The following is a 266782-nucleotide window of genomic DNA, read 5'->3' on the forward strand; positions in this document are numbered from 1 at the left end:
TGCGGCTAACAATTGTGGAGGCCACTATTAGAAGTATTGCTAACCTTAAAAATATACACTGCTGGCCATGAAAATAGCAACACCAGGAAGAATTGCAAATAATGAATTTTCACCCATTATGTTATGCACGTTTAGATGCACAGCTGTTTTGAGGGTGTGCATGCTGCTGAGCTGTCACCTTTTGGCAACAACAATGAATCTAATCTTCCTGAGCATCGGATCTAGCTGAGCTTGGATGACAGCTATGAGTGCACCTTCCCGTGCTGCTTCAACTCATACAGTTGCAGTGGCAGGTGGGTAGTGGCGTGCCAGTCTCTCGGCAACCTCCTATACTAGATGCTTTCAGTGGGCGAGAGGACTGGAGAAAATGCTGGCCTGGGCAACAGGTTAACACCATCTGTATCAAGGTAGGTCAGGATAGCAGGGGCGCTATGTAGTCTTCAGTTATTCTGTCAGCCACTGGCCTTAGCAAGACGGGAATGTAACGCTTGCTCTCCAAATTACTAGCAATTGGAACCAGACGTGATGATATTGTGTATTCAATGGCACCCCATACCGTGCCAGGTACTTGGCCCTTACGATGATGACAAATGCAATTTGGGTGCTGCGTATGCGGTTACACGCCTGCAAGACAGCAGCCAGTCGCATACCTGCGTCCCACGGGTGGCCAAGCATCAGGCTACATTTTCTCCAGCCAGCTTACCCTGGCAAGCCCATTACCGACCAGTGCTTGTCCCTCGAGTTAGTAAATATCTCAGACAGTCACCAAACACGCTGTTTTGTTTACCATAGAATCTTCGACAGCCCGCCACGAGAGGCGCCACGCTCGTCGTAGCAACACCTGCGTTCATGACTGCTCCACTGCTATTGCGGGCACTATTGCACCTCAGCGTGTCACATGCCCGCAAGTAGATCGCACCGTAGTCGTGCGCCGTATTCATGTTTATGTCGGCATACAGGCTCGAAGTGGCAGCTCGCATCCAGCTCTCCACGGACGAGAGCTCTGTGCTTTACGCCGACCGCTACTGCGCTCCATTTATCGGAGTTTCTTCTGGAATCCCCAGAGGCCTGCTCTCCAACGCCAGCTAGTCTGCTGAGGGTGTCTTACTGCCCTCTGTACGACGCGTACACGCTTTATCGAAGACGGCAGAGGTTGCGTATCGACTTCTGTGATTGTTAGTGCGCTGATCTGCGGTAGACATTTTTGGAAACGAATTAAAGGAGCGGTTCATTATATCTGTAACTGGTATATTCTCTGCAATTTAGGAAGCGTTGACGCCTTTCTTTGGAAATGTGAATCTATTTTCTTTTGGAAAAAATTGAGCTCGCAGTTCTCTTTGTATTCGGTAAATTTGGGAGTCAAAGCATCAACAGCACATTGACTCAGTCACATACGTGACGTTATATGGTGACAGAGGTCCGTCTTCGAAGCTACTGCTGGTCTAATTTTTCTTTAAATGAGCAAATTGCCGCCAAGTAGCAGCTTGTAGCTTGGTATGGAGTCCACGTTAAACTCGACTCAAGTAAGAAATGACCTTCAGGAATGATTCAGTTATTGAATTTAAAAACTGACAAGTCTAACGCCAAACATATCCTCCATGTTGTCAACCAATTACGAATATCATTAAAGATCTGCATCAGTGTGTCTGAAGTTACCCAGTACCGTTGCTTTATTAGTAAGGGTTATTGAATGTGAGTTCCAAACAAACTTTCGAAATTTTCAATCTCCCAGGGAGAGAGACTGGTGCCAGTCTGATTTATCTGCCGTGAGACATCATGGATGTCATTTGTCGCATCTAACGCTCAATTTAATTTCTCATTTCGTTTCTGTGTACCTGACAAGTGCAGTATTTTCGATGAATGTAGGTGACGAAAGAGCTTTTTGTCTCAGACACTAGTTTCAAGTGACTGTATTGCGCTGACAATAGTTGTAAATGGTTCTTTACATTAGTAAACTGCAAAGTTTTGTTAGCGTTACTCATTTGACACTTACTTTCAACACATTTTAAAATTTTCAGGAGTACTATCATCGCAGTTTCCAAATTATGATGAATACTGGACTGAACAATTCTACTTTCGAGTAAAATGAGATGAAGATATTAAACACCTGGAAAAATGATGTATGGCATGCTACACCTATGATTCGTGGGTCTTGGCAGACTTCTTTTTTTACACGCGTTGTCGTTAGTCATCCACTAAGCTTTTAGGATTTTGATAAGTAATGTTAACAATGCTTTGCGCTTTACCGACATGATATCTGTAACTGGTCGACAATATGGAGTCGATGCTTTGGCGTTAGAGGTTTCAGCCTTTAATTTTAGCAACTGAATCATTTCTTAAGGTAATTCCCTATTTGTGTCGAGTTTAACGTGGATTCCGTACCAAGATTCACGCTGTTACTTGGTGCCAATTTTCGCGTCAGAAAAAGAAAAAAAAAATGGACCCTCAGTAGTTTCGAACACAGCTCTTAAGTCACCGTCTAACTTCAATTAAGTGACTGATCCATAATGACAATGATTCATTCACTTCCAAATTTACCATTTACATTGAATATTATGAGCTCTTTCTTCCAAATTTGGCAGATTCACATTTTCAAAGAAAGACATCAATAGCTTCCAAAATGGCAGTAAATTTACCAGTTGAGGATATGATGAGCTGCTCCTTCGATTCGTCTGGAAAAATGTCTAGCGTAGTTTAGCGTCTCGAACGACCACAAAAATCGATACGCGGCTTCGATACAGCGGGTACATGTCGCAATGACGTCAAGCATGACTTTACCAGCGTGCAGTAAGACTCACCCGTCTGCCGACCTCGGATCTTCTCCTCCAACGCTACTTGTAGCTACAAGCATTCGCCGCCATGCTACATCCAGACGTGGCGTCTGCCGCAGCAGACCTCACGGACTTTGATGTTATGGAACTTTGTAGTGCAGAGAGACAATTAGTGCGCTGTGTGAGACTTTAACTATTGCTATAGTAATGGCGAATCAGTTTTTAAGTGGAAAAAGTTCAAGGATAGTTACTGTCACTCATCCACTTCAAGACAGGGACGCATCCGAATTTCTGGTCAATATTTAGCATTATTTTGATGGTTGTCTTGTTCGCTGGGAAGAATTTGAAGGAATTAAGACTCAGCTAAACTTTTTACAACACATGTTTTTGAGTTATACAACCACATGCTGGCTTACTTGAGAACCCTCATGCAACAGGATTTTGGATTTCGATGTTACTGGGTATTACTTTCTTAATAATATACGTATAAAAAAAAGAATTCTGCTACAGATCAGTCCAGATCCTACAATGCCGTTGTGAATGCTTTAAAAAAACCTTCAATGAAATCAGAACTTCATTTCATAATTTCATCTGTAGAACTATTCAGCAAGTTCACACAATCTTTCCAAAGCCGAACACATTTGATTCACAAGTTGATTGTAGAAGTAGGAAACGTACTTCAAACCTTTTTGACTCGTGTTTTGAAGCTTTCTGCTTCGAGAAAAATTGTGTGTATTTCTGAAGTTCTTCATAACGAACTCTTTACATCGGATAATATGCTTACTCTAGAATAAGTATGTATTAGCAGGATAGTAACCGAACTGCTTAGCAAACTGGAAGAATGTGATAAGTTATTCTGAAGAATGCCCAAAAACAATACACCACAGCTTACAAACATGTGATGGAAAAGACGTGCTTATCAAGTGCACCACTGAAAAGTTTTAAGTTTTGACACCCGAAAGTAAGAATAAAGAGCAGAAGCTGCAATGTGATGTTAAAGGTTGCAGAAACGACGCCATTCGGTAAGATTACTTATTAGGTCAATGGAAGATTCTAGAGTTTAAAAAAGACGACCCAGCTTTCAATAACAAAAGTACTGACAATTACTGGCAGCAGCACATTTCAAAAAGAGACATCATCAATAGAGTTAAAGTATCCAGAAGTTTCAAAGCTTGTTAAGGCTTCTATTACATTGTCCCACGCAGATATGGACATAGGGGGGATATATTCCATTTCGAAGTGCACAGTAGGAGAAGATAAGACAGCGATGATCGAAAGATTTTTGGACAGTGTTTTGACTGTGAGGGATGCTTTGGGATAATACTGCCATATCCTTTTTGTGAGCACTAACTCACAACTCATTAGGTATCGATAGCAAGCACATGCAAATTATACCTATTTATAAGGAAGAAAGTGAAGCAAAAAGAGGGGGAAATCCAAAGAAATCCTGAGGAGACGATTAAAAATATGAATAACGTGAAAAAGTCGATTGACAGTGATACAAAGACTGGAGAGAGGCCCTCACACTCTGAGGAGGACAAATGAGAAATTGCTTTTGGTAGTGACAGTTAGCAGTCGGTCGATCAGCGAACTTAACCCTTCTGTACCGTCTAAAGATGGCTTTGTAAGAAGATGCAGCAACTTTCGGTAGAAAGCATCGCGTGTTGCCCCGGGTTGCATCGTGAAGAGTTAAGCAGCATTACAGCCTTCCAGCTGCCATTCCTAAACGACGGTGGCGTGTAACAGAGGCGTTCCTGGCTGCCAAGGCAGATACTGAGAACAGCATTGCCCCTCTAACGCCTCGTTGACAGACGCAGCAGGGTTTTTCTGAGAAATTGGAAAAACAAAGAAAGAACATTTAGATGCAACAAATACGCTAAAAGGATAAACGTGCCGACCTCCTTCCAACAGTAATGGGTGTTTTACAATGCTAAAGGCACTGTGCGTTGGCAGGCGAATTCACGGAAAGCGGGTGGAATGAGGGAAAACTTTTCTATCCCACGGTCATGAAAGATATTATTTACGTTGTTCTGAAAAAGACATCTAAGAATAGACGTCTACAATTTTTTTGAGTGGAGACCACGGACTGATAGTTACAGACACAAGGTTCTGACATAGGCCAGCTTTCCTGTGATTCTCGGAACGGTGCGAGTGGGCGAGTGAACGGTTGGAGGACGATTTTTGCGCAGTCTGTAATGACAGACAATATACAAAATTACAGTATTGACTAGCGACAAGCGAACTTTCTGCTCGTTGGAGGCGATGTTTTTTCGTAGGAGAAGCTGAACAAAGCAAGCGCAGGAGACGTATGCTATTCTCATTCTCGGGGAGAACTCGGTTTAACGGGAGGCAATCATTCTCGTATCGGCCTTTTTGGTAGTACATTTTGGTGAGAGACATCCATCTGTAACACTCATTCTATTTGCCCACATGCACGTAGAGGTAGGAATACGTAGCGGCGTCGGCTGGAACAGAGTGGAACGGAGTTAGTGTTGGCTACCGTTTTAGTAAAACTCACGCTGGCCCTTCATGACAAGTCGGACAGACACTGTTGCATTTAATTTTCTCTTTCCGGGACACCCACGCAATCACTGGTTTTAATTCGTGACTACGTCGTGCGGTATTAGTACATGTGGAACTAGATTTGCATCAGAACCGTTTCGTTGTTAAATTATCTTTGGCGGCAGCACCATTACCTATTATAACTTAGTTTCACTTTGATGTCTTGTTGTGTGCTTCCTTAGAAATGTTGTATTGTCCCTTATTAATTTGTGCGCACTAACGTAAGAATTTGTAATATAGGGATTTATCAGGATCAAGTGTTTTATTTGTAATTAATAAATCTCTTTCACGAAGTTAGTTAACTACAAATTATGTCAGGTTACCTTCCATTAGGAACGTGGCTGCACTCAGGGACTGTGATCTGATTTATAAATGAAAGAGCACAGCAATCAGTCATCCTTTTCTGCAGATTTGGCAAATCCAGATTTCGGCTAGTACCAAGCCATTATCAATGCACTATTTTTTGGTCTTGGTGTATGTCAGTTCCCTGTTGTTCGGGCGTCAGTCATATTTCTTTGAATACTAGTAGTAGTAGTATTCAAAGAACTGTGGCTGACGCCCGAACAACAGGGAACAGACATGCATTGAGACTAAAAAATAGTGCATTGATAATGGCTTAGCACTAACCGCCATATAGATTTTCCAAATAAAACCTGCAAAAAACGACGACTGATTGCTGTGCTCTAGCATTTATAAAGACAAATTATGTGAATACCAGTACCTGGAATACAGTGGTTGAGCCAGCCTTTTTCATTAATTGCACTAATTAAGCTGGTTGCGTAACTTTTATTAAGCTTGCGTCCGAGGGAGCGATCTACTGCTCACCAGGGTCTCTGACACAGATCAAGTAGAGATAGAGAGTCCACACCGGAATTTCGCAGCGCTGAAATTTTTTTTCTTACGCTGCAGAACACAAGCTGCTCGTACAGTAATCACGGTTGCGAATAAAATCTCACCGGACAGATATTAATCATTCTCTTAAAAGAATACACTGGTCGCTATGTAGTACTTTGGTCGGTGTAGAACTGGTACCAAGTAGTCATCTGCTGCTCCAGCACTGACGTTAAGTTACTGCCGTCAAGAAGTGTGTGTGTGTTTGTGTGTGTGTGTGTGTGTGTGTGTGTGTGTGTGTGTGTGTGTGCACAAGACACTTGTGTGGAATCAGCATAATAAGATGGTTTGACATGGAGGCAGGACAGAAATTAAGTGAAACACTCATGTCTTTTGATGTGTGCAGTACCCAATCGTGAATGAAGTTGCCCAATTTGTTGGTGTGCGAATGCGGACTGATCAACGTGTCGACAAGGAATATTGTACCACACGCAGCCATGTAACACGGCAGATTAGTGATCATAAAAAGATACCACCCAATGAGGACAAGAGACAGGTGTCAACGCCCTTTGAATGACAAACAATTTGAAACTTGTCAGGAGTTGCTGGTGTCAATGATACCAATTCACCCCCAGCAGTTTCCGAGCAAACACTGCGAAGGGAACTGCATGCAACGCATATTTGGAGTCGGGAACCTCGTAATAGGCAGTTGCTCCGAGCAGTACGTAAAACTGTTCGTCTTCAGTGGGGCAAACAACACGGAGATAGGGCAGTAGGTGAATGGAGTCACGTGTGTGGTCCGACCAGACGCGATTTTGCGTGGTGTTTTTTTTTGTTTTTCAAATGTAAAAGACTTCGATTTCACCGTCGCTATGGCCCGATGAGTCATTAAGTCACAGTGTGTGGAGCTTGTTCTTCACGCCGGAATTGGTTGTGTGATGGTGTGAGGGTATTCGTTGTACTAGACTTGAACCCACTGATTCAGGTTATCCTGAACGTGAATCACGATGTTTATTTTAGTATTCTCGGTGATCAAGTGTTGCCTGTTCCACTATATTTTCGTGTTGAGTATGCTAAGATGACAAAAGCTGTATTCACAAGGGTGCACGCATACGTGCCTGCTTTAATGAAAATTCGGGAACCTTGTCGCTTTTTGACAGCCCGTTAAATCACCCGATCTTAAGCCCATGTAAAATGTCGGACTATGTGTAAGGGGTAATGCGTAACAACCAAGATCCCTACGCCTTGGTAACCCTATTGGATATAATCACCAACGAGTGGCTTCGGCTGGATGTGGCATACCTCAAGAACCTTGTGGACTTTCCTTTTAGCCAGTTTGAGGTCATTATGAAGGCTGGAGACCGTGTTATAGGGTATTAGCGTGATGTCTCATGGGAGTGACCTTCTTTTCGTCTGGATAAGCAATCAGAAATGTGGCCATGTAACTGAATTACAGGCCTCAGGCCTCATTTACTAGTATTCCACTCTAGATGATGATACAGGGTTTCTGAAACACAGTAGGGCACTTGTATAAAAAGGACAGTAATTTGGAGAAAAGCCTGGGCATATTTTATTGAACTACGAGTATTTTCATCAGATGCAGGACACTCTAAGGTTACTGAACTTTCAGCTTCTGCAGCTGTCTCTGCTTCGATTACTCGCCGCTTATCAAGAGCGGTTACAGCTGAAGCCATATTCCTTCCCGTCTGGATGTTCAATTCCCTCATAGCATTGCTGCTTGAAATTGCACCATCATTGAATGTTATTATTGCATCCATTACATTAATCTTCAGCACTGTCAGCCCAACAAATGCAGTTTTGGATATTCTCTCCCATATACAGCTGTTGAAGCTTTCATTTGCATTCTGAGAGAGACCATGCATACATTTCCTAAGTAGATTTTTATTTGCCAGATCCCTGTATATAGGCCTAATTGCCTCTTTTACAGCAAGGTGTAAGGAATGCTTGTGGGTATATTGTATGCCTTTAGCATTGCACAACCAGTACTTGCACCACGAATCCTCCCCTTTTGGTCACAAACCATGCTGTGGGGTTTCATCTGTTGACACTCTGTGAAACCATGTTGCCCAAACAGCTCGTCTCATGTTCTCCAAATCTCCTACATTTCTCCTCATTGATAGTCCATAACATTGAGTCAAAGAATCAGTTTCACTTTTTGTAAGACGACCTGGACCACCTATGTGTTTTCCATCTGACAGATTTTTTCCAGTGAAGTCTTTACATAATTTTCTCAGCCGAGCTCCCATTGTTTTTTGTACATGACCAACACATTGAAGCTTTTCTGTCAGAGTGTCCCCATATGGTCTGACATTAACAACAGTAGTGTGTCCTTGAAAGTCTCGATCCCCAAGGCAGCCTACATACCTCACACCACGACTGACCTCTGATCTTCTAAAAATGTTCAGAACTCCTTTCGTTTCCAAGTTTCCACTTGAGCCATCAAAGTTCTTTACACAAACGTGGGTGCTAATAAATTTACTTGAACAACCCTGGCAGTGCTTTGTTGGACACTCATAACCTAGTATCTTACCAGTTTCAATAAGTGTGGCAGTTACAACCCCATTCAGAGAAGTATGACCTCTCTTCTGTCAAGATCCATTAAATGCTGCTACAATGTCTGTATTCTCACACAAGGCTACTGCTTCTTCTGCTGCTCTTTTTATTGAATGTTCACTTACACCACATAAAGCATTATGTATTAATTTATTGTATCTGTCAAACCACAGTGGAGGTGGAGACAAATCCATCACTACACAAAAAGTCTGGGCATCTCTCCTTCCCCTTCCAGTACATCGCATTGCATAAGCAGGCCGAATATTTACACTGTAATGTCGACTATCAGTTACTGGTGATGTCATAGTGTGACTGTGCATCTTACACGAGTTACAGGCAATCACTAACCGACTTGAAAGACCCTCCTTACTGAAATGTCCGCAGAAACGTTAATACTATCTTCACAATTGCAGTACTTACATTTCACAGCACTCTTCAAAAGTCTTGACATCATATTTCTGTCGTTATTGCTGCTAACAATACTGCTAGTCGTGTTCTTATTACATTCAGAAAGCGAAAATTTACGTCTGGAAGCACTGTCTGTAGATACAGTTTCTGCGGGCGACTTTTGAAGCAACTGACGTGTATCATTCGGTTGTGTTTGGAACTGGTTGCCGCGAAACTTTCGTTTGGGGCTAAATTTCTTTACTCTCGGCAATTGTAGCACAGGAAACACACACACAGAAAAAAACTTACAATAACTGCAAAACGACACGTCTATGAAATTCTGAAATCATGTAGTCTCACATCTTTGTTTACATTCGAACCATAGCCTTCTAGACATCCTGCACTTTTGTTCAAGGGATCAGTGCCTTCTATAATTCACCTGTGCTAACGATCCGTAACTAATGACAGAAAAAACGGAAGAACAAAATAATGCATCATGTATTCTGATGCACTTCAAACTGACAGATGGGCGTGGCCCCTGTGCAGTTTTTGAACGAATGGAAAGTGATAATGCCCATAAACTACACATTTTAGAAATCAGCATGTGTTAAAAGAAAAGAAAAAATTCCTTGACGTCTATATTTATGTGCTGCTCCATGACTCTGCTGTCAATATCTTTATTCTTGGCTTGTGTGTAACTTCTGTGTATTTTCTTACAGTAAATGTTTTTTTTCGTATCCAGGGTGTAATTGCAAAGCTAATAAAATGTTTTCTTGCCTTTAAATAATATTTTTCATCAGGTTATGGGCCCAGTACACGTGTAAAGGCAAACAACACAGTTTAATTAAAACAATATTTGAAATGAGCGTATGTCTGTAAAGAAACATGACTGCTAGCGGCGATTATAAGGTCAGTATTGATAAGCTTGAAGCACCTGACGACTGGGCCAAATGGAAATGGCATATTTCTATGGTGCTACGTTTATATGGACTAGAAGATATTATTAACGGTACACGTGAACGTGTAGAGTTGCCGCAAGATGCGACAAGTGAACAAAAAGAAGCGTATGTGGAATGGCTCAAGGACGACGCAAAGGCAGCAAGTCTTATAGCAAGTGCGCTATGTAAACCTGTTGCAGAACTCGTCTTAACGTGCAAGAATGCTAAAGAAATCTGGGACAAATTACGCGCCCGATTTGAATGTAGCAGTACTCAGCATTTGAATATGTTGATTGAAACATTTTTCCGTGTTAAACGTGATGAATCGGAAGATATTAGTGCACATGTGGCCAAACTGCAAAAGTTATTTGTGGACCTGAACGATTAATTATCAAAACATGAAGAAAATACGCTATCTGAAAGAATCTTAAATTGTCGAATTTTGTCTACACTGGGGAAAAGACTACGACAATTTTAAGGATCTCTGGGATACGATACCGACAGAAAAGCAAAGCCTGAATTTATTGATTGAAAAACTCTGTACTATTGAACTGCGTGAACAAGACGTTAATGGAAGTGCAGCTTTTGTCGTTTCTAAAACAAGAAAACGGCAAACAAGTAATCAGCAAGTAAAGATGACGAAGTCACAATTAAAACAGAAGTTTCCGTGTAATAAATGCAAACAATTAGGTCACTGGGCAACAGAGTGTCCACAGAACACTCGTGACAGCAATAAAAGAAAAGAGAAGAAGCGAGACAGTGAACACGCTGCATTTACTTCATACGCTATGGGTGTGTGTACCAGTAATCACAGTGACCCAAATAAATGGTATTGCGACAGTGGCGCTACAAATCATATCACTCCCAACAAACAGTATTTTGTTTCGTATAGTGAATTTGATGTTCCTCAAGTAATTTCATTGGGAAAACAAGATGTGAAAATGTGTGCTTACGGTCAAGGAACAGTTTACATCCAAATCCGACGAAACAATAAATGGTACAATGCTAGAATGGACAATGTTTTATACGTCCCTGATGCAAGTGCTAATCTGTTCTCTGTGAGAGCCATTGCCTGCAGAGCCTACAGTACTAATTTTAGTTATAATAATGTCTGTGTTCGAAAACAAGTCAGTGGCAATATTGTTATGACAGGTAATGTGAAAAATGGACTTTATGTGTTGAACATGCGTGTTGTTAGAAATGCAAAAATGAATCGTATGAGCTTGATGACTTCATCCGAAACGTTGCAAGTGTACCATGAAAGGTTTGGTCATCAGAATAAACAACATGTGAAGAATATTTTAAAAGGAATGAACATTAATGTGGAAGATGCCAAGAGTGAATTTTGTGACGGCTGTGCGGTTGGAAAGATGCATAGGCTGCCATTCAAAACACGAACAATACGCGCTACCAGTACTGGTGAATTAATCCACGCGGATGTAAATGGACCAATGAGCACGAAATCTTTTGGAGGCAAGAATTATTATGTATGTTTCAAAGACGATTTTAGTAAATTTCGCCGAATTTTCTTTTTAAGACACAAAAGTGAAGTGTGTACTGTGCTTAAGCAGTCTTTAAATGAAGCACGAACTAATGGACATGTTGTCAAACAATTTAGATGTGATGGTGGCAAAGAATTTAACAATAAGAATGTCAGTGAACTGCTTGCAGACAGGCGAATAGAGCTACTGATTCCTCCTCCTTACACTCCTGAACAAAATGGTGTGGCTGAACGGAAAATAGGACCATTGTTGAAGCTGCCCGGTCAATGCTAAATCCGAGTAAATTACCTAAAGGGTTGTGGGCAGAGGCATGTAACACAGCAGTCTACCTAATAAATCGTACTGGAAAATCTTCAGTTGAAAATAAAACCCCTTATGAACTATGGTTTAATCGACCAGTAGGACGACTTGATCATCTCAGAATTTTTGGTACAGGCTGCTATGTTCACATTAACAAACAATTCCGTTCCAAGTTTGATGATAAGGCAGTTTTTGGACGACTTGTTGGATATGTTAATGACAAAGATGGGTTCAGAGTTTGGATTCCATCTAAAAGAAATGTGGTGTTGAGTCACGATGTAAAATTTAAGCCAGAAATTGTTTGTGATTTACAAGTGATCATGTTGAATTTGAAGTCCCTCGGGAAGAATTTAATGATCCGAATTCATCTAAAGACGACCAATGTAAATCTCCTAGGCTGTACACTTCTGGAGGAAGCCAAACTCAAGAAAAAATTTTCACTCTCGATTCTAGAGAAAGTCAAGAGTCGAGTGAATCTGAAGAAAATAAAGAATTAACAGAATTTCTAAAAGCAGAAGCTGCTGAATCTTCTAATGAAGAGAAACAGAAGAATAAAAGACAATGAAGAAAACCAACCTGGATGGAAAGTGGTGAATTTTGTATGGCAGCAAAAGTTAATGCACTTGTATACAAAGATCCAAACTGTTTTTCAGAAATATTGCAGTCAAACGAGAAGGAAGAATGGATGCAAGCTATTAGTGAAGAACTTCAATCACTTAAGGAAAACAATACCTGGGTGCTGGTTGACCGTCCGAAGAATGCCAAAGTATTGCAAAACCGCTGGGTTCTACGGCGAAAGGTCGCAGTCAATGGAGGTACTCGCTTTAAAGCCAGATTGGTTGCAAAAGGCTGTATTCAGAAAGCAGGAATTGATTATGACGACGCCTTTAGCTCTGTGGCACGTTATGACACCATACGAACTCTGTTGGCTGTAGCTGCTTCAAAGAAAATGCTGCTAGAACAATTCGATGCAAAGACAGCTTTTTTGAATGGAATACTTGAAGATGAAGTATATATGGAACAACCAGAAGGTTTCGAAGATGGTACAGGCCGAGTATGTTTCTTAAAAAAAGGTCTTTATGGGTTGAAGCAAGCGCCACGTTGCTGGAACAAACGTTTTGTTGAGTTCATGAAGAAAGCTGGTTTTTCAAACAGTGATGCAGACCCATGCCTATTTTATCGTAGACAAAATGGCAATAGCCTTTATGTGGCAATCTACGTTGATGATGGCCTGATTGTCGGCAGTAACAAGAAAGAAATTGCTGTTTTTATGGATGTTTTACAACATGAATTCGAAATAACAGCTGGCAGTCTTGACAATTTTCTTGGCATAAAAATAAAGCAATATGAAGATGGAGCAATAATGATAAGTCAAGAGAAATACACAGAAGAAATTCTGCAAAGATTTCGAATGGCAGAATGCAATACAATCTCAACTCCTATTGGACGTGAGGACAATAATCAAAACGATGAACTTTCGTCATCTGTACCCTACCGTGAAGCAATTGGTTGTCTCATGTACCTTTCAACAGTAACTCGTCCAGACATCACTTTTGCAGTCAATAAAGCTGCTCGAGCTATGGAGAAACCAACCACCTAAGACTGGAATAGAGTAAAGCGCATTTTCCGGTATTTGAAAGGGACCTTAAATTTTGGAATTGTATATAATAAAAAAGAAGAGTTAAAGATTTACGCTGATGCAGATTTCGCAGGTGATAACCGGACAAGGCGCTCAACAACTGGAATTCTTGCAAAGTACTCAGGTGGTGCAGTGTCATGGACAAGTCAGTTGCAGAAAGTAGTGGCCACATCCACAACCGAGGCGGAAATAATTGCAGCTAGTGAAGGAGCAAAAGAGTTAGTTTGGTTACGTCGTCTGCTATCAGAATTAGTGGAAATGTCGGGGCAGCCTCCAGTTCTTTACATTGACAATGCTAGTGCATTGAAGTTGGCAAAAAATCCAGAATATCATCGACGTTCTAAACATATAGAGGTCCGACATTTCTATGTTCGTGAAAGATATCTGAACGGTGAGATTTTCTTGGAACACATTGATGGACACAACCAGTTGGCAGATATTTTGACGAAACCTCTTGAACGAGTTCGATTTAATTTTCTATGTTCAGAAATTGGCATGCTAGAGACAAAGCAATAATTTCATGATTTTTTCTTTTGGAGGAAGTGTTAAAAGAAAAGAAAAAATTCCTTGACGTCTATATTTATGTGCTGCTCCATGACTCTGCTGTCAATATCTTTATTCTTGGCTTGTGTGTAACTTCTGTGTATTTTCTTACAGTAAATGTTTTTTTTCGTATCCAGGGTGTAATTACAAAGCTAATAAAATGTTTTCTTGCCTTTAAATAATATTTTTCATTAGAATGAAATGCTCTTTTCTATACAGCAAGAAAAATCTTTCAAATTTTTTGTCATTTTCACGAACATGTCCCCTTAAGCATTACGACAAAATGATGGTGTACACCGTCGACTCACAAACCGTCCAAGGGCTGTAAATGATCACGACAACAACAACAGCGACGATAGTAATATTTTTTCTGACGATGATGTTGGAGGATTTCGTACAAAGCTGTAATTTTTACCCTATTTGACGCAGAGAGTAAACCGAGAATGTCATAAACAGTTTCTTTCTTCTAGTACAGTCATCAAACACGTCTGCAAGAGCCTTGAGAGGCAGACAGACAAAGTTCATCAATCAGCGACGCTCCAGGCCGGCCGTTGTATGTCGCAATGAGACGCCAGTGTAAGGACGTTACCGGACTTATGACTCAAAGGGACTCGAAGTTTGCATTTGTGAACGAAATAAACACTACTCAAGAATGAAAGGATTTTAGAACAGAACACTTTTGGCAAACGTAGGAGTAAAGGCTGCAGCCACTACTGGAGAACTGCTTCCTGACGGGCACTGTCTGTCGTCGTCAGCACTCCGCCTGCGCATCATCTGATAATGAAGTGCAGTGCTTCCCAGTAAAAGTTCACCTGCCAATTTTACGTCTGTCTTGAGCAGTGATTAAATTTTGACATACTGTATGTATCCTAATTCTGCTTATCTCTTAAACTGTCACATTTAAAAACTTTAAATTATTCGTGATAAAACCAAAAAGCAGAACTTTTGTAACTGGCGCCTAGACTAGCATCGCGCACGGTTGTATGTGCGATTCTTTTTCGCAGCTAATGGACAGCGAGAAGGAAGTGTTTATTTTTGTTTTTTGCTCATTTTGTATTAGAAAATGTTCAAAACAAGGTCAAACATTGCAGGTTCACTCTCGCTTGACCGTGAGCCAGCATACCAATCAGAACCACGCAAGTTATATAAAATGTCGTAAATGTTTGGTTCGTATTAAATGTTAGGAAAGTTATAGTATAATAAGGAAAAAATCTCACCCATCTTTACTAAAACCGATTCCTAATGATTCACAGTAGACAGCACGACACATTTAGCAGGCAAATTACAATAGAATAACATGAAACAACGTATTTTCTTTTGCTTTTAGACATGCTGAACCAACGAACAGTAGCCCAAACCAGAGATATTAATGCATGCTATGAACTTTTACTATATCCATATCACAAAAAATGTCTATATATATATATATATATATATATATTCACAAAACGTGAGATGTAACGAGACATTATAGTTTCAAAGTTATAACTCTTAACTAAGAAAGCGACCTCAGGTAATTATTAATGCAATGGACATACTATTTTCTTTTAATCTTGGGACATGATGGAAAGAAGTTAATGGTTTCAAAGTAAGATGTGCTAAAGGAAAATTCAATCAATAAAGCCGTGATCCAAACCAGATTTATGTTGAAAAACTTACAGAACTCATACTTTAATTACTTTCCTATTATTTGTAATAGATTGCATATTCCGCACACAAGTGCAAGAGTTTCCAAGTGTTAAATGTAATTTATACAAATTACCACGTAAGTCATCTACTTAAATAGATTGGGTGTAGATCACTACGTAAATAACCTTCGAGCATAGCACTACAACAAAATTTTATGTACGTGGTGAAGCAGTTGCGTAGTATAAATTCATGATGTGTTTCTATTCTTTTTTTGTATCTTCGTAATCTAGTACTTACACAAATCAAATAAAATAACATATAGAAATGTAAGGTGTTATACTTTCCAACGACTCGATTTTTAATTAAAACATTAACTTATTCGTATCTAAGACTTCTAAATGTCTTATTGATGTCATCAAATGTTCACAAACGTTCTGCTCTCTGACAATTATTATTTTCTCTTATTCCAAAAACTAGGTAAGAATATACATTTTTCAAAGTTAAGTGTCCAGGTTATCAGGAAATGACACTATTACCCGTGTGAAAATATGGTCATAGCGCCACTGACAATAGAGCATCTACCAGGAAGTTTTGTATACATTCATGTGGGTGAGGTCTCTTCACGCAGGCAGCAGTAGTTAACTAGACGCATTGTGCAATGTATATTTCTGTCCCTGAAAGGAAGTGAACATGTGACCTCGCAAATACCACTCCGAGGCCTGTCAGAAGAGAGACCATATTTTCTCCTCCACGACAGGCTCTTGTTTTTAACCTGACACGTGAGTAGCGGCCGCTGCCGTCTGCGCCACTGTTCTCGGAAGGAAGGCACTTCTCTCGATATGTCACTTTTCCTGTGAATGAAAAATGTATCCCGAAACTCAGTCCCTTCATTGCCTACGAGAAGGATATTTTTGAATTACAGAACGAAAAAATAATGCAGGTAATGAAGGAAACATGAGCGGTCCAACCTATTACGAGATTTATAAAAAAACAATCAAAAAATGGCTCTGAGCACTATGGGACTCAACTGCGGAGGTCATTAGTCCCCTTGAACTTAGAACTAGTTAAACCTAACTAACCTAAGGACACCACACACATCCATGTCCGAGGCAGGATTCGAACCTGCGACCGTAGCGGTCTCGCGGTTCCAGACTGCAGCGCCAGAACCGCGCGGCCACTTCGGACGGAAAAAAAAAAAAAATCCACACTGGTGCCTTGTCAGTGGTTTTATTGAGAAAAGGGAGTGGAGGGGAGAGAGGAAGATATTATTCATATTCTGGGAAATATATCGACAAATTGGAAGCATGCTAAAAGTATTTCAGAGAATTTCTCAGCGGACAATTCAATTTTTGAAAGATTTTTAATTCTGTACGTAGAGCGGACTGTTTGAATGACGACTCATGTGAATTCAGGCAGTTTTCAACAAAATACCAGGAGAACTGAAAGTGGGTCGGAGGGAGCCCTAGTACATAAAGGACGATCAAAAAGTTTCGGTATGAGGGCGTTGGTGCAGCGTACATGCAACGTAGCACGACTCTGATGCCTTTTTATTATAAGTACCAACATGTGGGCAAGGGGTGGTGACGCTATTGCCAAACGGGTCCAAACACGACTAACGTGCTGTTATTGTTTTCTTGGCTGCATAAGGACGGACAAACACCAGTATGCATTAATCGGACATTGAAGAATGTGTAAGGGTCAGCATGTCTGTCGAAAACCAGCATTGTGAAATGGTGCACGTGATTCGACACAAGATGCCCCTACAATGCAAATGTCGTAACGCAGAAGTTACGCCAACTCAAATGGCTAATGGCTCTGAGCACTATGGGACTTAACATCTATGGTCATCAGTCCCCTAGTACGCCAACTCAAATGAGAAATACTCAAGCACCATCCCTACAGTCCTAATCTCTCCTCTGTGATTATCACATCTTTGGTCACTTAAAAAAGGCGTTGAAGGGTCGACGCTTCCTGTCGGACGAGGATGTGTAGCAGGCAGTTACGGACTCTTCACGGACCAAGACTCGGTCTTTTACCAAACGGCTTCCTTTAACTTGGTGCATCGATGGGGTGATTGTCTCAATGCTCACGGTATTTTGCCTCTTTGGCTTGCTGATTCTGGACTGCACTGCCTTTGGCAACTCTTTAAGAGACCTTCACATACCGGGAATATTTGGGAAGGATTTTTGGTTCAGATGTTTGCCTTACAATTAAGAGAAAACTTCAGGGAACCTTGATGAATCGGAGGATGGGAACTACTTTTAATTTAATTCTGGGACGTTGTGTTCCAGAGAAAAAATAGTGAAGACCTAGTGTATGTGGCTGTTTATGATTGTACAGAGTAAAGTGCCTGATTTGCTCGACACGGGCTGAGTACGTGTGTCACTATCGGTCGCTGGTGACGCGAGTGACGGCGCGGACAATTCATTTGAAATTTAGGATAGTTTCATGACAAATTAGTTCCATCCTAGACCGTAATATGAAAGTGTTACTAGAGTTACTAAGAACGCTGTTATGTGTTAACAATAAATCCAGTGATATTTATAGAAAAGGACTCAAGAACATTCTGCCCAGTTGCGACAGAATACTAGGCGGCCATTAACATTCAATTAAGGTAGGAATTTGACCTGCGCTACTTCCTCATACATGGTGAGTATGCAGACATATAAGATATAAGAGAGGAAGAATTAAACGCTATTAAAAGACGACGTGATGTAGCGAACAAAATTAGTTCAACATCTAAGATGTACGACGTTACCAAAATTTGCTCATTTTTTAATGGTGGTAAATGGGAAAAGTTTCGTAATGTTCTGCAAAATTATGTTTGTTTGCTCATGATTCGTCTTTCATCTTTTTAAGCCATCGTCTGACGACAAGAGAATGTCGCAAACACCGATAAGATGACGTGCGACATACAGAGGTATTATTTATACAGATGATACAAAAATGATAACATGTAGAGAATTTACATGGGAAAGTGTTACATCTTTTCATGTCACGCAGAAACATTAACTGAAAAAGGAGATATTTTTTTTTATTTTCATGATAGAAATTGTAAATTTACAATTCTTAATTTACAATTGGCTCTTCTGTAGAAAAAATATCTTTGTAACACGCACGTCATTTTATTTGTATTTGCGACATTCAATTGTCATCTGACGAATGTCTAAGAAGCCGAAAGCCAGTTCGTGACCAAATAAATATAATTTTGCAGAACATTAGTAAATGCTTCTTATTTAATACTATTATCATGTACTATTATCATGTTCATAATACTATTATCATGTTATCATGTATCAACGACGGAAAATTCAGTCAATGTTCTAATGATTTTTCTTTAAGCAGTGTCCTTACCCAGCTGCGCTTCTCGAATACCAGAGGACGATATTGAGCTAGGACTATTATGTATCTCATTACTACCATTATCTAAGTCAGCAACAAGTTTAAACAAAATTGCTTATATGCGTTTGTATAAAATTTTCAACAAAAAAAGAAATGTACTAGTAATAAAACTGAATTTGTGTAACGGAATATGTAAAATCACACAATGTACGATCTGCTATATAATAACAAAATGGCTCTGAGCACTATGGGACTTAACATCTATGGTCATCAGTCCCCTAGAACTTAGAACTACTTAAACGTAACTAACCTAAGGACATCACACAACACCCCGTCATCACGAGGCAGAGAAAATCCTATATAATAACAGGCAACAGGTCTTTACTTAAGAAATAAATAAATAAATAAATAAATTTTATAAGGCGGGGGTTCACACATATCAGATTTTTGTGGAAAGAGGTCACAGTTTAAGAACCACTGTTCTTTGGTATGTGCAGAAATATCTACATGATACCACACTCGAACAATACAACAGCTTAATTATCTATTCGATGTAAATATATATTTTAAAATTAAGAGTAAAATAATAATGGAATAGAAACTGCAGACACGAAAGACATACGAAGTTTATTGGAAACTTTCTTGCTTCAAGTACTAAAGAAATATTTTTCACGTCATAATGCTGTTACGACCTTCTGGATGAATTTATTCCTGAAACAGGCAATGAAGACGTTAGAGATTTAGGATAACGATGATAGTATGTTCTGTAAATATACCTGAAACTTACAATGGCATTGGAGTGCACCGTAAGCAGGTCATTCACATTTGCCCCAGATATTCCATTACGTTTATCCGTAATGACAAGCCTAGCCCCACTACATATCTTCTCGGCGGATGCACTAGAGGCATAAAAGTTCTGCCATTTGCGACAATCTGGGATAAAGCCGTTGTTCTCGACTTCCACCACCACAGATATGACTGTTCGTCAAGTGGTTTTCCCATCAACAGATACATCGAAACTTCATCCACAGTTTACTCCTCCTCTGCCCATAATGCAAACACCCTCTTTTGCACGTTTTGAAGACGTCGCTACTGAGACGTCGTTGTCTGTATGGTATTCTGCAAACAATTAAACATGCCTGCACGGAGGAGAAATATGCTACATCACGTAACTACTAATAAATTTGGTGCATTGATCACATTAATTTACGTTTTTTTCATTACTATCGATCGTACACTGAAGACGTCAGTACTGACAAAATATTTACTTAGTATATCCAATTAAAATCGCATTTACCTTGAAGTGCAGCACATCTGGAACGTGCCTGGCATCATCTGGCACGATGTCTGCTCTACAGTTGTTGCTTGGCTTCCTTATACCATTTTTGTACAGACGCTATAAACCACATGACGACAGCAATGTGGGGCGTACATCTTATTTTTGACACTAACAGATAATGCGATATTTACAACCTTCTGAAGAAGGGCAGTACCTGACTGAAACCAGTAAAGGAAATAAAATTTCCTTTGGGCAACTCGTTGCTGATTATTTCAATAAACCTTTTTTCCGTATCAGCTGGGAACTCTGCAACAAATGGCGGTCGATATTCGCACTGCAACTCTCGCGTGACTGAATTCGTAGTAATAGAGAAATAATGCCTTTTAGTGCGCGCGTCTGTCCACGCATCAGTCGTACACGCGCACGCACCGCCCTCCGTATCCTGTAACACTTGGTGGACCGTAGCCACACGGTATTCGCTGCTACTTCTTTTTCACGACGAGAAATTGTTGTTGCTGCTTGAGGAAGCACGTCCCCTGCACTTGCAGTGGAATAAGGTACTCCTACTTCTGGCAGCGTCAGTGCAAGATCTAGAAAGCCTTCTGCTACTTTGCTGAGCGGCTGCAGATCTCTTGTGGACGTTGTTACACACTTCTCCAGGGCAATAGATCTGCTGACGTCGGAAGATTGCCACTAGCATTGATCTGACTATTACGAGAAGCTACGCAGGTATTAAAGTGTCGCCGGCCGCGGTGGTCTCGCGGTTCTAGGCGCGCGGTCCGGAACCGCGCGACTGCTACGGTCGCAGGTTCGAATCCTGCCTCGGGCATGGATGTGTGTGATGTCCTTAGGTTAGTTAGGTTTAAGTAGTTCTAAGTTCTAGGGGACTGATGACCACAGCTGTTAAGTCCCATAGTGCTCAGAGCCATTTATTAAAGTGTCACCGGCCGGGATGGCCGAGCGCTTCTAGGCGTTACAGTCTGTGCATGGATGTGTGTGATGTCCTTAGGTTAGTTAGGTTTAAGTAGTTCTAAGTTATAGGGGACTGATGACCACAGCTGTTAAGTCCCATAGTGCTCAGAGCCATTTATTAAAGTGTCGCCGGCCGGGATGGCCGAGCGCTTCTAGGCGTTACAGTCTGGAACCGCGCGACCGCTGCGGTCGCGGGTTCGAATCCTGCCTCGGGCATGGATGTGTGTGATGTCCTTAGGTTAGTTAGGATTGAGTAGTTCTAACTTCTAGGGGACTGATGACCTCAGAAGTTAAGTCCCATAGTGCTCAGAGCCATTTGAACCATATTAAAGTGTCACATCAGGATACTGATACTGTAGTCACGGAAATGTGATAACTTACGAAAGTCACTTCACTCTGCAAAACCTACAGACTTATTTTGAATATCTACAACCTGCGTAAAATATTGCCATACCATGCTATCTCCAGATTTCTTCAGTCGGTTGTCGGTTTCCTCCTCCAGCTTCAGAAATTTTTTTCTTCTCCTCTACACATTTTCTAATCCTTGTACGCTGGAAGGACATTCGCTGTTCGGTACGTATTTTTAACACAATAATAATGACAATAGACAATAACCCAAAGGGGCTGGTCACAGTGTCTTGCACTGAACTGACTAATTAGAGCTTCATTAACTGCCTCCCTCCCCCCCCCCCCCTCCAAACACACAGACGGGCAGATGTTAGGGATGGGGCCACGGATATTCACGACGGATTCCGAGAACTCGAACGAGGTGCGAGCCTCGACGGTGCATTAGCGGAGACTTAACTATGAGGCCATCAATTGTAATTCTCAAACAGCCTATCCGGCCTCATTAGCTGGGAGCACACGTGCGTATTTCTGCACCTATGGATCAGGCCACGTTCAGAAAGCCCATGAGTTTTCCTACGGTTTCCACGTGACAGCAAGCTCTAATTACTTCCAGTATGGCGGAGGAGAGGACCACTGACCAAACCGAAAAGCTTATGAAATTGTGCGCAAAAGCTCTTGTTTGTGCAAAATGATCCAGGACATTACACAAAGAAGAGTATGGAAAGTAGGATGTACGTAGAGATTGTTGAAACACTTGAAGACGATATTATAACAGTGAATCAAAATTTAATAAATACTTAGCGGCAAAATTTGAGATCAAGTTTCATAAAATAGGACAGAAAGATGGATTATAGAAATCAATAAAATGTTGCTTGTTCTATGTTCATTATTGCTTACGCGTTACTGTGTTATACCTATTATTTTACATTACGGGTTATTTTTCATTACAAAGGATCAAGAACGCCCTGTTCGTAGCGTATCAAACCTTCACGATTTTCAGAGGAGAGCAGACGATTCAGAAAGCAGATCCGCTCCTCCCGCCATCCCCGCGCTTCGCGGCCCGCGCACTCTGCTCCCGGTACAGCTGGGCTCGACTACCCGCGCGGTGCGGGCAGCGGAACGGGCCCGTCGGTTGCAGGCGGGCTCGGGCGGATATATGTAACGCGATGCACGGCTCTGTACCAAATGTCCGCCATTTAAAACATTTTCTGTATCTTCTTCTTTCTTTTCCCTGGTCTTTGTCACATCATGGGGTCGGTATGTTAATTTTTGAGTTTGGAAATGTTACTGTTCAAAAAATGTTCAAATGTGTGTGAAACCTTATGGGACTTAACTGATAAGGTCATCGCTCCCTAAGCTTACACACTACTTAACCTAAATTATCCTAAGGACAAACACACGCACTCATGCCCGAGGGAGAACTCGAACCTCCGCCGGGACCAGCCGCACAGTCCATGACTGCAACGGCTAAGACCGCTCGGCTAATCCCACGCGACTAAATGTAGAGGGTGTCTGTGTCTAGTGTTATCCCATGTGAAAGTGTGCGAACGTTTAGGAAATGTTTACGAATCGTGTATCTAAGGCGAAACATGGCTACCATCCTCTTATTCTTCTAGTTGCATGTGGGTAACCGCTTAAAACCCACATACAAGCTTGGTGGCACCTGAGTCCTTGTCGTTGACCCGCTGGGCGGATCCGATTCGGGGTCGACGCGCCTTCCCGGATACCGGAAACGGCGTGATAACGCGAGAGGCTATCCGGGCGGGTAAAATACTCTCTGTCTCTAATGGCGTGTAAGTTATTTTCTCCTGGAGTATACAACAGTTGTGTTCTGTTGTGGATGATTTCGAAACAGAACTCACTACTTGTCCAACAAGTAGCTCTTCTGTACAAAACCCTCATGCTATGGGGAACTCCTTAGCTTTAGCATGAAATTAATTCTAGTATTCTATGTGACAGGTATTCTGAGTACTCATCATCTCTAGAGGCGGATAAGTATTGAAATGATAAAATTGGAGCAAGTGTAGCACGAACTGAGAGCAGGGAGCAAAGGTAACATTTATATGGAATAGATGTGGTGAGGAAGGGAAGGCGATGAGGGCAGGGTTGGAGTCAGGAGGGGGGGGGGGCGAATATTTCCGATAGCACTAGCATCTGACACCACTGGTGTGTAGCCGTATAACTGGATACTGGATAGGTAAAGGCGATGCTAAATGTACTGCCGTTCACATCGGCATTCGAAAAGACAAATGGTTCCTGCCTTCTAGTTAATGGCGAGAACTATGATTCACCAGGACTGTAAGAGCTCATCAAATATTAAAGAATGATTGGTACATCACGACTCCATTTTCGAATGTGACGACGGAGCTGCGAACTACGTCTGTATCACCTGACATTCCTAGTACGAATTTGAAACATGTGTTGCCCTGTTTCCCAAGATTACGACAACTAGTATTCTTGGCACATTGTTGGTGTAATTTGCAGGTGGCCTCTCATAAGGAAACTGGACAATACTGATGCACCAGTAATGCTCCAATTTTCAATAGACGCTTACAGTTATGGTGGACCCATGGTTTACTCCTAAAACTCTTAAAAATTCAGCGGCTGTGGAATATAATATAAAGTAGCTAATTCTTCAAAATTTCATCTCGCTGTGATTCGAGACATTAAGTTCCGATTTTCCCATCAAGAACCCGGCTGTGGTCACGTTCCACTCAAAAACACACAGCAATCATCTCTCACACACCTAAGCTTGCCCGTTCGACACAGTCCGCAACATTAACCTGTCTCGTGCCCCTAAAAATGATAAGCTGTTGCGGTCTAACTGTGATGAACTACTACAAATAGTGCTCCAAGAAAATACTCACAATAAAATCCTGATAGTCTGTGAAATGCTTAGAAGACAAATGGCTCTGAAATGGTTCAAATGGCTCTGAGCACTATGGGACTCAACGTCTTAGGTCATAAGTCCCCTAGAACTTAGAACTACTTAAACCTAACTAACCTAAGGACATCACACACACCCACGCCCGAGGCAGGATTCGAACCTGCGACCGTAGCAGTCCCGCGGTTCCGGACTGCAGCGCCAGAACCGCTAGACCACCGCGGCCGGCCTTAGAAGACAAATGTATCAAATGGTGAAAGAGTAGTTAGCGTGTTACTCGATTAGACATATATAGGATGGTCAGAAACAGTCAGAAAAGTTTGCAAGAGTGTTGCAAGGGAGGCTATGCTGAGAAATATTTGTTAAAAAAAATCGTTACGTTGCTCTGTTTCTGACTTATTTACCGTTGAAGTTAGCCAATCAGGTCGTTGCCCGTGCAAATTCTAGCATTTGCAGCCTATAAAATGCGGTGCTGCACAGACATCTGTAAGTCTGTAAGTTACTACTTGTTCAAATGCTCATTACCAGTTAAAATTTGCTTTTTCGGAAGAGTTAATTCAAGTCAGGTGAAAAAAAAGCTATGTTTGTTAGGTCTGAGGAATCCAAACGAAGAACACGTTTGACGACACTGTCCCTAACAGGCTGCCTGAATTTGCGCTCACGACGACCCGACTGGCTGACTTCAATGCTAAATAACTCCATGCAACGTATCGAACTTTTCTCTTAACGGCTATTTCTCAGCACAACCTACCCTGCAACACCCTTACAAGCTTTTCAGTTTGTTACTGACCACCCTGTATGTATGACAATATACATAAATTACCTAGTGGATAAAGTTGGAAGTCTGTAGTGTAGTGTGCAGTATTTTTGAACTTTCAGGAAAACTGAGACTGTGTGCTGGACGAAGACTCGAACCTGGAACCTAGCAGGGCTGTTGTTTATAGGAACGTTTGCAACGCCAGAAGAATGTATCGAAATGCAGGAAACCCTGTAGAGGGTCGACGGCTGATGCAAGAACTGGCAGTTGATCCCGAACGTAAACAAATGTACGTACTGCGCGCTAACAGGCGAGGTGATTCACGACTTCTCAAGTGCTCTAATGGCAAGAAAAGTCATTGGAAAGAGCAACTAGCGTAAGATGTCTAGGATCAACCGACGGGATGACTTAATGTGCAACGTCTTCGTAAAAAAAAAAAAAAAAAAAAAAAAAAAAACCCTGCAAGAAAAGCAGTTGCCATGCCAGGCTGAGATTCCTTGCTAGGACGTTAAGGAAATGTACTTCATCGACGAATGAAGAGGCTTGCAAAACACTCGTATACCGATTCTTTGACGTTGTTCATAGGTCTGGGACATTTACCAAGTGGGATTAATAGAAGAGATGTAGAAGATCTAACAAAGAGATGTGGGTTTCGTCAAGGGATCGTTCAATAGGTGTGGAGAGTTACGGAGATGCTCAACAAACTCCAGTGGTAGACGCTATCTGCACCTGCATCTATTTCTATACTACGCAAACCACCTGACGTTGTGTGGTGCAGGGTTCTGCATCATGGAGACATTTACTGTTGAAATTACGGGAGTGTACACTCCAAGAAGAATCTTCCTCTCTGTCCAACATATTACTTTCTCGCATATACGTCGAGAGATGGCCTTGACGAAAAACTGAGAATAATTAGAGCTCGTACGGAGGTTTAACGAAAATCTTTCTTTCCAAACGCCATTCATTAATGGGACAGTGAAGTGGGGAAAAGATAGAGGTTCCACAAGTACTCTTCGCCTTACGCCGTAAGGTCTGGGTCTGGACGTAGACAAACGAATTCCGTAGAGAGAGAATCAGAGTTGTCGGTAGTTAGGATGACAGGTGGGAGGAGAGCAACAGGTGCGCGCGTACTGACCTGACGTGTGCCGGAGGCTGTGTGCGGCGACTGGGTGGAGTCCGCGTGGCGTCTGAGCGCCGGCCGTCGCCGCCCGCGCTTATATACCTGCCGCTGCCTCCGCCGCCCCCGCAGCCTCGTCGCAGCCGTCCGGGAAGAGGCGGCGTGCCAGAAGAACATCTAGCACCCATCAAGCAAAAATAAAGCACCGCTTATGGATGTGTCGCACTATACAGGGAATCCCAAGACGTATGGCCAATATTACACTGATAAAAAAAATAAAATCGCAGCAACTAGAAGTAATTGTGCTACATAAACGAAAGTTGGTAGGCCTGCTTCTGCATCTGAAAGATAATGTCTATTCAGATTTCGCGCCAGTCGCCTAAGGGTGGAGCCGACATCAAGATGAAAATCAGGTTTTCTTTAAATACACGCTGTAGTGATCGTGAGCTATAGTAACCTTTGAGACTGGACATGGTGAGTTGATGTGAGTCAAGAATGCCTTTAAGGCGACAAAGACTCCACTGTCAACAACTCACTAAGTTTGAACGAGGTCGTGTAATAGGGCTACGAGAAGCTGGATGTTCCTTCCGTAGTATTGCAGAAGACCAATACCAATACGAATGACTATATACGAGTTAGAACTCTTCAGTTTTTGGCTAACGGTGATTCATACAGAAGTGTCATTTACCTATTTGAAGTGCAATTCCCATCAATATGCCTCTCACTACAAGGCGTTTGCGACGCTTTTGTGGAAATCTACTGTTTACGATAATATGTAGAAGCCAGTACGTTGTCCTCGATGGTGAGTGTTCATCGGAGGTGAGGGTATCATCTGGAGTGTCCCAGGGAAGTGTGGTAGGTCCGCTGTTGTTTTCTGTCTACATAAATGCTCTTTTGGATATGGTGGATAGCAATGTGCGGCAGTTTGCTGATGATGCTGTGGTGTACGGGAAGGTGTCGTCGTTGAGTGAATGTAGTAGGATACAAGATGACTTGGACAGGGTTTGTGACTGGTGTAAAGAATGGCGGCTAACTTTAAATATAGATAAATGTAAATTAATGCAGATGAATAGGAAAAAGAATCCTGTAATGTTTGAATACTTCATTAGTAGTGTAGCACTTGACACAGTCACGTCGATTAAATATTTGGGCGTAACATTGCAGAGCGATATGAAGTGGGACAAACATGTAATGGCAGTTGTGGGGAAGGTGGATAGTCGTCTTCGGTTCATTGGCAGAATTTTGGGAAGATGTGGTTAATCTGTAAAGGGGACCGCTTATAAAACACTAATACGACCTACTCTTGAGTACTGCTCGAACGTTTGGTATCCCTATCAGGCCGGATTGAGGGAGGACATAGAAGCAATTCAGAGGCGGGCTGCTAGATTTGTTACTGGTAGGTTTGATCATCACGCGAGTGTTACGGAAATGTTTCAGGAACTCGGGTGGGAGTTCAAAATGGTTCAAATGGCTCTGAGCACTATGGGACTTAACATCTATGGTCATCAGTCCCCTAGAACTTAGAACTACTTAAACCCAACTAACCTAAGGACAGCACACAACACCCAGCCATCACGAGGCAGAGAAAATCCCTGACCCCGCCGGGAATCGAACCCGGCAACCCGGGCGTGGGAAGCGAGAACGCTACCGCACGACCACGAGATGCGGGCATCGGGTGGGAGTCTCTAGAGGAAAGGAGGCGTTCTTTTCGTGAATCGCTACTGAGGAAATACAGAGAACCAGCATTTGAGGCTGACTGCAGTACAATTTTACTGCCGCCAACTTACATTTCGTGGAAAGACCACAAAGATAAGATAAGAGAGATTAGGGCTCCTACAGAGGCATATAGGCAGTCATTTTTCCCTCGTTCTGTTTGGGAGTGGAACAGGGAGAGAAGATGCTAGTTGTGGTAGGAGGTACCCTCCGCCACGCACCGTATGGTGGATTGCGGAGTATGTATGTAGATTTAAATGTAGATGTGGATATATCTCTGGGTTCACCACTGCAGTGAGAGAACTATTAATTTCATAAATGCGAAATATCTACGTCCTAACTCATGGGTCTTGAAAAGTTATCTACACAAGCATCGCAATACAATAAAGTTGGCAAATTTGCTGCCCATGATCACAGGCGATGAAGCAGCTAGTATTGGATTATTTCGTTTTAAGCTTGCTGCATTTAAAGGGTACTTTACAACAGACGCATTTCGCTTTTATTTACAAAGCATCTTCTGTGCACATTCGTGTTTTACCATCTTTTTTACATATTCTGTCAACCATTGCATTTTCCTTTTTCCGGAATATGTGAACAAAAGGCAAAAATACGAATGTTCGCAGGAGATGCTTTGTAAATAAAAGCGAAACGCGTCTGGTCTGAAACACTGTTCAATTCCAGTAAGCTTAAGGTGCTAAAACTAATAATAATTGATTATAATAGCGATTTTGAAAGATGGGCGCGCAAGCAAACATAACACTTGATGAAGTTTCAAAAAACTTTAGATGTCTTAAGAACTTATGTAGAATGAAATTATGGTTCACTACTACAGAGCTACTGAAACGGTAGCAACGAGAATATCCTATCTCAGAGTTCGATCTTTGTATATTTATTTTATTATTTATATTATGTATGGCCCGAGTATAAGAAACATTTTCCACCCTTCGTGGACAACATGGGCAACTACCTGCAACAGCCTCGTCCATCAACAGTATTACCCAGTCTTACAGCAATACTGCCGTCTACTGCACTCGCGTTCTGGTCACACGTTGCCTCAACGCGCCGTAACAGCCCTCGGCTATTCTGTCTGTCGGAAAAGTTGCGGAGATCGGAGGAGGTTAGTGGACGCTTCCTCGAAATTTGCTGGGCGCAAATTTCACTGAGTGGAAATTTCGCTAGGCGAAGTTTACAGGACGCAGTTCCTGAGTACTGCTCGAGTGTTCGGGATCCGCGCCAGGTAAGATTAAGGGAAGATATCGAAGCAGTTCAGAAGCGGGATGCTAGACTACGTTCCGGCAGGTTCGAACAACGCGAAAGTGTTACGGAGATGCTTCGGGAACTCAAATGAGAATCTCTGGAGGGAAGGCGACGTTCTTTTCGAGGAACAATTTTGGACTAATTTAGACAAACGCCACTTGAAGCTGACTGCAGAACGATCCTACTGCCGCCAACATACATTTCGCGTAAGGATCTCCAAGATAAGGTACGAGAAATTAGGGCTCATAAAGAGGCACATGGACAATTGTTTTTCCCTCGCTCTATCTGCGAGTGAAACAGGAAAGGAAACGACAAGTAACGGTGCAGGGTACCCTCCGCCACGCACCGTACGGTTGCTTACGGACATTATATGTAGATGAAGATGTAATCAGGGATTTGACAGTAACGATCATTCCAAGCAGACATGTCCAGAAAATATGTGCTCTAAAATGCGTACTTTATGGGCTATGAGCACTTCTACATTTTAGGTACAGTAATACAAATCTGTGCTGCTCCAAGGTCATAGGTGTCCATCTTTTGAGAGATGGTAGTATGGTACGAAACAAGAAGAAAAAAATGTCCAGTAAACATGGGCTGTAAAGTGCATAACTTAAGAGGTGTGAGCAACTGTTCATCTTTGTTACAGTGAAGCACATCTCTTCTACTAAACAAATACTCATAGCTATTAAAGTATGCATTCTAGAGACCATGTTTACGACACTTTTTGTGCTTCGAATGATCGTTCGTGTCATATTCCTGAATGCTGAGCATTCCTCCTGCAACACCATGTATTGTGTTGTATTGAACTGGGGACCTAGAAACAGCAGAGAGGCTTCGTCTCCGCCGTAGCCGTCAGTGGTTCACAACTCCACAACAGTCTACAGCAGTCCACTCACCCCACCGCCGCCCACACCGAACCCAGGGTTATTGTGCAGTTCGGCCCCCAGTGGACCTCCCCCGGGAACGAAAGACACCAGACATGGGTAACCCCAATATTTGCGTGGTAGAGTAATTAAGGTGTATCCGTACGTGGAAAAAGTGTTTGCGCAGCAATCGCCGACATAGTGTAACTGAGGCGCAATAAGAGGAACCAGCCCGCATGCGCTGAGGCAGAAGGAAAAACGCCTTAAAAACCATCCACAAACTGGCCAGCACACCGGACCTCGGCACTAATCCGCCGGGCGGATTGGTGCCGGGTACCAGCACGCCTTCCCGCCCGGAAAGCAGTGCGTTAGACCGAACGGCTAACCGGGCGGGTAACACCATGTATACTTACCGCTAATTTACCGTGAAAACGGCGAACAGAAAACTGCTGGTCAATGTGATGTAATTCTATTGAATTCACCGCTCTTCTCTTAAATCAAAGATCGATTCCAAGCAACTGTACCTTATCGACAGTTTAATGAGGTAACTCGATACAGCTGTCAGCAGTTTGAAGAAATGCATGCTTGTCACCAGTTGCGCAAAAGTTATTCTTATTTTTTTACCTGTTTTGGGTCTTACTGACCACCTTCATAGGAAGAAAGAAAAGTTGTTATTTAGAGAGATATGCAGTTCATCTTTCAACTGGCTAAACTGAAAGTCAACAAAGTCATAAAAAGTTTACAGGGCAACATGTAACAGCACAACATTGACTTACCTATGGTTAAACAGAATGATCGTTAGTGCTGTTATCTAAATAAGAAATTTTGTGCAGCCGATGGCAAACATAGAATTATTCATAAACCTTCTCTGTTGTTTCAGGAGGAAGAACACTCTTTTGGGTGTAACATAAATTCTTGATAAATGAAGGTGGTTTTATTGTAACATAACACAGATTTTTGCTACAAAATAAATTTGCCAGTTTCTTTTCATATCAGTCTTTTTACTTTTATTTTCTTTAGCAGATTTATTCGTGGAACTGAAGTTTGGTTCCCTTTTAGAAATTATCTCCACCGTTATTAAAATGTATTGAAAGTCACAACGACATCTTATTGCTAGCGACACAGCTTCCATTAACTAATCCCACAAAACCTAATTTGGGAGCACTGCTGAACTTAATATTAGACGATTTCTTTGATTAGAATTCTGACGTGTCTCATTCATTGTACTAGGTCGAAGTAACTCGGTGCAGGTAATTTGTTTCACCCAAAAACAACGGTTAAATTAATATTAATTAGTTAAAACATCGATACAAATGTATCTATAACTTGCTAAATATTTTGCTTACAGATGTGTAATCTATGACTCAAATACAGCCTTTTGGTATATATATGTATCGAAGTTTTAACTAACTAATATTAATTTAACCATCGTTTTTAGGCGAAACACATTACCTATATATATATATATATAAGGGTCAAAATAAAAACCAAGGAGAGCTATATATATAACAGTCATTTCTGTTTTGGTATATTTTTAGCATTTCCATATCCGTATCGACCCAGTTGAGCCAGTACTTTATAAACATGATTTGCATGAAAACAGAACAATCTATGAGGGTCCTGGAATTCTGTCTTGCTCCACTGAACCATAAATAAAATGGGTTTCAATGTCATTCGAAATTTCAGATAATAATTTGATTTTTTTTTCTGAGTCGTCAGTCTTCTGACTGGTTTGATGGGGACCTCGACTTACTCAAATTCTTCTCTTCTGCCAACACCTTCATCTCTAAGTAGCACTTGCCTTCTATGTTCTCAATTATTTCTAGGATATATTCCAACCTCTAGCTTTCCCCACAATCTTTACCCTCTACAGCTCTCTCTAGTACCATGAGAGTTATTTCCTGATGTCTTAACACACGTCCTATCACATGTCCCATCATCTTGTCGGTGGTTACAGTATCTTCCTTTCTTCGCCGATTCTGCACAGAGATCCTCCTCACGCCTTATCATGACGTCATAGGCCACCTTAATAAAATAATCTACCGCAGTTGAAAGGTGGCGATTTTGACGAGTCTGGACTTTTCAGTGCCTCTGTTATTAGCAGAGTGATGGAAGCAGCAGTTTCAGCTGGTTCAGTTCTAATACGTAGTGTGGTGGGAACACAGACTACACCACAATGAAGTGGAGAAAAATGTTTTTATTTTGTGACACTTTCTTTTCGTATCAATCTTTTTACTTTTACTTTTTTACTTTCATAATAATTTACAAACGTCACGCAAAGTTTTGTTTGTTACGTATCATGTTAAAATTACCTCAAGAACTGTATGAAGCCGTGGCCCTGCAGTCTCGGATAAAAGTACGATCATAATGAATATTCTCCATAATTTTCAGTTTCGTCTAATGACTAGTGGAATTCAAACTTGAAGATGACCCATGTAAATAACATCCTAAGATAGCAACATCGAGAAAATACACAATATGTTAGCTGAACATTTGCAATTAGACATGTATGAAGTAATCGACGTAATAACGGCAATGCACTTAACAAAGGAAAGACATTTGGAATTAGCTGTGAGGTCCGTTGTGCGAATTGCGTTGTGCTTTTGTTGAATGCTAACCGGCACGAAATGAGAAAACGAATATCTTCTATCTTCATGTAGCAGGATGACACTTTCAGCTGTATTTATACGTCTTTTTTATTTTCAACCAATTTTAACATTACACTGCAAAATCGTCAGGGCCCTGAATACAAATATATCATAATTATCTAAAATTCAGTTTCAATCAATTTATAGTTACTTTTAAAATTCATTATTTATTATTTAAAACAAAACAATTCTGGTTTTCATGTGTACATGTGGCCAGACAAGTGCTAAAATCTTAACAAAATGCGAGAGTTAAAGATAATATATGTACCACATCTTATTTACAATTATTGCACTAAAATCAGACACCCTGCGGCAGGGAAGTGTTAACAGGTAGGAGCAATGAAGACACACAAAGTGACTCGTAGTACAAGGGGTTATTCAGTAGCGCTTAGAACGACGTCGGGCTACATCAACGTGAGGAGGGTGGTATAGTCAGTGACGTTAAAAGAGCTCTGCTGGTCTAGCGCATAACGCATGACTTGCATGAGGTCGTACGTGAATGGATCATAAAAGTGATCTGTAACATACAGCCAATGTAATTAAATCGTTTAACAGCACGGCAGATCCAGCCAGTGCTTAGACTACACTTCGCTATTTACGGTACTCCAACCACTTCGCCTACTTAAGCCAATATGCGATCAGCTAACTGGTACCGGTAATCCAATATACTTGGCACTCCATGAATGAAGTGCGCCCAACTGAGCGTATAGCGTACGTACAACACCTGCTATAGGCGACACGCTACAGTTGAGTGCTTCCACTTACGCGTAATGTGTCCTTAAATGATGTGATGTCTACATGTAACATCAGAACAGATAATACAACAGACTGTTAGGATAGTTAAGTCTGGGCAGAAAGACTTACCAAGCATGGGGCAGAATAACCGTCTAAAATGTAATGGCTTTCGAAGGACTGTTTATAATGTCTACTCCTCTTCACCTAAATAACTATGTATATGACCGAGTAAAGGATAATTCTATGTGCGTGTCAATCCATGGCCAATGAACGACTTTCTAGTATGAACACATCGAGCATGTTGTACAAACGCCAAGTGGCAAACCAAAAACTGCAGTCTCACTTGAGAGACAGCGCAGGCAGTCTATTACGGACGTGAAACATATCAATTGGTCACGAAGTTTAAGCTTATTGGAAGGAATTAGAGTCTACAAACCTTTATGATACTAGGTGATCAAGTGGATATCGGGCAATCATCATTGTACATCTCATAGAGGTACAAATAATCGATGTTCGCTATGCCTAACGTAAATGGAATATAGCAGGTTATATCAAATCTGTCTAACAAAAATAATCATGAAGTTAGCCGTACCACTTCCCATATACTTACTTTTCTGCTTATAATATGAACAGCGGTTGCACATCAACATGTCTGCTGACAGGAAGCAGGATTCTAAGTTGGCAGAATGAGAGATTCGTATCATAACTCTATCCATAGTTTACCATGTGATTAAACTATTAACTGCATTGCGTATACGTCATAAATCTGTTTTATGATTCATTCGGGTACCACCTAATACAAGTGACGTGGTATGTACCACACCATCTGAACTGCTTCGTGTCAGTGATGTAAGAGGACTAGGTCCTCCCACCTGCGACTGATGTAGCCCCATATGGTTCTGCACCGTACTGAATAACCCCACGTACATTGGATCATTTTGTTTGCCTTCACTGCTCCTACCTATTAATAAACCTATTTCTATGACGGTCTAAATTTAACGGAATAATTACAAATGTGACTTGTTAAAGGCTCTATCTACGGCTCTTGCGTTTTGTGATGATTTTAATACTTTGTTGGTCATATTTACGCATGAAAACTGGAAATATCTTTACTTTAAATTAAGAAGTGATCAATTTTAATGGTAACTATAGATAATCTGATACTTCTTTTCGTACAGTCAAGTTTACTGCATTCAATGACATGAAGAAGATGTAATGTAACGCCGAAATAAATTGCAAATAAGACCTATAAATACTGCTGAAGGTGTAATTCCTACTACATACAGATACAGTAACAGATGTCGCCGCATGATCTATTGTGAGACGGTTGTAAAGAGAATATCTTCGAATCCAAATGATTAAGACTTTTTAAAACTTCATCTTTTTTTGGTTGCGGGTTAGAAGTATGTTCACCATTTCACGCCAAAGTGAAACAGCTGTCGAAGCAACGGAAGACGTTAAGCAAATTTAAACTTTAGAAACTACTGTGATTAGTGTTTTCAAGAGATGGAAAGGGATTCTTCCTGTTGGTTGTATTACAAAGTGTAAAACGATAGCTGACGAATACAATACAAGTCTTTTGGACCACTCGGACGAAAATATACTCGAGAAGAGGCCCGGAATCCAAAATAAAATGTTGTTATCTTTTACCGGTAAAATGCAGCTGACCAGACGTGCTCTGGCAGTGGGGGCACTGTCAGACTGAAATACGAAGCTCTAGAACATCCACCCTCTTAACCAGATTTGCCACCTCTCTGACTTTCCGATACTATCACATACTCTATGAAGAAAATATATGATTAGAAGTCGCTTTGGGTACAGTGAAGAGGCTGTAGAGGCCAAAGTAGGTACTTAGCTGACCATTTAGGGGACTATGTGAAATATCAAGTAAAAGTTTTTTGTCTAAAGATACACACTTTCTCTGCCAGCTAGAGAAATTTTCTGCTTGACTACGTACCACGTCTCAAATTGTCTTTCCTTACTTAGTTTAACACCAATAAAAATGAAACCACTGAAGATACTACAACGAGAATAGAAAACAACTTTCATCGATCTACAGAAACGCGATTAAATCATTAAATTTGTTGGAAGTGCCCGCCATATTCTGGAATATCTTTATCAAGTAATAGTTGCACACTGTCACTACCTTAGCGACGTCAGAAAAGTTTTGCTTAAAAATAGCCTTATTCAATAGAAGTTTTTCTTCTAAGCAAACATGCACTCATCAGGCATGGGACTACCACTAACCAAAATATGTGAGTTTTGACAACATACGACTTTGGGTCAAACTACGTATCGTCCAAGAACGAGATTGATTAATAAAAGTCGCTTTTTGCAGTAGCTGTACCTGAAGCGATGACTATGTGCCCTAATTCCCGCTTTCACGGTTTTATGTCTAATTCCTGGAGTGCAGATATAATCGTGTATGGAAGTTCTCGCTTTCAGTACATGATGGGGTGTACTGGTCAAAGGTGATACTTATGGAAGATGGCGTAGCCCAGACCTTCGTCGCTTCACATTACCTCTTCTTTTCTTTGTCGTCTGGGAACTACTACACGGACGCTCTCTTGATGCGATTAGCTCCGTTTCGAGTCTCATCCATGAAGTCCAAATACGGACTTAACTTTACGGAATATTTGTGGACAATAAGCGCCTCCTGTTTCAGAGTTACATGGTATAAATTCAGTTTAATTTACGTGGATGCCACGTAAGGTCTCGTGGCAGTGGTGATCTGGAGGGTAGGGCGCTAGACTACCGCCCTGGACGTACCGGACGGGGCGGGGATCTTTCCTCGTTCCAGTCGCCTGGGAGAGCTTCAGGTCCACTCAAGCCGGTATCATATGAGTACCTTGGATCTTTCCCGGGGGTAAACGGCGGCTCGGGTGATGGGCCCGCCACCCTCCCCCTCCTGATGTCGCGGCGAAGAAAGGCTGTACTCTGACTACAGTCAGGCCAAGGGCCCCTCACGGGCTTGAGTCACATAGCTTTACTACATGGTACCTATATTGAAAGTCTACAGAAACTACCATATTGTGCAGACGCCAACAGACAAGCAGGGTGGGACAGAAGTAGTCGAGGAGAAGCATTTGACATTCGCTTTTAAAGTACCTTCAGCTATAGGACACATTTTGACATAATCAGGCAACTGATGTAATATATTTATCATAGCATAAATCACACATTTTGAGTCAAATGTAAAAAAAATTATGGAACTTGTTCTTCTACAATGCAAAGGATTTTTCGTTATAAACTTTATTAGTGTGTATGTGGACGGTGAAATACAGTTAAAACGCTTAACTCCTGATAGAGGTGCTCACAGGATGATTGTAGGTACAAAATATTATTCTTATCAAATTACTCCGCGTAATTACAGAAAATTCTGAGTGAAGTATTGTCCCAAATATTATCCGTTTAAGACACTGAATTCAAATAGGTAAAAGACGTGATACTGTAAGTTCGATTCTTTCCAAGGCTGGCAGTCTCACGAAGGATAAATTGCTGGTGCTTTTCTATCTTTCAATAACTCCGTTGATATTCAATTTACCTCTTCGAATTCCTTCTTCCTCCAAGGTCGTTTCCACCGTTTCCGCAGTGGTATTAGTTTTCGATCTGTTTCAGTGAATGTTTTTTAAATTTTTTCTATGTTCTATCTTCTTCCTGTCTCGTTCTTCTGTGAATGATGGCTAGATTTTACTACATTCAAATCTGAATGCTTGTGGTTTCTTTGTAGTTAACCTCTGAGGATTTGAAACTTCATTTGTGTTACAACTACAGGAAAATGCCTTTTTTTTCCCACGGCATGTGTTTCGCTCTATTGAAGTAAAGCGTCATCAGTGGTGTCTAATTAAAGATTTTTACAATTCGATCTGTTTTTTAAACCCAAAAATAGTTCGTTAACAATATTTTGGTTTTTACTTACGGGAATTTCTGCCAGCTTTCTCGCTTACATGAGATAAAGTCGTCTGCTAACATGTCTTTGGTTTCTTTCTTCATTAGAACTGATACTTGCAGTCTAATTTTGCGCTGCTTTGCAGAACTATACTTTTTTTCCGTTTTAAACAGCAAAATTCTTGATGCAGTACTGTTTATTGTTTATTTGTATATTTATAAATGTATATTGTGTTTTGCACTGTTACCATCAGTGCCATTACTTTGTCTTTGCATTATACTTTTTTCCGTCCTTTTTTCTCTATAGTTAGTTATGTGTGTATTATTCTTTTTAATTATGTTGCTGTGTATTTATATACATTGTGTAAGAGTAATGGGAGTTTTTTTGTTTTGTTTTGTGGTGATTGGATGGGGGAGGGAGAAGGAAGAATGAATAAACATAAGCGCATAGTAGTGTGATGGAAAGTGAGTCGGAAGAAAAGGTGACGAGCAAGAAGTGAAATGAAATTTACGGTGAGGGGTTGGGGGGGGGGGGGGAGGGGGCTCTTGAGTGGGAGTGGGTGAAGCGTGGAAAAGACCATTTACTTTTTCGCGTGATTATTCAATTATTTTATTTAGTGACTAGTTGCCAATATTTATTTGGTCACTGAGCAACTGTTTGTTTTGTGTTAACGCCTTGTGTATGTGGGAATTGTTTTGGAAAGGGAGGAGGTTTCCCTCTTCATTGGCTCTTATGATGTTCATATCTTTCTCGATAGTGCCTGATCTTTCGTATTCTCATTTTAGACGATCTGCAAATGGTGAATGGTTCGTACCGTATTTCAGTACTCTGATGTGTTCTTTATATCTTATTCTGCGAGTCATCCCAATATATATTTTTCACAATCTCTGCAACTGAGTTGATGGATACCAGATTGTTGGTATCTGTCTGGTTCTGATTTCAGTTTTGGGATATGCTTTTGTATTGAGATGCTTTTTTTTAAAGCAACGTTTATGCCTTCTTTTTTGGATATGTTACCTATTTTATGTGTGATTTTGTTGTGAAGTTCATTGTAAGCTATTTTTTGTGCTACTGGAGCTTGTATATGTTGGTGCGGTTTGGTTAGTTTTTTCATTATTTGAGTCTTTATTTTTCTGTTTAGTTTGTCTACCAGTGTTCCTTTGCGTCCATATTTAATGCTATTTGTTTTATAATGGCCAGCCTTTTTTGGTATTCAGATATGTTTAGGGAGATTCTGTTCAGTCTGTTTAGCATGTAATTGATTGTGGTGTCTCTGAGTCTGCAGCAGGTTTGAGGTTGCATTTAAGACAAGTGTCACATGTGAGTTTTCTGTATATGTCAAACATGTGTTTGTGATTCTATTTTCTTATGGTTACACCTAGAAAATTGAGTGTGTTTCCTGGTTCTTCTTCTATTGTGAACTTTATGTTTTTGTGTAGAGTATATTTGTGTTTTTGTGTAATTGCTGTTTTCTTTTTAGGTTCATCTATCTGGCATGTTATATCATCCATGTACGTGTACCAGTAGATGATGAAGCTTTTCTTTGTTATTATGTCTTCAAATATTAATTTTTATACGATTCATGAAAATGTTGGCTGTTTTCGTGGTTTACGTGATCCTATGGTTAAACATTCTTCTTGTGTGTAGTATTCTTGATTAAATTCAAAATGATTTTGTCGTGTTATTAACTTACCAATTTTATTGTGTCGTGTGTGTGTTTTGTGTTTTCAGGTTTTCTTTAATTAATTTTATTGTTTCATTAATAGAGATGCAACTGTAAACACTTTCTACATCAAGGGATAGCAGTGTTGCTGTGCAAAGTATTTTAATGTCTATTATGGGTTCTATTAGCTGAGAGGCATTCCTCATTGTTCTATTATTTGCATGTTTTTCTACACTGGGTGAGCTGTGACTACGTTTGTTTTGGTATTATGTATGTAGCAGCTGTTCTGGAGTTAATCAATAGTCATATTTTTCTTATTGACATTTGGTTGGCTTCTCACGTTAGGGCTCAAGGTTTTCCTTTATTTCTTTTCTTTAGCAAACTTGACTTTAAGCTTATCCAGTAGTATCTTGACGTGCTTTTGTGTAATCGTGAATAGCGTTGTGCTAGTGTCAGCCAGGTTCCATCAGTTTTCTTCCAGAGCCTTGTGTTGTCTTCGTTGACATGCAGTGTGTGAGATTTATTAATGTACACATTATATCTGCACATTTTATTGTGATTGTCATAAATTTTTTATGGGTTTCACATTTATTGCCAAATTCATTATGCTTTTGTTAATGGTAAAGGCGTTTTTGTAAGGGTTCGTCCATATTATCAACTTTTGAAGAGTCTTTAATGGTCAACAACAATACGTTCCCTGTTTGTGAAGAAAAGGTAACGTTGAAAAAATATTGCAGAGTTTAGAACAGTATTGCAGCGAGTTTGAACTGTGTTATTGCTTCTCCTAAACGCAAGTTCACCCTTAGTGTGACACATGAAATAAAATTTGTGCTAATTGTGTTTCAGGAAATAAGATTGAAATAAAACATATTATTTGTTAGCTAGTGTCATTAAGGGGGCAGTCCAAGTCAAAATGTAATTTAAACCTGCATGGCGTGGCCAACACACGATGTTGCGTAATTGAGATATCAGGCGAGACGCTGGGATCTGTGTTAGGACGTAGGATGACTTCCACTATGCGAGTATGTGGTTTAATCAGCTGAAAATGGTAGCAGTGCAGGCCGCGTTCTAGGCGCTGCTTGAAACTCGAGAAAATTTCACAAAATTGTTGTTATTCGTATCGTCTTTGCTCACTTTCGTAGCAATCTGTGAACAAAATTTGTGTGAACCCAGCCTTCAATAACCGTCGTTTGTCCCCTCCTGTGTACCAACATCCTACTATAGTACAGTGATTTCATCTCTTTTCACTCGGATCGTCAGCAGTTTCGGAACACGGTCGATGAGACCGAATTAGCAAAAGAGACATCGTACTGTAGGTGAGTGCATTTGCAGATAATTTCTTATTAATAATGGACTCCACCATCCTGTAAGTATATTTCAGCATTTGGATGAATTTCAACACGATATGACTCTCTTGTATACTAACAACGTTGATATAAGAAGTTAGTGTACTATGCTACACAACCTTCCATTTCAGTAACTGATACACTTATACACAATATTCAAGGCTGTGTCACACTGTTCATAGAGGCACACTTACACTGGAATCAGAGGACGCTATAGATGATCTCGTCCTGTAGCAAAACAAAGTTTCGTCTGAATTAAAGGTGAATATTGTCAATTTCAACGGAGAAAGTCATCCAACAACGCAGCTGTGTACATACGAAAAGTTCCAAATAGGCATCAGTCAGATTTCTTGGAAATAGCTTGGCAATACTACCACACACTTTTAAGTATGAGAGGTAAATATAATTTCAACTTAGTCATATAGAAGACTAGTCTATACCGAATAATTAGCATCTACATCTACTCGATTACCCTTCGTCAATCCTATTTGCTAAAGATCCTATATCGCACAATAATACTCCAGAAGAGGACAGACAAGTGTAGTGTACGCAGTCTGTTCAGTGGATTTGCTCCATATTCTAAGTGTTCTGCCAACAAAACGCGATGTTTCGTTCACCTATATAATGGTTCCAATCTAAGTTGCTTATAATTGTAATCCCTAGATATTTAGTTGAATCCGTAACTTTTAAATTTGTATGATTCATTGTGTAACTGAAATTTAACGGAAATTTTAAGTAATCATGTACACTTCTTGTTGTTTAGGGTCAGTTGCCGCTTTTCGCATCTCGTCTAAATTATTTTGCACCTTCTGATGACTTTACCAGACGGTTACCGTTAGTATCATCTGCAAACAATCTAAGAGGACTGTTCAGATCGTGTCCTGGACTGTGTATATAGATTACGAAAAGCGGAGGACCTGTAACACTTCACTGGGGAATCCCAAAGATCATTGGGGTTTCACTAGATGACCTCCCGTCAGTTACTATCCTCAGATAAACTGGAATATCTGGAGGAATTTACCTGTACATAGAAACGTTCTACCATCCGATGTTAAAGCCATGTGATACGTGTTCCCCAATGAAAAAATAGCAACATTCACCGAAGCACAACTTTCACTTCTGAAATATATGGTCTCGCTGATACGTTAAATCACAGGTTCACCTGCAGAATCCCATCTGATATCTGTTGATACATCCGAAGGGTACTCGCTATTATAAATCCCACAGCCCCAAATTGTATTGACATAAAGGAAATGATAAAAGCCGAAAAGATACAATAGCCACGATGAAAAAGCTAGGCAGCAATTTGGTTGATTGAATACACGGCTACATACTTTCAGAGTTCCTCTTCAAAATGCAAAATATATGACATCTGTACAATGTTTAGTTCTTGTGCAATAAATAATTTAAAGTATTCCCGAAATTTATGTACACCTTGTATATAATTCACAATCGGTCATTTTAACGATTAATGCTCATACATACAATTAGAACAATAAACAATAAGATTCCATAAGAATTATGCAGAATTATTGGCAATTGGCTCTATGCAATGGTTACACCACCATAACTAAGAAGAAAAAGAAGAAGAAGAAAGAGAAAAAAGAGGCTGCAAAAATGGTCGGTTAAGACTGAAATATTCCAAAGTGCCGAGCTTTCTTTCGCATGACGAAAAAACCCAAGATACGTCACAAGGTAGAATTTGTATCATAATTCTAAATGTTATTTTTTGTTATAATATCACTATGCACAATAATTTGTAAAGTTAAAACAAATTTTGTAAAAAAGTGATGCTGTTGTCGCAAAGCTTGAAGCAGCTGACGTTTTGCTGCAATGCAGGAGTGTTCGTGTCTACAGTGAATATAAACTCTGCGATCTCACGCTAAATCTACGTCATGAGCATCTCAATATGGGATATACACAAAGTAGCCAAAAAGATTTCAGATTAAAATGTATTATATGAAGTATATTTGCTGAGTATATATAAAGTATGTCCTCTAGTAACGTTACAAGCTGACTACTAATATCATTTTTACTATTTCCGATGTAACTTATGTCACTGTTTGACAACAGTGACAATCATGGAGTTTGTATTATTTGACACTATTGATTTTGTATCACCTGATAAGCTGTTGTAAATATTTTATGATGCCTAGTGATGATCTGTAGGCTGAAACGGATTGTATAAAAAATTACCAGGAAAAAATTGATATGAACTGCGACCTTTCTGACAGAAAATTACGAATCCTACCGCACAAATGATACAAGAGATCAGTTTCATTGGAAGCCTCTTTTGAGGAACTAAGCCAAAAGTGTTCTGGAATCTACAAATATTGAATATATTTGAGATCCCCTGTCGATAGATCTATGTACTCCGTGTGAAAATAGGTCATTTATGTTTCACAAGGATGATGTGTTCTTAATTCGTAATGGTTAAGTGTCTATAGATAGTTTTCTTCGAGATGTTTCATAATATTGGAACACAGTGTCTGTTCCAAATTCCCACTACAAATCGATGTCAGCAATATGGGTCCATAATCCGGCGGATTACTTTATTTCCTTTCTTGTGTGTTGGTGTCAGATGCGTAACTTTCCAATCTTTACATAAGGTACATGATTCATAAAAAAAATGAAGCTAATCTTATAATATGCAGTGCAATGCCTCTTTGATAGTTTTTAGTTCTCCATTATACTGTCATTACCATAATTCATAAGGCCTTAGATCTTCACTGTGGTTCTTATTTACAGTGGACGTTACAAGCAACGGATTGTCGTAATAATTTCCAAAACTTTCACCGTATTCTTTTGAAATAAGATGATGTGGAAATAGCTTCATTAAGCCTTTACAAAACCTGGTGCTAACTCAAGTGATTTGTTGTCATTGGTGATGGAAATGGTTTTGTAAAGCCAGCAAAGAGTGTGAAAACTCCTCGTTTTGTTCTTCGAAGATCGCATTAAACTACGACAAATCTCTACAGGTATTGCCTACGACTGCAGTTTGTCTTCAGACTTGTCTCAGTTGCTATCATTATACCAAAAAATCGACGTGGGTATATTTCTGTACAGAATTCACTACTAGAGCTATTTTAGTTTATAAGAAATGTTTCACATGTTTTTAGATTGATTCATGTCAAAGATTGACACTGAAACTTCGCCGATGTTGGGGTAAGTTTCCCCTGTTCTCAGAAGAACTTAAAACTATCAACAGTAATGACACCATACAGATGTTTCCGTTCTCAGACTATTATCTTCTATCTACAAGCACATCAAAAGAATAAAAACACTACAGATCTTTTTAGGAGGATTAACAATAGTTTGCATAAAGCTAACACTCAATCGCAAAGCAAATAAACGAAAGTAAATGCTGGGAAGGATGGGAGATTACGAACAGGAAATCAATTCTAACATTTTCAAGGAAACCATCCTGGTGTAGCTATTCGGAAACTTATCCCGTTACAGCATTGTGCCGGGAGTTGTTTCTACTAACGAAGAAAAGAAGTTCTCTATTGCTTTCAGCCTCTGAATATTTTAATTAGGTCGATATTAAATAGCAGTGTCTAATATTCCACATTGTTTATTGTTCGTTGCTAATATTTCCATCTACATGTATTTGCACGTACAGGTATAACTGATACAGCGAACGTTCTTCTTTCTGTCCGGAGGGTTATCAACATTGTGGGTGAATATTTACTTCTTGGGTCGTATGACGAGTTACATTACAATCACTTGAAAATGTATGGTGAACTTGTCCACATACGTTCAAGAGGTATCTGCTCACAACACCTTTAGAACGAGTGCCGAAAGAGAGCACATCTTCTTTAGAGCTATAATTTTTCTCCAAAGCAGATTACACTAAAAGAATGAATAATTTTATTTTTACTTTTATTCTTGTCCTATCATGCAGTAGGACAAAGTGCATTGGGGCACCATTTTTACGCTCGTTGCATAAACTATGTCGTTAGCGTATGAATATTTCTTTTTAATGTTACGTAGTAAATTTTTCTTATAGAATTTTTTCATTCAGTTTCTACTGCACAAAACTTCATAACATGTTTCTAAAGAGGGTTATAATTAAAAAAATTGTTGTAATATTCAGGATTTCTCGCTATCTCCGCTTCTGTGACAGTAAAACAGATCTGAATTTTTTTAACGGGGTCCTGTAACGGTTCTGACGATATCCAACACGTTTCTAGGTATATTTTCAGAACAGTTGAAAACGCTTATCTTCGTGCTTGAGAGAGTCGTTCAAGTTAGAAAATCCACAGGTTCACAGCTTGAAAATTATCTGTTCGTTTGATGCCAGCTCGCTAAATTACGAGGGTTATTCCAAAAGTAAGGTCCGATTCGCCGTAACTATTGAAATTTGGCGCCAATGACAAAACACGCATGCGCGCCGACTCCCGGCAAGCCTTGCGCGTCAAACGCCGCCATTCGCTTTGTTACTGTTGCTGAGTGTAGTTCACAGTGTCACTTTACAATGTTTAAGACAATTGGTCAGCCCGCCGATTGTGAAGTAAGGGCAGTGATACGGATTTTGTCTGCAAGAAACAATTCAGCGGCGGAAATCCATCGGCAGATTACTGAAGTGTACGGTCCTAACATAATGAGCGACAGTAAAGTGCGCAAGTGGGTGCGAGCTTTTAATGAAGGACGGGATAATGTGCACGATGAACCACGGTGTGGCCGACCATCAGTGATTTCAGACGATTTGGTCAATGCGGTTGACAAAAAAATTCGTGAAGATCGCCGATTCACTATTACAGACGTAGACATGCATTTTCCGAATGTGAGTAGAACAACTTTGTACAGAATTGTGTCTGAACATTTGAAGTTTCACAAATTGTGTGCCCGTTGGGTTCCCAGGCTGCTTACTGAGCCCCAACGAATGAAAAGAATGGCTTTTGCTCTTGATTTTTTGGAGCGATATCATAAGGAAGGTGACAGTCTTTTAGACAATGTTGTCACAGGGGATGAGACATGGGTTTCTCACATCACTCCAGAGTCTAAACGTCAGTCAATGCAATGGCGTCACGCGTCATCGCCAGTCAAGGTCAAGGCAAAGCAGACAATCTCAACACGTAAGGTTATGGCGACTGTGTTCTGGGATAGACGTGGAGTATTGTTAGTCGACTTTATGGAGAGAGGAACAACGATTAATAAAGCCGCCTACTGCGCTACCCTGACTAAACTTCGATGTGCAATCCAGAATGAGCGACGTGGTCTTTTGTCGTCTGGAATCGTGTTGTTGCATGACAATGCCAGACCCCACACTGCAAATGAAACGCAAGCTATGATCAAGAAATTTGGATGGGAACAGATGGACCATCCTCCTTACAGTCCGGACCTGGCGCCAAGTGATTTCCACCTGTTCCGTTACTTAAAGGAGTTTCTCGGCGGCAAGCGCTTCGACACAGATGATGAAGTGAAAGAAGCAGTTAAGGACTGGTTATCGTCACAGGCGGCCGATTTCTATAACATGGGCATTCAAAAGCTTGTTGAACGATGTGACAAATGTTTAAATAAGTATGGAAGTTATGTAGAAAAATAGATAAAGATGTAAGGAATGTAAATAAAACAATTGCTTTGAAAAAACATTTTAGTTTTGATTTTTTTTTTATAACCGGACCTTACTTTTGGAATAACCCTCGTACATAACACAACAATTTTATTATACCGGCGTAGTTGCACGCACTCAAAAAGTCGTTGGAAATGTCATGCAGAAATATTGAGCCATGGTGCCTCTATAGCCGTCCATAATTGCAAAGGCGTTGTCGCTGCAGAATTTTGTACACGAACTGATCTCTCGATTCCGTCCCATAAATGTTCTATGGGATTCATGCTGGACGATTTGGGCGGCCAAATCATTCGCTCGAACTTCCCTTCAAATCAATCGCGAGCAACTGTGGCCCAGTGACATGGCACATTGTTATCCATAAAAATTCCACCCTAGTTTTGGAACAAGAAATCCACGAATTGATACAAATGGGCCCCAAGCTGCTGAACATAACCATTTCAAGTCAATGATCGGTTCAATTTGACCAGAGGCCCGAGTCCATTCTAAGCAGACACAGACTTCGTCGTTATGGAGCCACCATTAGCTTTCACAGTGCCTTGTTGACAACCTGGGTCCACGGCTTCGCAGGACGTGCGCCACTCTCGAACCGTACCATCGGTTCTTATTAACTGAAATCGGGGCTCATCCGATCATTCCACGGTTTTTCAGTCGTTTTGGGTCCATCCGATATGGTCACGAAGCCAGGAGAGGCGCTACAGGCGAAGTCGTGCTGTTAGCAAAATCACTCGCGTCGGTCGTCTGCTGCCATAGCCCATTAACGCCAAATTTCACCACACTGTCCTAACGGATACATTCGTCGTACGTCCCACTCTGATTTCAAGGGTTATTTCACGGAGTGTTGCTTGTCTGGTAGCAATGTCAACTTTACGCAAACGTCGCTTCCCATCTTGCAGCCACAATGACGTCGGAAGCATTTCCACACAAATTAACTGAGTAGAAATGGCAGTTCCGCTAGCGCACTGCCCTTTTATACCTTGTTTTCGAAATACCACCGCCATCTGTATATGTGCATATCGCTATCCGATGACTTTGGTGACCTCAGTGTATATTTTTATTATGTGTAGGAAACAAACAACAATCTGGTAAGTGTAGGCTTCCGCGGCAGTTGTCACGGTAATAAAATTCTTCAGGGTATGACTGCATTGTCGATGTGTAAAATTCTCCGACGTTTCGGCCACTGTTGCAAATTGATTTCCTCATAACGCTTACGCTATCTGTCTGGTGTTAGCGAAAACACCCTGAGGAAGACTACTTGCAACAGTGGCCGAAACGTCGGAGAATTTAACACATTGACAGTGCGGTCGCATACACTGAAGAATTTTATTAAACATCATATTTACCTGTAAGCCAACATGGTTGATACGTTGCAACCAACAGTTCCTAAAGACAATGTATTTATTGGACGTTTGCTACACGAGAGCTTCGCACAACTGCTCTTTCCGGCTGAAGCTGTTTTATTTAAAAACTACGCTATTATTTGTGGATCAAAAGGCTCTTTAAATAATGTAATTGGATGAAAACTAGATACAAATAGGGTAATGTTAATTAATTCGGCATTCAATAAAATGAAGCCTATTACAGCACTTGTATCCGACTGGCTGTACCGCTTTAGTTTGATGCTTAGCAACCGTCTGAAACAGCACAACCACTTCTTTATATAACCCGAACGCGGATGGTACGCTGGTGGCTGATTACATATGACTGTTGACTCTCCAGGTACTGATTGTAAACCTTTGTATCCAGACACGGTGAGTTGACGTTTAGCGAAACTGCCTTAGCCGACTCGTTGCAACGTCTACTGATTTGAATCATATTATTTCCCTTTCATTTCTTATTCTTAAGCTACATGTAAACTGAATTAGTTATAAACCAAAGACAACGTCAAAATTAAATTAACGAGTTGTTTTGTGCCAAGGTAATATTTGGATACATCTTCAAACATCTGTATGAAACAAAGTAAGAAATACGTTCTTCATTTATTAATTCATGTATATTCAGCCTCTTGTTTCGGAAGTGGTAACGTACGGACGTATGCTTGGATCTGTCGTACCACATTGTTAAAAATGTGCATTTTAGCCGTTCATTAAAAATATTATAAAAAGTTATTATAGAAGGAATATTTACTCGCACAGTTAAAAGTTCAGTTAGTATTTGTTCATCATTTCGCTCGCTGCCGAGATCCTGCATCAAGAGGTTCAGTGCAGCCAAGAAATTCACATGGTGTCTGGAGGAGCGTTCCCGCATCGACATTGTCACACTCATGACCAAACACAATGGAATTAATGTGAAGGTAATGATTCAGACTTGATAGGCACCTATTGAACTTGGTTTACTTATACCAAAAATATTGTGCTTCGTGTCACAGATCGACAGTTGCAATGGTTGCGGTGATTATTTGGTACTGCACACTACTGGAAGCAGCAGTACGTAAGGCAAATTATGTTTATTGGCCCGAAAAGTAATGATGTTAAAGGTCTGTTGATACTGGTATCAATTAAAGTTCACCCAAGATTGTGCACAGAGTCATAAATTACCTTCAAATTTTTTCAACTATTCTTTCCAATCATTAGTCATGCAATTATTAATCCATATCCATAAACTAATTAAATGGTGACCGTTTAAAGGACGACGCCGGGCGAAATATGAACAGACCTTTCAATTGTTGGGATAAAGAGTTTTGAGATAAATGATTCGTATTATTGTTAGAAGGAGCTAATGAAATTTTAATTGTACTTGTTACATGTCCACGAGATTGGAAATGATAAAACCAGTGAGGCAAAAAATTAAAATTAAATTCTGCCTACAAACGAGCCTAGCCGGGAATGCTCATTTCAGCGGAAAAGGTAGGACGCTGATAAGCTGTATGCTTATACGGGCGCGCTTGGCGCCGTCTCTCTGGCAGTAGATAGTCTCTTTTCCTTCCAGTTAACATCCTTGACGGAAAGTGCATTTCAACAGAAAAGACGAAAATTTGTGCAAAGTCATTATTAAAGAGCGAGATAAATCATTTAAATTCTATAAGACTATGGCAGATAATAATCAGATTCATTAGTGAATACACTTTAAGGGGCTCCGGAAAGGCTCAAAATCATGAAAACTTCAATTTTTACTTTTTTGCTTTTTCTGAATCTGCAGACTATGACCTTTTAATAGATATATAATTTATTCAATTCCGAAGACTACAACTATTTTTAAATTTTTTTTGAAATGCGTTCTACATGGGCGTGACCCACTGTGGCGCTGTTAAACTGCTGTCAAATGGTGTTATTATTAACGTCCGTGTTCATCAGGTACATTTTAGTGATGTGAGATAAAGTATGTGTTGTGGATAACCTGTGATGGTTCAATATATATCGCTGGTGTGATTGTCGATTGTTTCATGTTTATTTACTCTGTCGTTATCTCGAAAATATTCGTAATTAATTCTGTTTCTTGAGTCTCTGTTTTGATGAAGTATAATAATGAGTAAAAGTAAAGTTATTAGAAATCCTCTGAAGGCTTTTAAGAAAAGGAGAAATGTTGGAAAGTCAAAGGTATGTGTTATTACTGTAAACAATAAAGACGATAACCAAGTGAGTGAACCTAACCTCTCAAGTACACCTGCCCATAGCAGTCAAAGTGGGATAGAAAATACTTCACAGAAGAAGCTTGGTTCAATGAGTGAAAACTATGAATGTTTTATGGGCGAATCGGATGTGAATGAAATATTTGATATGTCGGTTCTCAAAGGAATTTTTTCAAACTGTGTAAGATGTATTCATTGTAGTGCAGTTGGTCTGGAACTCTCCATAATAAAGCACGTAGGACTTGCTAGTGAAATACAACTGAAATGTGATAAGTGTTCATACATGACCACCTTTTGGAACAGTGTTGCAGTAACTGCAACTGAAGAAAATTGTAGCAAAATCTACGAACACAACAACGAGCGATGCTTGCTTTAGACAAGGAACGCCTTCGGGCTGCAGACAGGGCTGTAAAGAGTCTAGAAATACAAGCAAGAGTAAACAGGAGGAGGAACAAGAGGAAGCTGGAGGAAGAGTTTGCAGAGGATGAAGATAATCCATCCTATGGACCTGGAATGCACTAAAACGTTAATCCAATCTTTGTCGCTCGATTCCCAAAACTTTTATTTTCTCATACTAATTACATGTTTTCTAAGGATCTTCCAAACATATTTGTTTCAAACTTTCAGTAAATGTTACACAGTACCTTCTGCATAATTTAACACAGCCTTTTTCCAAAAAACTGTATATTTATGAATATATAAATAAAAAATTGCAAAAAAATGTTGTGAATTTTCATTACAATTGAAAAAAAAATAATCTTTAATAAATGAAATAAAATTTTGTAAAATCCCTGTGTTAAGTTGTAGCCCATATTCCAATAAATAATCTGTAAAAAGTTCAACTTCCTACCTCAAATACTTTGTGAGGAAAGATGTAATTTGTAAGCGTTATTTTAACATTGCAAATATAGGCCGTTCCGGAGCCCCTTAAACTTACTTTAATCTAAAAGTATCGATTCAGACAAAATTTAATTTTTGAAAAGTTTTATTCATTAATTTGTTAAAAACTATTCACAATGGAGTCAAAGGAAGTGATCATTGTTGGAAATTCATTACAAAACGTCTTATGCTAAGTACTCGGAAATCCGAGCTTGGCAACAGTTGAAGGTAACGTGCTACTCGTGAACTGGCCGATGGCAATCTAACCAGCTAGGTTGGCGTCCCACCATTAATAAATGATGACACTGGTAATATAATTAATTATGTCACTTTTATGAGATACTTTCTCAGTTCTCACCGGGAAGCATTTTTTGAAACAGTGAAACTGAAGGGCGTGACAGTGAGACTTCCTTTGATAACTTGCTCACGACGTCGCAACGCAAGAACACGAAAGAGTTCCTAAAAACAACGTAAATACTGGTGAGACATACAATTTGTCACTAATCATGCAACAATAACACAACAGGAATCTCAGGATATGACACAGCAGTTCACAAAACATCAGGAAAATATAGGACAACAATTTACACAGCAAAATCAAGTATTTAACTATTTCAAGAATAGTGTAAGCCAACAGTTCGGTGAGGTGAGAAAAACTACAAGCACTGAATTATCTGACGAACGCTGCGGGAAGTTGTCAGAGCTATGTATACAACTGTAAGAAAGAAATAATTACCGGCATATCCCGCAGTATATAATAAAGAGATCGTTCTTAGACTATAAACAGGAACAACTTGCAGATGAGTTACAAACCCTTAGGGAATCATATTTCCAAATTCAAGAGACGAAATCCCAAGAGGATGTGTCGTTAAAATATATGACGGACGCAGTCAGCGAGCTACAAGACGCGTGCAAAAACGTACCTACAGAAGTAAAAAAGTTAAGTCTAAGAGTGGACCAGTTAAGTTTAGTGTCAAAATTTGCCAAAAAACAGAGAGATAAGATATGTGCAGATGTAAATGAAATAAATGAAAAATCTGAGGCCGGGAAGGGCAGCACCCATGCTGAAAAGATAGTGTTAGAATGCAAGATTTATGTAGATACAGTAGAAGAAACTCTAAAAAAAGAAGGAAAGTCAGTTTCTAGCTAAAATAGATTCAGATTTAAAAGAAGCAGAGGAAAAAGTTCAAAACCAACGTACAATATGCGTTAGATGAGTATGTGCCAAGCAAGATCGTAATAGATGGAAAAGAGCCACCGTGGTACAAAAACCGAGACAGAAAACTGCTGCGGAAGCAAAGGGAACTTCACAGCAAACATAAACACAACCAAAGCCTTGCAGACAAACAAAAATTACGCGAAGCGAAATGTAGTGTGAGGAGGACTATGCGAGAGGCGTTCAATGAATTCGAAAGTAAAACTCTAAGTACTGACTTGGCAGAAAATCCTAAGAAATTTTGGTCTTATGTCAAAGCGGTAGGTGGATGAAAAGAAAATGTCGAGACACTCTGTGATCAAACTGGTGCTGAAACAGAGGATGACAGACTAAAGGCCAAAATGCTAAATGTCTTTTTCCAAAGCTGTTTCACAGAGGAAGACTGCACTGTAGTTCCTTCTCTAGATAGTCGCACAGATGACAAAATGGTAGATATCGAAATAGATGACAGAGGGATAGAGAAACAATTAAAATCGCTCAAAAGAGGAAAGGCCGCTGGACCTGATGGGATACCAGTTCGATTTTACACAGAGTACGCGAAGAAACTTGCCCCCCTTCTTGCAGCGGTGTCCCGTAGGTCTCTAGAAGAGCGTAGCGTTCCAAAGGATTGGAAAAGGGCACAGGTCATCCCCGTTTTCAAGAAGGGACGTCGAACAGATGTGCAGAACTATAGACCTATATCTCTAACGTCGATCAGTTGTAGAATTTTGGAACACGTATTATGTTCGAGTATAATGACGGAGAGTAGAAATCTACTCTGTAGGAATCAGCATCTGTTTCGAAAAAGACGGTCGTGTGAAACCCAGCTCGCGCTATTCGTCCACGAGACTCAGATGGCCATAGACACGGGTTCACAGGTAGATGCCGTGTTTCTTGACTTCCGCAAGGCGTTCGATACAGTTCCCCACAGTCGTTTAATGAACAAAGTAGGAGCATGTGGACTACCAGACCAATTGTGTGATTGGATTGAAGAGTTCCTAGATAACAGAACGCAGCATGTCATTCTCAATGGAGAGAAGTCTTCCGAAGTAAGAGTGATTTCAGGTGTGCCGCAGGGGAGTGTGGTAGGACCGTTGCTATTCACAATATACATAAATAACCTTGTGGATGACATCGGAAGTTCACTGAGGCTTTTTGCGGATGATGCTGTGGTATTTCGAGAGGTTGTAACAATGGAAAATCGTACTGAAATGCAGGAGGATCTGCAGCGAATTGACGCATGGTGCAGGGAATGGCATTGAATCTCAATGTAGACAAGTGTAATGTGCTGCGAATACATAGAAAGATAGATCCCTTATCATTTAGCTACAAAAAAGCAGGTCAGCAGCTGGAAGCAGTTAATTCCATAAATTATCTGGGAGTACGCATTAGGAGTGATTTAAAATGGAATGATCTTATAAAGTTGATCGTTGGTAAAGCAGATGCCAGACTGAGATTCAATGGAAGAATCCTAAGGAAATGCAATCCGAAAACAAAGGAAGTAGGTTACAGTACTCTTGTTCACCCACTGCTTGAATACTGCTCAGCAGTGTGGGATCCGTACCAGATAGGGTTGATAGAAGAGATAGAGAAGATCCAACGGAGAGCAGCGCTTTGTTATAGGATCATTTAGTAATCGCGAAAGCGTTATGGAGATGCTAGATAAACTCCAGTGGAAGACTCTGCAGGAGAGACGCTCTAAGCTCGGCACGGGCTTTTGTTAAAGTTTCGAGATCATACCTTCACCGAAGAGTCAAGCAGTATATTGCTCCCTTCTACGTATATCTAGCGAAGAGACCATGAGGATAAAATCAGAGAGATTAGAGCCCACACAGAGGCATACCGACAATTCTTTCCACGAACAATACGAGACTGGAATAGAAGGGAGAACCGATAGAGGTACTCAAGGTACCCTCCGCCACACACGGTCAGGTGGCTTGCGGAGGATGGAAGTAGATGTAGGTGTAGAAAGGTTACTAGGCAGTATTCCTAAAACTACTGACATTCCAAAACAACATTTGACAGAAAACAAAATACATACTTTTGGAGAAATTAGATACTGGTTACCCACAATACGTAGAAAGTAACGAAGCTTGCAGAATGCAACAACACTTGCCAGCATCTGTACCTGTCGAGCAAGCGCAGTTGTCATGTGCTTCGCCGCAAGCGAACAGCCACACGCCTGTCACTGACAGCGTGGCGTGTTTGTCAACATTACTTGCAGATGAAGGATCTCTTAGCCATCGACAATTTCCGGTACTTACCTCTCAGGAGAAAAGAACAAACCTCGTGGTCTTTATCAGAGTTCTTCGAAATGTTTTACCTCGTACCTGGACCGAAGCCCAGAACATTAGATATGTTGTTGGACACGCAGGGTGACGTTCTGCAATGGGCTACGGACATGGTGGAACGTTAGCACTACTATGAACAGTTTGAGAGATCCTTTGAGGATAAATATTGGTAGGAGGTCGTACAAGAGAGGCTCAGACGTGAGTATTCAACTCAGCTCCATTCGATAGCAAACACGGAAGCTTAAGGGACTATTTTGAAATTTTTTAAAATAAAACCAGATACTGGATAAACCCGGTATCTCAAGCAGACGTGCTGAAAATTTTAAAGAGCCGCCTACCTGCACACATTAGGAAAAAAACTCATTACCACTCCGGAACACGACACCAAATACTTTCTATCTGTACTCGACTCAATAGATTTGATATACGAAGAGAGACCAGCACAACCCGAGCCTGTTAATACGCAAATAGTGCCACAGTGCTTTACGGATCAACAAGTGAACAACGGGTTCGTAGTACAACACGGATGGCAGCCTTACCCCACACAGACCTATGGTAACGGTAACATTAATCACAACAGCTATGACAAAAGCCATAAATTAAAGGGCAGATATAAAAGAAATAGGCAAAAATTTAACAAAAACAACTACAATGGGCATTTAGCGTAAGGACAGTCTATACAATATGTACAGAAACAAGCTAGAGGCAATAATCAGCCGATCGCTTGGCAAACACAAAATAATGCCAGACAGTTGAATAAGCCACAGACAGCGGAAATCCACCTGCAAAGCAGCGCAGACATGCCGAATAACACGCAAAGGTAAAGAGAATGTCAGTCAAGAGCCTCACAGGATACTAACTGGCGTAATCGAACACCGACAGTTCACATATTAGGAGTTACACCTAACCCAGAGACAGATGCCACTGCAATGCCAGGAAACTTGAACCGGTCACGGTAGACCCTAGACCCTCCTTCTGTGACCTGGGGGGAGAGTGGGGACACTAGCTTGGTCGACACTTGCTTCATCAGATACAGTCAAAGTAGTTATGTGAAAGATAATCTGTAGCAAAGTAATGAGGATTAACAGGAAAAGTTGACAGAGGGCAAGGTACAAGCTACTATTAAAGCCAAAGTATTTGACATTGATTTACCCAATGTCTTTGACACAAGTGCTATAACTTATTTGATTTCACAGGAATTCTTTCAAGAACTGAAGAAGCGTCGGCATATACCCACAGTGCCAATGTAGAATTGCAAGGTACAAACTGCGACTAGTCAGGAGTCGAAAGGAGTCAAAATACAAGCTTTAATTCTCGTCAAATTAGAACAATTTTCTGTACAATGCAATTTTTTCATAGAAGAGAAATTAGTAGTTGACTGTTTAATCGGTATGGATACATTTAGGACATACTGAGTACAAATTGATATAGGTGAGGGCCAATGAAATTTCACAGTAAATAACCGATTATTTGCAAGAGACCTAATCCGGGGAGGTACTGATAGAGGTAAAACTGAAGTTACTGTCAACTTTCAGGTTTAGTTGGTATATCACATAGTCATGTTTGCCAACACATACAACAACAAACAGTCAGCAGTAAGACAGGTAAACGTCGACACAATAAATACGATGGTAAGTAAATAAAAGTGCTGGTCTCAAGAACAGCAAGTGGAGCTTAGGGAACTGATACTTGCTTACATACATGTATTTGAAAAAAAAGACCAGGTATCATCAAGGGTGTTGTGTACAGAATGGAGGTATATCCTCATGAAACTTAATACCCTGTCTCATAGACAAAGAGGGAAGCAGTAAGAAAAGAGATTAACAGGATGCTTGAATGGGGCTTAATACAACCTTCATTTTCCCCTTATTGTAGTCCTATTTAGGCCATTAGTAAGCCAGATGACAAGGTGCACATGGTCCTCGATGCACATAACATTAATAAGATGGTTGTACCAGTACAAACACATCCTGACTACTTAGAGGAACAGCTTATGAAATTCCATGACTATATTTATCACTATAATCGATCTCTGCTCCTCTTATTGGCAGATAAAACTATATGAAGAATGTCAGAAGTATATCGCCTTTATATGTAGGGGCAGGAACTTCGAATTTCAAGCATTATTGTTTGAACTGAATCTAAATGCAGGTGTCTTTATCTCTCCTCTGGACTAAGTGTTAGCACCGAAACTTCTGAGTAAAGTAACAGTGTACGTGGATGGCCTTTCAGTCACCACACCCAGTTGGGTAGAACAGTTAAGATTAATTGAACAAGTATTGAACCACTTTTCTGAATATGGAGTAACAGCAGATCTCAAGAAATTTAATTTTGGAAAAGAAAAGGTAAAATTTTTAGGACAAATTGTGTTACTTAGAACACATCTCAAATCCACAAAAATTGAAAAACTGAACTATACGCTATACACTGGACCATACATAATTACTAATACGGATTGTAACACATGAACACAGGTAAAGACAAGTGTATTTAACCACAGAAAGACTTGAAAACGTTTATATATTGAGGAAGAGCTGTATACCCTCTAAATTGTATATATGTATAATAATATTAGATTTAGTCTGCTGGAGAGTCACAGTCCAGAATTTATGTTGTTAGTCGATAAGGAACATTTTTGTTTGTATTTTTTCTTATATGTCGAATGTGTAAACGATTAGATGAGTGGCTGTAACAAGGAAGAATTTTACTTTTATGTGTCTAGAGACGATGATACTCTAAATACAATGCTTCACCTTGCACGTAGCCCAGCTGTAAACAAATAAATGAACTTGTGAAATGCATGGTAGCGTGCAATGCAATACACAACTCATTGCGACACAAATGGTATCAGAGTGATGCAGCGCATGCACATTAGGAAGCAAGCCAGTAACAAACCACAAGTGCGTGCGCGCCAGACAGGCACAGCTGGAAGTGTTGGAGCTCCCAAAACCAATAAACCTAACTATCTACAGCCAGCACTAGCATTTCTAAAGCTTATTGAATAAACAGACGTAGAAAATTGAGGGAGAGTCTATACTACAAGTACAAGACCTAGACAATACACACATACAAAGAGAAGCTAAACTACGAGATATTTACTTAAGTTACGCTACTATATACATTATATCTATTCATGTACAGTATTTAAAAATTTAAGCATTGGAAGTGCACGCACTAATCATACTTGATAGACGAGAAAAGTCTTGCTGAAGGCAATTAAGCGAGTACTGTATAAGTGGCAAACTGAATAAGAAATCGCACCACGCCTCTGATACACTTTATTATTCAGATTTATAAGGTAAGTAAAGACGCACACATGACGTGAAATAATCCTTGTAATAACACGACTGCACACTGAAGTGAATGAATACATGGTTTAATATATGAAGAAAGTATTGGTAGCCATCGAGCCACTATACACTTATCCATGGAGATTTAGTTTTAAGTTAGTATTAAGTTTTTTTCTTCCAGGGAACGATGCATCGATAAGTCCTAAAGTGAAGAAAGGTAAATGCTTGTAGCTTGTTACGTACCATGTAAACATAAGAAAGGACCGCACTGCAAGTAAATATAATTGTGTTTATGATATGTATGAATTTAATAGAGTGAAAGTATGTGAAGGAGAAAACAGTAGCAGTATGTTACATATCACGATGCTAAACTAAGGTTTAGGACTAACAAGTAATCAACGGGTTGAAACCTAACTACTGTGAGCGTCGACTATCCGTGAAAGCGTCAAACACCTGAATTACTTTGAAATGTTTATACGCGTTTGTTACTTATGAAAACATTTTTTGACGCTCATTATACGTAACATATCATATTGATGATACAACTCTGTAACCCTCAGCACATGAAATGGATATCCTTTATACAATGAACAAAACAAATAAATACTGAGTTGCACTTTAAAAACTGAATAAGTATTTGATACGATTGGTATCACCAGATTTGAGTTGTGCTTAGAAATAACAAACTGTTTTGTTCTTGCGATCACACTTAAGTCTATTAATGAGACGTAACTGGGCACATAAATGTCTTTCCGTAGAATTTCCACAACCCTGTAGTGTGTAGATCCTTCCTGGAGAATGCTAGAGAGGCGTGGCCATGCGTAGTTATCTGAGCAGTGCGTAGTATCTATTGTAGCGACAATTGTTCACTACTTTGATTCTTTTTGAACTGATAAATATGCTCCGACAAGAACTCACTGTAAACTGAAATGAAATGTATGTCATTTTATGCTATAACTGAAAAGAGTATCTATTATTGTATGAATGTTATATGAAGCATGTATAGCCAAACGAGAGTAAAATGTGTACGCTTAGAATTGGAATCGAATAATGTAACGAAAATGGAACCTGACAAAATGCGCTATATGAGCGACAATAATGGCCTGTCAGCAAATTAATAGGATAAGTGTATTTTGTAATTGTATTTGTATTTTATTACGTTATGTGTACAGTATGCGGAAAGGACACTACAGAAACTTTGTGTAACGTAACTGTATGAAAGATGCTCAAAAGCAAAGCGCAAAAACATACGAAACATGGTTGCAAAGTGTTGAGTGTACGTGTGTTAAAACAGTACGTGGGTGTGTGCATGGTGAACTAAAAATGGCAATAATTCGTGTAACATGAATTTTGAGTGCTCGACAACGTATAAAAGCAGCAAGGAACTTACCTTGTCGACATATGTCAGATCTACAGTTGGTCTCCCATTAAATAGTGGGAGATACAAGGTGAAATAAATTCCTCGGGGCGCTGATATGGAAACCAGTTGTCACCGCTTCGAATATTTCACAAAGGATCACGCCACTGAACACGAGCTTCACGAAAATGTGCTGTGAAAACTTCTGTAAACGAACGACATGGACACACTGGCCTCGTACTGAACATGTGAGTGTGGACTGTGACGATAACGGACGTTGGGATGCACGCGCATACTTCGCAAGCTAAACACTGAGCAGATGCTGACTGACAATAATGGGACTATGTGGTTACAGCATGCACTTTGTTAGGAGAGAAAACTTATATATGCATGGGTTAAAAGAAGCTGACATGCCTATATAAATTGATAACCGTTCAGGATAACTTCAATGGCCGAAAATAAACGCTATCCCCTCGAAAAGGAAAATAAACTCAGCCACTGTGCACCTCCGTATGATGTCAGTGCACAGTGGGGGGCAATTGTATTGAATCATATTATTTTCCTTTCTTTTCTTTTCTTATATGTAAGTCGTATGTAAACTGAATGAGATATAAGCCACAGGCAATGCCAAAGGTAAATCAACGAGTTGTTTTGTGGCAGGGATAGTGTTTTGATACATCGTCAAATATCTGTACGAAAAAAAGTAAGAAATACGTTCTTCAATTTATTAATCCATGCATCTTCACCATTTTGTTTCGGGAAGTGGTACTGGACCGACATATGCTTGGATTCGTAGTACCAGCATTGTTAAAAATGTGTATTTTATCCGTTCATTAGAAGTATTATGAAAAGTTATAAGAAAAGGAAAATTTATTCACATGGCTATAAGTTCAGTTCCTATCTGTTCATCGTTTCACTAGCTCCGAGATCCTGCATCAAGAGGTTCGATGCAGACAAGAATAATTCACACGGTATCTGGAGGAGCATTCCTGCATCACCATTGTCACACTCATGACTAAACACAGTGGAATTAATGTGAAGGTAATGACTCAGACTTGACAGGCACATATTGAACTTGATTTACTTATACTAAAAATATTGTGCTTCGTGTCACAGATAGACAGTTTCAATGGTTGCGGTGATTATTTGGTACTGCACACTACTGGAAGCAGCAGTACATAATGAAAATTATATTTATTGACCTTGGATAAAATGACGTTAACGGTCTGTTGATATTGGTATCAGTTAAAGTTCACCCAAGATTGCGCACAAATTCGTAAATTACCTTCAAATTATTCTCAACTATTCTTTCCAACCAATTTTTCCAATTATTCAAGCAATTATTAACCCATTTCCACATTCCACTACAAACCGTCTTGAGTAGTTTTAAACGTTTTTGTATATTCCAGATGTGGGAACATTGTATCAATTCACTTGGTTTTTCAGTGCTTTACAACAGGACCCGTGTCATAGACATTGATCCACAGATGACGGTGAAAGAACAACTCTCATTCCCATTATTTCATAAATTGTGGCTAATAGAATTAATGTTACGTAACTTACCACATACAATTTTCCATCGTTCATTTACACTTAATTTAGCAGTAACTGATTTGGCCCAAAATTGAAATAGCAAAGATACACCTTATTTCTACCACCCAGCTGTGTAATGAGCTCATTTAAAATCGACATAGATTGGTCATGAATCAAAAGGAAGTCGACAATGCAGCATAACACCTGCAAAAGTGTCACGATGGTAATACTGTTTATAAAGGGTCTGGCTTACACTTCTTTAAATATTAAATTTTTATGAGTTCGTATAGGTTTACTCATGCACAAGAATAAAATTTTTGTTGCTTCACGATTTACGTTAATTAATATTCTAAACGCTTAATTTCCCTTATGACGCTAATGCGAACTGCAATGTTTAAATATCTCAAGCCGAGAAAGAAATTATTATTACTCCTGTTTTACAATGTATTAACATTTTCTGGTAACCAAAGATTAAATGCAAAACTCAATTTTCATTCTCTGTTTGTCCTCCATGCCCATAAATTTTCGCCAGTATCTCTTCTTTTAATCAGTGCCTAAATTACTTGTATTCTTGTGGCCAGGCCGGCCTCTCTCTCTTTTCTTCCTCCCTGGTGGTCCTCGTTTCATGATTCGTAGTGGCAGTTCCTCCTCAGATAACATTTCCATAAGTCCATACAATATGAGTAGTTTCTCTTACATAAAATCATCTCCAAAATTCCATAGCACGTACCATTAATCTTTTAATTAATTGGAATTTAATTGTCCGTATTTCTCATCCAAATGTCATAATGTGTCTAATAATAGTTTTGTAGATTTTTTCTTTTGTTTATTTTTTAATATGTTGATCTTGTAAAATTATGTTTTAGTGATTATTCTTGAACGAATTTTCTTATCTTGTTCATCACTTTGTGTGATTTTTACTCACAGACATTTGTACTCTTTATTATAGGAGTGTCAATAACGATACACAAAAAGATATAGAAGTATTGACACTGCCTAGGAAATAAGAATTCTATTAGCAAAATATAACGAAGTAGCGTATGTTTTCAGAGGAGTAACACCTTGTTGTCGATTTGTGACAAAATACAGCATATCCCGTTGATACGTTTGCACGGAGTAACAGGTAACTGGCTTGACCAAACAATAACAGGAAGCGATAAAAAATTTGTGGTGCGACCATGTAGCGGAGCATATGGCGAACCGTAAATCTACGGCCGTGATCCTCTGCTGCCGCTGCTGCCTTCCAGAAGCCTCGCGGAGCGCCGCCATCAGGCGCATGGGAGATAAGGGACGCCGTGGTGGGGCATTGCCCTTGTCTGGACACAGGGTGTGGGCCATAAATATTATAAAGCCTGCAGACTTATATATTATACGAGTCAGTCGGCAGTTCTAGTCACGCACAATTAAGTCAGGAATTTCGAACCGTGTGGGTGTGCGAGGAATAGTCATAAACTTCTAATAACACCTCGAGAAACTAGTTATTTAATTAGTTTTTTGATTGTTGATTCGAAGGATCCTGTTTCAGAATGTTAGGTCCACAGCTGTATAATACTGAGGAAAATTTTATAAATTTTATTTTATCCGTCTCAGTTGCATGAATATACAATTTATTGCTGCAGGGGACTTAACGGCTTCGGGCTGACTTGCCTGTTATCAAATCACAAATTTAAAAATTACAAAGCATAGATTCTACAGAGAATATTTACATACAGTATGCATGACCGTATTACAAGTGCTTGTATGATTATAGACATATCCTGTTATTATCCGTAACTAATTACACAGCATGGCGCAAAAAGGCACGAACTGCTTCGTACAGGAAAGTCAAACTGTGAGCAACAAATACACTCATTGACATGACAGCCTATGTGTTTACTGTTTCACATGTCAAATGTAATACGGGGGTAAGTCAATTATTATCCGCAATTTCGTTATATTTTTGTTTATTTTGGTAGTACTGTCGTTTTACGTTGATGACACATGCTTTGTTTATTTGTTGTTATATCTTTGCAATTTTCAAGCTGCTAGGTTAGTTTCTTTATCGCAGCCGTGCTGTTAATCATGGCTGCTCCGCTGTCTATTTGCACCAAAGAAGAGAAACGTTCAGTGATCCGTTTTTTGTGGTCGGAAGGCGTATCAGGGGCCGAAATTCATCGAAGACATTCGGTACAGTACGGGAACAGTGTTTTGCCACAACGGGGTGTCTACGAATGAATTGAAAAATTCCGAAATCGTCGCACAAGTGTTACGCACGATGAAGGAGCCTGACGACGTTTACCGCCACAAATGAAGAATCCATTGAGCGTTCACGTGAAATGATTCTCTTAGACAGACGATTAACTATAGACGAAGTGGCACATCGTCTGCAAATTAGTCACGGTTCTGCCTACGAAATCATCCACAACCGACTTGGATTTAATAAAGTTTGTGCAAGATGGGTCCCAAAACAACTCGCACAGTTGCATAAACAAACGCGCTTGGACATCTGCAAAATAAAACATTTGGATCGCTATGGTAATGAAGGGGACAACTTCTTAGACAGGATCATTACTGGTGATGAAACATGGATCCGTCATTTAAGGCCGTAGAGAAAACGGCAGAGTATGGAATGGAAACATCCAAATTCGCCGTGCAAGAAAAACTTCAAGACCAAATCGTCCTCAGGAAAACTGATGCTCACGGTTTTTTGGGACGCACAAGTTCCAGTACTGAAACATTATGGGGAAAGTGGCTCAACAATAAACAGTGTACGTAAGAGTGAGATGCTTTCTGCCAGGCTAAAGCCTGCAATTCGAAGCAAACGCCGAGGATTGTTGGCAAAAGGTGTTGTGTTGTTGCGCGTCACTGGCCGTCCGCATACTGCCGCCCACACTGAGGAAAGGCTCCAGAAACTCAAATTTTAACTACTTGATCATTCTCCATATAGTCCCGATCGTGCCCCTTCTGACTGTACTTGTTTGGTTCACTCAAACAGGATTTAAGGGTCCATCGATTTGCCTCTGACGAAGCAGTGAAGGAAGCGGTGCGTTCCTGGCTCTCAGCTCAACGGAGAACCTCCTTTTATGAGGGCATCGAAAGCTTGTACAGTGATGGACCAAGTGCGTTGAAACGCAAGGAGACTATGTCGAAAACTGATGTTCTTGTAAGTTTCCTACTTGATTACAGTACAATTTTATAGCTACTTTGCGGATAATAATTGACTTACCCTCGTATTCAGTGGTCAATAAGACAGATTGGTAGGTGTCGTCCTCGTACATACGCGCATGCACATACAGGTGCGTGGTAGTGCGCAATGGTGCTGCAGCACCCACTGTCATTTATTGATAACATTTTTATAATATAGGAAATACGAGTTTTACATTAGAAGAAACGTTAACAATTAAAAAGAGTAGAATCTACATTAAACATACAAAGCCAGGAAGTGGCCACTAGGACGCTTTCCCCTACACGACTCTGTACTGTCATTACAGCGTAACATATTGTCGGCCTATCTCTTAAAATAATAAAATAATACCAAAATTGTAACGTTCTATACAGAAATTCAATGCTGAAATTCGAAATTTCCTTTTTTTTAAATTTTCTACGAGGTGATGTATTAATGTTGGTTTTGTCAATTGCTTTTACCTACGATTTCTCGACTGCAAGATCGATGTGCAGATAAAGCTCTGGCTTTCACTGCGGCCTTCGCACTAGGGGTAATGACAGTGTCGCAAGATGCTCAGTTTAGTGCTGCGTAATGTTTGTTCCTTCCGCAACTGAAGGTTTGTTACTAAAGGTTACGTATTTTGCAAATAACAGACGTAATTTTTTATGTTTTTCACCTCATTTTATATCTTCAGACAATATCTGAATAACATAAAAAAGGAAATTTTAGATTCTAGCACTAACTTCCTGTATATGTAATTTCATGTTGTATTATTGGTTCAAATGACTCTAAGCACTATGGGACTTAACATCTGAGGTCAACAGTCCCCTAGACTTAGAACTACTTAAACCTAACTAACCTAAGGGCATCACACACATCCATGCCCGAGGCAGGATTCGAACCTGCGACCGTAGCAGCCGCGTGGTTCCGGACTGAAGCGCCTAGAACCGCTCGGTCACATCGGCGGCCTCGTGTTATATTATTATTTCAAGACATAGGCTGATAATATTTTCCTCAGTTTTTTGATTGTTTGTAGGTAGATGTTGGCAGTCCCGAAACACAGCACCGTAGAGCACCACTGGAGAAGCCATAGCAAAATAGCACAGAATATTCGTAAGGTCATCCACATGAATGCTAGAAGGAATTCGTTAAACTTCGGTTACACGAGAAATCAGCCTACTCTAAAACCCGTAAATATATCTAAATACCTAGGTATTACAATTACGAACAACTTAAATTGGAACACATAGAAAATGTTGTGGAGAAGGCTAACCAAAGACTGCGTTTTGTTGGCAGGACCCTTGGAAAATGTAACAGATCTACTAAGGAGGCAACCTACACTACTCTTGCCCGTCTTCCCTTAGAATACTGCTGGGCAGTGTGGGATCCTTACCGGACAGGACTGACGGAGTACATCGAAAAATTCAAAGAAGTGCAGCACGTTTTGTATTATCGCGAAATATGGGAGAGAGTGCCACAGAAATGATACAGGATTTGGGTTGGACATCATTAAAAGAAAGGCGTTTTTTGTTGCGACGGAATCTTCTCACGAAATTCCAATCACCGACTTTCCCCTCCGAATGCGAAAATATTTTGTTGACACCGAACTACATAGGGAGAAACGATCACCACGATAAAATAAGGGAAATCAGAGCTCGTACGGAAAGATATAGGTGTTCCCGTCTCAGAACGTCAAAGTTTTTTATGTAACTTCAATGGCTTTTAGTGCGCGATAAGCTCAGTCCAAATGGTGGTGCCGGCCGCGGTGGCCGTGCGGTTCTAGGCGCTTCAGTCCGGAACCGCGAGACTGCTACGGTCGCATCCTCGGGAATGGATGTGTGTGATGTCCTTAGGTTAGTTAGGTTTAAGTAGTTCTAAGTTCTAGGGGACTGATGACCTCAGATGTTAAGTCCCATAGTGCTCAGAACCATTTGAACTAAATGGTGGTACAGTGGCTAGCGTTATGGTCTCTCACTTTTGCGTCCCGTGTCTGAAACCCGAATATTGTTTTAATTTTTTCATTTATCGACTCATGTCTGTAGAAGGTTACTATACGAAAGTTTCTTATCAAGTTAGGGGATACTAGGTCGTTATATTAATTGTAAAATTACAATTGGGTTTCACAATAATGTCGTACATTTATAGTATAATATACGTGTTATAATATTTTCAGGGTTTTCAATCTTTTTAAATTCTGATATGCTTGTATTTCTTTCTTGTATCAGTTCTTAATTCTTATATTTTATTCTTATATTTATTCTTCAGGAAATATTAGCGCAATCCTTTGGGTGATATAAATCTTAGAAACATAAGAAACACGGAAATTCCGAACAATACGAGCATCACGTGAAGGCAGGTTTGCCACAGCGACAATTCTTCATATGAGTCTCACTCGGCAAAGATATGTCGTTAACACTGCTGAATATTTCACTCATTCGCAATACTTTTGAGGCAAACCGCACATAACTGACCACTTTTCTGAAAACTGGCGCTCACTACAAGAGTTTCATCAAAAACAATTTTCAATCATTTTTCCATTCATTTGTTGTCTTTTTTCTTTTGAATTCGTTCACCATACAATTAGCAGACAATAAGGACAATGTTATTTCAATATACATTGGAAAAAATACGTGTAGTAACCTTCTGTGGTCATGGGTGAATGAAGAAAAACGAAAATTGGGTTTCGAACACGCAACGGAAAAGTGTGAACTTGCGACGCTAGCGACTGTGCTACCGCTTCTGCTGAACTACTTACTACCCAAACGGCACATATACTACCTTCTAAAGTTGACCCTAGTTGTCTCAGAAATGGTGGTGCATCTATGAACAGGCCGAGAAACGTGTCCGCTTAATTTGACCCCTCTTTCACTGAGCAACGTTTCTGGGAAATCGGGTTACGGTGCTTGCGGTGTTCTCCTAGTGAATATGGCCGTGTGCCTGCGCTGATAGAAGTTTGCCTCTGGTGTGTGCCCCAAAAAGCCTCTGATGTGTGCTCCAGAAAAACAAGTTTCTCCCTGGCTCGGCGCGACTGTGCGTGGATCTCAGATGTTCATTTAGGAACACGATGGTTCGATGGACACAACGCGACGTCGACAGCCTATTGTGACGTAGCAGTCACATATCGCTAGGCGATGTTTAATCATTTTATTTGCTCGTTTTTGACTATGTTCGAGGATAGCACAAGGATGGCTTGCTCTAGAGAAGGATTTCAACTTGTCCCTTGGTGGGAAGCGAGCGGGTGAAGTGTCCGTCTAGCGATTGCGGCTTGACCGCAGGAGGTCCGTCGCAAAGTCTCTGGTGAATGGAAGTAGGCCTCGTGTGCACTGCTTGTCACAGAAGAGTTTGCAGTAAGCCTCTGGCTGACCATTTCAGCTGCGAGGGTGGCCTTCTCCTTTGAAATAAGCTACTGATCAGCCCCCAGAGAACGGTTTTGCTCTGGGGGCTGATGAAATCACCTGCCTGTACACAGATCGCAGAAGTGGGCGACAAGACGCTGTTAGCCCTACCGTGGGAAAATTCGTTGCCTTCGCTCCAAAATCTTGTTTTCCAGTCATATGAATTACGTCCGACATCGTGCTTTGGTGCGAAGGTTTCTACCAATGAGTGCAACTAGGCTAGGTACCAATATCAACCTTCTGCATGTTGAAATGCGTTCATTGAACCAAAAATGGGAAATTTGTGCAGGGTTTCCCTGCATTCTGGAAAAGAAAGCTAAATTCTCACTAGTCACAGTGGTAACGGCTGGAGATCCTCCCTGGGATGCTGAATTTTTCAAAAAGTGGAGAGCTAGATTCAGGGATCTCTCCTAATGCAGAAGACAATGGTTTCAGTCTCTTTCTTTGCCACATCTCGGCCCTTCTCATTCGTTGCTGAACTGTGCATTGTGGTGCGCGTTCTCTAACTAAGTTTCGCATTTTGCAGTTAGCACTGTCCTTTATCTGAGCAGCTCACTATTTGCAGGATTTGCTGTGCGACTTACATTCGTGGCTTAATTGTGTTTTTCCGTGACTATTGTACTCATTTTACTTTGCATTTACGAGCTGCGTAGATCACGAAACCTTATAACACTTACCAAGCAGTCGTCCATTTGGATTGGAGGAGTTCTCCAATGTTCAAGCGGTACATTCAGATGCAGTTAAGTGTCTAGTGAGCCACTGTTCGTTAATATTCAGAAAATTAATGTTTGTACGACAGTAACTGCTTAGCAGTCATTTCCATTGATTCATGTAGAATGTTGACTAAAATAAATCAGTATTGTCTGGTGCACACTTGCTTTGCCATTACAGCTTGATTGTCTTACAAACAGTCTTGACAAGTCAGTCCTCAAATAAGAAATATAGTCAGTTATTTACATATCTAGTTTTTTGTCTTACTGTGACGGTGTCTCCGTTGTAAAACAGGTGCCCACCGTTCACGGATTATTCACACAACAGTACTCAGACTTCACGTTTCACTGAGGGACTGATCACAAGCGTGAGAAATTTCATTGTAGGAGGCTGACCTCTTATGCCTTCGATTACTGGGTATTCTGTGTGGCAGGTGTAATTCCAAAATGACCAAACAATTGTGCAGATGTGATGTTTTTGTCCAGTATTGTGACTTTTGGCAATACTCAATCGATCTGAGTATCATTTTAATTTTTTTGATTTATAACTCTGGCTAGTGGTTCGGTGGTGTATCCGGTGAGATTTCAACTGACGTGTTGAAGTTGTGATTAAAGGAGTCTTGTTTAAGGGACTGAGTAGTAATTATATTGATTGTACTGGTGTTACAATTTTCATTAATCCTAATCGTTAAGTCCAGGCTATGTTTTCTGACGTTATTCTCTTTTATTTACTATTGGTGAGCTGATCACTATTAATATTAAATGTGTTTTACTTAATGTGTAAGGACAGGTATACGAGGTGCACATTAATTCAATTAATGTTGAGTGATAGATGCTGAAGAAATGAATTAAAGTTTGTGCCACAGCTGGGACTTGAGCCCGGGTACCCTGCTTACTAGGCAGATATGCTAACCATTACATCACCGTAGCACTGTGGCTAACACAGGTGCATGGAGCGCTCTAGCTCACCGTCTTCCCTAAGACAAACTTCAGTTAATGCCTTCAGCCCTTTTTCCTTTTCTTAAAACGTCAGTATTGCTGCGGACCTCTGGTATTGGGATAATACCAACTTTCTATATAATGAGGAAATCCTGCCTGTACTCCAGGCGTATTTGCTATATTGATTTGATGTAACTACACTTTCCTTGGGACATAGGAGTCTCAATTTTATTTTCGATAAGCTAAAGAAAAGAAATAAAATTTGTGCTAGGCTGGGACTTGAATACAGGTCTCTTGCTTACAAATCTCGGATGCTATTCCAATACTGCAGAGCCTCGGTAATACTAAGAAAATGTAATACTAAGAAGAAGAAAAAGGGCTGAAGGCATGAACTGAAATTAGTGTTAATTCATTTCTTCAGCTTCTATCTTTACCGAAGTTAAAGTTGAGACTCATATGTCTCAAGAAAAATGTAATTCCATCAGATCAGTAACGTTAAATGACATTTGGAATAAAAAGCTGTTGATGTCAATCTTTAGCTATCAAACATAAACTAGCATGCATAATTCACAGACAGTTATTTCTATCATCCTGAGTTTTCGTAACATTGCTGTTTCTGTGTTTTATCCATTTTGTGAAATAAAATATGTTTAAGTGAAGTGTTCGGCCATGGCCCAGTCTAATCCTATCACTTCTATGTTATATAACTAACATAACCAAAAATAATGTTTTTCCAAAAAATGCTTCAAATGGCTCTGAGCACTATGGAACTTAACATCTGTGGTCATCAGTCCCCTGGAGCTTAGAACTACTTAAACCTAACTAACCTAAGGACATCACACACATCCATGCCCGAGGCAGGATTCGAACCTGCGACCGTAGCGGTCACGCGGTTCCAGACTTAAGCGCCTAGAACCGTACAGCCACACTGGCCGGTAATATTTTTCCACCCAGAGCCAAAATTACACAGTTCTGTCATTTCAAAACTTTTTGAGTAGTTGTCACATACTTTTGAAGCGTGTAATACTTGGAAAAGAGATAATGTAGGATACGAGGAATATCTAAACAACCATGCGGAATACAGGTTGATTTAAAATAAAAGATAATGATATAGCTTTTATTATGGGTTAATTTTTGATGTCGTAGGTAAGGCAAAAATTATTCAAAAAACAAGAGAAAGGGTGTATATGAAGGTGGACTGCAGTATTAAATACATACAAAGCGTCATAAAACATCTCTTCCTGCTACCACGCTAAGTACTCCCGTTATCTTAGTCAGTAGTAAGACATTTACTTGTCTATGACTTTATACGAGGGTTGGAACTTAAATAGTGGCAACTATTTATTCACAACCTATACAAAATAGTTACATGTTTGCGTTGCCACCGATGTGGAAGATGTAGTATACTGTTAGCAGAGCCTTTTCTGTTGATGGTGCGAATTGAGTGGTCTAAATTTGTGGTGATTCTCGTGTACGACTGTGATAGTGTTATCCTAACGCATTACGTTGCTCCACGGCAGACCGTCAATGCACAGTATAACTGTTCTTTTTTGGAGCATCACCTACGACCAGCTTTGCGAAAGGAGCGGTGACACTTTCTGCGCAACACACCCATCATTTTGCACGACAATGCGCCGGCGCATACAGCGCAAGCTGTGGCTGCTCTGTTCGGTCGATGGGATTGGGAAGTACTGTACCATCCACCTTACTCGCAGTTCTTAAATCCTTGTGACTTTGATTTGATTCAGAAGATGAAGGAACCACTTCGTGGCATTCGCTTCAGAACTGTTCCAGAGATTCGACAGACAGTAAACCATTCCTGTATCACCATCAACAGAACAGGCTCTGCTAACGGTATATTACGCCTGCCACATCGCTGGCAACGGGTTCTACACAACGCTGGTGACTACTTTTAAGGACAGTAACAAGTGCAAACATGTAACTCTTTTGTATCGGTTGTGAATAAATAGTTGCAACTATTTAAGTTCCAACCCTCGTATATCATCTTGCAACTTCTTATTCCCGACCATTTACTACTGATTAGTGTTTCCTGTTTTCAGGTACAAAAAACGTCAAACAGTGATAAAAGATCTTGAAAAACAAGTTGCAAGGTGATATGCAAATAATTTTACATAAAATTACACTGACGGAAACTAAAAATGTTACTTCACAAATAACTAGACCGAACGCCACCACACTGGTATTTCCATATCTATGTTATTATGTGAATATAATTAAAGTTACTTTCCAAACGCTGTAGAAATAACGCCACTGGTCAGAGTGACGTCAAATTGCAACTGAATATTATTCGAAAAGGGGGAAAACATATGACAGAAGAAAAAAAGTAGTGTAAAATATGATCAATAGATGGCGCTGTTTGTGTCAGAATACATAAATGAAAACATCCATCACGCGCGACCCATTAAAGTTGGTATAAACACGCAGGGTAAACGGTTTTTCTCCTTTCGCGTCTGCGACATTCGCCATAACTGTCTCAATGCAGGATCGCTCTCTGTTTGTAAACTGTATTACAAGAGTTATGACAGTGCGCACGTCGCTCTGCAGATGTTCCGGACAGTGAAGGGTTTGAAACAAGGTGTTGGTTCGATGACTGCCGTAGGTCTGGAGAAAATGATTCGGAAATTCGAAAAGACGGGTTCTTTTGGTGTGAAACCTGGTAGAGGAAGGAAACGAATTGATTCGACGTCAGTGGAAGCAGTGGCCACAGCAGTGCAGGAGGAGACGAGTAGTGGTATGCGAACGTGTAGTGCACGGAGAATTTCCCGAACGGTGGACATACCCGTGAGCAAGGTGCCAGGAAACATCCTTCTTTGCTATCCATTCAAAATTACCCGTGTGCACGAGTTGCTTCCTGGAGACCTGCCAGCAAGAGAGACCTTTGCTTTAGAATTCCTTGCTCGCATGGAAGTGGACAATGATTGGCCTTGGAAGATTTTGTGGACAGATGAAGCCCACTTCCATCTGACAGGATATGTCAATACACAGATTTATCGGGTATGGGCAACGGAAAATCCACGCTCAAATCAACCAGTACCACTTGATCGTGAAAAGGTCGCTGTGAGGTGCGGGTTTACGGCATCATTTATCATAGGTCCATATTTTTTCGAAGAGACAGGTGCTTCCGATCATGTTACCTAAACTGTCACTGGTAAGCGCTATGAGGGTCTTTTGCGCAACCACGTCATTCCAGCTCTCCAACTGCATGGATGTGTGGATGGGATCATTTTTATGCACATTGCAAATCCGGCTAAGCATCTGCTGAAGCGTCATTTCGGAAATGCTAGAATTATCAGCCGTCACTTGCCTACAGCCTGGGCGTGCCCATCACCTGATCTTGATGTGACTTCTGGCTGTAGGGCTATCTCAAAAAGATGTTGTGTTCAGTGTTCCGATTGCAAACTTAGCTGCATTGAAGGCACACATTGCGCAACACATTCTGAACGTGAAACACTTCGATCAATTATGGAACATGGTTTTTCTCTTTTTGTAGAAAACGGTGGACAGCATAATGACCATGTTTTGTGCCAGTCACACGGTAATTAATAATCCTATTTGATTTTGATTGATGCTTTTTATGCGGTTATTGGCCTCAGGACAATTAAAAACTGATTTATCCCATCCGATGTGATATGACCTTGCCGTGGTGGATGGGCGTACGTAACTAACAGTATCACACCCACACACCCATACACAGTGGATAGTACAGTTTGTTTAACGTCAAACGTCCACCTTAGGCATTTTTGTATGATTCATTTGTCATTTGTGGTCGACGACTAATAAGTTATGATGCTTACAGCGCCATCTATTGCAACATTTTGGAACTATTTACTTTTCTTCTGTCATACGTTTTCCCCTTCTTGGATAATATTCCGTTGCAATTTGACGTCATTCTGACCAGTGGTGTTATTTCTACAGCGGTTTAAAGTTTAGCTTTAATTAGACTCACCCTGTATATGTATACAAATTTCATCCTTATGCACGCTTGTTTTCAGTACTTTCTGCACAAAAAATTATTTCTACAGATGAAGAATTATGTGAGTACACGATGGCTATTGACTGTCTTTAATGTTACTGGAACTCTTCAGGTGTAGATTGCAACGCAGCATGCCCATAAGACGTGCGCCTGGCGTGAGGGAACATGGAAGCATCGTATCGATAGATCGCACAGACAGTTGACTGTAGTGCAATGGCTGCAGAAAGAGTGGTGGCTGGGTGATCTCGGGATAACAGTGCGGCAGAAAGGATGGGCACAGGTCGGTCTAGAAGAACGACACCGTGAAAACATCGTAGGAAAGTTCGACTGACTCTTATTGATAGACGGATGAGAAAAGCTGAAATATGTGCAGAGGTTACAGGCAGAGTGCCACCACGGACTGTCGGGAACAGATTACTGGAAGCTGAGTTAAGATCTCCATTTGCAATGCGAAATTTACCTCCGTCACCGTACCACAGACACCGTACCATAGCCACAAAGTCAAATGGGAAATTAAGTGGCACATTGCAGCGTTCAACGAGAAGGCTCACTTCCGTCTGTGGAGGTCAGACTCGCCAACGTGTCCGTAGGCAACCTGGTGGACGGTCACGGGCAGTAGCGACTCTCGAGACCAACACCATTCCTTCTCCTTGAACCATAGCGTGGGAAACTATTGGATGTGACAATAGGACTGCTTTGGTAACTGTTGAAGCTAGAATACTCGTTAGTATGTGGCAAGAATGGTAACTCTGTTTTCATATGCTTCATCAGGGTACCAAATGGCGTATTCCAGCAGGACAATGCGTGGCCCCACTCTGCCATTCACATCGGAGATATCTTTAGCAATGTACGGAACGTTGACTGGTTTTCCCAGTACCCTGATTTGTCATCCACAGAACGTTTCTGGGCTGTGATGGGAAGATGTAGACTGTAATACCAGCCTCCAGGAAGCAGTCGTCATGAAATAAAGCAGAATAGTTGAAGGTGTGGGAAGAAATTACCCATGATAAATTTCAGAGTGTGTTTGCTCCCATCTACCAGCAAGCCTGAATTTGTGTCCATTGGGCTCACACATCGTACTGATGTTGACGATGGACACCAGTTCCAAGTGGAATGAAAGTTTAATCATTTAACGCCTTTTATATGATGAACATCTCCACAAAGTATGATACATACAGGACTGCTGCTTCATGGTTTACAATTTTCAATTATGTCAGTGTATAAAATAAATTATGCTATCAAAGAATGAACAAAAGTATTGCATTAGAACGAAATATTGTGTTTCGTTTGTTGCTATTTCCAAATCGCAATAACAAAGAAGAACAAACCACATCGAATATGACATGTTCTACCGTTTTTCTGGTACAGCCCACTGGAAACAGTCTTTATCCAACAAGAAACGTGTTGTACATGTACAGCGACAACGACAAGGATGTTTTTCGTATTTCAGACTCATTTGACGACATATGATATTTATTTAAATATCTCCTTCTTTTATTTCATTCAGAAATAGGTTACAGCCCTGAGTTGATCCATTTTTTGAAAAGTAATGGTTTTCGATTGCGTAACAACATACTCAGCGATTGTACCTTATGGAGAATGTATATTTTGGATCTAACTTAAATAATCGTACAGGTTTTTACGAGGAAATAGACTGAAACATTCTAAAAACTGTTTTAAGGATTTTGAGGTACATTTTCTCATGCATCACTGACTGAAAGTAGAGGATTTAAAAATAAGCATAGCTGAAGAGGAGGGACAGACAAAATCAATAATTGCGATACAACATAATGTAACATGGTGTTCTTGATATAAAATGGTTTTAACATATTATTTTTTGCATAAGCTTCTTACGTACCAGCCACCGTATTCAGGAGTACCACGAATCCATTTTCGCTTGTCAATGGTCACATCTTTGGTCTGTTCTAGGATGTCAGGGTTATGCGGCTATACTATGATACCGTTTCGTTGTAGCATCTGTGATTTTCTGTTAGAGATTTTCCCCTTAGTTATAAAATCCTAGTATTTAGGAATATGGGACTCACCTTTCATGCTCTGCCTTTTAATTCGACTGAGAAAAGTGAGTCACTCGAAACTCATACAGACAGCAGAGTACATACGGCGGATATGAGAGATTTTTGGGGATTTTAAGGGATGTTCTGGAGAAGATTAGGAAAAGAGTAACCGTAAAAGATTCAAATATATACTGAATAACAAGTACAGTAACTGAGCATAGAAAATACTGCAGTGGCCATAGAAACCTTATGCTGTCCGCCTCTGAAAGCTTGCATAAATGTACTAACTGCTAGGCGAAACTCGGGTACATTAAGGTAAAAATAAACACGAAAATAGGCTACTTAACTTGGATGAAGAAGATGATGACAATGGTGATGTACATACGTGATACTACAGCGTATCGATTAATTTAGTAAATGTTTTCAAAAGTTTATGAACAAAAAATGTAACACGTAAACTTTGCTATAGGTATATAAACTGGAGAAAAAAACCGCGGAAATTAGAAATTAAACTCAGGATCCAGTGCTCGTCATATGCACTTAGTATCAACTGCATTAGACACATCTACTCAGTAAAATGTTGCAAAAGCTTTCACTTGAACGACGTTCAATGTAGACATCCACAGTTCCGTATTGCACCCCGCTGTTCTGTGCTGATGGCAGGAAGTTTCACCACCGCCAGTAGTATATTCTCGCCTGTAGCCGGTGAACGAAACAGCAATACAAAAGTACAAAGTCTTTGTGTTGTCAACAGAGAAGCAGTGACATCGTAATGGGTCGGTCACGAGCGCTCAGGTATGTCGAACGTGGGCTAATCACTGGGTATCACCTAAGTAACAAATCCACCAGAGAAATTGCAGTGAATCAGCGGAAGGAATCAGTCTTCAGCTCCACAGTGCTGCCAGCAGTCGAGCTAGCACAATAACAGCGAGTAAGGAGTACAAAAGAGTGGGGTAGTGTGGCGAGCAGCTCCTCAAAGCCACGCTTTTCTGTAGTCCACTCTAAGCGACGATTGATGTGGTGTAATAAGCGACGCCAGTGGACAGTGGAGACAGGAAACGAATGATCTGGAGTGGCGGATCACGGTATACAAAGGAAGGGTTTGGGTTTGGTGAATGCCTGGAGAACGTAGCTTGCCGTCATGTAGTGTAGTACCAACAGTGTAGTATGGAAGAAGTGCTGTTACGGTGGAGGGATGTTAGTTGTGGTCTCCTTATTACGCTTAAGAAAACTGTAAACACGGTGTGATACGAAAATATTTTACAGCATTAGCGAAACAGTTGGGAGGTGATGCCTCTTCGTATCAGCATTATAATGCAGCCTGTCACTAGGTACCATTTGTTTGACAATTGTTTTGACAATTGTTTGCCCTGAGTCCCGACCTCAAGCCAATAGAACACCGTTCGGATAAGTCAGGACGTCGAACTGACTCCAGACCCGTAGTCCAGCATCAGTATCGTCTCTGGTTTCGGTTATTGAGGAAGAATGGGCTCAGTTTCCTGGACCTCGTCGATAGTGCCCCCAGCAGAGTTCAAGTTGTCAAAAGCCAAGAGCGGAACATCAAGTATTGTGAGACCTGAGTGAAATCAGACACTTCAGATGCAACCATTAAATGAAAACGATACAATTCTTTGGAAACAGAATCCAAACGTCGACGAGTAAAACGAATCCTTTAACGTCCTTTATTAGGTATCCAGATAATTTTGATCATTTAGCGTCTTATTGTGTTTTGCTGCAGAACAATGTTTTCCTAAGTCCTATGTCCTATGTTACTTATACTATTATAAAAATTCATGCATAAGCAGCTCTCAGTCACGAAAAAGCCATTACATCGGTTAATTTCAGGAGCTATGAAGGACAATACGAGTCCCTTCTCGAATGTTAAGGATACTGTATCAGAAACCCGATGCTTTAATCACTTCACAATACCTGAAACCTAACTCTGCTAAAGTAACAGTTGCCTGAAGTACAATGAATCAATTTGCGGAAATCTAAATGCACCGAGTAGTTTATCAGAGGACGTATTTTCGTGGCTGAAGGTGACTATAATCCATAAAAGCAATTTAGTATATGCAAGTTACAGAAAGAACAGAATTATTCTTTTTTGTTGTTGCTTAATGGCATTTTTACAGTGAGGTCATTACACTTGGAATACTATTTCAGTTTTGATACACAGACAAGCATAGGACTGAATTCTCTCGTAAAGTCAGTCCTTCGGTTCCTCTAGAGCTTATTCCGGATACCTGTAGGTCGCACGAGGCCTACGTTAGGATGACAGGACAACTGCCTGACCGTGACTCGCAGCTGTTGTGATTCCAGAATTTCACCACCGGGCTGCGACGCTCGCCCTCCACTGCGCCAGCGCCATTTCAGTGTCGGAGTGTTCCTGTGGAGCGGCAACTGCCGCAATTTTCCCGCTCTTGAGCCGCAGAGCGCCCCTGAAGAGCGGCAATTGCGGGGACTTTCGCCCGAGCCATTTCGTGCCTTTGCGTGTCCGGAGGCGGTGGCTGCTGCCAGCGATGCTCGCCGTGTCGCGCAGTACGCGTAGCTTAGGCCTTGACACTGTGCTCCAGGGATGGTCAGAGACAGTGGGATGTCGGTGACCCGGTGCCGTGGTGGCCCACACGGACTGTGGCTGGTGATCCGTTGTGGTGGCGTTGGCGGTGGTGGACCCGCTGCCGTGGTACAGCGCCGTGACCAGCCGCAGCGCGAAGTGCGGCACCTCAGCCAGGGACAGCACGCTCACCCCCAGGAACAGGCTCAGGACGCCTCCGAATGACACTGCAAACACGCGACATTGCCCACAGTCTTCATGTTATGCTTTCGAAAATCACATTATACAAGGTGAAGAAAACTTCACGCACACGGGTTGCACAATATGATTACTTGCCGCCTACCGAAACAGAAATGTCGCATTTTTTCGCTGGAAAATGGACGTCAAATAATGAAAATTAGACAAAATTATAAGCACGTGCACGAAAGCATACTAATACGAAAACTAAACTCCTCCAAGAACAGGCCAACGGTACCGACCGGCCGCCGTGTCATCCTCAGACCTCAGGCATCGTTGGATGCGGATATGGAGGGGCATTTGGTCAGCACGCCGCTCTCCTGGCCGTATGTCAGTTTCCGAGACCGGAGCCCTACTTTTCAATCAAGTAGCTCCTCAGTTTGCCTCACAAGGGCTGAGTGCACCGCGCTTGCCAACAACGCTCGGCAGACCAGATGCTCACCCATCCAAGTGCCAGCCCAGCCCGACAGCGCTTAAATTCCGTGATCTGACGGGAACCGATGTCACCATTGCGGCAAAACCGTTGGCACACGAAAGCATACTACTGTGCAAAAATTAAGGACGAATGTAATTTTTGCATATGTCACAGCTAAGTAACGCAGCTCCATGAAACTTGGACCATACATAGAAGGAACTGCTAGAGTATAGTACAGAAGGTAACTAAAAGAAATACACGATGAGGCAATTAGAAATTACACTGTTATTCAAAAAAATAATTACGCTGAAATCACCGCATTTATTATGTTCCGCTAGACATTACTGAGAGCTGGTTTCTCAGGATGGGGCAGGTTGTGGACGGGGCCGTAATCAGTTACTCTCAGCTGCACAACAAATACGTAAACTTTATTTAAAGAAATTAAAATTGTAAAACAATCCCTTAAGAAAACACAACTGACTGTATGACGGCTGAAGGCCTTATCACAAAAAAATTCAACAATTTTTATCCTCAAACAACAAATGGATGAAGGCCTGAATAGGAAATCAGAAGAACAATTCCAAATAGCACATATTAAGATAAATACTTCGTTTTAAAACAAACTCTAACACGGCTGAAGGCCTTATTATAAAAGAAGTGAAGTTATTACTCGGCTGAAGATCACAAACAATTCCAAATAACAAACGACTGAAGGCCTGAATTAGAAGTCAGGAAAACAATTTCAAATAGCACACATCTGAACAAATACCTTGCCTTTAAAACAAGATTGCTTTAAAAAAAAACCTTATTGTATCAGGACTGAAGGGCATATTAGGAAAGAAGTGAAATTATTGCTCGGCTGAAGGCCACACAAACAATAATTAGAAAATTACAAATATCCTTAAAACAAACATCATAATTTAAAGAATCAGGACACGCGTTTCTCAGCAAGTGTTCCAGGGGTCGGCCTGGGAAGAGAACTCAAACATAAGGTAAGGTGAGACAGCCGGCCAGAGTGGCTGAGCGGTTCTAGGCGCTACAGTCTGGAACCGCGCGACCGCTACGTTCGCAGGTTCGAATCCTGCCTCGGGCATGGATGTGTGTGATATCCTTAGGTTAGTTAGGTTTAAGTAGTTCTAAGTTCTATGGGATTGATGACCTCAGGAGTTAAGTCCCATAGTGCTCAGAGCCATTTGAACCATAACTCAACTAGGGGCAGCTTAAGCACCGACCGACCGACTAACCAATCCGCCTCACATCCGATCACCGGTATAACGATGGAATATTTTTAGGCAAGGGCGAAGAGACAGACAGCACTACGTCTTCAGAAAACACCCAAGGCTGAAGGAAACACTAGAACCAAGGCAGACCTAAAAAAAAAGCACAGTACAATACAAGAAGCTGTCGAACTACACGCTGTGTCGGACAGCATCAACACGACGAGGAAAGGTACACTGCCAGAAAAGTACGCTAACCTCCAGGGCAGGTAACTGGGATGTTAGCGGCTACAAGGCAGAAAATACCGCTGGTTGCACTTGAGTAATAAGAATAATACTACATTCAATGATGAATAACAAATAGAGAAAGAAGGCTGCAATACTTCACCGCCTTGAAACACTTCACTCGTTGCCGCCAGGCTCAGCGGCCCTGAGAGCAACAACCCACCGACCAAAGGCGAGATCTCAGAATAGTCGAGGTTGCATTAGCAGTTATCTCTTCACTCAAACGTCCAGGGTTTGGTGTGCAACGAAGCCGTCGTTGTCACAGCTACCCCTATTCGATCCGGCAGTGGCAGTACGGCTTGCCATCGAGCTGCACGAACCTGCTCGCTGCTGCGCCCCAACCGACTGATGTCCGTTCGCAACTCCCCCAAACCCAATACGAAGACAGCACTAAAATAACTTGTTATTCAAAACCACAAGATACACGTGGATCCGGGAAATCAATTCCACCAACAACTCACTATACTGAAACCAGTCACTGTGAAACAACACGGACAAATAATAAGTCGGCACAAACACAGAGAAGCCAGAAGCGGTCGGAAGACCAAATGCATGCCGTACACTCCGACGACCAACTGAACGACAAACCAACGGTCGTCCCCACTCAAGTCAGGCATGGGAAAGATCCCAGTGTAAATCGTCGACTGACAACTTATTGCCATGAGGACACTTCGACCGGCGGACACACAGACACACACACACACACACACACACACACAGGTGAAAGTTGCGCTACTCGAATATCACGGTCCATGCAGTTAAAACTCGCTGAATCCGGTCCTTGACGTGGTCGTGCACTCTCGCGACCATGTCCTTCCGTCGGACAGTGCACGTGTGTTGCGAGCGGTCGGGCGAGTACTGGCCGTCCGGACCTCACTGCTGCTCCGTCCCAAATCCACTCCCTCGACACACGACGACCCGGAAATACTAGAGGCCGCTCCAAAGATGGTACCATAGTACGCGCTACCGATGCTGCTGCCACTCACGGACAGACATGGCTAACAAACGTAGTGGCGCCAGTGAACACGTTAAGAAAACGAGACGCCACTATCGCTATTACAAGATGCCAAGCTATGAACGACATCAACGGAAGCCGCACACGGCTCAATTACAAAAGGTGGGACATGATTGTTAATAGAGGGTTTCATCACCACGGACAGAAACGCACGATCTGCAACTTGCTCTCATGCGGCAACAACGTTTGTAAGGAGTTCTTGTGGTAGGGCGTTCCGATCCTCCACCAGCGACTGATGACAACTGCTGGATGGTAGCTCGTGTATGCAGACGAACTGCAATACCTTTCCCCAAAGCATACCACATGTGGTCGACGGAATTTAAGTTGGGAGAACGAGCAGGGGAGTCCATTCGCAGAAAACCCTCTCGTTCCAATGACTCCTTCACCTGCACAGGACGATTCGGTCGCGCAATATCGCCGGCCGCTGTGGTCGAGCGGTTCTAGGCGCTTCAGTCCGGAACCGCGCTACTGCTACGCTACGCTCGAATCCTGCCTCGAGCATGGATGTGTGTGATGTCTTTAGGTTAGGTTTAAGTAGTTCTAAGTCTAGGGGACTGATGACCTCAGATGTTAAGTCCCCTAGTGCTCAGAGCCATTTGAACCATTTGAATTCGCGCAATGTCATCCATAAAAATGAAGTCGGGGCCAGATGTACAACTAAAAACCACACACCCACGGGCAAGAAGCACAGACAGCATCACAATAGCGTTGACCGGTGAATTTGCTGTGTTCAAAGCTTTGGAGGTCAGTACGCCCATGAAAAATTATGCCTCCCCACACCAGAACTCCTGGAACACCAAGACGATCACGTCTATTCTTGATTGCATAACATGTTCCCAACTCTCGCCGTATGAGCATTGTTGAATATGATCGTTGTGGCAGTCTAGCTGTTATAGTGTGGGGAGGAATAATGTTGCATGAGCGTACTGACCTCCAAATCTTTGAACACGCTGCACTCACTCGTCAGTGTTATTGCGACACTGTACTCCTTCCCCAATTGTTCTTTTCAATGGTTCATTCCGTTTCGACTTCATTTTTGTGGGCCGCGCGGGATTAGCCGAGCGGTCTGTGGCGCTGCAGTCATGGACTGTGCGGCTGGTCCCGGCGGAGGTTAGAGTCCTCCCTCGGGCATGGGCGTTTGTGTTTGTCCTTAGGATAATTTAGGTTAAATAGTGTGTAAGCTTAGGGACTGATGACCTTAGCAGTTAAGTCCCATAAGATTTCACACACATCTGAACAACATTTTTGTGGACGACAATGCGCGACCACATCGAATTGCTCAGGAGGCAGAGTTCTTGGAACGAAACGATATGTGGCGAATAGACTGGCCTGCCAATTCCCCCGACTTAAATTCCATCGAGCAGGTAGGGGTTGGGTTGGGGAGACGTACTGCGTGCGTCCATATGCACCAACGACCATCCAGAGTTGTGAACCGCGCTGGTAGAGGAATAGAACGCCTTACCACAAAACCCATCACCAGCCTTGTTTCCGCATGGGAGCTCGTTGCGGATCGTGCATTGCTTTCCTGTCTTTTGTAATGTCCAGGGGGCCATCACAGATCGCGGTGACTTCAGCGTAATTATTGTCTTTGAATAAAAGTGTCATTTATGTTCACTTCATTGCCCATTTCTTTGCTACCTTACGCACAACACTGTACAGTTTCTTTCTATATATGGTCCAAGATTTATCGAGGTGTTACTTGGCAGTCATACATCACGCGAAGCTTGCTTTCGTCCTTACGTTTAGCACACCATTGTCGCATCATTCAGTACACTGAAACACTGTTGCTAATTTAGTGCAGTGGATAGAGTTTCTTGATTATAATAGTGAATGGTTCGAACTCTGTTTCGGGTTTATTTTATTTTTATTTGCAAATTTTGTTCAAAATGGCTCTGAGCACTATGGGACTTAACTACTGTGGCCATCAGTCCCCTAGAGCTTAGATCTACTTAAACCTAACTAACCTAAGAACATCACACACATCCATGCCCGAGGCAGGATTCGAACCTGCGACCGTAGCGGTCACGCGGTTCCAGACTGTAGCGCCTATAACCGCACGGCCACTCCGGCCGGCTTTTGTTTAACCCAATAATATTGTAGTATATATTGTTTCTTAAGCCATCTGTGACCTAAATCCCCTGGATTCCTTACTGGTGAGATATTTAAAAAAGAAACACGTTTATACCAATTCCCCAAAGGCAGTGGGTGCACTGGTTACAAGCGTCTATGTGACTCTTGTAACTGCGGATGCTGAGAAACATGATACAGGGAGTTTGGAGATGCAGGAAGATCGCATTGAGAATCTGCTTTCATGATAACGCATGTTTTGTGAATGACATTCTATCACTGATGGTGTGTTTATAATATTTAAGGTAGTTTATTACACGCTACATCTAGCCACTTACATTGAATGTAGTATGTATGCTTAACACTCCATACTGATAGGTTTTGCAGCTATCTCCATCCTAAGATACGATATTTTTATTTGACTCATGTGTCTGACCTATGACAATTACGTTCACTGTTAAAAAAACTGTGGCTGCGAGACGTATACGGATCACGAAAAAGGGTATACTAAAGTAGAATTGGGCAGAATAAATGTAATAAATAATATGAAAGAACACCTAGATCCAGACTCTAACCCTCTACCTCATGTGTTCCCAAAACTCTACCCACTGAACTAAATTAGCAGCAGTGCTCTGGTGTACTGAATGAAGCTATGGTTATAGTAATGCCAAACTGCCAGTTTTGGCGTCCGTTTCTCACCGAAAATAAACGTAGACTGAAATTTTGCCAGAGATATTGTTGCACTATTAGCATGGAACGAATCACACTGTGAAAGATTCCGGGATTGTTTCTTCACTCTGTGTAACACGCAATCGTAGTATCCGTAAACTATAGGCAGATGAAAGTCTTTTTCTTTTTTGTAAGACTATGAGCTGCTAATAAACAAAGCTTTACTTACTAGCAGTCATCATGAGACAACATAAAAACATTTCATGGTGCCTCAGAATGAGAAGCTAAATTAAAACTGCTAGCAAATATAGATTCGGTTATTACCGGCTCGAGCTTTTACACAAAAGAATGCTTTCTTTCACTATTTACGAGGTATATAGAATGAAAACGTCCAAAAACTCTTTCCATGATGGAATCAGTACATTTCTACTTAATCACATTACGTTTTGTTAAGGCGGGCGTGTGTGTGAGACAATAGCCTTTAATGGAAGAAATGAACACGACGTAATGGAGCATCAGGTTGACCAACACATTGAGCACTGTTAAACTGAAGGAAAGTATCCTGTCGAAATTTTGTTTGTTACAGGCGGTCCCTGTCACCTGCTAAGTGCGCAGGGATTATAGTGAGTTGAATTTCCTACATGGAGAACGTAGTATTGTTAGACTTTGGAGCAAGCACCTACCGGTCGCTACTGCTTGACATCATCCATCTTCACTGATAAAACGGTCGCTGGTATAGACGGAAATATTATTATTTCCCTGTACCACCATGGTGACATTGATTCTTATTCAGCGCTATTTTTAGTCAGTGAATTAATTAAAATTTGCTCTTCAGCGCAGGAGTAGCACTGAACACAATAACGTACGCTTACTGCAATGAATGAGAATGCACACAAAGCACTTGCAGTTTTCGTATTAAACTCATTACATTTTGGACTATTGCTAAGTTAACTGTATATTTCTATTTTGAAGGTGAATGGACTCGAAATCAAGTTTTGTTGACATGTAAATACAACAGATATTTGCTATACAGTGAATTAACGCTTGATCATATTGCTCATTGCTTTCTCTGGGATAATTTTTGAACCAAGCAGTGGAAAAGAAATTTCTGAAAGCGTCAGAACACGAGATTAAATTACGCAATAGTAATGGCACTTTTTCTATACGTAGAAAGGCCGCAACAGTGTCGTGACGCTTGAGAATATCCGACCATAGCAGAACACTACCTCAAAATGTCCACAACAGACTGTTTTATGCCCTCAGTTCGCCTCCGTAGGTCTCGGGCCGCTATGCGGCAGAACACTACCTCAAAATGTCCACAACAGACTGTTTTATGCCCTCAGTTCGCCTCCGTAGGTCTCGGGCCGCTATGCGGAGGAACGGTGTTAAATTCTCAGTGCAGCCAAGGATTTGTCCTTCGTGAGAGGACTGGAACGTTGTACATTGGCTCTAGTGTGGCCAATGTTCTAGCTACTTGACAGATATGTAGCGACTCCAATGCCAAGAAAGCCGAAAACGACTGCGAGAGAGATGTGCTAATGCAATGTCCCTCTATACCGCATCCGCATAATGCCACTGACAGGATGACACGAGGATCGGTCGGTTCCGACTGGGCCAGAACGTGGACGTTTTATGCTCCATACTATGGCATTTCTGAAGACCGAAAATCTCCTGTGTGAAAAACAAGGTTCAAATGTATCTGAGCACTACGGGACTTAACATCTGAGGTCATCAGTCCCCTAGAACTTAGAACTACTTAAACCTAAGTAACCTAAGGACATCACACACATCCATGCCCGAGGCAGGATTCGAACTTGCGACCGTAGAGGTGGCGCGGTTCCAGACTGAAGCTCCTAGAACCGCTCGGCCACCACGGCCGGCTCCTGTGTGGAAAACAACATGGGCTTCCAAAACGACGATCATGCGAAACCTAGCTCGGTCTGCTCGTCCACGAGACCCAAGAGATGTACAGAGTGGAGCACGGCAAATTGCTTATGAATTCACGTTCTAGCGGCACTGTTGGTCGAATAGAGGGGAGAGTGAGCGTGGTTTATAGTGACCGACTGGAGTTTGTATTCAATTGTTGTTTAGTTGCAATAATGCAATGTACACCTGAAGAGCGCTCATTTTGTGTCGAAGTGTATGTCTCGAATTCTCACTCGATCATTGCAGTGCAACGTGCTTTTCATTTGCGATTTGCGGTACCCCACTCGGACGTGTTCCTGAACGGCACTGAATTTTAAATTGGGTAAGTGCATTAAGAACAATAGGGGATATGTCATCTATACGAAGAGGACCTGAGAGAAGCGTTACAACATCACAAAACGTCGAACGAGTTAGAGCAGCAGTACTAAAATCTTCGAAATGGCTCTGAGCACTATGGGACTTAACATCTGAGGTCATCAGTCCCCTAGAACTTAGAACTACTTAAACCTAACTAACCTAAGGACATCACACACATCCATGCCCGAGGCAGGATTCGAACCTGCGACCGTAACAGTCGCGCGGTTCCGGACTGAGCGCCTAGAACCGCTAGACCACCGCGGCCAGCAAAATCTTCGAAATGCTCAGTTGGGAATCACGCACTTTCTCTAGGCATTTCAAGACGTTCTCTCGACTGGATACTTCATAATGAACCGAATTTTCTCCCATATAAAATGTGTGTGGTCCAGAAATTGTCAGTACGGTATTATGTAAAACGGATAACATCTGGTGAAGACATGCTTGCAACCATACCCCCTCACTCAAATGTGTTCTTTTCTGATGAGGCACATTTTCACTTTCAGTGAGTGTGTAAACAAACAGAATATGCTGTACTGAAGCGACACAAACCCCAGGCAAATTCACCAGAGGCCCCTGTGTGCTGCGCCATATCACGAGTAGGCATCATTGGCCCTTACTTTTTCCAGGAAAATCGTCGTGCTGTAACTATGAATTCTGATGGTTACTTAACTATGCTGCAAGAGTTTTTCCAGCCCGATTTCTAGGCAATGCAATTACAGGTTACCTGGTTTCAACAAGACAGTGCCATTGCAGACAGCGGGCATTACCATGAATTTTTTGAGGCAAACGTTTTATGGAGGGCTTATCTCTCGGACGGAGAATCTCAACTGGCAGGCACGATCACCGGACTTATCCTCATACCGATTTTTTTCTTTGGGGTTACCTGAAGTCAAAGCTGTATTAAAACCGTCCCAACATCCTGAAAGACCTACAGAACACTATTGACGCTGAAACTGCAAGAATACCAGAAGACATGCTCTTTCAGAGCGCATGAGAATTCCAGAAAACGACTGCGACAGTGTGTGGATTGTGAAGGTAGACTGATTTCTCAGGATCTATGCACCCAAATTGCGTGAAAATATACTCACATGTCAGTTCTAGTATAATATATTTGTCCAGTGAATACCCGTTTATCATCTGCATTTCTTCTTGGTGTAGCAGTTTTAATCGCCAGTAGTGTAATTGCCGGCCGTTATAGCCGAGCGGTTCTAGGCGCTTCAGTCTGGAACCGCGAGACCGCTACGGTCGCAGGTTCGAATCCTGCCTCGGGCATGGATGTGTGTGATGTCCTTAGGTTAGTTAGGGTTAAGTAGTTCTAAGTTCTAGAAGACTGATGACCTCAGATGTTATGTCCCATAGTGCTCGGAGCCATTTGAACCATTTGACAAATAATTATTGAGGAAAAAATTCAATACATCGCGCAGTTTCCGAGTTATTTAGCATTGAAGTTAGCAAATCACATCGTCGAGACCTCAAATTCAAGCAACCTGCCAGACACGGTTTCGCCAAACGCGATCTTCATTTGTTTTCCTCTAACGGAATAAACATAGTTTTTGCTCAACTAACTAAATTTACCACTTCCGAAAAAGGTACATTTTTAACTGGTAATGAGTATTTGAACAAGTGGCAACTCACGGACGCAGAAATGTCTGTGCATTACCGCAGTTTAATGCGTGCGAGTGCTTGAATTGGTGTACGCAACGAGCTGATTGGCTAACTTCAGTACTACATAATTCGGAAATGGTGCAACATATCAAATTTTCTCTCTTAACAACTATTTCTCACCACAACCTCCTCTGCAACGCCCTTTCAAGTTTTTCACATTATTTCTGACCATTCTGTATATAAATGACCCTGTGAATAAAATCGGAGTTCGCAGCTCGTGGTAGTGCGGTAGCGTTCTCGCTTCCCACGCCCGGGTTCCCGGGTTCGATTCCCGGCGGGGTCAGGGATTTTCTCTGCCTCGTGATGACTGGGTGTTGTGTGATGCCCTTAGGTTAGTTAGGTTTAAGTAGTTCTAAGTTCTAGGGGACTGATGACCACAGATGTTAAGTCCCATAGTGCTCAGAGCCATTTGAATAAAACCGGAAGTTCCATGAGGCCTTTTGCTGATGATGCTGTTGTATACATCTAACATTCTGCGTGGTGTCTGTTTATTTTAAGTCGTGTCTCCCTACCACTTTCGCGCAACGACGCTCTGAGCGTGTTTTTTAGGGAATTGACTAGTTTGAACCTGGGGCCGGTTGCTGGTAAGGCGACGCCAGACTACGCATGACATGTAGTGTTCAGAGGAGTTCAGTGAGACTAGCGATGATATAATCAAATACTTAAGGATTTCAGCGTCAGCTCCACTGCACTCCCAGTAAAAGAATCTTAATACTAACTAAATTTAGTGGAAGGGGTTAAAGGCTTCCCTATTTTTAGTTAGCTGGTAAAATAACGTCGAAAAAGCAGTTAAGTTTACCATTGGAATTTTTATTCTACTCACAAAACGTTGTTTATAAATTGTACTGTTGATAAAAGGAAATATTTTAATATACGATGATAAAAACCAACTGCGTTCAACAAAAATGTGAACGAATATTCCCTGAATGGGTTTCCAAGTTCTATAATGGATCGATGGATGACCTATGCCATATCTCATCTATAATCTAGGTTTAAATTAAGTTTCATAAAAGAGAAAACTATAAAAAATGGTCTACAGTGACCCTCAATTATCTTTAATTGCGTATTTAACTTGTAAATTACAGTGGCTTCTCAATAATTATATAACAGAAAAATCATCGCGTTTCAAATTTTAACTTCAAGTAGCAAATGTGAATACCACGAAGTTTAATTGACAATCGACACTAGTATTACGTAAAAAGGGGATGTAACAGATGAGACTTCTGCAGTTCTGAGTGAAGCGTTATGCGCTCTTATGCGGCATCGCGTGCATTCATTACCTCGTCGGTGGTTAGGCGGTGTCAGGGGCAGCTGACGGCCCAACTCCACACACCTCGCCGTCTCGATAGCAACTCTCGCGAACTTATCTTTACTGCTGTTTGCCGAAGTTGTTTAAGAGAATGGCATCTGGCTGTGTTTTCAATGCCCAATCAGCGTCTCAATGTTAAGCTCCGCCTACAAAAATTCTGTCTATCCAATGAGAAACATTATACTTTTCGTGGCGGGGCAATGTTCTTAATGTTTGCTACGTAACAGAGACGCATATAGTTTCACGCTAAAATCTTGCAGCTGGTGTGGCCCTTTTAGTATTATCGTAAGATCTATACTGTTCTTCTGGAGAACTCCATCTTTTAACATGGGCTGGGGGGATGGACCTCTTGGCGGTCAGCCTGCGATGCGGGTGTCCCATTGTCCCGCTCTTATCGTAGGGCCTTCTAGCCTACACGGCTCTGCTCTTGGCTTCTGTTCTCGTTTCACCCCTCGGAACTGTGTCTGTTTCACGGTGGGAAGGTATGACATGCATTTAGACGTTCTTGTGTTAGTCTGTGGTATTCCATTTGCTCACTCGTTGATCATATTACTTTGGTTAACTTAATGTCAGGATTTATTCGGAGCTATGTGACATATTGCTGGATTTGCTATCATGTCAGGGGTTTCATGGAAGGTGTTGGATTTGCCTGACACCTTACATACAGAGATGTTGAAACATTAGAAAACTGTAGCAAAATGTAGGAGACCTGTCGATCGACGTTTGGTGCAGGGACTGGCAGTTGACTCTCGACATAAATAATGTAAGGTGTTGGCAGATTGTATGATTGTATAACAATCACTGGTATCAGTCAATCAATGAAATATCTAGGAGTATGCATATGGTGCTGTTTAAAGTGGAATGACCACATAAAACTAATTGCAGGTAAAGCAGAGGACACGCTGAAATTCAATGGAAGAATCCTCAGGAAGTGTTGTCCGCACTCAAAAGTGGTAGCTTAAAAAAATCTCGTTTGATTTATGCCTGCATATTACTCGTCAGTGTGGGGTCCTTATCAGACAGGGTTGATAGTGGAAATAGAGAATATTCAAAGAAGAGCGTCTCATTTTTCTACAGGTTCATTTAGTAAGCGCAAAAACGTCACAGAGGAGCTCAGCCACTGGCAGACGCTGCAAGAGAGGGGTTCTTCATCACAGTGTAGTTTAATGCTAAACTTCCGAGAGCGTACGCTTCTATAAGACATAAGTAATACATTTCTTTCTCCTTTGTTTACCTCGACAAAAGACTATGAAGGAAGAAATTGAGAGATTCTAGCCTAGACGGACTCTTAGCAGCAATCATTCATCCTGCAAACCATTCGGGACTGGACTAGGAAACGTGGGAAGTAGCACGCTTCAAATGTTTCCAAAAGTAAAACGTTGTGTAACTAGGGCCTCCCGTCGGGTAGACCGTTCGCCGCCGGGTGCAAGTCTTTCGAGCTGACGCTACTTCGGCGACTTGCGCGTTGATGGGGATGACATGATGATGATTAGGACAACACAACACCCAGTCCCTGAGCGGAGAAAATCTCCGACCCAGCCGGGAATCGAGCCCGAGCCCATAGGATTGACATTCTGTCGCGGTGACCACTAAGCTACCGGGGGCGGACTTTCCAAAAGTTAACGGGCGGTGAACAGGTACAGGCATGTCTCTTCAGTGAAAATTGTGCTAAACCTGACAATATTTATGTCCGAAAGAAAAGACACCAACTATATATCACTAAGGTTAGGATAGCCAACGATCTCTTCAGTGCGGCTGCACACCAGTTTCGAACTCTTACGGGAATCGACGAAATGCAGCGATTAATGAGGAGCACTACATTAGTAGTGTGTGGATAACTTGAGAGTTTGGGTCTGACGGGAGGCGTGTTGTGGTAGTCCGTGCAGTTGCCTTGACCACTGTGTCCGGGTGGCTCAGTGGTCAGAGCTTCTGCCTGGTAAGCAAGACTCGGGTTCGAATCCCTGTCCAGAGCAAATTTTCAAAACTCCCTGTCGATTTAAATCAATTCCCATTTGCAGCCAACTTCTGTAATTCCTTTGCAGCCGATAATAATTGCTGCTGCCGATGAATAGACGTCTATCTCAATCAGTTTCCGAAGGAACACTGTGAAGTGAACAGTATGCAGTGGACATCTGAAGCCGGGTGCTTCGTGAAAGCCAATTGGATATGGAACCAAATAAGCAGCACGTCTTTAGCGGGTCAAACAGCCCATAAAATGGACAGCTGCTGAATGGAGGCGTTTAGTATGGTCCCACGAGCCGCTATTTTGCCACTTTCCAAACGATGCAATACATCGGGTGCAACGCGCGCCCTTTGAGACATTAAACTCTCCATGTGAGGAGGGTGTAGATCATGTCGGTAGCGATTGTGTGTTGTTTTTGAGATATTTTTCGTTTGCTGACTCGGACCTACTAATTCATGTTGTTAAGCAAGTGGACCAGGGCGCTTATTTCTTCATAATTGGTGACCAAGTGCTGCCCTTTCTCCTAGGTCCCTACGACGAATATGATGTGGACACTTCCGTCTTCCAAGATGACAACAGTCTTGTTCGCATTGCTGTATTAATACATTCCTGCGTTCCTGGTTTGTAGAAGACTCAGGAGCCGTATAGCTCCTCTACTGGTCATTAAATTACCCGATATTACTCGCATAGAACATGTACGGGATTACTTGGAACAGTAGATGAAACGTAATAAAAAACATTCCAAGAATTTTATAGCTCTTTAGAATCCCATGGTCATGGCTTCAGCTGGATGTGGGATACCTGCTAACTCTATCAAGCAGAATTGTGGACATTATCTACACTAGAGGCAGTGTTTCATAGTAGTAAGTGACAAACATCTTGTATAGCGCTCTTGTTTAAGAAACTTTCTGGGCCTCTCTTCCAGGTTTATAGTTATTGCTCTCGGACAAACAAAATATTTGTAGGCAGCTTGTGATGGAAGTGATTAAGTGTATGTGGTTACTAGGCGGCGGTCAGCGCAAAATCCATCCTGCGACGTGGAGAAGAGCAGACTCTGCATGCGGTGGCAGCATCGGCCAGGTTGGGCTGTGGCAGGCAGCTACTAGCTATGGGTCTTGCTTGCGGTCATCGTTTACCCAAAGAAATACTTGCACATCGTATCAACAGACAGTGAAATACCTTATATCAGTTCTGGCAATAAAGTATCGCCTCTGAATTATTTCAGATACCTTTACAGTTGAAGGGCAAGCTTTGAATCAAAATTTAGTTCCTGCACATTGGTCCTCCTTACCGACTGTCCCTCTGTGGAATCTGATAAAATATATTTTATAGCAGTTAACATGTTATTCGATTCGCACTGAGACTTGGGCGTTTGCATTTATGAGAATATGTCTCTCTGCGGCATGAAACACCTACCCCATAGAGTCTCTCTGTCGCGTTCGTTGAAGATTATTGTGACGCTCTCGGGAGACTAAATAAATTTGTAACGAAGTAAACAGCTCACCTCTGAATCATCTCTGCTTCTTTTCTATATTCTAGTTGCTAAGAACCTCAATCCAATAAAAGGTAATGAAGAACTGATGGACAAGCTTCTTCGTGAGTGAATTACAATTCATAACTCTTCCGATAAATTTCATTACAGTATCTACCTTTCCCTTTGATAGATTTAGGCAGTCGTTCTCTCTTAAGGCGTTGGAGGCATCTACTGGTAGAAATTTGACGGTCGTGACATTTCAGTAAGTGATTACTGTTATGTTGTCAAACGACAGTTACTTACTCTGACGGTCAGCTATCAGACTTGCCACAAACTGTCATCAATTTTATTGGGTTCGAGAATAGTTTTTTAACCATGCAACCCTCTTGTTCAACTGGAAGAAGTGCTTTCCCAAACTGAAACAATAAAAAATAGTTTTTCTGCTTTGTTCTTGTTGTGGTCTTCAGTTCGGAAACTGGCTTAATGGAGTTCTTCATGCTACTGCTTCCTGTGCAAGCACCTTCACCTGCTGCAACCACATCCATTTCAATTTGCTTACTTTAATTAGGGCTTGGTCTCCCTCTAAAATTTTTTACACCTCAAACTTCCTTCCATCACGAAATTCACGATTCCTTTATGTCTCAGGCTGCACGCTATCAACAGATCCGTTTTTTAAGTCAAGTAATGCCATAAATTTCCTCTTCCCTCAAATAGATTCAATGCCTACTCCTTCTCTGAATTGTGTATCACCCGAATTTCACTTCCGTACAAAACTACACTCAAAATGCCTTCATAAAAGACTTTCTAACACTTAAATTTATGTTAGTAAGTAAAAACAACTCATTTTAAGTAACTCTGTTCTTGCTGTTGTAGATCTGCATTTTATATCGTTTCTGTTTCCGCCATCGCCGTTTCTTTTTCTGCACAAATACCGTCAACTCTCGATAATTCGAAATTTAAGGGACCTCAGAAAAAGGTCTAGTAATTGACAGGTAGACTTAACGATGGTTTGACTAGCCGTGGTTGAAACAAGGAAAAGTCGAAATTAGGGTTAAGATAACAAAAATAAAGTAAAAAAATAGTGTTACATTTTGAATAACATTCGTATTTCTTTCCGAAGGGAATCAGAAATTAGCTACTACGTTTCAAATTAAGAGAAAGTTGATTTTTTTACCCATTTTATGATTCCTTTTATTTTAACATTTCAGACCAAAGGCACACATAATTTCGGAAAAATGCAAGAAAGCCCTAATATTATTTTGCAAAGAAACGAGTCATCTTTTGAGTAAACAAAGGAATGCTGCGAAGAAATGAATGATGGAACAATTGAAGACTTTATTCGAACTAACGAATGTTAAATAGCCGCTAACTTCGAATTATAAAGTTCTTGCGGACGTTCTTTGACGACGATACCTTCGATGTTTCGAGTGTACCAAAATACATAGTATTTCTTCGACTTATCAAATGTTTACCCAGGGACCGGAAAACTAGTTCAGTAGTCGAGAAATTCGATTCATCGAGGTTCAAATTAGCATAACTGAAAGTAGTAACATGCCTGTAGTGTATCATTTCCTAATCTAATTCCCTCAATATCGTTCTATTCAATCCGACTACATTCCTTATTCATTTATACGTCACCAGGAATCCTCAAACGCCGCCTATAGACCAAGTAGCTGGAAAATGAGTATGCTACACAATGTACCCTGCACCACACACTGTTGGGCGTCTTGAAAAGTATATACGACGTAGGAATATGAAACGTTCTAAGTGTAATATTTTTTCAGAAAACGGTATTCAGTGGCATTGTGTCCTCGGCTATGTATTATATGTCCCTAGACTTGTTCCAAATGTCAAATCGCGGAGTAAATATTTAAAATATTCATCGCCAGATGGTGCATGGTCTTTTTCCCAAACAGTGCTTCCTTCTGGAGTTCCAAGTGCCGTCCTTCAAGGTCTGATCCGTTTAGTCTGGGATGGTTTGAAGAGAAAACATACAAGTTTCTGATGAGTGCGCACAGATTTTTTACACTTATAGAAATGCGAAACTGGTGAGCAAGTCGTTTGTTGCGCAAAATTAAAAGAAAAATATTCCTGAGTCAGCGAAACTTATGAGCACATTACATGTAATTCCAATGAATAAAACTGGCTTCTTTGGTTTTAAAGGTGCTACTGAAACACTGTTACCAAGTGATTAACTTTCACTGTTGCGAGGCTGGTTTGCAGGACTTGCAAATGCGTTATGATGAAAGTGTAACATACTCATCCATCTCAAATAGCTATTAAAAATTTACTCTGAAACACTAGAGCGGAAAAATGTGATTGTATTCCAAAGAGGAAAGACTACGGATGATGTATGACCATGGATGATGTATGCCTGCCGCACTTCATCTGAAAGCCCAGTCATGTTTGCCAGTTGCAAAACAGAAAGACCTACTGACAAGGTTGCCAGTTATTCCTCGGCAGCACAGTGAGTTCTACAGTAAACTTTACCGCGCCTGATACCAAGATTGAAGTTGTGTGTCAGTATTGACCCTTTTTTCCTTGAATTTAATTTTGTTAATCACAAATAAAACGCAGTGCGTCATTATTAACGGCACTTAAACAACTTTCTTTTAGCCATCAGTCTTCTGAGTAGACTGATGCGGCATGTCCCTGCTCTGCCATACCTTTAATCTCAGAATAGCATTTGCAACATACACCCTCAATTATTTGCTGGACACATTCCATTCTCTGTCTTCCTCTATGGTGTTTAGCAACTACCATCTCCCTCTAGTGCCATAGACGTGATTCCCTGACGTCTTAACAGATGTCCTATCATCCTGCCCCTTCTTGCCAGTGACTTTCATACATCCACTTCCTCGGTGATACAGCGGAGAACCTTCTCATTGCTTACCTTATCAGCCCACCCAATTTTTAACATTCTTCTGTAGCACCACATCTCAAATGTTTCAGTCCATGTTACACTACCGTACAATGCTTTGCTCCAAACGTACATTCCCAGGAATTTCTTTCTAAAATTAAGATCAACGTTTGATACTAGCAGACTTCACTTGGCAAGGAGTGCCCTTTTTGCCAGGGCTAATCTGCTTTTTATGTCCCGCTTGTTCTGTACACCACGGCTCATTTTGTTGCCTAGGTTTCGCATCTTCGTCTACTTCGTGATCATAAAGTTTGATGTTAAGGTTCTCGCTATTTTCATTTCTGCTTTATCTCTTTACCTTTGTCTTTGTCCGAGTTACTCTGGATCCATATTCTGTACTCATTAGATTGTTCATTCCATTCAACAGATCCCGTAATTCTTTACTTTCACTGAGGATATCAGTGTCATCAGCGTACCTTATCAATCATCTTACAAGGTATCCCTAATTTGCAATTAAGAGCGCATTTTACTTTTTTTCTAGTTTTGCTATTTCACCTATATGAAGTGAATGTATCAGCACTGCGCTGCAGTACATATGGAGTAAGGCGCGAGCTGTAGGTTCCCACGTTGACTAGCAGAGGCGGTTGGCTATCTGGCGCTTTCAGAGTCAGTGGTATGTGGTACCGATGCAGAAACCGCTTGTGACGTCAACAAAGAGGTACGTAGGAAAAGTACATTTATTCTGGCGGGAATCAAGTAATCGTTATTAAGTATTTTCTAACAAAAATTTGTCTTTTGCCACTCAGACATTAGGAGGAGTCAACGGATTATAAAAACTATCCTTCAGGGATTTTTCAATGCCAGAAAATGTTGACATTAGTAAATAAATGAACAACTTTGGCATAACCGAAGATGTACGGTCTTATATGAAATATACCGATTATAGGCTCGAGCTACAGACTGTGCGCCACAGCCTGCAGTCGTCGATAGGATGCCTTTCGATCTAGTCATGTGGTAGACCATGCTCTCGTACCGTTGATAGCCTACAATCATTGTGAACAAGTTTATTTTATGTTGTTTCTTAGGTAAAATTACCACCCCGAGTAAAAATTATCAGCACAGAAAACTTTTGCTTGCTTTATTACGTAAAACGTAGAAGTATAAAGGGTTGGTGGTTAGTCACAGGTGGCCGGACACCAAAATCAAAGTTGTCTTAACATAAGAAGAGAAACAGAAGGAGCGATATAATGAAGAGGTATTGGTAAGAAAGAAGACGGGCAAAACAAGGGTCCTAACGAAGCAAAAGAAGAAAACGTAGACAGTAGTATTGCACTTTCAGAATCTGACAGCAGGGGCGAGATACTACGTTCTTGTCTTACACACTTTTTAATCCGAGCACTTCGTTCTTGTTCTTCCAGTTTTAATGTTCCCTATTGGTTCATGTAAATATTGTATATCGCCCGTCATTCTCTGTAGTTTTTGCTCAGACTTTGTAGCATATTGCAACATTTTATATTGTCGAACAGTGTTCCTCCAGGTCGACAAATCCTATAAATGTGTGTAGATTTTTCTTCAGTCTTGCTTCCATTATCAACCACAACGTCAGAACTGCCTCTCTGGTGTCTTACCCTTCCTAAAGTCGAACTATTCGTCGTGTAAGAGATCTTCAATTTTCTTTCTCATTTTTGTATGTTATTCTTGTCAGCAACATGGATGAACCGTTAAGCTGATTGTGCGACAGTTCTCGCACTAACCGGCTCCTTATATCTTCGGAATTGTGTGGATGATGTCTTCCGAAAGTCTGATGGTATATCACCAGTTTCATAAATTCTACACACGGACGTGAATAGTCGTTTTGTTAGCACTTCCCCCACTGATTTTAGATATTCGGAAGGAATGTTATCTACCGCTTTTGCCTTATTTGATTTTAAGTCCTCCAAAGCTAAATTCTAATTCCATTACAGGATCCCCTACTCTTCCCTATTGACGCCGACTTTTTCTTTTTCGTGTCATCAGATAAGCCCTCCCCCCTCATAAAGGCTGTCAACTTATTCCCTCCACCCATCCGCTCTCTCATCTGCATTTAGCAGTGGCTTTCCCATTGCACTCTATGTTTCTGTTTCCATTTCTCCACATTTTTCATGTAGCCATTTCGCCTTAGCTTCCCTGCACTTCCTATTTATTTCATTCCTATCTGACTTACATTTCTGTATTCCTGAATTCCACTGCTCTACTTCCTTCTTTCGTCAACCAACAGATGTATGTCTTCTGCTACCCTCGGTTTTTTCTTGTACCCACGTTTATCTTTCCAACTTCTGTGCCTGCCCTTTTTAGAGATGTACACTTCTCTTCGACTGAACTGACTGCTCTGGTATTTCTTATTGCAGTATCCACATCTGCATGGAATTCCAAGTGTATCTCTTCATCTGTAGCCCACTCCTAAATCCGTATCCCACTCCTTTGCACACTAACTCTTTCTCATTGGCCCATAGTGAATGTTGGAGGAATATTTGTGAGGCGACTTTCGGCGCAGCCCTGACGACGCGGTCCTACAAGGCCGACACACAACAGCGCTTTGCACTGGGTCGCCGGGGCAGTGGCCTCAGCATTGCGGGGGCCTGTGACGCCGACCGAGGTGAACGGGGCGCTGTATTGGAAACAAATAAATTATTTGGAAAGTTCTCGCCAAGTTTTAATATGGCACATTCTACGTCCTGGCACCAATCCACTACATTTGGTGTCTTCCCGCTGCATTTGGTCATCCTAATACATTCGGTGGCAGAAGTTGGCACTAAATTTGGTGTCAGACACCACTACAGTACTTAGAACCAGTTACTTCCCTGGTATAGCACTTAGAACTTTCTTTTACAGTATATTTAATTTATAATTTATCTCATTACTTTATGCAGTGATACGAGCAGCAGAATTTTGTGATATCGGGATACCTTCCCAATTTATAGATACAAGAATGTTACGTACAGAAACAGATACATTGTGTTTTGAATCCTCATGCTAAATGCGAGATTTGGCACTTCAGAACGTTTGACATTTCCTCTCTTCATGTGACAGTTTAAATGTACCCTATCTTTAAGTAAAGACCATCTTGCTGAGAAACGGTGAACCTCATACGTGTTTTCGTTTCGTTTTCAGATCAAGGACTATGACAGTTGTGCTTCAGCTAGGTTCCCAGTATGCCGAAGCAAAGTGGCTGGCGTAATACCGCAGGGAACTCACCGATGAGCTGCGCCGCGTCGAACGTGAGCTCCCGCAGGTAGAAGACGGCGGCAGACTCTGAGTAGTAGACGTCGATGTAGGCGTCGGCGCGTATGGCGGGGCTGGCCTCGTAGCGCGCGTCCACGCCGTACGCGTAGACGTGGCAGTCGGGCAGGCACGAGCAGTTGAGCGCGCCCGCCGACTGCCCACCTTCTGCCGCGCCGCCGTCGTCCACGCGGTAGAACCGCAGGTCTCCTGCGGCAGTCCGGGCGCACAAGTTAGGCCGTCCGGGACCTCCGTCTCACTACTCCGACACTGCCATTCGTCTTGATTTACGTCATTTTATGGAACACCTTAACGGAAAGATGGAGTTGGATGTTGGGATACAACCCGAGGCATGAAGGACTAGATAATTCGGGAATATAGGGACGTGTAGAGAGTAGAAATAGAGAGTGAGCAGGACTTAAATACAGTAACACTCCAGTGAATGTGAGTTGTAGTTTTAAATGAAGAAGCTTGCACAGGGCAAACATGTAGAACAGCATGGAACCAGTCTTTGGAGCGACGACTGGAACAACAAAACGTATGTCCATTGAGTAGAGAAGAGTCTGACAAAACCGGGTAGTCTGATGAAACACGGTATCGTACTTTTCTCGTCTGACATGTGCTGCCAACTCCCGGTAAACATAGTAACCTCTTTCCCACTCGATGTAGCTTGCAGGCCTTCAAAAACATACATGAAATGTTGATGGTGTGGTCAGGCCTTCAACTACGCACCAACAGACTCGGAGTTGAAATATTGAAAGTTTTGGCTGGTTTCGTTGTCTAGGGGCTGGGATGTGTAGTTGCCGCATTACAAGCCAAATACTGCTGAGTCTACAGTATACAATATGAATATACATATGAATCGAATGTTGAAGGTTCCTATCACTCGAAAATTGCGAATGTAACGTAGAAATTTATAAATAAAAGATAGCAATTAAATAAAATCTGCAGGTACTATTTTTAACTACTTTAAATGATGAGTACGATAGTAGAAGTACTTTTGAGAATGTGGTACATTTCTGCAAAACACTTCCTGGTGTCGATGGTCCAGCAATTAAATAAAATATAAGTTAAATAACAGGGAAACAATAGATTCCTACTTCACGTAATCAGTTATGAGCAACAACATGGCTCGCGAGATTTTCACTTCTAAACGCATACTACGTCTTCACTGCAGAAGCCACAGAAATCTCACATGTGCACAAGTCGGCACTACAAAATATTTCTATCTCCTGCAACCACGCACGAACTGCTGCACTCTCCAAGTCTTTCCCGCGACTGTCCATCGCTTCTTCGTGTCCAGCACTCTCTGTGTCCTGTGCGACCGTCCCTCGCGCCGCACTGTTCCACACTGCCTCGCGTCATCTCCCGTACCCCCTCACTTCCATATAGTCTCTCCAAGTGTCCCTTTTGGAACGATCGCTGTGATTGGCTAGAGCGGTCCTGCCCTGTCTTCAAGCCAACGCACACATACAACTATATCGAAACACTTTACAACTACTGAATTTACATTTAAATAACTTGAAATTAAATAAATATTCCTATGGCTGGACCCAAACACGCTCTAACATACATTATTAAATACATAAACAATTAAATAAACATATATCAAAGGAATAACAACAAAAGATAGGCCAGTAGCCTAATGTCTCTGTGCCTTCTAAAACACAGTAAATATTTAACCAATTTCTTCATGAATAGTATATATCAGACATAAACAAAGACATAGAAGAATAAATATATTTATAAGCATGCTGCTACCGTTTTTTCGTGTAACTGTGGAGTGCTTATGATCTGATGCCATCGATCGTAATCGGCCACTTTGACCTCCAATAACTCAAGTACTATTCAAGTTACATGCCTGTAATTTATGCCAATTTAGGTTCACACTAATAGCTTTCTAAAGACACGTCGATCGACGCAATCGGATGAACCGTTTACATTTTGGAAATTCGTTGCTGGGCCGTACTTGTATAATTTACAGTCAGATACTAAACTTTAAACTAATAAAGGTATTTAAAATCTGATTACACCATCAGAATCGTCGTGCGAATAATGGTAATGTACATGTTTCTTTTTGAGGTAACATGATTCATCTGGATACTATTAACTTCTATACGAAATGTGAAATGTCTGCCATTAAGGTTTCACAAAGTCCGCCATCTTTGGCACTCCCGGCGTGTCTCCTTCATCGACACAACGTCATCATGGAATTCCCAGCCACGCAGCTGGACCACGAGCTGGGGCTACCCCTCATGCTCAGCTAACTTTCGACACCACGTGGTTGGTGCCGGGCTGCGGCTGCCGAGAGGCCCCCGCGCGGCCACAACTCCCAACTTTCTACGATTTCCAGGGCGCCACAACTCGCCCGTTACCTCACAAGCTGCAGTCTGTTGAAAGCAACTCAGAGTTCTCTCGATGGAAAAATATATTGTGTTCTGTTGTAATATTCGACTGTGAATTGTGCGTTTATATTTGCAAGACACTATTTTTAAGACTGTAAAATAAGTATGACGTAAGTTAAATGTCGTCTGCACTACAGATCATTGAGCGTTTCAAAATCCTTGTCCCGCTCAGGGGCTGTTTAAATCAACTTGTTCTTAACATGTCGTTGTCGGATAAAACACGGTGCTACTAAGTTTGATAAAACAGGGTAATACCCAGTTTTATCGAACTGATTTAAAAATAGCCGTTTGCGATTTTCAAATTGTTTATTTAGTTTGTTCAATTAGAAAATTTATTGTGATTTCTGAAATTATTAGAAGAAAATTTATTATTATTATTATTGTTATTCACACGATCTGACTTAAATTATGCCATAATTATGGCTCCTTATAAAAGGAAACTTAACAGTCATGGAGTCAAGATAGTATGAAAGTTGATCCAAACAATGGGCTATTTGGAAGCATCAAAGTCCTTCAGGGTTCCTCAGAGTACTCTGGAAGCACGCTTAAAAAAGGCCCGGAGTGGAATGTGTTTAGAGGATGCTACAAACTAGGGTAGGCCTATTTACTATTTTAGAAGATATTAATTAAACTGTTTCAGTTATTATTATTATTGCTACTGTTGTTGTTGTTTTAAGTCTAGGTTGCTACAAACCTGTACTTAATCACGAGCAGGAAAATGAACTGGCTGAATATATCCTGTTAATAAAAGCAGATTGTTTGGATTGACCATCGATGAGGTGTGGAGTCTTGCTTTCGAACTGGCAGACAAAAAGAACTTGCCACGTAACTTCAGCAAGACTGAGTGCATGCTGGTTCTATTCGTTTTTGAAGAGGAATCCGGAAATAAGCCTGCGTTCTGCCGAGCCAACATCTCTTGCCAGAGCAATGGGCTTTAACCGTGCAGTGGTAAAGCAGTTCTTTGGTTTGCTGTTAGAACTTTATAATGGGTACAACTTCACAGCCGATGGTCTATGATGCGGATGAGACAGGAATAACAACAGTCCCTAATAAGCAATCAAAAGGTGCTTACCAACGTCAAGTTGGCGGTTTGGTTTCTGCGGAGAGAGGCATCTTAGTGACCGCTGTAAGCTGTATCAGAACTTCTGGAATTTATATGCCCACAATGTTTGTGTTCCCTAGACAAAGACCCAAGCCTGAGCTGCTGGATAATACTCCGCCAGGATCTACTGCGGAGTATCACCCAAGTGGATGGATGCAGAAAGGAATTTTCCTGAAGTGGTTTCAACGATTTGTTGAATTTTCTAAACTAACTGCAGTGAAACCCGTCCTTCGGCTGTTGGGTGGTCACTCAACACGCACAAAGAGTACGGAACTTATTGATATGGCTAGAAAAAACCGTGTTCATCTCTTATGCTTACACCCACACTACACCCACCGAATGCAGCCTCTGGACGTTGCATTCATGGCCCCACTGAGTACTTATTACTCTCAAGACGTTCGAAAGTGCCTTCAGTGTCATCCTGCACGAGTGATAACCATCAATCAAGTTGCAGGGCTGTATGGGACAGCATTCATGAAAGCTGCTTCTATTGAGACTGCTCTAAATCCATTCCGTAAAACTGGAACCTTCCCACTGGATGCAGATATTTTCCGTGATTGGATGTATCAGCCTGCTGAAACAAGAGACACTGACATAAAAAACATAAAAGCAGTACCGATAGCTGAAAGAAAGGAACAAAAATCTGATAGAAGAAGAAAAAGGCAGCTGTTCTTACAAGTCCGCCTTATAAGGACGAACTGAAGTCTTCTATGAAAAAGGGGAAGACTCCCAAAAGGAAACTTCAAATGGGGCCACATTCTAACAGTTCTAGGCCTACTGAAGTCAGAAATGCTGGACAGAAGAAAGCAAAGAAAGTTGGAAAAGTACAGGAGTATAGCATATCGTCATAAGAGGAAGGAGCAGATAATAATACAGCTTGCATTTATTGTAATGAACTTTTCTCCAATTCTAAGTCTGAAGAAGGCTGAGTGAAGTCTTATTAGTGAATGGGCTCATGAACAGTGCGCCGGCATTAATGATGATGATGAACCAGATAAATGTGATTTTTGGACATGAAGTGATTTTCAGGGTTTGTAAATGGAGTTTTTTTTTAATTTTCATTATAATGTAGTACCCTGTTTTATCCAACTAGTCTGATATAATGGGGTGCTGACACAAGTGTAAAAAGTTATTTTCTGTGATGAGGCATTTTTTAAAATGTATGTTTCTCATGCCCAATTGTAAGTGGACAGTTTGGACATTAAAAAACTCAACAGATTGGTAGACATGGTTCATTACATATGCCACTTTGTTTATTAAGTAACCTGTTTTAACCGACTCTCCCCTAAGTATAATACGAAATGTCTCAAGAGTGCATCCCAGGTCTAACCAAGGGTGTGGGGGGCCCTTGCTGGTTTCATGGAATGGGGAGGGGTGGAGGAAATGACGCAAATTTATCTCATAATAAATCTCAATATGAAGGAATAATGTAAAGGAAGCACTAGTTAAAGCAACAACAGAAGCGCTTGGCACAACAAAGAAAAGTTTTTTCAAACAGGGCCTGTGATACAGGGACGATTAAATACGTAGTCCGTATTGTAGTTGAAGATAAGAAACATGCCCACTTAAAAATTTTGAATTTCCTGGAGTATCAATATCTGAGACTAGATTATAAAAGAAAATCAGTTCCTGCCAAAAGAAAATTCATATAAGTAAAAAAATCACAGTTGGGAAAAATGTATTACATACACTGAACATGACGTAAGGGGAAGAAAAGACTAAGCATGCGAAATACTGTAATATTTAAACAAAATGAGGACAGTTTGCAAATAAACACAATATATGAACCTAATTAGTTACAATACTATAAAACACTCTGAATGGGTGCGCAAAATATGTAGGTGAATCTGTCTTAACCAGGTAGGAATGGGCACTTAACGTTGGAGGAGCTACAAGATGCAATAGCGTCAAGCAAAAACAGCAAGACTCCAGGGTGTGACAAAGCCAATACAAAACTGATATAATATGCACAAAATATTGCAAAAATAAGAATACTTGATTTTATGAACATGTACTGGTGAAGTGGTAATGTACTGGTAGCTTAAAAGTGGAATGTAGCCCAGATATGCTCAGTTTATACGAAATGGAACATACACGAATGTCAGAACTACAGAGATATTAGTCTTCTCAATTCATGTTATAAATTGTATGCTAGAATTTTAACAAAACGACTATCGCCAATCTCTGAAACTGTACTGTCTGACGCCCAAAATGGTTTTCGAAAAGCAGATCATATTCAGACTTTATCTTCACCATGACACAACTAATAGAAAAACATCGTGAATTCAGTTTACCAAATTTTCTTGCCTTCACTGACTGCGAAAAGGTAGTTGATGAAGCAAATCGAAACAAATTGTGAGAAATTTTAAGAAACAGAGGAATTTCATCTCATCTTATAAGAGCTCTACAGCATTTGTACATGAATAAAATACAAATAAAAAGAGCAGGCGCCGGACATAATATGGCTGAAATTAACCAAGTGGTTAGACAAGGGTGTAACCAGAACTTGGTTACAGACAACAAAACATTTTAAAATTAACAATGTGGATGTTAGCACACTACTTTTTGCTGACGACCAAGTAATTATTAGTCAGAATGAAAATGACTAACAAGAAGCTGTCTTTAATTTAAGTAAAATAGCGAGAGAATACAATCTGAACGTCTCCATCACATAGACAAAATCAGTGGTACTTTTTTAGACCAGCCCATGCGAGTTAAGATTGAAATTTACAAGCAGATCATAGAGCAAGTCAATACATTTAAATATTTATGTTGTAGTATTACATACAGGGTAAACAATGAAATACAGAATAAGATAGACCTATTTGGCTGTTTCTGTGGAACTTTACGGAGAACATTGGAAAAGAAAGCCATCGAAGATACTCTATTAAAGTTCTCTAAGGTTATGGCTATATGGATGCGAAAATTGGGTTCTTGAGAAGAGAAATGAAAAGGGAGTAGAAACATGTGAAATGAATTTCCTTAGGTACACGGATGGAATTACTTTGATAATGACATCCGAGCTGACCGAATATGTAAAACTTAACTGACACAATAAAACAATATCAGAAGATGGAAAGAACGTATGGACCGTATGACAGTTGGAAGAATCATTAAAGTCATAAGACAATATAAACCAAGAGGCAGAAGATCTTTAGGAAAATCAGTGAATAGATGGCTTGTCCAAACTTGAAGGGGACGGAACGAACCAAAAGGTCCAATTCTTGATGTAGATGTAGATATAGGATAAATCTCAAAAATATTAAAAAACTAGAAACGAGAGTCTCGTATGATCTCAAATGTTCTACCTCACGCAAGATGAGTTGGACAACATAACTCTGAGAAACCTCTGGCTACAACTTCTTAGCAGCTCTATCAGCAAATCCACTTCCACGTCCACATCACAGTCCGAGGACAATGTATTCCATATGGAGTACTGCTAAAGGTAGATCGTGAAAAGTGAGCCTAAATGAGGGCACTTTTCTGGGAAAGAAACCCCAACAGAAAAGGCCAAGTCAGGAGGCCTAAGATAGCAGCTCCACTCCCTGCTTACCTAGCTAGATATCGGTAACTTTTCCAACGGATCTCATGATGACCACTACCTGCTTACCTGGCTACATATCGATGATTTTTCCAACGGAAGTTTCAACACATAGAATTCTCAGTCTAAACCGGATGGGTCTTATGACGACCAACACACGGAAAGATCTGGAATTATAGATTCATTGAAAAATGCTCACTTGGGACGAACGGGAATAGGAAAAACGAAATTAACATAGGCCAGGCCCGAAAAAGAGGTGTGGAAGAACTACATGTTTATGTTTTACATATGTATATAGTGGTGTAGGTCCGAGCGCAACAGCACGTTACAGCGTTGCAGTCCTTGTAGACAATAAAAGAAAAAAGTGAAATTACGTTGACATCTACGAACGAATAATAGCACGACTTAAAAAAAAAAAAAGAACCAGAAAGTGTTCAGCGATAATAGGCGTGTACGCCCCAGAAGATGGAAAGAAAGAAGAAACTCTAACAGTAGATGAAGTATTACAAAAGAAAATGGAAATGACTACCTTTTTATTCATGGTGATCTAAAACGCAAGAATAGGAAACTCACCAATAAAAGAAGTAGAATGACAAACTTGACAATGAATGTCGAGATGTCTATGGACTTGTGTAAGGGCCAGAGAAAAGATCTCATGCTGCACCAGACTGTTATGGCTGCATGGCGATGGCATAATAGGCGAGACAGGATACTTATAGTCACTGTTCCTATCAATCGTTAAAACTTAGTCATTTCTTCTGATCTCTCTGGAAAATTGCAGTGGGTTCCGACAGAAGATTTACAGACAAGGTATTCTCAAGCTAGTGTGGTTATGTTGCTGATTCTAAACTGTTAGCGAGGGCGCCACTATGGCTGCAGCTCGTAAACCGTGTAGTTATGAACAGGCAGTATACACAAGAACAATTGAGAGCGGCGCTCTATTCAGTATGTGATCGATGTTCGAAATTTGTTATTCAAAGCAAGGCGGTACCGGCACATAGCTGCCCGGTACTTGGCGTTACCTGGCGTTACCAAGTGGTATATATGTACAAGGTATTTAAACACCATTATCCGATTTCAGAACAGTGTCTCCCACACGAACAAAGACAGAAAACTGGACGAAATTTTAACTTCCACAAAGGATACAAAGTTTTTAATTTCCAAAAAAGCGTTCTATTTTTAAAGGGAATATCTTTTAACTGCACGAACATATAACCTTGGGAGACTTTTTAGACTTTGTTTTTCGGATCTAAGTTTTCATTTATGTTTTACAAATGTTAGTTTGTCCTCCACCGGACGCACGACAAACATCCAGACGATAAGCAGTGTACTTTCATGTGTTCTATGCACGTTTCTACGATCGACCCAGCCGTCTTCTTCAGGTGCTGCGAGTTTTGCTATAATGTGTACTCGCTGTCTTGACTTCAAACAAACTGCGAACCTTTGTTAGTCTCACGCTCCTATTTATAGCCGAGTTCGATACCTGAAGCCCACTACCTCCTTTTTGTCCGTCAAAGCTCGCACTTTGCAAGTACTGGTCGCAGGACAGAAGAACCTCTTCATTCAGAGAAGGTAGGCAGGCATTTGGTGTGCGTTGTCCCGTAAGCGCGTTATTGGCCCCATATTTTTCTGTTACACCTTAAATAGTGTCAGATATCTAGAGATCTTCGGCCTTTTGTACGCACAGTTAACAGACGCAGAGAAGGTGTATGCAATATTCCAACAACACTGAGCAACCGCACACACATCCAACAAAAGTGTGACCCACGTCACCAACGTGTTCTCTGAATACAGACTTGTCAGTAGAGATATCTGGTCCCAAAGGTCCCAGGACTTAACAGTGCGTGGTTTTTATTCAAGCGACACACTAGAAAGCAAAGCGTATGCTGACATTCCTCGCACATAAGACGACCTTGAACAGAACTTTACTAGAGAAATTAATATCACGACTCCAGTTTTAGGGCGTGTTGCTGGTAATGCCATCACATGAAGTCAGCGATGCCTCGATTCCCGTGGCCACCACTTCTAGTATATCTTATAAACAGGTATCTAAAGTGTCTATTCTGATTTACTTAGTTAATTGTTACTTGAATCTCGCGCGTCAGGCATACTGGTTTTGTAAGGGACACCCTGTACTTATCATCTGATTTTAAGAAAACTATTTAATAAAAAACCTTGATTCTTTCTTGTCTTACAGCTTGATATTTTCGCTCGATAAAGGACTGATCTCTTTTCGTTGTAAGACATACACTCCTGGAAATGGAAAAAAGAACACATTGACACCGGTGTGTCAGACCCACCATACTTGCTCCGGACACTGCGAGAGGGCTGTACAAGCAATGATCACACGCACGGCACAGCGGACACACCAGGAACCGCGGTGTTGGCCGTCGAATGGCGCTAGCTGCGCAGCATTTGTGCACCGCCGCCGTCAGTGTCAGCCAGTTTGCCGTGGCATACGGAGCTCCATCGCAGTCTTTAACACTGGTAGCATGCCGCGACAGCGTGGACGTGAACCGTATGTGCAGTTGACGGACTTTGAGCGAGGGCGTATAGTGGGCATGCGGGAGGCCGGGTGGACGTACCGCCGAATTGCTCAACACGTGGGGCCTGAGGTCTCCACAGTACATCGATGTTGTCGCCAGTGGTCGGCGGAAGGTGCACGTGCCCGTCGACCTGGGACCGGACCGCAGCGACGCACGGATGCACGCCAAGACCGTAGGATCCTACGCAGTGCCGTAGGGGACCGCACCGCCACTTCCCAGCAAATTAGGGACACTGTTGCTCCTGGGGTATCGGCGAGGACCATTCGCAACCGTCTCCATGAAGCTGGGCTACGGTCCCGCACACCGTTAGGCCGTCTTCCGCTCACGCCCCAACATCGTGCAGCCCGCCTCCAGTGGTGTCGCGACAGGCGTGAATGGAGGGACGAATGGAGACGTGTCGTCTTCAGCGATGAGAGTCGCTTCTGCCTTGGTGCCAATGATGGTCGTATGCGTGTTTGGCGCCGTGCAGGTGAGCGCCACAATCAGGACTGCATACGACCGAGGCACACAGGGCCAACATCCGGCATCATGGTGTGGGGAGCGATCTCCTACACTGGCCGTACACCACTGGTGATCGTCGAGGGGACACTGAATAGTGCACGGTACATCCAAACCGTCATCGAACCCATCGTTCTACCATTCCTAGACCGGCAAGGGAACTTGCTGTTCCAACAGGAAAATGCACGTCCGCATGTATCCCGTGCCACCCAACGTGCTCTAGATGGTGTAAGTCAACTACCCTGGCCAGCAAGATCTCCGGATCTGTCCCCCATTGAGCATGTTTGGGACTGGATGAAGCGTCGTCTCACGCGGTCTGCACGTCCAGCACGAACGCTGGTCCAACTGAGGCGCCAGGTGGAAATGGCATGGCAAGCCGTTCCACAGGACTACATCCAGCATCTCTACGATCGTCTCCATGGGAGAATAGCAGCCTGCATTGCTGCGAAAGGTGGATGTACACTGTACTAGTGCCGACATTGTGCATGCTCTGTTGCCTGTGTCTATGTGCCTGTGGTTCTGTCAGTGTGATCATGTGATGTATCTGACCCCAGGAATGTGTCAATAAAGTTTCCCCTTCCTGGGACAATGAATTCACGGTGTTCTTATTTCAATTTCCAGGAGTGTAGTTACTGTGCTGTAGGGAACTAAGTAAGTAACTGCACGAAATTTTTAATAAGAGTTTGTAGGGATAAAAACGCACTGCGTGGACTTTGCATGTAATTCATTTTGGGTCTACATTATTGCATATGAAACGTAACCACCATATCGAAATTGTATTTAAATTGGAGATCAACGATATCTCTCTTAGTTCTCGAGATTTTGTATTACATACTTGCGGACGGGTCGCGCGTGGCGCACCACATTCTGTCTCTGTGCATCGGGAATCATGTGGTTATAAAAATCGTCATATTTCGTAAACCGTTCAAGAAATGGAAAAGAGATTTTTTTTTAAAATGACAGTACGCAAAGAGGAAGTGTTCTTCCGTATGATTAACACTTGGTCAAATTTTTGAGCGGAGCGAAAACAATACTCGCTATAAATTACACAATGGTTTTTTGTCCGAATTTTCATAGCCGAACTAAGTGTGTGGAAATCGGGTATCAAACTGACCAACATGAGGTCTAGCTTTGGAAACAAATATTTAATTACCGGAAAGTTACTCGGGTAAAAATAGTCTTGACCCGAATACAATATTTATTTGCAATGGTTATCGGTTTTAGTGAGAATGTCAACGTCCTCAAACCACTTATACCACAGCGGTAGCTGTGAACGGTGCAGGTATTGTAACTCCTCGAACGTCAGTTGATTTCTAGCTATTTTGTTCATGGTTCAAATGGCTCTAAGCACTATGGGAGTTAACATCTGAGGTCATCAATCCCCTAGACTTAGAACTACTTAAACCTAAGGACATCACACACATCCATGCCCGACGAAGGATTCGAACCTGCGACCGTAGCAGCAGCGCGGTTCCGGACTACAGCGCCTAGAACCGCTCGGCCACGGAGGCCGGCTTTTGTTCATGAAAAGACACATTGGTATGATATTTAACTGCCAAAAGGCTTCTTTTGAATAAAGTACTAAAAATAGAACATTTCAAGAACATAAGAGGCTATGAAGGCAAATGAGTTGTCAATAAGATCATGCTTTCTGAATGAAACTTGAAAAAAAAAAAAAAAAAATGTGAAAGAAATCCTTCAAATGCTTTGTGAAATTTCTCTAAAAGACATAAAATTTACTGTAAAAACATTTGACATTCCTTTGAATGATGCTCGAAATCATGTACAGCAAATGAGGGGCTTGAAATGTTATTCCAATCTGTTTTATTTCTTGTTGTTGTTGTTGTGGTCTTCAGTCCTGAGACTGGTTTGATGCAGCTCTCCATGCTACCCTATCCTGTGCAAGCTTCTTCATCTCCCAGTACTTACTGCAACCAACATCCTTCTGAATCTGCTTAGTGTATTCATCTCTTGGTCTCCCTCTACGATTTTTGCCCTCTACGCTGCCCTCCAATGCTAAATTTGTGATCCCTTGATGCCTCAGAACATGTCTTACTAACCGGTCCCTTCTTTCTGTCAAGTTGTGCCACAAACTCCTCTTCTCCCCAAGTCTATTCAATACTTCATCATTAGTTACGTGATCTACCCATCTAATCTTCAGCATTCTTCTGTAGCACCACATTTCGAAAGCTTCTATTCTTTTCTTGTCCAAACTATTTATCGTCCGTGTTTCACATCCATACATGGCTACACACCATATAAATACTTTCAGAAACGACTTCCTGACACTTAAATCTATCCTCGATGTTAACAAATTTCTCTTCTTCAGAAATGCTTTCCTTGCCATTGTCAGTACCAGCACAGCAAGGCCGTTTTGGCTAGTGTTAATAGGCCAGATCAGTTAATCATCGAGACTGTTGCCCCTGCAACTACTGAAAAGGCTGCTGCCCCTCTTCAGGAACCACACGTTTGTCTGGCCTCTCAATAGATACCCCTCCGTTGTGGTTGCACATACGGTACGGCCATTTGTATCTCTGAAGCACGCAAGCCTCCCCACCAACGGCAAGGTCCATGGTTCATGGGGAGGGGGGGTTATTTCTTACTTTTAGGCAAATAATTTCGCAAAATATTCTATCTCTTTCTTAAAAAAATTTTACATGCTGTATTTACACCGACTGTTTACATTAATGAAAACACTTGGTATAGACAATTACTGATGATGAATTACGTTCCCAACAATCAAATATCAATAAAATTCCTTGGCTGTTGAATTTTTTATTAGGATTTTAATATGTATTATATATTGGGATATGTGTGTATACACTTAAAGTAGTTTGAGAAGACCTTAAAAATAGCTCTGAAATGCAGCATAAAGAGTATAGATAAAACTTATTACACAGAACAGTTGATAGGATTATAGCTGAGGCAGTTAAAATATAAGAAGTAACAATGCCCGAACCTGGGACTCACGAAAACTCAGATTAAATGTCTTGGACACTAACGCTACACCACTGACTCCTCGTACTTATTTTTCTTACTGATCTTAGTCAGTCATTGTTCTGCACTTATTGGCTGCTGAAAGTTTGTGTTCACGTAGAAAACATTCGTTTTTAATTCACTGATGAGACAGTCAAACGTATCTACGCTTATCCTGACATATTCGAAGAGTTTCTCTGATGGTGTTCGTGGTTGATGATATAAATTATAAAATTCTCCATGAAGATTCCTCCCTTCGTAAATTTCATGCAAAGCGCTCCTTTAACGTCTTATTTTCCTAAGAAAAGTTTATTTTCTTGCCTTACTCTCGAGCTATAATATTCTGTATGCTACGGGCGGCATTTATTAGAAATAGCTGATCAGGACTTACAGCTCGTAGCTTGACACTCACACGAAGGACACTGGAGGATGTAGACCCATGCTGTTGCTTGCAGCAGGGATGTCGCACATCCACATGTCATGCGCTGTCGGTCGCTTACTTAACTGATTACGTGGCCTTAAATGCAGGCGATAGTGAGGGGGTGCCCCATTCCACTGAAAAATGAAACTGTTGACATGTTCTCGTAATTGCAGAAAAAGGCAGATCACCAACATATCCATGTGCGTGAATCTTGTAACCAACTTTTCCACAAAAATAATGGGCCCTAGATCTTTCCCCCAGGAAATGGCACACAACACGTGACCCTTAAGAGAGTTCGTCTGGTGCTCGACTGTGGCAAATGACTATTGTGTTCCTCGTGTTCCTACGTGGTGGAGATTCACTTTTCCATTTAAATGATACGTAGCATCTTCATTGACACCAAACGTTAATTGAAATTGTGATCTTCCATCTGCACGCCCTGAATGAATTCACTAAACTCAACACACTGTTGTGTATTACCATCGTTAGGTGCTGGTAGCAACTGAATACGGTATGGTTTCAGAGAGAAACATCGCCGCAAAACACGTCATGCAGACACATAAGGAGAAATAGACTCTAGCCTGGGACGACGAGTAGACTTCTGTAGACTATGTGCAAATCTGTTCAGTGTGCTCTACGTCTCGAACGAGCTCAAGGGATCGGCTGGGGTTTTCACTTACATAAGCATTCAGTGACTTGCAACTTGCTGATTCCATCGTCGAATGATTTTTGCTGTAGGAGGTGCGTTGCCGTATACACGACGAAAATCACTCAACAGAGTCGTAACTCAATAGAAAGCGTTGAAACGGAGCACACAAAAAGCCGTTTGCGCAGTGTTATTTCCATCTAGATTTAGTGCACACTGGATGATGAACGAGTTAACAAGAAAGCTCGCTACACCAGGAAGACTCTCGGAAAGCAGATGAACTAGCAAATTAAAACTGACACTAAGGCAACCTTTTGGTTACGACGCGTACGTTAAAATTCACCACAAGTTTCTACCTCAATTCCTATTGAAGACATACACCGTCCAGCCACGTTAATGTGACCACCATCAACGTTCGACGTCATCGTGCAATAACAACTCACAGACGACAGGTGGGAGCACTGGCAGCGGAGGACGTATAAAGCGTGTCGTGAGGACGCGGAAAACAGTGCATTCGTTGTCGTTATGCGGACATGGAATGATTTATTTGACGTCCAAGAAAGCACTGTCATTGGCTTTCGGGCTAAGGGTGAAGGCATTTCTGAAATGGCTACCTTTGTAAACTTTTCGCTTGCTGCCATGATTAAAGTATACCGTGCATGGAAAATTGGCGCTACCCAAAACAGGCGTCGAGGCAATTGTGGTGCACAAAGGACCATAGACGACAGAGGTGAACGACTGCTACAGGGATGCGTACGGGCGAAGAGACGTGCAGCTATTGAACAAGTGACCACATATATGAGCCAAGGGGAGCCTCAATGAACATTCGGCGAATGTTGCTGCGTATGGTCCTCCGCTGTAGGCGCCTAGTTAATGCATCCAGTGCATCCAGTGCCGCTACTGGACATCAACTGGGTGATGACACGTGGTGTTTTAAGATGAATTACGTCTGAAAGCAAACCCTCTGCAAAAATCATTGGATGAGTTCAGGACGAAGAGTTATTGTCTGGGGAATGTTTTAGTTGCGTTCCGTGGGTGATCTCGTTGTTCTGGAAGGCACAATGGATCGACACAAATATGCATCTATTCTTGTGGACCATGTCCACTCCCACATGCAGTTTGTTTTTGCCCGGCACGATGGCATCTACCAGCGGGACAATGAACGGTGTCACACAACTCTCAGCGTACATGCGTGGTTCGAACAGCATTAGGATGTGTTTCCATACTTCCCTGGTTACCAAACACCCAGAATTTAAGTCCAATCGAGAATCTATGGGGCCATCTCGACCGGGCCGTTCGCGCCTCGGATCGAAAACCGAGAATCCTTGGGCAGCTGGTCACGGCACTGGAATCAGTATGCCTCCTCATCCCTTTCGGTACCTTCCAGAAAATCATTGATTGTCTTTCTGCGCGCCTCGCTGCGGTCCGCGCAGCAGAAGGTGGCTGTTCAGGCTTCTGACATGTGCTCGCATTAATGTGACAGGACGGTGTAGTCTTGTGAAGCAGGAGAAAGCTTTCTGGTATTTTGTCAAACACTGTAATGGGAGCGTAGTAACAGAGGCCAATATCTGCCAGTGTCCGCCGTGAGTGTTAAAGCGCCGCTTCGGCGACTGGGGGTTGCGCCAGACCCGGATTGAATGCCCATGGAGGATTAATGACGTTGGTCAGTGTGCTGGTCAATCCTCATGTTGTTTTTAAGCGGCTAGGTGAATACCGGGCTAGTACCCAAGTTACGCTCCAGTTAGTCGATTCGCAAACATTTAGAAAAACTGTCGCTCACTTTCACATGAATAACACTACACTTAGGCAATTGGGAAACACGTATTCCGTCGTGGGAGGTAACGGGGTGGCGACAGGAAGGACATCCAGCCACCCCTTGCACTAACCATGGCATATCCATTGATACTGACGCAGACCCTACCCCGATTCGGCACAAAGGCATAAGAAGAGGAAGACGGAGAAGAAGAAGGAGAAGTAGCAAAAGAGGTCAATATTCTGAGCTATTGATACGGCGCAATGAGGGCGAGAAGATGTCTGGCGTGGTGCTATACGCCAACTTGACGGAAGAACAGTGCGCTGACGAGTACACATTCGGGCTCTAAACCGGTCACAGAGGGTTTCGCTCTTAGAGAGAACATGTAACACGGCTTAGGGTCGATTATAATCGGGAATGAGACAAACAAACAAGAACCCGTCCAATTCAGCTGCCAGGGATCGTCCAAAACCAGTCCATGTGAACGAAGTTGTTACGTTCAATTGACGATGTCCGCGTGTTGGGGAGAGATCTAGCTACGGTATGTTAAATTGTTCTAAGATACTTCTGTCAAAGAAGTCTTATGTAGCTTGCGCATATGTTGTTACACTATGTGATCAAAAGTATCCGGACATCTGGCTGAAAATGACTTACAAGTTCGTGGCGTCCTCCATCGGTAATGCTGAAATTCAATATGGTGTTGGCCCATCCTTAGTCTTGATGACAGCTTCCACTCTCGTAGGCATACGTTCAGGCATATGCTGAAAGGTTACTTGGGTAATGGTAACCCATTCTGAGGAGAGGTACTGATCGCGGTCGGTGAGGCCTAGCGCCAAGACGGCGTTCCAAAACATGCCAAAGGTGTTCTATAGGATTCAGGTGAGGACTCTGTGTAGGCAAGTCCATTACACGCATGCTATTATCGTGTAACCACTCCGCCACAGGCCGTGCATTATGAAGTGCTCGATCGTGCTGAAAGATGCAATCGACATCCACGAGTTGCTCCTCAACAGTGGGAACCAAGAAGATGCTTAAAACATCAGTGTAGGCCTGTGCTGCCATTGTGCCACGCAAAACAACAAGGGGTACAAGCCCCCTTGTAACAACAACAACACTATACTATAGTAATTACAATAAATTTTTCTTCTGAATTTCGATAAATTAATATAATCGATGTTTTGATTCCATTTCTCTTCTTTTCATGTCATTATGTTGAAGCAACTGTAAACAATTTTCAATGTAAATTTTAATATTTATGGAAAATTTCGAGCAATGTTATAACAAAATTGAAGTGTAACTGATATTGAATCTATTGCAACATGTTTGAAATTGTAATTGTGCGCCTGGTCCATGCGTAGGCAATGTATTAAGATATGTGGAATGTAAAACCTTTGGTGAATACCCTATCTGTAGGGGAGCAGTAAAAGGTGGATGGCAGGCGAGCGCGGGAAAATGCACGCGGGCACGGCTTAACGAGCTCAGCAATACTAGTCGGAGTTGGACATCGGTCTGAGGAACACGTACCGAATCGAGGAGGCTATCCTGGAAAAAGTGGTTCCATTGAGCCTCGGATGTGCCGTGTCCGACGACTATACAGCATGGCTATATTCTAATGGCACTGGATTGAAAAGGATTACGACGCCAAGAAGAAGCAAAGTGCCGCTACAGCAAAAGCCATAGCTGTGATTGTATGTGTGCTGTGCGTCTCGCCATCACGCCGCCCGCCAACCGCTTCTTCGACTCGCACAGGCTGAATCTTTAGAATTGTACTCGTGTGGACCAGTGTTAATTTTGTTCCTGACTGTTCAATAATAACTTAACTTTTACCAGATTTGTTCTATCAATGAATTATCCTAATCACTAACCTAGACAGGGCCCTTTCCACATGTTGTGCAATCCGAGTGTCCCGAAATGAAGATTTAAAGTTTATGTTAATAAGAATTAACTGCAGACCTATTTATGCTAGAATGAATCCTAATGAGCTTTATTGTTAATGAAAATATGAGTAAAGAGCAAAGGTCTGACAGAGTACTAAGATTGACTTAGTAAGGAAGTTTAATTAATTTGAGACAAAAATAATGGTTGTTAAATGAGGAAGTGATTGGACAATAAGAGTAATAATTCATATTTTTTAAATCTTGAGTGATTAATGTTTCCAACAGTCAATGGTTTCAACATTGTGATCATAACAGTTTCAGGGTCCCCCCCCCCCTCTTTCATTCTTTTCTTTTCTATTCATTTAAATTCTGAAGTGATTGCACTGATTTGACCAGCAAAGCTAAAGTCAAGATAAAACCTAAATTTATCAGTGTTTTACCATTATTAAAAATGACATTGTATGTGTGTATGTCAAAAGTGCTATTTCTAGGGTGACCTATGTCCGATTTCAGTCGGATCAATAGACAAAACGCATTTCGTAGTCATCATTGTAGTGTAATGTTGTGTATTTATAGCTTATTCAAATTAGTACAGAAGGGGAAAATCTTAGTTCAGTAGATTTTTCTGGCACTAAAATTCACCATATAATACAGTATTACTACGTGTGGTTATGCTTGTACGTACATCTACTTGTACAAGGGAAAAACTCACTCAATGCCTAATTAGGCTGGCGACCGTATTATTAACCATTGGTAGCATCTGCGATGTGTGTTTCTTACCTGTCCTAACGTGTAGTTGCATTTATACTTGCTTGACGTATCATTGTTGTTACTGACTGGGTATAAGTCCGGTTTTGCTTCCATTTAGGTACACGCGGTCAACATATGTACTAAAATCCTTTCCTATAAGGTGAAGCCCGTCAACTTATCATAGTACAGGCTTTAAAGAGTTAACGTACGCCCGAGGGTGGACGTTACACCCTCCATGAAAAACACAACCACACCATAACACCACCGCCTCCGAATTTTACTGTTGGCATTACACACGCTGGCAGATGACGTTAACCGGGCATTCACCATACCCACACCCTGCCATCGGATAGCCACATTGTGTACCGTGATCCGTCACTCCACACAACATTTTCCCACTGTTCAATCGTCGAATGTGTACACTCCTTACACCAAGCGAAGCGTCGTTTAGCATTTACCGGCGTGATGTGTGGCTTATGAGCAGCCGCTCGACCATGAAATCCAAGGTTTCTCAAATGGTTCAAATGGCTCTGTGCACTATGCGACTTAAACTTCTGAGGTCATCAGTCGCCTAGAACTTAGAACTAATGAAACCTAACTAATCTAAGGACAACACACACATCCATGCCCGAGGCAGGATTCGAACCTGCGACCGTAGCGGTCGCTCGGTTCCAGACTGTAGCGCCTAGAACTGCACAGCCACTCCGGCCGGCCAAGGTTTCTCACCTCCCGCCTAACTATCATAGTACTTACAGTGGATCGTGGTGCTGTTTGGAATTCCTGTGTGATAGTCTGGATAGATGTCTGCCTATTACACATTACGACCTTCTTCAACTGTCGGCGGTCTCTGTCAGTCAACAGGCGAGGTCGGCCTGTACGCTTTTCTGCTGTACGTGTCCCTTCGCGTTTCCACTTCACTATTACATCGGAAAGTGGATCTAGGGATGTTTAGTAGTGTGGAAATCTCGCTTACAGACGTATGACAGAAGTGACACTCAGTCACCCGACCATGTTTGAAGACTGTGAGTTGCGCGGAGCATTCCATTCTGCCTTCACGAGGTCTACTGACTATTGAGTCGCTGATATGGAGTACCTGGCGGTAGGTGGCAGCACAATGCACCTAATATGGAAAACGTATGGTTTTGGTGGTGTCCGGATACTTTTCAAAAATGGCTCAAATGGCTCTGACCACTACGGGACTTAACATCTGAGGTTATCAGTCCCCTAGAACTTAGAACTACTTAAACCTAACCAACCTAAGGACATCACACACATCCATGCCCGAGGCAGGATTCGGGCCTGCGACCGTAGCGTTCGCGCGGTTTCAGACTGACGCACCTAGAACCGCTCTGTCACACTGGCCGGCCCGGATACTTTGGATCACACAGTGTATGTATTCGTAAATACTACAGTTTGTGTTTCAGTACTTACGTTTCAAGAGTATCCAATGACGGAAAAAATCGCGAAACCAAAAAGGAGTTGTGCGACATAAATGAAAGTTGGTAAGAGTGTTTCTATATCAGGAAGATTATGTCTATTCGGATTTCGCGACGGTCGCATACGAATGGCGCTAGTAGCGCCATTGTGAGTATGCAAATCATGTTTGCTTTAAATACAAACTGTAACGGTAGTACGCGTTAGTTACCTTTGAGGTTGGTCATAGCGAGTTGATGTTAATCAAGAGTGCCTTTAAGGTGACGAAGACGCCATTATTAACACCTCAGCCGGCCGGAGAGGCCGAGCGGTTCTAGGCGCTACAGTCTGCCTCGGGCATGGATGTGTGTGATGTCCTTACGTTAGTTAGGTTTAAGCAGTTCTAAGTTCTAGGGGACTAATGACCTCAGAAGTTAAGTCTCATAGTATTCAGAGTCATTTGAGCCATCAACACCACAGAATTTGAACGAGTTTGTGTGACAGGGTTACGAAAAGCTTCAGAAAGATTGCAGCAATGGTAGCCACTGTACATGACAGCTGGCTGTGGTGGTCACGAGAGTTTACAGTCGCAAGAATATCGGGCTCCGGACGGCCACGTGTCACTATCGTGTTCTACGTGTGGGTCTGACGTATTGTTCTGCATCTGCAGCAGCAATATGAGCAGCAGTTGGCACGACAGTGACGCAACGAACTGTTATAAGACGGTTACTTCAGGTACAGATCCGAACCAAACGCCCTATGGCGTGCGTTCCACTTAACCCAAACCACGGCTATTTGCAACTTCAATAGTGCCAAGGGGGAGCTCATTAGAGAGCAGGGTGGAGGTCTGTTGCGTTTTCTGATGAAAGCTCGTTCTGCGTCGATGCCACTGATGGCCGTGTTTTGGTTAGAAGGAAGCCAGTTGCGGCCCTGCGGTGCTAGACACACTGGACCTCCACCTAGAGTTATAGGTGGGGCGCGATTTGCTATAACAAAAGGAGCACACTCGTGGTAATCCCACTCACCATGACTACAAATTTGTTCGTCAGTCTGGTGATTCATGCTGTTCTGCCATTCATGAACAGCGTTCCAGGGGGTGTGTTCCAACAGGTTAAAGCTCGTCCACATACCGCTTTTGTAACCCAACATTCTCTATAGGGTGTCGACATGCGACCGCTACGGCCGCACGTTCGAATCCTGCCTCGAGCATGGATGTGTGTGATGTCCTTAGGTTAGTTAGATTTAAGTAGTTCTAAGTCCTAGGGGACTGATGACCTCAGAAATTGAGTCCCATAGTGCTCAGAGCCATTTCAACCATTTTTTTTTTTTTTTTTTTTTTTTTTTTTTTTTTTTTTTTTTTTTTTTTTCCCTGGCCTGCTCGATCACCAGATCTGTCTCCAATCGAGCACATATGGGACTTCCTCGGAGGACAACTCCAGCATCATCCACGAACAGCATTAATCATCCGTGTATTGAATAAGTGCGACAGACATGGAAGCCCATTCTACAAACTAACATCCGGAAACTGCCCTGCACAATACATGCACGTTTGCGTTCAACATTCTGGCGGCTATACCTGGTATTAATGTACTAGAATTTCACATTCCCTATGGCTTACCTCGTGTTTACATTCACCTGAAATGTTGCTGTGTTAACGACGTAAATAAGTTACCTAGACAAATGTATTCCTGAGTTTCACTACTGCGAATTAATTTCTTTTTTTGTGTGATTTTTTACCCCCGTAAGTGTTAGTGTAGCTGTGTCTTAGCATACTTGCATGCCTTCGCCGAATTTGCATACCAAAATTTGGCTAATTATGAGTAATGCGTTACCCGCAGTTCCAAAACAAATTCTGAAGATGCTTCAAAAAGGGGAAACTCAACTGTTCTTGTTACCGAAAAAATTCTGTCAAAGAATCCATTGTCATAAAGCTTGTTGAATGGTTTCCTGGAGGATGACAATATTGATCACGAGATGTGATTCACCCATCGGTCTCAGATTATGGGAGCATGTTGGAGATGAATAAAAGCGACAACTTGTGTGATACCGTACCCACGATCTATTCACTACAAATTACTCTTGAAGATATAAGGCTGTTACTGTAAAACGCTGACACTGATGATCTCAACTGTAAGTAATAACTTCATGGAATGTTCATAAATGGTTTTGGGTAATCATTTTTTCCGAAGACGTAAACTTGTGTCTAACAGTACCATTGGTCTTCTAACTCACAAGGTAAGGTAGCAACATTGCCATCGTGTTGCCATTCAAATGGCGTTCGTATGTAATATCTTACTCTTAATACTGGGAGCCACAGTTCCATGTGTGGCTCTCGTTTAATACTATGGATGAGTGAGACGATGTAGTTGTTTTAAAGCTGTACGCTTTTCAGGGGAACAAGCCAAATATATCTTATACACGTGACAATTTCTGTTGGGTGGTATCGCAATTAAAAGCCTAACAAATTTAAGTATTAGTAAAAAGTAGTCACTTGAAATGTTCTGATAGACCTATTTATTTGGTAGGAGTACCCCCGCTCAACACATTTCTCATTACTTCACCAAAAAGTGATGGTACACTTCTATACATAAACCACAAACGTCGTCTAACATAAAAACGTCCTTCTCTAAGAAAGTTCTCTTAAAATATATTGAAAATATATTGATTCGGTTCGGCATTTTAAGTGATCCTGTACAAACAATCAGCTCTGCATTCATACTGGTGACGAGATTAACGGAGAAGATATTAATTTTTGTCTGGCCATTTGACGAGTATTATGGAAAAATTGGAAATTTGTGGTAATTTCCTATGGGACCAAACTGCTGAGGTCATGGGTCCGTAAGCTTACACGCTACTTAATCTAACTTAAACTTACGCTACGGACAACACACACACCCATGCGCGAGGGAGGACTCGAACCTCCGACGGGGGGAGCCGCGTGAACTGTGTCAAGGCGCCCCAGACTGCGCGGCCAGCGCGGCAGTATTATGGAAAATGCACAGTGTATTTCTTCTGGTGAATCCAACTTAAAAGGTAAAGCACTTTTTTCTGATTTACTGGTGACATTCACAACAGACCATTCTAAAAATACCAGACATTTATAAGTCACTAAAGGAAACTAAAATGCAAGTGGAGTCAGGTTTGTGACTCACAGCACTAACTGCTAGCATACTTACTATCGATGCTCGCGATGCACGCAATGCTGGACAAGTTGCATGTTGGGTAATCTGTAAGGAAAAAAATGCATTAGTCTTCACATTTTTAAATTTATCTTATAAAATGTAAGGTCACTGACAATGTGGAATTAAATATTTCCTCCTAAGATATTTTGAGTCAACTGCCAGATATCTATCACTTTCTGCTACGATATTTAGGCGTCGAGTCTTTTGGCCATCGCCAGGTGAATACTGTCGAAAATATCCTTAGTTCCCCTAATTAAGACCCCGTCGGCACACTCGTGTTGTGCGCAGCAGTCACAGCGCATGCGCTGCTTGAGCATATGTGCTTCTGCTGCAAATCAACATCCTGCAGGGCGCACCTTCCCTGCTGAAAGCTTCCCTCGATGATATCGGATATATCATCTTCAAATGGTGAAATTGCAGTGCGTCACTGGCTATGCAGAGCGCCAAGTTTTTCTGTGACAAGATTTCATGTAAAATTTAACTGAAAGCAGCCGTCTCTATTGATAAGAAACTAAAACAGTTCTACTTCCACTGATTCATTGATAATGGAGCTCCATAAGTTTGATGCATGGGCCAAAATTTTTATTTAATTGTGAATCTGTCTGGGTCCCTTACCAAACGGGATTGCGCCATCCAGTTACGTTCTGCATGGAATTCTGTCATAGAAAAACTTAGTGCTCCGGATAGGCGGCGTCGTACTGCGATTTACACCTTATGAAGACTATCAAGCTGATATCGATGTTGTAGGCCTTCACCACGGAAGGCGCCGTGCACTGACTTGCAGTAGAAGCGTGTGTGCTCCAGCGGCACATGCTCCATAACAAATGAGCATGTGCCGACGGGGTCTTAAATAGAGGAGCTCATCGTATTTCCGCCAATATTCACCTGAAGATGGTAAGAAGAGAGCGCCCAAATATCGTAGCAGCAAGTTACAAATATGTGCCCGAAATTTCATGGAACAATCTGTACGCTGGGGAAGTTTTAAATTTCACAAGATTTTTCATTTAACTTCCAACAATAGTTTTTATTTTCTATGTGCGTAATTTGTTAGGGAGGTCAGTATTTAATGCGTGAAATATTTTAAGTAGCCTAAATATTTTACGGCACATTTTTACTGAGTAATCCGTCTAGCTTAAGCCAAGCATTAATGACTGTCATCTTTGGAAACCAAGTGAGACACTTTGTGGCTATGCTTATTTTAAAATTTTTGATCCCAAAATAATTTCGCAGCAAATGTGCTTAAAGAATTAAAGAAAGTGTGCAGGAAGTGAGCACATGGCCACTTTGCTGTTCTGGTATTGACAGAAGTGTCAAACACTAAGGTGACAAGTCATGGGGCAGCGGTATTCACATATACTGATAGCGGTGGTACTACATGTACAAGATATAAAAGGGCAGCGCATTGGCGGAGCTGTCATTTACACTCAGGTGATTCCTGTCAAAGGTTTTCCAACATGATTATAGCTGCAGGACAGGAATAATGCGGAATGATGGTTGGGCCTGGACACATAGGCCATCTATTTCGAAAATCATTAAGGAATTCAATATTCCGAGATCCGCAATGTCAAGAATGTGCCGAGAATACTAAATTTCAGGCATTATCTCTTACCGCGGGCAATACAGTGGCCGAAGGCCTTTACTTAATTACCGAGAGCAGCAGCGTTAGCGTAGAGTTGTCAGTGCTAATAGACAAGCAACACTGCATGAAATAATCGCAGAAATCAATGTGGAACGTATGGCGGACGTATCTGTTAGGATAGTGTCGTAAAATTTGGTGTTAATGGATTGTGGCAGCAGACGACATCGCGTGCAGTGCCTATCCTGGTCTCGTGACCGTATCTCTTGGACACTAGACGACTGAAGTGTGTAAATTTCTCTGGACTTCACTCCGTCTGGAGTCGGGACTGCAGCGTGTATCTGGAAGAACGGAAGATACAGGAGCTTAAAACTATGAAGCGCATCCCCTACACTGAGGCAAAAAAACTGTATAAAGCCCTGTTGCCCCCGTGTTTTGCCACCTCCTTCACTTCAGTTGTTAAACAACCCATGCGGAAAGCGGACGCTGCTACAAAAACGGACGCTGCCAGTGTCGGCACTAGTACCTGCCTGTGTCCCTGCACTTCTGCTGCTGCAGTCGTTTCTAAGCCTGCCCCTACCCTAAGAACTTCAGAAAAAGCTGTGGTTGCTGACATTGTGGAGCTCCCTGCCCTCCAAAGGTTCCGTCTGGTACGCTGTCCAATGCGGCCACATCCTCAACCGCAGTTGTGGCTGCAAAGTGTATTCAGGGGAAAAAATCCAAGGCAAAACGTCTAACACCGGTGGAATCGGGCAGAAAACAGCCTGACGATGTCGACATCGACCTGTCTGACGTCTCTCTCGATTCTTATTTAGAGGCAATGGAGCTTGATCAATAATTCAAAAACAGTCTTAATCGCATTTATTATTATTATTATACCGCCAACAGGTTTCAACCCGACATAGGGGTCATCTTCTAGGCGTTTACACCATTGGTCGACTGCTGGTGGTGTCACTCCTGTCTACATAAAGGCTGTTGGCGGTATAATAATAATAATAATAAATGCGATTAAGACTGTTTTTGAATTATTGATCATTATACTAATCGCTGCTTCTCTCAACAACCATGTTGCCCAAAAATAAATGGAGCTTCATGTCGGACTGGGGCAACCATCTCGCTCCAAAACTGAGCCTCCACCTATTGTAGCCTTCCCCATCCCTCCCCCCCCCCCCCCTGATAGATGGCTCCCATTATGCAGTGGAACATGAATGGATTCAGGACGGTCTTGGAGGAACTGAAACTCCTAGCGCAGCAACGTCCTCTGTGCCTGTGTTTGCAGGAAACACATTTCAAAGCCCCTGATGCCCCTGCACTATAGGGCTATACACCGTATCGCAAGGATGAACTGACTGGGTAAAGAGCCAAACGAAGGGTAGCTGTGTTTGTCAATAATGGGCATGACTCCTCTGCTCTTCCCCTGGATACTAACCTGCAAGCAGTTGCAGTTGAAATTCATTCACGTCGGTGGCTTACTGTTTGCTCCCTTTATTTATCTCCTCTGGATACCGTAGTCTTCGAGGCTGTCACAGATCTTACGGAACAGCTCCCCTGACCATTTCTATTCCTGTGAGACTTCAATGCCCATCATGTCCTGTGGGGCTCAGCCCCTAATTGCCCTTGGGGTCGAGTCTTGAGGAGCCTCCTGACATCTCGAGAGCTGTGCCTCCTAAATGCTCATACTCCGATTCATTTCTGTGTTGCTATTGGGTCATTCTCAGCCATCGACCTAGCTCTCTGCTCTCCAGCCCTCCCATACTCTTTTCAGTGGAAGGTCATTCACGACCTTCATTCCAGCGACCACTTCCTGATCCGCCTTCAGCTACTCTATGGTGTGTTGCTGGAACAGAAGCCACCAACGTGGATGATTTGCAGGGATAACTGGACACTGTTGGGCCAGTTGGCTGTGTTTGAACACCGTGGCAGCGTCCAGGAATGGATGGATCACATCACACATGTGATCCATCACACTGCTGATCTATTCATACCAATGTCTTTCGGCCCTCTTAAGAGGCGACCGGTCGCTTGGTGGACAGAAGAGTGGCATTTAGCCATTCGGGACAGGTGTGCGGCTCTTCGACGGTTTAAACGCCGCCCGACAGCGGACAATCTATCAACCTTTCGAATCACGAGAGCCAAGGCTTGCCGTGTCATTAAAGAGAGCAAAAAGCGGTACTGGCATGAGCTCCTGAACTCCATCAATCGTTCCACTTGTTCCTCAAAAGTATGGCAAGCCATCCGGAGGATTTCCGGTAAACACAGCTGTTTGCCGATAGCTGCAGTTTTGAATGAGGGGTGCCTCCAAACAACACCTAGAAACATTGCTCAGATGCTGGCCGAGCATTTTGCACAAAGTACTGCTAATGAAAGCCAGGATCCAGCGTTTCGTCGCTGTCCCAGTTAGCCTTCTGCAGCCAAGCAGTGTGTCAGCAGTGTGCAAGTAGCAGCAAGTGGCTTATTTAGCGTTCATATAAGTGTTGTAGTCAAGTTGAAAATCTGAGTGTTCTTAGCGCACTTGTTTAGTTAAATCCGTCAAATCATTGTATAGTTTCGTATTTAGCAGGGGCAGATTTGCATTTTAATGTCTGTGACGTGTAAAGTCGCGTAGTCGTCTGTCATTTGTTTATTTCTTTCAAATAGTCTTTGTACGTTACTGACAGTAGAGTTAGCCTTCTGCCGCCGAGCAGTTTGTCAGCAGTGCGCAAGTAGCAGCATTACTGCATTTACTAGGCAGTCTTGTATTTTAATAACCGCTTAAATTTTGTGTCGAATTGTTTGTGCTCTCTGTAGATTAGTTCAGACATTCTTTGCACAACAGTATTTACCATGGATAGGGACTGCGACTGCTGTGTTCAGATGCGGACTGAGTTGGCATCCCTTCGCTCCCAGCTTCAGGCAGTGGTTGGCTTCGGTCACACAGCCTGAGGCTGTTGCCAATGGGCATCACTGTGGGGGTCCAGATGGGGGTTTGTCGGACACGGACAGCTCGTCCCACGCATCCCCCAATCGGACTACGGCTGTGGCTGCCCGGGATACTGCCCATATTGAGGCTGACCCCTCACCCATGGCAGAGTGGGAGGTCGTCTCGAGGTGTGGCAGGGGGCGAAAGACATTCCAGAGGGCTGAACGGAAGGGCCCCCCAGTTTGTCTGACGAACCAGTTTCAGGCTCTGTCTCCGGATGATACTGATCTGCGGCCGGACGTGGCTGCTTGTCCTGTTCCAGAGGTTGCCCCTCAGTCTGCAAGATCCAGGCGGTCGCAGAGGGTGGGCTTACTGGTAGTTGGGAGCTCCAACGTCAGGCATGTAATGGGGCCAATTAGGGATATGGCACAAAGGGAGGGGAAGGAAACCAATGTGCTCTCCGTGTGAATACCGGGGAGGAGGGGGGGGGGGGGTCATTTCAGATGTGGAAAGAGGTCCTTCCGGATGCCATGAAGGGTACAGGGTGCACCCATCTGCAGGTGGTCGCTCATGTCAGCACCAATGATGTGTGTCACTACGGATCGGAGGAAATTCTCTCTGGCTTCCAGCGGCGATCTCATATGGTGAAGACTGACAATCTCGTTAGCAGGATGAAAACAGAGCTCACCATCTGCAGCATCGTTGACAGGACTGACTGCGGACCTTTGGTACAGAGACGAGTGGAGGGTCTGAATCAGAGGCTGAGACGGTTCTGCGACTGTGTGGGCTGCAGATTCCTCGACTTGCGCCATAGGGTGGTGGGGTTTCGGGTTCCGCTGGTTAGGTCAGGAGTCCATTACGCACGGTGGGCGGCTACACGGGTAGCAGGGGTTGTGTGGCGTGGACTGGGCGGTTTTTTTAGGTTAGATGGCTTCGGGCAAATACAGAAAGGGCAACAGCCTCAAACGGTGCGGGGTAAAGTCAGGACATGCGGGGACCAAGCAGCAATCGGTATTGTAATTGTAAACTGTCGAAGCTGCGTTGGTAAAGTACTGGAACTTCAAGCGCTGATAGAAAGCACCGAAGCTGAAATCGTTATAGGTACGGAAAGCTGGCTGAAGCCAGAGATAAATTCTGCCGAATTTTTTACAAAGGCACAGACGGTGTTTAGAAAGGATAGATTGCATGCAACCGGTGGTGGCGTGTTTTTTCGCTGTTAGTAGTAGTTTATCCTGTAGTGAAATAGAAGTGGATAGTTCCTGCGAAATATCATGGGTGGAGGTTATACGCAACAACCGAGCTAGGTTAATAATTGGCTCCTTTTACCGACCTCCCGACTCAGCAGCATTAGTGGCAGAACAACTAGAGAAAATCTGGAATACAGTTCACATAAATTTCCTCAGCATGTTATAGTCTTAGGTGGAGATTTCAATTTACCGGATATAGACTAGGACACTCAGATGTTTAGGACGGATGGTAGGGACAGAGCATCGAGTGACATTATACTGAGTGCACTATCCGAAAATTACCTCGAGCAAATAAACAGAGAACCCACTCGTGGAGATTACATCTTGGACCTACTGATAACAAACAGACCCGAACTTTTCAACCCTGTAAGCGCAGAACAGGGAATCAGTGATCATAAGGCCGTTACAGCATCCCTGATTATGGAAGTAAATAGGAATATAAAAAAAAGGGAGGAAGGTTTATCTGTTTAGCAAGAGTAATAGGAAGCAGATTTCAGACTACCTAACAGATCAAAACGAAAATTTCTGTTCCGCCACTGACAATGTCGAGTGTTTATGGAAAAAGTTCAAGGCAATCGTAAAATGCGTTTTAGACAGGTACGTGCCGAGTAAAACTGTGAGGGACGGAAAAAACCCACCGTGGTTCAACAACAAAGTTAGGAAACTACTGCGAAAGCAAAGAGAGCTTCACTGCAAGTTTAAACGCAGCCAAAACCTCTCAGATAAACAGAAGCTAAACGATGTCAAAGTTAGCGTAAGGAGGGCTATGCGTGAAGCGTTCAGTGAATTCGAAAGTAAATTTCTATGTGGCGACTTGACAGAAAATCCTAGGAAGTTCTGGTCTTACGTTAAATCAGTAAGCGGATCGAAACAGTATATCCCGACACTCTGGGATGATAATGGCATTGAAACAGAGGATGACACGCGTAAAGCTGAAATACTAAACACCTTTTTCCAAAGCTGTTCCACAGAGGAAGACCGCACTGCAGTTCCTTCTCTAAATCCTCGCACAAACGAAAAAATGGCTGACATCGAAATAAGTGTCCAAGGAACAGAAAAGCAACTGAAATCACTCAACAGAGGAAAGTCCACTGGACCTGACGGAATACTAATTCGATTCTACACAGAGTACGCGAAAGAACTTGCCCCCCTTCTAACAGCCGTGTACCGCAAGTCTCTAGAGGAACGGAAGGTTCCGAATGATTGGAAAAGAGCACAGGTAGTTCCAGTTTTCAAGAAGGGTCGTCGAGCAGATGCGCAAAACTATAGGCCTATATCTCTGACATCTATCTGTTGTAGAATTTTAGAACATGTTTTTTGCTCGAGTATCATGTCGTTTTTGGAAACCTAGAATCTACTCTGTAGGAATCAACATGGATTCCGGAAACAGCGATCGTGTGAGACACAACTCGCTTTATTTGTTCATGAGACCCGGAAAATATTAGATACAGGCTGCCAGGTAGACGCCATTTTCCTTGACAACCGGAAGGTGTTCGATACAGTACCGCACTGTCGCTTGATAAACAAAGTAATAGCCTACGGGATATCAGACCAGCTGTGTGGCTGGATTGAAGAGTTTTTAGCAAACAGAACACAGCATGTTGTTTTCAAGGTAGAGACGTCTACAGACGTTAAAGTAATCTCTGGCGTGCTGCAGGGGAGTGTTATGGGACCATTGCTTTTCACAATATATACAAATGACCTAGTAGATAGTGTCCGAAGTACCATGCGGCTTTTCGCGGATGATGCTGTAGTATACAGAGAAGTTGCAGCATTAGAAAATTGCAGCGAAATGCAGGAAGATCTGCAGCGGATAGCCACTTAGTGCAGGGAGTGGCAACTGTCCCTTAACATAGACATGTGTAATGTATTGCAAATACATAGAAAGAAGGATCCTTTATTGTATGATTATATGATAGCGGAACAAACACTGGTAGCAGTTACTTCTGTAAAATATCTGGGAGTATGCGTACGGAACGATTTGAAATGGAATGATCATATAAAATTAATTGTTGGTAAGGCGGGTGCCAGGTTGAGATTCATTGTAAGAGTCCTTAGAAAATGTAGTCCTCAACAAGGGAGGTGGCTTACAAAACACCCGTTCGACCTATACTTGGTTATTGCTCATCGGTGTGAGATCCGTACCAGGTCGGGTTGACAAAGGAGATAGAGAAGATCCAAAGAAGAGCGGCGCGTTTCGTTACAGGGTTATTTGGTAAGGGTGATAGCGTTACGGATATGTTTAGCAAACTCAAGTGGCAGACTCTGTAAGAGAGGCGCTCTGCATCACGGTGTAGCTTGCTGTCCAGGTTTCGAGAGGATGTGTTTCTGAATGAGGTATCAAATATATTGCTTGCCCCTACTTATACCTCCCGAGGAGATTACGAATGTAAAATTAGAGAGATTCGAGCGCGCACGGAGGCTTTCCGGCAGTCGTTCTTCCCGCAAACCATACACCGTTGGGTGGTTTAAATGGCTCTGAGCACTATGGGACTTCACCTCTAAGGTCATCAGTCCCCTAGAACTTAGAACTACTTAAACCTAACTAACCTAAGGACATCACATACATCCTTGGCCGAGGCCGGATTCGACCCTGCGACCGTAGCGGTCGCGCGGTTCCAGACTGACGCGCCTTTAACCGCTTGGCCACCCCGGCCGGCACCGTTGGGTGGCTTGCTAAGTATAAATGTAGATGTAAATGTACCGTGCGACTGTTGAGAGGGGAAAGTTAGACTTTAGGTCGAACAGTTCTGAGGCCTAAAATTCCCCTTTCTCCATTTTGGAGCTCGAATTAGCACTGACTGAGACGTCTGACACTGCACCTAGTCACGACAACATCCGGTACTGCATGCTTCGACATCTGTCAGTGGTGCCAAGGAAATCCTCCTCGAATGTTTTAATCTAATATGGCAGACAGGTGACTTCCCCAACTCGTGTGGGGGGGGGGGGGGGCGAGGCAATTCTGTGTAGGAAAGACTCTGGAATTGATGGTTAACCGTCGTCTGGTCTGTTTTTTAGAGACCATGTAACTCTTCAGCCGCTCTCAGTGTGGATTTCGAAAATTTCGGTCCACGGTCGACAACCTGACCCCCCTAGAAGCCGCTACTCAGCAGGCATTTCTCCGTCAGCATCATTGTATCGGCTTATTCTCTGATATCAGTAAGGCGTACGATACTACTTGGAGACACTGTATTCTCGCACAACTGCATCAATGGAGCTTTCATGGCCACCTCCCCATTTTCATTCGGTCTTTCCTGTCTAAGCGGTTTTTTCGGACCCAAGTTGGTCACACACTGTCTGATCGATTTGAGCAGGAGAATGGTTGGTGTCCCCCAGGGCAGTGTTTTAAGTGTTACCCTCATTACCACAGCCACCAACAATATAACATCTACGGTAAGGAGTTCAGCACAGTGGTCCTTATTTATTGACGACTTTGCTGTTTTCAGTACCTCTTCCAGTGTTGCAATGGTGAGCCGTCAGTTGCAACTTACAGTGTGGCAGTTAGAGGAGTGGGCTGCAATGACGGGTTTTTAGTTTTCTGCCGATAAGAGTGTTTGTGTTCATTTTAATCGTCCTCGTCGTCCTTTTATTTTGCCTGCCTTGCATATAGGGGACACTATCCTGCATTTTAGAGACATAGTGAGGTTTCTGGGCCTCGTTTTTGACTCCAGATTGTAATGGTTGCCACACCTGCGAGACTGGAAAGCCAGAACCCTGAAGGCACTGAACATTCTCAAGTGCCCCAGCCACAGGTCTTGGGGAGCGGATAGGGCGCGTCTCCTCCAGTTTTTTTGGGATTATGAGCGTTCAGGGCTGGACTATGGGTGCATGGTGTATGGGTCAGCGAGGCCCTCATATCTGCGGATCCTTGATGCTGTCCACCATGCGGGGATTTGACTCGCCACAGGTGCTTGTCGGACCACTCCCATACCCAGCCTCTGTGCTGCGGCTGGGGAACCATCACTTAACATCCGGCGGCAGCTCTTCCTAGTGCGCCAGGTGTGTAAGTTTCTTACAGCTCCAACCACACCCGCTCACCATATTGTTGCTCATCCGCCTCTGGACCGTCTTTTTTCCCACCGTCCCCGAGCCACGATGCCGTTTGGGATCCGTGTGCAACGTGTGTAGGAGTCCCTCGGTGTCGAGTCTGTATGGCCCAAAATCCAGAGTTTTAACCACCTGCCACCCTGATTACTGGAGATGCCCAGAGAGAAAGATTGCAATCCTGCTTCCGCTTTTGATACAACATTCTGCCATTTTATCTGAGCACCACGACTATGTAGCTGTTTTTACGGTTGGGTCGAAACAGGGGGAATCCGTTGGTTGCTCTGTTGTTTTTCGGATCGTGTCCTCAAGGTCCGACTGCCTCAAGCGTTTACAGTCTTTGATGCAGAATTGTCTGCGATCTTTCAGGCACCGGAGCAGATGAGACGCTCTTCCCGTCCTAAATTTCTTGTCTGTTCCGATTCACTAAGTGCCCTTTACTCATTGCAACTTTTTTATTCAGCAGATAAAATAGTCCAGACCATCCAGGGTGCCCTACTCCAACTACAATGACTGGAGAAGGAGGTGGCTTTCTGCTGGGTGCCAGGGCACTTCGGCATTGCTGGGAACGAAAGGGCAGACCTCGCAGCCAAGGAGGCATGTCTCGATCCGCAAGTATCTCAGTGTGCCATCGCCCTGCACGCACTCACCTCGCTGCTGGGCTCACGAGTCATGCGTCGGTGGGAGGATGAGTGGCTGGAAGTGAGTGACAATAAGCTCTGTTTAGTCAAGCACACAACGCGTGTTTGGTGTACTTTCTTCCAGCCACGAAGACGGGACGTGGTTCTCCTCATTTGGCTTCGGATAGGCCACAATCCTATGACGCATGGCTTCCTGCTCCGGCGAGAGGACCCTTCAATATCTGGTGCCTGTGGCGTCTAGGTCACTGTGCGCCACGTTTTATTGGATTACGTTTTATTTTCTAACCAGCGGGCCGCGGCTGACTTGCCGGCGGATCTGCCATCTCTTTTAGGAAATACTCAAACGAATGTAGTTAAAGTTTTAAAGTTCTGTGACTTGTCCAATGTTTTTACCATGATTTTAGGGAGAGGATCTTAATTTCTTCACAGGGTAACTGGCCTGCCCGTATTTTACGTAAGTGGCCAGCCAGTGACAACATTCCTGTGGCATCCTTGACGCTCCTTTCTCGTTTTCCTTACGTTATATTTTCTTATACAGCATTTTTCATCTTTTCCCGCTTTCTTTGCGTGATACTTCCATTTTACTAAATCTGTCCACATTCGTTTCTTTTAATGTGTGTCAGGGCGCTGATGATCTCGACGTTGAGCGCCCGTAAGCCCCAACACACACACACACACACACACACACACACACACACACACACAGTAGTGTCAAAGGAAGAAAATTACAATAATTAGTATTAAAAAAGAAAAAAAGAAATCAGCTTGCAAGAAGGTTTAATCGCCAATATTGTGTGAAAAGAATTCTGTGTGAAAAAAATTATGTGTGAATCTAATGGTTTATTGACTGCCACTTTCCTTCTAGCATTTTTCAGTAGGCCAGTGGCATTTTTCTTAGAAAAAATACTTTCATACCAATGTAATTTCCCAGGATAGCCCAATAAGAAATGCAAGAACTACATCATACTCGGCGCCATGAAGTAGTGCAAGAAGATCATTAATGAATAAGAAAGCATCCATTGCTTTTTCCAAAGTGCAGTGCGTGAAGGCAGTCTGTATGCCATTTGCGAAAGCTGCCTAGGAAACTGGTACTTGACTGTAGATAGGCTAATTCGTGTACATAAGTTCGAAATGAAATACATGATTCTGTCCTTTGCATATTTGCAAGGACTTGCTGTAATGCTTAAATTGTATCAAGATCTAATAACAAACAGTAAAAAATGTGGCTCATTGTTGTCAGACTTCAGATCCAAGGCACCCAGGCTTCGAGGCCTGGTCGTTCCTGCCAGTGGCGGATTCGTTGGGGAGGGTCGAGGCGGGGGGGGGGGGGGGGGGGGGGAGTAAGAGGCTCAAATCACCCCCAAAAGCATCTGGGTCCACCCGTGACGAATCTCAAGATAAACCTGATATTATCCTACTGTTACAAGATTTTAAACATGGCTGAAACAGCAACTGTTGAAATTCTTCACGGTAAATGATGACAGCCAAAACTGTGTTGGCTGTCATCATTATCGTGAATTATCCTACTGTCTTACTACTATACTACCTACAGTACAATTTTCATCACTTCTTACGTAATCAAAGATTAAGGAAAGGCAAACCTACGTTTATAGCATTTGTAGACGTAGATAAAGCTTTTGACAATGTTGACTGGAATATTCTCTTTCAGATTCTTAAGGTGGCAGGGGTAAAATAAAGGGAGCGGAAGAAACCAGACTGCAGTTATAAGAGTCGAGGGGCACGAAAGCAGCTGCTGGGAAGGGAGTGAGACACGGCTGTAGCGTATCCCTGATGTTATTCAATCAGTATATTGAACAAGCAGTAAAGCAAACAAAAGAAAAAATCAGATTAGGAATTAAAATCCATGGAGAAGAAATAAAAACTTTGAGGTTTGCCGATGACATTGTAATTCTGTCAGAGACAGCAAAGGACCTGGAAGAGCAGTTGAAAGAAATGGACAGTGTCTTGAAAGGAGGATATCAAATGAACATCAACAAAAGCAAAACGAGGATAGTGGAATGTAGTCCAATTAAATCAGGTGATGGCGAGGGAATTAGATTAGGAAATGAGACACTTAAAGTAGTAAATGAGATTTGCTATTTGAGGAGCAAAATAACTGATGATGGTCGAAGTAGAGGGGATATAAAATGTAGACTGGTAATGGCAAGAAAAGCGTTTCTGAAATTTGTTAACATCGAGTATAGATTTAAGTGTCAGGAAGTCTTTTCTCAAAGTAGTGTAATGGAGGGTAGCCATGTATGGAAGCGAAACATGGAAGATAAATAGTATAGACAAGAAGAGAATAGAGGCTTTTGAAATGTAGTGCTACAGAAGAATGCTGAAGATTAGATGGATAGATCATGTAACCAATGAGGAGATACAGAATAGAATTGGGGAGAAGAGGAATTTGTGGCACAACTTGTCTAGAAGAAGGTATCGGATTATAGGACATGTTCTGAGGCATCAAGGTATCACCAATTTAGTATTGGAGGACAGCGTGGGGGGAGGGGGCGGGGTAAAAATCGTAGAGGGAGACCAAGGTATGAATACAATAAGCAGATTCAGAAGGATGTAGGTTGCGGTAGGTACTGGGAGATGAAGAAGCTTGCACAGGATAGAGTAGCATAGAGAGCTGCATCAAACGAGTGTCAGGACACAAGACCACAACAGCAAAAACAACAATAAGGGCTGGACAAAAACGTGGAAACACTGCACGAAATGCGGGCTCGAACAAACATGTAGATATTAGCCAAGCCTGCAGGTTGCGCTGTTGTAGTTGACCACGAACGGCACGTATGCAATAGCCTCAATATGTTGCAAGTGTCAGTCACTGTCAGGATAGTGTTCTTTGTTGTTCTGAGTGCATTATGTCAAAGCTACATGAATTCAAATGTGGACAAATTGTGGGTGTTTGTATGGTGGGTGCCTCTGTAACCAAAATAGGCATAGTGTTTGGTGTTTCGAGAGGCACTGTATCAAAGATTTATATGGCATACAGGAAAAGCTGAAAAACATTATCCACTAAGTCAAATTGCAGATGAAATAGTGTGTTGTGTGATTGTGGCAGACTGTCACTGAAGAGGACTTGGACAGGATTTGTGATTGGTGTAAAGAATGGCAGATAACTCTAAATATAGATAAATGTAAATTAATGCAGATGAATAGGAAAAAGAAACCCGTAATGTTTGAATACTCCATTAGTAGTGTAGCGCTTGACACAGTCACGTCGATTAAATATTGCAGAGCGATATGAAGTGGAACAAGTATGTAATGGCAGTTGTGGGGAGGGCGGACAGTCGTCATTGGTTCATTGGTAGAATTTTGGGAAGATGTGGTTCATCTGTAAAGGAGGTCGCTTATAAAACACTAATACGACCTATTCTTGACTACTGCTCGAGCGTTTGGGATCCCTATCAGGTCGGATTGAGGGAGGACATAGAAGCAATTCAGAGGCGGGCTGCTAAATTTGTTCCTGGTAGGTTTGATCATCACGCTAGTGTTACGGAAATGCTTCAGGAACTCGGGTGTGAGTCTCTAGAGGAAAGGAGGCGTTCTTTTCGTGAATCGCTACTGAGGAAATTTAGAGAACCAGCATTTGAGGCTGACTGCAGTACAATTTTACTAGCACCAACTTACATTTCGCGGAAAGAACACAAAGATAAGAGAGATTAGGGCTCGTAAGAGGCATATAGGCAGTCAATTTTCCCTCGTTCTGTTTGGGAGTGGAACAGGGAGAGAAGATGCTAGTTGTGGTACGAGGTACCCTCCGCCACGCACCGTATGGTGGATTGCGGAGTATGTATGCAGATGTAGATGTAAATGTACTTTAAGTAGGTGTAGAATGTTTCCAAATTAACATTTCTCTAAGAAGGTACTTATATGACTATTTTTAAATAACGCGCTACCCATTCGGAAAGCAGCTACATACACACACACACCACTCACACCGCCACCCGCCCGCCCTATACGCGAGTGCGGTTCGCGAGTACGTGCGCCGCGCTGCTGTACGCATAGGGCATTGTTAATGGTTTGTCGAATCAGACACAATAGAATTCGCTATTCAAGCAGTGTTTAATTGTAATCAAGGCGTGCTTTTGTTTGTATTTGTCAGATTTTCGAAAAAAATGACATCGAAACGTAGACAAGGAGATCTTCGTTCGTTTTTTTAACTGAAAAGGAAGAAGGAAGAGATAGAATCGATCGAAAATGAACCAGTATTACTTGGAAGCAATTGTCGGCGGTGACTTATCATTGTCGACCCAACGTTCAGCAGGTACATCTTTCTGATTATTTTGTATGTACTTAGCGAAATTCATACAAACACGATTAGTCGAGTTTGTGACTTTTTATTGTGTTGAGTTCGTTGATCGTTCGGTCGGTGTGGTGTGGGTGGCTGTGGACTGGATTCTGGATCAGTATTGTGAATTTAGTGATTTTTCCCACTAAATTTGGTGGTTTTGGTTACCTGTCTAGTGTGCAGATTTTGCATCTACTGGCTGGTGTGAATTATGGTGGCTTATGGTAAAATTATTTTTTTAAATCACTTGATCTATTCTACATAAAGCAGACAGCACTATTTAATTTCCTGGCGTCTAGTAGCTCTTAAATTTATATCACCTAAACATTTATAATACACGGTATTGTGTCTTCGTTTCCGTGTTGTTTTGGGGACGCATTGTTATGCATCCGTTTTTTTTTTGCGCTCTAGTGTTAATAAATCTGCAAATGCATGCACAGTTCATATCTGTAGTGCCGATGGTACTGTAGTGTTTCTTAAATCCCTTGCTGTTGTTTTGGTGCTAAACATATGTAAAGTAAGGGGACAGAATACCAGAAATTTCGAGCAGAATCGCTACGCGATAGTATATTTGCAGACTGGCCAGAAAGAATGGAATTGAAGGCTATGACACAAGAGCATATTGTAAACTTTGACGTAATATTTTGTTGGCGTGTTCTACCACAATAATAAGCCACAGTGACGTAAAAAAAACACAAAACAGCGGCAACACCATTGTCAACAAACAAAAATACTTTTCAAAACCGTGAAAGAGTATTCAGAAATGAATCAAGCTGAGGGTTCCCTTGCATTATTTTTTCCACCCACTGTCCGATCATGTCATGTCGCCACTTGACTGATTTATGCAACAGTAAATTCACAGACAGTAATATTGCTAGAAAACTTAAAATACGTAGGACAAAATGTAGTGCAGCTATAAAACATGTGATAAGGCGTCAGCTGATCCCAGCGGAGGTTCGAGTCCTCCCTCGGGCATGGGTGCGTGTGTTTGTCCTTAGGATAATTTAGGTAAAGTAGTGTGTAAGCTTAGGGACTGTTAACCTAAGCAGTTAAGTCCCATAAGATTTCACACACATTTGAACATTTGTGATAAGGAGTATTTTGTGGAAAATTTGCAGCAGGATACTGGTGACAACATGTATAACATTATAATTAATGAATCAACAGACATTAGCGTGACCAAATTTTTAGGAATAACAATAATATATTACAGTGCTGCAGCCAATGTGATCATTTCAACATTTTTAAAACCAGCCGATCTCGAATGTTATAATGCACAGTCTACTGTAACAGCAATTAAAGACACACTTCAAGAATTGAAATTAGATCTAAACAAGCTGCTGGGTATAGGCGCAGACAATACGAATGTAGGTGTTCACAATGGTGCCAGTCAAATTTTGAAAAATGTAATTCTGGATTTGATTGTTACAAAATGTTCAGCCATTCACTTCAACTTGCTCCTTTTGCTGCAAGTGAGACAATCCAGGAAATCTGGACTTCTTAGTTAGGGAAATATATAATTGGTTTTTTTGCATTCTTCAAGTCGTAAACAGTTGAATACTGACATTTATCAGACTGTCAAAGCAGCGGAACCCCTTAAAATGCTACTTCTGCTGCAAGTGAGACGCTCCAGGAAATCTGGACTTCTTAGTTAGGGAAACATAATTATAATTGGTTTTTTGCATTCTTCAACTCGCCAACAGCTGAATAGTGATATTTATCATTGTGTCAAAACAGTGTTTTCTGATGAATCCAGTTTGGCGTATTTAAATGTTTTCCAAGACGATTCTTTCAAATTTGCATCTGGTTAATAACATTCTGAACCCAACACAAAGGATCCGTGTAAGCTGTTAAATAACCACGTTGTGCTGGCAGAATCATTAATAAAAAAAGTTTTTGTCCCTACATATTCTATGCAAAGAAAATTAAATTTAGAATTGGAAAAAAATTGTAAAACCGCTTAGATTCCAAAACATATCTAGGATATTAGTTCGAACGTAAGATTAATGAACTGAGAATATCTTAATCATACCCAGAACAAGAACATGTCCTACGACTGAGATGCATTCAGTTTGTGTACCAATTAATAATTCAGTTGTTGCAACGACTTCCAAATTTTGAGAATTTCACATCTTTCAGAGCGCAAAGCTCTTCGTGTCGTTAAAGAATCATTGATTCGTCTCCTTGAATCGTGTAGTATTGATCTTGGCGCGATAACAAAAACTGATTTTCAATGACAAAATTCAGCTCTTGTCGAATGGTCCGAAACAGAAGCTCTTAATTTTTGGCATGAAGTGCTTCAACACAGAGATGAAAATGACGTCAACCCATTTCACGAATTAACAACCTTTGCGCTGTCACGACTTTGTTACCATGGTCGAATGCGGAAGTGGAAAGACTTTTTAGCCAGATGAACATTATTAAAAGTAAAGCGAGAAATAACATGAAATCCGAAATGATGAATTCGCATTTGTCGATTCGTGCAGGAATCGGAAGGAAGAAATAATGTTCCCACAATAACGAACAGCCAACAGAAGTGCTGATGCAGGTAGGAACTTCTACAACTTTGCAACGTGGGAAGCCACAGCCGTTGAAATTCATTTGACCCGACCAGTTTCGCTGCGTTAAAGCAGCGTATTCGGGTGTAAGTGGCGTCACATAAATTAGCACATGGAGATGCTGCCAACGTGCGTAGTCAGAGAATCCTCTAGTGCTTTACCCGTACGACTACTGACTACAGTTGCCGCATCCCCTGCACTATTCGCCCCAATGTTTTGCCCATTTTTATTCATTGAGCACTTCCCCTGTTCTGGCTACGAACGCTGGGGTGTCTCCATGTGCTAATTTGACACAACTTACACCTGAAGATGTTGCTTTAATGCAGCGAAACCGATCGTGTTAATAGACCATCAATTAACAGCTGTTTGCGTTTCATTCAATTTCACGTGACCTGACAGGATTGGTGTTGAACCTTCTGTCGAGGAAGACGTTGATAGCCCCGAGCTCTTCATTTTCTCTTAAGTAAGTTCGCTGTGCCTCATTTCATAATATTGTTCTAGCTTTAAACAAAGGGATAGATTGAATTGTCTTTGAAACAAAGGGATAAATTGAATTGTGTCATACTTTTGGTTACTCAACATTCTTAGTGCTTAAAAAATAACAACCTAATGGTTTGGTTAACGGCACGATAAAAAATGTAGTGGTTTATAGTGGTTTTGAATAAGTCCTTTTAGCGGGAAAACTCATTTCACTGTTGGCAACAAAAATGCTCTGAGCACTTGATCTTCTCTGCCTGCCCTGCTAGGGACAGCGTGAAGTAATATTTAGAGTAAATGATGTAATGTAGTATCAGTTATCGGGTTTCTTCGGTTTTGAATTCTTTTTAAACTAGCTTTCTTCGCGCACATGCCGGTGTTGCCGTGAATTTCATACTTTTATACCGCGCGTTATTTATCTAAAATCAGTAAATAATCTTTTAATGGGTTAAAGTACTCATCAATAAGAACTACTTTTATTGTGGAGCCAACTTCAAAATCGCGAAAAATCAGCCGCTTCATTACTTTTGGACGAGTAGGTTAGTTTGTATGTAACTTTTGCAGGGACTAGCTGATTTCAAGTTTGTCCCATAATAAAAGGAAAGCTTTTTACTTTAAACCCTTAAATGATTATTGGACTTTTTAAATAACCCTGTAATAGAGATCCGAATAGCTATTTTAGTTGCTGGTAAGTTGTTGATTTGCTTGTGTACGATTCTCTGATTCGCGTACAGGCTGCAGTTTTTGTTTGCTGTTGTTACAGAACCGGAACCCGTGTCAGTGGCAGTGGCTAGTACATCGACTATATGTGCTGAAAATCCTTTTGATATTTCTTATGTGGTAGGAAAAGTACTCAGTGACGAGAAAAAGTATAAACATCTTAAGGAGTCTTCAGAACAACCACGTAATTATCAATATTCGGAGCAGACAGAGGGTGCACAAAAAAGAAAGTTTCGTTCTAATTGGCTAAAGGAATACGCTTAATTAGTCTATTGCCAACAACAGAACAATGCATATTGTTTGCCTTGCGTACTATTTTCTGGTCCAGGTAGTGGGGGCTAGCATTCTGTGACTCTAAGATCTTTAGTCACTCGTCCACTTTGCAAATACAAAAAAGCGCTAAAAATCCCCAGAAACCATTCTGCTACAGATTATCACAAAACGGCAGTTTTGAAAAGCACACATTTCAAAAGTTCATATGAAAACCCTGAAAAAGCTGTAAATAATTTAATCGAAATTGAGAAACTGAAAATGATTAAATCAAACCGAGAGCGACTGATTCCTATAGTAAAGACGATCATATTATGTGGCTGAGAAAACATACCGTTAAGAGGCCACAGATGATCTTTCTTTTAAAAAACATTTTAGAGACAGCGCCAAGAAATGCTACATATATGAGCAAAACAGCTCAGAATCCGCTGATTGATTGTTTCCATTCTGTCATTATGAGAAAGGTACTCGGCAAAGTCAAAGAAGCAAAATATTATGCTGTCTTGGCCAGCGAAACAACAGATGCCAAAGGTACAGAACAACTCAGTGTATGTACCAGGTACCTGAATTTACAAAAAAGCACAATACACGAAGACGTGATATGCTTTCTATCTGCAACTGACATGACTGGTGCTGCATTAAGCGATCAAATCGTTCAAGAATTGAATCAAGTCAGACTACAAGTTAAGGAATTGAGAGGTCAAGGTTATGATGGAGGCGCCAACTTGTCCGGAAAATTCAGTGGCATACAATCCGAATAAAGCATCTCCAACCGCTAGCGAATTATATGCACTGTGCAGCACATAAAATATACCTAGCTATCGTGAGGGCCTGCAGCTTGCCTAGTATTCACAATATGATGGGAGTTGTAAGTCGTGTTACCAATTTTGTGCGCGAGTCAGCAAAAGGTTGGAACTTATCAAGCGAGCTATCCTTGAAAAACACCCAGAGGCGAAACGATCGTTCAGTTCCTTGAAGAAATGGACAGAACTTCTCCGTCATCGGAAAAGGCAAGTCTTCTGGCTTCTATTCAACAATACGAGGTTGTCTTAACTTTGACGGTAACCGCCGCTGTATTTGAAAATAGTTTCGCTTTAACGGCAATTTCGGGCTGTTGGACTAGATCTCAGCCTTTGCTATGAAATAGTAGAGCGTGTAATAAGAACACTGGAACGATACAGAGAACCGAAATATGAAAAAAATTTCCAATAGGCCTGTCATATTGCAGAATATATGAACATCCCAGTGCAGGCACCAAGAATCGCCAAACGTTCTGCTCATCGCTCAACTATAGAAGCACCTGATGCTAAGGAATACTACAAGTAAAATAAAACTTTCATACATACACACGCTTTTTGATTGATGCAGCTTTTGTTTCTTTTCTGTTCTTTCAAGTTCGTTAGTAATGTCATGTCGTGTTTTGTTTCAGATTGAATGTATTCCTTCCTTTTATCGATTTTGTATTGGGACAGCTAAGGAGTCGCTTTTCGAGAGCAGAGCACTCTTCAATTCTCGACATGTTCACGACCTGTTCACAACCTGTTCACCATTAAACCAAGTGATATTGTAAAAAGAGAAATGCTGAACTCTTCAGTGGCAGCTTCTTGTGTTTACAGCAGTGACTTGCCTAATCCTCTCTCGTTATCGGGAGAAATAACTCTTTGGAAGGAGCTCAGGAGAGACAGGGAACATCCCTTCCCCCCCTTCCCCCCCTCCCCCCCCCCCCCCCCCCAAAACAGCGGCAGAGGCAATCAAGAGACAAATGAATTTTTACCAAATATAAAAATTCATTTCCAAATTCTCGCTACATTACCAGTATCTACTTGTAGTGTGGAGCCATTACAATTGCTACACCATGAAGATGACGTGCTACAGATGCGAAATTTAACCGACAGGAAGAAGATGCTGTGATATGTAAATGATTAGCTTTTCAGAGCATTCACACAAGGTTGGCACCGATGGCGACACCTACAACGTGCTGACGTGAGGAAAGTTTCCAACCGATTTCTCATACACAAACAGCAGTTGAACGGCGTTGCCAGGTGAAACGTTCTTGTGATGCCTCGTGTAAGGAGGAGAAATGAGTACCATCACGTTAAAAGTCGGATTGTAGCCTATCGCGATTGCGGTTTATCGTATCGAACATTGCTGCTCGCTTTGGTCGAGATCCAATGACTGTTAGCGGAATATGGAATCGGTGGGTTCAGGAGAGTAATACGAAACGCCGTGCTGGATCTCAACGGCCCCGTATCACTAGCAGTCGAGATGACAGGCATCTTATCCGCATGGCTGTAACGGATCGTGCATGCTGCCACGTCTCGATCTCTGAGTCAACAGAAGGGGACGTTTGCAACACAACAACCATCTGCACGAACAGTTCGACGACGTTTGCAGCAGCATGGACTATCAGCTCGGACACCATGGCTGCGGTTACCCTTGACGCTGCATCAAAGACAGGAGCGCCTGCGATGGTGTACTCAACGACGAACCTGGGTGCACGAATGGCAAAACGTAATTTTTTCGGGTGAATCCAGGTTATGTGTACAGCGTCATGATGGTCGCATCCGTGTTTGGCGACATAGCGGTGAATGCACATTGGAAGTGTGTATTCGTCATCGCCATACTGGCGTATCACCCGGCGTGATGGTATGGGGTGCCATTGGTTACACGTCTCGGTCACCCCTTGTTCGCATTGACTGCACTTTGAGCAGTGACGTTATATTTCAGATGTGGTACGACCCGTTGCTCTACCCTTCATTCGATTTCCCTGCGAAACGCTACATTTCAGCAGGATAATGCACGACCGCATGTTGCAGGTTCTGTGCTGGCCTTTCTGGATACAGAAAATGTTCGACTGCTGCCCTGGCCAGCACATTCTCCAGATCTCTCACCATCTGAAAACGTCTGCTCAATGGTGACCGAGCAACTGGCTCGTCACAATACGCCAGTCACTACTCTTGATGAACTGTGGTATCGTGTTGAAGCTGCATGGGCAGCTGTACCTGTACACGCCATCAGAACTCTGTTTGACTCAATGCCTAGGCGTGTCAAGGCCGTTATTACGGCCAGAGGTGGTTGTTCTGGGTACTGATTTCTCAGGATCTATGCACCAAAATTGCGTGGAAATGTAACCACATGTCAGTTCTAGTATAATATATTTGTCCAATGGATACCCGTTTATCATCTGCATTTCTTCTTGGTGTAGCAATTTTAATGGCCAGTAGTGTAATAAAGTTTGCTGACATACCTCAAGGGGGTGGTAGAACAAGACAATCTTGTTTTTGAAAGGTCCATTGTTACAAACTGGTACAATTTAAGTTGGACTAAACATGTGAATGGAACAACTATAACTGTACAAAGTAAACTTGGCAAATAAAACTACAGTAAGTGAAATAAAGGAAAAAATAGGACGTATGAGTGGGAGGATAAAGTAGAAAATGGTTTGGCGTCTACAGTTAGAATCGTCGAGTAAGGGAACTGCGTGATGATTCAGAAATAAGCTTGGGCAAATGGACAAACGTTTATTAAGTTCCATTAGGTCACGGTAACTCATCTCCCTTCCTTTGTGGATGTTATGTATGGCTTTATGTTGCATCTTGTAATTGTGGCCTTTTTTTTTTTTTTTTTTTTTTGACTCGTGGTCTGCAAAATTTCAGTCTCGTTCTCTAAATCTGCGACTTCTATGATGTTCTTTCGAGTGGGTGGGTACTGCCCTGCCAGACAGGTCTATATAAAATTCGCCACAATTGGAAGGGATTTTGTGTATACCATTCTTTTCCAAAGCTGAAGTGCTGCCTTATCATTGGGCAAAAAGTGTCAGAAAGTGTTGCGCACATAAAATTAACGTTTAAAGTTCCTGTAATTAGCCTTTCCAGCCACATTCAGAGGAGTTTTCCTTAAAGGTGTAACCGTGCAACATTTATTAAAGTCGTGAGTCGAGCGCAGTGTAAAGGAGGCAGGAGACCTGTTGGTTTTGTTGTTTGCGCATTGTGGAGTCCACCATTACCCAGTTTTCAATTGTAATTTGCTATGGATGTAATTCTCCTCTGGGACCGGCCCGGTTCCAACCCTGGCCCATAATTATGTGATTTAATATTTTTTTAAATTGATATAGTGAGCTTATCTTGCACTTCACTCTCATATCGTTGTTCTATTGTGACAATAGCACTAATGTTAACTTGGCACTATTGTAACTACTTATGGCTGTCTGGTATTCGTCTTTTAGTGTTTTTATTTCAAATTAAGAACTTAGGTACGCACGTCGAATTCTTTTTATTGTTTTACTGTGGAAACTGAAATTATGTTAGTATGGTAGTTGTAAAACATGGGATCCACTATGACAAGCCAACAGGCATTGTTTGATGCTATTTGTTTGACTGAGTTTAACTCAGTTTGGAAGTTGTCATCACTCATGGGGACCATTAGACAATGTAACATTAAATGAAAGGCAGCATGTTTGTGGGTCACTAGCAACTGAGAACTGGATTTCAGTGTCAGCGGTTGTAGGCTTCCTCTAAACCTTTAGAGTGAGAAATGTTTGGAGTTGTCTGGTTTTGGAAAACGACGCACTGTCTTCCAAGGTTGGCTACTGGTTTACGTACGTTGATGATGTGTTATGCTTACGGATGAGCATCACCAGGTAACTGCAGATACTACAAATAATCCTATCGAAATCACTTCACAAATTACTCTTCCCACTCACATGCCCCAGTTTTTCCTTTATTTAAGTTTCTGTAGTTACACTTTCCCTATTAAAAATTTTACTTTATATCATTGGCAGTTGTTTTTAGCTGTAAAGTCTCACTTATACTGTACGTCTACGTAACATTGGATGCTTTAAGGGCAAGACTGTCTTCTTCAGTCACCGCTTTTGAATATATCACCAAATGTGACTTTGTATTATCATATTATTTTTCGTCTGAGAATAATTGTAATTTGTCATGTACTCCAGTATTTTATGTGTTACATCTTTTACTCTCCCTAGAAATTTTACATGACATTATTACTGAAACTCCCTCCAATTGCAGTCAAACATTAGCAGTTATCTTTGGAAACCAGCTGAAATATTGTATTTTAAGCTCCTCGATTCAATAAAACTTTCACAGCCACTCATATTTATTTTTGTAGCTGCGATGATGTAACAGTCGAAAACCGGTTTGAAAAATAATAAATACTGTTGAGTATTACGCGAGTGTCATATTTTTTGCTCATAATTAACAGTATGTGTTTCACTTGGGCATTCCTAAGATTTTTTAACTCTCCTCGCAATAAATTGAATGTTTCCTCTTAGTTAAGTTCAGCGTTAAACATCGTTTTTGGATAGTGGCAGGGATTGTTAACTCCGTAGCAAATGAAGTGAAAATATATTTCCTCAAGTGCTTCCATATGTCGTGCCTGGAGCATTTGCAACCGTATGGTCTGTGTTATAGGAGCTCTAGCTTTTCATAGTACTGAAAGTCTCATGGAATCAGCTTCATTATTTTATTTATACGCCTCAGACGTAGTCCATACATCGTTAAGTGAGATTATTGCTGTCAACAAATAACCAGCAACCAATGAGCTCAATGTGTATTGTGAATAACTGGATTGGAAGTGACTCACAGTAGATAATGAACTTCCCGTAGATGTATGCACTAGATACTGGAGGGCGGGTGACGAAGCACCAATGGAACTAACAGGATGATCGAAGTGAATCGTAGATGCTGTATGCGTTTATATCAAGACCACCTTATACGAGAAAAACTCATTTATTCACATGTGCGCAAGGGAAAGCTTCTGCTCCGTTGCAGTTTGCATTTGTGTGTTTAAAATAAACTACCATTGGATACATATTTCCCCTTTTGACAAAGACGAGAGAGAATGAGAATGACTCTTTCCATATGAAGTTTCGGATTGACAAAGCTGACGAATTTTGTTGAAAATCTGAGCAGTTGCTAGGCCCAGGATCTGTGGATCAGGAATCGGAGACACTACCTTTAAACACTGGATATCGGTATGACTCTATAGTGTGCGAATGTACTTGCACAAAAAAGAAAATATAACGGTATGAGTTCAGCGTGGACGGAATGCATACCGGCCACATGGTTAAAGTAGTAAGGAACGCAGCGGCAATGGCGTAGGATGTGCTGGAGGCGGCAGTCCATGAGGCACGTCTTGAACGAGTAGACGGTGGCCAGGAGGGGCGTGGCCTCGCTGTCGAACAGACAGCCCCGCTGGCGCGCGCCCAGCCGCAGCAGGTGGCGCCGGCTGTCGGTGAGCGCGGCGCTCAGCAGCAGCTTCATGACTCGGCCGCGCCGCCGCGCCACCAGCAGCCCGCGCGCCGACTCCGGCGGCTGCTCCACGTTCTGCACCAGCACCTGCACGCAACCCCCACCTCTCTCAGTTCTCACCTAGTTCCGCAGTACTTTCAGCATAGTGTTTGCAGGATTTTAATTTATTCAAGAACGAACGAAAAATCACTGTTCTTAGAAATTATTGGGTATTAACAGGAAACGTAATAGTAACATCCGTTCACTGCAGTCGTCGTCAAGCTTTTCTTTCTTAAGAGCCAATATTGAGACTGTAGAACCATCTCCGGCGGTACTCCGAAAGGATATCGCCCTTCGATTGTGCCATTCCAGCACTAATCGAAGCGCTAGGTTTCCAGGTGCCAGCCAGCCAGTCAGCCAGCCAGCCAGCCAGCCGAGCAGCAGCGGTCCAGCCAAGCAGCAGCGGTCCAGCCGAGCAGCAGCAGCAGCGGTCCAGCCGGCAGCAGCGGTCCAGCCGGCAGCAGCGGTCCAGCCAGCAGCAGCGGTCCAGCCAGCCTGCCCTCCAGCAGCAGCAGCAGTCCAGGCAGCCAGCCCTCCAGCAGCAGCAGCAGCGGCAGCAGCAGCAGCGGCCCCAGCCCCGTCCGCGGCAGCAGCACCAGCTGCGGCATTCCTGCCAGCCATCGCCAGCGCCAGCAGCGTGGGACTCTGGTCTTCGTCCGTCTTCGTCTTCGTCTGTCCCCAGTTTATTCCCCTCCTTTTCGTCCTGTGCTTTTTTGTTTATCCCTGTCGTCATGTCAGCCCCCACCACCACTGCCACTACTACCACCACTGCCATTGCGTACACGTAGGCCTCTGCCGCCACCACCACCATTACATGGTGTGCCCAGTCACACCCCCCTCTTTCCATCCCTCCTCTTCTCACTCTCCCTTCGCCCTCGCTCTTTGTTGCCCCCTCTCCAGCTTCTTCCTCCCACTCCTCTCCCTCTGATCCTTTCCCCCCACTCCTCCAGCCTGTCACTGCAGCTCCAGCTAGGGTGGTGGCCCGTCGGGCCACTGCCCATGCCCAACTCTCCCCATCGCCTTCGCCATCACCGCCACCACCGTCACTGTAGCCGTCGCCTTCACCGTCACCATCTCCAGCGCCGACTGCTGCGTCCACGCCGGGACCTGCCCCTTCCCACCACCTCCCTATAGCTCCCGTCCCTCATGTCACCACCCACCCTTCTGCCGCCGTTAAACGCCCTAGTGGCACCACCACCTCCTCCGCTTCCAAAAAGGCCCCGCCTCGTCCTCCTTCCCCCACCAGGATGCCATGGATGTCTCCCTGCCTGGCCCTGCTCCCTCCGCCTCCTCCTCCTCCTCCTCCCCCCTCTTTATACAAATACCCCCTCTCCTGTGCCGATCCTTCCCTTCTCGAAGCCCGGAATCTCTCCCTCCTCCTCTGCCAACACTTCCCTGGTGCCCCCATCTCACTCCTCACTCCCAGACGGGATTCAGTTCTCAATTCGTCCCCCAGCCCCACCCTCCATACTGACATCCTCTCCCACCTCCCCATCACCCATTTTGGCCCCAACACCTCCCTCACCCCTGCTACTTCTCCATCTCCTACCCGCAAACCCCAACCCCCACGTCGCCCGCCGAACCTCACCGCCGTGATCACTCGGTTCAGTCCGACGATCACGGAGGAGGAGGAGGTGCTGACAGAGCTCAAGGCACATCCCACACTGGAGGTGCGGGTGGTCTGCCGCATTTTCAACTCGGCCAGCCCCACCCGCCTTATGCGGGTTTTCTCTGAGGATGCCCCCTCCATTGACTGTCTCCTGAAGGAGGGTGCCCTCCTCTTCAACCAGTGCTATAAGGTCAACCCCTCCCGTTCCCTTCCTCAATCCCTGCGCTGCCAGAGGTGTCTGCACTATAACCCACACCCAACAGCCGAGTGCTGCGAGGCCCCCACCTGCCCGCATTGTAGGCAAGCACACTTCCTCCGGCAGTGCCCTAACCTTCAATCCCCTCCCTCCTGTAATACCTGCAATCTCCCCCATCCCACCTCCTCCCAAAAGTGTAAAGCCTGACCCCTCCGACCACTCCTGAACTCACCATCCCTGTCCATCCTCTGGATGCCCCCACCCCTTCTGGCAATTCTCTTTGTCCGCCCCCCACCGCTGAGGACATCATCAGGTTCCTCACCATTGTCCTACAAAACGTCCACCCTTTCCAGCGCCCTCTCACCCTCCAACAGGTCTCCCTCGCCGCCCGTTTCATCTTCCACCTCAAAATGTATGCCACTTACTCCCACATCCAGGCCCATTTCACCTTCTCCCGTCTTGACACCCTCGTCTAAATCCCTATTATGGTGCGACAGCACCGTATCCTTTTCAACAACATCCACTCCCTTCCCGCCAACAAGAACCTCTCCCTGAACACCCTTGCCACCCACCGCATGGATGCCTTCCTCCTCAATGAAACCTTCCTCCAACCCCACACGTCATCCTACCTCCTTCACCTCTCCCATAATCCCCTCCCGATTGCGCGTAGTGGAGTTACCATTGGTCATCACCGCCAGATCACAGTTCAGCTCCAACCTCTCCTTCCCGACCCCGCCGAACACCTGATCCTTAGTCTCTTCTTCCTCGGCCTTAACGTCACCTGCGCCACCATCTATGTCTGCCCCAATGCCCCTATTCCCTTTGACTTCCTCTCCCACATTGACCGTATGTTCTCCTCCTATGTGATTGCCACTGACCTCAACATCCATAGTCGTTCTGCGCCCAGTTACGGCGGTGGCATCGGTTCCTCTCCTCCCTTCAAGGCGACCTCATCCCCATCCCCCAGCACACCTGTCCCGAATCCAACTCCACTCCCGATGTTATCCTTTCCTCCCCTAACCTCCTTGGCCGCATAACGGTGGATGTCCTGGAGCCTATTGGCAGCGACCATCTCCCTGCCCTCCTCACCCTTTCAGATGGTCATCGCCCCCACCCCGACCCTCGTAATGACCCTCCCCCAAAGTACGTCCATGACTATTCCCATGCCAACTGGAATGCCTACTGGGATACCCTCTCCACCCATGTCGATAGCTACCCCTTCACCTACCACCACCCTGACGATGTAACCCAAGCTGCCTCCTTTCTCCAGCAGACCTTGTCTGAGGCTGTGGAGGCCCACGTCCCTACTGTCACCATCCACCCCCACCGTCCTACCTTACCCCCACAGGCAGTCCTCCTCCTCTGTGTATCCCTCTGTCTCCACCGTGCCTTCCTCCACACGCGTGACCCGGACACACTCTGACGCCACCGGCAACTCCAGCAACACATTCGAAATTTGCTCGTGGCTAAGAAACGCTGGGACTGGCGACAGACATGCACCCATTTAAATGCTACCCTACCTATAAACTCGTCCAAGTTTTGGTCAGCCTTCCGTCGCCTTACCGGAACTAAACCCTCCCCCTACTATCCTCTTCTCCATGATGATCACCCCTTCCCTGGCACCCTTAGTAACGCCCATGACTTTGCCTCTTACCTCTCCAATGTCTTCTCCATCCCCGATGATCCCCAGTTCGATTACTCCCTCTTCACGAATGTCCGCGATAGAACTGACACCTCTGTCCCTCCCCTCGCACCTGGTTTCCAGTACTTGGACAACATTGCACACACGGAACTCAATGCCCCTATCACTACACAGGATCTCATTGCTACACTCCGCACGAAACGCAACACCGCTCCTGGCCACGATCGTGTCACCTACCGTCACCTTCGTGAAGCTCCTATCTCTTTTTTCTCCACCCTAGCCAGGCTCTGCAATGTAGTCCTGTCCACCGGTTACTACCCCGACCTGTGGAAAACCTCCCGTACCCTGATGTTTGTTAAACCTGGTAAACCGCCATCTCCTCCTACCGTCCCATCAGCCTTACCTCGGTCTTCAACAAGGTCCTGGAATCTATCCTCACCCACCGCATCCACCAGCATCTCCGCCAGCACCGCCTCCTTCCCATTACCCAGTGTGACTTTCGGCCATCCTTCTCTTCTGACGACCTTCTCCTTCATCTCACTCATCTCATTTCCGTCGCTCCGCAATCTTCCTCTCCCTGGACCTCGAACATGCTTATAACCGCATATGGCATTCCGGTCTCCTCTTCAAGCTCCAAATCTTTGCCCTTCCCATTAACTATGTCCGTCTGATCGGCTCCTTTCTCTCCCACCGCCCTTCCTAAGCCACCATCCATAACACGGATTCCTACACCTTCTTTCCCTCTGCCAATTGTGCCGCAAGTCTCCGTCCTCTCCCCCCTTCTGTACCTTTTATATACGGCGGACATACCACTGCCGTCACCCCCCGTCCGCCTTCTCCAGTTTGCCGATGACACTGCCTTGCTTGCACTTGCCCCCACCCTGCAGCGCTCCCAACACCTTCTCCAATCCCATCTTGACCGGTTCACCACTTGGTGCAACCAGTGACTGCTCAAGGTCAATCCCTCCAAAACCCAGGTGATCATTGTAGGCAAAACCACCCCTTCCTTCCGGCTCCGTGATTTCTATCTCATCATCTATGGCTGTCCTATCGCCCTCACCCCCACCCTTAAGTACCTTGGCGTCACCCTCGACCGTCGCCTCTCCTGGACCCCCCATCTCCGGACAATCCAAGCCAAGGCATGCTCCCGACTCCATCTCCTCAAGCTCCTTTCCGGCCGTACGTGGGGTCTGGACCCCTCCACCATACTCCACACCTATAAATCCTTCATCTGCCCTATCCTTTGTTACACCCATCTGGCCTGGATCTCCGCCCCCCCTACCTTTTATAAATCCCTTCTAATCCTTGAACACCATGCTCTCCGCCTCGCCTATCTCATCCATCTCCCCTCCCCCACGTGGATCCTGTGCGATCTCATTCTGTTCCCCACCTCCTCCTTTTCCTTGAAAGGATACAGATCCTGTACACCTCCCGCAAACTCGATCCTCCTCACCTGCTTGTCTCGCCAATCCTCTCCCGCCCCCCGCCCACTGCCGCACCTGTATACCCACATCCCACCCGGTCTCCATCTCTCCACCCTCCTTACCCTCTCCCAAGGTGGCTTCCGCCAGCTCCCTCTCCCTGATGATGCCCTCCTCCCCTCCATCTACCCCTGCAACCAACTTTGATCCTCCCTCCCTCTTCCTGCTCCTTTGGGCACCCTCCCTCCCTTCTCTCCCCGTTCCCTCCCTCCCCCATTTATCCCCACTCCTCCCCCGGGCTTCCCCTCCCCTGTCCCTCTCTACCTCCCCCCATCTCCTCAGCCATTGGCATCCTTGTTCTCCCCTCTCCCCCAACTCACCCTTCTTCCCCTCTTGGCAGGTCCCCGGACTTGCACATGCTAAATGGACATTTGCGCGCAGGAGATCATCGCCATCAGTGTCTCGTGTGTGCCGTCGTGTTTAGTGTTCAGTGTTCACCGTCGCACTCCATCGTTCACCTGTGCCATCGCCATCTTCAGTGTTTGTGCATCGTGTCAACAGTTTGTAGTGTGGTTTATCATTGAGTGTGAACAGCTCCGTATTTGTCTTTATGTGTCTACTGTTTTATCACCCACCGTTATGTCACTTATGTGTATTCTTTCTGTTGTTTAGTGATCTATTCTATGGCTGAAGAGCGGCGTAACATGCTGCTGACAGCCTGCCTGTTGGTACGGGTTTGAAAATAACAATAAAGAAAAAAAAAACAACATTGTAGAACGATCCTCGCTCACAATGAACACCTCTGAATAAACTACATCATCCGCAAACTTGACTCCGATAAACTTATTTTGTCCACTCGCCTTTCCAATCATTACATGTTGCTGCGCCTCTACCTTGTCCCACCTCCAACCCTCCACTTGCTGAACCTACACGTTTTCTCGCAACGAAAGTTGAACCGTCTCCCTCTCTCGGATCACGAGCACTGCCCCAACATATATCCATCCTATCAACTATGAACTTCGAATCCATTGTACCCTATCCTTCTCCCTGTCTCTAAGGACCTCAATCCTCATCCTTTCTCCATAGCACACCACTTCCTTTTCCCCATCCCTGTTGCTCCCCACTCCCTTTTCCTTTCAAACCTTTCAAATTTATAGATCTCCTTGCCTCCAAAACCAACCCTCTCTCATCATCATCATCTCTTACGTCTTCAGTGCTCATCACCACAAATCTCCTATCTCCCTCCATACCCACCATTCTTTTCATCAACAATATACCATCACAGGGCAGGTCCTTTTCCATTTTCAGTGAAAGTGTAAAGTGCTCCGTTTTTCATGGCCGATGTCTCTTCTGTTATTTTCAGTGTTTTTCAAGTGTTTTTTTTTCAAGTATTTAGTGTTGTTCAAATATTTTTCAATCGTTTTTTACTGTGGTATGTGACCACATTTTTATCACTGTTGTTAAACTACTCATGAAGACAGCATTATTTCTTACATTCTGCTGTTAACATCATATTTTAAAATAATTTTAAATTCTGGTAAATATGTCTCCTCGTTTTGTGTTAGCGTCTAAGTTATAGAATAATGTTTACAGGCTGAAGAATGGGTTGATTGTAGCTCACCCCCCCCCCCCCCCCCACCCGTCCTCCGGCCACAATGGGCGACGTCGAAGGGGGGGGGGGTGAAATTATAAAGGGAAAAAGATGTAGGGTGGCAAAGAGAAATTCAGTTTTCACCAAATCATGTTTATTCATAGAAACTTATTACCACGTTTTGAATCTACGTATTATGAAGTATCACACCCAATATTCGTATGTGAAAAAGAAAATAATATTTGGTAGCTGCACTACATAGCGACCTATTTCCCGTACCTAAGCGGACGCTATGGCCAGTGCTATCGTAACAACGTCCCAATCTTGCTGTTCTGGGCGTCTTCACGTGCTAGTATCTGAAAGAATATCAAGCGGTTACTGCAGCAAACCGTTTCCAACAAGCCTTTGTATTAGGCCAAATAGAACAGAGACGGTTTTAAATAAAATAGCTCGGTTCAAAATAGTCACAAAGGGATAGAAAGGCAGATGATAATTTTGTGTATATAATATTTTATGACTCAGTTTTATCTGTTACATTAAGCGTGTTTTTGGAAGTGGACCTAACTAACTGTTATTGGGTGAAAGCCTCGGCCACTTTTCCCGACGAGTAGCGCGACCACTTCCCTATCGGACGTCATGTCGGGATTAGTGGTCCGCAGAAGAAACTTTCAAACTTTTTCTGTAGACGACATCAAAACAAAAATGTTTTAACTAAAAAATAACTGAAGGTGCTCCCTTTGTCAATCTCATCACTGACAACAATGGCGATGTATGAGGTTCGACAATAAATTAATGAGACTGATGTGACAAAAATGTTGCTTACCGTTTTAGTCAAGTTTAGTGTTGTCGCCTTCAAAGTAGTTCTGGTTGCACACACTTTTTCCAGCGCTTCTGCCATTGATGGTAACATTTCTGGAACTCATCTTCTGTAATATCCTCCAAGATCCTCGTCACAGATTTTTGGACGTCTTATGCAGTTTGAAAATGGTGTCCCTTGACTGCCGTTTTGACTCTTGGAAATAGAAAAAAGTAGCACAGAGCGATTTCTGGTGAATAAGGTGGCTGTGGTATTACTGAAACTGTGGCAGTACTAAAATTTGTTTTGAGGTTAAAAACTGCTGTACTGACAGAGCAGAATGGGATGGAACATTATTGTGATGTCACCAATGTTGGAACGGACACGAAGAACTCTTTTAAGTCTTTCTAAAATTTCTTTCTTGTAATATTGGTTAACTGTTTGTCCAGGAGGCATCTACTCTTTATGAACAATTCCCTTGGAATCAAAGAAGCACACAAGCATGCATCTCACTTTTGACTTTGACATGCGAGCTTTTTTTGGTCTGGGTGATCCCTTTGAGCACCATTGCGAACTTTAGCGTTTTCTCTCTGGATCGTACTAAAAAAACCAACTTTCATCACCAGTGATAACACGGCTCAGCAATTATGGATTGATTTCCGTTTGCTCTAACAGATCGGCTGCCACATTTTTCCGTGTTTCTCGCTGTTGTGGTGTGAGATTTTTGGGGACCATTTTTGCACAAATCTTTCTCATACCAAGTTCTTCAGTTATTACTAGACGAACCGTTTCACGATTGATGTTCAGTTCTTCTGCAATCATTTTCATGTATAATCTTCGATCAACTCATACGAGTTCATGCACCCTGGCCAAGTTGACATCTGACAGTGAGGTTGATAGTCGTCCACCGCGGTCTTCATCTTCAACATTCGTTCTGCCTTTACTAAGCATTTTATGCCAACGAAAAACTTGAGCTCTTGACATAACTCCTCTCCAAAAGCCTTCTGAAGCTTACCGTAAGCTGTCGTCGTGTTTTCACCCAATTTAACGCAAAAATGCCACACCGTTGCGCAATATTATGCGGTTCCATTTCCGTGACGAGAGACACAAACACGTGTTAACTTATTACAGCACAACTCACGACTGAGCAGTTGCATCGATGTGCCGCTTGACCTCTAAGCAGCTAATAGACCAAGGTAAAAGATATTGCGCCTACGAAAGCCTGCAAGGTTGCCACATCTTGCAAAGAAAATGAGTCTCATTACTTTATTGTTGCACCTCGTATAGTAGAACCAGTCTGATCACTTCTCAGCAGGCAGTAGCGCCATTCAGGGCAATAAATACGAAACGGCCGCTTTTCCCGTCCTGGTGACTTTACTACACCTTCCCCCACCGATCTTAATATTAACTGGTAACCTCCATAAATTGGTATATTGTATTATTTAATAACAGTAGTTTCAGTATGAGATATGACCACAAATGGCTGCTAAACGTATTGTTGTATTTCAGCAGCCTTAATTAGATTTTGTTATTTTCTACGAACATGTGCCACATTTGAAGGTGACCATCTCTATAATGTGCATTCACGAATCCATGTTACTTCAGATTGACATTATAATGTAGCGTATGATCGGTGCTACTTGCACACGCTCCTGAGATGCCAGCATAGACAGACAGACAATAAGATATTCCTCCTCTCAGCTCTATTGTCTCTACAGCGGCTTCTCTACGTACCACTCTCTCCCTAATATATGCAGCAAACTTTACTAAGCTCCGGGCTAAATTCACCAGCGTGAATTAAACCTAAGCAAATCTTAAAGTATTACTGTCTCTAAGTACCTTTGTTTGTTACTCTCCTAAGAAGTTGTTAACGTTAGTTGACGTTCTTCGACCAGGCTGTTGATGCAAATTATTGTGAAACACGGCTGAGAGCCGCGGGTGGGGCGAACACTTGATACGGTCCGCATGCAGACCGCGGGCCGCAGTTTGACTACCACTGGTACTCTTTTATTCCAGTAACGCTTTTTCTTCGCCTATATACACTCCTGGAAATTGAAATAAGAACACCGTGAATTCATTGTCCCAGGAAGGGGAAACTTTATTGACACATTCCTGGGGTCAGATACATCACATGATCACACTGACAGACCCACAGGCACATAGACACAGGCAACAGAGCATGCACAATGTCGGCACTAGTACAGTGTATATCCACCTTTCGCAGCAATGCAGGCTGCTATTCTCCCATGGAGACGATCGTAGAGATGCTGGATGTAGTCCTGTGGAACGGCTTGCCATGCCATTTCCACCTGGCGCCTCAGTTGGACCAGCGTTCGTGCTGGACGTGCAGACCGCGTGAGACGACGCTTCATCCAGTCCCAAACATGCTCAATGGGGGACAGATCCGAAGATCTTGCTGGCCAGGGTAGTTGACTCACACCTTCTAGAGCACGTTGGGTGGCACGGGATACATACGGACGTGCATTGTCCTGTTGGAACAGCAAGTTCCCTTGCCGGTCTAGGAATGGTAGAACGATGGGTTCGATGACGGTTTGGATGTACCGTGCACTATTCAGTGTCCCCTCGACGATCACCAGTGGTGTACGGCCACCGTAGGAGATCGCTCCCCACACCATGATGCCGGGTGTTGGCCCTGTGTGCCTCGGTCGTATGCAGTCCTGATTGTGGCGCTCACCTGCACGGCGCCAAACACGCATACGACCATCATTGGCACCAAGGCAGAAGCGACTCTCATCGCTGAAGACGACACGTCTCCATTCGTCCCTCCATTCACGCCTGTCGCGACACCACTGGAGGCGGGCTGCACGACGTTGGGGCGTGAGCGGAAGACGGCCTAACGGTGTGCGGGACCGTAGCCCAGCTTCATGGAGACGGTTGCGAATGGTCCTCGCCGATACCCCAGGAGCAACAGTGTCCCTAATTTGCTGGGAAGTGGCGGTGCGGTCCCCTACGGCACTGCGTAGGATCCTACGGTCTTGGCGTGCATCCGTGCGTCGCTGCGGTCCGGTCCCAGGTCGACGGGCACGTGCACCTTCCGCCGACCACTGGCGACAACATCGATGTACTGTGGAGACCTCACGCCCCACGTGTTGAGCAATTCGGCGGTACGTCCAGCCGGCCTCCCGCATGCCCACTATACGCCCTCGCTCAAAGTCCGTCAACTGCACATACGGTTCACGTCCACGCTGTCGCGGCATGCTACCAGTGTTAAAGACTGCGATGGAGCTCCGTATGCCACGGCAAACTGGCTGACACTGACGGCGGCGGTGCACAAATGCTGCGCAGCTAGCGCCATTCGACGGCCAACACCGCGGTTCCTGGTGTGTCCGCTGTGCCGTGCGTGTGATCATTGCTTGTACAGCCCTCTAGCAGTGTCCGGAGCAAGTATGGGGGGTCTGACACACCGGTGTCAATGTGTTCTTTTTTCCATTTCCAGGAGTGTATTTTCCAAGTTCAGGCCTCATCATTATCAAGGCTACAGTTATTATCTAAGAACTTTTGTTCTTATGTCAACACTCCAGAAAATATTTGCCTTGTTTGCTGATTTGTTTTGCATATGTCATCACAACGAAGTAGGTTTCACTGTGGACGTTACTTAACTGCGAAATGAGCATTGTATGACACCCAAAATCATCATCGTAGTCATTATCATCTTGCAAGTCTTCTACTGCTAGCGCCGCTTCTCGCTTCGCGTAATCCAAGTCCTCCGCTTATGCCAGTTTCCGTCCTGCAATCCCCTGGCACCTATCATACTCGAACCTGTCGACTCCAGCCTCTCCTACGTCACCACGCTTTGTTTTTCCCGCTGAAGTAAACTTCCACACCTCCTTTGGTCATTGGCTATCGTCCATATCATTTTAGTCGTTTCATTGCTACGTTACGTATTTTTCATTTGTCGACACCCATAGCCTCCAGTTCGGGCGGAGTTTAGATATAACCTCTGTTATGTTACTATTTGGTACACGGTCCAGCCTAGAGTTACCAGAACGACGCCTCCAAAAGTCCATCTCTAGTATAACCCACTTGTTCATCCGACGCTTGTTTACTACCCCCATTTCTGCTTTGTATATGGAGCGATGTTTTCAGTAACTGGATGATATATTACTTGATTGGTCCTTTTCCAGTTGTCAGTTCAGTACTATAGCTGTCGTGGCTTACCATATTTCCTATTTTCGTCATCTTTACTTTTTCAATTTGATGACATCATATCCCCCAGATACTTAAAATACTTACATCTCCTGATCTCACTGGTTCCAATCTCCTCATCCTCTAGAGTTCTGTCGCCAACTTTCAGACATCTGGTCCTCGTCGAGCTCTTTTTAACTTCCAAAGCTTGTACTCAGATTCATACTGATCTCTTGCTATGACGACATGATCATCAGCGAAGAGAAGTGTGTAGATGATTTTACCGCGCAGAGGGGCTCCCATGTCTCTGCATTTGCTGCTCCAGGTTTTTAAGTGCTTCCTCCACAATGATTTTAAAACGTGTCGGTGCTATAGCGAACACCTACCGCCGAGTCGTATGATGGTGCATCGCTTTTGTTCGCTAACATAACATGTATTGTTTCGGCATTGTACCCTTTCAAACGCATTACCACGCGATGTATAATTTTATCAAAGGATTACGCCATTTTGGTTTGTCTCCTGTAGCGGCGTGCTTTGTATTGTGAAGCGACCATTTCAGAGTGGCCGGCCGCGGTGGCCGAGCGGTTCTAGGCGCTTCTGTCGGAATCGCACGACTACTACGGCGCAGATTCGAATCCTGCCTCGGGCATGGATGTATGTAATTTCCTTAGGTTTAAGTAGTTCTAAGTTCTAGGGGACTGATGACCTCAGATGTTAAGTCCCATAGTGCTCAGAGCTAGAGCCATTTCAGAGTGTATTGGAGCTGCAGACATGCACTTGCAAAGAAACAAAAAATATATATACGTATGTATATATTAATAAGGCGTTATGAACACTCCTTGTATCCAGTGTGAATGATAAAAAACGAAGCGGCAGACCATATATCTGTGAAGAACCGGCTACGGGAAGAAAAGTGGAGGACTTGGTACTAGGAGAAAGGCGTGTCGCAGCCGAGACGTTAGTGAGAAAACGAATACTCATACACGGATCAGTTTTCAACATCTTGTAAAGTATGTTAAACATGGCAAAGATCTCCGCCCGCTTGTAGCGCTCCTGTTTACATCCATTCAAAAAGGCAGCTGGATCGAGGCGCTAGCTGTTGCAGCTTTCACGCTAATCCATACGACTTCTTCAATCACACAATCACTATGGACGAGTACTCTGTGTAATTGTTTCCAGAGATAAGGGAACGTAGCAAGCAGTGAAAACACAGCCGAGAAGCTGAATTCAAGGTTGTGTATGTTTTTGCGACTTCCATGATGTGGTGTTACGTCTCGTAAGGGAAAAATCGTCACATGAGCATAGTGTTGACATCTGACGTGATTGAATTTGATTATGGGAGGCTACCAAGACAAGGCGTCTTGGGAATTCGGTTATGTTCCACGGCAACGCTCCAGCTTATTCTACAGAAAAGATATGCTGCTTTTTTCCCTGCGCGCTCCTGAGATGGCATCCATTTACTTCTTCCTCTTTCCTCCGATGAAAGTTTTTGTTTCTTTTTCTTTTTTTTTTTTAGCGCTTTCAACATGACTACGAGCTGATTTTCGAAGTTTCCTGGAAATTCCAAAATACAGACTTCTATAACCAAAATCTTAGCCAAATAATCCATGGTGTGGAAAAATATGTGTCATTGAAGAGTTAATACGTACAGAAGGACTACTGCCACGATTATAAAGTTTCATGATCTCAGCTTGGTTTTTCGAGATAATGATTCTATATGACTGTCTCTCTTACAATGTCATTATTTGTTATCATTCGAGGCGTTTCCAGATTGAAATTAGATTCAGCAATACGAACTTTCTAAGTGAAACAATTTCAGAAGACCGAAATTAGTATGTCGGCTTTCTTTGTGATTCCTTCATTTTGGGCCGGCCGGTGTGGCCGTGCGGTTCTAAGCGCTTCAGTCTGGAACCACGTGACCGCTACGGTCGCAGGTTCGAATCCTGCCTCGGGCATGGATGTGTGTGATGTCCTTAGGTTAGTTAGGTTTAAGTAGTTCTAAGTTCTAGGGGACTGATAACCACAGATGTTAAGTCCCATAGTGCTCAGAGCCTTCATTTTGGTGGCAGTAGGATCAGTGCGCCGTTGGGACCACGGAGTGTTTACAGGCTGTAGGACCAACTTCTTCGGATTCTTCATTAAACAGGTAGATCAAATTTTGCTTTGAGGCTGTATGAATACTTCTTGCATTACACTTCTTATGCTCATCTTCGCTTCATTCAGATTTTATTTGACAGCAAGACTTAGCTTCTTTCGAAACTATGGTGAAGTTCCCTTTGTTTTCGCAACCAACTTCTAACACGACAGTTGAACCATGGTGGTTGTTTTCCAACCAGTACAACCTTGTTGGCAAATACCTTTATTTGTACAGTAGCTTGAGTTTCATTTGCTGACACGCTACGCATCGTAGAGGTGAATATTTTGTTGACTGCTCAAGTAACCTGCAATATACAAGGTTTATCGGAAACCTAGTTATTTCACATCCTCGATATATTGAATAAATTTTGCCTTTATTAGAGATTCGATTTATCGAAATCTGACTCTATTTTTCGTTACAATTCTCTTCTATGACCGTCTGTCGGGATCACTCAACACATACAGTTTCGTTTGCGTGGTGTCTTAGCGGATGATGTTTTCCTCCTTTACTGTATGCGGTATCAATCTTCAGCTCCCTGAGTTACGTAAGTACGCACCATTGGAGCACCAACAACCTGGTGACGTTCGAATTCGCTTAGCTCTGACATAATGCACTCACAAGTACACAGAACATTGTTCTGATCACGGCTAACACAACTTTAAGGACACTGCACAGGTGCCGTCGGTGGTCAGATCCAACCCATCTGCAGGCTTGGCTAGGATCTGCATTTATCCTGAAGCACTCATTTCTTGCGATGTTTCCATATTTTTATTCAACTCCTGTATATCGATACGCGATTTTCGTTAAGCTATAGGGGACAATTTGACCAATATTCTGTTGTACGAAAGGACTTTTCAAAGACTGAAGCTGCAGATTACGACATCGAACTTTTTTTGACGAAGGTATACACTTTTTTGTGGCATTGAAAAGGGCCTTCGAAGAGAACTTCAGCGTTAAACATGTGTGGAACTTGACCAAATAATAACAAGATAATAACGGCACAGAGTTGTGTCTAGGCATCAGGAGCAGAGCTCGCACGAATCTCTGCCCGATTGTACCAAATTTAAGCAAACACCTAACTCAGGTATAGTTCCTGCTGATGAAGTTTTTCAAGCACATCAGTCTATTATTTGATGTTGTATCGATGAGACAACTTGCTCCTGATTCTGCTAAGGCTTCCACCACGCATACATCATTCAAAGAAAAAGATACGGCTTTCGTTTATAGCGAATGCTGGCAAATATTGGAGAAGCGGTGCGGTTCTACGTTGAAAGGTGTCCTAATTTGCTCTATGTTTCATGAAATTAACTTTGACGTGATGCACTATATCAACAACGTTTTGATTCTTGGAAAAGGCTTAGTATCTAAGCGGTATGGATTAATGAACGATAAGAAAGAATTCTGGTCAAAACAAGTTTTATTATAAGTGCAGAATACTATCGCCACGTCTCAAAATATGCAATATGTATCTAAGATCTAGATCTCCCTTTACATTCCGGTTTTCCCGTTCAATGTCCTTGTGCTGTTGCTCTATCCTTTTGTCTTGTGATATTCGTATTGTCTATTGAACTATTGTTGACGATGGTTTGTTGCAGAGTATGATGAGAACAGCTTTGTCACTGAACTGTTTTCAGTAACTCAGCCTCTGCTCCACCTTGTTATTGATGACGAACTGTTCTTCCGGTACACCATTATATGCTGATGTTGATATTCCTATATCCTTCTGACCAGAAATACTTCCTTTTTTTCGTTTCACGTATCTCACGAACAGTATTTCCGAAATGTTGTACATTGGTGAGCAAAACTTAAGAACGAAAGTAACTTTCGTGTGATGTGTCACTACCAAGAAATGTAGCTCGATGAAACTGGGACCTTACATAGAAAGAAATGCTAAGCTATGATAACTGGAAGAAACAGGGAATGAGACGAAAAGAAATGACACATTTAGTCAAAGACAATAATTACACTGAAGTTAGCGCGATTCTTGATCGCCTCCTGAATATCACAAAAGGTGGAACTTGGTTCCACATAGAGTGTGTGATCACCACTGACATCACTGCGTTTTCTGCAACGCACTCCCATGCTGGCCACAACGTTAGTAAGGTTTTCTTCTGGTAGGGTGTTACGTTCCTCCAAAAGCCCGTTTGACGGCTTCTGGATGGTCGTTAGTGAGTGTGGACGTGCTGCAATACGTTTTGACAACGTATCCCACGTGTAATCGAGAAAATTTACGACGGGGAAAGGTGCAGCCCAGTACATTCACCGAATATCATCTCGTTCCAAACTGTGAGTGTACCGTGTTAGCTTTGCGATAGTGCCTAGATCTTAAGGACTATATCAGCTTCGGGTGAGAAGATTCAGTCTAACCAGTAATTACGGGCGTATCGTTTGGGTGGCGAGAGTTTTGAACAGGCAGTTCACCTAGGAACATTGTCGAACATGATTTGTGTCCTGCTTTCTCAGAAAATTATTTTGAACGATTAGTTCATGAGCCCACTCGAAACGTAAATGGTTGCGAAAGCGTACTTGACCTCTTAGCAACAAATAATGCCGATCAAACAGCGAGTATCATGATGAATACAGGGATTAGAGACCACAAGGCAGTTGCCGCTAGGCTGAATACCATAACACCCACAACCATCAAAAAGAAGCGCAAAGTACAACAATTTAAAAAAATCTCTCCGATATGATCACGTAAGCGTAGAAAAGATGTGGAATAATTTCAAAGAGATGGTGTCGACGGCAATAGAGATATACGAGAGTTGGAACTTTAATAGTGGCAACTGTTAATTTACAGCTCGTTACGTGTTTCAAAGTTTTACTGACCTGCAAAGGAGTCACCAGCATTGTTTATAACCCGTTGCCAGCGATATGGGAGTCGTAGGATACTCTTAGCATTGTCAGTTGTGTTGACAGTTCGAGCGGCGCGGTCTATTGCTCGACGAATTTGTAGCAATTCTGAAGCAATGCCGTGAAGTGTTTCCTTCAGTTTGGAAATCGAGTTGAACTCACGAGGGCTTAAGTCAGGGGAATGCAGTAGGTGGTATAGCACTTAGTAGGCCCATCAGTCAAACAACTTGCAATGTACGTGCTCGAGCATTGTCCTGCAAAATGATGGTCAGGTACTGAAGAAAGCGTCATCACTTCTATCTCTGTGCTGGTCATTTTTGGCACACAACCTACGACCCTTTTAGAGACAGAAGTGTTGACATTTTCTGCAGGACCTGACCATCATTTTGCAGAACAATGCTCAAGCACGTACAGTGCAAGCTGTTACTGATTTGTTTGACTGATGGGGCTGCTAAGTGCTATACCACCTACTGCATTCCCATGACTTAAGCCCTCGTGAGTTCAACTCGATTTATAAACTGAAGGAAACAACTCACGGCATTCGCTTCAGAACTGCTACAAATTCGTCGGGCAATAGACCACGCCGCTCGAACTGTCAACACAACGGCACTGCTAAGAGTATCCTACGACTTCCACATCGCCGGCAATGGGTTATACACAATTCTGGTGACTATTTGAAGGTTAGTAAAACTTTGAAACACATAACTATTTTTACGTGCTGTAAATAAATAGTTGCCACTATTAAAGTTCCAACCCTCGTATATACCACATAAATTAATAAGTAATGGTACTGGTTTCCCATGGTAAACAAAACGGGTTAGATCGCTGTTGCAGAAGCAACGAAAAAAGCATGCCATATTTAAAAACTCAAAATCCCCAAGGTTGGCAAATTTTTGCAGAAGTTCGAAATATAGCACGTACTTCAATGCGAGATGCTTTTTATAATTTCCACAACGAAACTCTGTCACGGAATCTGGCAGAAAGAGATTCTGGTCATACATAAAGCGCATCAGTGGCCAGACGCAATCAATAGCTTCACTGCGCGATAACAAGGGTGAAGTCCTTGATGACAGTGCCACTAAAGCAGAGTTATTAAACACGGTTTTCCGAAACTCCTTCACCAAAGAAGACGAAGTAAATATTCTTGAATTACCGTCAAGAACAACTGCCAAGATGAGAAACATAGAAGTACACTACCGCCATTAAAATTGCTACACCAAGAAGAAATGCAGATGATAAACGGGTGTTCATTGGACAAATATATTATACTAGAACTGACTTGTGATTACATTTTCACCCATTTTGGTTGCATAGATCCTGAGAAATCAGTACCCAGAACAACCACCTCTGGCCGTAATAACGGCCTTGATACGCCTAGGCATTGAGTCAAACAGACCTTTGATGGCGTGTACAGGTACAGCTGCCCATGCAGCTTCAACACGATACCACAGTTCATCAAGAGTAGTGACTGGCGTATTGTGACGAGCCAGTTGCTCGGCCACCGTTGACCAGACGTTTTCTATTGGTGAGAGATCTGGAGAATGTGCTGGCCAGGGCAGCAGTCGAACATTTTCTGTATCCAGAAAGGCCCGTACAGGACCTGCAATATGCGGTCGTGCATTATCTTGCTGAAATGTAGGGTTTCGCTGGGATCGAATGAAGGGTAGAGCCACTGGTCGTAACACTTCTGAAACGTAACGTCCACTGTTCAAAGTGCCGTCAATGCGAACAACAGGTGACAGAGACGTGTAACCAATGGCACCCCGTACCATCACGCCGGGTGATACGCCAGTATGGCGATGACGAATACATGCTCCCAAGGTGCGTTCATCGCGATGTCGCCAAACACGGATACCACCTTCATGATGCTGTAAACGGAACCTGGATTCATCCGAAAAAATGACGTTTTGCCATTCGTGCACCCAGGTTCGTCGTTGAGTACACCATCACAGGCGCTCCTGTCTGTGATGCAGCGTCAAGGGTAACCGCAGCCCTGGTGTCCGAGTTGATATTCCATGCTGCTTTAATCGTCGTTGAACTGTTCGTGCAGATGGTTGTCTTACAAACGTCCCCATCTGTTGACTCAGGGATTGAGACGTGGCTGCACGATACGTTACAGCCATGCGGATAAGATGCCTGTCATCTCGACTGCTAGTGATACGAGGATGTTAGGATCTGAAACGGAGTTCCGTATTACTCTCCTGAGCCCACCGATTCCATATTCTGCTAACAGTCATTGGATCTCGACCAACGCGAGCAGCAATGTCGCGATACGATAAACCGCCATCGCGATGGGCTACAATCCGACCTTTATCAAAGTCGGAAACGTGATGGTACGCATTTCTCCTCCTTACACGAGGCATCACAACAACGTTTCACCAGGCAACGCTGGTCAACTGCTGTTTGTGTATGAGAAATCGGTTGGAAACTTTCCTCATGTCAGCACGTTGTAGGTGTCGCCACCGGCGCAAACCTTGTGTGAATGCTCTGAAAAGCTGATCATTTGCATATCGCAGCATCTTCTTCCTGTCGGTTAAATTTCGCGTCTTCGTGGTGTAGCAATTTTAATGGCCAGCAGTGTAGATATCCTCGGTGTAGCAAAGCAGCTTAAATCAATTAAGGCAAGGCCTCCGGTCCGGATTGTATACCAGTGAGATTCCTCTCAGAGTATGCTGATACAATAGCACGATATTTAGCAATTATATACAACCGCTCGCTCACAGAAAGTTCCGTACCTGAAGATTGGTAAATTGCTGAAGTCACACCAATACCCAAAAAGGGAAACAGGAGTAATCCGCCGAATTACAGGCCCATATCACTAACGTCGATGTCCAGTAGGATTTTGGAACATATACTGTGTTTGAACATTATGAATTACCTCGAAGAAAACAATTTATTGAGAGATAGTCAGCACGGATTCAGAAAACATCGTTCTCGTGAAACACAACTAACTCTTTATACTCATGAAGTAATGAGTGCTATCGACAGGGGATGTCAAACTGATTCCATATGTTTGGATTTCCAGAAGGCTTTCGACACCGTTCCTCAAAAGCTTCTTCTAACCAAACTGCGTGCCTATGAAATATCGCCTCAGTTGTGCGACTGTGTTCGTGATTTCCTGTCAGAAAGGTCACAGTTGGTAGTAATACACGGAAAGTCATCGAGTAAAACAGAAGTAATATCCGTCGTTCCCCAAGGAAGTGTTACAGGCCCTCTATTATTCCTGATCTATATTAACGACATAGGACACAATCTGAGTCGCCCTCTTAGACTGTTAGCAGATGATGCTGTCATTTACCGTCTTGTAAAGTCATCAGATGACCAAACCGAATTGTAAAATGATTTAGATAAGATATCTGTGTGGTACAAATATGACAATTGATTCTGAATAAAGAAAAGTGTGTAGTTATTCACATGAGTACCAAAAGAAATCCGCCAACTTTCGATTACGCTATAAATCACAGAAATCTGAACGCTGTAAATTCAACTAAATACTTAGGGATTACAATTACAAATAACCTAAATGGGGAAGATCACATAGATAGTGCTCTGGGTAGAGCAAACCAAAGACTGCATTGGCAGAACACTTAGAAGGTGCAATAGATCTGCTAAAAAGACTGCTTACACCACACTTGTCCGCCCTACTCTGTAGTATTGCTGTGCGGTGTGGGATCCGCATCAGGTGGGACTGACGGATGACATCGAAAAAGTTCAAAGAAGGGAGAATCGTTTTGTACTATCGCGAAATAGGGGAGATAGTGTCAGAGACACGAAACGTGAATTGGAGTGGTAATCGTTAAAGCAAAGGCGTTTTTCGTTGCTAAGGGATCTTCTCAGGAAATTTCAATCACCAGTTTTCTCCTCCGATTGCGAAAACATTCTATTGGCACCCACCTACATAGGGAGAAATGATCATCACGATAAAATAAGAGAAATCAGGATTCGCACAGAAAAATTTAAGCGTTCATTTTGCCGCGCGCCGTTCGAGAGTGGAACGGTAGAGAGAGAGCTTGAAGGTGGTTCATTGAACCCTCTGCCAGGCACTTTATTGTGAATAGCGGAGTAATTACGTAGATGTAGAGGTGTTATGACGTGGGGAGGCATAAAGTTGGTCTGGCGTACTAACCTCCAAATCTTTGAACACAGTGCACTCAGCGGCCAACGTTATTCTGACGCTGTACTCCGTCCCCACGTGCTTTTCAGGGGTTCCATCGGCCCTGAATTCATTTTTATGGATGAAAATGCACGACCACATTGAACAGCGAAGGAGGAGGAGCTCTTAGAACGAGAGGATATTTGACGAATGGACTGTTCTACCCGTTCCCCCGACTTAAATCACGTCGAACACATGTGCTATGCTTTGGAGAGACGCACTGCTGCACGTTCACATGCACCAGCGCCCATCCAGCTGTTGTCAGCCGCGTTGGTGGACGATTGTAACGGCCTACAAAAAGAGACTGTTACCACACCAACACTGTGGCCAGGATGTGAGCACGTTGAAAGACGAGCACTTCATTCACCATTCAGTGCTCGTATTTCATATTTCTAATCCCAGCATTCTGATATTCGGTAATATAATAATTCAGGCCCTGTTTTAATTTCTATGGGTTGCCTAATTTATTTGACGATGTTTACAGTTTGTCTCACACTGATCTGTGGGAGGAGCTTGGCGTTAGGAGTTTTCTTCATTTATGGGCGAGGCCAGCAGTCTTCCTTAGCAGCCATGATGGCTTCCCGTTTCCCATCTTTTTTCCGATCGCCAGGGTAACACGTGGTGTCGTTTGATCGTTCAGTAGTGGCCAAAGTTTCTCCTGTTCTCAGTTCCCCAACCTACCTTAACAACCTGCTATTCTGCTCGATTTTAACGTCGCGAGGTCGCCTCCCTCTGAGATTCCGGCCCTCTGATTCGCCATTTCAGGTGCGCACCCGTTTTTCGGCGGTAGGCGCCAACCGCCCTCCGCGGGTGGATGGTGGACAAAGGGGCCGTAGTCAGTTCTAGTGTGAGCGTGCTTGAGGCCGGAGGTGCTGCTTCCGGGAGATGAAGTTCGGTAAACATGGGTGCCGACGTGCACTGTAGCTTCGCGCCCTGTGGCCCAGAGGGAACCTTATAGGTCATTTTACAGATGTGCGTTGCTTAAATTACGGTTTACACAAATTTTCCGGTTTATAAGACTGTCGGTTTTCCTTGTACAGTTGGGCATAATGTGCGATATGTGCTGGTTAGTCATAGTAGCTTGCAGTACGGCACTAAAGTGTATACTTTCATGCTCGCTTTTCCGCTTCGTCTGGCAGTAGCTCTTTCAGTTCAACCGTGCAAAATTCGACTCAGAATTTAGGTTTTCCTAGCTTGAAAACTTGTGCCCTCTGTCCTACGCCACGTGGTGAGTGTCTGGCGCCCCTTCATGTTACGTTAACTTAGTCGGACCGCTAGCCAAAGTTATCTAGTGTCGCCCGTATGAATAGTTTCGCTTCTTGCTGGTTATGTTCCTTTAGTACAGGAGGCTACCAAGCGATTCACCCACAGTAGCATCTTTCTTAGTCTTTGGCTGATTCATGGTGGTGGTCGTTGCATGCCTGCAACCCCGTCCGTTAGTAAATTGGACTTCATTTGATAACACAGCGATCGTTCCTAGAATTCCTTTTCTCCTGCTATCGTGGCTTATTATGAACGAGCGTTGGGGCAGGCTGCTGAACTCAATTCTTTCTTCTCCCATCCCCATTTGATTGTGTGTAATTGTTCAGTATTCAACTGTTAAATAAATGAGTTCTTTAATCTTTACGTTCTCCCTTTCATTACGTGAAACCACCCCTAGTGTCACAGTAGAATAATGCAGAACTATAACGGTTCCTACAAGGTCGTGCAGGTCTCGCGCCATTAATAATAGGATAAAGATTCAATATCGCGCCTGGCACGACCATTGCACATATGGCACCGATAATAGTAATAATAATTTTCAGTTATCCACCATTGATAAACTGGGAAGTGCTCACGTCTCAGTGTGAGTACGTAAGGACTAAATCCACTTGATGTGGTGGAAGTGTTCTCTGTTTTACCTAGCTGGTTTAGAAAATATATCAAAAATTACAGCCCCTACAGCAAGGGATAGTAACCTGAAAAAAACGAGCAACCGCTTTTAACGTTACAGAGCATTCATTGGCGTCCATGGTGACGACTCACCCTATTAAGAACTATGTCCCACCTTTCGTAATGCGCAGGAGCCTACCCCGGAGCGCCATGAGATCAGTGTAATTATTGGCTATGAATAAAAATGTCATTTCTCTTCGTCACACTGCGTGTTTCTTTCAGTCATCTTATACTATGCTATACTATACTTAAACAGTTATTTGTAAGTGTGGTCCAATTTTCACCGAGCTATGTTACTTGGCAGAGACACATCGTCCGGAAGTTACTTTCGTCCTTAAGTTTTGCACACCAGTGTATTAGTGAATGGAATAGGAGAAACAGTTACGATACTGTAAAACGGGTAGTACTGTCAATCTGTAAACTAAAGAACCAGCAGGCGAGTCCCCAGTGTTTCTACCCAGCTACGTTGTACGGAGGATATGCAGACTATTTGCCAATGCAATACCGGCCCTTTCGCTGCCCGCCTTTTACACTGAAGCGCCAAAGAAACTGGTATAGGCACGCGTATTCAAATACGGAGATATGTAAACAGGTAGAACACGGCGCTGCGGCCGGCAACGCCTTTATAAGACAGTAAGTGTCTGGCGCAGTTGTTAGATCGGTTGCTGCTGCTACAATGACAGATTATCAAGATGTAAGTGAGTTTGGACGTGGTGTTATAGTTGGCGTACGACGATGGGACACAGAACCGCCAAAGGTAGGGATGAAGTGGGGATTTTCCTGTACGACTATTTCACTAGTGTACCGTGAATATCAGGAATCCGTTTAAAACATCAAATCTCTGACATCGCTGCGGCTGGAAAAATGTCCAGGAGGAGCGGGACCAACGGCGACTGAAGAGAATCGTTCAATGTGATAGGAATGCAACCCTTGCGCGAATTGCTGCACATTTCAGTGCTGGGCTATCAACAAGTGTCAGCGGGCGAACCGTATGGACTTTCGGAACCGAAGGCCCACTCGTTTACCCTTGATGACTGCACAATGCTTTAAGCCTCGCCTGGGCTCGTGAACATTGACATTGGACTGTTGATGACTGGAAATAAGTTGCTTTGTCGGACGAGTCTCGTTTCAAATTGTGTCGAGCGGATAGACATGTACGGGTATGAAGACAACTTAATGAATCCATGGACCCTGCATGTAAGCAGGGGACTGTTCAAGCTGGTGTGTGGAGCGTATGCAGTTGGAGTTATATGGGACCCCTGATATTTCCAGACACGACTTTGACAGGTGAAACGTACGTAAGCCTCTTGTCTGATCACTTGCATCCATTCATGTCCATTCTGCATTCCGACGGACTTGGGCAATTCCAGAAAGACAATATGACGCTCCACAAGTCCAGAATTGCTACAGAGTGGCTCCAGGAACATTCTTCTGAGTTTAAACACTTCCGTTGCCACCAAACTCGCCAGACATGAATTTTATTGAGCACATTTGGAATGCCTTGCTATGTGCAGCTGAGAAGAGATCTCCACCCCCTCGTTGTCTTATTGATTTACGGACAGCCCTGTAGGATTCATGGTGTAAATTCCATGCAGCACAACTTCAGACATTAGTGGAGTCCATGCCATATTGTGTTGCGGCACTTCTGCGTGCTCGCGGGGGCCCTACACGATATTAGAAGCAGGTGTACCACTTTCTTTGGCTCTTCAATGCAAATCAGAGCCAACGCAGTACTGAGACACGATTAGTATTGTTTATGTCCACTAAATGTGTTAGCAATACACGGAATACAGAACTTAGTAATTTATATAACTGACGTAGAAACGCACCTCCACAAAATCTGTCTAAATCATCACGGGCTGCACTGCACTGCTAGATGGGTAACTTCTTTTTAGTCACCCTGTAGCGCCCTTCCGGGAAAGGCGACTTTCCTCACCACAAGCTGTGCTCGCCGCCTGATTTACACACAGACTGTGTATCTAGCTACACGACTGTCAGAGACTTTGGAGAGTGAAAATTCCTGGCAGATTAAAACTGTGTGCCGGACCGAGACTCGAACTCGGGACCTTTGCCTTTCGCGGGCAAGCGCTCTACCAACTGAGCTGCCCAAGCACGACTCACGCCCCGTCCTCACAGCTTCACTTCTGCCAGTACCTCGTCTCCTACCTTCCAAACTTAACAGAAGCTCTCCTGCGAACCTTGCAGAACTAGCACTCCTGAAAGAAAGGATATAGCGGAGATATGGCTTACCCACAGCCTAGGGGATGTTTCCAGAATGAGATTTTCACTCTGCAGCGGAGTTACGTTTGGAAGGTAGGAGATGAGGTACTGGGAGAAGTGAAGCTGTGTGAGGACGGGGCGTGAGTCGTGCTTGGGTAGCTCAGCTGGTAGAGCATTTGCCCGCGAAAGGCAAATGTCCCGAGTTCGAGTCTCGATCCGGCACACAGTTTTAATCTGCCAGGAAATTTGATATCAGCGCACACTCCGCTGCAGAGTGAAAATCTCATTCTGGGGACTTTGGAGAGTGTAGGTGTGAAGACGGCTGTCCGCGCTCACCCTGAAGCCGTGGTGGTCGCGCTGCTCGGGGCTGATCTTGTCGGCGTCCGGCGTGTCGTACAGGGTGAGCTCGAGGCCGGTGGTGGGCCCCGAGGCGAGGCTGTGGCGCACCGTGCAGCTCGCCGCGCCGCCCCCGCCGCCCCCGCCGCCATCGTCCTCGTCCTCCACCCGCTGGTCACCGCCGCCCTCCGCCCGCTGGCGCGACCAGCTGCGGCTGCGACAGTGCGGCTTCACTTCCTATTACTTCTATACGCTTCATGCTTTACGTAAATGACAAAATACGCCACTCGAGACTTCGGGCCTCCGTCTGGCTTTTCTCACCTAATTCCCAGCGAACAGGACATCGGGAAGTTGTCTCCCAGTAGTAGACTGCATCTACTGTTTATTTGTTTCCTTTTAATAAGTCTAAGAATAAGTTTGGAAGGGGAACTGAAACTCAAGAAAAAGAATTAAAATCTTTTGCCTATGACATTTTAATTCTGTCAGTTGAACGGAATGTACAACGTCTTGAAGAGAATTTATAAAGTGGACCTAAACAAAAGCAAAACAAGCGTAAATGGAATGTAATTGAACTGAATCGGGAGATGGTGAGAGAATTACGCTACTGGCCATTAAAACTGCTACACCAAGAAGAAATGCAGATGAAAAACGGGTATTCATTGGACAAATATATTATACTAGAACTGACATGTGATTACATTTTTACGCAATTTGGCTGTATAGATCCTGAAAAGTCAGTACCCAGAACAACCACCTCTGGCCGTAATAACGGCCTTGATACGCCTGGGCGTTGAGTCAAACGGTGCTTGGATGGAGTGTACAGGTAGAACTGCCCATGCAGTTTCACCACTATACCACAGTTCATCAAGAGTAGTGACTGGCGTATTGTGACAAGCCAGTTGCTCGGCCACCATTGATCAGACGTTTTCAATTGGTGAGAGATCTGGAGAATGTGCTGGCCAGGGCAGCAGTCGAACATTTTCTGTATCCAGAAAGGCCCGTACAGGACCTGCAACATGCGGTCGTGCATTATCCTGATGAAATGTAGCATTTCGCAGGGACCGAATGAAGGGTTGAGCCACGGGTCGTAATACATCTGAAATGTACCGTCACTTTTCAAAGTCCCGTCAATGGGAACAAGAGGTGACCGAGACGTGTAACCAATGGCACCCCATACCATCACTCCGGGTGATACGCCAGTATGACGATGACGAATACACGCTACCAACGTGCGTTCACCGCGATGTCGCCAAACACGGATGTTACCATCATGATGCTGTAAACAGAACCTGGATTCATCCGAAAAAAAAAGACGATTTGTCATTCGTGCACCCATGTTCGTCGCTGAATGCACCATCGTAGGCGCCCCTGTCTGCGATGCAGCGTCAAGGGTAACCGCAGCCATAGTCTCCGAGCTGACAGTCCATGCTACTACAAACGTCGTTGAACCGTTCGTGCAGATGGTTGTTGTCTTGCAAACGTCCCCATCTGTTGACTCAGGGATTGAGACGTGGCTGCCCAATCCGTTACAGCCATGCATATAAGATGTCCGTCATCTCGACTGCTAGTGATACGATGCCGTTGGGATCCAGCAAGGCGTTCCGTGTTACCCGCATAAACCCACCGATTCCATATTCTGCTAACAGTCATTGGATCTCGACCAACGCGAGCAGCAATGTCGCGATACGATAAATAACAATCGCGATGGGCTACAATCCGACATTTATCAAAGTCGGAAACGTGATGGTACGCATTTCTCCTCCTTACACGAGGCATCACAACAACGTTTCACCAGGCAACGATGGTCAACTGCTGTTTTTGTATGAGAAATCGGTTGGAAACTTTCCTCATGTCAGCACGTTGTAGGTGTCGCCACCGGCGCCAACCTTGTGTGAATGCTCTGAAAAGCTAATCATTTACATATCACAGCATCTTCTTCCTGTCGGTTAAATTTCGCGTCTGTAGCACGTCATCTTTGTGGTGTAGCAATTTTAATGGCCAGTAGTGTAGTTTTGGAAATGAGACAATGAAAGGAATACATGATTTTTGATATTGGGCAGCAAAATAAATTACGATAATCGAACTAGATAGGATATGTAGTGCAGACTGGCAGCAGCAAGAAAAGCGTTTCCGAAATATAGAAATATGTTAACATCGAACATAAAATACAGATTTGAGGAAGAAGTTTTTGAATGCATTTGTCTGGAGTGCAGTCTTTAGCGAAGCGAAGCGTGGATAATAGACCTTTTAGACATGAAGGAGATAGAATCTTGTGAAACGAACAAATGATGAGGCGCTCGACTGAATTGACAAAAAGATATATTTATGGCACATTTTGAATGTAATATCGGATTCGTTGAGAGGAAACTTCCTGATCGCATCACGAAATTATCAAATTCGTAATGGAAAACAGTTTGTCGGTTAAAAATTGTGGAGGGAGTCGTAGGCACGAACGCATTAAGCACGTTCAAATGGATGTGCGTTGCAGTAGTTATTCAGAGTTATAGCTTGTACAGTACAGACTAACATGAAGAGGCGCATCAAATCAATCTTCGGACTGAAGTCCATAAAAGAGAAGAAGGTTAGTGTTGATTGCCCCGTCGACAGCGACGTCATTAGAGACAAAGCACAACCTCGGATTAGGGAAGGTTGGGAAATGAAATCGGTCGTGTCCTTTTGAAGGAACCGTCTCGACATTTGCCTGAAGCGATTTAGGGAAATCACGGAAAACATAAATCAGGATGGCTGGAAGCGGGTTTGAACCGTCTTTCTCCCGAATTCGAATCCAGCTTGCTAACCATTGTGCCACCTCATCCAGTGAAGTCCACAAAAACAATTTAACACCAATTTCCTGAAACTGACAGACAACATGTATCGTAGATCTTATCGTTCTTACATATCGTAGATCTTATCGTTCTTTCCTCGGCGTGATGTAACTGTGTTGCGATGCTAGTGACATTTTAGGGCGATTTGACATGAAGTTATGTCAGTAGTTATTGGTTGCCATGTTGATGTCATTTTTAAGTAGAGTAGCTGAAATTAATACTACAATTATTTCAGGTTTGGAAGCATCTGAATGGGTTCAGAAATTCTCAGTCATGTAACGTTTAATTTGTGTTGTCTTTTGGAAACTTATTTATATTCATAATATTTCTTACTTAACTGTTGTACTTGACTTCGTTATTTGTAATTAATAACAGATAAAGGGATCAGGTGCTCCAGTTGCAGAAATTTAATTAAATTATTAACTTTTGATAGGGTGCCAGCAGTTATCCTTTACAAAACCGAATTACGCAATAACTACCATTTTTTATCACACACTAATATTAAAAAGAAAAAGTAACATGCCAATCATTATTTCACGTTCACTTTTTATGGTTCTAAGTTATCGCTTTAAGACAAACCGAAAATTAGCAGGAGGATTATCATGGAAATGATATAATACATTTTATTTAACAGGTGGCACTTGGTGGTGAGTTGATATAGTGTGATTTGTGGTACTGCCTAGTGACAGTTTTTTTTTTTTGGTCATCAGTCTACTGACTGGTTTGATGCGGCCCGCCACGAATTCCTTTCCTGTGCTAACCTCTTCATCTAAGAGTAGCACTTGCAACCTACGTCCTCAATTATTTGCTTGACGTATTCCAATCTCTGTCTTCCTCTACAGTTTTTGCCCCCTAAAGCTCCCTCTAGTACCATGGAAGTCATTCCCTCATGTCTTAGCAGATGTCATATCATCCTGTCCCTTCTCCTTATCAGTGTTTTTCACATGTTCCTTTCCTCTCCGATTCTGCGTAGAACCTCCTCATTCCTTACCTTATCAGTCCACCTAATTTTCAACATTCGTCTGTAGCACCACATGTAAAATGCTTCGATTCTCTTCTGTTCCGGTTTTCCCACAGTCATGTTTCACTACCATACAATGCTGTACTCCAGACGTACATCCTCAGAAATTTCTTCCTCAAATTAAGTCCGGTATTTGATATTAGTAGACTTCTCTTGGCCAGAAATGCCTTTTTTCCCATAGCGAGTCTGCTTTTGATGTCCTCCTTGCTCCGTCCGTCATTGGTTATTTTACTTCCTAGGTAGCAGAATTCCTTAACTTCATTGACTTCGTGACCATCAATCCTGATGTTAAGTTTCTCGCTGTTCTCATTTCTACTACTTCTCATTACCTTTGTCTTTCTCCGATTTTCATGACAGTTACGGGCTCAAAACTCCAGATATGAAAAAATTCCACAGCAGGCGGAGAAGCGTCTCCCATCAGGCCGCGGTGTTAAGTGTCTCAGAGTATGGGGATCTTTCCCCTGACTTTTTGCAAAATTTGTTTTCGATATACCCTATCATCCACAAAAATTATTTGAACGACCTGAATTGTGTTTCGCCTGATCTGAACGCCGCGTACATAACGTAGCTGTCCTCCAGGTCCTCTAATCTCTTTACAGTAGTCATTTGACTACAAAAAGGATACCAAAAGACACCGCTAGTGATCACTGTTCTGTAAGGTAATCAGTCCAGATGTAAATCAACACAACGATATTGTAAATACTAGGAAATGCGTCATTAGAGATGAGTCACTCCTTAACGCTTGTAAACTCAATTTTATTGCAGTAAATGACGGTTCAAAATGGCTGTCACACTCATTAGAATTTGCGCTAACTAACTCCATTACGTAAGTCGTTTCAGAAATATTTAGGCAAAATTGAAGATTTTATGAACAAGAGATTATGTGACAATATCTGGAATCCTGAAGTTCTATGAAAGTTCGAAGTATTTTTGCTCTTTAAAAGGTTTTCTCACACCTGTGGAAGGTCGTTCCTGATACGTTTAATTTGTTATAAGATGGATGCTGAGCTAACCAGTTAAAGGCAAAATCGAATATCAGCGGCAAGCGCTCAATGGAAACCTCAAAACTAACATCGTATCACCAGTAATTTGTCTGCATTCAGGATTGAGCAATTCTTTGTGAACATGTCTGAACTGTAAACAACAGGACGAACTTTTTTGCTCTGAATTTGTATTGAAGACAAAACACCTAGAGCCACTGTAACGAAGCAAAGCTATCATGCCTGTCAGTGACTCGATCATAGCAACGTTCGTCTTTGGTGACTAGGCGTAAAGAGTCGAGAAATATCGAAGCTTCTACCAGTATCAGTTACAGAATCTGAACTTGAAAATATATGTGCTCTACCTGTAATCCTGTAAAGACTCTTATTTCCTTGTTAACTAACCGCGAAACACGTTTAATATAATTTCAAGTGACAAAGTTTGCACGTGTTTAAAGCGAAGTGCCATGATATAAAATTTTATGATGGGGACTCGAACCCAGCACGTAATCAGATTGTTTACTAAGTAAAATCAGACGTTATCTATCGATTTTTTTCAGCAGAAGCGAGATTTTTGGATTTGAAATTAGGATACATTTTCTTTGCCTGACCGGGAATCGAACCTGGCCATACCGCTGTTGTTTTCTGTAAATGAATTGTTTATCAGTACTGAGATGTGTTCGTGTAAGACCAGAAATAACGGCACGATCGTTATTGTTGAGAACACATAAAGAGACATTAAAAATGAAATTATTTATCACTAATAGTTAAGTGTACAAACGGTAGAGCTTGAAGTGAAACCATGGATATTTTTGTGCAGGACCAGATTTCGAGCCTACATATGTGTTTTTCGGTGAGGCCCTGAGGAGTTTGCCATTTTGGGGAAAACAACGAAATGATCGAACTATATCGTTCCGTGTTAATTAACTGGTTAATTATCAGCAGACGTCTGACACGAAAATTATGCTAGTCTCTCAGTGGGACGTAAAATGCTTTTAGCTATCATAGCCTCGATTGGAAGCCATTTTGAAACTTTCATTATTTCAAGAAATTTATTAGATCGTGAAATACCGTTCAAGAGTGTGAAGTTACGAAATACTTCGATTATTACTGTCATTATCGCTGCTGACTTCCTCATTTTGCTGCTGCTACATTTAATGCATCTTAGTCATTTTTGGAAGCAGTGGCCCAAATACAGGGAAATATTTAGTTCACAGTAAATGGTTGCGGCGTTCTGTGCTAACTGGACCGTCCTTTTCTAGTTACTACTACTGCAAAATACTGGAGAACTTAATCTTTCCTTCTGTTCGTCAAAGATTCTCGGGGGACAGCATAATTTCCCAACATGACCGTTCTCCTGTTCATGCGGCGATCTGCGTAAAACACAGGCTTCAAATGAAAGGAGACGTTGAGCTGTTGGGCTGGCCTCCAAAGGTGATGACATCAGTCCCATAGTGCACGTATAGACAGATATGGGGAAAATTATTAGATGCAGAAGACCATCATCGACAACCAAGACAGCGCTGTCCGAAGCAGTTCACTGCGCATGGGAAGAGATGTCGCAGAATAACAGATTCATGCGGATACTAGGTGCCTCTATTCCATGACTGCCAAATGCGGAAACTGGACACGGTACTGTTTTACTGTTAGGAGGGAGAAAATGTTTATAGCAATTGACCGATTTGTTCTCCGTCGAAGAGGAGGAAAATTCGTTCGTCTTACCTCCTTTTTTTTTCTAATTTACATGAAAACTAGGCTTTCGATTTCACTTTTTTCCGTCATTTAAGAGATTCTTGATTTTAAATTATTTTACGACATTTCTCGAAAAAGACTGAGAGAAACATGATACTTTTTTTTTAATATGTTGCTTGACTTAAATGCTGATGAAGGCATCAAAGAAAAAGTATTTAGTTTCTTTAAGTAGAAAAAAGCATACTGACGAAAGCACAAAAGAGATATCATTTTCGTTTAATGCGAAGCAGAAGTCACAGTTCATAAGAAAAAAGTGGTACAAAGCCGGTGGTGTAGAAATAGTACATTAAAATTTCGCATACTTAATAATTCTCATTGTCTTCTTCACGGAAGTGACAGGATTCGAAACCCCTACCGGCGTATTAGAAACTGACCGCCTTACGCACCACGCCATTCTAACAATCTGATAAGCTAAACTTACAAAATGGCGTGATATGGTCTGTAGTGTAACACCTTTTCCATGACGATGAAATGACATACCGAGTGAAAGGGGCTCCTTGCGTCTTAGATGTTAAGGCAGACAATCCATCTGACTAAATTCCATGAACGGAGCTATAAAGAACGTAAGCTAATTGAATGTGTCACAGTAGGGGCTCTACAAGGTTTTATCAGATTCGATTGATTGGAAGACGCCGTGTGTAGGAGAGTGTGAGAGATTAACGCAAGTGTCATACAATTTTGCCACAGTGATGGCGCAGTTACCCCTATGGCAACTGCTCATGCGGAAAATGGCTTCAGAACTATTGAAGTACATATCCTATTACAGTGACTGAAGTGCGCCAGAAAATTCAGTTGAATTATACACTTATCGGAACTATCTTACTCGAACGTCTGATGTAATGATAAATATCTACTTGGTCCGTTCACAGCTGAGAATTGATTCAAGTATATCCCACAGTAATCAACAAGTATATTTACAAGAAAAATGGATCTCTTTTGATGCAGATAAAAAAAGAAAGATAAGAAGAAACGTGCAATTCTGCTATTCAATACGTTTCTCACCTCCAGATTTACCAGTATGGTCAGTGCTTCCGTAACGTTCATCTCGGGTGATGATGTGCTGAATGACAAATAACAAACAGATTTTGTCAAAAACAGTCCCTTGGAGCCTTTTCTGAGCCTTTCTTGTGAAGTAGCTCGGTAATTCAAAAACAGACACTTCTGCTCAATCCTACAATGTATTGAATGGAGGCCGTACGATGGTTTATGACGCAGAGCTTGTTTTATGATTTATTCATTGAATTTCGTTCTGGCCGCTTGCAGACCGAATAAAGAAAACGAGAACCACACTTACAAACTGCAGTTTTTCTATGCGAGATCCCAACCGACTTCTATATCAGCCACCACAGTAAAAATCGAGTGTGTTACTACTAAATCAACATGCGATACACCTTTCTTCATTACGTCCATATTTCTTAATGTAGATTACTGAGAATGTGACATTAGAGAGCAATCTTAGCTTAGCTGCCATACATCAAATCTGGGTTCAAACAATGAATTTTACTTAGCCACTGTCACATCTTAAGTGGAAGATATTTAGAATATTTGATCGAGATGACAAGAAAGTACAGTATTAGACACAAAAGCTGGCCGCCTCAGAAACGAAGTTCGAGTGGTTCACTTACGGCAGCCAATATTCCTGGCCACCCGTCAGAATTATAAGTCGCATTCACGATCTGGCAACACTGTATGATGCAGAAGTGTATGGAGGAAGTTCTGTCTGTCTTTTTGAGGTGTTACAGAAACGTATCTGCTTGTGGTGCAGTGGTAAGCTTTGTGCTCTGTAAATGTAAAGTTCCACGTTCGGTTCCACACCATTCCATGGCTTCTTTAAATCCTATATTGCATATTGATAAAGTTGTCAGTCTGATGGAAACTCCAACATAATTCGTTTCATTTTCTATTCCACATGCAATAGCAAAAAGTTCGAGAAACATTTCCGACAAACAGCTCGTGCCTACGTCAAGAAAAAAACAGTTTACGCTAGAAAGCGTCCACTCTCCACAGCTGCTACCGGCTACTGGCCATACAACGCCCGCTGCGAATGTCAAGACGCCTCTAACTAGATGAACATGGTGCGGCGCTATGTGTGTATTTATCAACGTTCATTTTCTTCCTTGAAGTTCTCGTGTTACGATTTGTATTTTCCTAGCCTGAAACATATGAACGTTGCTCAAGTGTGATAAACTATAGTAGCAAGTGGAAAAAGTCCTAATTCGCGGCATATTATTAGCTTTGTGTTTAGCAGTGTTCGAAGGCGGCAGAGGCAGCGCTGAATCTTTGTCTTGTGTGAATGAATTTGCACATTCAAGAAGCCTCGATAACAGACATATGTGATGGAGTGCGACTATTTATGCGTTGTGCGACATTTGCATTCAATAGGCTAGGTTCAGATGTCGGGAGCCGGCCGGTGTGGCAGAACGGTTCTAGGCGCTTCAATCTGGAACCGCGCGACCGCTACGGGACTGATGACCTCAGATGTTAAGTCCCATAGTGCTCAGAGCCATTTAACCATTTTTTTTCAGATGTCGCGAGCAGTAATACGGCATGCTCTAATTTAAAACAACAAAAATCAGAGGTGCGACGATTAATGCATTTTTGCTTGATCGTCGTCAGTTGTCGCATTGAGAATTCCAATGCAGTATTCCTACTGGTGACTAGGTATGATGTATTTATATTAACTTCTTAAGAAGAATTAATGGCTGAGCCCTAACAAAAGATATATAATCGAGCAGAGGGCAGTGTGAACATAATATTTTCCCTATGGTGCCTCAGAAAGTGTGTTGTGCATTACGTAAACGGCCGCAGGGGAGAGTATACCGCATCTGCTATTTTTGCCATGAACTAAGACACGTATCGGTCGCAGCGTACGAAAAACGACCTACAAAACTTCGTCACGTGTTGATACTACCAAGATTTTGCAGTCTGTCGATTTCACTAACAAAACTATCTAGGAGTTTGAAATGTCATACGCGCTTATACTTCTGATCTTCCACCCTCAAATGTTTATTTTCCAAGCTCCTTATCGAAAAACAGTCAAGAAAATTCTCCTCTGGACGAAAATGTACTTCAAACCTGGTTCGGTGACATCTTTAGCTCATGGCCAGTATGTAGGCATGGAATGGGTAAACTACATGAGGGCTGTCAGACTGTTGTAGATTATGTGAGATGATAACCTGTTGATGCTTAATTTCTCTCTGATGTTTACTGTTGCGTTCAATAAAATAATGGAGAACGCCATTAAAATATGCACTGCAGTAATTCATACGAAATGCAGATTACCACAATATCCTTATGACGAAAGTCTACTTTAATGAAACATAAAATATCTGTAACAGGAATGTCCCTATATCAGCATTAATTAATATTACCCATTCTGGACTTCAAAATGGTCTGTGTTTACGTGCTGTCCTACGTCACAGTGAAGTGGTTTGGAAATTTGACATTCCAAAAATAAATAAATAAATAAATAAATAAAATAAAAAAGTAAATAAATAAAATTTCCTTACTGCTTTACCACCTGACTGCCAGTAGCTCTGTTGCAAAACTGCTAAAAATGTATCCTCCACCGTGACTGGAACCAAAGACCCCTACTTTAAAGGCAACGACGTTACCTCACAACGAGGGGAATACCGCAGCGTTCTACTCTCCCCTTTTGCTTCAGTTAAACTACACGAGGACAGATAAGTTGCAGTGTAAAAGACGAGATTAGCTGCTATTTCCACGCCGAATGACATTTCTGGATTCAGAGCCATAAATTGATGACTTTATTCACACATTATGTGAAAATAACTCAGATTATTTAATGGAAACCATACAAATATCTCAAGTGAGTTTTGTAGACTAGTTCTGTGTCATCCAGAAAGTAACTCTTCGGTCACAGGGTTCACTTCTACCAGGAAATACCAGCCTTGAGCGGTCTGGGGAGTAAGGATAGTTCGTGTCTCAAAGGCTTGGCGGCCGAGCGCCGAAATGGTGAAAGCGTATGTCAATGAGCTTTATTCACCCGTCTGTAACTCGGTATACAGACTACAGCGGCGTCACTAATAATGCTCAGATGTGCCGACTGAAAGCTAAACAACAAGAATCATTAACTGTCACAATTACTTGTGTTTTTTTGTCTTGAGTGTACTGAAACTAAAAATTTCAGCGAGACATGTTTCACCTTTTGAGAAGATCTGCCTTAGTTACAGCGTAAATGTTATGTGTAGGCGGCACACCTGTTTTATAATAATACCTTGCAAAATATTTTTCTTGAAATCGATGTCAATGGTACTGTCCATCAAAGACAGACACACAAATAAAGAGACACTAATGCAGCATCGACTGCAAAACTTAATGCTGCGAATAACATGAAATTCCAAATCGAGAAAGGTTGCTATGTAGGAAACCATAAGAAATGACAAAAAATGCAGGCCCAAAATTCCACTGAAAATCAAACTAGCGAACGTGTGGAGCGCAACTTCGATTACAGCTTCCGCTAACGTGAAAGGAGAAACAGTTGTTATTAGAAAGTGGAACAAGGAACACAAAACACTGTCGTTCAGTCCATAAATACTAAAATAAAGACACGTATCATCAATTCTTTCCAATTAAAATGATGCTGATGGTCTGTCAGTGAAAGTGGAAAGCGCCTTTGTTGAAGAGCTTCTCAACGTGCATTATGCTTAAGACAGAGAGAAACTGAAGTAATAAGACTTTCACCAATCTGAGCGTGGTGGTGAGATTCTATGCATCACTTACTCAGAATGTTATTGGAAAAGGAATGAGCTTTTGGCGTCATTGGCCGGGAGGCCCCTTACGGGGCAGGTCCGGTAGCCTTGGTGCAGGTCTTACTAAATTCGATGCCACATTGGGCGACCTGCGCGCCGGATGGGGATGAAATGATGGTGAAGACAACACAACACCCAATCGCTGAGCGGAGAAAATTCCCGACTCAGCCGGGAATCGAACACGGGCCCGTAGGACGGCAATCTATCACGCTGACCACTCAGCTATCGGGGCGGACAGACTGTTATTAATTTAGCCCTTAACGTTTTAATATTAATGACACCTTTTGGCTACCACAATAGTCACATGAGAACTATCGAGTTCTACTGCGGCGGTACAGATGGGCAGACGGTTCCAGAATTTGCAGAGACTATCCACATGCTATCCATTTGCTGCTAAATCATAATGCCAGATTACCATCACCTGAGATTATAGGCCGTACTTAAATCTATACCTGTCAAAGAACTGTTCAACATTGCGTGAATGACATTAACTTCACAAACCCTCTCCGTACACATCACACAGTCGCAATATATGCCAGTTAATTGCTGGAAAATAATGTATGCTCACATTTTTCTGCCAACGACTGAATTTCTATCTCAGGACTGTCACTCCATTACTGAGGCGGTAAATGAGTGTTATCATCTACCACACCATCGTTAATGCCAACTCCCCCCGCCCACTTCCCCCGCCCCCGCCCCAGCCACCACAGTCACAGTGGATGTCACATAAATTATGACACCAAACACAGATTTAGACCTAAATTAACCAGCTTCTTATAAGCTTTACTGAGTGAGTATTCTGCCGTTGCTCTGGAGAGAAGTGCTTAATGAATATTCTATACTGCTATTGACTAGTGTTACCACTCTTCACGCCTCGGAAAATTGTGAAAATAAGCGACAGAGAAGCACTTGTGAAGTAATAAATAACAATAAGTGAGATGTGGTATTCTACACAAGTCACCTGATGATTATGAAAAATTGCTCTTTGACCTACACGGCACTTCACTACAAATATAAAGATTTCGCCAGCAATCTGTTGCTTAAATTCGTTGCGGTCTTTATCATTTACGATAGAGGAGGTCGGAAAAATCTCGCTTTAAACAAACTATTGCGGCGTGATTTGAGCCTGTGGCTATAGCTTTAATGGCACTTATCTACTGAGGAATCAAGAACGTGAAGGACATTCTCTCATTACAGACTACGGCAGAGAGAAGCAGTTTAATTATTTATTTTATGTTTAATTTAACATACTGTACCCATTTCCAGCATGTTTTACTCATCATGAGACGTTTATGCATACAGAAAACATTAGGATAAATTATCTTAATCTAACTTAGCATAGAAGTGTTCTGTTCACTGTTAGCAGCTGGAGGGCCTGTTGGAGTATTTGGAGTGGGGCTGCGAGCGAGTAGTCAGAAATCAACGTCAGGTGGTGCCTCCTGATGGCGTGGAGCTGTATCTCGTTGGGATTGACATCATAGCGTACGTGCGAAACACATAGCTTTGCAAAAGTTATTGCGGTGCGGAACCGTGCGATACACTTTTATTGCACTTGCGTTAGCAGCTGTTAAATTCTCACTCTCTCCCACACACGGTATCTCCAAAACAAGCAGATCTGATAAAACCTAGTAGAGTACTTACTGTGTCACATTCAGTTAGCTAACGTTCTTCATAACTCCGTTCACGTAAATTCAAAGTCAGATGAACTGTCTGCAATTTCCTCGAAGAAGTACTGCGGCACTTTCTCTTTGTTTATCACTTATTTTCCAAGGAAAAGGTGTGACATTACAGAATATGTCGTAACATTTCGTAAGCGTAGCGTGAGCGATTGTTAGACTGGCGTAGTGGTTAAGGCGGTCAGTTTCTAATCTGCAGGTAAGAGTTTCAAATCCTGTCACTTCCACGTAGCTTAATTGGTGGTGAGAGCTATTAGTTTGGGAGAACAACAAATGGTATTAAATATGCGTAATTTTAAAGTATCACGTCTACACCGCTGGTCTCGCAGCACATTTTCTCATTATGTACTGTGATTTATGCTTGGCGTTAAAAGAAAATGATATCTCTTTTGCGCGTTCGTTGGAATTGGCGTCCTGCCTGCATGTAATTAAAGAGAGCACAAATCCACATGATCTTTTTCCCCACGTATAAGAGCTAAAAACTATTTCTTTGATGCCTTCATTGGCACTGACGTCATGTGGCATGTGGCCAAAAAAATCAGTTTCATATTTCTCTCGGTCTTTTTGATCAAATTACGTAAAATAATTTAAAATCAAGAGGCTACTGAACGACTGAAAGGAGTGGAATAGACAGCCTCCCTTTTTTAAAGGGATATGACAAACGAAGTTTCCTATTCTTTGAGGGAGAACAAAACATTCATTTGTCTTAAACAATCCGCCCCTCCCCCTCCCCCCCTAACAACACAATAATTCAGTACTGTATCCAGTTTCCGTCCTCTACAACTGGATTTAACCATCAGCGAATATAGGCACCAAGTTTCCGACCGGCCGCGGTGGCCGTGCGGCTCTAGGCGCTACAGCCCGGAACCGCGGGACTGCTACGGTCGCAGGTTCGAATCCTGCCTCGGGCATGGATGTGTGTGGTGTCCTTAGGTTAGTTAGGTATTAGTAGTTCTAAGTTCTAGGGGACTGATGACCTAAGATGCCAAGTCCCATAGTGCTCAGAGCCATTTGAACCAACCAACCAAGTTTCCGAATGAATCTCTTACTCTGTGACACACTCTTCCCGCACATCATGAACTGATGACCTGCTTCGGACGGCGCTGTCTTGGTTGTCGGTGATGGTCTTCTACACCTGATGATTTTCTCCATCTCTACCCACACGTACGCTGTGGGACTGAGGTCAGCACTTTGGGAGGTCAGTGCAACAGCTCATCGTCTCTGTTAATTTGAAACCAGTTTTACACAGATCGCCCTATGGATGGGAGAACGGTCATGTTGGAAGATTATTCTGTCTCCCGAAAAAGTGTATTTCGTAGTGGTAATGACGAGAACAGGGACAGTCCAGTTAGGGCAGAACACTGCAACCATTTGCTGCGAAATAAATATTTCCCCGTATTTAGGCCACTGCTTTTAAAAATTACCAAGGAATATTAAATGTTTTCTTCAAACATGCATGTAGTAGCAGCAAAATGAAGAAGTTAGTAGCGATAATGTCAGTAATAATCGAAGTATTTGGTAACGTCACATTCTTGAACGGTATTTCTGGATCTAATAAATTTCTTGAAATAATGACAATTTCAAAGTGGTGTCTTCCAGTCGAGGCTATGATAGCTAAAAGCATCTTTACATCCTTCTTGTATGAGACTATCATAATTTTCGGATCAGAAGCCTGTATAGTTAATCAGTTAATACAGAATTGCAAGACTGCACTGCAGTTCCTTGTTTAGTTTGTAGCACAGATGACAAAATGGTAGATATCGAAATAGATGACAGAGGGATAGAAAAACAATTAAAATCGCTCAAAAGAGGAAAGGCCACTGGACCTGATGGGATACCAGTTCGACTTTACATAGAGTACGTGAAGGAACTTGCCCCCCTTCTTACAGCGGTGCACCGTATGTCTCTAGAAGAGCGTAGCGTTCCAAAAGATTGGAAAAGGGCACAGGTCATCCCCGTTTTCAAGAAGGGACTCCGAAAGGATGTGCAGAACTATAGACCTATATCTCTAACGTCGATCAGTTGTAGAATTTTAGAACACGTATTATGTTCGAGTATAACGACTTTTCTGGAGAGTAGAAATCTACTCTGTAGGATTCACCATGGGTTTCGAAAGAGACGATCACTATTTATCCACGAGACCACGAGACTCATAGGGCCATAGACACGGGTTCCCGGGTAGATGCCGTGTTTCTTGACTTCCGCAAGGCGTTTGATACAGCTCCCCACAGTCGTTTAATGAACAAAGTAAGACATATGGACTATCAGACCAATTGTGTGATTGAGTTGAAGAGTTCCTAGATAACAGAACGCAGCATGTCATTCTCAATGGAGAGAAGTCTTCCAAAGTAAGAGTGATTTCAGGTATGCCGCAGGGAAGTGTCGTAAGACCGTTGCTATTCACAATATACATAAATGACCTTCTGGATGACATCGGAAGTTCACTGAGGCTTTTTGCGGATGATGCTGTAGTATATAGAGAGGTTGTAACAGTGGAAAATTGTACTGAAATGTAGGAGGATTTGCAACGAATGGACTTATGGTGCAGGGAATGGCAATTGAATCTCAATGTATACAAGTGTAATGTGCTGCGAATACACAGAAAGAAAAATCCTTTATCATTTAGCTTCAATATAGCAGGTCAGCAACTGGAAGCAGTTAATTCCATAGATTATTTGGGAGTAGGCATTAGGAGTGAGTTAAAATAGAATGACCATATAAAATTAATCGTCGGTAAAGCAGATGCCAGACTGAGATTCATTGGAAGAATAGTAAGGAAATGCAGTCCGAAAACAAAGGAAGTAGGTTACAGTACACTTTTTTGCCCACTGCTTGAGTACCGCTCACCGGTGTAGGATCCGTACCAGATAGGGTTGATAGAAGAAATAGAGAAGATCCAACGGAGAGCAGCGCGCTTCGTTACAGGATCATTTAGTAATCGCGAAAGAGTAATGGAGATGATAGATAAACTCCAGTGGAAGACTGTGCAAGAGAGACGCTCAGTAGCTCGGTACTGGCTTTTGCTCAAGTTTCGAGAACATACCTTCACCGAGGAGTCAAGTAGTATATTGCTCCCTCATAGATATATCTCGCGAAGAGACCATGCGGATAAAATTAGAGAGATTAAAGCCCACACAGAGGCATACACACAATCTTTCTTTCCACGAACAATACGAGACTGGAATAGAAGGGAAAACCGATAGAAGTACCCAAGGTACCCTCCGCTACACACCGTCAGGTGGCTTGCGCAGTATGGATTTGGATGTAGATTTAGAACTAAATTTTTTCCCCGTGTCTAATTTGTAAGCTAAGGCATCATACTTTATATGAATACATGGAGGTAACAAATGTCGGATTCAGTAGTCTGGCGGATAAAAAGTAGTTTCTTAGTTTTGAGTTCGAGTCCAGCTTCCATCACGTATTCAAAACACACACGAAGAGATCTCCTTCACCTCTGATGATGCCAAGTGAAGAACATCAGGTTGCACCGCAGTTCAGAATCCGCATTATAAACATCATATGCCTTCGCTAACAAATGGGGGCATAGCCGGATTAGGTTGGGCCATAGCAGAGGCCGAAGTCGCGGCAAACAGAAACTCTATCGCCAGTTAGCTTCCTTACACTAGAAACTTTACTATATTTAATGAGCCAATGGTCATTTATAGTCACAGGGCTCTTATTTTATGTGAACTTGAGATTATGAAAAATTGTTTCAGGTCTGTGGTCTGTGATTCAAATTCTTGTTACCTTACTCACACGGAACGATATAGTTCGATCATTCCTTTGTTTTCCCCAGGATGACAAATTCCTCTAGGTCTCCACGAAAGACACATATGTGGGTTCGAATCCTGGTCCATTTGAAGCCCTACCATTAGCACACGGAATTACTAGCGGTAAATAATGTTCATTTTTAAATTTCTTCATATGCCGTCAACAATAAAGATGGGTGCTATTATTTCTGGTCAAACATACACACATCCCGCTACTCGTGAGCAAACCATTCGTGGATGGAAAACAACGGCAATAAGGTTCAAATGGCTCTGAGCACTATGGGACAACATCTGACGTCATCAGTCCCCTAGAACTTACAACTACTTAAATCTAACTAACCTAAGGACATCACACACATCCATGCCCGAGGCAGGATTCAAACCTGGGACCGTAGTGGTCGCGCGGTTCCAGACTGAAGCGCCTACAACCGCTCGGCCACCCCGGCAGGCCGGCTATAAGGGCCGAATTCGATTCTCAGCCAGGCAAGTAAATTGTATCACCGTTTCAAACAGTCCTCTGCTCGTGGTCTAGTGGCTAGCCTTGCTGCCTCTGGATCACGGGGTCCCCGGTTCGATTCCCAACCGGGTTGGGGATTTTCTCTGCCAGGGGACTGGGTGTTTGTGTTGGCCTCATCATATCATCATCATCATCATTATCATTCGTGATAGTGGCTAGACTGGACTGTGTAAAAAAATTGGACTGTGAAAAAATTTGGACTTCGTACGGGCGCTGATGACCGCGCAGTTGAGCTCCCCACAACTCAAACATCATCATCATCATCATTTCAAATTCAAATATCTCGTTGCTGCTGAAAGAATTCGATATCTAACATCTGATTTTACTTAGTTAAGAGTCTAATTACGCGCTGGATTCGAGTTCCCGCCACAAAACTTTACATCACGGCACTTCATTTTTTCGAATCTTTGACGCTTGAAATTATATATATTAAACATTTTTCGTGGCTATTGAACAGGGAAATAAGGGTCTTGACAGGATTCCAGGCAGATCACAAAAATTTTCTAGGTGAGGTTTGTTAATTGATACTGGTGAAAACTTCGATATTTCACGACGTCTTTATATCTGTCTCGGTCAGGCACGAAAGGTTTGCTTAGTTACAATGGCTATAGGTGTTTAGTTTCAACACAGATCCAGAACAAAAAAGTTTGTCATGTTGTTTAAAATTTAAACATCTGCACAAATAATTGCTCAATCATGAGTGGAGAGAAATTACTGGTGATATAATGTTAATTTTGAAGTTTCCATAGAGAGCTTGCCGCTGTTAATCCCGTTACTTTTAACTGATTATGTGATGGAGTTAATTAACTCAATTTCTACTGCAAGTGGTAGTGATTTTGAAATGTCATTTACTGTAGTAATATTGAGTTTACAAGAGTTAAGGGCTGTCTCATCTCTAATGAGGCATTTCCTAGTATTTCCAATATCGTGGCGTTGCCTTACATCTGGACTGATTACCTTAAAGATAGTGATCTCTTGTCGTATCCATTTCGTTTTATCAAACGACTGTCTTGCGAACAAATTAGAGGACCTGCAAGACAGCTACGATATGTGGGCTGCATTCAGATCAGGCGAAACGCAATTCAGGTGGTTAGGATACTTTTGGGTTCATAGTACATATCTTTGACAGGACAGCTGAGACTTCATTTCGCCATGAAATTGCTTTTCAGCTTCGTAACGTGTAACGTCCTTTTCTACACTAAAATAAACACACAGGCACCAAATATGCCCCTTTCTGAAAGCATTCCTGTATAATCTTGAGTGATGCTTAATTTACAGCTTCAGACAAAAATGGAGTCTTCATATAATCAAATATAATTTCCACTCTCAATGAGTATTTTTTACTGCATCCACAGCATGCTACCTTGGACCACTGTCTTAACTGGTCTCTATCAGGTTCCCAAGCGGAAATGTGACTGTACATCATTACAGAAGACAATTTTTATTTTTGATCAATATATATTTTTTTCTTTCTTGTGTTGGGACTCTGTATGCTCGAATAAATGCAGGGGAGCATATCTGTGCACATGTATTCCTGTTCCGGGTAGTATTAGTATTCCTGTTCTGGGAAGTATTAGTATTCCAAAGCTACCTTCTTGGTGCATTTGAATGTGTATGGGAACAGAGACAGAGAAATATTTTGTGAGGGATACACAAGCAGAGTTGCAGGTAACGAACATAAAGTATGATAGAAAATCCAATACTGATGAGATGTTACTTCAACGTCAAACATCAAATTCCTCCAATTAACTATGGTTTGACGAACGAACAGTTTATATGTTCATTGATTTCAGTAAAGTGAGTCATGACGTTCCCATAAAAGGACGGACTCATGTACGGTTAATCAGCATGCGGTGACCACGTCAAGTTAGTAGTTAAAAGGCTGCCATGATAAGACACTGGTATTAAAAAGGCAACTTATTTTACTTACATACTAGTGAAGCAAACAACATGGTGGCAATGAAGAACTGTAAACCAGACAAGAGAAAGAATACGAACAGTGTTCACGATCCAAATTCAAGTTTGATGCTGTGAGGGTACTGACTGATATGTAACAGGAGGAAGGATTCGGACAAAAATGAAACGAGAAGTAAGGGCTGAAACGGAAAAATGAGAATACCAGATCCAAATAACAAATGTAGAAATTTAGAATCATGTTATCATGGCTAGTCATCTAATGAGTATTGCAGTCCATACAATAATCGTGATATCAAATAAACTTAAATAGCAAAGGAATAATTTGCATTAAACATCACTAGAAAATTGGATGAGGTCAATTAGCAATGAAGTGGAGGTTTCAGTAATTATTTTCGAATCGAGTGAAGTGGGATCCATAGCAGGACAAAAGTTATTAATAAACTGAAGGATACACTGGGACCTAAATTGGAGAAAAAAGTGTATCGAGATTCAAGATATGAACAAAAGATAACAATAAGTCATTATTATTATTATTATTATCATTATTATTATTATTTTTATTATTCTTGATTGTTATAATAATTTTTTGATTGTTATAATTATCATTGTACTACTTTTATAATCTCTATTTTTTTTCTTTAACATTAATACTGTATAACATGTTATATGTCCTAACTTTCTGTAGACACTGAAATTTGTTGAATCTGAGTATGCCTGGTTAGGTGTAAGAGAGGGCCTGAAGGCCCTAATCTTGTCAGGTAAAATAAATGCATAAATAAATAAATAAATAAATAAAAAAGGGGTTCAGGTGACACTCTATCAATCTGGAAGGACAGCTGTAAAACGACAACTGAGAAAGAAAAACAAGCAAATCAAATTGTAGAGCAGATGACGACCAAAAAATTAAAGGCCGTAGAGTCATAAGTAAAAACCATTGTTTGCTGGTGGAATGGTAACACTTTAAGCTTGCATGGATCGGTATTTACAAGATCTGGCAAATATAATTGAATGATATACAGAGGAAGAGTAGGAACTGATGAATTGCTGGATTTCACATCAGGAATCAAAGAAAAAAATGGTTATCTGTAAGTAAATGCGAGTGTTGGTGGCATATTTGGGCATGCATGATGGTGTAGTAACTAAGACATAAAATCAGGAGTTTGTGGTCTTTAAGAGAGAATGTAGAAGGTGGTTAAAAATTTTCAAAAAAGTTATCAAATAAAATTTATAGAACATTGATGAAAGGAGACGCTCGAAATTAAGTTTAATGTAAATCATAGAATTTCACTTACCGAAATACATTGACGGAAAAAAAATCGCAGCACCAAAAAATAAGTAATATAGAGTCAACAAATTTCACGAATACATTTGTCTAGATAACGTATTTAAATGATCAACATTGGGAGAGAACAGGTTAATGAAAGCGAAATTGGAAATATGGGAAAGAACTGGCACCGTCCGAACGGGCCTTGAAGGCCCAACGGTACTCACCAGCCGCCGTGTCATCCTCAGCCCTTAGGTGTCGCTGGATGCGGATATGGAGGGCATGTGGTCAGCACACCGCTCTCCCGCCCGTTGTCAGTTATCGAGACCGGCACCGCTACTTCTCAGTCAAGTAGTTGCTCAAGTGGGCTCACAAGGGATGAGTGCACCCCGCTTGCCAACAGCGTTCGGCAGACTGGACGGTGACCCATCCAAGTGCTAGCCAACCCCGACAGCTCTTAACCGGTGATCCGACGTGAATGGATGTTACTATTGCGGCAAAATCGTTGGCGCAAATGTGAAAATCTTGTGCAGAAATAACCGGTATACCTGCCAGATTGTTGAATGCAAACTTGCATGCTTTGTGTTGTACAGGTGCCTGATGTCAGTTTGTGTTACACTTGGTCGGTAAATACAGGGACGGTTCGCGCTGTTTGTGGATGACGCTGGAGTTATTGTCCGATGGTGTTCCATATGTGCTCTATTAGAGACATATCTGGCGATCAAATAGGGTAAGCTAACATATCGACATTCTGTAGAGCATGTTGGGCTACAACAGCGGTATGTGAGCGAGCGTTATCCTGTTGCAAAACACACCCTAGAATATTCATGAATGACAACACAAAAGGATGAAACACCAGACTGAAGTAAAAATTTGCAATCAGCGTGTGTGGAATAGACACGAGAGTACTCCTGCTGTCATAGGAAATCGCACCACAGACTATAACTGCAGTTGTAGGTCCAGTGTGTCTAGCAAGCAGATAGGTTGGTTGCAGGCCCTCAACTTGCCTCCTTGTAACCAACACACGGCCATCACCTCACCACGTCCAACCTCAAAGGTAACTGAAGCAAACCTGATTTACATCGTCATAGTGGCCCCACTAGTGCTACACGTATGCGACTGGCGCGAAATTTGAATAGACATCATCTTCAAATACAGAAACACGCCTACCAACTTTTGTTTATGTCGCAGTACTACTTCTTAGTGTTACGATGTTTTCCTCAGTGCATATTTTTCAGTTAAATACTAGACTTTTCTCTGGAAGATATGTAATATTTCTTTGACAATGCCAGCTGCTGTTTGTACTTGAGATAATTAAACTGTAGTGAAAATGTATTGTAATATGAAATTGCTATTAGAACAGAAAAGTACTTACCAATGCCTAGATGCCTCCGAAGTGAGCGAATTGAAGCTGTAGCAGAAGCCTCCCTCGGTACGTTGTAGCGAGAATATTGAAGTGCAGTTTTGGAATTCACCTTGCCATACGCACAAACCAAGCATCTTTTCTAGTGGAGGCATCACCTGCAATAATACTGCCGAAAATGTTCTGCATGTTCGGCAACTCTATGATTTCGTCACCTACGGCTACAGTGTACTTATTTATTTAACATATGATGGAAGAGAAGTGTAGACAACTATTTACAACAAATACAAACATTTCTGTTACCGATATACACAATCTGAAGTTCGTAAAGGGTTCATGACTCTAAGTCCAAATTGGAAATCCAGTCAGAAGCTTCTGCAGACAAATTGTGAAGGACTTACACTGTTGCTTCGAATGCTCTGAAAGAACATTCAAACGTCATGTGACCTACTGTTTGCAGATCTTCACTGCAGTCATATTCAGGGGAGGACTTTCATTCACATTGGTGCAGCAATGCTCCACGTCTGCCCCAGCCCATTCTTATCCGATTCAGTATGCACCAGTGTTGTCGGAATAGATGAAATATCGGGTGGTCGCTCCCACGGAGTTTTAGATGTTGATGCCGCAAGGAAGTTTGCTCCTGCCATTGACTGATTCAGATTCAAATGGCTCCAAGCACTATGGGACTTAACAGCTGAGGTCATCAGTCCCCTAAACTTAGAACTACTTAAACCTAACGACATCACACACATCCATACCCGAGGCAGGATTCGAACCTGAGACCGAAGCAGCACCGCGGTTCCGGACTGAAGCGCCTAGAACCGCTCGGCCACCACGGCCGACACTGATCCAGGCATCTTGCATTTCGACTTGACTACCGTTTATGCTGATGGCTGTGGGCCACGATGGTTTTCTAGACGTCAGTCATTCGGATTCCGATAATGACATTTCTGAATGAATTAGTAATTCTGGTTTTTTTTTTGTTCTAGTGCAGCAACAACGTTGATTTTGTGACGGATAGTGGTGTAATATTACTTAAGACCGGTAGCCAGAGCGCGCTTGTGGGACGAATACACATTGTGATGAGGGGCATTGTATGATTGAGCTGTGTGGCAATTATTTTGGTGTGAGCGTTGTTTAACAAGATGCAACGGCGATATTCTGCGACTGAGTATGAAAGAGCTGAAGTTGATGATCTGAGGTCTTTCGTAGTGGCACCACAGTGTGACACGACAGTCGTTTGCTGTCATTTGGAGAGAGAAGTTTGATCGCGGGTCGCGCTTAAAGGGCGCGCGCACGACGGCCGGTGACACCGTCGGGGGCAGTCGGCGGCGTGCGAGTGGTCAGCAGCAGATCGCTCCACATGGACCCGTCAGTTTCAAGCGGCTGGCGATTACGTGACGTGACGAGGCTTTACCTCGTTCCAGTGCACGGCTTTAAGACAATGCTTTATCCACGTTTGCGTTAAATGCACGAAAACGCAAATTAATAGGACAAAGTACGATACGGCAAATGAAAGAGCAGTCGAGACGAATCAGCTGAGACGCTGATACGATTTATACGAATTTCACATTAAAAGACATTAAATAAAAAAATTTGCAACATGTGCAAATGACTAAGTAATTTATAACTTGTCAACCAGTGCAAATACAGAGTAAGCGAGTGCTCATTTTAGAGGTCTCATCGAAATGCAACGACTGGTATACTTGTATAATTTGCAGCATTAATATTTCATTGGTAAAACACAAATGTTATTAATTTGTTGCTAATAATGTTTTTTAAAACACATAATACAAGGCAAATACACGAAGAGCAAGGCAGTGTACGATAGCGGATGTATTTGTTGTATTTGTAGTTATTATATGTTATATTTGTTTAATAATAACATTTGCATAGTTCTGCTCATATTTGTTTAATCTCTGTATATACATAAATTCTGATCAGCACATCAAAAGAACGCTTCAATTCCGAATGGAAAATAGTCGCTTACAAAGAACTGTAAAGTTGTTTAGTGGCACAATTCAGTGACACAATTTTTCACCACGAATGGGGACTTAGGAAATTTTCTGTGTGGGACACAGTAGGCACTTGTGTTTTTCATGCGTTGTGTCTTTTCGTGACTGTTTTTGCAAGAAAACGGGACTTTGCTGCTAAATCGTAGCTGTGATTGTTTCCTTTCGAGTGCCACCACACTTAGCTCCTGACGCTCTACTGTGGGACTCTGTTAATTTTTTTTTGAGCATTCCAAACTGCAATTTGGGATACCAACGGGACTTAGTTTATGATACGGTCAGGTTGGACTCTAATTATTTTCACCGCGTTTTAGGTGATCGATACTGAAACCGTGCCGCTGGACTTTAACTGTCTTTAAACCAGTCAGAACTTTGAATACTTTGTCGCATCCGACACTTAGGAATTCGCGCTAGTGTACTTTACGTCTTAGGGATTAGGCCGTGCTTGAGGGAAATGTTGGTTTGCTAAATATCAATCAATGTTCTTCAACATTCAACTTTTATTAAAGTTTATAACGTGCTCGGTATCGCTACTGGGGGTTCGAGCAATAGTCAAAACGGCACGTAACTGTTTGAAATATACCACCAGTGAACAATATTTAGTTATGAATAAAAAATTGTGAATTTTAAGGAACTTAACACATGCATTCTAATTGTCATTTGACTTCAGCGTCCTAGACTGTAACCTGGTTAACATCTGCACTTGTCGGTCAGCAGCATCGAGAGTATTTTATTTATGCATTTTAACAGCGTTAAGCGCACGTGTCTGGCGGTATAAAGGATAGGAGATCATCCCCAAGTTAAATGACGAGAGCCAGCGAGTAGAAGCATTTGTAGCCCCATTGCATTCCGCCGACCCATCGCCACAGAGAGTTCCTGTTAATTTCTGGAGTATATTATTCCTCATTTTGATTTTTAATTACCACATTTCGGAGATAAACGAGCTTCAATATAATATAGGGTTTGTGGATTCCTTGTTTATTCCGTAGGTGGAAAGTTGACACAACGGTCTTGTGCAGAATGAGTTGGATGTCGTAGAGGAAGAACATCTGTTTGGACAACATTGCGCAACGTTCGATAGCATTCCGAAACCTTATCAGGAGATTTCGCTAGATGGTTCTGTGACGGTTGGCGCCTCTACGACCATAATCTGGTAACACCACATCATGGAAACCCCAAAAAACACAAATCACCCTGCCTATGCTAACTGGGTCTTGGCCTTTTACGATGGTGAGGAATCCACACTTTTTCACAGCTCGCTCTGCTCCTTTGTTTCAGGATCCTAGCGACACACCAGCACTAGTTCATGTTAATTTGCCAGCTAAAGGAGTCAACTGGACTGACCTGACCCATGTGCAATAATTCCCGAGCTATCTCATGCAATCACGAACATTTGTGGCGTGGTGACATGGCTCTTTGTTATTCGCAAAAATCCCATCGTTGTTTGGGAACAGGAAGTCTATGAATGTCTGTAAGTGGTCTCCAAGTGGCCGAACATAACCGTTTCCAGTCAATGGATATATTTATGTGCTTCTTACATATTAAAAATATTTATGTTTACAGCTGTATCTGGATCCGTTTGTAGAAGTATTTTGCCTCTATACTAGTTTATCGTTTTGTACGAGGGTTGGAACTTTAATAGTGGCAACTACACTCCTGGAAATGGAAAAAAAGAACACATTGACACCGGTGTGTCAGACCCACCATACTTGCTCCGGACACTGCGAGAGGGCTGTACAAGCAATAATCACACGCACGGCACAGCGGACACACCAGGAACCGCGGTGTTGGCCATCGAATGGCGCTAGCTGCGCAGCATTTGTGCACCGCCGCCGTCAGTGTCAGCCAGTTTGCCGTGGCATACGGAGCTCCATCGCAGTCTTTAACACTGGTAGCATGCCGCGACAGCGTGGACGTGAACCGTATGTGCAGTTGACGGACTTTGAGCGAGGGCGTATAGTGGGCATGCGGGAGGCCGGGTGGACGTACCGCCGAATTGCTCAACACGTGGGGCGTGCGGTCTCCACAGTACATCGATGTTGTCGCCAGTGGTCGGCGGAAGGTGCACGTGCCCGTCGACCTGGGACCGGACCGCAGCGACGCACGGATGCACGCCAAGACCGTAGGATCCTACGCAGTGCCGTAGGGGACCGCACCGCCACTTCCCAGCAAATTAGGGACACTGTTGCTCCTGGGGTATCGGCGAGGACCATTCGCAACCGTCTCCATGAAGCTGGGCTACGGTCCCGCACACCGTTAGGCCGTCTTCCGCTCACGCCCCAACATCGTGCAGCCCGCCTCCAGTGGTGTCGCGACAGGCGTGAATGGAGGGACGAATGGAGAAGTGTCGTCTTCAGCGATGAGAGTCGCTTCTGCCTTGGTGCCAATGATGGTCGTATGCGTGTTTGGCGCCGTGCAGGTGAGCGCCACAATCAGGACCGCATACGACCAAGGCACACAGGGCCAACACCCGGCATCATGGTGTGGGGAGCGATCTCCTACACTGGCCGTACACCACTGGTGATCGTCGAGGGGACACTGCATAGTGCACGGTACATCCAAACCGTCATCGAACCCATCGTTCTACCATTCCTAGACCGGCAAGGGAACTTGCTGTTCCAACAGGACAATGCACGTCCGCATGTATCCCGTGCCATCCAACGTGCTCTAGAAGGTGTAAGTCAACTACCCTGGCCAGCAAGATCTCCGGATCTGTCCCCCATTGAGCATGTTTGGGGCTGGATGAAGCGTCGTCTCACGCGGTCTGCACGTCCAGCACGAACGCTGGTCCAACTGAGGCGCCAGGTGGAAATGGCATGGCAAGCCGTTCCACAGGACTGCATCCAGCATCTCTACGATCGTCTCCATGGGAGAATAGCAGCCTGTATTGCTGCGAAAGGTGGATATACACTGTACTAGTGCCGACATTGTGCATGCTCTGTTGCCTGTGTCTATGTGCCTGTGGTTCTGTCAGTGTGATCATGTGATGTATCTGACCCCAGGAATGTGTCAATAAAGTTTCCCCTTCCTGGGACAATGAATTCACGGTGTTCTTATTTCAATTTCCAGGAGTGTATTTATTTACAGCTCGTACAAAATAGATACGTGTTTAAAAGTTTTACTGACGTTTCAAGTAGTCACCAGCATTGAGTATAACCCGTTGCCAGCGACTTGGAAGTCGTAGGATACTCTTAGCAGTGCAATTTGTGTTGACATTTCGAGCTGCGTGGCGGTCTATTGCCCTACGAATTTGTACCAGTTCTGAAGCGAATGCTGTGAAGTGTTTCCTTCAGTTTACAAATCGAATTGAACTCACGAGGGCTTAAGTCAGAGGAGTGCAGTTGGTAGTATAGCACTTAGCAGCCCCATCAGTCAAACAAATCAGTAACAGCTTGCACTGTACGTGCTTGAACATTGTCCTGCAAAATGATGGTCAGGTCCTGCAGAAAGTTCAAATGGCTCTGAGCACTATGGGACTTAACATCTGAGGTCATCAGTCCCCTAGAACTTAGAACCACTTAAACCTAACTAACCTAAGGACATCACGATCAGCCATGCCCGAGGCAGGATTCGAACCTGTGACCGTATCAGTCGCACGGTTCTGGACTGAAGCGCCTAGAACCGCTCGGCCAACGGCGTCGGCCTCCTGCAGAAAGTGTCATCACTTCTGTCTCTATGGTGGTAGTAGGTTGTGTTCAAAAAATCAGTGTTTACGTATGTATGGCGCCCGTCGGGATAGTGGCAAACTTCACACGGGGAACTTTATTAACAAAAAAAAAGGTAAAAAACAGATGCTCCTCAAACCACTGTAGCACGGTTCTGGCTCTTATAGGCGGACAATTATGTTGCTGAAAGACCATATTGCCATCGGGGAAGACAAAGCATGAAGGGCTGCAGGTGGTTCGCATCTGTCAGCGTGTCTTCGGTTACTACCGCAGGTCCCAGGCAAGCGCAGGAGAATGTCTCCCATAGCATAATACTGCTCACACCAGTCTGCGTCCGTGGGGCGCTAAACGTTTCGAGCCGGCATTCACTTCGTTGCCGGCGTTTGTAGAGACGACCATCGACCTAGTGCAGCCTAAACTTGATTCACTCGAAGAGCCGACACGGTTCCACTGAGCGACGGTCGAGTCTCGATGGCCCCGTGTCCAATGCAATCGAAATTGACAATATCGTTGGGTCAACATGTGAACAAGTACGAGTGACCTGCTGCGGAGATCCATGTTCAACAATGTACGATGAACAGTGTGCTACGAAGCACTTGTGCGTGCACCAACATTGTGCTCTTTCGTCAGAGATGCCACCATCTGTCCTACAGAGCAGACAAGCCTCCGAAACCCATAGTCTGTGAAGAGTCGTGGACGTCCAACAATTTAGCGCGTAGTGGGAGTTTCACTGTCCTTCTACCTCTTTCCGTTGATGCTCACGATAGTAGCACGGGAACATTCGATCAGCTTCGCCGGTTTCGATATAATCGTTCACAGTTTCCGCGCAGTAATAATGTAACCTCTGTCATAGTTGCTTATCTCAATGGATTTCCCAATCTGCAGCTTATATCTTCACTAGCTGATGCCCCATCCGTGTCTGCTCCGCTTACATAATTTTGTTTCCGCGTCACGTGACCGGAACGTCACGAGGCGGCTTCCAACGTCGCGGTGGTCATTGGTCATGATGTTTTGGCGTACCAGTTTATGTTTGAATATGAAACAACTGGGCATTCTCCCTTCAAAATAATCCAATAATTCAAAGAGTCTGCCTACTCAAATCTGCCGCATCCACATGGCAGTAACGTCCCTGATTTACGAATGAATTTGGTAGTAATTCTTTTGTAAAACCTCTAGTACGTTGTCTCATGTAGAAGGAGCGGCAAAAGTGATCCCTGCTTCTTGTATGAAGCCTATTTTAAATTAGCGATTCCATAAACGAATTTAAAAATTGCTTGAGTTTCATCTGTTTTTCAATAGTTTACTTCAGTCACAGATCAAGGCATCGGTTCTGGGAAAAGGGGGATGCTGAAGCAATGAACTAATCATTGCTGTAAATCAATTATTATTATATAAAAATCATATTTATTTACATTTATTGTTATTAAGATCGTAGAGATCACAATATATAATAATGTTCGCACCCCACACCCTCCTAAGAATACAATTTGCAGTACCCTTCATGCTTAACGTGTCACAAATGCCTACGATCTTAATAACAATAAAAATAAAGAAATATGATTTTTATACAATAATAATTGATTTACAGCAGTGCTTAGTTCATCGCTTCAGCATAGCTTCCAATAAATTGAAATTCGGAGAATAAGAGAATTTGAAAAGGATTCATCCAATAATTTGAGAAGAATGTACGAATAAATCATGTATTTGATTTAAGATTCTTAATAGTAACAAACACTTAAGACTTTGAGAACAACGGAATCATTGTATATTCTCGGCGTTACCAGTATTTCAGTTACAAGCATTATCATACTGGACAATTGTTTAATTTTTCTATACTTCATTGAAGATACAGATTAATGATGTATTTATTTGTGACTCTCTACTAGCCGCCTTTCCTTCATGTATCGGCCAGAAACTTTATAGATTTGACTATTATTAGTTTATCTACATCAATGTAACGTCCAGAAATCATTAAAACGGCAGATATGACAGGATGGCCACTGCGTCATTTGTTGTTCAACGTGAGACTGGCTAAAGTAACGAATACAAGTCAATGAGTGGTCAAGAATTATCTGTACACAATCTTTTTGTGCCAGTACCAAATTTACCATAGTTTCTTAGAATTTTAATGAGAGACCAGGGATAGCTATTGAAACGTTGACCATTTGCTAGCCAGTGCAGGAACTTTTTTGTTTTTTTTTTAACAATTAAATGATATTTTTCTCTTACCGTAATAGATTTATTCCACACTTTTTATTGTGCTATGTACTTATTTGTGTAGAAGTCCATTAGCTATTCGTATGGATGTGATCAACCGTTCGTGTTCCACAGACATTGTGACGTCTCCTGGTAAGACATTTGTAAAATCGGTGTAATAAGTGTGAAAAAAACATTTATCTATGTTATTATATTTCATTTCTGTATGAAAAGATGTCGATTATGTGTATTCTGTAAAAAAGAAAATAATTATTTTTCATTTTTATGTTTATGTAATATTTTTTGTGACCGTTTTGCAAATAACGTCTGTGGTCGGCGAGTGTGGAAACCGAAGCAGACAATGATAATTAAAAATATAACAAAGATATATTTTAGCATATTATCCGTTGGGTTGGGGTTGGACTGTTTGGGGGAAGAGACCAAACAGCGAGGTCATCGGTCTCTTTTAGCATATTTAATTGATTATAAACAGTGGAGGTTTAGACATTACTCTCTCTGTCTTCTTGTAGCCGTGAATGTTGTAAGAGCCTGTGACGTTCTCTCGAACGCTTAGTTAGCTTTCTTTTGTTCTTATATGGAGAAAGACGCCATTGGATACTGATGTATTAAAAGGTGTGTACTTTGAAAATTTTGTTGATTTTAAATATAGAAATTGTTAAAAAAATGCTTGTAATAATTTGTAGCTAGCTTGCCCAGTATTTCATTCCACATTTTTAGCCGTTTTCAGCCAATTTCCGTGACGCAGTGCTTCGAAACGATCGAGGGAGCCGCTGCCGCGGCAAATTCAAACTGTAATTGAATGAAAGCAGTTTTCCCGAAACTAAGCGGGAACATTAAAATCATATCTTCCAGCTTCCCGGAGACCCCAGTGGAGAATTGTAGATTTTTATTATGTTAGTTTCAGATGGACATGAGCAACTGCTAGTACAATATCAGTGACGTAAGTAATTTATGTAAATCAGAGTGTTAAAACTTTACTTGTGTGATAGCAAAGACTGCTGTGTTGAAATATGGTGTGGCTAATAATATTAAAATCAATTTTCATTTTTAGTTTCATGCTCTCGTGTTAGCCGTGGCAATCAATAGTGTTCAAATATTAAAAAATCCACTGCAGCTTTTATGTTTGGCAAACACTGCATACTGTAACTTCTGTGTGTATAATAAGAGTACTTTTCAGTGTATTTCAGAGATGAAAGTAGAGAAAGACATGTTTAATTTCGTAAACAGTAACAGTAATGATACAGTGTTCCATTTCTAAAAAGGCAGATCAGAATTATGAGAACATAGTCTTACAAATTAAGGATCATACGTTCATAGCAGGAAATCTTTTAGCGTTGTGCGTATCCCCACATAATAGATCAGAGGGCACAAAGTTAAAATTTTCAACTACAGAAACCACTAGCGAAAACCACATTTTATCTTTTGGGTTCGCAACAATAATTAACACATAGTTCACTTAAAGTGCTATGCAACATAAACTGTATATAAAATCAAAGTGTACGGGGAGACGCAACAACTTTCACTTACTCTGCGGTTTGTTTCTTGTGACAATTAAAGTCAAGATTCTAGGATACAACGGGAAAGAGGTTGCATCAGTTTTGAAGGGACGATCCAGGTACTCCGTTGAAGTAATTTGGAGAAATGTTGAAAATCTTATCTCGGATTATCAGAAGAGCATATTTATCCTGCTAATCTTGAATACAATTTAAACGTATACTAAGAACCACATTACTTGGGAATCATTTAAGAGGTACTGAGTTTCACTAAAATATTAGAAACGTGGACTTCTTTCTGAACACAGTCAGTTATGAACTATAAAGTCACTAATTATATTTAAACGTAGTAATGCCTTCATACTATCCACACTAACACTATACAGATGAGCTCTCTGGAAAGATCTTCCATACGAGTGGCTAACAACGTTTACGATTGTCAGAAAGCTGTTACCCACCTGCAACATGAACCACGTGACATTGAGTTTATCGTTGAGCTTGCTGATCATGTCTGTGGAACTATTGTAGTACTGCCACACGCGGTAGTTGTAGGGGAACTCGTGGTTGGCCAGCATTGCCATCACGAGCCGCAGCTCACCACGCACCGTGTCGTTCAGCTCGGTGATGTTCAGCAAGCTGCAACGTGAACGCGGCGTTCCCACACGTTTTCACGTTATGTTCGCATACTGCACGAGCTAACATTAGTTATAAACAAATAACATTTATTAATTGTTTGCTTACACAAACAGGTTTTACAATTTTTTTTCTAAATTTGTGCTTTTATTTACATTTTACTACTAAAATAATTTGCCCAAAATATAAACAATGTACGTGAAGACATACACTGACAGCAAAAAATCGCAACATCTAGAAATTAATGTAGAGTAATGAAGTTTCAAGAATCCATTCGTCTAGGTGACATTGCAAGATCACAGCATAATGTAAGAGCTACGTAAGCCCTTGCAACTGTGAAATTTTGGTACATTAACAACCGACGTAACCGCCAGAATGTTGATTGCCAGCGTGCAAGCGTGCGTGCTTTGTGTTGCACAGGCCCCACATTTCAGTTCGTGGGATGGAGTTCCACGTCTGTTGCACTTGGTCGGTCAATAAGAGGGACGGTTAATGCTGATTGTGGATGAAGCTGGAATTTTCGTCCGATGATGTGCTCAATACGAGACCGAGCTGATGACCGAGCTGGCCAATGCAATACGCCAACATTCTTGTAGACCCTGTTGGGTTACGACATAACCGATTACTTACGACTCTAAAACTGAATATAACAATTGCAACGGCGCCGACCGCCGACCGCCAGTTAGCCGATGGCGTTTGACAAGAATGAAAGTATTTCTAGTGATGCCAAGTAAAAAAATACGTTGAAGTTAAATGTGTTACAGCGATCTTTTGCGTCGTCTTACTAAAGTTAAGTTAGGACATCAAGTACTAAGGATCTCATGCATTCTTAAAATAAATAAATTGTTTCGTTTGTAACCGCCATAGGAAAATTTCTGTTGAGGCACATTCACACAGTAAAGCACGGGGCACTTGGACTTGTATAAATGTAACCCGCTTGTGTATGAGAGCGCCCTACTCAAGTACAATTTGCCGCAGTATAATTATTTCTTGTTTTCACCAGGAAATAGTACGTAACTACAAACTAAAGACTGAGAGAGGAAATATGGTTGAGAAGAAGATAAAGACTGCCATAACCAACGCTGAAGAGAGTTATCTATACGAAAAGCAGCTGAGCAGTACGAGATCAAACCTGTACCACCTTCCTCAACCAGCTTCTTCTCTTTTGTGTGCTAAAGACGTTCGTCAATATAAAGTGATAGTTAACTTCATCAAGAGTACTGGTTACAATCTGTAGGTTTTAATGGTGTACGTAAATTATAAATATGTCTTGCTGATGAAGATATTTCAGAATTGGTGTGAATTGTAAGCCAAGACACTTTTAATGATTTTCCAATTCAATTCAATTCAATTTTTAAAACACTATGTACAAAACTGTAACAGTTAAGCTTTTTATTCTTGTAAATATGCATTTCTGTATTTGTTTATTCAATTATGTGTTTCCGATGGCTAAATTGAGTACACACTCAAAGCCCCCCCCCCCCAAAAAAAAAAAAACAACCTGCAACACTGTATTGAAAAATTTTGAAAAGCTCATAAAGAAACTTATGAGTCGTCGTCATCTACGTCGTGTGGATCAAAATATACTGCGCTCAGGTATTTATAACACAATAAGAGAAGATATTAACAGAATATTTACTGATATGCAGCAAAATGCACTACGGATTGCCTATGGAGAAACTGCTGGCATTGGATTATGAACACGTGGTATATTTTGGATGTTAATTTCCAGAATAATCGGAAAAAATAAATGTACTGGGGAGATTGGGCAGCAGGACTTAGAGAAAGAAACAAGGAATAGCCTCAGAAAACCTGAAAACACAAGCGCAGCAAAAAAAATTTGCATTCAGTAACATAGCAGTTACTGAGTTTTTTTGACAATTTCGATCGTGCAATGTTGTGCTATACATTTATGGCTGAACGTGTAATAAATCTTGATGAAACAGGACTTATAATGTCAAAAATTTTGGCAGGAAAGAAACAGAGACATGTAGGACTTGTTGGGTCAGCTGAACGAGGAGAGCTAGTTACATTTTGCAGAATAGTAACTAGAACCGAGCGAGGTGGCGCAGTGGTTAGACACTGGACTCGCATTCGGGAGGACGATGGTTCAATCCCACGTCCGACCATTCTGATTTAGGTTTTCCGTGATTTCCCTAAATCACTCCAGGCAAATGCCGGGATGGTTCCTTTTAAAGGGCACGGCCGACTTCCTTCCCCGTCCTTCCCTAATCAGATGAGACCGATGACCTCGCTGTCTGGTCTGCTTCCCCAAAACAACACAAACAACAACAATAGTAACTGGAGCAGGCGTTGCACTTCCTCCTGTTTATGTCTTTCAAAGATAAATTTTTAAGTGGCGCACTAGAAGAACGCCTAGGTTTAGCAAGCAGGAGCGTCTGGATGACAACATAATTGTTCCCCCATGTTCTGAAACACGTTCAGCGTTACACTTCAAGCACTAAGGACAATCCAATTCTTCAGCAGGTTACCTTCCATTCAGAAGGCTGTTCCACGCAGCGACTGGTATATTGACTTGTAAATAATACACTCCTGGAAATTGAAATAAGAACACCGTGAATTCATTGTCCCAGGAAGGGGAAACTTTATTGACACATTCCTGGGGTCAGATACATCACATGATCACACTGACAGAACCACAGGCACATAGACACAGGCAACAGAGCATGCACAATGTTGGCACTAGTACAGTGTATATCCACCTTTCGCAGCAATGCAGGCTGCTATTCTCCCATGGAGACGATCGTAGAGATGCTGGATGTAGTCCTGTGGAACGGCTTGCCATGCCATTTCCACCTGGCGCCTCAGTTGGACCAGCGTTCGTGCTGGACGTGCAGACCGAGTGAGACGACGCTTCATCCAGTCTCAAACACGCTCAATGGGGGACAGATCCGGAGATCTTGCTGGCCAGGGTAGTTGACTTACACCTTCTAGAGCACGTTGGGTGGCACGGGATACATGCGGACGTGCATTGTCCTGTTGGAACAGCAAGTTCCCTTGCCGGTCTAGGAATGGTAGAACGATGGGTTCGATGACGGTTTGGATGTACCGTGCACTATTCAGTGTCCCCTCGACGATCACCAGTGGTGTACGGCCAGTGTAGGAGATCGCTCCCCACACCATGATGCCGGGTGTTGGCCCTGTGTGCCTCGGTCGTATGCAGTCCTGATTGTGGCGCTCACCTGCACGGCGCCAAACACGCATACGACCATCATTGGCACCAAGGCAGAAGCGACTCTCATCGCTGAAGACGACACGTCTCCATTCGTCCCTCCATTCACGCCTGTCGCGACACCACTGGAGGCGGGCTGCACGATGTTGGGGCGTGAGCGGAAGACGGCCTAACGGTGTGCGGGACCGTAGCCCAGCTTCATGGAGACGGTTGCGAATGGTCCTCGCCGATACCCCAGGAGCAACAGTGTCCCTAATTTGCTGGGAAGTGGCGGTGCGGTCCCCTACGGCACTGTGTAGGATCCTACGGTCTTGGCGTGCATCCGTGCGTCGCTGCGGTCCGGTCCCAGGTCGACGGGCACGTGCACCTTCCGCCGACCACTGGCGACTACATCGATGTACTGTGGAGACCTCACGCCCCACGTATTGAGCAATTCGGCGGTACATCCACCCGGCCTCCCGCATGCCCACTATACGCCCTCGCTCAAAGTCCGTCAACTGCACATACGGTTCACGTCCACGCTGTCGCGGCATGCTACCAGTGTTAAAGACTGCGATGGAGCTCCGTATGCCACGGCAAACTGGCTGACACTGACGGCGGCTGTGCACAAATGCTGCGCAGCTAGCGCCATTCGACGGCCAACACCGCGGTTCCTGGTGTGTCCGCTGTGCCGTGCGTGTGATCATTGCTTGTACAGCCCTCTCGCAGTGTCCGGAGCAAGTATGGTGGGTCTGACACACCGGTGTCAATGTGTTCTTTTTTCCATTTCCAGGAGTGTAGATTTCAGCTATCAGTCGCCCTTTTTAAATTTTATTGGCAGATCTAGATTTCAGCTGGGAACTAGCCATTCTCAATGCACTATCATTTTTGATCAATGCATGTAATGCCTGTTGGTCCGGCTTCATCCACAGTTCATTGAATACGACCAACAGGCATTAGATGCACTGATCAAAAATGATAGTGCATTGAGAATGGCTAGTTTATAGCTGAACTCTAGATCTGCCAATAAAATTTAAAAAGGGCGACTGATAGCTGAAATCTATTATTTACAAATCCAATTCTTGCTATTTGTCACAACCACTAAACGCCTGTTTCGAGAGAAACAGGTGACTTAATGTCGAGAGAATGGAATTATGTACCTGTCTCTGCCTTCCACACGCCCGACATGCTACAACCATCGGATGCCCGCATTTCTCGTCCGTTTAAATGCAAACTAAAAACAACTTTCAATAATTGGCACACTCGAAACATTGGAAAGAGTTTATTCATTTATAACATAGCTGAACTTTCGAAATCGGCCTTGTTGGAATCTTTTACACCAAAGAATATCACAAGTGGCTTCTGAAAGCCGGGAATTTGGCCATTTAATGTGTTTGGGGACGACGATTTTGAGCTTGTAGAAATTTTTAATGTGTGTTCTCAAGAAGAAAATAAATATAATAGACAGGACAGTGATAGACAATAAATAGATTAACGAGAAGTAGATTACGTAGTGGTGGAAAGAAGTCGAAGTGATGAAGTTATTGACAGTTGCGAAGGAGACGAAATGGCAACTCACCGAGTAGAGCCTCTTGGCAGACGATCAGCTGCTATTGCCTCTCCAAACGTCATCCTACCTTCCAGAGATTTTACGTCTCCGGAGTTTGTTCTGTCAAGCTCTAAGACTATTAATTTCACCAGAAGCAGTAAGACCGTAAGTAGCAGAAGTTTATAATGTAAGAGCGTCTAAGAAAAGAAGAGAGAAGAAAAATCCAGAATTTATTCTGAAACACCAGAAAAGGGTAGAATAGAAGTGTTACAAGAAGAAAAGAAAAGGAAACGACAAGCGAAACTGATAAAGCAGAAAGAAAAGGAGTTGAAATGAATTTATTGAGACTCATAGAAATTAGAAAGCCGAAAATGCAGAGTCTGTTCCAGTTTAGGTCACTGCCAGATTCCGAATCAAGTCAAAACGAGACGTTGGAATTAAGCGACAACGAAGGGGAAGATTTAGAATGGCCGTCTGATGTAGTTCGACGCTCCCAGTCCCGAAAAATTAGCTGTTGGTGATTTCTTCATTATCAAATTTGAGAAAAAAGGAGTTGGTAGTTCATTACGTATCCAAAGTAATTTCCAAATACACGTTTCGTGTTTCTAAATGTACAAAGTATTGATTTCAGAGATGTAGTTTTACACTTGCCTGAGCCATATTTGTCAAAAGCCACATCTCGAACTTAATCTCTCTATGCTTTTTCAGTTGATTTCAGTGTATATAATGTTAAGTAGAAGTTCATTCTATTGTTATTAAAAAAGTAATCTTTAAAAAAACATTGTATTCTCTGAAAGAATGTTTGTTAACCTAATAAGAGTATCAGTAATTTTAGCTTTCTTGTGATTTCTGTAAGTTCAAGGTGACAATTCGTTTGATGATTTTATTAAGAAAATTTTGAACTTTTGTTATAAACCTAAGACTAATTAAGATTTATTCGCAATAAAACTGCAGTTTTAATGAAAGTCTTACAAATTGAAACCAATTTCACATAATTTCCTCTTCGTATTAGTGTGCCTCAAATGAAATATCTACCAAAGAACCCCCTGAGTGAGATGTCGCAAATTCAGTCTTTCGCAAGGCTGATTTCAAAGTGTTGTGTTTACATTTATCACAAGAAAAATATTGTCTGATAATGGAAAGAGTACTTTCGACAGCTACTAAATTGTGATGAACCTGAACTGCAGTTTGATTTCCAATACCCAGTTACAGCCGATGCAGATTATCCCCCACCTACGCAGGATGAGATAAAAACCAGAATCAGACAAATTAAGCAGAATAAGAGTCCAGGTGATGATGGAATAAAGGCTGAAATGATCCTGGCAGGAGGAGAGAAACTTGCAGAAAAAATACACCGACTGATACAGGCAATATGGACCAAAGAAGAACTACCAGCAGAATGGAAAACAGCTCTGATTTGTCCAATACATAAGAAGGGCGACAAACTGAAATGTGACAGCTAGCGAGAAATCACCCTGCTTAACGTCTGCTGTAAGATCCTGTCCAATTTCCTCATACATAGAATTCAGCCAGTGGTAGAATCGGTGATTGGGGAGTGCCAGGGAGGTTTCCTGCCAGGACGGTCGACAGTAGATCACATCTTCAGTCTCGGGCAGCTCACTGAGAAACTGGGTGAGCATGGTAAAGATTTCCGTATTTTATTCGTTGATTTTAAGAAGGCCTATGTTTGCGTACATCGCAATTACCTGCTCAGCTGTTTAAGGGAGTTTGGTATGGCAGAGAAACTCATCAATCTGATAAAAATCTGTCTGAGCGAAACTTGTGCAAAGGTGAAGATGGGAAATCACGTAATTGAGAAATCTGAAATTTTGCCAGGACTCGGCAAGGAGATGGATTGTCCCCTAACCTGTTCAACTCTGCCCTCGAGAAGATCGTACGCGAGACCTTCCAAGAGAACAGAGGGATTGAAATTGAAGGAAGAAGACTGCATACTTAGCCTATGCAGACGACACCCGTTTACTCTCTAGGTCTGAAGATGAGTTGGAGCAAATGGCCAAAGCACTAAAGGAGGCTGCGAGCAAATTTGGGCTAAACATAAACAAAGCCAAGACAACCTCGTTATGACGTGTGGTCATCATTGTCAGACTACTGGTCATCTACAATCACTGCAGGTGGGAGATCAGTCCTACAAGAGAGTGCATGAATTCAATTACCTAGGGGCACTTTTCACTGAGAACTCGTCATGTGAAGCAGAGGTCAATGCCAGAATACAAGCAGGAAACCGATCTTACCACAGCCTAGCACAACAGCTTCGGTCCAGATATCTCTCCAGACAGTTCCAGATTCGACTGTACAAAACCCTGATCCAGCCTGTAGTTCTATATGGCTGTGAGACATGGAGTATCCGGAAACGGGACTTCCATAAGCTCCACATTTTTGAGAGAAAAGTGCTTCGGAAGATATTCGGTCCAGCTCTGGATGCAGACACAGGGGAATGGAGGATCAGACACAACCAAGAGCTTGAGGAACTATACCAGCAGCCCAACATACCAGGAACTGTCAAAGCCTAACGAATGCAGTGGGCTGGTCATGTGGCCTGGATGGAAGATCATAGATGGCCCCGAAGGATCCTGCATTTCACACCTACAGGAAAGAGACTCCCCAGGGAGACCCAAGAAGCGATGGAGGGATGGCTTCCATGAGAATTTAAACCAACATCAATAGATGTGGACGGATGGCGGATAGCAGCAAGGGCAGAATACTGTAGAGGAGGAAACTTGTAGAAGCGGGTGGTCCACTGGGCCTGATCACGTACAAAAAGAAGAAGAGAAGAATGGCTTATATGCATCAAGAGGGCGACAGAAAATGATGTCCAGGAAGTGCAGAGATCAACCTTTTATGGGATGTCTGTTCCACACTACACGAAATGGACATCGTCGACTTTGAAGAAATGTTCAAAACGAAGCATTAACTTGCACAATGAACACCAGATGAAAATGGCGCGACGCAGTGGTTACAAAGGTTCGCACCATGAAGATCGAAGACAAACTCCTCTGGAGTTACAAACAGGACAGGACGTTCAGCTAGGTATCCAATCTTAAAGAACGTATATAAAATCATATTGGTGTAACGGGGTGATGAGAACTGATGGAATGTGATGGCATGCAACCGAATGCAAAACAGCCTGTCTTGGAGGTTATCGAGAAACCGGCTATTTTTAAGGCGTAGCTGCAGATAGTGTGATAATATGTTTTATAGGCACGGAAAAACAAACATCCAGAATCTGAATTTGTCCAGTAGTTCCAGGTGATATGAAGTGCAATGTCACACACGTTTCAGGAGCGATAGTTTGCTTTAAAGGAGTGTGATTTTACACGTAGACGAGGAATCAAACAAAAGAGTTGTTTTGACCAGCTGTTGGCCAAAAGTAATGCTCATAGCATAGTTCTTTTACTCCCATTTTTGCTCTCTTTTTTGCTGTGACGCATTGCTGTAGCACATATATTCACTATTGTTCTTGCAAGATCACGCACACGAGAAAGAATCGTAGGGGGGTAGAACATCAACTTCTCGCAGCACAATAAGTGACTTTCCATCCAATTTACCATCCAAATTAACAATAAACAAAATTGTATACGAATGCGTTAAGGCACTGATGGTAGTTGGTCTCGATACAACTCTCTTGGCACCGATAATTTACAGGGTTTCTTTGATACGCATTTCTTATTCAAATGCCGATTGGTCGGAGTTGAAAACAAATTCGTTACTGGATAAATTTTCGGGCCAATTCCAGTGTGTTATGCATCGTCACGTTGGCGCTTTGTTCGAAATTTCGTTATGTTACGTCTTCCAGTTCTGTAGCACTGTTTGAAGTTGTGCAACCATCCAGTGCTTCTCTTGAAACCACTATAATTTATGTCGAGCGCAATTTTATGTGCATAATTTACTAGGTCACTATCATGCACAATCTGTAAACTGTATCGAGCATCCTTGAAACGTGCAAACACCAGTTTTTGTAATAAGTACCCTCCATTGAATATCCGTAGTTTTTTATGCACTACAGGTTATATTGCGGCGAACTTATTCGAAATCTGTTCATAACTTCTTTTCACTATTCAACGGATGCTGCTGCATGTACGTAATTATGTTTAATAACCGTTCCTTCGACAACGATTGTCCTTTACTACATTTTACTGCAGACGGGATTTATTGCTCACTGTCCGACAAGGATGATGAACTACATGGCTCGATACCAGTTTCGTTTTCATTTTCGCTTGTTAAACACTTGTCGCCATCATTGTATTCTCCATGTACATTGTCCACACAGTCGAACGTGCACGACATCACACATTTCATTGACTCATCTTGCAGAACCGCTAATATTTCATCTGCCACTTCTTTCTTATTCTGCGAAATTCCTTGGGTTTCTTTCTGATGAAATGTCATACATCGGCATCTGTTGTTGTGGATATATTGGAATGTTTGCTTTATTTATGGTTGCCATTGCTCCTCTTTGTACCAACACCACTAGCACTGTGACACAGTTTGAGTTCCTCGTCGACTAAGCAGTTCAAGTACGCTCTGTAGCCATATGATGTGCTCACCAATGGATACCTCCAGTCCTGCACCCTGTAGCCCTTAGCAGCCAATACTGTGGTTGGGTGGTAGACGATATGTGAGGTATACAATGCCGTAAACATCATTGGCCTTTTGCGACCCCGCACTCAGAGTGTTCATTGTAAGTGCCCCACACGTAGAGCAGAATAATGCAGGACCCATATTTCACTCAAAACGCAAAATGTTTTTTTTCTTGTAACTTAAGTGGCTACAATAAATAGATAATGTACTATACCAAGCTCAAAGAAACAGTTTTTATTACATTATATCGTATGAAATTTCAGTTCGAAATTTTCCGCATCAATCTCCCCCACTTCCCCTGTCCTGTTGGAAAACCCTTTGGAATGCTGTTCATGAAAGCATAAGAGGTCGAATCACCAGACTGACGTACAAACGTCCAGTCAGGGTATGTGGGATAAGCGCTAGAATGCTCCTGCTGTCATAAGAAATCGCACCCAGTGGAATGCGCGCTGCAGGGTAGCTGCCTCGGTGCTGACCCTGAAGTGATAGATTTGCAACAGTTCGTTGTGTCACTGAGGGGCCAACTACTGCTCTTGCTGCCGCAGATGCAGTACGATGGGCCAGAGCCATATGCCGCACGCCGTGGTATTTGCTCTCTCGGTAGTGCCACGTGACCCTCCAAAGCCCGGTCTTCTTATGAGCGCACATTATTTTGACCACCTGTTGGCCAAAAGCAATGCTCATAGCATAGTTCTCTTACTCCCATTTTCCCTCTCTTTTTTGCTGTGACGCATTGCTGTAACACATATATTATTCCCTATTGTTCTTGCAAGATCACGCACACGAGAAAGAGTCGTGGGGGGGGGGGGGGGGGGTAAAACATTAACTTCTCGCAGCACAATAAGTGACTTTCCATCCACTGCCAGCAATAATGTACACTGGCTACATTCCTGCCAAGTCTTTCTGCAATATCGCAGAAGGAATATCCTGCTTCTCGAAGCACTATTACACGACCTCGTTCAAACTCAGTGAAGTGTTGATAGTGACATCTTTTACGTTTAATCTTGGTTTCGTATCTTATTAATTAGAGCTGTTATGATATTTTCCTTGGAATATTGAATAGACTCTAGCCTTTGAACTGTATCTTGTATTAGTACTAAAATCTTTCAAAACCTCATTAACAGAGCTGTAATATTATTGTTGTGGTCTTCAGTCCTGAGACTGGTTTGATGCAGCTCTCCATGCTACTCTATCCTGTGCAAGCTTCTTCATCTCCCAGTACTTACTGCAACCTACATCCTTCTGAAACTGCTTAGTGTACTCATCTCTTGGCCTCCCTCTACGATTTTTACCATCCTAGCTGCCCTAAATTTGTGATCCCTTGATGCCTCAGAACATGTCCTACCAATCGGTCCCTTTTTCTTGTCAAGTTTTGCCACAAACTCCTCTTCTTCCCTATTCTATTCAATACCTCCTCATTAGTTACGTGATCAACCCATCTAATCTTCAGCATTCTTCTGTAGCACCACATTTCGCAAGCTTCTGTTCTCTTCTAGTCCAAACTATTTATCGTCCATGTTTCACTTCCATACATGGCTACACTCCATACAAATACTTTCAGAAACGACTTCCTGACAATTAACAAATTCCACTTCTTCAGAAACGCTTTCCTTGCCATTGCCAATCTACATTTTATATCCTCTCTACTTCGACCATCATCAGTTATTTTGCTCCCCAAATAGCAAAACTCCTTTACTACATTAAGTATCTCATTTCCTAATCTGATTCCCTCAGCATCACCCGACTTGATTCGACCACATTCCACGATCCTCGCTTTTTTTGATGTTCATCTTATATCCTCCTTTCAAAACACTGTCCATTCCGTTCAACTGCTCTTTCAAGTCCTTTGCTGTCTGACAGAATTACAATGTCATCGGCGAACCTCAAAGCTTTTATTTCTTCTCCATGGATTTTAATACCTATTCCGAATTTTTCTTTTGTTTCCTTTATTGCTTGCTCAATATACAGATTGAATAACATCGGGGAGAGGCTACAACCCTGTCTCACTCCCTTACCAACCACTGCTTCCCTTTCATGCCCCTCTACTCTTATAACAGCCATCTGGTTTCTGTACAAATTGCAAATAGCCTTTCGCTCCCTGTATTTTACCCCTGCCACCTTCAGAATTTGAAAGAGAGTATTCCGGTTCACATTGTCAAAGGCTTTCTCTAAGTCTACAAATGCTAGAAACGTAGGTTTGCCTTTCCTTAATCTTTCTTCTAAGATAAGGCGTAAGGTCAGTATTGCCTCACGTGTTCCAACATTTCTACGGAATCCAAACTGATGTTTCCCGAGGTCGACTTCTACTAGTTTTTCCATTCGTCTGTAAAGAATTCGAGTTAGTATTTTGCAACTGTGACTTATTAAACAGATAGTTCGGCAATTTTCACATCTGTCAACACCTGCTTTCTTTGGGATTGGAATTATTATATTCTTCTTGAAGTCTGAGGGTATTTCGACTGTCTCATACATCTTGCTCACCAGATGGTAGAGTTTTGTCATGACTGGCTGTCCCAAGGCTGTCAGTAGTTCTAATGGAATGTTGTCTACTCCCGGGGCATTGGCGCATTATTATGTCAAATATAGTGCAGTATTTCCTCCAGTCTGGCTTATATCTAACTACATGATAATCTACGAAGTTTTACTGCTCTCTTTTAGGCCGAAATGTATATTTATTTAAAAATCTTGTAATGTATTAAAGAAAATTTCACATAACTCTCTTCATCACGCTTTTATAAAAACATCGATTTTTGTGGAAACTATTCATTCAGTTTTTATCAAAGTTAGTGTTACCTACATCTCCATCTCTCTACTCTAGTCTGTGAACACGTTATTAAATTGTAACAATATATAATTCCAGTCAATGCATCGTACAAGGTCAAGGTGCTCTCAGTGTGACAGAGTAGGGGAACACCCTCCTCCTCATTCTCGCTAGCGCGCCACCATCGCCACGTAGCCAAAAGCGCTTGCTTTCCCACATGAAATCTGCAAAGAAGTGGGGGAAAGTCTCAGATCTGCAGCGGAATAAGGCATGGAGAATGTCTTTCCGTGACGTTACACATGCGTAGAAAGAACAGTGGTACTACTGCTCCTAGAGAATACATTTCCTGTAGCCAACCTTACAAAGAGGGAGCAGCGGAGACGGTTCCTGCAGCTATTGGCAGCGAGGTGACTAAATCTTCTGATTAAGCTTGGGTAATGTCAATCAGGATAACTTTTTACTAGTCATGGTATCTTTGTATCACTTACCACTTTTGTTTCAAATGGCTGCTGCTCCACCTAGTTGCATTATTTTGTACTAAAAGTAACAGTTTTATTACCTCTGTGAGTTGTAGTTAGTATATCAATTGCTATCCTACTTCCTAAAAGCTCTTAGGCTCGTGATTATTCTTTAATTACATTGGCTATGAAAAAAGCTTCTGGCGGCAGTGATTTAACATGAACAATGTCAGGTTGATACAGATATCTTGATATTTCAATGGAAACCTACAGTACTGAAATACCACTCTTTATCTCTACTTCTAACACCAGATTTCCTTCCAGCACGACCTAAATTTACCCATAGCATTAGATATATAAAAAAATTCTTTTTTTTTTTACTGGTCTAAAGTTATCCTGAATTACAGTCTAACTTTTTATCAGCATTAAAATTGGCCTGTTACTGCAGTAGAACACTATTAGTATATATTTCACTCTTCCAAGCACTTAGTAACCACAGATGTAAAATTTTACAATGTCTGTTTGATGTGTAATTTATTTTCTGTCCAATATTTTCAAAAATGGTAAAAAGTGGTACCAAGTTACCCCTATCGAGTGTAAGCTGTCGTGGCTCTTGGAGAATGTCTGCGTGAGAAAAGTACCTTCTCCTGTGACGGCATGTCTGCTGCTCAAATTTGAATGCAATGGTTCCAACTCAACTGACTTACATCATCTATGACTTTCTTAATTCAATTTGTGCTGGCCTAACCTGTGGCCAGCACACCGGTCGGCAAAGATGTAGCAAGAAGGTCGATGGTAGACGCAGGATCAAGTGCGCCTATCAGGAGAGAGGCCAAAGACAGACTCGCAAGTAACACGCTGCCAATGCCCTCTCGGCAGCAAGTACTTAGACCGCCTCCACGGACCGGAAGGCTCAGTCTCAGTCACTTGCGCAGTGACTACCTCAGTCACTGACGCACCAACTCGCACTACAGTTTAGCGTCTGTCAGTACATTGCAGCTAGATTAGTGTACATAGCGGGACATGTACTTCACCAGCAGTGAGGCTAACGTGAACCAGTACGGAAGAGCTTGTACCGCAACACATGGACTCTCTTAAAGATAAGTAGCTTCCTGTATGTGTAAATACAGAGCCCTTTTAATAAATGTGTGCAGTTGTGTTATAGAAAGAGGACACCGGCATCCAAACAACATCCTCTGCCTTCATTCCTTTTGCACAAGACTCTACAGTGGTAATGAGGATACTACAGTGGCGACAAGGACACAACACAACTGATAGACTGTTGTTAAAACTATTATGCCCCCCCCCTGCTGTCCCGTTCTTCTGATGGCTCTGTGCCTAGGCATCACATCGGCGGTTCCAGATGGCTGAGGAAAATTGCCAGCAGTGTATGAAGCTGACGATCAAGTCTATCGACTTGTCAGTTAACTATGCAACAAACCCATAAGCACTAACATTGGAATCGCAATTAAGTACTTTGTATTAATCCACAATCATATATAAGTTTATTATGAAACCAAACTTTCTTTGTATGGGATTGGAGTGCAAAGCTGCTGAGGCTTCTCCGTGTGTGTTTCATCACTGAAGGTCACAGGTTTACAAAGGGTGGCAGAATAAAGTCAGATTAAATCTGGCGATGCTGAGGAATTAGATTAGGAAATGGGGCAAGGAGATTTGCTAATTGGCCAAGAAAATAAATGACGATGGCGGAAGTAGAAGAAACATAAAATGGACACTGGCAGTACAAAGACAACCGTTCCAGAAAAAGAGAAACTGGTCAATATCAAATATAAATTTAAGTGTCAGGGAGACTTTTGTGACACTGTTTCTTTGGAATGAAGAGTAAAAGTAAAACCATTTGAGAATAGAGGCTCTTGGAATGTAGAGTTACGGAAGAATGCTGAAGATTAGATGGATAGGTTTAATAATTAATGAAGACTTACTGAAATGAACTGTAGAGAAAAAGAATTCTATCGCATCTAGACACAAAGAAGTGGTCCTTTTATAGGTCACATCCTTAGGCATCGAGGAAGCGTAAATTTGCTGATAGAGGAAAGTGAGGCCAAGGGGCGTTGAATATTTCAGAAGAAGACCAAGGGCTGACTGTAGTAAGTACGATCAAATGAATGTGGGTTGCAGTAGCTGAGGACATGAAGGCGGATGCACAGGATACACTAGCGGCGAGAGCTACATCAGACCAGCCAGAAGACCACAACAACGACAAATAAAATTTTCGGAAGATATAACTAACTTTAGAAAAGGCTCTGCTCATTGCTTACCTTGCTATAGATATCATTTATATTTGTGAAAGTGTTTCTCATTTGTCTCCCAGATTGTAGATTCAAATGGTTCAAATGGCTCTGAGCACTATGGGACTTAACATCTGAGGTCATCAGTTCCCTAGAACTCAGAACTACTTAAACCTAACTTACCTAACGACATCACACACATCCATGCCCGAGGCAGGATTCGAACCTGCGACTGTAGCGGTCGCGCGGCTCCAGACTGAAGCGCCTAGAACCGCTCGGCTACTCCGGCTGGCCCCAGATTGTAGACCTTCGCACTGGCACACAATGAGTTGCGGCGTAACATGGGTCACCAATACATCGTGTGGTTCTATTCCAATATACAGGGTATATCACAATGGCGTAAACGCATAGAACTGAAAGTACACGATACTATACTGATGGAAAAAAATCGCACCACCAAAAAAATAAATTTGTCTAGGCAGCATATTTATAATTAACATTGCAAGATCACAGGTTAATGTAGACGCGAGATAAGCCGATGAAAATATGAAGTGCTGGTCCATTAATAACTGATGTAACCCCCTGAAAGTTGAATGCAAGCATGAAATCGTGAATACATTATGTTGTTATGCCCGCACACCCACCGTCGTCGCACTGCACAATAGCGCTTCGCCGTTTCTCCCCGGGCAGCGGAGTTGACCGCAAAAGTTTGTGTATATATTGTCCTGGCTAGTTAAGAACCATTACCTGCCGTGTGGGTCGGGCATAAAACATCTCTGAATCACGTTGTGAATCTAGTGTGTGAACTAGCAGTTGAAAATTGATCGCCTTTTTTGCAGAGAGATTTCATACACTTTCAACCACGACGGATCCAAAGACAGTTTTTTTATTACTCTGAAGTAAGATATCAATTGAGTTCCAGTCTATTTTTACTAATTTGTTTCCCTGAGTAATTTCACTTAGTTACTTTAGCAGTCTGTATGCATCGTTGAATCCTATTAAATCTATTTGTAAAAAGGTTTATCAGATTCCTTCAATAGCCATTGAATGTTCACAGATATTATTGTCTCTGTAATAGTAAATACTGAGAATGTCTCGCATATTTCTGTTTTATTGACACAATTAAGTTCTTAAATTTATGAGAGATGGCTCTGGCAGAGTTAAATCCTAGTGTGTATTGTTTCGGTATGATAACAGCCAGTCAGTAGGCCTACTACATTCCTTCGTGTACCTATCACCGAAGATATGCTTTCCCATGAAACTGTCCTTTGCCATTAATGTCCGATAAATTATAAATATGTCTCTGGGCCTTACTATTTCTTAGCTTCTGAATTCTCACGACTCGATGTTAATTATGGTTTCGAATCCTTTCACTGTCTGTTCAGAACAAGTTAAGTCTTTTAACGGGCACTGGTTTTCACTTCTCGTTTATTAGCGGAATCACCATGACAATGACCGGCAAAGATACTAGTGTGATAAGGTCCAAATATTTTCGGTCCCAATATCTTTAATACACTCCTGGAAATTGAAATAAGAACACCGTGAATTCATTGTCCCAGGAAGGGGAAACTTTATTGACACATTCCTGGGGTCAGATACATCACATGATCACACTGACAGAACCACTGGCACATAGACACAGGCAACAGAGCATGCACAATGTCGGCACTAGTACAGTGTATATCCACCTTTCGCAGCAATGCAGGCTGCTATTCTCCCATGGAGAAGATCGTAGAGATGCTGGATGTAGTCCTGTGGAACGGCTTGCCATGCCATTTCCACCTGGCGCCTCAGTTGGACCAGCGTTCGTGCTGGACGTGCAGACCGCGTGAGACGACGCTTCATCCAGTCCCAAACATGCTCAATGGGGGACAGATCCGGAGATCTTGCTGGCCAGGGTAGTTGACTTACACCTTCTAGAGCACATTGGGTGGCACGGGATACATGCGGACGTGCATTGTCCTGTTGGAACAGCAAGTTCCCTTGCCGGTCTAGGAATGGTAGAACGATGGGTTCGATGACGGTTTGGATGTACCGTGCACTATTCAGTGTCCCCTCGACGATCACCAGTGGCGTACGGCCAGTGTAGGAGATCGCTCCCCACACCATGATGCCGGGTGTTGGCCCTGTGTGCCTCGGTCGTATGCAGTCCTGATTGTGGCGTTCACCTGCACGGCGCCAAACACGCATACGACCATCATTGGCACCAAGGCAGAAGCGACTCTCATCGCTGAAGACGACACGTCTCCATTCGTCCCTCCATTCACGCCTGTCGCGACACCACTGGAGGCGGGCTGCACGATGTTGGGGCGTGAGCGGAAGACGGCCTAACGGTGTGCGGGACCGTAGCCCAGCTTCATGGAGACGGTTGCGAATGGTCCTCGCCGATACCCCAGGAGCAACAGTGTCCCTAATTTGCTGGGAAGTGGCGGTGCGGTCCCCTACGGCACTGCGTAGGATCCTACGGTCTTGGCGTGCATCCGTGCGTCGCTGCGGTCCGGTCCCAGGTCGACGGGCACGTGCACCTTCCGCCGACCACTGGCGACAACATCGATGTACTGTGGAGACCTCACGCCCCACGTGTTGAGCAATTCGGCGGTACGTCCACCCGGCCTCCCGCATGCCCACTATACGCCCTCGCTCAAAGTCCGTCAACTGCACATACGGTTCACGTCCACGCTGTCGCGGCATGCTACCAGTGTTAAAGACTGCGATGGAGCTCCGTATGCCACGGCAAACTGGCTGACACTGACGGCGGCGGTGCACAAATGCTGCGCAGCTAGCGCCATTCGACGGCCAACACCGCGGTTCCTGGTGTGTCCGCTGTGCCGTGCGTGTGATCATTGCTTGTACAGCCCTCTCGCAGTGTCCGGAGCAAGTATGGTGGGTCTGACACACCGGTGTCAATGTGTTCTTTTTTCCATTTCCAGGAGTGTAATTCGCATGCAGCGAATAAAGTCCTAATTCAACATTAAAGTTTCTGCATTCTCAATAAATCTCTTCAAAATCGTAAGTATACGATCGTAGCGTTTCGTTTAACACGTAAAATCACCATTCACTTGAATATCAATGTTCGTACACCCAATCACCTCTAATTGACCCCGTCTCTGAATTTATCCCAAAATAATCTATTCTCCATCACTCCAATGTCTAATCCAATTCTAAGAATGCAATTTAGTTAGGCTTATAACCCCAAAATTCTGACTACCACGGAAGAAATGCGAACACACTCCCCACCGCTGAAAACAAAATCTCAAGCGACCTAAAAATGCTGTGCATTGGTTTATATATTACATTCAAAACAAAACGCAGCTCTGTTATGTCTTCTTTGGATTCTCTATGTACTACTTTGCGTTGCACTATTTCGAATATCTACTCTTTGTAAAATTTTAACTATTGCTTTGAAATACTAGTCCCGTTTTCTGGGTCTAGGTCATTTTGTATTACAGAATTTAATCCAATACTCGTTTCTGTATAACCACTCTCTAAAGAGCGGTTACATTGCATAGGTGCCGGATGTCAGTTTGTTTCATTAACTTCCATACCTCTTGCCCTTGGTCGGTCAATACAGCGACGGATAATGTTGTTTGTGGGTGATGCTGGAGTTGTCGTCCGATGATATCCCATACGTACTCAATTAGAGACGCATACGGTGATTGAGCAGGCCAAGGCAACACGTCGACACTCTGTAGAGTATGTTGGATTACGACAGCAGTATGTCGATGGGCGTTGTTCTGTTGAAAAACACACCCTGGTATGCTGCTCATGAGTGGCGGTACAAATAATCAGACTGGCGTGTAAACTTGCAGTCAGGGTGCGTGGGGTAAACATGAGAGTGCTCTTGCTATCACACGAAATCGTACGGCAGATCATAACTGTAGGTGAAGGTCCAGTGTGTATATCACCGAGCGAGGTGGCGCATGGTTTGCACACTGGACTCGAATGCGAGATGACGACGGTTCAAACCCGCATCCCGCCATCCTGATTTAGGTTTTCCGTGCTTTCTCTAAATCGCTTCAGGAAAACGCCAGGATGGTTCTTTTGAAAGGACACGGCCGACTTCCTTCCCCATCCTTCCGTAATCCGATGTTTCAAATGGTTCAAATGGCTCTGAGCACTATGGGACTCAACTGCTGTGGTCATCAGTCCCCTAGAAATTAGAACTACTTAAACCTAACTAACCTAAGGACATCACACACATCCATGCCCGAGGCAGGATTCGAACCTGCGACCGTAGCAGCCGCGCGGTTCCGGACTGCGCGCCTAGTACCGCAAGACCACCGCGGTCGGCTAATCCGATGGGACCGATGACCTCACTGTCTAGTTCCCTCCCCCCAAATCAACCAAACTCAACCCAAAACTGTAGCCTTTTAGCACATAGACAGGTTGGTTGCAAGCCCTCAACAGGCTTCCTTCTAACCAAAAAGCGGCTTGCACTAGCATTGAGGTAGAACCAGCTTTTATCGGAAAACACAACAGATCCTCACCCTGCACTCCAATGAGCTCTCGCTTGACACCACTCAAGTCGTAAACGGCGGTGGTTTGGAGCCAGTGTAATGCAGCTACAGGGTATCTGGGTTGGAGCTGTCCTTGAAGTAACCGATTTGCAACAGTTCGGTGTGTCACTGTGGTGCCAACTGGTGCTTAGATTGCTGCTGCAGATTCAAAAATGGTTCAAATGGCTCTGAGCACTATGGGACTCAACTTCTGAGGTCATCAGTCCCCTAGAACTTAGAACTACTTAAACCTAACTAACCTAGGGACATCACAGACATCCATGCCCGAGGCAGGATTCGACCCTTCGACCGTAGACCGTAGCGGTCTCGCGGCTCCAGACTGTAGTCCCTAGAACCGCACGGCCACTCCGATCGGCTGCTGCAGATTCAGTACGAGACGTCAGAACCATTCGCCGAACACGATGATCTTCCTCCTCGTTACTGCCACGCGGCCGTCCGGAGCCCGGTGTCTTGCTGCCGTGTATTCCAGTGACCACCGCTGCCAGCAGTCATGTATAGTGGCTACATTCCTGCCAATCATTTCTGCATTATCTCTGATGGAACATCCAGCTTCTCGTAGCTCTATTACACGAATTCGTTCAAACTCAGCGAAATGTTAATAATGGCCTCTGTGTCGCCTTAAAGGTATTGTTGACTATCATCAACTCACCACGCTCACTCTGAAAGGTAACTCACGACCAAATTTGAATAGACATCATCTTTCAGCTGTAGGAACACGCCTACCAACGTTGCATAACTCCTTCTTGGTGCTGCGATTTTTTACCGTCAGTGTAGAAGCACAAGAGAGTCAGTAAACATGGTGTCCAAAAGACATACCTGAAGAGTTTTACTGAACAAATGCTCATAGCTCTTAAAATGAGCATTTTGTAGCCCAGGTTTACTGTATAGTTTTTCTTGTTTTGGTCCATACTGTCTCCTCCCAAAATATGGAAACCAATGAGCTTGCAGTGGAAGAGATTTGTTTTACAGTATCGAAGAAGCACTCATAGCGTTTTAGAACCCACGTTTACTGAGACCTTTTTGCTTCGTGTACTTCCAACTGAACGCATTTACGTCTATAATTATGATGCACACAGTATAACGAGCTTGTAGTAAAACGGATAATAATTGTGGCTAGTAGATGCTTAGAAATGGTGAAACGTATTGAAGAGGTAGCACTTCTCGTGGGCGCTTGTCGTAGGCTACCCATTAAAAAATATTTGTTTTAGGCCATATATTTATAAAGATTGTTTAAAAATTCGAGAACTCGGACTTCATTTGCAAAAATATATGTATCAAAATTTCGACCAGGAATTATTTTTCGTAGAAACTGGACATCAAAGAGTGGCAGTTTTTGTAATACCGAAATCACTCGTACGGCAAGAATCTTCATTGAGGATGACGTAACATCAGTACCTATTTCTTGGAGATAGTAGAATATGGAGCAAAATACCTAAAGTGGAGGATTCGTTTACAGCCAGAGACATCTGTGTCATTATTAGCTAATTTTAATTTGTGTGAAGTGGTATATGACTTCATACACGTGTTACGGTAATAACAGCAGATCTTGTACCAAACAGTGCAGTTACTCAACATTAACACAGTAATGAGCAGACATACTCCTCTGTTACTCAAAATTTAAATATATTCCTAACTAAACTCCATCCGAACGGGTCCAACGGTACCGACTGGCCACCGTGTCATCCTCAGACACGGGCGTCACTGGATGCGGATGTGGAGGGCATGTGGTCAGCTCACCGCTCTCTCAGCCGTTGTCAGTTTTCGTGACTGGAGCCGCTACTTCTCAATCAAGTAGCTCCTCTACTGGCCCCACAAGGATTAATGCACCCCGCTTGCCAACAGCTCTTGCCATACTCGGACGGTGAACTATAAATTTAAATATATATTTTGCTCTAAAATGTTCACTCTTTACCATTACCACGAGCCACAATTGTCCATGCTTTCCAGTTCATTTTCAGAATTGTTACCCAGTTAACACCAACTCTACCCCTCTTATTCTTGGTCTATCCTTGTTTCTCTTGTTCCCCATTACTGAAATCATATTTCTTCTAGGTAGGTTGCCTTCAGCTATAAGTATCACGTAGTTACAAGATTTTACCCGCACTGTTTCACACAACGTCATCTGTTAAAATCGAATTTAGCTTCCGATGTGTTCTGAATGTACATAATTATCGTGTTCCCAGTATTGCCAAATTCGCATTTTGTATGTCCAATTTGTACTGAAAATATTCTGAGTATGAAAATTTATTATAGACACTTTTATATTGTTAGCTTACAGAGAATGATCCCGTGAAGTTCGAGTGCGCAAAGTTACTTCAGCCTAGTGACGTATCACATAATAAGTGAATGTAAGAAGGCATGTTTGCAGCATTGTAGATTGCATTCTGTCATGGTGGACGTTGAGTCGGTGACCTCTAAAACTTTAACTGTAGGATGTGGGATGAGGACGGCGGTCATTTTCATGTTTGTAATGGTAGCATAGTGAAGATAAGCTTCACAGCCCCTGAGGAAGGCCAGCCAAGGTAGAAAACGAGAGATGCCATTGACCTCCATGCCCTGTTTCTGGTACGAGTTTACGACCGAAAATGTAAGTTCATCATTGATAAAGAAGAACGATCATGAAGTAAGTACGCAGTGTGGTATTCGTATGCTGAATTTGAAAGTTACCGCAGGTACTTCAGTTGTACAGGTTGCGCGGAAATTTCCGTTACAGACTTCTAGGATTTGTAGAGGGGAGTGAGTACATAATATTTTGAATACCAACCCATGACCGGTAACGTTAGGTACAGCCGTTTGAAAATGTTTTTGGTAAGTAGGTAAGCAGCAGGGTAGTCATAACCGGAGGTGGTTACGTTGAACCTGCTGATGTCATTTGATGTCTGTCCTACCTCTCTGACCTGGTTCGAGTTCCATTCAGGTGTCTGTTAGAACAACATAGTTGAGTACACATTTGCAGAATACACCGACACGATCCTTCTGAATGGTCGAGTTGGTGTGTTTTTATTAAACCAGATAGTATATTAAGTAAAAATCACCTTTAAGCTGTTCAGCATACCGTGTTTTCAGTTTAGGAGCGTCTTTGCTACAGTGACGTGATTTTTTGGTAAAATTTGTCTGGTGAGCATCTCAATAAATGTATGTTTCACGGACAATGTTCTCATTCATCCCAGTGGTGGCCTCGATATGAACGTAATGTGATTGATTAAATTCTTTCAGTGCGGTTTCACGAAGCAAACAATCTTCCCCGCCGTTGCAAAAACATGCCACCCCTGTGACGTTGCACTCTGTGTAAACCTTTCTTCTCCACTTGATCCTACGAACATCGTCACGAAGCATGTGTTTTTATTCGAATGCCTCGCATGTCTTACAGAATTCAACACAAAGTGTTTTGTGCTCAGTTTATCCTGACCTTGCAAGCAGCTTCTCCCCGACAGTGCGGCGCACTTTGGTGGTGGGACAGACGGTGACGGCAGGGAAAGGTATCTCGGAGAGCGGGAAGTTGGTGGTCCTTACGGTGGTCCTGATGGGGCTCTCCCTGTACTGGCGCCACGCCTGGCTGACGAACACCACGGCGCAGCCGGCGGACACCGCCATCGCCACCAGCCAGCACAACCTGCAACCGAGCCGCCACCTCACCTCGCGCCGGCACTACTGCGTCGTGGTTGTTCAGGTGAACATTACAGATACCATTGCTTATCACTGACATCGCAAAAAGATTTTATTTAACTAAGTTTTACAGTGTATCTTGTACACTAAGGTGACAAAAGTCACCGGATAGCAATGTGCACATTTACAGATGACGGTAATATCACGTACACAAGGTATAAATGGACAGAGCATTGGCGGAGCTGTCAGGTACACTCAGGTGATACATTTTAAAAGGTTTCCGACATCATTATGGCCGCGCGATGGGAATTAACAGACTTTCAGCACGGAGACGTAGTTGGAGTTAGACACATGGGACAGGCCATTCGGAAATCGTTAGGGAAATCGATATTCCGGGATCCACAGCGTCAAAGGCGTGCCAAGAATATCACATTTCAGGCATTATCACTCACCACGAACAATACTGTAGCCCTTCCCTTAACGGCACAGAGCAGCGGAGTTCGCGTAGAGTTTTCAGTGCTAACAGACAAGCAACACTATTTGAAATAACGGCAGAAATCACTCTGGGACTTACAACGAACCTTTCTGTCAGGCCTTTGCGAGGAAATTTGCCGTTAATGGACTATGGCAGTTGACGACCGACGCGAGTGCCATTTCTAACAGCAGTCCCGATTTCAGTTGCTAAAAGCTTATGGCAGAGTCTGGGTCTGGCGAAGAACCCATGAAGCCAAGGGCCCAAGTTATCAACAATGCACTGTGCAAGCTGGTGGGTCTCCTTAGCGGTGTGGGATGTGTTTACATGGAATGGACTGCATCCTGTGGTCCAACTGAACCGAACATTGACTGGAAACGGTTATGTTCGGCTACCTGGAGACCATTTGCAGTCATTCATTTACTTCAGGTTTCCGAACAGCTATGGAATTTTTGTAGATCACAATATAAGGTTGTATACATGGGAGAAACCTGGAGATACTTCAGATACTTCAGATAGATAATATAATGGTAAGACAGAGATTTAGGAACCAGGCATTAAATTGTAAGACATTTTCAGGGGCAGATGTGGACTCTGACCACAATCTATTGGTTATGAACTGTAGATTAAAACTGCAGAAACTGCAAAAAGGTGGGAATTTAAAAAGATGGGAGCTAGATAAACTGACTAAACCAGAGCTTTTACAGAGTTTCAGGGAGAGCGTAAGGGAACAAATGGCAGGAATGGGGGAAAGAAATACAGTAGAAGAAGAATGGGTAGCTTTGAGGGATGAAGTAGTGAAGGCAGCAGAGGATCAAGTAGGTAAAAAGACGAGGGCAGGTAGAAATCCTTGGGTAACAGAAGAAATATTGAATTTAATTGATGAACGGAGAAAATATAAAAATGCAGTAAATAAAGCAGGCAAAAAGGAATACAAACATCTCAAAAATGAGATCGACAGGAAGTGCAAAATGGCTAAGCAGGGATGGCTAGAGGATGAATGTAAGGATGTAGAGGCTTGTCTCACTAGGGGTAAGATAGATACTGCCTACAGGAAAATTAAAGAGACCTTTGGAGAGAAGAGAACCAGTTGTATGAATATCAAGAACTCAGATGGAAACCCAGTTCTAAGCAAATAAGGGAAAGCAGAAAGGTGGAAGGAGTATATAGAGGGTCTATACAAGGGTGATGTACTTGAGGACAATATTATGGAAATGGAAGAGGATGTAGATGAAGAGGAAATGGGAGATATGATACTGAGTGAAGAGCTTGACAGAGCACTGAAAGACCTGAGTCCAAACAAGGCCCCGGGAGTAGACAACATTCCATTAGAACTACTGACGGCCTTGGGAGAGCCAGTCATGACAAAACTCTACCATCTGGTGAGCAAGATGTATGAGACAGGAGAAATACCCTCAGACTTCAAGAAGAATATAATAATTCCAATCCCAAAGAAAGCAAATGTTGACAGATGTGAAAATTACCGAACAGTCAGTTTAATAAGTCACAGCTGCAAAATACTAATGCGAATTCTTTACAGACGATTGGAAAAACTAGTAGAAGCCGATCTTGGGGAAGATCAGTTTGGATTCCGTAGAAATACTGGAACACGTGAGGCAATACTGACCTTACGCCTTATCTTAGAAGCTAGATTAAGGAAAGGCAAACCTATGATTCTAGCATTTGTAGACTTAGAGAAAGCATTTGACAATGTTGACTGGAATACTCTCTTTCAAATTCTAAAGGCGGCAGAGGCAAAATACAGAGAGCGAAACGCTATTTACAATTTGTATAGAAACCAAATGGGAGTTATAAGAGTTGAGGGGCATGAAAGGGAAGCAGTGGTTGGGAAGGGAGTGAGACAGGGTTGTAGCCTCTCCCCGATGTTATTCAATCTGTATATCGAGCAAGCAGTGAAGGAAACAAAAGAAAAATTCGGAGTAGGTATTAAGATCCATGGAGAAGAAATAAAAACTTTGAGGTTCGCCGATGACATTGTAATTCTGTCAGAGACAGCAAAGGACTTGGAAGAGCACTTGAACGGAATGGATAGTGTCTTGAAGGGAGTATATAAGCTGAACATCAACAAAAGCAAAACGAGGATAATGGAAAGCAGTCGAATTAAGTCGGGTGACGTTGAGGGTATTAGATTAGGAAAATGAGACACTTAAAGTAGTAAAGGAGTTTTGCTATTTGGGGAGCAAAATAACACATGGGAAGGAAAGCGTTTCTGAAGAAGAGAAATTTGTTAACATCGAGTATAGATTTAAGTGTTAGGAAGTCGTTTCTGAAAGTATTTGTATGGAGTGTAGCCATGTATGGAAGTGAAACATGGACGATAAATAGTTTAGACAAGAAGAGAATAGAAGCTTTCGAAATGTGGTGCTACAGAAGAATGCTGAAGATTGGATGGGTAGATCACATAACTAATGAGGAGGTGTTGAATAGGATTGGGGAGAAGAGAAGTTTGTGGCACAACTTGACTAGAAGAAGGGATCGGTTGGTAGGACATGTTCTGAGGCATCAAGGGATCTCCAATTTAGTATTGGAGGGCAGCGTGGAGGGTAAAAATCGTAGAGGGAGACCAAGAGATGAATACACCAAGCAGATTCAGAAGGATGTAGGTTGCAGTAGGTACTGGGAGATGAAGAAACTTGTGCAGGATAGAGTAGCATGGAGAGCTGCATCAAACTAGTCTCTGACTGAAGACCACAACAACAACAAGGAGTTAAGAATATGTGATCTGTTTTTACTACATAGACCCTAATAGTGATATGATGTACATTACATTTAGTATGAAGATGATACAACGGGTGTCTTCTGGTAACTGGGGAAGGGATTGTAATGTGGAAAGTATTAGAGAAAAAAATTATGTAGAAAAGGATGTCGGAGTGTATGTGGTAATAAACTTATACTTGTGATGCAGGTGTCAGATTTGGTTGCCATTTGAGCAAGGAAATTGTGAGTTGGAGGATTCGTTTGGGATGGGTAGGAAAGGTACACTTAAGAAATATGTTCTTTGTCTGGGAGGGTAAAGCGACTGAAATTACTGTCAAAGGAGACGGAGAGCTTGGACTGGAGGCAATGGTGGTACATGACGGTAGAGGTGCGACAGATGCCGTATATCGTCACCCCCGTGCCATTTGGACTTGAGAAATTAGGACAGGGAAATGGGTAGGTGATACTAAGGCTGAGGTCGAAGACAAAAGTGTGCTTTATCGTGGGAGTAGATGGCATCGTCATGGAGGTGAAATACACATTGTGTACCTAGGGAGATCTAACATACGAAGCTTGTCCATTAAGTAAGTTCCGATCTGTTGCGAATTGGAAACCACAGTGAAAACCAGAAACTTTTTATTTGCAACAGTTATGTACACGTTCTACCTACTTCTCTACGTAGTCGTCGCTCCAACTCCGAGTTTTGTCGTAGTGTTGTACCAACTTTCCAATATCCTCGTCATGGAAAGCAGCCGCCCGTACTTTCGGCCAGTTATCCGTACTGGCCTGCAGCTCGTTGTCTGTGTAAAAATGTTGTCTTCATAGCCAGCGATTCTTGTGGGCAGAGATGAGAATCAGGGGGGCCAATTAGGACTGTATTGTGGGTGACTAAACACTTCTCATCGGAAACGCTGCAGGAGCGTCTTCATTGCCCCTGCAGTGTGCGGCCGAGAATTGGCATGAAGAAGGATCTGCTCGACAGCTGTGTTATGTGGGCTGCATGACACAGGTGAAATCTTTTACAAAGCCCTCAACTTGGCGGGAGACGCTGTTCCCTATGCATCTTCAACTGCTCACTGTTCACTCATAAATGAAAACAGCGACGCGACACGATCGACGGGCATACTAGAGACACTGCCGAACACATATGTGCAAAGCTTTAGCGGATTTTCCCTTTGGTTTCCATTTCGCGATCGATCGGAACTTACTTTCTGGGCAACCCTCGTATGTTGTAGATATGTTCGAAAGGGTGGATGTTTTCAATGAGTATGGTAACAAGTCCGACTACATCTTCTGCAGTAGGAGTGCGATGTAGGGAGTGGTTTGAGCTGAATGGGATATTAATTGGCGGCAGTAAGTTCAGGGTTCTTCGAAGAGGGTTTGACCTTGCACTTATGAGTGTGGGATGGAACTAACTGCAGGTATAACAGATTGGAGAATTTTTCAGATTAGGACAGTCTTTATGGGATTGATGTGGCTTTTTGTCCATAGCAGTAACACTTAATGACAGTGAAATACTTATGGAATATTCTGTTGGTACTTAGAAGAGCACAGATAATTAAGAAGTGAAATATGTGGAACATCAATTCTGCGTACTTCAGCTTTTAAGATGTTGTTGCACAGCAGAACAGTATTAAAGTGAAGAATAAAAGTTATGAGTTGTCTGGAACGACATTTAGGAGTAGCGTGCCTGCACGGTACACGGTGGTTGCATAACGAGTATAGACACTCGGGGGTGCCGGAACACAAACAAGCAAGGAGTACATTGCCATAGACCGTGCGAGAGAGACCGCTACGTACCCCTGGTTCAGCGCAATTACTCATTATAAGGCGTAACGATACACTGTTAAAGGGGCTGTGTGGAGTAACTACACTCAAATACTACACAATAATGCGTTTCAGGCTGCAAACCCTGCAGAGAAAGACACCCTGATGCTCTGAAACTAAGCATTAGTCCACCAGAGAACGCTGACAGGCTCGAAAAGCTGGAGCACATTCGGTCTCCCGTACAGGGGAATGACGTCATCGACCACTATATAACCCTCTCCTTACTTCCACTCAGGGCACAGAGGCTGGCCAGACCGTCTGCACCATGGATACCGACGGAAGTCCGTTTTCAACATCCTCCTATAGTACCACATCTAAAACGCTTCGAATATCTTCTTTTCTGGCGTCTTCACTATCCATGATTCACTACGATACTATGCTTTGCGCCAAACGTACATTCCCAGAAAAGTCTTAATCAAATTACTGATGCTAGTAGACTACAATGACATCTTTGCACACCGATCGGACAGCACATTGTGACTATCAAGCTACAATCGATATACACCCGCCAGGCGATAGCAGCGTCACCTGGCGAGCAATGACTGTTAATCAGACCAACGCACGGCAGATGTTGTACCCGCGAGCGTACTGTCCGTGCTTATAACAGGGAAGGCACGAGATGTGTCTGAGTTTGATCGAGGTCAGATTGTGATGGCCTGAAATCTCGGTACGAGCATTCCGGAAACTATACAACTTATCGTATATCCTAGGAGTGCTGTGGTGAGTGTCTTCAACACGTGGCGAAACCATGATAAAACCACGTCCAGATGTCCTGGGGTTAGGCGGCCACCCCTCATTACGCATTTCGGACTTCGTAGGCTGGGCAGACTGGAAAAGTAGGACAGACAGCGAACTACGGCGGAACTAACATCAGACTTTAATGCCGGGCAGAGTACAAGTGTGTCTAAACCCACAGCGCATCGAACACTCCTAATGAGGGACCTCCGCAGGCGACGACCCATGCATGTGTCAATGTTAACACCACGCCATCGGGAACTACGACTGAAGTGGGTACGTGACCCTCGGTACTGGACGCTGGCGCAGTGGCAGAGTGTTGCATGGTGTAATGAATCTCGATACATCCTGATAATGCCGATGAGAGAGCGCAAACCGTCGTCTTCCAGGAACAGCTCCTTGACGCCTGTACTGCGGGACAGAGACAACCTGAAGGCGGCTCCATTACGCTGTGGGGAACATTCATGTAGGCATCCATGGGTCCAGTGGAGCCCGTGAAAGGCACCATGGTAGCTAAGGAGTATCGTACACTGGTTGCAGACGACGTTCACTCTTTCATGATGATCATGTTTCCCGATGGCAGCGTCATTTCTCAACAACACAATGCACCATGTCCCAAGGACAGGAGTGTGATGGGGAGGTTCGAGGTACACAGAGGCGAGTTCTAATTGCCCCCAAAACTAGCCACATCTGAATCAGATCGAACACATCTGGGATGTGATTGAACGTGGCGTCAGAGCTCATCACCCCTCCCAGGAATTTTCGGGAATTGGTGACCTGAGTGTGGAGATGTGGTGCGTGCTCCAGCCAGTGACCTACCTAGGTCTCATTCCTTCCATGCCACTAGGAGTCGCCACTATTACCCGTGCCTAAGGTGGACGGACTACGGTTACTAGGTAGGTGGTCATAATATTCTGGCTGATAGGTGTATGTACTAGTCTGCTTCATATGTCTACTTGCTTCGTCCCTCAGATCTTCTTTTGCTTCCAAGGTGGCAGAATTCCTTCACTTCGTCCGTGCTTCTCGATTTTAATAATAAATTTATAGCTGCTCTAATTTCGGTTACTCCTCTTAACTTTTGTCCTTCTTCAGTTGCCTGTTCCTTTTAATTCTACAACCACTGCAATTCTTCCTTACCTTCGTTGAGAGTCGTGATGTCATCAATGAATTTTACCATTCGTATCCTCTCACGCAGAATTTTAATCCCACTTTTGAATCTCTACACAATTTCCGTCACTGTTTCTTCGACGTGTAGATTGAATAGGGGCGATACACTGTATCCCCATCTTACTGGCTTTACCACCGGAGAACTCGTACTTTGTCTTTCGTTCTTATTGTTCCTTTTGGTTACTGTACATACTGTATGTTATCCATCCTTCGCTATTTTTCTCAGTATTTCGAGCATCTTGCACCATTTTACATTGTATAACGTTTTTGTTATGAGTGTGACGACAAATCCAATGAAGCGTATCAGAACTGCCTATAATGTGCTTTTTTTGAGTCATCAGTCTTCTGACCGGTTTGATGCAGCCTGCCACGAATTCCTCTCCTGTGCCATCTTCTTCGCCTCAGAGTAGCACCTGGAACCTATGACCTCAATTATTTGCTAGATATATCCCAATCTCTGTCTTCGTGTACAGTTTTTGCCCTCTACAGCTCCGTCTAGTACCAAGGATGTCATTCCCTGATGTCTTAACAAATGTTCTATCATTTTATCCGTTCGCCTTGTCAGTGTTTTCTACATATTCCTTTCCATTCCGATTCTGCACAGAACCTCCTCATTCCTTACCTTATCAGTTCACCTAATTTTCAACATTCGCCTGTAGTACCACATCTCAAATGCTTCGATCCTCTTCTGTTCCGGTTTGCCCACAGTCCGTGTTTCATCATACAATGCTGCTGTCCAAACGTACATTCTCACAAATTTCTTCCTCAAATTAAGGCCTATGTTTGATACTAGTAGACTTCTCTTGGTCAGGAATGCTCTTTTTGCCGGTGCTAGTGCTCTTTTGATGACCTCCTTGCTTCGTTCGTCATTGGTTGTTTTGCTGTTGTCTTTATCTTTCCGAAAGGCAAACTGACCGTCATCTAGCAGCTCCTCAATTCTCCTTTCCATTCTTCTACAAGTTATTTTTGTCAGTAACTTCGATGTAAGGGATATTAAGCTGAAAATGCTACAGTTCTCACGCTGTTCTTGGTGTCTTTGAGATTGTGAGAATGTTTTTATCCCGAAAGTCCAGTCTCTTACTGGACTTGAACAGTCGTTTGATTGCCACTTCTCTCAAAATTTTAGAATCCCGATGGTAGTTTATCCATCGCCTCTACCTTATTTGATCGCAAGTCTCTCAAAGCTCCGTTAAACTCTGACACTCAATCCCTTACGTCTTCCATATTGACTACCATTTCTTCTTTAGTCACGTCATGAAACAAGTACTTCCCTCATAGGGACCTTCAGTGTCCCCTTTCCTCCTATCCCCTCTCTTCCCTTCATAAAGCAGTGGAATTCCTGCTGCACCCATAACGTTGACGCCCTGCTTTCAATTTCGGCGAATGATTTTGTCACTGTTCTGTATGACAAATCAGTCCTTCCGATAGCCATTTATTTTTCGATTTCCTCACAACTTTCCTGCGGCGATTTCGCATTAGCTCCCAAACACATCCTATTTATTTCATTCCTGAGGAACATTGTTGCTATATTCTTGTCTTTCCTTGAAAATTTTTGTACCTTCTTCTTTCGACGTTAAACTGATGTATTTCTTCTGTGGCACAAGGTTTTCTTGCCGCTGCCTTCCTTGTACCCCCAGGAGTTGGTCAAAACTATCGAAACACAGCGAGAAATGCATACTTGAATGCTTGAATATAAATGCAGGTGTTGATCACGAACGACACCTGTGTGTTAAATGTGACAGTCAGGATCAGAACAGTGTTCTGTGTAGTCGGGAGTGCATTATGTTAGATCTAAATGAACTTAAACTTCGGAAGTCTTTGGTGTTCGTGTGATAGGTGCTTCTGTAACCAAAAGGCACCGTATCGAGGATTTACACCAGACACAGGGAAAGCGGAAAAACTTCATCCGCTAAGTCACAATGAGGACGATAGCTTTAGTGCCAAACGGCCATTGAAGAGAACTATGATGAAAAATAAGAGAACAACAGCTGCAGCAGTCACTGCAGAATTAAATGTCTTACTCGCGAACCCTGTCAGCACCAGAATAACACGAAAGGAACTCTATAAGTAGGGAACTGCATGGTGAATTAGAATTCGAAAACCACTCATTAGTGATGTAAATTCCCATAGCAGGTAAATGAAGTGCTGAAGCCGTACAACCTGGACTATGGAGCAGTGGAAAAATGTCATTTGACATGATGAGTCTTGTTTCACACTGTTCTAATTTCTGGCAGAGTTTACGTCCATAACGTGAAACATGGCGATGGTTAGTTGATGGTTTGGGCAGCCATATCGTCGTATTACACGGGTGACACGGTTACTCTGGAAGATCGCAATACTGCGAAGGGTAGGTGATGCTGTGTTCCAATATGAGGGAGCCCCTGTTCACACAGATCGCATCGTTCAGGGATTAGTTTCGCGAGCACGAGCATGAAGTGTCGTTTTTCTCCTGATCAAGTCATCAGATCTCAGTGTTACTGAGACTTCGTGGTCTGCTTTGGAGAGAAGGGTACGTGACAGCTACCTATCTTCACCACAGTCAGCTGAGCTTGCCACTGTTTTGCAGTAAGCATAATACAAGTTTCCCTTGAAACAATACGTTACCTGTATTAATCCATTCCGAGACGACTGAAGCTTTTTTGAATGCCAACGGATTTCCTGCAAGGTATTAGATACGATAATGCGTTGTGCTTTTGGTGTTTCCATATTCCTGTCCAACATCTGTGTGTTTATCTAACTTCTGTGGTGGTCCTTTTCAGATTCGTCCATTCCTCTTCATCTGAAGCGTCCGCTGTGGTATTCACTATCGTTATATCTACACTCTTAGACAACTTCAAGCGGACTTCATCATCCCACAATTCTTCAGCATTCCACTTATTTCCATACTGATTTTCTGGACGATTCTCTTAAACTGCTGGGTACTCTTCATCATTACTAAGCTGTGATATGTGCTTAACATTTGCTTCTGTCTATGTCTTACAATCAAATCTGTCTGACCATCCACCTGGAATCTCTGCCTGCCTCTCGGCCCTTTCCGAGTATACTTCCTCCTCTTTTAATTGTTGAACAATGTATTTGCTGTTATCAGCTGAAAATTGTTTCAGAACTCTATTAGTCTTTCTCCCATCTCATTCAAATACCGAGTCCATGTTCTTCCATAAGTCTGACTTCTATTCCTGTACCTGCTGTCACATTCCAATGCCACACTAAATACCTTTACATACTGACTTACTCGTTCAGTTTCCTCTCATACTCCCATCTTTCAATTTTTCTTTTTTTCTTTTTCTTTTCAGTCATCAGTCTTCTGATTGGTATGATGCTGCCCGTCGCGAATTCCTCTCTTGTGCCAACCTCTTCATCTCAGAATAGCGACTGCAGCCTCCGTCCTTAGTTATTTGCTGAGTGTATTCTAATCTCTGTTTTCTTCTACGGTTTTTACCTTCTACAGTTCCCTCCAGTACCATGGAAGTTATTCCCTGATATGTTAACACATGCCCTACCATTCTGTCCCTTCTTCTTGTCAGTGTTTTGCATTTATTTCTTTCTTCGCCGATTCTACGGAGAACCTCCTCATTCCTTACCTTATCAACCCACCTAATTTTCAACATTCTTCTGTAACCCCACATCTCAAATGCTTCTATTCCCTTCTTTCCGGTTTTCCCACAGTCTATGTTTCACTGTCATAAACTGCTGTGCTCCAAATATACATTCTCAGAAATTTCTCCCTCAAATTTAGGTCTGTGTTTGATTGTAGCAGACTTATCTTGGCCAGGAATGCCCCTTTTGTCAGTGCTAGTCTGCTTTTGAAGCCCTCCTTACTCCGGTTGTCATGGGTTATTTTGCTGCCTAGGTAGAAACCTATCTGCTTCGTGATCACCAAACATGATGTTAAATTTTCGCTGTTCACATTTCTGCTACTTCTCGTTAATTTCGTCTTTCTTCGATTTACTCACAGTCGATATAATGTGCTCATTAGACTGTCCATTCCATTTAGTAGATCCTGTAATTCTTCTTCATTTCCACTAACGATAGCGATGTCATCTGCAAATTTTATCATTGATATCCTCTCCCCTTGAATTTTAATTCCACTGTTGAACCTTTCTACTATTCCTGTGATTGCTTCTTTCATGTATAGATTGAACAATAGGGGTCAAAGTCTACATCCATGTCTTACGTGCTTTTTAATCCAAGCACTTCGTTCTTAATCTTCTGCTCTTATTGTTCCCCCTTGGCTCTTGTACATATCATATATCATCCGTCTTTTCCTATAGCTTACCCCTATTTTTCTGAGAAATTCACATTTCTTGCACAATTTTACATTGTCGAACGCTTTTCCCACGTCGAAAAAACCTATGAAGATCTCTTAATGTTTCTTCGGTGTTGCTTGTATTAGTAACCGCAGCGTCAGAATTGCCTCTGACATGTGTTTACCTTTCCCAAAGCCAAACTGTGCGTCAATTACCCCATCTTCAATTTTCGTTTCCATTCTTCTGGATATTATTCTAGTCAGCAGTTTGGATGCATGAGCCGTTAAGCTGATTGTTTGCGATAATTCTCGCACTTGACGGCTCTTGCAATCTTCGGAATTGTGTGGATGATGTTTCTCCGAAAGTCAGATGGTATATCGCCAGACTCATAGATTCGACACACGAACGTGAATAGTCGTTTTGTTGCCACTTCTCCCAATGATTTTAGAAATGCTGATGGAACGTTGTCTATCACTTCTGCCTTATTCAATCGTAAGTCGTCCAGAGGACTTTTAAATTCTGATTGTAATACTGAATCCCCTGAATCCTCTGTACTGACTCCAATTTCTTCTCCTATCACGCCATCAGTCACACCTTCAACATATTCCTTCCACCTATCTGTTGTCTCCTTTGCGCCAGCCGGTGTGGCCGATCCGTTCTAGGCGCTCAGTCTGGAACCGCGCGACCGCTACGGTTGCAGGTTCGAATCCTGCCTTGGGCATGGATGTGTGTGATGTCCTTAGGTTAGTTAGGTTTAAGTAGTTCTAAGTCTAGGGAACTGATGACCTCAGAGACATTTGAACCATTTTGTCTCCTTTGCATTTAACAGTGAATCCTCTTTGCACTCTTAGTGTTGCCACCCTTGCTTTTAATGTCACCGAAAGCACTTTCGAATTTTCTATACGCTGAATCAGTCATTCTGATAGTCATTTTATTTCAGATTTCTTCACACTGTTCCTGTAGCAATACTTTTCCTATCTGTTCAATTTCTGCTGTTGACGTCGGCATGTATACTGGATTATTGCTGTTGGAGTGGGTTTGGTTTCGACTGTGATGAGAATAACTCGATACTGATCTATTCACTGTAACTCACTCTCTGTTCCACCTTTCTCTTCATAACGAGCCCCACTCCCGTTATACCACTTTCTGCTGCTATTGATACGATCCTATTCGTCTGAGCAGAAATCCTTAGTATTCTTTCCAGTTCACTTCGTTGACCCCACTGTATGAGCTTTAGCATTTCCGTTTTGAGACTTTCTAGCTTGCCTATCACAGTCAAATTTCTGAAGTTTTACGCTCTCACTCGTACAACATTACCCTTTCTTTGACATTTCAATCTTTTCGTCGTGGTCACCTTCCCTTCGTCAGTCCCCTTCCGGGGAACCGAAGGGGGGACTAGTCCGTAATCTTCTGCCGATGGGGAGATCATCATGACATTTTTTCAATTACAGGGCACGTGTCCTTGGGATACAAATGGTTCAAATGGCTCTGAGCACTATGGGACTCAACTGCTGTGGTCATAAGTCCCCTAGAACTTAGAACTACTTAAACCTAACTAACCTAAGGACAGCACACAACACCCAGCCATCACGAGGCAGAGAAAATCCCTGACCCCGCCGGGAATCGAACCCGGGAACCCGGGCGTGGGAAGCGAGAACGCTACCGCACGACCACGAGATGCGGGCTTTGGGATACACATTATGTCTCTTTAATGCAGTGGTTTTCATTGCCTTCTGCATCCTCATGCAGTTGATCATTGCTGCTTCTTCCACCTTTTAGTGTCAGTTTCTCACCCCAAGGGCAAGAGAGTGCCCTGAACCTCTGTTCGCTCCTCCGCTCTCATCGACAAGGTCGTTGGCCAAACGAGGGTGAATTCTCATGGCGTAAGATTATCATTTCCCTTTACGTACAGAATTACTGTTTCAATATTCTCATATACTGTCTCTATCTCTTCATCTTCTGCTTGTTACTTCGGTATGTACACCTGAACTATTGTTGTAGGTTTTGGTTTGCTGTCAATTCTGACGGGATAGCCCTATCACTTATCTGGTCACAGTAACTCACTCTCTCCCCTATCTTCATATTCATAACGAATCCTAATCCAATTATACCATTTTCTGCTGCTGTTGATGTTATTCTATATTCTTCTGACCACTTGGCGTGAAGATTGAACCTTTCCATTTCCCTTTTCGGATTATCTGTCTTCAAAACCATGTTCTAACTTCTAACGTTACACGCTACGACTCATAGAATATTACCTTTTAGTTACTTTCTTTTGTTGTTCAGTGTTTTCTTGTGGTCACCACCCCGCTTGCATTCTCCTCTCAAAGATTCAATGTGAGAATAATCTGGAATCTTTTGGGAATGAAGAGATCTTCACCACCACATTTCTATTACAGGCCACACACTCCGTACGCAGATGCACATTATGTGTCTTTAATGATATGGTTTTCAATGAAATCTGCGTCCTCATGCCAGTGGTCGTTGATGATTCATCCCTATTTTAGGAGCAGTTTCCCATCCCAGGACAAGATGTTGCCCTGAATCTCTGTCAGCTTCTCCTCTGACTTTGACAAATTGTGAAAAGAGAAAGTGGAATGGATAGAAGAGAATGGCGGGCACGTTGTTTTGATATGAAAATACGCTAGGGCGCATGATAATTAAAAGCGGAAACTGATGTGTGTGGTAGTATGCGATAATAATAGTAAAGACTTTCCATTAAATATTGGTTCGCACTCAAGGCTTTCCCGCAATAATTGCAAACGTGTGGTTAAGAGCCAGCAGTATAAAATATTTACACCCGTTCATTGGCATAACCACTCTGCAACTGACACATAGAGGTTTTTTAGAGGACGCGTAGAACCAAATTCGGACTATTTCTCTACCTTTCGGATTAACGTATTGTAACACCGTAAGCGACTGAAACTATTCTTAAATAAGCGACCGTATTCGTTCTAAAGTCATTTTCGAGCACAGCTTTGGTCAACAACAGGAGTTACATTGGAATACAGTGCCGTCAATAAGGAGCACAAAGTGAAAAATTCGAGTGGAAGCTGTATAGTGACTAAACATGCTGCGTAGTTCACAGCATCATACAAGGTTTAGCATGTTTATTTCATATACAGTTTCCAGTCGACTTTTTGACTATATGCTCCTTCTTGCCGTCATTTTATTCCAATGCATTTTTTTTCTGTTAAGCCATGCTGTGTTGGAAAATGGTCTCAGGCGGTTTTAGCTTATTAAAGAATACTTTTAACAGCAGTGTCCGGTGTTACATGCTGCCATTTTCAAACTTTATCATAGCTGTGGGACCAATCTATATAAAATATCTTATTTGTCTAGCATTAAATTCTCGAAAAGTACGTAGGAAAAATTAAAAGGTCCTTACTATATGAGTCTGACAGACTGACAGTGTGAAGTCAGATTTGTATGTTATGGTATACTATCGTTATGTATTTTAATAGAAATAGCTTGTATATTTGGCATGTGCGAGCAGAGAGAGAATGAGATATTTCCATGTATGGTTAACATTGATTCCTAGCATTGTACTCTGGCTCCCAAGTTGGTCAAAAGTGCCACGTCAGCTGTCCACAGTAAGACAAATGGCTGAAGAGCTGAGCGCAGTCTGTGACCACTGGTCAAATGAGATATCATAGGCTCCGGTAAAGAATTTAGGAGGACGAGGTGGAGAGAGGCCTGCTGGATGGTCTCGTGGAGACAATGGGGTCGCCGTTGCTGTCTGTGATTGATCTCGGCTCCACCGCTGTCTGACTGTGAATGTTAATTGAGCGAGAAAGAGAGAATCAGTTTTATCACTTTCGTCGCTGTCTGTCTCCTCTCGGTTTAATTACTGGAGTCAATTCCATAATGAGAGAGCTTTCTTCAAACCCTATATGACCCTCACCTACTATTCAGTTTTAATGTTACCTTCTCGTTTATTTCGTAAACGCCTTGCCTTGCAGTGCTTTATGTGTTTCTGTACATGCAAAGTTTCGTTAATTGGCGTGCCAAAACGTTGGTTGGAATTTCCTGCTATGTTCCTTTGTGTAGGTTCACATGATCCTTTGTGTAGGTTCACATGATGAGCTTCTCGGCCTGTATTTGGGAATTTGTTACCCTGAAATGTGTGATGTGCTGGTAACGCCCTGGAATGGATATGTTTGATGATTTCGAGATTTTGTGTGCCAGTTGGTGACTAGTGCAACCCGAGTTCCTCGTCTGACCATGTTGTGATTAATGAGGCCAGAATTCGTGCGCCTTTTACCGCATAAAATCGATCCCTTGAATGGTACTGGCAGTTATTTGAGCAATCTTCACGGTTTTTTTGCGTACTGTGAGAAACAGATGTCTTCGCAGCGACCACGTGTAAAGTGCGGCAGTGTCTGAAGAGTGCCCTTATAATATCTGTTCATTTTGTATGGTGAATTTCTGTAGTTAATTCGATTTTTTGAATACACAATATATATGAAAATAGACTTCGTCAGTTTTGGTTAGCGGTTTCCCTTGTTCCTAAATGCTGTGTCCTGGGGCAAACAGTGTATGACGTACAATGAACACGTGTGCCTTTCGTTTAAAGTATTTGGAGTAAAAAGTTACTACGTGTGAATTTTCATCCTTCTTTTTAGACGCTTGTATCGAAGATTGGTGTCACACGTCCACAGCTTCAATTTTTTTTATTTAAACAGTTAGTACAAGGTGATTCACACTAGAAAATACGAAAGTTCTGGTAACCACAAGGTCAAGATCAAGTTAGGCCATTGCCTGATTACTGTTTTCAATACACAGCATAGTATAGCTTCCCTTCAGATTTACGTTCCGGCATTAGGCGATTGGGATCAATGTCCCAGATACGTGTCAATTATCACCTGACTTCCGACAGCTACTAGAATATTTAAAGCTTGGTTAGATACAGAAGAAAGAGGAGATGGGATGGTGCTCGTACGCAGTCAGAAAAATTGATCGCCAATGCATGTTCGTTTAAATAAAAGTAAATTAACTCTGCTGCGTTAAAATACTCATTACATTAAGATGTGTATTCGTTATCAGTCAGTTACGTTTGTACATTCATTGCTGTATTCGTATGTTCAACATATCTCACATGTGCTTGAGTACTCAATCTTAATCAACTGTGCTTCTGTAGTCTGAATCATTCATATGTGTTTCAATAGTAATCAAATGTACATAAATATAGCTAGCCTAATCAGTTGTACTGGAATCTTAAAATATTTCAAAATCTTCCCGTGCAACTCTGTTTTATTTTACCGCGATTGTGACTTTTTCCTATCTACCAGGGACTCAACAAAATATTTTGGTATTCGGCAGAGAAAGTTGGTGATTGACATTACGCGGAAGATCTTGCCACATCAAAAGGCGCTTTCAAATGGTTCAAATGGCTCTGAGCACTATGGGACTTAACTGCTGAGGTCATCAGTCCCTAGAACTTAGAACTACTTAATACTAACTAACCTAAGGACATCAGACACATCCATGCCCGAGGCAGGATTCTAACCTGCGACCGTAGCGGTAGCGCGGTTCCAGACTCTAGCGCCTGGAACCGCTCGGCCACTCCGGCCGGCAAAAGCGCTTTGTTTTAATGCTCGCCACACCAACTCGCTTATAAGATTCCTAACCCTCGTTTTCCTATTTCCTGACAAAATACAAACAAATGTCCTTTGAAGTTCCTCGATGCCTTCCGTCAATCCTAGCTGGTGAGAATCCCATACGGTGCAGGAATACTCCGGAAGAGGTCGGACAAAAATAGTGTAGGCACTCTTTTTAGTTGGTTTCTTGCACTTTCTAAGCATGTTGTCAAAAAAAAGCAGTCTGTTCGTAATTGTAATCCCTAAGTATTGAAGTGAGTCGACAGCTGTCTTAATACAAATAAACTGACGGAAAAAAATCACATCAACGAGGAGTTTTGCGCCTTAAATGAAAGTTGGCAGGCGTGTTTCTACATCTGAAAGATGATGTTCATTCAAATGAAAGTTGACAGGCGTGTTTCTATATCTGAAAGATGATGTTTGTTCACATTTAATGCCAGTCGCGTTAGAGTGGCGCTAGCAGCGCCACTATTGGGATACAAATCAGGTTCGCTTTATATACATGCTGTAACGGCGGTTGTGAGTGTTAGTTGCCTTTGAGACCGAGCTTGGTGAGTTGCTGTTAGTCGAGAATACCTTTAAGGCGACAAAGACGCCATTATCTACACCTCACTGAGTTTAGACGAGGTCATGTGACAGTGCTACGAGAAGTCAGATGCTCCTTCTGCCTTACTGAAGAAAGACTTGGAAGGAACGTAGCCACTGGAAAAGACTGCTGGCAGCGGTAGTCACTGGAATACACGGTCGCAAGAAGACCGTGCCACGTGGCAGTATCGAAATGGAAGATCATTGTGTTCCTTTTATGGTTCTGACACATCGTACTGCATCTGCAACAGCAATCTGAGCAGCAGCTGGCGCCACAGTGACTCAACAAACTGTAACAGATTGGTTACTTGGACGACAGCTCCGACGCAGACGCCCTATAGCTGCATTCCACTGATCCCAAAGCACCGCCTTTAGCCACTTGGGTGGTGTCAAGTGAGAGCTCGTTGGAGGACAGGGTGGAGTCCTTTGTGTTTTCTGATAAAAACTGGTTCTGTCTCGGTGCTAGGATGGCCGTGTGTTGATTAGAAGGAGGCCAGTTCAAGGCCTGCAACCAACCTGTATGCGTGCTAGACATACTGGACTGCAGCTTGAGTCCTGGCCAGGGGTGCGATTTCGTATAGGAGCACTCTCGTGGCTATACAACGCACGCTGTCTGCAAATTTGTATTTCAGTCTGGGTATTCGCCTTGCTATGCTGCCATTCATGATCAACATTCCAGGAGGTTTGTTCCAGCTGGATAATGGTCGCCCACATGCTGCCTTTGTAACCCAACATGGCCTACGGAGTGTCGACATGTTGCCTTGGCCTACTCGATCACCACATTTGTCTCCAGTCGAGCACATATGGGACATCATCGGGCGAGAACCGTCCCTGTATTGATCGAGCAAGTGAAACAGGCATGGAACTCCATCCCACAAACTGACATCCGGCACCTGTAGAATACAATGCATTCACTCTTGTATGCTTATATTCGACACTCTGGCGGTTACACCGATTATAAACACACCAGAATTTCATATTTGCAGTGGCTTATCTCGCGCTTACATTAACCAGTGATCTTGCAATGTTCATCGCTTAAATATGTTACCTAGACAAATGTGTTCCAGATATTTCATTACTCTATATCAATCATGTTTTGGTGTTGCGAATTTTTTTCCGTCAGTGTACATTTGAAATGTAAACTTTTCGATTAAATCTCCTCCTAAAAGTACGCGTATTTAACCGTTGGTCCATAAATGGGAGATGTGATAAGCGAGTTATGGAGCATAAGCATATTTTTCTGCTGATATTAGGCGTCTAACGTGATAATATAGTTCAAGAGGGGTTGGTCGGAAAGGACCTGTAGCTTGGTTTCCAACCTTACCTCATTACCATGGAATTTTGTGTATGGGGTGAAGTGAAAAAATTAAGTCTACAGCACTGCCACCAGTAAGTCTGAAGAACTAGAGCATTGGTTTGTACTGTCTTCTCAAGATTTGCTTGATGATACGGAGGCGTTTGTAAGAATATTTACCACAGAGAAGAGTGTAATATTGCACACAAATGCGAAGAGGACAAGTAGAATACATTGTTTAACACTTACGAGTGTAGAGTAAGTTATATGGAACACGTCCTTTAATAAGCACGAATGCAGAATAAATTACAACATGTAAGACTCTGAAGAAGTGACGTACACTGAGATTACAAAAACTCAGGGGATAGTGATATGCACATATAAACGTGGAGGTATTATCGCTTACACAAGGCATAAAAGGGCTCTGCATTTTCGGGGCAATTATTTGTGCTCAGGTGATTTGTGTCAAAATGTTACTGCCAGGATCATAGCTGCACGACGGGAATTAACAGACTGTGAACCCAGAATGGTGGTTGGAGCTAGACCCATGGGACATTCCGTTTCGTAAATCGTTAAGGAAATCAATATCCCGAGGTGCACATTGTCAATAGCGTGGCGAAAATACCAAATTTCAGGCATTACCTCTCGCTATGGACAACGCAGTGATAGAGGACATTCACTTAACAACTGAAAGCAACGGCGTTTGCTTACAGACGAGCAATACTGCGGAAATAATTGAATAAATTAATGTGGGACGTACGACGAACGTATCCATTAGAGCAGCGTGGCAATATCTGGCGTTAATGGGTTATGGCAGCAGACGATCGACGCGAGTGCCTTTGCTAACAGCGCGACATCGCCTTTATCACCTCTTCTGGGCTCGTGACCTTATCGGTTGGAACCTAGACGACTGGAAAACCATAGCATGGTCAGATGAACCCCGATTTCAGTTGGTAAGAGCTGATGGTGGGGTTCGTGAGTGGTGTAGACCCCGCAAAGTGAAGGACAGATGCTGCAAACTGATGGTAGCTCCATATTACATTGAATGGGCTAGGCCCTCTGGTCCAACCAGAAATAGTTATGTTCGGGTACTTGGTGTTATTTTCAGACACTCATAGACTTCCTGTTCCCCAACAACTATGGTATTTTTATGAATGACACGATGCCTCGTCACCTCTTGTCAAAGACGACAATTGATAGTTAAGTTTTATCTCGGACAAGGATTATTTCTGCTCATCCTGTGTTACTTTGACCACGCCCCCTTTCCTACAGTATTTATATCACTCTAGGACGTCCGACAGGTCAGTAGGCAAGACTCAGCGGAGGAGCGCCTCTGAGGATGTCCAGCGCAGTTCTGGACGAAACGTCAGGAACAGAAGAGTCTCTTGGACCACGTCCTCATATCCCGAGAGGTTTACCAGCAGCCATAGTTGTTCGCCAGTGGTTTTATGAAGGTTTTGAACAGTTTGAGCGAATGATTTGGCCACCCAGATTGCCCGAGATGAGTCGCATCAAACATTTATGGGACGTCAGTTTGTGCACAAAATCCTGCGCCGACAACACTTTCGCAATTATGGACAGCTATCGAGGCAGCATGGGTCAATATGAAACTTCCTGGAAGATTAAAACTGTGTGCCGGACCGAGACTCTTTCTCGAGACCCTTGCCTTTCGCGGGCAAGTGCTGGCAGAAGTAAAGCTGTGAGGGTGGGGCGTGAGTCCTGCTTGGGTAGCTCAGATGGTAGAGCAATTGACCGCGAAAGGCATAGGTCCCAAGTTCGAGTCTCGGTCCGGAACACAATTTTAATCTGCCCCGAAGTTTCATATCAGCGCACACTCCGCTGCAGAGTGAAAATCTCATTATGGGGGAATATTTCTGCTAGGGCTTCCAACGACTTGTTGAGTCTATGCGAGTTTGTGCACTATGGTGGGCAAGAGGTGGTCCGTCACTATATTAGGATGTATCTCACGACGTTCGTCACCTGAGTGTATTTTACGCAACGATTTGCAATGGCCAAAATTCAAGACCAGTTAGAAGGGTACTAACTGAAAAGTTAACGTTTGGAAAACTCTTGTATGAACAAGTGCATTAGATCATATTGTAATGGGTTGTGGCTAGTAAACACAAATTTGCTCTTCCCTCGCAAGCAGCTCGTTTGCAGACAGTTATTTACTGGGACACTGATGCTTCTATTATCATATTTTACCACTTGTATATATAGTTATAACTGTTCAGTGATAATTTTAACAACACGACAACGAAAGTAACTTTCCCTACGGCCAGCAAAGTACGTCATTATTAGTCCATTACGACTCATTTAGAGACTGGTAGAACACCTCATTTCCTGCTTGTCCTTTTGTACAGTTGGTGAATTATGTGCTTAAAAATGTTGTTAGTATACAATTTTGAACTCTGTTTCTTCAGGTGAAACCTAAATCGGAAGAACCCTGTAACAACTCAGAAAAGACTAACCATGTCATTACATAAAGGCCTTGCTGTCCGTTTAGTTAGTGACTCTGACGTGCCTGCCAGTGGTGTATTTCTGGTGAAGTCTGTACCTGACGCACGGGCCGCTGCGACCGGGCACGAGGTACCGGCAGCCGTGCAGCGTCGTCTCCTCGGCGAACTCCCTCAGCACGGTCCTCCACATGGCTCCCACTGCGTTCACTCCGTGTTGTCGGCGCGCTGTCTGCAGGCCGCCGGCATTGATCACTAGCTGGCGTGACTGCGCCTTATTAACCGTCAAATGTCACCCGCCCTACAAGTCTTTTCGACCTCTATCCGATACATCATTGGCTGTGAAGACACCGCAGAGAAATCGTATTCTGCTCATTTGACCTCGGCCCATTTTTCAGATTGTTTTTGACAGAACGGCACCGACGTTCCTTAACTGCTTAGTGATGAATGAAGATATTTTGCATAAAACTGCTCAGCCGTCAACAAAATCTGTTCTATGCTTTTCTCTTTTTGAACGTTTTCTCCAAAATTTATTCAGAGTCAGATGTAGCCAATGGTACATTTGAAGAATATCTAAGAAGTTCAGAAAAATATGTAGCGCCACTTCTCGTTATGAAAGGAAAAACAGAAAAATTGAACAAACGTAAAAAAAGTGGCAAAAATGTAGAAAGAAGAGACTAATAAGCAAAAAACTTTACTCTTCAGTTTATATTAAGGGCTACTGAGAGTATATGTTATTGAGTTGTATGGGACGTGGAAAACAAACAAAATTTTGTGTAAGAAGTCCTAAACTTACGTACATTGTGAGCTGTATTGATTTGGCTATTGTATAATCAAGTTTGATTGTAATGCATGTAATATACCACAAATTAGAGCAGGCTCCGATTCTGACTGGCAGTTTGTTTACTTCGGGCGTGCCTTGGTGTGAGAGCTGGATGTTAATGTCGAGATACGGCGGCAGAGAGTCCATTGTAAGCATTTATGGAAATCAGCCTGCTGTGGGCAGGCATGCAGTGGAGTGGTGGTGGTGGTGGTTAGTGTTTAACGTCCCGTCGACAACGAGGTCATTAGAGACGGAGCGCAAGCTCGGGTTACGGAAGGATTGGGAAGGAAATCGGCCGTGCCCTTTCAAAGGAACCATCCCGGCATTTGCCTGAAACGATTTAGGGAAATCACGGGAAACCTAAATCAGGATGGCTGGAGACGGGATTGAACCGTCGTCCTCCCGAAAGCGAGTCCAGTGTGCTAACCACTGCGCCACCTCGCTCGGTGCAGTGGAGTCGATCCCTGGTACTGCAGGGTTCTACATTGCCTCGGGTGACCACGCAGTCGTATCGAGGCGACTAGCTGGCGAGGTAGACCACCGCAGCATATATGGAACCGCCTCTGCATTGCTAAAGCTGGAGACTGCGTCACTCGCGGCTGCTGAATTTAATAATGAAGACCTAGCGTAGCACCTAATTAAAAAGTTTGATGTATAGAAACGAGTTTAGCTCCACCTGTTTTCCACTGAACTGTGCTTCCATCATTTACATTAACAGCATCACTAACTTCGTTTCTGTTAGTTAAAATTTATGGTTCACATAGAAAACAGTGTCCTTTATTTGTTGCGATGACGAGACTGTGCGTTAACGTTTAACATGGGTATACTGTAAATTATCAATGGAGCATGTAGTCCATTATAAAATGGACTACACTGCCAAATATGGACTTGAAATTTTAAACAAAGCCAACAGTACGTAGCTGAACACTCGTTGCAAAATTACACGCTAAATTAATGATAAAAGCCGGCCGGGGTGGCCGAGCGGTTCTAGGTGCTACAGTCTGGAACCGCGCGACAGCTACGGTTGCAGGTTCGAATCCTGCCTCGGGCATGGATGTGTGTGATGTCCTTAGGTTAGTTAGGTTTAAGTAGTTGTAAGTTCTAGGGGACTGATGACCTTAGAAGTTAAGTTCCATAGTGCTCTGAGCCATTTTTTTAATGATGAAAGTTATTACTGTTTTGAGAAGGATAACAAACTCGTAACAGTTCGTGAGAGGCAATGCATCGTTGTAGATAGAGTTTGACGAGATCGGCCCCTCTGAATCGCAACTTATATGAACATTGCTGATTTAAAGTTTTTTTCGACCTGCTGAAGGAGATTCAAAAAATAATAAATGATAGGAAGTAAAAGTGTAGAGGTGATGCCATTAATTCATGAAGACGGAACGTCCTGTTACCCCACATCTGCTGTATCTAACGCCGATGAGTTAGGTTTCGTGAAAGGACTGTGAGCAAACCGCACTTTCCCATTTCGAGCCGATAAAACACAGAGTCTGTTGTGTAATCAATTAATGCTGTGACACACTGATATACAACAATGACATATGTAAGTATGAGTGGATTAATGTTTCCACAGCTTTATATACCTCAATGCATATTACTACCAATAATGAAAAAAGGGCTGCATAGTGGCAAAAAATCTTATAACTGATCTATCAAAAACTGGATAAACAGGAAAGAACAATTTTTAATATTTCACAAGAAACAGTTTCTAAACAGCTACAGAAGTTAATTCATTGCTGTCGTTGGACTCTTAACCCGGACAGGAGGACAACGGAAAGACTGGTGATATATTTCAGAGTCCACTCAGAACAAGCAGTGTGACTGTTGATACAGAACTTTCGCGACTGTGGAAAGCTTTTTTAAGGAAATTGTCGGTCATTATAATTTCCGAAAGTTCCGTATCATTTGAGGTTTATCAGGAGAACACTTTTCTTAAATTTCAATCATCTGTGCACTATGAGTTTGCATCGGCACGTTTCACGAATTGCTTTAAATACACTCGTTACGCAGCATGCTCAACCGAGCAAAGTCCAGGACCATTTCTTACTCCGTCGTAACTCTGTCCACATGAAACCAGTTATTACTGGACCATACCCGAAAGCATTAATTCATCTTTCATCAGGTATGCCTGATATAAGGAAAATGATAGTTTTCGTCATTCAAATGACACTTGGCTTTATGGTGACGATTATGGGGAATAAACCAGGAATTCTTTCATTGCTACTAAAATATACATTATTCAAAAAATGTCATAAGTACTGTGCTACAGGAACTGTTATAAAATGATGTATGTGTAAGAAATATTTAATTTCAATAAATTAATGTCACGGTTGATGGAAGTCGTCTGTAATGTAACATCAAACAATGCCTTGATTTATTTTCCTCTTCTAGTCACCTTTTGTAAGAATCACATATGCAACAGTTCCGCTGTCGATACTAACTGCCTCTTATTCAAAACATTAATGATAACTGACAATTATTGTGTGGTTTAGGTGCTTCAGATCCCATTGTGTCACTCCAGGTTCTGGTACTACGTGGCGCTATGCTCTCTTGTGACAGCCGATCGTGCGCTACACTGGAAGGTCTCGTACAAGCCGCTGTCATAGCCAGTTCTTCGTGCAACAAAAACGGGCAACTTCAAAGGTTTTTTAAAAAAGTCCTTGCACTGCTTTTCAGCAGCTAAAATTCTGAGAGTGCATTTCTTTCGTTTTATTCTTACTACACAAAAAACTTCAGGGTGCGTTTCAGATTGTTGGATTGGACCATTTCCTAGTAAGAAACTATTCAACTTAAATTCAAAAATAAATACACCAATAAAATGTTTCACGCAATTCGTGAGTAATTTATTTTGAAATGATTTTCTATTAGTGCTCAACTTTGAAGAATGGCAGCCGTATAAGAAGTCGTAGACTGTATTAAGTTTGAGAGAGAATGTACTCAAACGTTTTTGTAGACATTAGCCGCGTTTGGGCATTGAAATGAGTCAATGACAACAGGTGAATATTTGTACTGGACTAACACTCGAACCCGGATCTCCCGCTTAACATGAGTGATCGCCTTTTATGTAGGTGTGCGTGTTCGTGTATGTGTGTGTGTGTTCGTGTGTGTGTGTAGCAGAAAGGCAGGTTGAGCAAGACATCTTTATTCGACAGTGGTGTACTTGTAGGGGTTATGAAAGTAACCACAATATTACAGCACAAATAGAACGGGAATCCAACATTAGACACTACACCCGCTGCTACCATCTATCAACATGCCCATGGTGCCTTCTAACCCGCCATTAGGGCCGGGCGTGTCCCCACGAAGAAAGGGCTCAAATGGTCCTGTCACTTGTTCCGATCTGTTTCGTAAAACTAACGTGCGTATGAGGTTAACTTCTCATACCTGGCACACCCAAATTGTGGAGCATCCAGGAAGACACTACCTAGATACTTAGCACAGTACTGTTTGTAGTGCGAATGGCATGGTGGACGAATGAATTGTTCCGATAGGAAGGTTCAGAAATCGTACAAAGTGTTTGTCATCATCCTGGTAAAGATACAAAATTGTCGAACCATTGATTCGTGTCACTACATTCCTCTTATTACGCGGATAAAACGACATATCTGTAATAAAGAGGGATGTTAAGGGTCACTGCCGTTCGTTGAATGAGGGCCAACATCGGTATCGTTAACCTCCACACACCCACATTCCAGACGGTGTTATCTGCATCAGGTAGATGGCGCTGGGGAGATAACGGAGAATCTGCCATCTGATTGGAATGGTGTCTCTGGCGATTGCATTTGTGGCTGACCAACAAATACCAGGCCGCTCTGGCGTCCGAATTTATGGGAGCATCATGCACTGAATGTCAGACCACTGGCCAAGTAACCAAGGGTAGACGTCCTTCGGTCGAATTTCGGGGATGCCAGCGCATCATCTGGCAACAAAAATCACAGATCCTCTACGGCCACGCACTCAGCAAGTCAGCGTTGACATAACTGAAACACACAAAAAACTCATAAAGTTGAGTTGTTTTTCTTTCTTTTTTTGTCATCAGTCTTCTGACTGGCTTGATGCGGCCTCCACGAATTCCTCTCCTCTGCTAACCTCTTCATCTCAGTGTAGTACTTGTAACCTATGTCCTCAATTACTTGCTGGATGTATTCCTATTTCTGTCTTCCTCTACAGTTTTTGCCCTCTACAGCTCCCTCTAGTACCATGGAAGTCATTCCATCATATCTTAACATATGTCATATCATCCTGTCCCTTCTCCTTATCAGTGTTTTCCACATATTCCTTTCCTCTCCGATTCTGCATAGAACCTCTCATTCCTTACTTTATCAGTCCAACTAATTTTCAACATTCGTCTGTAGCACCACATCTCAAATGCTTCGATCCTCTTCAATTCCGGTTTTCCTACAGTCCATGTTTCACTACCATACAATGCTGTGCTCCAAACGTACGTTCTCAGAAATTTCTTCCTCAAATTAAGGCCGATATTTGACATTAGTAGACTTTTCTTGGCCAGGAATGCCTTTTTTGCCATAGCTAGTCTGCTTTTGATGTCCTCCTTGCTCCGTCCGCCGTTTGTTATTTTACTGCCTAGGTAGCAGAATTCCTTAACTTCTTCTACTTGGTGACCCTCAATTCTGATGTTAAGTTTCTCACTGTTCTCATTTCTACTAGTTCTCCTTACGTTCGTGTTTCTTCGATTTACTCTCAATCCATACTGTGTACTCATTAGACTGTTCATTCCATTCAGCAGATCATGTAATTCTTCTTCACTTTCACTCAGGATAGTAATGTCATCAGCGAATAGTTTCATTGATATCCTTTCACCTTGAATTATAATTCCACTCCTGAACCTTTCTTTTATTTCCATCATTGCTTCCTCGATATACGAGTACAGATTGAACAGTAGGGGCGAAAGGCTACAGCCTTGTCTTACACCCTTTTGAATACGAGCACTTCGTTCTTGGTCGTCCACTCTTATTATTGTCTCTTGGCTGTTGTACATATTGTATATGACCTGTCTCTCCCTATAGCTTACCCCTAATTTTCTCAGACTATCGAACATCTTGCACCATTTTACATTGTTGAACACTTTTTCCAGGTCGAAAAATCTTATGAACGTGTCTTCATTTTTCTTTAGTCTTGCTTCCATTGTTAACCTCAACATCAGAATTGCCTCTCTCGTGCCTTTACTTTTCCTAAAGCCAAACTGTTCGTCATCTAGCTCATCCTCAATTTTCTTTTCCATTCTTCTGTATATTATTCTTCTAAGCAACTTGGATGCATGAGCCGTTAAGCTGATTGTGCGATAATTCTCGCACTTGTCAGCTCCTGTCGTCTTCTGAAATGTGTGGGTAATGTTTTTTCGAAAGTCAGATGGTTGTCGCCAGACTCATAAATTCTACAAATAAACGTAAATAGTCATTTTGTTGCCACTTTCCCCAACGATTTTCGAAATTCTGATGGAATGGCCGGCCGGAGTGGCCGTGCGGTTCTAGGCGCTACAGTCTGGAACCGCGTGACTGCTACGGTCGCAGGTTCGAATCCTGCCTCGGGCATGGATGTGTGTGATGTCCTTAGGTTAGTTATGTTTAAGTAGTTCTAAGTTCTAGGGGACTTATGACCACAGCAGTTGAGTCCCATAGTGCTCAGAGCCATTTGAACCATTTTTGATGGAATGTTATCTATCCCTTCTGCCTTATTTGACCTTAAGTCCTCCAAAGGTCTTTAAATTCTGATTGTAATACTGGATCCCTATCTCTTCCAAATAGACTTCTGTTTTTGTTCTTCTATCACATCAGACAAATCTTCACCCTCATAGAGACTTTTAATGTATTCTTTCCGCCTATCCGCTCTCTCCTCTGCATTTAACAGTGGAATTCCCGCTGCACCCTTAATGTCAGCACCCTTTCTTTTAATGGCACCGAAGGTTGTTTTGACTTTCCTGTATGCTGAGTCTGACCTTCTGACAATCTTTTTTTTTTTCGATGTCTTCACATTTTTGCTGCTGCCGTTTCGTCTTAGCTTCCCTGCACTTCCTATTTATCTATTCCTCGGCGACTTGTATTTCTGTATTCTTGAGTTTCCCGGAACATGTTTGTACTTCTTCCTTTCATCAATCAACTGAAGTATTTCTTCTGTTACCCACGGTTTCTTCGCAGCTACCTTCTTTGTACCTATGTTTTCCTTCCCAACTTCTGTGATGGCCCTTTTTAGAGATGTCCATTCCTCTTCAACTGTACCGCCTACTGCGCTATTCCTTATTGCTGTATCTATAGCGTTAGAGAACTTCAAACGTATCTCGTCATTCCTTAGTACTTCCGTATCCCACTTCTTTACGTATTGGTTCTTCATGACTAATGTCTTGAACTACAGCCTACTCTTCATCACTACTAAATTGTGATCTGAGTCTATATCTGCTCCTGGTACGCCTTACAATCCAGTATCTGATTCCGGTATCTCTGTCTGACCATGATGTAATGTAATCTTCCCGTATCGTCCGGCCTTTTCCAAGTATACCTCCTCCTCCTGTGATTCTTGAACAGGGTATTCGCTACATCTAGCTGAAACTTGTTACAGAACTCAATTGGTCTTTCTCCTCTCGCATTCCTTGTCCCAATCCCATATTCTCCTATAACCTTTTCTTCTACTCCTTCCCCTACAACTGTATTCCAGTCCCCCATGACTATTAGATGTTCATCCCCTTTTACATACTGTATTACCCTATCAATATCCTAATACATTTTCTCTGTCTCTTCATCTTCAGCTTGCGACGTCGGCATGTTTACCTGAACTATCGTTGTCGGTGGTGGTTTGCTTTTGATCCTGATAAGAACGACCCTGTCACTGAACTGTTCACAGAAACACACTCTCTGCCCTACCTACCTATTCATAACGAATCCTACTCCTGTTATACCGTTTTCTGCTGCTGTTGGTATTACCCTATACTCATCTGACCAAAAATCCTTGTCTTCTTTCCACTTCACTTCACTGACCCCTACTATAATTAGATTGAACCTTTGCATTTCCCTTTTCAGATTTTCTAGTTTCCCTACCACTTTCGAGCTTCTGAAATTCCACCCCCCGACTCGTTGAACATTATACTTCCGTTGATTATTCAATTTTTTTCTCATGAGAACCTCCTCCTTGGCAGTCCCCTCCCGGAGATCCGAGTAGGGGACTATTCCGGAATCTTTTGCCAATGTAGAGAGCATCATGACACTTCTTCGATTACAGGCCACACGTCCTGTGGATACACATTACGTGTCTTTAATGCAATGGTTTCCATTGCCATCTGAAACCTCATGCCGTTGATCATTGCTGATTCTTCCGCCTTTAGGGGCAGTTTCCCACCCCTAGGACAAGAGGGTGCCCTGAACCTCTGTCCGCTCCTCCGCCCTCTTTGACAAGGCCATTAGCAGAATGAGGGTGACTTCTTATGCCGGAATTCTTCGGCCGCCAATGCTGATTATTAATGAGATAATGTCGGTGAAATATACGCCACAGCAGTTGGTGGTTCGTGAGAGGTGGGGGCCAGTTCTTTAATGGCAGTTCCTGTGAAACTGCTCTGACGGTGATTCCGCTTCTTCTCCATCATCATGGAGACATATAAAGCAACTGCATATTGACCATACTGAGACTGTCTTTTGTGGTAGGGTGAGCGTATCGTATCACACTTTGATGCTCATTCCTGCGCTGGCGAAGTATTCAAAGACTGCTTGTAAACTGCGTGCTACCGTCTTTGGCATCAGGATGGAGGTAGCCAGATGTGATATCTCGGATGCCTGATAGATGCTGACATAAGACACTTTCTGGACCATGTTCAAGGATAGCAGCAAGCTGCTACAGGAATTCGTATGTAAGCATTGTAGGAGACAAGTAAGGTGTGCCGTGTGCCATCCATCGGCTATCAGGTGTGAAGATAACCCCCTAAACACCTGGTAATATCCCAGAGAGGGGAAGGGGCCAAGCTCCCTTCCAGGAGGCCACTACCGATAATTATCGGTCCAGACTTTTCCAAGTTTAAGCGGCTTCCGGCTGTGGCAGCATACTGGGCAATCCAACCCAGTGATCTGTGAATTTTTTTTTTTGGCGTACACACTAAAAAATAATAGATCATCCAATAAGCATTGCAGATGAAGGAATGGTCTCTCAAGGTAAAACCCTGCAGCCAGAATCGTAGCCTGTGTAGCAGTGGCTCCATAGAAGTGACATGCTGAACCACCAACAGGGAGCAACAGAGTGGGCCATAGTGATCTTGCCCGCTGTACGTCTGTTGATCGTGATTTATGAAGTCAGAAACGGTGTTTCTGAAGGAGTGGGGGAAGGCTAGTTGCCGCACCACCTTCTCACGATAATAGTAGTGACATACTCTTTGGAAAGCATGGTCAAAGTCCACTGATACTAAGTCTCCACACATGCCACTCACCTCCAGTGCGATGACATTGTGGTAATCACTGAGTGCCGTCTGGATGCTGCTGTTGCAGCCAAGTCTGGTCTGTAGATACGACTTGGTGCAAGACACTTTGAATGCATGTAGCCAGAACTATCGTAAAGATCTAGAAACTGATACTGATCAGCGTGAGAGTCCTGTAATGGTCAACTCTCCTTCTGGCAGATGGCTTGGGGACAGATATAAGCTTGCCATTGACAAAGGCATGTGGTACCTGCACTGCTAGCTTCATCAGTTCTTCGCAGATCGTAACCCATCAGAGTACCATAACATCATGGAATGTACGATAAAACTTTATCACGAGGCCATCTGGGCCCAGAGACTTGTTGGTTCTCCCTTTGTTGAGGGCGTCACCGACGTCCTCCACCGTTATGGCGTGTCTGTGAGGGTCACCACCGCGTCTCCAACGAGGGTCCAAGGCAGCAAGTGGAGTACTTCATCCATCTCCTTATTATCGAGGTCTTCTGCGGTGTAGAACCGCTGGTAATGATCCAAGAAGGCGTTCACGATATCCTTGTGAGCCATCAGGCGCCTACCATCCCAGGTATCCAGTACAGCGATCAATGGTCTTCGACATCCGCAATAGTCGCGGATAATGAGATGCTTGGCTGGCGATTTACCTGTCTTGAACGCGCCCATATAAATGCGTGCCCTTGAGATAACGTCGTGTACGCATAGTGATCTTTGCTCGCAGTTGCGGAACCTCAGTCTGACGTCCTGGCGATGGTAGTTAGCATAAAATGATATTCCATGGTGTGCTGTTGCCAACACATAGCCTCTCAACCGCAATTCATCGTCACACGCCGCAATGCAGGATTTACACAATCGAGCCACGACTGAATCGTGGAAGGAAACGTTCGATCCGCCTCTCGCAGTTCCTCCAGTCTCCACTATCCTCTGCCGACACTCTGGATTCCGGAGGAGCGCTACATGCATCTTCCATGAAGTCCTGCTCCGTCACACCCTCTGTAGCGGGAGGGAGATGGTGCAGAGCTAGGTATCATGATCGGTAAAGCCGGTCAGCCATATCTCAGTATCTAGCCTCACCACTGTGAGTCCCTGGGAGACATAAACCCAGTCAAGGAGACTCGTTGAATATCCGGTAACGTATGTGTATCCCTGTTTGTTACCATGAATACTCCTACAGGTATAGGCGAGGCAAAGGTCTTGCGACAGACGTTGCAGTTACCTGCAGGTGCTGAAGTGTGGTATTTGATCTGGTGGTGACAGAACACAACTGAAGTCGCCCCTAGGATAATATGATCGTACCATCCCTCGAATAATGGCATGGCTTCCTCCACATAAAATTTCGAACGGTCTGTTTTCTTGTGCACACTGGAGGGAGGTTATACACTCACAGTCCAGACGCCCTGATATGTGATACCAAGTCCTTGTGCTGATGGGAGCTATGTCACACTATCGATTACGCTAACTTTCTCCACAATAACGGTCATACTGCTGCCATTACCTGCGCACAGCGTCTGGTAAACGTCATATCCATAAATAGACAGGAACTAGTCGATGAGCACTTAGTGGAGGAGTGCGATGTCGAGATCTGCCACCCGCAACATATCACGAAACATCTGCAGCTTGACCTCAGAGCTGAGGGTATTGAAGCTGATGGTGACAATCCGGTAGGCCTGGCACGAGGAGGCAGTGTTTTTGGTGCCTGTTGGGAGGAATGGAGATGGGAGACGTGCAGAAGGCCCCGCTGCAACAAAGGGTCCCCTCCTATGGCCATTGACATTTAACTGCCGTAATCTGTAGCAACTGCAATTGCATTAACTGCTACAGCAGACATCACGTTCTTGACATCGTCAGCCCAGGCAATCACGCCTGTGCTGCGATCATCCCTCGGAATTAACAGGGCAGCTGAAGGTTGTTGCACGTCCACGATGGGGTCAGATTCTGAATCCATCCACTGTCCATCATCCAGAAGCATGGCACTGTGAGAGGTCTCCTTTGGATCTGCAGCCGGCCAAATCTCATCAGGGGAAGTGACGATCATATCTTCCTGCTCGGCATGGTCGCCGCCATGGAAATCATCATCTTCAGTAGACTTCATCACGCCGGTATCGGATGAAGCCAGTCGAAGTTTCTTCCATCGTTTTGGAGCCTGTATCCGACAACGACTAGGGTCGTTGCCATCAGGGACAAAATCGTCGGTTCTTACGACCAAATCTATAATGACCATACTCTCCTGTGGAGCTATTCCCCTTTTCATTGCTAAACCAATCCTGGTGGAGGGGGGAAAGGGGGGAAGGGGCAGGGGGTTTTCTGGCAGAACAGAATGTCTATCTGTTGTGCCCTCCCGCCCCACTGAAGGCTGCTCAAGGTCACCAGAACGTGACTCTTCTGTCGACAGTCGGTGATCAGGTGGAACAGATTGAAGGGACCCCCACATATCTCAATGGCAACATGTACAGATCGGGTGATATCTTCTCCTGCCCTGTGGGTAGTTTCATTATGCTTGCTGCATGCAGCTTGATCTCAGATGTCTCTCTTGCCTGCATGCAAAACACTCTGGTTGGCCAATGTAAGTTACGATGGCACAGCATCCACCGATGTTCGTATAGGACAGGACATGTTTACTAAGGTCTGTCCACACCTTGTGCACTCCGTTCAGAACCAGGTACGTGCTAAAGTGTGCCCATGTTTCGGTGTAAGGCTTATCACAGTGCCATAAGGTCTCAACATCGCAGTCACCAACTCTGCTGGGACCTAGCACAGTAGAACACAGGGACCAACTTGTGGCTGAGACCTGCATGTTTCACATTCACAAGGCCAATGGGTCCATTTGAATATTTGAATAGAAGATCGTTCATCTTATTGAAATCCTTTCTCAAGTCGCATCGTCCACATTTCACGAATACCACGCTACTCATCTATTAGTTCCTATTAGTTCACGATAATATATGTGAAAGTCATCTCGTAAAAACTGTTCAATTTCCAATGCTTGTCCCCGAGCATACTCAGCCATAAAACTTAACTTCATTGTCGACTTTCGTAGTGAGAATGTCATGGTGCGTCGGAGGAAGTAAGCTACATGGAAGCTACTGTAAACCATAACAACGTCGACCATGAGCTAACGGGACGTATGAGCTGCTCCCGTGCCAAGGGAAGACTGCCACCTTAGCCATTCTAACTCGCTTCCCAGCACACCCAAATTCCCAGCCTGTTGCACACTATTAATAGAGCGTCACTTACCCATGAACCGCTCACTCGCCACTTCGGATTTCCACAAGAGATCGGGCTTGGTGTGCATCCACACTAAAAGATGGGTCTCGGATATATACAGGGTGGTCCATTGGTAGTGATCGGGCCAATATCTCACGAAGTAAGCGTCAAACGAAGAAACTACAGACAACGAAACTTGTCTAGCTTGAAGGGGGAAACCAGATGGCGCTACGGTTGACCCGCTAGATGGCGCTGCCATAGGTCAAACAGATATCAACTGCGTTTTCTTAAATATGAACCCCCATTTTTATTACATATTCGTGTAGTATGTAAGGAAATACGAATGTTTTAGTTGGACCACATTTTTCGCTTTGTGATAGATGGCGCTGTAATAGTCACAAACGTATAAGTACGTGGTATCACGTAACATTCCGCCAGTGCGGACGGTATTTGCTTCGTGATAAAATGGACCGTTTACCAATCGCGGAAAAGGTCGATATCGTGTTGACGTGTGGCTATTATGATCAAAATGCCCAACGGGCGTGTGCTATGTATACTGCTCGGTATCTTGGACGACATCATCCAAGGGTCCGGACCGTTCACCGGATAGTTACGTTATCTAAGGAAACGGGAAGTGTTCAGCCACATGTGAAACGTCAACCACGACCTGCAACAAATGATGATGCCCAAGTAGGTGTTTTAGCTGCTGTCGCGGCTAATCCGCACATCAGTAGCAGACAAACTGCGCGAGAATCGGGAATCTCATAAACATCGGTGTTGAGAATGCTACATCAACATCTATTGCACCCTTACCATATTTCTATGCGCCAGGAATTGCATGGTGACGACTTTGAACGTCGTGTACAGTTCTGCCACTGGGCACAAGAGAAATTACGTGGCGATGCCAGATTTTTTGCACGCGTTCTATGTAGCGACGAAGCGTCATTCACCAACAACGGTACCATAAACCGGCATAATGTGCATTATTGGGCAACGGAAAATCCACGATGGCTGCGATAAGTGGAACATCAGCGACTTTGGAGGGTTAATGTATGGTGCGGCATTATGGGAGGAAGGATAATTGGCCCCCCTTTTATCCATGGCAATCTAAATGGTGCAATGTATGCTGATTTCCTACGTAATGTTCTACCGATGTTACTACAAGATGTTTCACTACATGACAGAATGGCGATGTACTTCCAACATGATAGATGTCCGGCACATAGCTCGCATGCGGTTGAAGCGGTATTGAACAGCATATTTCATGACAGGTGGACTGGTCGTCGAAGCACCATACCATGGACCGCACTTTCACCGGATCTGACATCTTCGGATTTCTTTCTGTGGGGAAAGATGAAGGATATTTGCTATCGTGATCCACCAACAACGCCTGAGACATGCGTCTGCGCATTGTCAATGCATGTGCGAACATTACGGAAGGCGAACTACTCGCTGTTGAGAGGAATGTCGTTACATGTACTGCCAAATGCATTGAGGTTGACGGACATCATTTTCAGCATTTACTGCATTAATGTGATATTTACAGGTAATCACACTGTAACAGTGAGTAATACGGACAGCAACAATTGTATTTCCAACGTGAAAAGGAGTAATGTTGTGCCCTATCTTCGTTGTCTCTGTGGCGCCAACTTTCGAGAAAATAATTTTACACTGCATGTTATACATTGTTTACTGACATACCCTGGTCAGCATGTCCTTCAGATCTCTTACTTCCTGCAAACACCTGGTCACTGGTTGCCGAGAGACCGACATGCCACCACTCGCCTGCCGCTTCGAATGATTAAGTCCGGCACAATCTATCATCCACGTTGTGTTCGACTCGATCATAAGGAAACGTAACTTACCCACAAAAGAAGTGGCTCACAAGGCGCTTGTTCGACCGATTGCTGAGTACTGTTCATTGGTCTGGGATCCTTACCATGTAGTACTGACTACTTGGTAAGATACAGAGAAGAACTGGGGCTTTGTCACGGTGTCGTTTAGTCGGCACGAGAGCCTTACAGAGATGCTCAACAAGTTCCAGTCACAGACGCTCCAAATGGGGCAGTGACAACTGTGTGGGACGGAAGAAGAAGGCGCTGAATATAGCGTGTCTTTCCGACACTATGCGGTGACAAAAACTGACCGGTCTGGAATATTATTCGTACATCGAGACAACCACGACTCATTGAAAAATGTTCTTCTAAGAAATGACCAAAATGGTTCGACGACATTTCAATTGCACCCAGAATGGCTTAACGAGATCTCTTACCTGGTGAATTATCTGCTAGGATTCACCATTGTGACTATCAAAAGTAGCATACCATAAGTGTAATGAACTCTGTGATTATGCAATCAAAAGATACGGTTATTTATGTCAAATATCTTGCTACTCGCAAACTCATTCGTCAAACCTTCAGGCTATTTCCCTTTGATCTACAATCATGAAATTTGCCAAGAAGCAGGGTTTAACATTGAAAGTAAAGGAACAAATACGAAAATTGTTAATTTGTAATCATATGATAAGCAAAACAATTATTATTATTTTTTTTTAATTTGTTGTGCGATTGCCTGTCTGTCCGTCCATCTATTAAGGTCCAGTTTACTCAGGAATGAGTAGACGTATCAGATTAAAATTTATGTCGCATAATAACCTAAACTTAAGTGAAGAATGGAAAAAAGGTAGTGGTGTAATAATAAAACCATCTGAAGCTATACGTAAGAGAAAGAAGTCTACAAACAAAAGAAGGCACCCGCCTGGAATGAAGTCCTAGTAAAGACGCTTAAGAGAAAAGGGTTATTGCATAAAACATCTCAATAGAAGAAGGGTTCAAGATTACTTTGAATATAAAAAAGTAGCATTAGTTAAAAGTGAAAGGAGAAGGGTGAAATGGCTGATGTGGCAGGCATTCCTTGGAAATTTAAAATACGGCATCTATGGAAAACAAATACGAGCTTACAGAATAATAAAAGCTCTCAGTGAAGTGGAGGAGTATACTCTACGGTGGAATAATACCTCCAACGAAACATGGCTAGACTTCTTCGAAAACCTGTGGACAGGCAAAAAGGAAATTTTGTAACAGCACTATCAGATGCGAACGTAGATCCGATTTCCTCCGAAGAACTCGAAGATGCAGCAGGGTCCATGAGAAATAGGAAGCGGCCGGCAAAAGACAAAATAAATTCGAAGCTTATTAAATATGTCCACGAAAATCTCAAGATTAGGCTACTTAATTTTATAAATGTGTACTGGAAGAATAGCCTGTTCCAGACGGTTGGCAGAGCTCAGTAGTCTCACCTAAAATTAAAAAAAAAAAAGAGAGACCGGAATTACTGCAGTAACAATAGATGTGTAAACCTACTAAACTGTTGTATGAGATACACTACCCGACAAAAGGAAAAGGTGAAGCACGCAGAAGATATGGTCAGATGTCAATATAACTTTGTACGCGTACACACCATTGGTGGGTATGTAAATAATGATAACTGCAATTCTCTGTTATAGGTAAATGGCCATCACAATGCATTAGCATTGTTCTTGTCTAGTGTAGTAACAGATTTGGTAGGATATGTAAGGGGACTGAACAGCGTCACATGTTGAGTGATCACTGTGAAGGACGCGGAGATGTCATGTACTTCCCTGAGACAGCGTGGTCAGCACCCAACAGAATCTCAAAGAGGCCTCCTTGTGGGTCTCCATTTTGCCCGATGGTCAAATAGTGCACTATACAGATTTTTGGGGCATTCGGAGTGACAGTGGCTCCACATTGAACTAGCGGGAACGTCAGGCAGGCATACTTGTCGATCACCAGAAGTAAGGTCGCTATATTGTGCACAAAGCACATGGTAACCTCTTAACATCTCGGCCGGCTATACAAGAGCAAATGACGGACTCCCGCACCATTAGTCGGATGCTAGCAGCAGTTAGACTAGGGAAGTACCTCCGTATAGGTTGGTTGCCTTTAACGCGACAACACAAACGGTCGTGTTTGCAATAGTGTCGTGACCGGGAACCATGCATTGCGGATGAATGGCGTAGCATTATGTTCAGCAATGAATCGTGGTTCCGTACTACCCTACATGACCATCGTCGCGGGATGATGGCGATTGGGGACAGGACACATTCACCCAATGTTTCAGAGAGGGACAGGGGTGTTACTCTTGGAGTCAAGTTGTGGGAAGCAAGCAGGTGTGGCTTCAGGTCACGGTTGGTGATGACAATGGGAGCTCTGACGGAACAACGCTACACCACGGACATCATGGGCTCCCATCCGTTACCTTTCATTCGAAAGGAATGTATCGTGCCGCCATTTTTCAACAGGACAATGCTCTTCATACACTGCACCTATCTCTATGAACTGTCTTCATGATGCTGAGGTGCTCAGGTGGCCAGCAACACCACTACATCTGTCCCTGATACAACGTGTGTTGGACTACTTCGGGCGTCAACTCCCTCCCGGTATCAGTACCCAGGATGTCAAGGCCAGTTAGAACACCAGTGGAACAGCTTGCGTTGGGAGAGAACTGTACGGTCTTCCCAACCAAATCAGGGTTGGCGTCCACCCGAGAGGAAGTGAGGAAAAGTCATTGTAATGAATGGGCTCCTACTAGCATGTTATTTGTAAATTTAACGCATTTTTCTAATCACTGAAACGTAACACGTACTCTCTCATCCAGCGAAGTTTCGTTTTATTTCCTCCTCCCTTTTCTGGGTGCTTCACTTTTTTTTTTTTTTTTTTTGAAGGTCAGTGCATATGCCAAGATACTTCCCAAAAGACAGAAAGCTTCACAGAGGCTTGTATGATAGTAGAACAAAATGGTTTTACACCGGGAAGATCATGTGTGGCTTGTGTTTTGATTGTAAACCAGATGATAGAAAAGCATAGAGAAGTATAATAGCATTTGTGGGTTATGACCGGAAGGTGAGAACTAATATATAAATTGAAGGGGATCTCTGCTGTTAGCTGTAGCGGGACATTACGCGGAATCAGCGGCGTTCAGTGAAAATGTGTCCCAGACCGGGATTCGAACCCGGGATCTGCTACTTATTAGGCAAGTGCGTTAATCATTGTGCCATTCGGTACACAGTGTTCTCGCCCCTGCGCGGAGCATCTCAGTGCGTCTCATGCCGATTCACATTCCCACTGAGAGCAACCTATCCGCAGATGTCACGCATTCATACAATCCATATAGACGAGGTCTAACTGGTCGGAAATTATAGGAGAATGTCGCACTCTTCAGCATGTAATGTGAATTCATGGTGTGTATACTGATAGCAATATCAAGTTACGTATCGACTCAACCATCGATACAGGAATGAGAAGAAACATATAAGGAGTCAGACAAGGGTGTTCTTTATCACCCACACTACTTAACATACGTATAAATGACATTGTCAGTAAGTGAAAAAAGGAAATAAAATATTCCTACCCACCGAGATGTACAATATTTAACTCACTCCTTTTCGAAAATGACCAGTTTATACTAGTGGATACGGAAGACAGCCTATAACAAGCTGCATGATCCTTACACAAAATTACAAAACAATATAATTTAACCATTTCCACAAAGAAAAAAATTACGACCATTTGTAGAAAAAAAAATCTGAACATCTTAGAGCTAAAATCATAATAGAAAATAACATACTGGAACAACATGACTACGTGGGATTCCAGGGCTAGTGTCACAATGATTAAAATTTTTCTGGGTGTCGTGAAATACTTCAATCATAAACTCAAAAGCAACTTTTCGACCTATTACAACGTCCTTCCTCAGGACAAGCCACCTTTCCTCCATCAAAACCAGTCTTGCACTGACGAAGGCTGTTGTAATACGGTCGAAAAGTTGATAATTAAAGTATTTATGATTAAAGTATTTTATTCAATGACACGGTGCAACACCCAAAAGAATTTTAATCACCATAGTGGAAGAAGTCCATGTACTCAACTGCCAGGGCTGTGATACACTATGTGATAAAAAGTATCCGGACACCTGGCTGAAAATGACTTACAAGTTCGTAGCGCCCTCCGTCGGTAATGCTGGAATTCAATATGGTGTTCAATCAGGTGCTGGAAGGTTTCTGGGGGAATGGCAGACTATTCTTCCGGGAGTGCTGCAGTGAGGAAAGGTATCGATGTAGGTCAGTGAAGCCTGGCAAGAATTCGGCGTTCCAAAACATCCCATAGGTGTTCTATAGGATTCAGGTCAGGACTCTGTGCAGGCCAGTCCATTGCAGGGATGTTATTGTCGTGTAGCCACTCCACCACAGGCTGTGCATTATGAACAAGTGCTCGATCGTGATTAAAGATGCAGTCGCCATCCCCGAATTGCTCTTCAACAGAGGGAAGCACGATGGTGATAGTGCCACGCAAAACAACAAGGGGCGCAAGCCCCCTCCATGAAAAACACGACCACATCCATAACACCATTGCCTCCGAATTTTACTGTTGGCACAACATACGCTGGCAGATGACGTTCACCGGGCATTCGCCATACCCACATCCTGCCACCGGATCGCCACATTGCGTACTGTGATTCGTCAACCCACGCAACGTTTTCCGACTGTTCAATCGTCCAACTTTTACGCTCCTTACACCAAGCGAGGCGTCGTTCGGCATTTGCCGGAGTGATGTGCGGCTTGTGAGCAGCCGCTCGACCGTGAAATCCAACTTCTCTCACCTCCCGCCTGACTGCCATAGTGCTTGCAGTGGATCCTGGTGCTGTTTGGAATTCCTGTGTGATGGTCTGGATAGATGCATGCCTATCACACATAACGACGCTCTTCAACTGTAGGCAGTGTCTGACAGTCAACAGACGAAGTCGGCCTGTTTGCTTTTGTGCTCTACTCGTCCCTTCACGTTACCACTTAACTATCACATAGGAAGCAGTGGACCTAGGGATGTTTAGGAGTGTGGAAATCTCGCGTACAGACGTATGGCACAAGTGACACCCTGACCACCGTTCCGTGGAGCGCCCCATTCAACTCTCTCACGATGTCTAATGACTGGCGAGGTCGTTGATATTGAGGACTTGGCAGTAAGTGGCAGCACAATGTACCTAATATGAAAAACGCTCTTTTTTGGGGGTGTCCGGATACTTTTGATCACGTAGTGTATCTTTTATCCTTATGCTAATGATCCTGAAAAGAAACTACGAAATTACATACACTTGTTAGGTATGATTAAGGCAATGCTCCTAAACAAAACCAGGAAAGAGACAGTTCTTAAATTCTTTAACACTACGCACATCAAAACTTTTGCATCATCTCGGTGCCGAGAGTTCCGGAACCTGTACAAAAAAATGGAATAGAGATCAACATAAACATCATTTCCGCCCATTTATTGCTCTTTAAAACCACACATTGCATGTAGTACCACACCTTCAGAGGTGGTGGTGCAGACTGCTGTACACACCAGTACCTCTAATACCCAGTTGCACGTCTTCTTGCATTGATGCATGCCTGCATTCGTCGTGGCATACTATCCGGAAGTTCATCAAGGCACTTTTGGTCCAGATTGTCCCACTCCTCAACGGCGATTCGGCGTAGATCATTCAGAGTGGCTGGTGGGTCACGTCGTCCATAAACAGCCCTTTTCAATCTATCCCAGGCGTATTCGATAGGATTC

The 266782-nt window shown here is 42.8% G+C and overlaps 1 protein-coding gene across 1 annotated transcript; it reads right to left on the reverse strand.

Annotated features, from left to right (window-relative positions):
* Window positions 1-76695: 76695 nt before the first annotated feature.
* On the reverse strand, window positions 76696-225595 carry LOC126481890 (sodium channel protein Nach-like). Its single transcript, XM_050105849.1, has 7 exons — window positions 225411-225595; window positions 202522-202699; window positions 192689-192834; window positions 170820-170919; window positions 145556-145838; window positions 97620-97853; window positions 76696-77153 (listed from the first exon to the last, which is right to left on the reverse strand). The coding sequence occupies exons 1-7, from the start codon at window positions 225593-225595 to the stop codon at window positions 76696-76698; spliced, it is 1584 nt and encodes a 527-aa protein (XP_049961806.1).
* Between the last annotated feature and the right edge of the window lie 41187 nt (window positions 225596-266782).

Source organism: Schistocerca serialis, chromosome 5 (assembly GCF_023864345.2).
Source record: "Schistocerca serialis cubense isolate TAMUIC-IGC-003099 chromosome 5, iqSchSeri2.2, whole genome shotgun sequence".
Classification (NCBI taxonomy): domain Eukaryota; kingdom Metazoa; phylum Arthropoda; class Insecta; order Orthoptera; family Acrididae; genus Schistocerca; species Schistocerca serialis.

What these genes read in the sequence shown, in the direction of transcription:
- LOC126481890 (XM_050105849.1), bottom strand. Translation starts at nt 225,595, where the DNA reads ATGGCGGTGTCCGCCGGCTGCGCCGTGGTGTTCGTCAGCCAGGCGTGG. An exon ending in TCACGTGGTTCATGTTGCAG is followed by an intron (nt 192,835 to 202,521) that starts GTGGGTAACAGC and finishes GTATTATTGCAG; the next exon opens with GTGATGCCTCCACTAGAAAA. An exon ending in GCGACCACCACGGCTTCAGG is followed by an intron (nt 145,839 to 170,819) that starts GTGAGCGCGGAC and finishes GGTTGCGTGCAG; the next exon opens with GTGCTGGTGCAGAACGTGGA.